This window comes from Schistocerca gregaria, chromosome X, assembly GCF_023897955.1.
Source record: "Schistocerca gregaria isolate iqSchGreg1 chromosome X, iqSchGreg1.2, whole genome shotgun sequence".
NCBI classification, from domain to species: Eukaryota; Metazoa; Arthropoda; class Insecta; order Orthoptera; family Acrididae; genus Schistocerca; species Schistocerca gregaria.
The window spans coordinates 769,303,024-769,591,381 of record NC_064931.1 but is presented as its reverse complement, the minus strand read 5'-3'; the positions used below and the strand labels follow the sequence as shown (position 1 = coordinate 769,591,381).

The 288,358-nt window shown below is 42.3% G+C and overlaps 1 pseudogene; it reads right to left on the bottom strand.

The window, feature by feature from the left end:
- Positions 1-141,551: 141,551 nt before the first annotated feature.
- LOC126299985 (5S ribosomal RNA) lies at positions 141,552-141,669 on the bottom strand (annotated as a pseudogene).
- Between the last annotated feature and the right edge of the window lie 146,689 nt (positions 141,670-288,358).

The following is a 288,358-nucleotide window of genomic DNA, read 5'->3' as shown; positions in this document are numbered from 1 at the left end:
CGATAGCTTCACCAACACTAGTTACTAGGCCTCATTTCCAATTAACAGATTTGAAGATGCCAGAAGAGCCTTGAGATTCGACGACAAACTGACCAAAGAGATCAAGAACAAATCACAAATTCGCCAAATTTGGAAAATTTTCATAGGAAACTACCAACAAAGGTTGCATCCTGATTAAATTTTGTCTGCTGGGGTGGTCGAGCGGTTCTAGGAGCTTCAGTCTGGAACCGCGCGACCGCTACGGTCGCAGGTTCGAATCCTTCCTCGGGCATGGATGTGTGTGATGTACTTAGGTTAGTTAGGTTTAAGTAGTTCTAAGTTCTAGGGCACTGATGACCTCAGATGTTGAGTCCTATAGTGCTCAGAGCCATTTGAACCATGCTCTACTGGTATCCAAAACGAACTTTCGAAGAGGGCTGTGACCTTTACAAATCGGAACGTTGGTACCCAGGTGCTCCAAGACGTTTGAACACTGTATCTCCAGAATCAGCCACTAAATAATACTATTATATATAGCCTGTTTAGCCATCGACGTCACATTTTACGACTCGTTAGTGCACTAAAGAATGCTAAAAATCAATACGCAAGTATAGCTTCTAAAAGCACCAAATAAGGTATATTAGCTTCATAACCACTCGGATGAACAAGATGGTCGCTCGGTTTCCTTATCTCAAAGACAATTATGGATGAGGCTCCACACAGAGGAGAGTTAGACGAACGAAATTCGTCCTTTGCACCAAAATAATATCATCTGTACTATTTATCAAAATTTGTAAACATATAACAATACAAAACAATACATGGCACTAGTGACTAACTTACAGGTTAAATTGCACTTTTCATCAACAATATTTCATTCTTAGTACCACACTTTACAGTAATCAAAAAATTATCTATATTATTTACCATACACTGTCATAAACTGTCAGACACTTTAGTCATTTTACACCTAAAAATAACATTGTGGCCTTTGACATACGTGTTGTATGTGTGTGTGCTGCTAATGAAGTTAACTTATATGGACAGAAAATGTGAAGTCATCCACATGAGCAATAAATGGAATCCGCTAAGTTTTGGTTACACAATAAATCACACTAATCTAAAGGCTGTGAGTTCAGCTAAATATTTAGGGATTACAGTTACCAATAGCTTAAACTGGAACAATCACATAGACTATGTTGTGGGGAAAGCCAACCAAAGACTGCGATTTATTGGCAGAACACTTAGAAAATGCAACATGTCTACTAAAGAGACTGCTTAAATTATAATTGTCCGAACTCTTCTGGAGTATTGCTGTGTGGTGTGGGATTCGTATCAAACAGGATTGACCGAGGACATCGATAAAATTCAAAGAAGAGCAGCTCGTTTTGTATTATCGCCAAATAGGGGAGAGAGGGCCACGGATATAATACGCGAATTGTGGTGGCAATCATGAAAACAAAGGCGTTTTTCGTTGTGGCAGGATTTTCTCATGAAATTCAAATCATCAATTTTCTCCTCAGAGTGTGAAAGTATTTTTTGGTGCCAACCTACATAATGTGAAATGATCATCATCACACAATAAGAGAAATCAGCGGTCACACTGATAAACATTTAACTGTGAATTGCAGAGTAGTCATGTCGATGTAGATGTAGCTGTAGATATTTTTGATAAATAATACAGACATTTAAGACGCGAAAATACTGTGAGTGACACCAGTACTGTCAACATCTTTATATCTTTTTGATTAATAATACAAACATCTGAGATATGGGAATAACAGTGTGATAATTGACATAAACATTGTGACTGTATTGCTGATGAAGGTTGTGTATTTTTGATAAATAATTCAGACATTTTAGATATGTAAATATTGTAAGTCACATCGATATCGTCAATTACTTCACATATTTTTGATAAATAATTCAGCTCATTTGGATACTTTTGAATATGGCTCTAATTTACACAATTCAGGTCGTTTGGATACTTTTGAACATGGCACCAGTTTCCACAATTCATGTTGTCCAGCCACTTTTGAGCATGGTTAAGATGGTGGCTCTGAGGTTATATACAAATTAGCTGAATTTTATGAAATAAACTGGATGTACCATGATTTATTGCCACTAAGAGGCAATCTTTTAGCTCTGAACTAAGAGTTACTTATATGCAGAACATTATTTGTTACATCATTAAGTTTGAGGTCTGAACCTGTTAGGCAGTTTTATACGAAAGTGTGAAACATTACTTTACGAGACTGTTTGTCCTATAGCGGGTAATGCATGTATGGTTTTCCCAGCCGACATCCTGCATGTAGCGTTTTTGATTCATAATCAGAACGTCTTCGGTCCCGGGTTAGATCCCCGCCACTGCCTAAATTTTGATAAATAATCAGCATTGGCGGCCGAAGACTTCCGGCATAAGAAGTCAGCCTCATTCTGCCAACGGCCTTGTCAAAGAGGGCGGAGGAGCGGATAGAGGTTCAGGGCACTCTCTTGTCCTAGGGGTGGGAAATTGCCCCTAAAGGCGGAAGAATCAGCAATAATCAACGATATGAGGATGCAGAAGGCAATGGAAACCACTGCATTAAAGACACGTAACTTGTATCCACAGGACATGTGGCCTGTAGTTGAAGAAGTGTCATGATGATCTCTCCATTGGCAAAAGATTCCGGAATAGTCCCCCATTCGGATCTCCAGGAGGGGACTGCCAAGGGGGAGGTTACCATGAGAAAAAGATTGAATAATCAACGAAAGGATAATGTTCTACGAGTCGGGGCGTGAAATGTCAGAAGCTTGAACGTGGAAGGGAAACTAGAAAATCTGAAAAGGGAAATGCAAAGGCTCAATCTAGATATAGTAGGGGTCAGTGAAGTGAAGTGGAAGGAAGACAAGGATTTTTGGTCAGATGAGTATCGGGTAATATTAACAGCATCAGAAAATGGTATAACAGGTGTAGGATTCGTTATTAATAGGAAGGTAGGGCAGAGGGTGTGTTACTGTGAACATTTCAGTGACCGGGTTGTCCTAATCAGAATCGACAGCAGACCAACACCGATAACGATAGTTCAGGTATACATGCCGACGTCGCAAGCTGAAGATGAACAGATAGAGAAAGTGTATGAGGATATTGAAAGGGTAATGCAGTATGTAAAGGGGGACGAAAATCTAATAGTCATAGGCGACTGGAACGCAGTTGTAGGGGAAGGAGTAGAAGAAAAGGTTACAGGAGAATATGGGCTTGGGACAAGGAATGAAAGAGGAGAAAGACTAATTGAGTTCTGTATCAAGTTTCAGCTAGTAATAGCGAATACCCTGTTCAAGAATCACAAGAGGAGGAGGTATACTTGGAAAAGGCCGGGAGATACGGGAAGATTTCAATTAGATTACATCATGGCCAGACAGAGATTCCGAAATCAGATACTGGATTGTAAGGCGTACCCAGGAGCAGAGATAGACTCAGATCACAATATAGTAGTGATGAAGAGTAGGCTAAAGTTCAAGACATTAGTCAGGAAGAATCAATACGCAAAGAAGTGGGATACGGAAGTTCTAAGGAATGACGAGATACGTTTGAAGTTCTCTAACGCTATAGATACAGCAGTAAGGAATATCGCAGTAGGCAGCACAGTTGAAGAGGAATGGACATCTCTAAATAGGGCCATCACAGAAGTTGGGAAGGAAAACATAGGTACAAAGAAGGTAGCTGCGAAGAAACCATGGGTAACAGAAGAAATACTTCAGTTGATTGATGAAAGGAGGAAGTACAAACATGTTCCGGGAAAATCAGGAATACAGAAATACAAGTCGCTGAGTAATGAAACAAATACGAAGTGCAGGGAAGCTAAGACGAAATGGCTGCAGGAAAAATGTGAAGACATCGAAAAAGACATGATTGTCGGAAGGACAGACTCAGCATACAGGAAAGTCAAAACAACCTTTGGTGACATTAAAGGCAACGGTGGTAACATTAAGAGTGCAACGGGAATTCCACTGTTAAATGCAGAGGAGAGAGCAGATAGGTGGAAAGAATACATTGAAAGCCTCTATGAGGGTGAAGATTTGTCTGATGTGATAGAAGAAGAAACAGGAGTCGATTTAGAAGAGATAGGGGATCCAGTATTAGAATCGGAATTTAAAAGAGCTTTGGAGGACTTACGGTCAAATAAGGCAGAAGGGATAGATAACATTCCATCAGAATTTCTAAAATCATTAGGGGAAGTGGCAACAAAACGACTATTCACGTTGGTGTGTAGAATATATGAGTCTGGCGACATACAACCTGACTTTCGGAAAAGCATCATCCACACAATTCCAAAGACGGCAAGAGCTGACAAGTGCGAGAATTATCGCACAATCAGCTTAACAGCTCACGCATCGAAGCTGCTTACAAGAATAATATACAGAAGAATGGAAAAGAAAATTGAGAATGCGTTAGGTGTCGATCAGTTTGGCTTTAGGAAAAGTAAAGGCACGAGAGAGGCAATTCTGACGTTACGGCTAATAATTGAAGCAAGGCTAAAGAAAAATCAAGACACGTTCATAGGATTTGTCGACCTGGAAAAAGCGTTCGACAATATAAAATGGTGCAAGCTGTTCGAGATTCTGAAAAAAGTAGGGGTAAGCTATAGGGAGAGACGGGTCATATACAATATGTGCAACAACCAAGAGGGAATAATAAGATTGGACGATCAAGAATGAAGTGCTCGTATTAAGAAGGGTGTAAGACAAGGCTGTAGCCTTTCGCCCCTACTCTTCAATCTGTACATCGAGGAAGCAATGATGAAAATAAGAGAAAGGTTCAGGAGTGGAATTAAAATACTAGGTGAAAGGATATCAATGATCGATTCGCTGATGACATTGCTATCCTGAGTGAAAGTGAAGAAGAATTAAATGATCTGCTGAACGGAACGAACAGTCTAATGAGTACACAGTACGGTTTGAGAGTAAATCGGAGAAAGACGAAGGTAATGAGAAGTAGTAGAAATGAGAAAAGCGAGAAACTTAACATCAGGATTGATGGTCACGAAGTAAATGAAGTTGAGGAATTCTGCTACCTAGGCAGTAAAATAACCAATGACGGACGGAGCAAGGAGGACATCAAAAGCAGACTCGCTATGGCAAAAAAGGCATTTCTGGCCAAGAGAAGTCTACCAATATCAAATACCGGCCTTAATTTGAGGAAGAAATTGCCGAGGACGTACGTCTGGAGTACAGCATTGTATGGTAGTGAAACATGGACTGTGGGAAAACCGGAACAGAAGAGAATCGAAGCATTTGAGATGTGGTGCTATAGACGAATGTTGAAAATTAGGTGGACTGATAAGGTAAGGAATGAGGAGGTTCTGCGCAGAATCGGAGAGGAAAGGAATATGTGGAAAACACTGATAAGGAGAAGGGACAGGATGATAGGACATGTGCTAAGACATGAGGGAATGACTTCCATGGTACTAGAGGGAGCTGTAGAGGGCAAAAACTGTAGAGGAAGACAGAGATTGGAATACGTCAAGCAAATAATTGAGGACGTAGATTGCAAGTGCTACTCTGAGATGAAGAGGTTAGCACAGGAAAGGAATTCGTGGCGGGCCGCATCAAACCAGTCAGTAGACTGATGACCAAAAAAAAAAAAAAATCCTGTAAGTTTAGCTCACCATCTATAACTACCATATCGTTAGTGTCCCCCATGAACCATGGACCTTGCCGTTGGTGGGGAGGCTTGCGTGCCTCAGCGATACAGATGGCCGTACCGTAGGTGCAACCACAACGGAGGGGTATCTGTTGAGAGGCCAGACAAACATGTGGTTCCTGAAGAGGGGCAGCAGCCTTTCCAGTAGTTGCAGGGGCAACAGTCTGGATGATTGACTGATCTGGCCTTGCAACATTAACCAAAACGGCCTTGCTGTGCTGGTACTGCGAACGGCTGAAAGCAAGGGGAAACTACAGCCGTAATTTTTCCCGGGGACATGCAGCTTTACTGTATGATTAAATGATGATGGCATCCTCTTGGGTAAAATATTCCGGAGGTAAAGTAGTCCCCCATTCGGATCTCCGGGCGGGGACTACTCAGGAGGACGTCGTTATCAGGAGAAAGAAAACTGGCGTTCTACGGATCGGAGCGTGGAACGTCAGATCCCTTAATCGGGCAGGTAGGTTAGAAAATTTAAAAAGGGAAATGGATAGGTTAAAGTTAGATATAGTGGGAATTAGTGAAGTTCGGTGGCAGGAGGAACAAGACTTTTGGTCAGGTGAATACAGGGTTATAAATACAAAATCAAATAGGGGTAATGCAGGAGTAGGTTTAATAATGAATAAAAAAATAGGAGTGCGGGTAAGCTACTACAAACAGCATGGTGAACGCATTATTGTGGCCAAGATAGACACGAAGCCCATGCCTACTACAGTAGTACAAGTTTATATGCCAACTAGCTGTGCAGATGATGAAGAAATTGATGAAATGTATGATGAGATAAAAGAAATTATTCAGGTGGTGAAGGGAGACGAAAATTTAATAGTCATGGGTGACTGGAATTCGGTAGTAGGAAAAGGGAGAGAAGGAAACGTAGTAGGTGAATATGGACTGGGGCAAAGAAATGAAAGAGGAAGCCGCCTGGTAGAATTTTGCACAGAGCACAACTTAATCATAGGTAACACTTGGTTCAAGAATCATAAAAGAAGGCTGTATACATGGAAGAAGCCTGGAGATACTAAAAGGTATCAGATAGATTATATAATGGTAAGACAGAGATTTAGGAACCAGGTTTTAAATTGTAAGACATTTCCAGGGGCAGATGTGGACTCTGACCACAATCTATTGGTTATGACCTGTAGATTAAAACTGAAGAAACTGCAGAAAGGTGGGAATTTAAGGAGATGGGACCTTGATAAACTGACTAAACCAGAGGTTGTACAGAGTTCCAGGGAGAGCATAAGGGAACAATTGGCAAGAATGGGGGAAAGAAACACAGTAGAAGAAGAATGGGTAGCTCTGAGGGATGTAGTAGTGAAGGCTGCAGAGGATCAAGTAGGTAAAAAGACAAGGGCTAGTAGAAATCCTTGGGTAACAGAAGAAATATTGAATTTAATTGATGAAAGGAGAAAATATAAAAATGTAGTAAATGAAGCAGGCAAAAAGGAATACAAACGTCTCAAAAATGAGATCGACAGGAAGTGCAAAATGGCTAAGCAGAGATGGCTTGAGGACAAATGTAAGGATGTAGAAGCTTATCTCACTAGGGGTAAGACACATACTGCCTACAGGAAAATTAAAGAGACCTTTGGAGAGAAGAGAACCACGTGTATGAATATCAAGAGCTCAGATGGCAACCCAGTTCTAAGCAAAGAAGGGAAGGCACAAAAGGTGGAAGGAGTATATAGAGGGTTTATACAAGGGCGATGTACTTGAGGACAATATTATGGAAATGGAAGAGGATGTAGATGAAGACGAAATGGGAGATAAGATACTGCGTGAAGAGTTTGACCGGGCACTCAAAGACCTGAGTCGAAACAAGGCGCCCGGAGTAGACAACATTCCATTAGAACTACTGGTGGCCTTGGGAGAGCCAATCATGACAAAACTCTACCAGCTGGTAAGCAAGATGTATGAGACAGGCGAAATACCCTCAGACTTCAGGAAGAATATAATAATTCCAATCCCAAAGAAAGCAGGTGCTGACAGATGTGAAAATTACCGAACTATCAGTTTAATAAGTCACAGCTGCAAAATACTAACGCGAATTCTTTACAGACGAATGGAAAAACTGGTAGATGCGGACCTCGGGGAGGACCAGTTTGGATTCCGTAGAAATGTTGGAACACGTGAGGCTATACTGATCTTACGACTGATCTTAGAAGAAAGATTAAGAAAAGGCAAACCTACGTTTCTAGCATTTGTAGACTTAGAGAAGGCTTTTGACAATGTTGACTGGAATACTCTCTTTCAAATTCTGAAAGTGGTAGGGGTAAAATACAGGGAGCGAAAGGCTATTTACAATTTGTACAGAAACCAGATGGCAGTTATTAGAGTCGAGGGTCATGAAAGGGAAGCAGTGGTTGGGAAAGGAGTGAGACAGTGTTGTAGCCTCTCCCCGATGTTATTCAATCTGTATATTGAGCAAGCAGTAAAGGAAACAAAAGAAAAATTTGGAGTAGGTATTAAAATTCATGGAGAAGCAGTAAAAACTTTGAGGTTCGCCGATGACATTGTAATTCTGTCAGAGACGGCAAAGGACTTGGAAGAGCAGTTGAACGTAATGGACAGTGTCTTGAAAGGAGGATATGAGATGAACATCAACAAAAGCAAAACGAGGATAATGGAATGTAGTCAAATTAAATCGGGTGATGCTGAGGGAATTCGATTAGGAAATGAGACACTTAAAGTAGTAAAGGAGTTTTGCTATTTAGGAAGTAAAATAACTGATGATGGTCGAAGTAGAGAGGATATAAAATGTAGACTGGCAATGGCCAGGAAAGCGTTTCTGAAGAAGAGAAATTTGTTAACATCGAATATAGATTTATGTATTAGGAAGTCGTTTCTGAAAGTATTTGTTTGGAGTGTAGCCATGTATGGAAGTGAAACATATACGATAACTAGTTTGGACAAGAAGAGAATAGAAGCTTTCGAAATGTGGTGCTACAGAAGAATGCTGAAGATAAGGTGGATAGATCACGTAACTAAAGAGGAGGTGTTGAATAGGATTGGGGAGAAGAGAAGTTTGTGGCACAACTTGACTAGAAGAAGGGATCGGTTAGTAGGACATGTTTTGAGGCATCAAGGGATCACAAATTTAGCATTGGAGGGCAGCGTGGAGGGTAAAAATCGTAGAGGGAGACCAAGAGATGAATACACTAAGCAGATTCAGAAGGATGTAGGTTGCAGTAGGTACTGGGAGATGAAGAAGCTTGCACAGGATAGAGTAGCATGGAGAGCTGCATCTAACCAGACTCAGGACTGAAGACAACAACAACAACATCGTTGGTGTGTTCCCGTGTTATCAAATTTAGGCTATCTTTGAACGACTCTAAGATCATTCTATCTGAATCTACTGGTTGGTAGGAACTTCAGTTTTCTAATCTACATCCACAGGACCCAGTTACTCTTGTATCTCAGATTGCAGTCGGACACGTTTTCAACCTTGCTAGCCCAAACATTTCTGCTTATTATTATAAACACTCTATGAAGAAGTACGGGTTCGGTTGGGTGGCAAAGCCTGTCTAGTGCCATTACGTAGTAAAGAATAGCGATGTTGGGTGGTGTTATTAGTTGTAATACCGTGAAGCGGTAAAATAGTGCAAGGGGTTTTCTCTTCTGGAGGAGTAATAAATTCTAACATAGCTGGTATTTCTTCTCGTTCTTTACGTAGACCGGCCAGAAACAGTGTGGGTGGCAACAGCGTTTGGGTTCATTTAATTAACGCACCCCATGGCGTATAGATTCCTGTAAGCTTTGCAGTGAAACATGTTGATGCCTCAATTCCGCCTGTTGCGCTCTTGGTACATAGTTATTAACATACCACTCTACATATTGTCTATACGTACATCACCAGTAATGTTCAGCTACTTTTTGCTTTGTGGTTCTACGTCCTCCATTATCAGATAAAACATCATAGCGTTCCTGATTTAACGCTTCTCGTTGCAATGTGACAGGAACCTCAACACGATTCCCAAGCTTTGTCATATTGACAACACATCGTCGTATAAGATGGGCCGTGGTTGCATCGCAAATAGTTTGCAACCCTTAATGACGACTTATGCTCTTTGCCAGTCCCCAATAGCACGACCTATTGTCTGTACTACTCCAGTGTTCATGCTAAGGCTTTCAGCATTGCCATTTTTCTTACCCGGTTGATGGAATGCTTCTAAATCAAACTCTCTCAGATTCAACACCGAATGTGTTAGTCTACTCCACAGATCCATTAACCACAATAACCACTTCAGTGTCGGAAGTATGTCATGCGATCTGTAAGGCTCAGTATCTCCTTTCCTGTGGTAGAGTGGTTCGTTCTTATTTGTTCGATTATCATGACATGTAAATGACCGGACATACCTTATCATCTACATCTTGAATTAGTACAAGCCAATACATGATTACTAACGTCAGACGACGACATGAACTCCATTTCATAATCCAGAAATACTAATACTGGACTAATTGTCAGAAAATCCTTCAGTTTTCAAATGCTTTTTGACACCCTGATGTCCGTTGGAACTTAATACCTTTCCTTAATAAGTGTGCAAAAGGTTGTGCTATTTCTGCAAATACTGTTACAAATTTCCTGTAATATTTCGCTGATTCTAAAAATGATTGTAACTCATTGCCTGTCTGAGGTGTTGGAAAACACTGTGTAGAGTTCGCCAAACTAGGATCTATTCATACTCTGTCTTGGGTGAATGTGTGCCTCAAGTAATTTACTTCTTGTAGCACAAAATTAACTTCCCTGTGTTAAGGGTTAGATGTGTTGCTTGTTATCTCTTAAAAACCTCCATCAACCATTGTGCAAGCACTTCCATACCTTCACAAACATAATAATATTGCCTAGATATCTCATACAATATTATTGCTTTAATCCCCTCAAAACTCCGCCCAACAAATTTTGGAATGTAGCTAGAGCACAACAGGTTAGTGTTCATCACGAACGTGGTTTTGCAGCCAGTGCAATGTTTACAAATGGGGAGTTGCCAGATGCCCATTTGATGTATGGATTAGCACGGGGCAATAGCCGTGGCGCGGTACGTTTGTATCGAGACAGATTTCCAGAACGAAGGTGTCCCGACAGGAAGATGTTCGAAGCAATTGATCGGCGTCTTAGGGAGCGCGGAACATTCCAGCCTATGACTCGCTACTGGGAAAGACCTAGAACGACAAGGACACCTGCAATGGACGAGGCAATGCTTCGTGCAGTTGACGATAACCCTAATGTCAGCGTCAGAGAAGTTGCTGTTGTACAAGGTAACGTTGACCACGTCACTGTATGGAGAGTGCTACAGGAGAACCAGTTGTTTCCGTACCATGTACAGCGTGTGCAGGCACTATCAGCAGCTGATTGGCCTCCACGGGTACACTTCTGCGAATGGTTCATCCAACAATGTGTCAATCCCCATTTCAGTGCAAATGTTCTCTTTACGCATGAGGCTTCATTCCAACGTGATAAAATTGTAAATATTCTCAATCAACATGTGTGGGCTGACGAGAATCCACACGCAATTGTGCAATCACGTCATCAACACAGATTTTGCTGTGAACGTTTGAGCAGGCATTGTTGGTGATGTCTTGATTGGGCCCCATGTTCTTCCACCTACGTTCAATGGAGCACGTTATCATTATTTCATACGGGATACTCTACCTGTGCTGCTAGAACATGTGCCTTTACAAGTACGACACAACATGTGCACATTTCAGTCGAAGTGTTCGTACGCTTCTCAACAACAGATTTGGTGACCGATGGATTGGTAGAGGCGGACCAATTCCATGGCCTCGACGCTCTCCTGACCTCAACCCTCTTGACTTTCATTTATGGGAGCATTTGAAAGCTCTTGTCTACGCAACCCCGGTACCAAATGTAGAGACTCTTCGTGTTCGTATTGTGGACGGCTGTGATACAATACGCCATTCTCGAGGGCTGTATCAGTGCATCAGGGATTCCATCCGACGAAGGATGGATGCATGTATCCTCGCTAACGGAGGACATTTTCAACATTTCCTGTAAGAAAGTGTTTGAAGTCACGCTGGTACGTTCTGTTGCTGTGTGTTTCCATTCCATGATTAATATGATTTGAAGAGAAGTAATAGAATGAGCTCTAACATGGAAAGTAAGCGTTTCCGGACACATGTCCACATAACATATTTTCTTTCTTTGTGTGTGAGAAATGTTTCCTGAAAGTTTGGCCGTACCTTTTTGTAGCACCCTGTATAACTGCTTATGCATGTCTGTATTATCCGTTCTCAGTTTAGCTGAACCGCTTCCAGAGTGGTAAACACAAGTGCTTTTGACCCAGTCATCGCGAAGCCTTTATCTAACATCCAAGGACATATAACAGGAAAGGCACAATGGGATTAACACAAGGACTCTTAATTCTAGCACTAGCGAAACACAACTTAATTTTTTCCGCTGAAACATTAGCCATGTGCACTCGTCACGCTGCCTGGCATAATATCCGTATCTTTTGCATGTGAAGCTTGTCACCGAGGATGATTCCATACAGGGGGAACTATGACCTAAAAATCTGCTCTGAGTAGATATAACGGGATGCTATTTCTTTTAAACTCCTCCAGATATCTGCCCTGATCTATTTCTACACTCTTCACTTTCAAATGAGTCTGCCAATCTACTCAGTCTGCCATTGCACAATACTTGAGGAACGACAATCGGGAAAGTTACTTTTTCTTCATTCGCCCTACTGTGCTGATGATGTATGCTGGCCCACGATGTTGCTCAATATCTCTACTCACACTGACGCCAGTTATAATGGGATCACTATGGTTCAAGCGTTATTGACGCCACAGCAGGTGACAATGACATTGTAGTAACGTAAACAGAGCAGAAGGTACGAAGAACCAGTTCCTCAGTTGTTGTGGAATCATAGAGGCAATGAAAATAAAGCATAATTTATTTAGAATAATTCGTGCAGCGGAAGTAGACAGTGCTCCAGTTGCTAGTGTTAAGCTTGGGCTGCGGTTCTTGCTTGACTAGTGGAAGCAGGAGACGGACACCAATACAAGGACGACGGGCCAGACAGTTGGTCACGGAAGAAGCAAGGTCTGTGTCTCGGCGGGCGTAGAGCTGTGTCAGGCTTGCAGATAGCAGGCACGCCTTAGAAGCAGACTCTGGTTGAAGATGCCTGCTAACTCAACACTTTAATTTCCTCACAGCATATTTTCCCTCTTTCTGAATCACAGTGCTTATACGCTACTAGCCATTAAAATTGCTACACCACGAAGATGACGTGCTACAGACGCGAAATTTAACCGACAGGAAGAAGATGCTGTGATATGCAATTGATTATCTTTCCAGAGCATTCGCACAAGGTTGGCGTCGATGGCGACACCTACAACGTGCTGACATGAGGAAAGTTTCCAACCGATTTCTCATCCACAAACAGCAGTTGACCGGCGTTGCCTGGTGAAACGTTGCTGTGATGCCTCGTGTAAGGAGGAGAAATGCGTACCATTTCGTTTCCGACTTTCGTAAGTGTCGGATTGCAGCCTATCGCGATTGCGGTTTATCATATCGCGACATTGCTGCTCGCGTTGGTCGAGATCCAATGACTGTTAGCAGAATATGGAATCGGTGGGTTAAGGAGGGTAATACGAAACGCCGTGCTGGATCTCAACGACTTCGCATCACTAACAGTCGAGATGACAGGCACCTTATCTGCATGGCTGCAACGGGTCGTGCAGCCACGTCTAGATCCCTGAGTCAACAGATGGGAACGTTTGCAAGACAGCAACCATCTGCACAAACAGTTCGACGACGTTTGCAGCAGCATGGACTATGAGCTCGGAAACCATGGCTGCGGTTCCCTTGACGCTGCATCACGGAGAGGAGCGCCTGCGATGGTGTACTCAACGACGAACCCCGGTGCACGAATGGCAAAACGTCATTTGTCGGATGAATCGAGGTTCTGTTTACAGCATCATGATGCTCACATCCGTGTTTGGCAACATCGCGCTGAAAGCATATTGGAAGCGTGTATTCGTCATCGCCATACTGGCGTATCACCCGCCGTGATGGTATGTGGTGCCATTGGTTACACGTCTCGGTCACCTCTTGTTCGCATTGACGGCAGTTTGAACAGTGGACGTTACGTTTCATATGTGTTACGACGCATGGCTCTACCCTTCATTCGATCCCTGCGAAACCCTACATTTCTGCAGGATAATGCACGACCGCATGTTCCCGGTCCTGTACGGGCCTCTTTGGATACAGAAAATGTTCCGAGCGGTCTAAGGTGCTGCAGTCATGGACTGTGCAGCTGGTCCTGGTGGAGGTTCGAGTCCTCCCTCGGGCATGGGTGTGTGTGTTTGTCCTTAGGATAATTTAGGTTAAGTAGTGTGTAAGCTTAGGGACTGATGACCTTAGCAGTTAAGCCCCATAGGATTTCACACACATTTGAACATTTTGAACAGAAAATGTTCGACTGCTTCCCTGGCCAGCGCATTCTCCAGATCTCTCCCCAATTGAAAACGTCTGGTCAATGGTGGCTGAGCAACTGGCTCGTCACAATACGCCAGTCACTACTCTTGATGAACTGTGGTATCGTGTTGAAGCTCCATGGGCAGCTGTACCTGTACACGCCATCCAAGCTCTGTTTGACTCAATGCCCAATCGTATCAAGGCCGTTATTTCGGCCAGAGTTGGCTTTTCTGGGTACTGATTTCTCAGGATCTATTCACCCAAATTGCGTGAAAATGTAATCACATGTCAGTTCTAGTATAATATATTTGTCCAATGAATACCCGTTTATCATCTGCATTTATTCTTGGTGTAGCAATTTTAGTGGCCAGTAGTGTAGTTGTTATAATCTATGAGAACTTATTCCAACCAGTTTTATCTATTGACACAACCTCTTTAGCAACCTCTTTGCTTAATCACTGCAACAAACTTACGTCTTTGGCGAGTCGTTTTGCACTTGGTCAATAGTATTCGTTCATGGGTGTGGGAGTTCTCGATGGAGAGTAGTTCGCCATTATTTTTGGTCATTTCTTAGTCTAGTTTGCTGTGGTAAAATCGAACAGGCACTTTGCGCTGCTCTGATGTTGGGAAGAAAGTTGTCTTTGGCGGAGGTCCATGCCAGTGAGAAGACCTTGCAATGCTTAAGGAATTGGGTGAGACCAACTCGATTTATTTACTGTGACGAAGGTTAGTTTTTTTCTTGTGGAGAGGTTAGTTTGGGGATATTTGTCTGGTATTACTCGGCACTTAGATATCCGTTCGCGTGTTTCCGTGTAGTGTAATACACTCATGTGCTGAAAAAAAAAAAAAAACAGAACACCTTGAACGACTGGAGATAGGACATTCATATTCACAGAACATGTACTTTAGTATGTTCGACAGAAATGATAAGCATTTCAACCATTCCGGACCGCGGGTTCAACGTCAACATCGATATCGCGGCGCGATACCACCTACCGGTAAAATGTACCTGCTGCTCTCGTCGTCGCTGTAAGTCGAAGTTAATGAATCAGTATGACGTGAGCAGACATGCAGGATGCCTCGCAGTCGTAAACCGTCAAAGTAGTGAGCTTGAAAGAGGGCGCCTTATTGGCACGAGACAATGTATCCACCCGGGAAGTTGCTGCTCGTGTGGGACGAAGTGTTTCCGCAGTGCAGGGGATGTGTGCAGAATGGTTCACGAAAGGCCGTAGAAAATAACAAGATGAGTCAGGTCGCACCACCCAGAGCAACCCCCGAGAAGATCGCACATCATCCGAATGGCATTGCAGGACACATGTGCTTCCTTGTCGGCTCTAGCGCACCAGTTGAACATTGCAACAAATTGTACACTATCAAGGCTGACAGTCCGTCGCCGTTTGTTACGGCATGGGTTAAGTGCGTGTCATTCACTTCTCCGCCTACCTTTGACGAATGTGCAGACACATGCTAGACGGCAATGGTGTATGAAACGACGTCACTGGGGACAGGACTGGCATCAGATAGCCTTTTCGTACGAATTCAGGTTCTGATTGATTGAAAATGATGGCCACATTTTGGTTCACCCCAGACAGGGGGAGCGGCATCACAGTGACTGCATTCGCACAAGACATATTGCGCCAACTCAAGGCCTTATGATGTGGGTTGCTATTGGGGACAACCACGAATCACAGTTGGTGCGTGTCCAGGGCACTGTGAACAGTTTGACCTACGTGAATGTCATCCTGAGACGACACCGCAGACAACATTTTTTGGCAAGACAATACACGACCACATGTTGCTGCACGAACACGTGCCTTCTTGGTGTCAGCCTTTTGTCCTGGCGCACCAGATCACCAGACTTGTCGCCAATCGAAAATTTGTGGGATATGGTGAAGCGACAGGTACAGCGCTTTCACCCAGTGCCAACCACCACAGGTGAACTTTGGAACCAGGTGAATGCAGCTTTGATGGCTATACTACAGGACACCATCCGCGCCTTATACGCGTCAATGCCATCACGCATCGAACAAGTTAATAGGGCCCATGGCGGACCCTGTGCCTATTAGGCGACAGGACACATGCTAAACCGAGGTGACTGAAATGCTAACCATTTCGGCTGAACGGACTAACGTACATGTCCTGTGAATATAAACGGCCTATCTCTAGCCATTCAAGGTATGAATTATGAATTACCTCGTCGATGTGCAGCAGGATTCTAGAATATATATTGTGTTCAAACACTGTGAATTACCTCGAAGAAAACTGTCTATTGACAAACAGTCAACATGGGTTTAGAAAATATCGTTCCTGTGAAACACAGCTAACTCTTTATTCACAAGAAGTGTTGAGTGCTATTGAGAAGGGATTTCAGATGCATTCCGTATTTCTGGATTTCCGGAAGGCTTTTGACACTGTACCACACAAGCGGCTTGTGGTTAAATTGCGTGCTTATGGAATAACGTCTCAGTTATGTGACTGGATTTGTGATTTACTGTCAGAGAGGTCACAGTTCGTAGTAACTGACGGCAAGTCATCGAGTGAAACAGAAGTGATTTCTGGCGTTCCCCAAGGTAGTGTTATAGGCCCTTTGCTGTTACTTATCTATATAAAAGATTTGGGAGACAATCTGAGCAGCCGTTTTAGGTTGTTTGCAGATGACGCTGTCGTTTATCGACTAATAAAGTCATAAGAAGATAAAACAAATTGCAAAACGATTTAGAAAAGATATCTGAATGGCGCTAAATTTGGCAGGCGACCCTAAATAACGAAAAGTGTAAGGTCATCCACATGAGTGCTAAAAGGAATTCGTTAAACTTCGGTTACACGATAAATCAGTCTAATCTAAAAGCCGTAAATTCAGCTAAATACTTAGGTATTACAATTACGAACAACTTAAATTGGAAGGAATACGTAGAAAATGTTGTGGGGAAGGCTAACCAAAGACTGCGTTTTATTGGCAGGACACTTAGAAAATGTAACAGATCAACTAAGGAGACTGCCTACAATACACTTGTCCCTTCTCTTTTAGAATACTGCTGCGCGGTGTGGCATCCTTACCAGACTGACGGATTACATCGAAAAAGTTCTAAGAAGGGCAGCTCGTTTTGTACTATCGCGAAATATGTGAGAGAGTTTCACTGAAATGATACAGGATTTTGGCAGGACATCATTAAAAGAAAGACGTGTTTCGTTGTGATGGAATCGTCTCACGAAATTCCAATCACCTCCGAATGTGAAAATAATTTGTTGACACCGACCTACATAGGGAGAAACGATCACCACGATAAAATTAGGGAAATCAGAGCTCGTACGGAAAGATAAAGGTGTTCTTTCCGCGCGCTATACGAGATTGGAATAATAGAGAACTGTGAAGGTAGTTCGATGAAACCTCTGCCAGGCACTTAAATGTAATTTGCAGAGTATCCATGTAGATGTAGAAGGTGTTCTGTTTTTTTCTGAACATGAGTGCAGATGCTCATAGGTTGCTATTACGAACTGTATGGATGCTGGTTGTTGCATTACATAATGCTTTACTTCACTCCGTGCTATTATGAATTCAAAGACGTTAACCTCTCATATGTGTAAAGATTCGTCTAAAAAAAAATTAGACAATGCTGCTCTGGTATGTAAAGTTATATCTAGGGTTTTAAAGTGTTTGTCTTGTATTTAAGATCAATATATTGCTTGTTAATCACACTCGCCAAAACCGTATCATTCTTTGTATTTAATCTGCTTGAAAGTTCCATGCTGGGTGGCCGCCATATTGTTGTCTTAAATAAGTTAAGTGCGTCAGTCACAGTCACGGTGTTGAATAGCCACCCAGCTACAAAGGTGGCACTGAGAATTATACATAATAACAGAATTTCTCTGTAGCTAATTAGGCTTCAGGTGCTGATAAAAGATCGGTCAACATGTACTGGACTGCTGCTATGAGACATCATATTGTGTTGTCTCAGTTGACTACTGGAATGAAAGGTAGGAAGGTAGTTTGGACTTTTACATAACCTTTCTACTAAATAACTATTCTCTGCATTCTGTATTTATGTGTATACAAGCGGGGAAACGGTCCCATTGCACAGCAGGACTCCATTAGTGGAAAGCTAACACATATTCAAAGAAAACTTTTACATTTGCAAACTAGAATCCTCACGTGGTATCTATAAATATTAGGTATACAGGCCCCCAGTTCTTTTAAGTGCATATAATTTATGAAAGCGTGTGTTGTGTGACTATTTTCTATTAACGAGTTGTTGTTTGTTGTGGTCTTCAGTCCTGAGACTGGTTTGATGCAGCTCTCCATGCTACTCTGTCCTGTGCAAGCTTCTTCATCTCCCAGTACCTACTGCAACCTACATCCTACTGAATCTGCTTAGTGTATTCATCTCTTGGTCTCCCTCCACGATTTTTACCCTCCACGCTGCCCTCCAATACTAAATTGCTGGTCCCTTGATGCCTCAGAACATGTCCTACCAACCGATCCCTTCTTCTGGTCAAGTTGTGCCACAAACTTCTCTTCTCCCCAATCCTATTCAACACTTCCTCATTAGTTATGTGATCTACCCATCTAATCTTCAGCATTCTTCGGGCGAGCTGAAAAGTATTTCCTCCGAATTTTGTATGTGAAAACTTTTAAAGCTTTTTAAATAAAACAAATTTTATTAGTACCCTACATATTTATTCTCCATGTCATTTTTAGTTTTCAACATAGTCACCCTGCTGACAAATACGTTTCTCCCAATGAGAGATTAGTTTGTTGATGCCGTCACTGCCGGCAGCTGTGGCCGAGCGGTTCTAGGCGCTACCGTCCGGAACCGCGCTACTGCTACGGTCGCAGGTTCGAATCCTGCCTCGGGCATGGATGTGTGTGATGCCCTTAGGTGAGGTAGGCTTAAGTAGTTCTACGTCTAGGGGACTGATGACCTCAGATGTTAAGTCCCATAATGCTTAGAGCCATTTTTTGATACCGTCCTTGTAGAGTGTTGGACTTTGTTGAGGGAGCCACAACCTCGCATCTGATTGCACCACTTCAGTATCAAGGTAAGTTCTCGAAGGTGTTCTTTAGGTTTTGGAAACAGATGAAAATCGGATGGGGCCAAGTCGGAACTGTATGGAAGGAGATCGATGACAGAGAACCCAAGGCGTCGTAGTGTTGCAGCGCTGGTATACGGTCTGGCATTGTCATACTGAAAGAGAGTATGCTCCGTGTGTGAACGAACTCTTCGAATTCGCGCTTTCAGTTTTCTGAAGGTCTCGCAGTACCTTGTAGAGTCTATGGTGGTCCTTTCAGGCATGCATTCCAAATGCACCGAACCATCAACATTCTAAAGTCACTTCGTCCACCTATCCTAATATCTTTTGAGTAGTACCAAATTCTAGTACTCGTCTTCTACCCTAAAGTATCTAAATTTGGATAAAATGAAGATGTCACTGAATTAATTGTACTTAGAGTTTTGGTGATGAAGTTTTAGCGGTAGTCTCCCAGAATTCTTGTGCAAGCTTGTAAAAGTCGGTTCTGGTAGTAGGATTAAATTAATGTCTGCCTTTAAATAAATACTGTTGACCATTATTCCATTTCACACCAGGTGGTTTAATTTAGAGTCTGATACACTTTGACACCTGACTACAATATCTATATACACTCCTGGAAATGGAAAAAAGAACACATTGACACCGGTGTGTCATCCCCACCATACTTGCTCCAGACACTGCGAGAGGGCTGTACAAGCAATGATCACACGCACGGCACAGCGGACACACCAGGAACCGCGGTGTTGGCCGTCGAATGGCGCTAGCTGCGCAGCATTTGTGCACCGCCGCCGTCAGTGTCAGCCAGTTTGCCGTGGCATACGGAGCTCCATCGCAGTCTTTAACATGCCGCGACAGCGTGGACGTGAACCGTATGCGCAGTTGACGGACTTTGAGCGAGGGCGTATAGTAGGCATGCGGGAGGCCGGGTGGACGTACTGCCGAATTGCTCAACACGTGGGGCGTGAGGTCTCCACAGTACATCGATGTTGTCGCCAGTGGTCGGCGGAAGGTGCACGTGCCCGTCGACCTGGGACCGGACCGCAGCGACGCACGGATGCACGCCAAGACCGTAGGATCCTACGCAGTGCCGTAGGGGACCGCACCGCCACTTCCCAGCAAATTAGGGACACTGTTGCTCCTGGGGTATCGGCGAGGACCATTCGCAACCGTCTCCATGAAGCTGGGCTACGGTCCCGCACACCGTTAGGCCGTCTTCCGCTCACGCCCCAACATCGTGCAGCCCGCCTCCAGTGGTGTCGCGACAGGCGTGAATGGAGGGACGAATGAAGACGTGTCGTCTTCAGCGATGAGAGTCGCTTCTGCCTTGGTGCCAATGATGGTCGTATGCGTGTTTGGCGCCGTGCAGGTGAGCGCCACAATCAGGACTGCATACGACCGAGGCACACAGGACCAACACCCGGCATGATGGTGTGGGGAGCGATCTCCTACACTGGCCGTACACCTCTGGTGATCGTCGAGGGGACACTGAATAGTGCACGGTACATCCAAACCGTCATCGAACCCATCGTTCTACCATTCCTAGACCGGCAAGGGAACTTGCTGTTCCAACAGGACAATGCACGTTCGCATGTATCCCGTGCCACCCAACGTGCTCTAGAAGGTGTAAGTCAACTACCCTGGCCAGCAAGATCTTCGGATCTGTCCCCCATTGAGCATGTTTGGGACTGGATGAAGCGTCGTCTCACGCGGTCTGCACGTCCAGCACGAACGCTGATCCAACTGAGGCGCCAGGTGGAAATGGCATGGCAAGCCGTTCCACAGGACTACATCCAGGATCTCTACGATCGTCTCTATGGGAAAATAGCAGCCTGCATTGCTGCGAAATGTGGATATACACTGTACTAGTGCCGACATTGTGGATGCTCTGTTGCCTGTGTCTATGTGCCTGTGGTTCTGTCAGTGTGATCATTTGATTTATCTGACCCCAGGAATGTGTCAATAAAGTTTCCCCTTCCTGGGACAATGAATTCACGGTGTTCTTATTTCAATTTCCAGGAGTGTATATTAGTGATGGCAACAGTTTATGGAGGGACTGTTTAACACAAACCCACTTTCGTTCATCCCTGACTGCCAAGTGCGTCGTCTGCATTGATACGTCAAAGTCGCCGTACAACCTCCAGATTCATGTTGGAGTTGTTATTGTGGTTTTCATTTATACACTTTTGAGGCAAGTTAATGTCATTTTAAAAACTTGAAAAACGTGAAACATACAGGTTTATGGGAATACGATGTTTATGTTTCGTTGACAATGGTATACTTAATTTGATTTGGGCGTGTTTTCCACTCCGATTGTCAAATAGGTGATTTGCAGTTTTGTGTTTTCTACGAAGAGGTTAAATCTGTTTTACGTTCCCTATCAGGATTTACAAATAATTATAGCATTTTTTATGTGAACAGTTTTGAGAATCAACTATGTTTTCAGTTAAAAATTACGATGCAATTTTCATATTTCGAAATTGGCTGTTTTCACTTTCGGATAGAACTGATAAAAACTAGGAAAATTTCAGTGTTTCTGACTCCTCAGTTTTCGGATGAGACATAAAGTTCCAAAAGACAATTTAATTAATAATTTAAAATTATTGCACAATTTGTAATTTTCGTCTTTTGGTTTGTTATTGAAGTTAACTTGGCTGTTTCTATGATGTTAGGGCTCAGAGATTTGTTTACACGTAATAATATATGCATTTTGTCTGATTCAAAAATTTATGTTTTCTTGATAGTTGTGTAGTAGCAAATTTAGTTGTGAGTCTACATTGAAGATAATTTTCGATAAGCTGTAAAATGTGTATTATATTTCTTGTCTATAGAAGTTATAGAATGTCTACAGATGTTATCTGTTGAGAAATACTGTGTGAACGGTTTGAACAGATTGTAAAGATGAACTGGATAGTTTTAATGAGTCTACCGATACAATACCTGTAATACAGGTTGTTCAAAAACTCTCTCCGCAGTGCCGTATGGTTGTTAGTCGTGCGTGCCGTATGCCGCAGTGAATATACCGAAATAAAACTCACCAGGCAAGTACTTGGGCTCGAACAAACAGATCTGTATGAACGTTTGGTTACAGGTCCATTATGTACCTCTGAATGTACTGGTGGGTGTCGTTTTCCTGCAGTCATGCTGTAGATATCACTGTAGGTGTAATTGTAGACGCCATACGCAATGGAGCAATCTTAACTATAAATGTAAATGCGTAATATCAATAAAATGCTCCGAGCAATACGAATGACTACAAAACGCACAGTGAAGAAATGCAAGTTGATCGCATGACGTATTTGCACATTCTATAATATCAGTGTTGAACGCCACGTCAATGGAAGTTGTTCACTGGTTCACCAATATCGTAGCCAGCGTTCTGCCACGCGTAACGAAGCATTGGTCTGTATACTCCCGCAGATAACTGATTGTAAATGACAGAATGCACATTCATGATAAAGAATCTGTCGTGCAATTTCGGCTGCATATTACTGGAACGTAGTTTAATGAAGTCTGTTATTCTCTTGGCATATATTTTATATTGCCTGAAGAAATACACATCCAGAGGTTGTGCATATTTTGTAGTTTTAGGCGGAATGATTTTTAAGTCTACATATTTTCCGCCAGATGCTTCCAGTAGTACTCGTTCATCCTTATGTACAGACCAGGAGTCACGAAGTATTAATGACTTTCTCAACAAATGTGGATTCAAAACTGACAGAAAGAACGTCTTCAGATGCATCTTCCCACACACACTTGCATCGATGACGACATTTTGAGGGCACCGCGTTTCTATTTCCCTTGACTCGCGGGGTCCAAACTTTCCACTGGATTCTTGGAAGCAAATATACAGTTTGTCTGCCAATCGTCCGTCCATTGATATAGCAACATCGATCGTGTAACTATGTGTTGCACAGTTAATTGATTGCAACATCGCGACAGTGTTTCTCTCCCCTTTAATAGATAGTGTTCTGTCACAGGAAAGTTTATAGTTGAACTGACTCTGATCACAGTTCCATACAGAACTAATATCGATGTTTTCTCTCGTGATATGCTCATTAACGTCAGCAACAATCGTTTGAGCTCTTTCAATCAGCTCTTTTCGTCACCCTTATCTTTTCGTGCTTGGAGCATAGTGATACGGCGTGATGTTATCCTAAACTCCTTTTTCAAATTAGTAATAAATCCTAGTGAAGCTGTAAAGTTTGTACACCCGAGATTTCTGGCTACGTCCAATGCCCAATGTTGTAAATACCAATAATGAACGGCGGAACCCCATTCTCGCGCTTCATCGAATTTCGCCATTACACGCTGCTTGATGGTCTTGAACAACAGTGTACGATTTCCTTTGAAAACTTTATTTCCTTCTCTTTTCTTCGCCACGTAATCCAGTATGTTTTTAATATTGCTTTTAGACTTCAGTTTAGGGTATCTTTTCAGAAGCATGTCGCATGTGTCGAAACCTCTTACGTAATAATCATCGTATATGTTCTCCAGTGTGTTGTCATCAAACGCCATGATGATGCAACTTTAACCTTCTTCTTGGGAGACGGTTGGTATTCACTGTCTCTGCTTCCATCGCCTCTTCCCTCACTTGCCGTAGCGCTACCGTTTGCAGTGAGTTGTTCGTCATTATCATCCCTATCATCATCATTATGTGTTAGTGTTACAACAGTATCTGTTTCTAACTTATGCTCATATTTCTGCACTATAATAGATACCAGAAAACATGCGAATAATTCGTCTTCTACACCAATACCATCTTCACGAAGAAGGGTTCTTCGTAACTTCATCTCAACCAATCGCAATACATTAGCAGGATTGATTACCAATCGCCGAGCCATCTGACGCTTCAATAGACAAATAATGTCACAAAACGCAACTTCAGAGGCACACTGCACCGTTCCTACTAGTCCCGACTGGCGTATCGGCAGGTCAGTGTGCAATGCGGCATGGCATACGCAGATGCCTCTAACGGACGACTGCAGAGTTTTGCAGATGCGGGAGTATCACTAGTGCAATAAGAGATCTTTACATTATTCCTTACGCGATTTTGGTCTATTTGTGTTTGTTCGAGCCCAAGTACTTTCCTGGTCAGTGAAATTCAAGTTATTAATTTATTGAATATTCATTTTTACTTACAAATGTTCCCATTAAATGTTGAAAGTGTCACCCCTGTTGTAGAATACACAAATCAATTCGTCTAATCATGTTTCCAAACACAAACTGTAACATTTCTTCTGTAACAGAAGCAGTGAAAGTGGATATTACAGTTTTCAATTCATCGATGGATTTTGGACGGTTTTTATAAACAGTTGCTTTCGCTGCACCCCAGAAGAAAAAGTCAGGAGGTGTTAGGTCAGACGATCTTGGAGGCCAAAGTCCCTGTGAAATTATGCGATCACCAAAAACATCAGCAAGCAGTGACATTGAAGCGCGAACTGTATGCGCGGTTGCACCATCCTGTTAAAAATAACCATTCAGTATTTCAGTTAACACAAGTTCTCCTATGAATGGGTCAGAATATCACAGCAGTATCGTTGTGCGTTTATTGTTTCGTTGAAAAATATGGGACCCACAATCCTACGTCTAAAAATTGCAATCTAAACTCCTATTTTCACAGAATGAAGTGGTTCCTCATGAATACACAATGGATTTGCAGTACTCCACATACGAGAATTTTCCGAGTTCATGTACCCGGATAAATGAAACCACGCCTCATCAGTGAAAAACGTTTCATTACGAATATCCCTTCCATTTTGTTGAACGAAATTTTTAAACCATTTACAATAATGCAGACTCTTGCCATGATCAGTATTTTTCAGTTCTTCCACGACTGTCATTTTGTATGGTAAAAGTTCTAATTTTTTCCTTACAGCTATGTGGCCCATTCCGACACTAACATCGATTTCCTGGGCGAGTTTTCTTACTCACTGGTTCGGACTCACGGACATTGTATTGGAAATATTGAGTAGTTTATCCTCAGACAAAAAGCTAGGACGACCACTTCTCGGTGCATCTGTCACTCACCCCGTACTTCAAAATTTGTTAATGAAATCTCGCACAGTATCGCGATGTGCGAGTGTTGTCTCCGAGAAAACTGAATTAAATGTCTGACGAACTGAAACTGTGAATTTACCTCCAGCTTTGACCCCTTGTTCGACTAAAAACACGCGTTCTTCAATGGTTAGCATTTTAACAGTGACAAAAACGGAACAAAGGAACTAAAGTTAAACGTTCACGTCAACACGTAACGACACACACCAACGATACTACTGACACTGGCTGAGATAAACGAAACAGTGGAATGTTGGGAGAGTCCACTTCAAGGGAAATAACTCAAGCAGGCGAACAATCATACGGTAATACGGAGAGACTTTTTGAACACCTCGTATTATAAAATCCCAGAATACAGTGAGTATGATTTTGTCTGCAGATAGCGTGGTCTTGAACTTTTTGGGCGTCGGTGATCATTTGTGGCGGAAATCCCTTTGTACTCTCTTGTTTTCGGGATCAAAATGGTGAACCCAGCTTTCAACACATGTCACAGTGTTGTTGAGGAACCCGTAACCTCAAGTTGGAACGCAAAAGAAATCGTTAACAGATGTCCAATCTTCTCTGTTTCACGTCAGAAGTGAGCATTCGAGCACCCACCGCGCACACAGTTTTCTGCACCGCAGTCCTGCATTTATGGCCTGTATACGCTCTCGTGATATGCCGCACTTATCTGAGTGCCGTGTCTGTGTTATCGGACGAATTTCTCTGATGACTACATCAATCCGATCTCGATGAAGCACATCGGTTGCCGTACGTGCTCGTCCACTCTGAGCTCTTTCACACACGTTGAGGTGAACTCCGCCGTTTCCTTCATTACGATCGCGAACAACCAAACGTCGGTCAGTACTCATTTCGATACAATCATCACGGTACTCAGCTTTCTTTCTTCCATGGATTTCAATTGGAGGCATGTTTTCCGCTGTTAGAAACCGCTTTACAGCATGCTGTTTCTCACGCACGGACATAGTTACCTTCCACACTGCTATGTTACCCACCACAATTCGAAGTTCATCAACGGCAGAGGGTTGCAACTTGCGTCGGCGAAGCGGGAAAGTAAGTAAGCGAGTAATATGCACGCATGGAATACCTTAACCGATACTGCGAACAGAATAAAAAAATTGATGGCTTTACTTTTCAGGACGCCTTCGTATTTCACGAGTCAGATAGCGTTACTAAGTTAATTCTCTTGGGTATTAGAAATATACACTCTCTATGTCATCAGAATATTCAAGGCACATTTGTCACTACTTATGAAGGCAGTCTACCTGTTTCATTATCTACACACAGCTCTCATGGTGTGGGCCGGCCGCAACAAATGGTCCAACTGGCTCTGAGAACTATGGGACTCAACATCTGACGTCATCAGTTCCCTAGAACTAAGAACTACTTAAACCTAACTAACCTAAGAACATCACACACATCCATGCCCGAGGCAGGATCCGAACCTGAGACGTAGCGGTCGCGCGGTTCCAGACTGAAGCACCTAGGACCGCTCCGCCACACCGGGGGCCCAGCCGCAACACTGCAGTTGGAACGACCAGCCAACAGCTCGCAGTGGACGTGGTGCAGGAAACACCCAAGTGGGGACTGCGAACCAAGGATCCCCAAAAGTCCCTCTGGAGACAGTTTATGTCAGCCAGCCGTAGGCCCCAAGCTGGAGAGCAACAGTTCAGTTTGCAGCAGCGAGGCAGCGTCATAAAGAGGCGTGGCCATAGACCCACATCTAGTGGAGGCAGCGTCTAGTAGTAGTTGGAGCTTGATGACATACTTCAGATAGACGACTGGCGTTTATTATCTTTCAGTGTAGCCAGTGGTCGATGACAGATAGTGCATAGCTGAGGCAGGTGGAGTATTTATCGCCACTTGATCCAGATCTGTTATAATAGGACATCACTTTTAGTCACGTAGACCACATAACTGGTGCAGCACCAGGCAACAGCAGGGTGTAATCCAGGCAACCACTACGGCAGCTCAGCCCTCGAATTCAGCCACGCACCGTGCTGCGTCGCCAATGTTCCAGCTCTGGCATCAGGCAGCAGGGCCTGGAATGTTGTAACCGAGCTCGCTTCAGTGCTGGAACAGAGAATTTTGTCATGCCAGCTCAGCACCTGTCCAGCTTCTGCGACGGAATGTGGTAGGCAACCTCCTGGTTCGCCTGGCCGCAGGTTACGGGCAGCGATTTGGAAAGCTAGTGCCATGACATCAGGTAATTTTGTAAATACACATGCCAAGGCAGGTAGAAGACGCTGCCTCATCTCTGATTGCAGTGTATACATTACAAAGCCCTGATCTCAGACCTTGTACCCAATTTGAAAGCATAAATAAGAAACCCCATAGTAGCTGGCGACAATAGTCATTAAATGTCTGATGATGGCATTGTAATCCGAAGACCGGTTAATACAATAAACTAATGCTGTAGAACAAAAGCAAAGTAGCGCTTTTCATTCATTAAAAAAAATGGTTCAAATGGCTCTGAGCAGTATGCGACTTAACTTCTGAGGTCGTCAGTCCCCTAGAACTTAGAACTATTTAAACCTAACTAACCTAAGGACATCACACACATCCATGCCCGAGCCAGGATTCGAACCTGCGACCGTAGCGGTCGCGCGGTTCCAGAATGTAGCGCCTAGAACCGCTCGGTCGCACCACCCGTCCATTCATTAAACCAGTAGAAGTTTAAATCCAGGGTTACGCACACAACATCATCCGAAATTGTGCTAAACGCGTTCTCTGAAAATTATTTCGAGCAATTAGTTCATGGGCCCACTCGAATAGTAAACGGTTGTGAACACACACTTGACCTCTTAGCAACAAATAATCCTGAGCTAATAACGAGCATCAAAACAGATACAGGGATTAGAGAACACAGGGGTCACGTAGCGAGACTGAACATCGTAACTCCCAAATCCTCCAAAAATAAATGAAAAATATATCTATTCAAAAAAGCAGATAAAAATTCGCTTGACGCCTCCATGAGAGACGATCTCCACTCATTCCAAATTAACAATGTAAGTGTAGACCAGATGTCGCTTTATAGCGACAGCAATTGAAAGATTTGTTCCACATAAATTAACAAACGATGGAGCTGATCCCCATTGGTACACACACACCAAAAAAATCAGGACACTATTGCAGACACAACGAAAAAAGCAAGTCAAATTCAAACGAAATCAAAAACCCCAAGATTGGCTATCTTTTACAGAAGCTCGAAATTTAGCGCTGACTTCAGTGCGAGATGCTTCTAATAGTTTCCACAATGAAACCTTGTCCCAAAGTTCAAAGAGATCCTGCTCGTATGTAAAGTATGCTAACGGCAAGACATAATCAATGCCGTCTTTGGGCGATAGCGATGGGAATACTATCGGTGGCAGTAGTGCAAAAGCAGAGTTACTAAACACCGCCTTCTGAAATTCCTTCACCAAATAAGACGAAGAATTCGAATCAAGAACAGCTGTCGACATGAGTAACTTAGAAGTAGATATCTTCAGTGTAGTGAAGCAACTTAAATCACTTAATAAGAGCAAGTCTTCCGGTACAGACTGTATACCAATTAGATTCCTTTCAGAGTACGCTTATGCAATAGCTCCGTATTAAAAATCATATACAACCGCTTCTTCGACGTAAGATCCGTACCCAAAGACCTGAAAGTTGTACGGCTCACACCAATATTCAAGAAAGGCAATGGGAGTAATCCATAGAATTACAGGCTCATATCATTATCGTCGATATGCAGCAGGATTTTGAAACTTTATTATGTTCGAACATTATGAATTACCTCGAAGAGAATGATCTATTGACACATAGTCAACACGGATTTAGAAACCATCGTTCTCGTGAAACACAACTAACTTTTTATACACAAGAAGTTTTGAGTGATATCGAGAAGGGATTTCAAATTCATTTCTTATTTCTAGATTTACAGAAGGCTTTCTACGCTGTACCTCTCATGCGGCTTATAATAAAATTGCGTGTTTATGGAAGTGATTCTGGCCTTCCCCAAGGTAGTGTTATAGGGCCTCTGGCGTTCCTTATCTATATAAACGATTTAGGAGACAATATGAGCAGCAGTCTTAGATTGCTTACAAATGATGCTGTCGTTTGCCGCCCAGAAACTCTTGAGAAGATGAAAATCAATTGCAAAATGATTTTGAAAAGACATATAGTGCGAAAATTGGCAATTGACCCTAAATAATTCAAAGTGTGGGGTCATACAGATGATGCTGAAAGGAATCCGTTAAACTTCTGTTCACGATAAATCAATGAAATCTAAAGGTCGTATATTCAACCAAATACCTAGGAATTGTAATTTCGAACACCTTAAAGTGAAGAGAACACAGAGAAAATGTTGTCGGGAAGGCGAATAAAAGACAGCGTTTTATTGGCAGAATGCTTAGAAGATGCAACCGATCTACTAAAGACACTGCATAACTACGCTTGTCCGTCCTCTTTTGCGGTACTGCTGCGCGGTATGGGATCTTTACCAGATAAGGTTAACGGAGTACATCAAGAAAGTTCAAAGAAGGGCAGCGCGTTTTGTGTTATCGAGTAATACGGAATAGAGTGTCACGGATATGATACAGGATTTGTTGTGGACGTCATTAAAGCAAAGGCGTTTCTCGCTGCGGCGAGATCTTTTCATGCAATTTCAGTAACCATCTATCTCCTCCGAATGCGAAAATTGCTTTGTTGACGCCAACCTAAATAGGGAGAAACGCTCATCATAATGAAATAAGGGAAATAAGAGATTGTACGGAAATATATAGGTATTCGTTTCTTCCGCGAGCTGTTCGAGAGTGGAATAATAGAGAATTTTTGTGAAGGTGATTCGATGAACCCTCTGCCAGAATCTTAAGCGTGGTTTGCGGAGTATTCATGCAGACATAGTTGTAGATAAAGAGTGGAGAACCTATATCCGATGTAGGGGGCGGCCCTGTGGTGAGCAGCCACGCAGTGGTATTCCAAACAAACCATCCTGCACAGAATGCAGATGCTCACTAAAATCGAGGGCCATTAGAGAGGATATGAAGCGACGAACACACAACTGTCTGTGCTATTTTCAGAGTATAAAATATGTTAATAAGGACTGTAATCACTTCGATATCATAATTACGTATACTCTACAAATGATACCTATTACGGCAGTTACATAAACAAGTTCATCCACAGCGATTTGGACCACACGTAGTAACACACACCCATATTCCAGCCTTTTGGAAAGTACATTGAGCTATTTTTTTCAAACTGTGCTGATTTTTATAACTATCGAGGTATTTCTCGCCACTCTTGCTTCTTGGACTCCCCTTCATCAGAAAAACTGCATTTCCCAAACATTTAATCCCAGAAATTAGTCAGTACAGTGTGTGTGTATGTGTGTGTGTGTGTGTGGTTTTTAGAGGGTGTCTCCTTATTGTTGAGAGTCAAGAAGGTACAAACAACTTCTTCAGTCACACTTGCAATCACTAACCGACTGTGGTGGCGCGGTGGTTACTACACTGGACTCTCATTCGATGGAACAACAGGTCAAAATTCCGTCCGAACATCCGGGTTTAGGTTGCCCGTCACTTTCGTAACTGGCTTAAGGCAAATGCCGGGATGGTTCTTCTGAAAGTACACGGCAGAATCCCTTCCTCATCCTTCGCTAATACTAGCTTGTGCTCCATCTCTAATGACCTTGTTGTAGACAGAACGTTAAACATTAATCTTCATTCTTTTCTTTCATTTGCAAGTGTTCTACACTTTCAAGAACTGTAATGATATTGGCTCCCATATAACTTCGCGAAAATTTCGAACTTCGGCTCCAGTAACACAGAAACTTTAAAGTGAACGCACTACCATTGATGTACAACTAAAATTCTTCAGTATTTATGTGGTAGGCGGGTGAGGGATCGCCTATATTCTCGCTGAGATCATCCATCTCTCTGCTTGACAAACAGGAGATTAGCACATTGCACACGTCGTGATGTCACCTCCAGTTCAGGACAGCCTTCCATGACGCAGCATCTGGCAGATTTTATCACGTTCAGTGATTAGATAAACAGTCCCTTTGTAACTAAAGAGGCGATTACGTATCAGCTGAAGCTAATTCCTGTTATAAATGCAGTCTCACGTGACGCACGAAAAGGAAAAAAAAAACGCTTTCCATATTCCTAGATTTAATTTTTTGAAGTTCTGAGGCCTTTAGTCAACATTAGATGCCGAAAATAAAGACAATACACTGCGGCGAGAACAACAGTCTCCTTTTCACATAGGCAGACACAGCCACACAGTCTCTCTCTCTCTCTCTCTCTCTCTCTCTCTCTCTCTCTTCCCCCTTCCCTCCCTCTCTCTCTCTCTCTCTCTCTCTCTCTCTCTCTCTCACACACACACACACTCAGACACACAAAAAGTACACTAACGGAGGCCCTGGGATAAGCACCTAAAGTGGGCCGCCCCTCCTTTTCCTGCACTCTGACCCCTTCCACACCCTATTCACAAGTCAACAAATATCGGTCACACCTCCTCCTTCACAGACAACAGTCCCGCCCTCTCCCCTCACGTACACACACGCTACATGACAGCCCCCCCCTCCCCCCCATCCCACCCCACCCGGTCGCCCTGCTCTCAGATGAGTCAAAAGGTGAAACTGTCTAGTTTATTTTAAATACTTCGGTAAGAGAAATATAATCTTAGCAATTTTTCCCTGATCTACCCATATATGTAACAGCAGTTCGTTCCAGAATCAACGGAGGAGGACCGAAGCAGCAAAGATGAGACACCTTTATCTGGTTACAGATTCATAGATCGGCAAAAGAATAGTGAAATTAGAAATGAACTAGGCGTCAGAAGCAAGCAGAGATGAGTGCAGAAACAAATGGCATGAACTCATTCAAGTGGTGTCAGATTAACGAATATCTAAATTAAAATACGCTCCTCAAGAAAAAAAATGTTAGCCGCCCTAAGAAGAGATAGAAATGTCAATTGCAATTTACTTAAATTGGAACAGGCAAGAATGACTAAACAAAACTGGATATGATGATGACAATGAGAATCTGTATTGCGCTTGTAAGACAATATTTCTACTTTCAAAATACAAAATATTGAAAGTTATCTGTTTACTACGCTGAATAATGTCACAAAGGCCGAAATAATATCTAATACTATAGTACAAGACGAAACAAGAACGAGCATACACGATGAAAGTTATTTAAACCGACAAACTCTGAGCGCTTTCCCGGGACACCAAAACAAATATTTTTCTCAAGTGTCGTAATTTCCTGTTGGCATTATTAAATCCGGTAAAGGGTGATTTCACTCTTCAGTTGTAATGACTAATGTGTTGTTCTAACGGTTCCTGTTGCACCGGTAGAGAGCAGCTGTAGTAACTATTTCACATTCACATTTCGTTGTACGTCTTGTACAGTACTCGTTTACTAATTGAGCGATACACCTGGAATGAGTACACTCATGTTGTTGGTGTTTACTACATAGTGGTGGGATCTCCAACACCCACAATTAACGTGTTTAGAATGAGCTTAATCCGCCTTTCACATTTACTGTCGCTCATCAAGTGCGGCTCTACGTGAGTATGTGGCAGGGGTTGTTGGTGACTAACTGTGCCATACCTCCTATCTAGGCTATTAAATGGCAATCATTTTAATAATTTCCTCGCTAGAACATTGCCAGAAGTGACACTCGCTACAAGACAGCGCTTGTGGGTCCAGCATAATAGGGCGCCTGTACATTTCAGTTGTCTGTACGTCGATTTTTGAACCGACAGTTTCGAGAAAGTGGCAGAGGTGGCCCTGTACCATGGCCTATACTGAACTTTGTTTGTTGTGGGGAAAGAAGGGCAACCTTGCGTACTAAGCCGCTGTTGTATCAGAAAAGGATCTGGTTGCGGGATAATAACAGCTGCAGGAGAAATTAAGAACTCTCCTGCAGTCTTTGACTGTGTTAGAGGGAGCATTTTTAAACCTGTACTGTAATTGAAGTAATTGTGTTGCAGTAATGTTGTTGTCTCTTGTAATACAGATTTAAAAAATTGTTTGTGTTGCTTTTTGTCTACTGTAAGATTTTATGTACTCATAAAATGGTGCCTCACAGGATAACACATTAGAAACATTGTTTTCAACGTCCCATGAAACTTCTCAGAGTTTGTTATCGTAATTAATTTTCATCCAGAGAAAACTCCTTCTACCGGTTTAAAAAATCCTCACAAGAAAATATGACATTAGAAAAAAATATTTTATTTCATGTTCCGTGAAACATCCCACATTTTGTCGGTTTAAATAATTTATATCCTCTATTATTTCAAATAAGTACATAAGTTTGAATGTCCATCTAAAAATGTTATCTGCTAATGAAATATATCTGCTTGGTGACATAAATTGTTATCTTATTTAGACGCAAGCTTCCCAAGCCAGTTTTTGCGTTCTTGGTGTTTTTTTTTATGGGCATTATGAAATCGTCCAATACATGTTTCTATGCTTGACGCTTCGCTTCCTCATAATCGAAACGTCATCAGACGCTATAAATATTGAGATAGCCGTTTGAAACTTCAAAAAGCTCAGCTGTTTGTAAGTATCCGCAGAACGTCATCAGAATGCTGCGTAAGATCGCAAAGTAGCGCCGACTTGTGCTACGGTGCTTGAAGTGCTCTGTTTGCTTTATTTAGCACTAAGACCCACAACTTGTCTCATTTTAGCCCTTCGTATTTTCTGTTACGTTTGTTCTTGTGCTTCTGAAGTACTGAAATTAGCTAAGTTGTAAGCCTTTGTGCTAAATAAAGCAAACAACTCCCCACTACAAGCTCCGTAGCAAACGTCGCGTGACTCCGCGAGCATAAAAAGTTCTGCTTGCTGAACTTGACTGAGTTTATAGCTACTATCTGAGTCTTTATTGGCTCTGATGATGTCTCCAGCATCAGGAGACGAAACATGCCCTGGGCCACACCCTAACGACCAAAGAATAAACATTTAAAAGAACACAAAATCCCCAAGACTGGCAATGTTCTGTAGAAATTCGAAATACAGCGGGGACTTCAATGCGAGATGCTTTCAATAATTTCCACAACGAAACTCTGTCTCGAAAACTGGCAGAAAATCCAAAGAGATTGTGGTCATATATAAAGCACACCAGTGGCAAGACGCAATCAATACCTTCACTGCGAGATAACAACGCTAAAGTCGCTGATGCCAGTGCCCGTAAAGCCGAGTTATTAAACACCATTTTCCCAAACTCCTTCACTCAAGAAGACGAAGTAAATATCCCTGAGTTCCAGTCATGAACAACTGCCAAGCTGAGAAACATAGAAATAGAAATCCTCGGTGTCGCAAAGTAGCTTAGATCACTTAATAAAAGCAAGGCTTCCGGTTAAGATTGTATACTAGTCAGGTTACTCTCAGAGTGTGCTGATACAATAGCTCCATATTTAGCAATTATATACAACCGCTCGCTCACAGAAAGATCTGTACCTAAAGACTGAAAAATTGTTCAAGTCACACCAATACCCAAAAAGGGAAGCAGGAGTAATCCGTTGAATTACAGGCCCATATTACTAACGTCGATTTGCGGTAATGTTTTGGAACATATACTGTATTCGAACATTATGAAGTACCTCGAAGAAAACGATTTATTGACACGTAGTCAGCACGGATTCAGAAAATATCGTTCTTATGAAACACAACTAGTTCTTTATACTCATGCAGTAATGAGTGCTATCGTCAGGGGATGTCAAATTGATTCCGTATTTTTAGATTTCCTGGAGGCTTTCGACACCGTTCCTCACAAGCGTCTTCTAACCAAACTGCGTGTCTACGGAGTAGCGTCTCAGTTGTGCGACTGGATTCGTGATTTCCTATCAGAAAGGTCACAGTTTGTAGTAATAGCCGGAAAGTTATCGAGTAAAACAGAAATAATATCTGGCGTTCTCCAAGGCAGTGCTATAAGCCCTCTATTGTTCCTGATCTATATTAACGACATAGGAAACAATCTGAGTAGCTGTCTTGGACTGTTTGCAGATGATGCTGTCATTTACCGTCTTGTAAAGTCATCAGATGACCAAACCGAATTGCAAAAATATTTAGATAAGTTATCTGTATGGTGCGAAAAGTGGCAGTTGACCCTGAATAAAGAAAAGTGTGATGTGATTCACATGAGTACTAAAAGAAATCCGCTAAATTTCGATTGCGCGATAAGTCACACAAATCTGGGGGCTGTAAATTCAACGAAATACTTAGGGATTACAATTACAAATACCGTAAATTGGAACGATCATATAGATAATGTTGTGAGTAGAGCCAACCACAGACTGCGATTCATTGGCAGAACACTTAGCAAATGTGACAGGTCTACTAAAGAGAGTGCTTACGTCACGCTAGTCCGCCCTATTCTGGAGTATTGCTGTGCGGTGTGCGATCCGCATCGGATGGGACTGACGGATGACATCGAAAAAGTACATAGAAGGGCAGCTCGTTTTATATTGTCGTGAAGTAGGGGAGACAGTGCCACAGATATGATACGAGAATTGGAGTGGCAATCATTAAAACAAAGGCGTTTTACGTTGTGATGGGATCTTCTCATGAAATTTCAATCATCAGTTTTCTCCTCCGATTGCGAAAATATTGTGCTGGCACTCACCTACATAGGGAGAATTGACCGTCACGATAAAATCAGTGCTCGCACAGAAAAATTTAAGCGTTCGTTTTTCCCGCTCCCCGTTCGAGAGTGGAATGGTAGAGAGACAGCTAGAAGGTGGTTCATTGAACCCTCTGCCAGGCACTTTATTGTGAATAGAGGAGTAATCACGTAGATGTAGATTACTTAAATAAGTTTTTCCTCGTTCTAGTATGTGCAAAATGGTCTATTATTTTAGAAAAATCAATACTTTGTGCTCTTTAATTTTTCACAATAAGAGAACGGAGCAATGACAGCAGTCAGAACGTAAGACAGTTCTGCCAATCTGTGGAACCCAAAACACAGAGGTCAAAACAATTACACCATTCTGCGAACCAGTAACATGAAGTCTCAGAGGTGTGTATGTTTAATGAATATGAAGATCTTCGACACTGCAGTTATATTTACGGGAATCTGATTTTGAAAATTAGTCATCCAGACTATTTATCAAGGTTTGTCTGCGGTAGTTAGTGTTGGAGAAGCGTGAATTTTACAAATTTTGCACTTCCAGGAAAATCAGAGTACTACAAATTATACGCTCTGCTGCCAAGTTTCCGTGCCAAGCGAATGTATTCATTCTTATAGACACTGTTAGACAAGTCGAGAGTGCCATCACGGTGTCTTGAAACATATGCTCTCCGTTTGATTATCATAAGAAATAATAAATTTTTATAAGAATTTCAACCATTGTGGACGAATGTAAAATAAAAGCTGCATTTTTGTCATAAAACTAATAGGCCTTTTAACTCATTAGGTGGCTGCCAAACGAAATTAAATGTAATTAGAAAATATTGTTTCTGCTTCCTCGTATCTACACAAGGTGGGTCAAGGAGGACGCAGTGTGTTGTGTAGGGTGGAGAGTCATGATGTGACAGATGTAGAAGTTGATTGGCGACTCCATGGAGTGTCCTGTGCACCACGACCAGATAATGGAAATACTTGGAAGGAGAGACAGCGTTGGTCGTATTTTGTTGTTTTATTAACCGCAAAATCGATTTTCGGTCACTTAGTGACCATCCTCAGTGCTGTAATATACAATTTACATTGGCAGGCACTGCTGTCAACAAGCTTAGAGCGATCGCATAAAACTTGCTCAGTTTATGTGATCGCTCTAAGCTTGTTGACAGCAGTGCCTGCCAATGTAAATTGTATATTACAGCACTGAGGATGGTCACTAAGTGACCGAAAATCGATTTTGCGGTTAGTAAAACAACAAAATACGACCAAGGCTGTCTCTCCTTCCAAGATGTAGCAGTAACTTCGGTTGTGCTCAAGGTAAGTTTGTTGGGACCCTTGCTATTCACATTGTATATTAACACCCTTGCATTCAATATTAATGGTAACCTCGGACTTTTCACAGATGAAGCAGTTATCTATACTGAAGTAGTGTCTGAAAAAGCTGCACAGATATTACATCAGGTCTTGGTAAGATTTCAAAATAGCGCAATCGATGCAGGTTCCTTTAAATGTTCAGACATGTAAAACTATGGACTTTACAAAACGAAAAAACGTAGTATCCTATGAGTTACAATATCAAGGAGTCACAGTTAAAATCAGGCAACTCGTACTAACTCCTGGGTGTAAAATTGTGTAGGCATATGAAATGAAACGATTACATAGGCTTAGACGTAGGTAAAACAGGTGCCAGGTAGAATACTAGGGAAATGTAATCGGTCTACAAATCACTCGTGCGACCCGTTCTAGAATATTGTTTAAGTGTTTGGGTCCCGTATCAAATAGGAATATACAAAGAAGGGCAGCACGAACGGTCGCAGGTTTGTTTGACCCGTAGGAGAGTGTCACAGAGATGCTGAACTGACAGGCACTTGAGGACAGACACAAACTGTCACGAGAAAGCCTGCTTACTAACTTTCAAGAACCGGCTTTGAATAACGACTCTATGGATACACCACAAGTCACCTCCATATCGCTCAAAAATGGTTCAAATGGCTCTAAGCACTATGGGACTTAACTTCTGAGGTCATCAGTCCCCTAGAACTTAGAACTACTTAAACCTAACTAACCTAAGGACATCCATGCCCGAGGCAGGATTCGAACCTTCGACCATAGCGGTCGCGCGGTTCCAGACTGCAGCGCCTAGAACCGCTCGGCCACTCTGGCCGGCCCATATCGCTCCGTAGGGATAATGAGGATAAGACTAGATTGACTGCAGACACACAGAGGGATTTAAACAATCCCTCTTCCGAATGGAACGAGAAACCCTAATAACTGGTACAATTGGAAATACACTCAGCCATGTGCTTCACAGTGGCTTTCAGATTATAGCTGTAGAGGTATGTGAAACTTTCGTCTTTGTGCCAGTGCAGTTCGTATCTTCAATTCCAGTTCACATTTTCTCGGCTTCTCGTGTTCGTAGTACTGAATCGTTAGATATCGGTGGAATTCGATCACCTATTATATTGATACTTCTTGCTGCCAACTTTGGCGATCAAAAGATAGCTGGGTGCAATAGGACTGACGCTAAAGCCGTCATTGTTTGACGCTTAGTTTCATTTCGATAATAAGTAATTTGCAGCAGTGATTATCGTTTGTACGTGATCTCTTAAACCAAAATGTGCCTCTGATCTGACAAATGGCTCTGAGCACTATGGGACTTAACATCTTAGGTCATTAGTCCCCTAGAACTTAGAACTACTTAAACCTAACTAACCTAAGGACATCACACACATCCATGCCCGAGGCAGGATTCGAACCTGCGACCGTAGCAGTCTCGCGGTTCCGGACCACCGCGGCCGGCTCTGATCTCACACAACAAATATCAGTCGTCAGCTCTGAGAAGACTATCAGAGCAGTGGCTGATGGACTGTGTCGATAGAAGCTTTTTTAGAACTGTGTATGGCTTCAAACTGGTATTCACCTGTTTCCGGTCGCTATAAATCTTAGATTTCAATATTGAGTGCAAAGAGTATTTTCATTGAATGTACCAATTAATATAAACTATTTCAAATTCAATTACATGTATCATTTATGTGATCTGTAACGTTTGATTTCGTGTACGGGTACATAGACTCACTGCAAACAGCGTCGTCGGATAGTAAAATAGACTAAATTATTCGCATTCCTTTACGTCAGCAAGGTTTTCAAAGCCAACTTTGATTATGTTACTGTAAGAAAAGACTTCATTTGACTGATTGATTACACCAATTCTTCTGTCATTGTTTAGATTTTATTTTTTTCTTGTATTCTGTTCGTTTCTTCCTTCAAGTATATGCGCCGCCGTCTCATCCTCTGCCATGCGGCATCATGAGGAGGTGGTATGGAGAAGTGTGTGGACAGCACACCGATCTTCCGTCCGTTTTGCAGACATTCCAGACCATGGAGCCGCTACTACTCGCTCAAGTACCCCCTCAATTGGCATCACAAGGCTGAGTGCGCTCCGTAACAGTCCCCCCATCACGAAAAAATCCTTGGTAGTGCCGGGAATCGAATCTGTGTCCTTCGCATGGCAGCTACCAAAGCTGACCACGCAGCTACGGAGGTGAACGTGTGTATACAGCATCTGATCAAAAGTCTACGGACAACTATTAGTGGACGTTAATATGGAGTTTGTCCACCATTTGCCATTATGACTACTTAGACTCTGCTGAAGACTCTTTCAACGAGGTGTCTGAATGTCTGTGGACGAATGGCAGCCCATTATTCCTCAAGAGCCAAAATCAGAGAAAGTACTGATGTTGGACGCTGGGGTCTGGAGAGAAGTCGACATTCTAACTCATCTCAAACTACTGTCTCACAGATGCTGCTATTTGACAGGGAGAATTGTCATGTTGATACAAACAATCGTCGTCGCCGAACTTTTGCTCTACTGTACGCAGTACACGATGCTGTAAAACGTGCTCATATTCTTCCGCGTTCAGAGCTTTTTTAATCACAATAAAGGAACTCCAACCACAAAAAACACTCCCACACTGTAACACCACCTCCTCTGTACTTCACTGTAGGCACTACACATGGTGGCAGGTAACATTGACAAGGTATTCGCCGAACCCAAACTTAGACCCCTCCATCGGACTGATCAGGGTATATTGTGATTCATCACTCCAAGCCACTCGTTTCCAGTCATCCACTGTCCACAGGCGTCGCTCTTTAGACTACCTCCAGCGTCCCTTAGCGTTGACTACAGAAATATGTGGCTAATGAGAACCTGCTTGACGAGTGTACCCCACCTTTTAAACATCGTAAGGTCATGCATTGTGCTAGCTGGACTGCTGGTAGCACTTTGTAACTCACCAGTGGTTCCTTCCGCTGATTTCCTACGATTTTTTGAGACCACCCTCCGCAATGGTTCAAATGGCTCTGAGCACTACGGGACTTAACATCTGAGGTCACCAGTCCCCTAGAACTTACAACTACTTAAACCTAACTAACCTAAGGACATCACACACATCCATGCACGAGTCAGGATTCAAACCTGTGACCGCAGCGGTCTCGCGGTTCCAGACTGTATCGCCTAGAACCGCTCTGTCACCCCGACCGGCCACTCCGCAATGCTCGACGGTCACTGTCCGTCAGTACTTAGGTCTGCCTGGTGTTGGTTTAGCTGTGGTTGTTCATTCGTGTTCCTACTTGACACTCTACATCCTACATCTACATCCATACTCCGCAAGCCACCTGACGGTGAGTGGTGCAGGGTATCTTGACTACCTCTATCGGTTCTCCCTTCTATTCCAGTCTCGTATTGTTCGTGGAAAGAAAGATTGTCGGTATGCCTCTGTGTCCTGGAGTTTATCTATCATCTCCATAACGCTTTCGCGATTACTAAATGATCCTGTAACGAAGCGCGCTGCTCTCCGTTGGATCTTCTCTATCTCTTCTATCGACCCTATCTGGTACGGATCCCACACTGGTGAGCAGTACTGAAGCATTGGCAGAGCAAATGTACTGTAACCTTCTTCCTTTGTTTTCCGACTGCCTTTCCTTAGGATTCTTCCAATGAATCTCAGTCTGGCATCTGCTTTACCGACGATTCATTTTATATGGTCATTCCATTTTAAATCGCTCCTAACGCCTACTCTCAGATAATTTATGGAATTAACTGCTTCCAGTTGGTGACCTGCCATATTGTAGCTAAATGATAAAGGATCTTTCTTTCTATGTATTCGCAGCACATTACACTTGTTACATTGAGACTCAATTGCCATTCCCTGCACCATGCGTCAATTCGTTGCAGATCCTCTTGCATTTCAGTACAATTTTCCATTGTTAAAATCTCACGATATAGTACAGCATCCTCCACAAAAAGCCTCAGTGAACTTCCGATGTTATCCACAAGGTCATTTATATATATTGTGAATAGCAACGGTCCTACGACACTCCCTCGTGGCACACCTGAAATCACTCTTACTTCGGAAGACTTCTCTCCATTGAGAATGACATGGTGCGTTCTGTTATCTCAGTCACCTTCGGCAGTTTTAGAAGGATTGAAATGTCTTTGCTGGATTTGTTAGTCAGGTGACATTCAACGACAATTTCACTCTCGAAGTCACTGAGGTCTCCCGGCTTCTGATCATATAGAGTATAAGCCTTCCGTTGCTTTTCTAAATCGCTTGGGGTAAACGCCGGAACGGTTCCTTTGAAAACGACATGGCCGATTTCCTTTTCTAATCCGAACTTGAGCTCCGTCTTTAAAGAGTTCATCGTCTTCCTCCGTGTCCTCTTATCATTTGCCTGAAACTCTTGCCTTTTCTTTAACTGTTGTCTTGTATCATTTGAGATTTTCTTGTAAAGTTTTGTTGTTTGGTGAAAAACTTTTGTTTAAAAATTGAACCTTTCATGTATTTTTTTATTATAACACTAAGGTGTAAAGTTTTCATGCAGTATTGGAGAGCGTCAACTGTGTTCTAACAAGTAAACGCTCAATCCCGGGAGAGAAGAGGATTGCTAAATAAGTAAGAAAATGTAATCTGCTATTTGTTCTTACTGCAGTATCTTAACATTTATCGTAAACCGTACAGTAACAAAAATAATGGTAAAGGAAACAACGTTGCAGCCTCTTCAATCTTATAATGAAGTCTTTTGCGCTTGGTAGTCAAAATGTTCCCTATACTTTGTACACCTACAACTACATAAGTACTCTGCAAATCACAAGTGCCTGGCAGGGAGTTCATCGAACCGTCTTCAGGTTATTTCTCTACCTCTCCACTCTCGAACAGGTATTACCAGTATTTTATTTTGGTGGCATAAATAATGCGCCACCTTCACTCACTGACTCACTTTGTGCGGGCTGTACTAGTTGCGAGGTTTTTAACGAACAAGAAATATACGAAAGGCTGACTAACTCACTGTTGATAATAACTTTGGCCTTGTGTATTCGGAGACGCCTGACGCAACTGTCCCCCGGTTTGCGACAACAGCTGATCCGTCAGTCGTATTTCTACCGAGAGATAAGTGCGCACCTGCACGAGCTGCATTAACTGCATGGTGATACATGAAACGTTACCTTGCGCATATAGCGAGATGGTACACCAATAAAACATCCCACCTGTAATTGAAAGAATCTAGTTTGAAACTAGGTCGATCTACTGGGCTATCAATCGTCCGAAATCTGTCATTCCATGGGAACACGTGTCCAATCCCTAATGACGTAAATACCAGTGTAATACAGGAGAATATATATATAGCTTTGCTTCCGCCGTTTGCCGATAGACGGTAAGTCGCGGTTGAAAGAAACACATCGCAGACGTCAGGCAGTTAGCTCTGACCTCTGTCAACATAACCTCAATCAAACATTAGTCGATTTGTGTCTGCATCATATAGTTGTTCTTGATTGAAAATGTCGGTCTACGAGCCTAATTCTCTTCATATGCTGGAGGTGTTACTGTTTTGTTTCAATATGAAGAAAACAGCGGCTGAGTCTCATGGAATGCTCTCAAGTTCGTTTGGAAAGGACGCTATTAGTGGAAGAATGTCAGTCTACGAGCCTAATTCTCTTCATATGCGGGAGGTGTTACCGTTTTGTTTCTATATGAAGAAAACAGCGGCTGAGTCTCATTGAATGCTCTCAGGTTCGTTTGGAAAGCCGGCCGCGGTGGTCTCGCGGTTCTAGGCGCGCAGTCCGTAACTGTGCGACTGTTACGGTCGCAGGTTCGAATCCTGCCTCGGGCATGGATGTGTGTGATGTCCTTAGGTTAGTTAGGTTTAAGTAGTTCTAAGTTCTAGGGGACTGATGATCACAGCAGTTGAGTCCCATAGTGCTCAGAGCCATTTGAACCATTGTTTGGAAAGGACGCTATTAGTGGAAGAATGTGTCGTGAGTGGCTTCAACGCTTCTAGAACTGTGATTTTCACGTCGTAGACCGGTAAAGTGGTGGAAGAGAGAATGTTTTTGAATGTGCAGAATTGGAGACATTGCTGAGTGAAGACTCGCGTCGAACTTCAGAAGAATTGACACGATTAGTGGGAGGGACACAGCAAGCCATTTCAAAACGTCTCAAGGCTATGGGCATTATTCAGTAAGGAGGAACTTGGGTCCCGTGTGAGCTGAAACCAAGAGATTCTGAACGACGTTTGTGTGTTTGTAAACAGTTGCTTCAGAGGCAAAAACGGAAGGAATTTCTGCGTCGCATTGTGGCAGGGGACGAAAAATGGGTTCATTACGATAACCCTAAACGCAAAAAATCATGGGGATATCCCGGCCATGCTTCCACGCCGACGGCCAAACCGGATATCCACAGCTCCAAGATCATACTCTGCATTTGGTGTGACCAGCTCGGCGTTGTGTACTATGAGCTGTTAAAACCAAGTGAAACAGTCACAGGTGCTCGTTATCGGACGCAATTAATGCGTTTGTGCAGAGCATTAAAAGACAAACGGCCGCAATACAGCAAGAGGCACGATAAAGTGATTTTGAGGCACGACAACGCTCGACCCCACGTTTCAAAAGAGGTCAAAACGTACTTGGAAATGTTAAAATGGGAACTCCTATAGCACCCGCCGTATTCTCCAGACATTGGTCCCTCTGATTGTCACCTGTTTAGGTCTATGGCGCATGTTAGGCTGACCAACACTTCCGATCTGATGAAGAAGTCACAAATTGGATCGATCCGTGGATCGCTTCAAAAAGATGAACAATTTTTTCGATGCAGGATTCATACACTGCTCGAAAGATGGGAGAAACTAGTGGCCAGCGATGGAAAATACTTTGAATGATACATGTGTAACCAATTTCTTTCATTAAAGCCTCAAATGTTGGGGGAAAAACGACGGAAGCAAAGTTGTACACTTTATATACCATGCAGCAGTTGTCAATCGCACTGGTGTAGGAAGTGTAGGAATGGTAACAACCTTGTGTCCAGCATGGGAACACGTTGCAGAGCATGCATCGCTGTCTGTTATTATCACACACCCTTCTAAAAACTATATACCACCTTTTGTAATGTCCAGGGGTATATCATAAACCGCAATATATATATATATATATATATATATATATATATTCTCCTGTAAACGGAAAAAAGAACACATTGACACCGGTGTGTCAGACCCACCATACTTGCTCCGGACACTGCGAGAGGGCTGTACAAGCAATGATCACACGCACGGCACAGCGGACACACCAGGAACCGCGGTGTTGGCCGTCGAATGGCGCTAGCTGCGCAGAATTTGTGAACCGCCGCCGTCAGTGTCAACCAGTTTGCCGTGGCATACGGAGCTTCATCGCAGTCTTTAACACTGGTAGCATGCCGCGACAGCGTGGACGTGAACCGTATGTGCAGTTGACGGACTTTGAGCGAGGGCGTATAGTGGGCATGCGGGAGGCCGGGTGGACGTACCGCCGAATTGCTCAACACGTGGGGCGTGAGGTCTCCACAGTACATCGATGTTGTCGCCAGTGGTAGGCGGAAGGTGCACGTGCCCGTCGACCTGGGACCGGACCGCAGCGACGCACGGATGCACGCCAAGACCGTAGGATCCTACGCAGTGCCGTAGGGGACCGCACCGCCACTTCCCAGCAAATTAGGGACACTGTTGCTCCTGGGGTATCGGCGAGGACCATTCGCAACCGTCTCCATGAAGCTGGGCTACGGTCCCGCACACCGTTAGGCTGTCTGCCGCTCACTCCCCAACATCGTGCAGCCCGCCTCCAGTGGTATCGCGACAGGCGTGAATGGAGGGACGAATGGAGACGTGTCGTCTTCAGCGATTAGAATCGCTTCTGCCTTGGTGCCAATGATGGTCGTATGAGTGTTTGGCGCCGTGCAGGTGAGCGCCACAATCAGGACTGCATACGACCAAGGCACACAGGGCCAACACCCGGCATCATGGTGTGGGGAGCGATCTCCTACACTGGCCGTACACCTCTGGTGATCGTCGAGGGGACACTGAATAGTGCACGGTACATCCAAACCGTCATCGAACCCATCGTTCTACCATTCCTAGACCGGCAAGGGAACTTGCTGTTCCAACAGGACAATGTACGTCCGCATGTATCCCGTGCCACCCAACGTGCTCTAGAAGGTGTAAGTCAACTACCCTGGCCAGCAAGGTCTCCGGATCTGTCCCCCATTGAGCATGTTTGGGACTGGATGAAGCGTCGTGTCACGCGGTCTGCACGTCCAGCACGAACGCTGGTCCAACTGAGGCGCCAGGTGGAAATGGCATGGCAAGCCGTTCCACAGGACTACATCCAGCATCTCTGCGATCGTCTCCATGGGAGAATAGCAGCCTGCATTGCTGCGAAAGGTGGATATACACTGTACTAGTGCCGACATTGTGCATGCTCTGTTGCCTGTGTCTATGTGCCTGTGGTTCAGTCAGTGTGATCATGTGATTTATCTGACCCCAGGAATGTGTCAATAAAGTTTCCCCTTCCTGGGACAATGAATTCACGGTGTTCTTATTTCAATTTCCAGGAATATATATATATATAAGTGTGTGTGTGTGTGTGTGTGCGTAGGGTGGGGGGAGAGAGTCTATTACAGCCTCACTAGTCCGTACTTACACTGGTGCGCAAAATTTAAGGATGAAAGTAATTTTCGCGTATTGTGTCACTAACAGGTAACAGAGCTCGATGAAATTTGGACCATATATACAAATAACTGGTGCAGTGTAGTACAGAAGGTAACTGAAAGAAGTACGCAATGTGACGGACGGAAATGACACTTTTAATCAGAGTCAATAATTGCAATGTAGTATCGGGGATTATGAAAAACCGCTGGACATTTACAAAAAGTGGTACATAGTTTTTAGTATGGTGTGTAATCATAACAGACAACAATGCATGATCTATAACGTGGATAAGACTCGAGGCTGTTACCATTTTTCCACCAATGCGGTTGACAACTGCTGCATGGTCTTTGGTGCATGTGGATGTTCTGCAGTACATTTTCCCAATGCATCCCACACATGTTCGATGGGATTTAAGTCGGCCAGTTCATGCGCCGAATATCCTCCTCCTCCATCTGTGCTGTTCAATGCGGTCGCTCATTGACCTCGATAAAGATGAAGGCAGGACCGAATGCACACCTGAAAAGACGCATGTGGAGAAGCACAGTGCCTCTACACCGTTGATCGGTGTGTGTATTGTGTTCAAAGATTTGGAGGTCAGTACGCCCATGCAACATTATGCCTCCTCACATCATAACACGTGGACCACCAAAGCGTTCATGTTCGTCAATTTTCCCGGGTGCATTACGTGCTCCCCCCTCTCAACATACCAGGGTACTTCCAGAATCACTACTCAGGTTGAATCTGCTCTCATTCGAGAAGAGCACATGACCACTACTCCTCGCTGGTCCAATCCGTATCCTTTTGCCACCATCGAAAATGGTGCCTCCGATGGAACACAATGTAGTGATTGTCAGCAAAACGATCACCCCCATGCAACTGCCGTGCCACTGTGGAGCATGTGACTGCATTCCTTGTAATCCTGTAAAATGTGGTTGCAATTGCACCCGCTGTTTGAAGTGGGCCCCTTCTCGTCCTGGGCTACACGAGTTACACTTCGTCCTTCTTCCAGTTTCCTAATGATTCGTCCCTCTGTTTAATAAAGGATCGGGCCCCTCCACGCCCACACCAACGTGGTGACCAAACCAAAAGTTCTACTGTCACCTCCGTAAACATGTTAGTTTTTGAATCAGGCGTCACAGGATGCGGGCTGTGATGTTGTCCATGCGTCTTGGTAAGATTACTCATTAACATGGTCCATCAGGAGATAGAAGTGGTCGAAAACGATTGAAGGGTAGCGGTTGTAAGGACAGAGGAAAAGAAATGCCAAGGCAAGAGCCAAGGGAAAAAAACCTCTGCGACAGTAGGGCGGGTAGTAAGGGCAGTAGCGGCTTGCTATCTGCGACAGTGCATGCAAGGTGTGGTTGTGTTAGTTCGAGGTATCGTGCATCGTTACCTTTGTCGTTGTTGGAGCTTGTTGCGGCGCTTGCTGCAGTTGCTGCGTCCCTGCAACAGTTCAAGGTCGTTGTAGATTAGTGGGCGATCGGTCATAGATCGGCTCACAGACGGTGTAGGAGGTGTGTATGGCTGGTTTGCGTGCTGTGTACAGTACGGTTTCCCTGCGGTGGCCTGTTTTTCGGCTGGTCGCACATCTGGGTTTCCAGTAATAACTGTGTTGCAGGGGCTCGCCAGTACTGTCGTGTTAGCGTTCTATGGACCATAGATGTTTAGTTCCTAGCCAGTAATGTCTTTGGTCTGTTATGCTTCCATCTATGGTTGTGGTCGTAGTTACCCAGAGAAAGGATAAACGGGTTGCGCGGGTGTCTCGTGTTTTTGTACAGACGTGTGGAGAGTTTTTGGAATACCTGCAAGATAGTATCTAGCCGGTATTCCCGGTGAAGGTCCGCGATGTGTGTGTAGCGCGGAGCGTTGCTTATGATTTTGAGCACTTTGTTCTGTATGAGCTGCAGACGGCGCAGGCGAGTTGGCGCAGCGTATCCCCATACAGGGGCTGCGTACGTCATCAGGGGTCTAATAAGTGTCATGTACATGGGCCTAGACACCCTCCTGCTCAGTGTGCTACGCCTGTTAAGCATAGGGAAGCGTTGTTTGAGCCTCGCGTTAGCTTCCTTCATTCGGCCTACCCTTCAGTTGACAGCCGACTAACAGGCGGGATACAAAAGTAACTATGGATGAAGGGCAACAGGCGGATCCCATATTTCTAGAATTCCGAAAAGCATTTTACATGGTGCCGGTGCCCCATTGCAGACTGTTAACGAAGGTGCCAGCATATGAAATAGGTTCGCATATAGGTGAGTGGGTCGAAGAGTTCTTAAGTAATAGAACCCAGTATGTTGTCCTCGACGGCAAGTGGCCACCTGAAACAAGAGTACAGTCAGGAGTGCCCCGCGGAAGTGTGAAGGGACCGCTATTATTTTCTATATACATAAATGATCTGACGGACAGTGTGGGCTGCAATCTACAGTTGTTTGCTGATGATTCTGTGGTGTACTAGGGGCTGTCGAGACTGAGTGACTGTAGAAGGATACAAGACGACATAGACAGAATTTCTAGTTGCTGTGATGAATGACAGCTGCTCTAAATGTAGAAAAATGTATGTTTATACGGATGAGTAGGGAAAACAAATCTGTTATGTTCGGTTACAGTATCCTGCTTGACACAGTCATGTCGTTTAGGTATCTGGGGGTTGCGTTGCAAAGCGGTATGACATGGAACGAGTATGTGAGGACTGTGGTAAGGAAGGCGAATGGTCGACATCAATTTACTGGGAGAATTTTGGGATAGTGTGGTTCATCTGTAAAGGTTACCGCATATAGGACGCTAGAGCGACCCGTTCTTGAGTACTGCTCCAGTGTTTAGGATCCGTCCTAGTTGCAATGGGGCACCGGCACCATGTCAAATGCTTTTCGGAATTCTAGAAATATGGGATCCGCCTGTTGCCCTTCGTCCATAGTTACTTTTGTATCCCGCCTGTTAGTCGGCTGTCAACTGAAGGGTAGGCCGAATGAAGGAAGCGAGGAGGACCAGGTGAGGTAGAACTATCGGTACTGCAGTGTGAATTTAAATCACCTTTACTTTAGCAAGAAGTTGAATATATAACTTTGCACTGAGGAGCACGTAGTTGCGAAGCTGAACATCAATCAAGTTACACTGGCAAAATCTGTAGTGGCTCGCCCACTATGAAATAAAAACAGTGTTGCTTGGTCGTCTACTCAGAATCAAAAGGGCTGAATGTGGAGCGGCGCTCGTAGAGCTGCACAGCGCCGGCTAGAGGACGCTGTCGCCGGTGTCGGCGTCGTAGTGCCAACTTAAGAACTTGCTCCTACGCCGTGGCATCGTAGCTATCGATACCACAGTTGCGGCCTCAGGATCTCAGAATATGTTCAAGAATTCTGCAGTAAACCAGTGTTAAGGATATTGGTCTGTAATTTTGCGGGTCCATTCTTTTACCTTTCTGATATAAGGAGTCTCCTGCGCTTTTTCCGGGAGCATGGATCCTTTTTCGCTGGGCGAGAGATTCGCGATAAAAGCAACCTAAGTAAGTGACCAATGCCATACAGTACTCTCTGCAAAACCGTACTGGGATTCTATCCGGACCTGGGACTTATTTGATTTCAATTCTTTCAGTTGTTTCTCTACACCTTGGAAATGGAAATTTGTAGTAAGGTCAGGGGACCAAACTGCTAAGGTCATCGGTCCCTAAGCCTACACCCTGCTTATTCTAACTTAAACTAACTTACGCTATGGACAGCACACACAACCATGCCAAAGGGAGGACTTGAACCTCCGACGGGGGAAGCCGCACGGACCCTGACAAGGCGCTCTAGACCACGCGGCTCTACGCCTTGGGTGCTTATTACTGTGTCGTCCATTAGGGATGTGTGGACCAGTTCTTAAACGTAAAATTTAAAACATGCTATCTTCTGCTGCCACACCAGACTGGTCAGTGAGTGACTGGATGGAAGCCTTAGACCGGCCTAGCTATTTTATAAAGGACCAGAATTTTCTCGGGTTCTCTGCCAGATCTTTTGCTAAGTTATGACGGCGTTAGTTGTTGTATGCTTCGCACATAGGCCTTTCACAGACGCACGAATTTCTACTAAGCTTTGCCTGTCGTCATTTACGAGTTCTCTTTTGACCCGAGACTGCAACAGCCTTTGCTTCCTCAGCATATTCCGAATTTCGTTCTTAAGCCACGGTGGGTCTTTTTCGCCCTTAATACAGTTACTAGGCACATACGTCTCCAGAGCACTACTTACAGTCTATTTAAACTTTGCCCATAATTCCTCTGCGTCCATCATACTGGAAATAAATGATTGCAATTCGTTGTCGAAGTGAAATGCTAACAACTGATTATCTGTTCTTTCTAGCAGAAACATTCTCCCAGTCTTCTTGACTGATTTATTTACTTTCTTAATCATAGTCACTATGATGACATCATGATCAATAATCCCAGTCTCTAAACTGACGCCATCGCTAAGATCTGGGCTGTTTGCAGCTTCAAGGTCCAAGGTATTTCCATTGCGTTTGGGCTGCAAGACAGATTTCGGAAAAAGTGTCAAAAAATATTTCGCAAGACTGTCTGTCCGTACCTCCTGCAACGAATCCATTGACGGCCCAGTCTGTATTCGGCAGGTTAAGGTCGCGTCCAATTGATTTGAATATTTACGCACTATGGCAGTAGACTTTCATTGAATGAGTCTAGAACTGTCACACGTGAAATGGGTGGCCGATATAAACATCCAACAATTCACTTGGTCCCCTAAACCTGCTATACGTGACCAAATAACTTCACTGACAGACTCAATTTCGATCTCAATAGAGACGTAAGATCTGCCTGGTGTGCCGGCCGTTTTGGCCGTGCGGTTCTAGGCGCTTCAGTCTGGAACCGCGCGACCGCTACGGTCGCAGGTTCGAATCCTGCTTCGGGCATGGATGTGTGTGATGTCCTTAGGTTAGTTAGGTTTAAGTAGTTCTAAGTTCTAGGGGACTGATGACCACAGGTGTTAAGTCCCATAGTGCTCAGAGTCATTTCTGCCTGGTTTTGGTTTTGGTGTCGGTGATCACTCGCGTTTGCACTTTACAATCACATCATCAACAGTCGACTTGGGCAGCTTTGCAAAGACTGAAATGTCCCTCATGTGTTGCTTACTCAGATGACATCCAACGTCTAGTCCACGTTCGAAGTCACTGTCATTTGATGACTGAACCATTCTACTATAACTGCTTACCACACAATACGCCTCGCCTCCTTTTACACTGACATACTTGTGGATCCGGCTCTGGTAACACCTAGTGGTCAACTTCGCATTACGTAGGGCTGTCTGGATACTTTTCAATAGATAGTGTATATCAATGTGACACCGCGCAGTGACTTAATGAATTTACGGAATACAGCATAATACTCCCCAAGCTTATGCACTTTAACTTGCGCTTACGTACATTTAACGTGATATGTGATTCATTACATGAAGAGTACATTTTGTCTTGGTTGTTTTGATCATACATAATTCATAGTAAAACATTAACGTGCTGACAGACTGTGAGAACGACAGCACTCAAACTACTGACCTTTTTTTTAAAAATTTATAAGTGCTAATATTAGTCACAAATATAATTTATAATACAGCAGTAGGAAATACGTGTTTCCTAGTTTTCGTATGTACTTCCACGCCTTTCAGTGTTCCTAACCAGTTTCCTCACGGCTGCAACGACAAGCCCATGAAGAGAACATGATTCCACTGTTGCTCTGAAGTGCAAGCCTATCAGACTGTCAGTCTTCAGGACAAGACTATTGCTCAGTCTCGTAATCGTAAGCAGTGGTTGCGTGACGCCGCTGTACTCAGCCGTGGGCCCGCCCTAATCTGCGCTGTCAGCATGACGCAACACACGCCTCTGCAGTGTAACACCAGCTGATGTCAACTGAACTCGGCCTCAAGGTGCTGCACGCAGCTATGTTATCACTACTTTACTTAACTGAAATCGTATATTAATTGATACCTTACCCTGTCACCTTGCCCCGTCCTGGAGACCAGATAAGATAAGAGATCTAGTTCACTCAAATGCCTGCTTATGTCATAGACCGAACGAGGAGGGCGTGTCACTCTCTGTCCAATAAGCGAACAGCACGGAGTTAAATACTTCCAAGGTACTTTATACATTGCACGTTCAGCGAACTCAGCAAATTCCGTCTCATGATTTCATGCAAGATAAGAGAAGCGAAGCATAACAAAAAAATGGTTCAAATGGCTCTGAGCACTATGGGACTTAACATCTATGGTCATCAGTCCCCTAGAACTTAGAACTACTGAAACCTAACTACATCACACAACACCCAGTCATCACGAGGCAGAGAATATCCCTGATCCCACCGGGATTCGAAACCGGGAACCCGGGCGCGGGAAGCGACAACGCTACCGTACGACCACGAGCTGCGGACGAAGCATAACAACTGTTGACGAATCTCTATACAGGGTGTTACAAAAAGGTACGGCCAAACTTTCAGGAAACATTCCTCACACACAAATAAAGAAAAGATGTTATGTGGACATGTGTCCGGAATCGCTTAATTTCCATGTTAGAGCTCATTTTAGTTTCGCCCACCTACGCTCAGTGGAGCACGTTATCATGATTTCATACGGGATACTCTACCTGTGCTGCTAGAACATGTGCCTTTACAAGTACGACACAACATGTGGTTCATGCACGATGGAGCTCCTGCAGATTTCAGTCGAAGTGTTCGTTCGCTTCTCAACAACAGATTCGGTGACCGATGGATTGGTACAGCCGGACCAATTCCATGGCATCCACGCTCTCCTGACCTCAACCCTCTTGACTTTCATTTATGGGGGCATTTGAAAGCTCTTGTCTACGCAACCCCGGTACCAAATGTAGAGACTCTTCGTGCTCGTATTGTGGACGGCTGTGATACAATACGCCATTCTCCAGGGCTGCATCAGCGCATCAGGGATTCCATGAGACGGAGGGTGGATGCATGTATCCTCGCTAACGGAGGACATTTTGAACATTTCCTATAACAATGTGTGTGAAGTCACGCTGGTACGTTCTCTTGCTGTGTGTTTCCATTCCATGATTAATGTGATTTGAAGAGAAGTAATAAAATGAGCTCTAACATGGGACGTAACCGTTTCCGGACACATGTCCACATAACATATTTTCCTTCTTTGTGTGTGAGGAATGTTTCCTGAAAGTTTGGCCGTACCTTTTTGTAACACCCTGTATATAAAAGGAGATTTCGTGACTGATTAACCCGTTATCGCCCAGCCCAAACCGCTGAGGATAGAAACTTGAAATTGGGAGAGGGTGTTCATCTTGTACTGTACGCATTATTTAAGAAGGGGTTTTTCCAAATTCCACCCCTAAGGGGGTGTGCAATAGGGGATGAAAGTTTTTTTGAAAATATGTTGCCATTAAGGAAATTTTTAAGCTAGAGCTACAAAGATTGGTATTATGTTTTTCAGTCAGAAATAAAATTATGTTTCAGCATCTTTGGAAACTAAACCCCTAAGACGGGTTAAATCTGGGGTGACAGTTTTTTAAAAAATAAATCATTATTGAAGAACTACTAAATCATTTTAAAGCTACATTTATGAAAAGTGGTATTTGACTTCTCGGGTAGAAATAAAAAATACGTGTTTCAGTTGTTTTAGAAATTTAACCTCTAAGAGGTGAAATAGGGCTTGAAACATTTTATGAAAATATTTTATTATGAAAGCAGAATCGCTTCTTGGTCAGAAGTACATTCGGAAAGACCATGCTTCTATGTCCTTACTTAGCGTGAAAAGTTTAGGTGTTGCAACTTGTAAACTAAATGAAAAGAAGGGATTTAACAGTCGCCACGACAAACTTATTTGTCAGAACTGCATAGAAAAAGTAACGGATCTTTAATACACTCCTGGAAATTGAAATAAGAACACCGTGAATTCATTGTCCCAGGAAGGGGAAACTTTATTGACACATTCCTGGGGTCAGATACATCACATGATCACACTGACAGAACCACAGGCACATAGACACAGGCAACAGAGCATGCACAATGTCGGCACTAGTACAGTGTATATCCACCTTTCGCAGCAATGCAGGCTGCTATTCTCCCATGGAGACGATCGTAGAGATGCTGGATGTAGTCCTGTGGAACGGCTTGCCATGCCATTTCCACCTGGCGCCTCAGTTGGACCAGCGTTCGTGCTGGACGTGCAGACCGCGTGAGACGACGCTTCATCCAGTCCCAAACATGCTCAATGGGGGACAGATCCGGAGATCTTGCTGGCCAGGGTAGTTGACTTACACCTTCTAGAGCACGTTGGGTGGCACGGGATACATGCGGACGTGCATTGTCCTGTTGGAACAGCAAGTTCCCTTGCCGGTCTAGGAATGGTAGAACGATGGGTTCGATGACGGTTTGGATGTACCGTGCACTATTCAGTGTCCCCTCGACGATCACCAGAGGTGTACGGCCAGTGTAGGAGATCGCTCCCCACACCATGATGCCGGGTGTTGGCCCTGTTTGCCTCGGTCGTATGCAGTCCTGATTGTGGCGCTCACCTGCACGGCGCCAAACACGCATACGACCATCATTGGCACCAAGGCAGAAGCGACTCTCATCGCTGAAGACGACACGTCTCCATTCGTCCCTCCATTCACGCCTGTCGCGACACCACTGGAGGCGGGCTGCACGATGTTGGGGCGTGAGCGGAAGACGGCCTAACGGTGTGCGGGACCGTAGCCCAGCTTCATGGAGACGGTTGCGAATGGTCCTTGCCGATACCCCAGGAGCAACAGTGTCCCTAATTTGCTGGGAAGTGGCGGTGCGGTCCTCTGCGGCACTGCGTAGGATCCTACGGTCTTGGCGTGCATCCGTGCGTCGCTGAGGTCAGGTCCCAGGTCGACGGGCACGTGCACCTTCCGCCGACCACTGGCGACAACATCGATGTACTGTGGAGACCTCACGCCTCACGTGTTGAGCAATTCTGCGGTACGTCCACCCGGCCTCCCGCATGCCCACTATTCCTTTTACAGGAATATCCGCTTGGGATACGAGAATTAAGCGCCGGTTGTAAGACTAGCTCTAATAACTGTAGAAGCACTTATCTAATTTTTCTCTTTCTTTGTTAACTGGCTATATGAAATTAAATTAAACCCGTCTGAATACTTTAATTATACAAAGACTGGCAGTCATGTAAGGGGTCACTAGCTCTTTTATAGTGTGTAGATTTACACATGAGCAATGGACGTAATAATGTAAAAATTCAATTAATGTAAAAGATAAAAAAGTCTGAGCAGATTACGCAGACTACGAGAGTGAAACAGTGGGCGCTAGACATCATGCAAGAAATGTCAATACAGAGTGTAACATGGCGGTATCTGCGTTAGTTTCTATGAGTCTCATGGGAGATACACAAGGCAAGGACGTTGTGCTGGTTGGCAAGGTCTGAGGCTGACAAACAGGAAATATAGACATGAACACTCTTGTCCTGCTTTACTAAACTTCACAATTAAGCATAGCTTGCTCGAATAACAAGAATGTGCAAACAACAGCTCAGGGAACCGAGCCTAAACGTCATCATCGATTTCGTCCAAATTTATGGTATGTGCAGGGATTGACCAGAAATGAAAGAGACAGAACTGGTAGCTCGACATGGCCAATCGTTTAGAAACAATGGCATTTTTGCGCGCACCGGGTGAGGTATGGGTCATTTACATTACGTCAGTTTATAGGTAAAGTTTGGCGGGGCCGAAACAGTGCAGAAGGGTCATGCGAGGGTCTTGGGTTCGAGTCCCTACGAGGAATCGTCTTTTCATATCCAATTTTTGCATTACATTCACTACAAATAACCGAAATTATGTTCAGTATTGTATTTATTAATATTTTCATAAAGAACGTGAGATGGAAACGTAAAGGAAAATTTGAGATTGCAAATAAATTTGTAGGAAGGGATTGTAAGGCGTACACGAGTACCTTGTGTATGAAAGTAGTTACTTTTAGTATTTTGTTGTTGATCATTTACACATTCTGGGGTGATATGCATCATAAAAAGGAAGAAGTATTAATTTTCTCGACCACTTGCACACGTTATAGAAGCCGCATATTTACAGTTGCATGGATGTTTTAAGGTTTCTATAGACAAACGAACTTGGTTTACATTCATAAAAGGTTCTCTTTCGTCGCAAATTTTGATACAATCTACACGTAACGCTTCATTTCACCAAATATTGGCGAAGATTGCTGATGATGCAAAATGGAATGTACACTGACGGCAAACAAATCACAAAACCAAGAAAGAGTTGTGCGACATAAACGAAAGTTGGTAGGTGTGCTCCTACAGTTGAAAGATGATGTCTGTTCAGATTTCGCACCAATTGCATAACAAAGGCGCTAGTAACGGTACTATGCTACTGGCAAACCAAGCTTGTTTTAAATACGTGCTGTAACGGTAATGAGCGTTAGTTACTTTTGTGATGGACGTGCTGAGTCGATGTTAGTCAAGAGAGCCTTTAAAGCGACAAAGACAGCACCTCGCTGAGTTTGAACGAACTCTTATAATAGGGATACGAGAAGCTGGATTTGATTCTGCAATATTTCAGAAATATTTGGCAGAAATGTATCCACCGCACATGATCACGGGCAGCAGTGGTCACGAGATATACCGTCGCAAGAAGACTGGGCTGTAGACGGCCACGTGGCATTACCGAGAGGGAAAACTACTGTGTTCTGCGTATGGCTCTGGCGCATCATACTACATCTGCAGCAGCAATCTGAGCAACAGTTGGAACCACAGTGACACAACTAACTGTTAAAAATCTGTTATTTCAAGGACAGCTCCAAGCCAGACGCCCTTTAGCGTGCATTCCACTGACCCTAAGCCACCGCCATTTGCGACTTCAGTGGCGCCAAGTGAGAGCTCACTGGAGGGCAAGGTGAAGGTATGATGTGTTTTCTAACGCAAGCTGGCTCTACCTCGGTTCCAGTGATGGCCGTGTGCTGGCTAGGATGAGGCAAGTTGAGGGCCTGCAACCAACATGTGTGCATGCTAGCCACACTGCTCCTACACACTGAGTAAAATCTGGGGTGCGATTTCGTATAACAGCAGGAGCACTCTCATAGTTATCCCACACACCCTGACTGCAAATCTGTACGTCAGTCTGGTGATTCGACCTGTTGTGCTGCCATTCCTAAACAGCATTCCAGGGGGTGTTTTCCAGCAGGATAACGGTCGCTCACATATGGGTGTTGTAACCCAACAGGGCCTACAGAGAAAAAATAAGAATTATATATTAATACCTTCAGCTGCTGACGGGCGTTAATATATATCAACGGGGACAGGTGAAAATGTGTGCTCTATCCATCTGAGTCACCGAGTGCAGGGATTATCTCGGGCACGCCTCGTGCGAGACCCACATTCTCACCTTGTATGACCTTACACTACATTCATAGTGTCGGACATGTCCGAAAGAACAGACACCATATCCATATAAGTATATAGTTCTGGCAATTCCGGCCATGACCTTCTTCTTCTGTTCGGATGCACACATATTCCCTGAACTTTAACGATACTTGGTAAGAATGTCTTACACGAGTAATGAGTACGTTTCGGTGGGACACTATGAATGTAGTGTGAGGACATATAAGGTGAGAATGTGGGTCTCGCGGGAGTCGTGCGCGAGATAGTCCCTGCAGTCGCACTATCCTCTGTGCACTCGGTGACTCAGGTGGATAGGGCATCTGCCATGTAAGCAGGAGATCCCGGGTTCGAGTCCCGGTCGGTGCACAGATTTTCACCTGCCCAGTTGATATATATCAACGCCAGTCAGCAGCTGAAGGTATTAATATATGATTCTAATTTCGTTCTAGACGGTTTCAGGTCATCAATGGTCCGAAAGAACAGACACCATATCCATATAAGTATGTGCTCTACAGAGTATCGACAGGTTGCTTTGGCCTGCTCGATGACCAGATCTGTTTCCAATCGAGAATATATGGAGCATCATCGGACGACAACTTCAGTATCATCTATCAAGTGTAACAGGCATGGAACTCCATCCCACAGACATCAGGCATTTATACGACGCAATGTATACACGTCTGCATTCTGTCAGTTACACCGGTTATTAATGTACTAGCATTTTAAATCTGAAATGGCTTATCTCGCCCATACATTAACCAGTGATTTTGCAGTGTTAATCACTTAAATATGATACCTAGACAAAAGTATTCCAAAAATTAATTCTCTGCATTCATTATTGTTTGGTGTAGTGTATTTTTTCCTCAGTGTTTTTTGATGGAGTTCCTCGGGATGCGATTTATTTCTCTCTCTTGGTGAGAGAAGAGCTGTATTGAGGCTCCTTGATCAAATTCTTTACCTCATGTAAAAAGTTCCTGGAAGTTCATTTATTTGGAGCTCCGAATTTTCATTTGCCTTTCCTTTTCCTACATTTACGAAAATATTAATAAATACAGTATACTGAATATTTTTTCGGTCTGTTTGCAGTGTAAGTAACGTAAAACACGAAAATAAAAATAGTGTTCCTGCACGGTGACTCGACCCCCACGACCCTCGCATTATCGTTCTGTAGTTTTTCTGCTGCACCAAACGCTGCTTCTAGTCTACGCTAACATAAATAGCCTAGGCTTCTCGCGAAGTAGCAGCAGCTGTGTCGTCGGCGCTGGGACAAGTGCAGCGTCACGGCAGTTAACTTCTGACACCAAATCAGTCCAGATGCGGACTGGTAGATTTGTTACCAATAGACTCGAAGAACACTCAAGTATTACGGAGATGCTTCGGGAACTCAAATCGTTCTCCTTGGAGGGGAGGCGACTGAAGAACTATTCCATTGCCGCCAACGTATATTTCACGTAAGGACCATGAAGATAAGAGAAAGTAGGGCTTGTACAGAGACATATGGATAGTCCTCTTTACCCCGCTGTATCTGCGAGTGGAACAGGAAAGGAAATGACTAATAGTGGTACAAGATGCAGATCATCGGTCTCATCGGATTAGGGAAGGACGGGGAAGGAAGTCGGGCGTGCCCTTTCAGAGGAACCATCCCAGCATTTGCCTGGAGCGATTTAGGGACATTACGGAAAACCTAAATCAGGATGGCCGGACGCGGGATTGAACCTTCGTCGAGGTGCAGGGACTCTCCGCCACGCACCTTACGGTGACATGTGGAATATATATGGTTCAAATGGCTCTAAGCACTAAGGTCATCAGTCCCCTAGAATACTTAAACCTAACTAATCTAAGGACATCACACACATCCACGCCCGAGGCAGGATTCGAACCTGCGACCGTAGCAGCAGCGCCTATCCAAACTGAAGCGCCTAGAACCACTCGGCCACAGCGGCCGGCGTAATGTGTATGTAGATGTAGATGTAGAATTCACTCGGCGTATTAGCAATGGGGATCGCTGTGCGGGCCAGCCTCAATGTGGCTTCTAGGCAGTTTCCCACATCGCACTAGGTAAATACTGGTCTGGCACCCAACTCCTACCTCAGTTACAAGATTAAAAATATGTAAAAAATTTCGCCCACTTTAACACGAATGCAGAGAGTAGGGGGTACACAAATTCTATCCCAGGGGCTAATGGGATGGCGACAGGAAGAGCATCCGGCCACCACTTAAATTAATTGTGCTAAATCCGTTAATAACCATTCCGACGCTCTGACGGCGGGGGTCAAAAGGACAAGAAAAAGAAGAAGGAAGAAAAGTCCTATTTAGTGTGTCACACCCTTTATCAGTATTCTAGAATGAGTCGCACACATGCTTTTTACAAACAGTTTCTTTTGTAAAATGATTACGTTTTCACAGCGTCCTCTCAGCGAACCAAAGTTTGCTACCTCCTTTACGAATGACTGAGCCTAGGTGATCGATTCATTTTATATTCTTACAATTTTTTACACCAAGGTGCTTGTGTGAGATGACTGATTCTAATTGCGACTCATCCATTTTGTTGTTTTAGGACACTACGTTTGTGCGTTTTGTGAAGTCGGACATGTCTGACAGAACGGACACCACACAATAGCGTGTGACAAGTTAACAATTTGGGTCTGACGGTCAGCGTGTCCGGATGCCACCGCGGTAAGGGCAACCGCTCCCATTAAGTGGGAGATCCGGGTCTGAGTCCCGGTCTGGCCTAGATTTTCAACTTTCACTATCGAATTACTTCGATATCCGATTGCGCGTGGCGACGGTCTCACGTTCTTTGTCCAGATGGGACGGTAATTGATAGCTGTGATGTCCATATGCAGACAAACAAATTATTACAGTGTTAGAAAAATTCGATGATTTACTCAGGGGAAACAGCTTCACTAAATGAGCAACTCAATAACGCATTGGTTCACCTCTGGCCCTTACGCAAGCAGTTATTCGGCTTGGGACTGATTGACAGTTGTTGGGTATTCTTCTTAGGGATATCGTGTCAAATTTTGTCCAATTTTTGCGTTAGACCGTCAAAAACCCGAAATAGTTGGAAGGCCCTGCTCAGAATGCTCCAAATGTTTTCAATTGGGGAGAAATCCGGCGACCTTGCTGGCCAAGGTAGGACTGGCAAGCATGAAAAAAAGCAGTAGAAACTCTCACCGTATGCGGGCGGGCATTATCTTGCTGAAATGTAAGCCTAGGAGGGCTTGCCATGAAGGACAACAGAACTGGGAGTAGAATATCGTCGACGTTCTGCTGTGCTGTAAGGGTGCTGAAGATGGCAAGAAAGGGCTCCTTTTATGAAAAGAAATACCATCTCAGGGTATCACTTCTGGTTGTCGGGCCATATAGCGGGCTTGACTCAAACTGGTCTCCCACTGTTGTCCAGGGGACCCCCTAAACAAATGTTCGGCCTGGAATCTCATTGATTGGAGTAGAATTGTCTTCATTGATGAGTCCTGCTTTGAACTGAGCACCGATGACCAGCAAAAATGAGTCTGGAGACGCCCCGTACAGCGATGGGATACTAACCCAACTGTCCCTCGCCATGTGGCCTAAAAACCAGGGGTGATGGTATGGGACGCTATTTTCTTTCATACCTGGACTCCTTTAGTTGCTACCCGTAGCACCTTTAAAAGACGGCGATACATCGACTTTATTCTACCCCCTGTTTTGTTGCCCTTCGTAACAAGCCATCCTGGGCCTGCATTTCAGCAAGATAATGCCTGCACGCACACGGCTAGAATTTTTACTGCTTGTCTTCGTGCTTGACAAGCATTATCTTGGCCAACAAGGTCGCCGGATCTCTCCCCAGTTGAGAACATTTGGAGCATTATGGGCAGGGCCCTCCAAACAGCTCGGGAGCTTGACGATGTAACACGCCAGCTGGACATAATTTGACACGATATCTCTGAGGAGAATATCCAGTAACACTATGTCAAGCTGAATAACTCCTTGCGTAAAGGCCACAGATGGACCATCGTATTATTGACTTGCTTAATTCGTGACGCTTTCATCTTGAATAAATTATCCTGTTTTTTTTTTTTTTTAATTGCAATCATTTGTTTGCATACACATGTACATCACATCTACCAATCCCTATCCCATTCAGATGACTCCGTCGCGGTGCGTCTTTTTTTGTCTCAGAGTGTATTTAGTATAAATATGAAGATGTTTTCTGCATTGAAGGTATTGCCAAGTTTGCTACAGCATGTGTCCTACTGAACTATTTCTCTTTGTTTGATAATGTCGCTGTCATTGGAACGTTAAGCTCGAACTGCAACAAAAACTGGGAAGTAATCTATGCTTCTGCCTGTTTCTTTCATGTGCAGAAAACTTCTATTTGATAATGAATTAAGCAAAGTCTACCCTACGTTTATCATCTGTCACTACAGTGTTGGCAACTGAACAAAAAACATATAACTGAAGGTGGCAATAACTAGTGAAATTTACGTTAACTGCGATATTGGTGAGTGTTACGGAAAGGGTGAGTGGGGCTGGTGAAGGTGATTAAGGGTAGGAGGGGCACTAAGGCGCCGTAGCATAGTCTTGTGAAACTCTCCCGCCCGGAAAGCCGTGCGTTAGACCGCACGGCCAACCGGGCGGGCTAAACTCTCTTACATTCGTTACTTTACAATATTTAGAAAGATATCAGCTGTAAGTTTGTTGACCTAAATCATATTTTCGACTTTTTCAACTTCGTAACGCCAGGTAGGGACAGTGTGCAATTGGAGGTGTTATCTAACGCCCTGAATTTCATATCCTGCATTCACTTGGTTTTATCGATGGCTTTGACTCTAAAAGCATTAGCCCTTTCTTCTCACTTCATTAATGTAAGTCTATGAAGTCCAAAAACATTAAAAAATTGATCAAACTTACGCCAAATAATTTCTTATTTCTGACAGAGGCCTGAGCCTCCGGTCACCGACAGATGATGTATTGGTTAATCCCCTGATCTCATATCTGTGAAAAGCGCGATTCAGTTTCCCTGGACTATTCTTTTTTCTGTTTATTGACTCTTGGGCCATTCCCATTCAACTATCTCTACATCTACATTTATACTCCGCAAGCCACCCAACGGGGTGTGGCGGAGGGCACTTTACGTGCCACTGTCATTACCTCCCTTTCCTGTTCCACTCGCATATGGTTCGCGGGAAGAACGACTGCAGGAAAGCCTCCGTGGTCGCTCGAATCTCTCTAATTTTACATTCGTGATCTCCATGGGAGGTATAAGTAGGGGGAAGCAATATATTCGATACCTCATCCAGAAACGCACCCTCTCGAAACCTGGACAGCAAGCTACACCGCGATGCAGACCGCCTCTCTTGCAGAGTTTGCCACTTCAGTTTGCTAAACATCTCCGTAACGCTATCACGTTTACCAAATAACCATGTGACGAAACGCGCCGCTCTTCTTTGGATCTTCTCTATCTTCTCCGTCAACCAGACCTGGTACGGATCCCACGCTGACGAGCAACACTCACGTATAGGCAGAACGAGTGTTTTGTAAGCCACCTCCTTTGTTGATGGACTACATTTTCTAAGAACTCTCCCAATGAATCTCAACCTGGCACCCGCCTTACCAACAATTAATTTTATATGATCATTCCACTTCAAATCGTTCCACACGCATACTCCCAGATATATTATTGAAGTAACTGCTACCAGTGTTTGTACCGCTATCATATAATCATACAATAAAGGATCCTTCTTTCTATGTATTCGCAATACATTACATTTGTCTATGTTAAGGATTAGTTGCCACTCCCTGCACCAAGTGCCTATCCGCTGCAGATCTTCCTGCATTTCGCTGCAATTTTCTAATGCTGCAACTTCTCTGTATACTACAGCATCAACCGCGAAAAGCCGCATGGAACTTCCGACAATATCTACTAGGTTATTTATATACACTCCTGGAAATTGAAATAAGAACACCGTGAATTCATTGTCCCAGGAAGGGGAAACTTTATTGACACATTCCTGGGGTCAGATACATCACATGATCACACTGACAAAACCACAGGCACATAGACACAGGCAACAGAGCATGCACAATGTCGGCACTAGTACAGTGTATATCCACATTTCGCAGCAATGCACGCTGCTATTCTCCCATGGAGACGATCGTAGAGATGCTGGATGTAGTCCTGTGGAACGGCTTGCCATGCCATTTCCACCTGGCACCTCAGTTGGACCAGCGTTCGTGCTAGACGTGCAGACCGCGTGAGACGACGCTTCATCCAGTCCCAAACATGCTCAATGGGGGACAGATCCGGAGATCTTGCTGGCCAGGGTAGTTGACTTACACCTTCTAGAGCACGTTGGGTGGCACGGGATACATGCGGACGTGCATTGTCCTGTTGGAACAGCAAGTTCCCTTGCCGGTCTAGGAATGGTAGAACGATGGGTTCGATGACGGTTTGGATGTACCGTGCACTATTCAGTGTCCCTTCGACGATCACCAGAGGTGTACGGCCAGTGTAGGAGATCGCTCCCCTCACCATGATGCCGGGTGTTGGCCCTGTGTGCCTCGGTCGTATGCAGTCCTGATTGTGGCGCTCACCTGCACGGCGCCAAACACGCATACGACCATCATTGGCACCAAGGCAGAAGCGACTCTCATCGCTGAAGACGACACGTCTCCATTCGTCCCTCCATTCACGCCTGTCGCGACACCACTGGAGGCGGGCTGCACGATGTTGGGGCGTGAGCGGAAGACGGCCTAACGGTGTGCGGGACCGTAGCCCAGCTTCATGGAGACGGTTGCGAATGGTCCTCGCCGATACCCCAGGAGCAACAGTGTCCCTAATTTGCTGGGAAGTGGCGGTGCGGTCCCCTACGGCACTGCGTCGCTGCGGTCCGGTCCCAGGTCGACGGGCACGTGCACCTTCCGCCGACCACTGGCGACAACATCGATGTACTGTGGAGATCTCACGCCCCACATGTTGAGCAATTCGGCGGTACGTCCACACGGCCTCCCGCATGCCCACTATACGCCCTCGCTCAAAGTCTGTCAACTGCGCATACGGTTCACGTCCACGCTGTCGCGGCATGCTACCAGTGTTAAAGACTGCGATGGAGCTCCGTATGCCACAGCAAACTGGCTGACACTGACGGCGGCGGTGCACAAATGCTGTGCAGCTAGCGCCATTCGACGGCCAACACCGCGGTTCCTGGTGTGTCCGCTGTGCCGTGCGTGTGATCATTTGCTTGTAGAGCCCTCTCGTAGTGTCCGGAGCAAGTATGGTGGGTCTGACACACCGGTGTCAATGTGTTCTTTTTTCCATTTCCAGGAGTGTATATTGTGAGAAGCAATGGTCCCATAACGCTGCCCTGTGGTACGCCAGAGGTTACTTTAACGTCCGTAGACGTCTCTCCATTGAGAACAACATGCTGTGTTCTGTTTGCTAAAAACTCTTCAATCCAGTCACACAGCTGGTCTGATATTCCGTAGGCTCTTACTTTGTTTATCAGGCGACAGTGCGGAACGGTATCGAACACCTTCCGGAAGTCAAGGAAAATGGCATCTACCTGGGAGCCTGTATCTAATATTTTCTGGGTCTCATGAACAAATAAAGCGAGTTAGGTCTCAATAGTGGAATGTCAGTTATGACGAACATAAGGACAACACAATACTCAGGCCTCGAGCGGAAAAAAGTCTCCTACTCGGCCGGAAATCGAAACCGTGCCCCTTCACTTAACAATCCACCGCGCTGATTGCGCAGCTACCGATGCGGAATCTTGCCTACTCCGAATTAAATATTCCCTGGATTCCCTACATCACTTGAGGTGACTGACTGGCTCTCTTTCCTCGAAGCAGATCAGCGCAGTAAAAGAGTCCTACACATCGGTGTGACGCGGATCGTAATGCAGCCAAGATCGACATTTAATATGGCAGTGAGACCAAGGTTTGAGGGGTTTCCCCTTGCAACTAAGGAGCACAGAAGCAAAGTGTGCAGGCAAAGATCGCACTCTAAACCGAAATAGAAGAAGATTTCAGATTTCTTCACAAATTCCTCTGCAGTGCTGGCGTGTCACTGCCTGTGAGGAATTTACAAAGGAATTATTGTTAGATAGATAGACGGTTTTGTGCAGTTACATATCAGCATAGTAGAGAAGTAATAATAGTAATAGATGCATGAAACTTCACGGCACATTGAAATGATGTGCTGGACCGGGGCTCTAACCAGCAACCTTAGCTTTTCTGCTAGTAGCGCTGGTCACGCAAGGTATACAGGAGAACGTCTGTGAAATTTCGAAGTTGGAAGGGAAGTGCTGGCGGAAGTACGAGTAAATAAGTGAGGGCAAGTCGCGTATAGTTCATGGATAGTTCAGTCGGAAGAGCGCTTGTTCACGATAGGCAAAGGTCTTAGGATAGAGTCACTGGCCGGCATACAGTTTTAATCTGCCAGGAAACTTCAAATCAGTGCACACTCCACTGCAGAGTGAAAATTCATTCTGGAATAATTGAGACAGGTGCAGTAGTAATATTGATGTAATGGTAGTAGTTTTAGCAGTAGTAGTAGTGATAATAATAGTAATAGATGACCTGTTTGGTAACCTGTATGGCCCTGTGAGTGTGTCACAGACAATTCCTGCCCATACACTGTCACTGAAGCAATCCTGCTGCTTCACCTTCATGACAGTTCGAGGTCTTGTATCCGCTCACACGTGCACACTGTGGTAATTTACAGTGCTATTTCTTGTGAATGCTGTCTCATCTGTAAATACTACACTTTACTCGTCAATAAGTATTGGTTTCTGGACGTGCAATTTTAGAAATTTTTCGTCTAGTTTTGAGGAATACTACCACCTGTAGGAATATGTGACACGCTATTTCAACTCCCTGTTGCACTCTAAGACAAAAAAGCACGCCCTGTGAGGGCATTATTGGAATGGGACGGGAACAGGTAGAGATGATTTACACCTGCAAAATTAGGTAGTTTAGTGAAGAGAAAGAACTTTACAAGCTGTGCAAGTCAATATGGATCTGTTCCACCTCTCGCCCTTATGACAGCAATTATTCGACTTTGCATTGATTGACAGAATTGTTGGCTGTCCTCCTGAGGGATAACGTGCCAATTTCTGTCCAACTGGCGCCCTAGATCGTCAAAGTCCCGAGCTGTTTGGAGGACCCTGCTCATAATGCTCCAAACGTTCTCAATTGGGGAGAGATCCGGCGACCTTGCTGACAAAGGTAGGGTTTGACAAGAACGAAGACAAGCAGTAGAAATTCTCGTCGTTTGGGAGTGGGCATTATCTTGCTGAAATGTAATTCCAGGATGGCATGCCACGAAGGGCAACAAAACGGGGAGTAGAATGTCGTCGATGTACCACGGTGCTGTGAGGGCAGCGCGCAGATGACATAACAAAGAGGTCCCGCTATGAAATGAAATGGCAGCCCAGAACATCATTTCTGGTTTTCAGGCAATATAGCGAGCGACAGTCAGGTTGGTATCCCACCGCTCTCCGAGGCGTCTGTAGACACGTCTCCGCTGGTGATCGCTGCTCAGTTCGAAGCGGAACTCATCACTGAAGACAATTCTACTCCAGTCATTGAAATTCCAGGCCAACTGTGCACAAGAACACTGCAAATGGAATGGTTGGTGTACAGATGTCAATGGTGGTCAGCAGAAAGGGGACCTTGAGCTCAGCCCTCTTTCTGTTAACCGCCTATTAACGCTCCTTGTGCTCACTAAAGCACCAGTTGCAGGTCGGGTCGATTGCACTGAGGAACGCGTGACTCTCAGTGCCTCTCTAACGATTGCTCGGTCCTTACGTTCTAGATCGACTGTTACCTTGCTGACGCTATGTTCGGGCTTGGTTCACTCAGTCTTGCCAACATCATCGAATAGTGGCATCGCTCCTATTCGAATGTCTAGCGATTCACCAATTACGTCAACCGGCTTCTTTAAGCCCAACTACACGTCCTCTCTCAAATGCTGACATCTACATACTTGTTCACGCACCTTTCTGCTACTGTCCAACTGAGTACACGGAACGAAATTCGCAAAGGCGTAGTTACTGTCCAGTTGACTACACGGAACGAAATTCGCAAGACTTTTCGATACCTGTATTTGTGACCAATTTGCATAGCTCCTTCGTGGTGCATCGTCTTTTTGTTTTGTCTTAGATTGTATTTTATTTAGTGTGACGGTAGAAATAAAATTGTAGAAACTATATGCAGCATATTGTAGAACATTTGATAATAGTCTGTAACATAAAGTAAATAAGGAAATAAATAAAATAAATATTTCCAATTCTTTTCCAAACCCAACTAGTGTTTCATCTGTAACCAACTCCATGTATGGGACTACAATGACTTATATTTCTGCCTTGCTTCTTTCGGAATGAACTTGAAACAAAGAATTGCTAGCAGCTATGACTGAGGCTTTGCTAAAGAAATGTGGCAATTGAAGATATGAAGAGGAGAGACGAGGCCGACAGCATTGCTTTGTGACTGTTCCATGATGCGTTGGATCGGAGACCATTGTGTTCGGACCCGGACGGGCTATGAGGTTTTGCGTCACAACGGTGACTGGCAGATTCTCCGCGCCTACTGTTTATCTGCCAGCAGCTGGTGGCCTTCACAAGCACAGCGATTCTGGGCCATCTAAAAGCTGTAGCGGCGCTGCAAGGGGAAGAAGTCTTCCAAGACAAAGTTCGACAATCGCTTTTCACGGTATTATCTAAAAGCATTCACCTTCCACCCATTTTCTGATTATGTAGAGACAGTGAAGACCAAATGAGTAAAACTGCGAGGACCAAGAGCGTGTACAAATATCCCAGTGCCCTTAATTGATTGCATCAAGAGTAACATTTTATACTTATAGTAAAGCCACAATAAAAAGAATGGCACTTTTTCTATTTGCAAATCGCAATAACATGGAAGAGAAGTTTAGAATCCGTGGAAAACAAAATAACTAGTAAACATTTAAATATAAGCCGATCTGAATTCCTGTGACAGTGAAAGTATTTGTTGGTGAAAAGGGATCCGGGTGAATGAATCTCACTTTTAAAAGACTCGTTTCAATGTGAAATTTATCCGACTTATTAGCTTTCCAGTCATTTTATCGAAGTGACCACATCTGTAGACGCGATTCGAAATCCTAGAGATGTTTTTCTTTTGTTAAAAATAGAAAAATTTCATCCCGCTTTATAAAGCAGTGTACTTGAATTCTTAACATATGACAGAGATGTTTCCATGTTAACAAAATGTTCTCGACTGATTTTGTGCAAATTGTTCACTATAGCTACAGGTTTTACTGATTATAAAAATTAGCAGTTTTCATTGACAGAGATCAAGACTGCCTCAGACTTTTTTTTTTAGGAATTAGTTTCAAAGCTTCAATTCATTTGTGATCTCCAGTACAGTGATCCCTAAGCTAAAGGGCCTCAAACAGTCGCCGAAACATTGTTAACTTCTTGACATTTCCTGCTTAGTATAGACTTACCGGACCTTGAAGAGTGGTGTCAATTTTCTTAATATTTCTCAACATTAATACACTTCCGACCTTTTTTTTTACATTTGTGGTAAGTTCCTGTGGGACTAAACTGCTATGGTTTCGAACCTCCGACGGGTGGGGAGTGGGGGAGGGGGTGGGGTACGGGGTAAGCCGCGCTAACTGTGGCAAAGCGTTGAGGAGGTATCCTGATTCGTGGTCGGATATAACAGAGACGTTTTACATTTATATTTTTGCAGTATGTAGTCAATATCTATGTGATCTATGTGATCTTGGGGAGAGATATGTTATAAGATGGTTACTAATCACAATATACTTTTACGAAGTGTATGATAATTAGTAACTGAACACTTTATTCTATAGTTATGCATTTACGTATTTAAAACAGTCATACTTGCGAAGTCTATCTCTTTCTGAGAAATCAATAAGAAAGTCATTGCATTGAAAAGAGTGGTATTCAGCTAACGAGATAGGGAAGTCATTACGTCTGTGAACTGACAAACTTTTTGTCTGATCGCTTCCGTTTCTGAAGAGCTTTTTCTACAGGATTAATGCAGAGTAGACTGACTCAGAGTCAGCGCCGATATACACCCCTGGAAATTGAAATAAGAACACCGTGAATTCATTGTCCCAGGAAGGGGAAACTTTATTGACACATTCCTGGGGTCAGATACATCACATGATCACACTGACAGAACCACAGGCACATAGACACAAGCAACAGAGCATGCACAATGTCGGCACTAGTACAGTGTATATCCACCTTTCGCAGTAATGCAGGCTGCTATTCTCCCATGGAGACGATCGTAGAAATGCTGGATGTAGTCCTGTGGAACGGCTTGCCATGCCATTTCCACCTGGCACCTCAGTTGGACCAGCGTTCGTGCTGGACGTGCAGACCGCGTGAGACGACGCTTCATCCAGTCCCAAACATGCTCAATGGGGGACAGATCTGGAGATCTTGCTGGTCAGGGTAGTTGACTTACACCTTCTGGAGCACGTTGGGTGGCACGGGATACATGCGGACGTGCAGTGTCCTGCTGGAACAGCAAGTTCCCTTGCCGGTCTAGGAATGGCAGAACGATGGGTTCGATGACGGTATGGATGTACCGTGTACTATTCAGTGTCCCCTCGACGATCACCAGAGGTGTACGGCCAGTGTAGGAGATCGCCCCCCACACCATGATGCCGGGTGTTGTCCCTGTGTGCCTCGGTCGTATGCAGTCCTGATTGTGGCGCTCACCTGCACGACGCCAAACACGCATACGACCATCATTGGCACCAAGGCAGAAGCGACTCTCATCGCTGAAGACGACACGTCTCCATTCGTCCCTCCATTCAAGCCTGTCGCGACACCACTGGAGGCGGGCTGCACGATGTTGGGGCGTGAGCGGAAGACGGCCTAACGGTGTGCGGGACCGTAGCCCAGCTTCATGGAGACGGTTGCGAATGGTCCTCGCCGATACCCCAGGAGCAACAGTGTCCCTAATTTGCTGGGAAGTGGCGGTGCGGTCCCCTACGGCACTGCGTAGGATGCTACGGTCTTGGCGTGCATCCGTGCGTCGCTGAGGTTAGGTCCCAGGTCGACGGGCACGTGCACCTTCCGCCGACCACTGGCGACAACATCGATGTACTGTGGAGACCTCACGCCTCACGTGTTGAGCAATTCGGCGGTACGTCCACCCGGCCTCCCGCATGCCCACTATACACCCTCGCTCAAAGTCCGTCAACTGCACATACAGTTCACGTCCACGCTGTCGCAGCATGCTACCAGTGTTAAAGACTGCGATGGAGCTCCGTATGCCACGGCAAACTGGCTGACACTGACGGCGGCGGTGCACAAATGCTGTGCAGCTAGCGCCATTCGACGGCCAACACCGCGGTTCCTGGTGTGTCCGCTGTGCCGTGCGTGTGATCATTGCTTGTACAGCCCTCTCGCAGTGTCCGGAGCAAGTATGGTGTGTCTGACACACCGGTGTCAATGTGTTCTTTTTTCCATTTCCAGGAGTGTAGGATTAGCATATGGCCTGGTCGTTTTTTTTCCACAATTTGTACAGAAAGCAGATGGCAGTTATAAGAGTCGAGCGACATGAAAGGGAAGCAGTGGTTGGGAAGGGAGTGAGACAGGGTTGTAGCCTCTCCCCGATGCTAATCAATCTGTATATTGAGCAAGCAGTAAAGGAAACAAAAGAAAAGTTCAGAGTAGGTATTAAAACCCATGGAGAAGAAATAAAAACTTTGCGGTTCGCCAATGACAATGTAATTCTGTCAGAGACAGCAAAGGACTTGGAAGAGCAGTTGAACGGAATGGACAGTGTCTTCAAAGGAGGGTATAAGACGAACATCAACAAAAGCAAAACGAGGATAATGGAATGTAGTCGAATTAAGTCGGGTGATGCTCAGGGAATTCGATTAGGAAATGAGACACTTAAAGTAGTAAAGGAGTTTTGCCATTTGGGGAGCAAAATAACTTATGATGGTCGAAGTAGAGAGGATATAAAATGTAGACTGGCAATGACAAGGAAAGCGTCTCTGAAGAAGAGAAATTTGTTAACATCGAGTATTGATTTAAGTGTCAGGAAGTCGTTTCTGAAAGTATTTGTATGGAGTGTAGCCATGTATGGAAGTGAAACATGGACGATAAATAGTTTAGACAAGAAGAGAATAGTAGCTTTCGAAATGTGGTGCTACAGAAGATTGCTGAAGATTAGATGGGTAGATCACATAACTAATGTGGAGGTATTGGATAGAACTGGAAAAGCACGTAGCGTTGCGCAGTTGGAGGTGAGCAGCCATCAGTGGTGGATGTGGGGAAGTGAGATGGCGGATTTTTGACAGCGGATGATCTGGACGTGTGTCCATCAGAAACAGTACATTTGTAAGAATTGATGTCATGAACTGCTATATGTATTATGACTTTTGAACACTATTAAGGTAAATACATTGTTCGTTCTCTATCAAAATCTTTCATTTGCTAACTATGCCTATCAGTAGTTAGTGCCTTCAGTAGTTTGAATCTTTTATTTAGCTGGCAGTAGTGTCGTTCGCTGTATTGCAGTAGTTCGAGTAACGAAGTTTTTTGTGAGGTAAGTGATTTGTGAAAGGTATAGGTTAATGTTAGTCAGGGCCATTCTTTTGTAGGGATTATTGAAAGTCAGATTGCGTTGCGCTAAAAAATATTGTGTGTCAGTTTAGTGTTGATCAGAATAGGTAAAGAGTGAAATGTCTGAGTACGTTCAGTTTTGCTCAGCTGTATGAAAATCAAATAATGTAAGAGATTTATCAGCACAGTAATTCAATAATTTTTCTAAGGGGACGTTTCAAAGGGATCACCTATTTAGTACTGGAGGGCAGCGTGGAGGGTAAAAATCGTAGACTAAGAGAGGAATACACTAAGCAGATTCAGAAGGATGTAGGCTGCAGGAGGTACTGGGAGATGAAGAAGCTTGCACAGGATGGAGTAGCACGGGGAGCTGCATCAAACCAGTCTCAGGACTAAAGACAACAACAACAACGTGGATACTCTGCAAATCACATTTACGTTCCTGGCAAAGGGAAGTAATAAGTGGTACTTTTGCAGCAATAAGTAGTTTCATGTAAAATGTAGCCGTGGATACAATATTCCCAGGCAAAATTATGGTCCTGCAAGAATTTCACCATCTTATTTCAAGAATGCTTCCGAAAGGTTGACAGTAAGGCATGTTTGGTCTATCTGAATAATATGAGACGTAACGATACTCATGGAGCTAAGCTCACTGGATAAAACATTACTCACCGCAAGAAAAATCATTACAAGCACCATTTAACAGTGTGTAATTCCGCCACTGAACATGATAACCGTCTAGATTCGGTTAGGAAGTAAGTTCACATGGTAGTGCAGGTTAATCCACTTGCTGAAGATGTAATGACGCAGTTCCACCAAATTGTGGGGATGCTCCTATCGGCATTTTCCTCTCTGTTCCAACATGTTCCACAGGTTTTCTATAGGTTTCAAGTCAGGTGATTTTACAGCCCAGTCGAGATGTAATATGGTCAGGGGTGTTCGGGAAACCAGTCACATATCCTTCCAGCTCGATGAACTTTGCTGTTGTCCTCTTGAAAACTGGAGGTATCAATAGCATACTCATCATGCTGATGTTGATTAAAGGACAACACCTGATCATTCATAATGTTCAAATAAACATGGTGGTTCATGTTTTTGGTCACCTCAGTGACATGGGCCCAATTCATGATAAGAAAAACATACCTAAAACATGACAGCCCACCTCCGGCTTGAACCTGACCTTGCAAACAGTGGAACCAAGCATTGACTGCCAATTGTAAATTTTTGTAACTGTGTAGCGCGTCGGTTAAGAGTACGCTGTAAGATAGCAGGCTAGTCTAGGCGCGTACTCTTGAACCGCACCCCTTCCCTCTTTGTTTCTAACGGTAACTAATCCAGGAAGACAGATGTGAGTGCTTTGTTTCGAGCTGCATATTCTGGAGTAGCCACATTCCAAACAGCTGAGAAATCCTTCGAGTAACGAGAATATTACCGTTCAATCCGGATATCTTCACTGAAGAAGATTTTTCCCCATCAGAAATCACTGAGAGAGCCGAATTTCCAACAACTGAAGAAGACAAAGGAGTTCAATAGGAGTCCACGGACAAAAGGCTGCTCGTCAGTGACAGCTAATTTGTCTGTGTAGTCACCAGGAGAAAACTAAGAACGTGACACAAATGAAGTTCAGAGTGCTAATGTGTGAACAGGTGTAAGCCTATCTAGTATTTATCCATTGCCAAAATAGATCGACCCATAACAAAGAAAAAATGGCAAAAATTCCGAGATTTTGTCTTAGTCTCTGTAGAAAAATGCATTGTTAGAAAAACAAGCTAAACCAGACAAAACCAAGAAGACAAAACACCAGTAACGAACAACGCAAAATCTCTAGCGCTAATCTGGACTTAAATTAGCCATCACCTTCAGGAAGAACCAGGCCCACAACCATGGAGGGATCTGACGCGTTTAATTTCCTAGGTTGTGGTGAAGTCCACAAGGAGCCTATAACAGAAAACTGGATTAAGTGTGACAATTGTTCCCAATTGTGGCATGAAGAATGCATAGTTATTAAGGACATGGAGAATTTTTTTCTGATTTATGTAAATGCATACTCTTTGACTAGATAATGTCTTCTCTTAGCAGACGATGCCGCTGAGATTACGAACGAGCAGTGTCTTTTCTGTTGACATTTAAGGTTTGTGTTAAAAGTTAGGGAGCTACAAGTGATATATGTTGTTTCTAAATAAACCAGTAATAATTTGTTATAAGAAAAGTTTATTTCAACCTTCTCACCTACTAGATAAGAGAGCTTAAATACCAAATGCGTACTCTTTCCCGACTTTCCGCTAGTGAATTCTCAAAAGGGATATCTTCTTATTTCAAGTACTTTATACTGACTTTACTTAAATCCTGTTTTAAAATGATTGTTTGTTATGTGGAAATGTAGCAGCAGTTAATGCAATGTTTGTGTGGTTTATTTACATAAGTGTATACACGCAACTTTGATGGGTCACATTGTAACAATACTTGATTAACTTCTTTTGCTTAGTTTATCAATACTGAAGTAACTTCAATTGGTAAAGAGTCACTAACCACATCTTTATTTGAAACATTTGTAAAGTGATTCATGAACAAAGAAGTCATTAAAGGTCTTGCGAGTTTCAGGATGATACTTAAAGCTAAAATTGCATTCATTCAGAGATTATCTGTTTCATATTTGATGAATGGGATAATTTTCAAAATGCCTCCCATCGGGACTGGCGACCGGTATTAGAAGGCAGTTTTTCTTTGTTTTCGGAAGGAAAGTTCTGAAGGTGATTTAGTATTGGCTCCAGACTCAGTGGCACGAGGGCGTGCTGTAAAGTTCTGGTTTTTTTTAATTCTGTTCTTCATATCGGTTGACGGATTACATGTCATGCGTATTATTTGGTAGACTTTTCCGCTTCTCTGATGCAATTTTAATCCTTCTGCTGTTAGAGGGCTCCTAATTGTAGTGTGCAATATGGCGGTGCGTAACGTAACTATGTCGGTGCGTGAGAAACAGGGTGCTGTAATAGAGTTTCTAACCACACGAAAAACTGAAAGCACGAATTCGAAGACTTCATACACTCATAAAGTACTGTGTTCTTCAGTATGACAAGGCCAAATAACACACGAGCGTCGCGACATCTGTAACAATCGGTCACCTTGTGTTCCCTGCCACTGATCACCCTCCATACAGTCCCGACTTGGCCTCATAGGATTTTTATGTTTCCAAAACTTAAAGAACACATTCGAGAACTTCGCTGCGCGGGGTAGCGGCGAGGTCTGGGGCGCCTTGCCACGGTTCGCGCGGCTCACACCGTCGGAGGTTCGAGTCCTGCCTCGGCCATTGGTGTGTGTGTTGTCCTTAGCGTAAGTTAGTTTAAGTTAGATTAAGTAATTTGTAAGCCTCGGGACTGATGACCAGAGCAGTTTGGTCCCATAGGAACTTACCACAAATTTCCGAGAGCTTCACTTTGATAGGTCCGCCTCTGGTAGCTGAATGGTTAGCGCGACGGATTGTCATACCTAACGGCCCGGGTTCGATTTCCAGCTGGGTTGGAGATTTTCTCTGCTCAGGGACTGGGTATTGTGTTGTCCTTACCATCATTTCATCACCATCGACACGCAAGTCGCCGGAATGGCGTCAACTCGAAAGACTTGCGCCAGGCGAACGGTCTACCTGACGGGAGGCCCTAGCTACACGGCGTTTCCATTTTTACTTTGATAGTGATGAAGTGGTGGTGCAAGCAGAGGCGAGGTCGTGGATCCATCAACAAAGTTATTCGTTCTACAGTGACGGTACCAACAAACTAGTCTCTCGCTGGAAACGTTTTCCCCGCCAGACACTACGTTGAGAAATAAATATGTAGACATGAATAATACAAATTTATAATGTTAATAATGTTTGTTTTATTTAAAAGTGTTTATGAGTTTTCGTATAAAAAATTTTTCAGGCATTACTTTTCTGCACGCCCTCTTAAATTCTGACTCAGTGCTTTAGCTGGAAACATTCACTATCAAAACAATAATGAAAGGTAAGGAGTGAAGTCAAATATTAGCTTTGCTTATGGACAGAACGCCCCACTAGTTTTTCATCTAAACGTCCCAGAATAAGTACCATAGCCTAAATAATGTTCACACAGGTTTACACTGGCTTTAAAATTGTAAGAGACTATTTTAAAATATATAAACAGTGCCATAGTTTTATTATTCTTTGTGACTCCACAGTTAAACGCAGCGAAGGCCATTAAAGGTTGTAGCAAGCTCACGCAATTTTGCAGGTGCGACCAGCCACTCGTCGTAAAAGAGGACAAAAGTACACCATAAACGCAAACAGAGCAGAAGTGCATAGAATAGTTATATGCTGATTGCTGAAGATTAGCTAGAGCTCGATTCAAAGCGCGCTGCTCTCGCTCAGCAGTGTGCTCATTAACACTGCGGACAGGTGACCATACAATCACCATCATTTCCGTAGAAGATAGTGAGATTGGGGTTTAAACGACCATCGTCAACTAGTTCATCAGAGACCGAGCAGAAGCTCAGTCTGGTAAAGGCTGTGTCCTTTGCAAAGTAATTATCCAGAAATTTGCATTATGCCATTCGAGGAAATCACGGAAAACTAAAAGTGGGTAACCAACTGAGGATTTGAGCTGCCGTTCTCCTAAAATCAAGCCTTATGTCTTAATTATAACTCAACCTCGCTCAGTCATCGTCACAGCGCACTGTTTCTTAATACATTTTCACTCAGTTCGGAACATTGGAGAGGTCATATCACTTGTCACTCACGTCGTTATCTTTCCGTGGTGTATGCGGCATCATATTTTCCGATTATCTGCATTGGTAGCTGAGCAGTCAGTTCGGCGGATTGCTGACCAAAGTGGCCAGGGTTCGCATTTTGGGCGGGTGGGAGGTTTTCTCCACTCAGGGAATGAGTGTTTTGTTGTCCTTTTCTTCGTATTGTTATAAATGACACGAAAATTGGTGTAACCACAAGCGCCGGAACGAAGAAGAAGAACACAAGACCAGAGAAAGCGGTGAAATGACGTCAGCCAATAGCGCACTGCCCAGGACGTCACCACGATAGGAGTGGCATCTAGCCGAAGTGAATATAAGCGCCGCTCTTGCCAGCCCCCGCCAGACATTAGTGGACAGTATTTGCAGAGAATTAGCACGGCCTTGCAGAGAGTACTACGAGAACAGTTGTTAGTGATCCATGTCCATTGCTTGTTTGCACTTTGTCTATAGCGAAGAACAATACTGTTTGCATGTCGCCCGTCACTTGCGACACTAGTTCTAAATGCAAAATTAAGTATTGTCAATCTGCTTTATTGAAATAAAACTATTAATGTTATTTGCTTGACTTTTATAGCATTCCGAGAACACAACATACTTCAGGCGCCCTAAACGAGATGAGTGGGCAGGACCCCACATTTGGCGATGAGGATGGGATTTGAACCCACGCGTGCATAGAACACAATGTACCAGTTACTGTGAAACTTCCCTATCTATTATCAAGGGTAGGAAGTGCAGTGTTCAGATTAATTCAAAAGCTCTTTCCTAACGCCACGCCGAGTGAACTTGCGTATGACAGTGTTATCGACTCGCTAACAAACTATTATGACTAATAAGTGAATATGGTAGCAGCTAGGAATTAATTCTTTAATAGCAAAAAACGGTGAGAACAAACTTATCGAGAGTGGGTAACAGATTTGCAAGTTATGACAAGGAAATGCAAATTCCAATGCGCTTGCGGCGCTTTATATTCAGATGTTATGTTGCGTGATGCGACCGTGTACAATGTACCTGATGCCAAAATCAGAGAACAGCTTCTGAAACAGTCCAATCCATCTTTTCAGCAGGTAGTGCAAATACTAGATCTGTACGATCGCGGTGCCTTGTCGGCACATACATTTGAGCAGCCAGCCATTTGCCGGGTTGAGTCCCTTACTTGGCGATCGCCCCATTCCACACCGGCAACATGCTCTAGCCACGCCGAGTAAACAGTCTTCCACGCCGCATAAGCAGTTAGCTACACAGGCGAACAGAATTAAGTCTTGCCCTCGGTCTTATTCATGGCACAAATGCCAAGTCTGCCCCTCCTGACAAGCTCAGTGTATCGCTTGTTGGAGGCAAGGATATGTACAATCCGTATGTTTGCAATGAATCAAACACAAGAATTCGGCCCACTCACAAGTTACCAAGGCCCACGTCGTTAATGCAGTATATTCCAAGTCTGCAACTGGCATTAGCAAAACTAGCAAGCGTCCAGTTTCGTCAGTGAAATGCCAATCAAACAAACTTTTTGTTCATTTACTTATTTGTGGGAAACGTGAAATTTTAGTTTTGCCATTATTGCTTCTCTTCTGACAACAGAACACTCCCGCCTCCTTTTATATTGCAGGGTCCGCCTCACGTGACATCTGTTGGTCAATTACATAGGGGCGTCCGGATAGTTTTGGTCTGGTAGTGTATACTGGTACTTACCGTCAAGAGTTGTATAGACTAAAGCAACTAGCGCTAACGTTAATAAATTATACCACACCAGATAACACAAAAATATTAAATAAAAATTCCCTGTTGCAGGACTTGTCACTACTGCCCCATTTTGTTTAGTCTCTCTGGGAAAATTGCTAGCTGATTCGGTTTCGACTGTTTTCACTCACTAGTGGGAAACACAGCTCTTCAGCGAGTCATGCCCTAAATTTAGACTTAGGCACTGAAGCTACAAAGTAGCTACAACTACGTCGTAATCTGTGACGTGTCATTCCTTAGTTTATCTGACCATGTGTAATAGTTACTTTTTCGAAAAAAAATTCGGCTCTGAACAATATTTCTTGCAATTTATGATTCATACTTTATGCAAATTTACTATCGTTTCGCTTTTGTGGGCTTCTCATGGTTTCACTCCCACTTTGCAAGACGCTGATATATGTGTGTGTGTGTGTGTGTGTTTTCTGGAGGTAGGTTGGTTTTATTCGGGATTCCGACACACCACTCTTATGCCTACAGAACCCAATTTTTCAAAATAATCCCCGTTGAGTGCGAGGGCCTCACGCCACCTTTCTGGAAGGACCTGTATGCCCGCGCTGAACCACTGTACTGGTCGACGTCGAAGTCAACGTCTTGCTGCATCAACAGCCTCCACATCATCCACGTACTGCATCCAGCGGAGTGCATCCATAATTGGGCCAAACAGATGGGAGTCAGAAGGTGCGAGATCCGGGCTGTAGGTTGGATAAGGAAGAACAGTCTAATGAAGTTTTGTGAGCTTCTCTCGGGTGCACAGACTTCTGTGAGGCTTTGTGTCGTCATGGAGAAGGAGAAGTGTGTATAAGAGGGGCAAAAGAACGGACACACCCCTGCGAAACTCAGTTTGACCTTTCCTCACATGATATACTGTGAACTATGGATGAGAGGCAACAGCAGATTCCATATTTCTAGATTTCCGGAAAGCGTTTGACACGGTGCCCCACTACAGGCTGTTAAAGAACGTGATAGCGCATAGAACAGAAATATATGAGTGACTCGAAGACTTCATAAGTTATAGAACCCAGTATCTTGTTCTCGGCAGGAGTGCATATCAGAGACAAGGTTATCGTCAGGAGTACTCCAGAAAAGTATGATAGGACCGCTGTTATTCTCTATCTACATAAATGATTTGGCGGATGGGGTAGGTAGCAATCAGCGGTTGATTGATGACGAAGCTGTGGTGTACGCTAAGGTGTCGAAGTTCAGTGGCTGTAGGACGCTCCAAGATCACTTGACAATATTTCTAGCTCTAAATGAAGGAAAATGTAAGTTGATGCGGATGAGTAGGAAAAACAAACCCGTAATGCTCGAGTACAGTATTACTAGTGTTCTGCTTGACACAGTCACGTTGTTTAAATATCTGGGCGTAAGGTTGGAAAGCGGTATGAAATGGAACGAGCATCGGTGGATTGTGGTAGGAAAGCCGAATGGTCGACTTCGATTTATTGGGAGAAATCTAGGAAAGTGTGGTTCATCTGTAAAGAAGACGCTAGTGCGATCTATGCTTGAGTACTGGGGGATCCGTACCAGCTCAGATTAAATGAAGACATCGAAGCAATTTAGAGGTGGGCTGCTAGATTTGTTACTGGTAGGTTCGAACAACACGTAAGTGCTACAGAGATGCTTCGGGAACTCAAATGGGAATCCATGGAGGGAAGGCGACGTTCTTTTCGAGGAGCGCTGTTGAGAAAATTTATAGAACCAGTATTTGAGGCTGACTGCAGAACGATCCTACTGCCACCAACATGCATTGCGCGTAAGGACCACGAATATATGATACGAGAAGTTCGGGCTCATACGGAGGCATATAGACAGTCGTTTTTCCCTCGTTCCATTTCCGAGTGGAACAGGAAGGAAATGACTAGTAGTGCTACAGGATACCCTCCGCCAAGCGCCGTAAGGTGGATTGCGGAGTATCGACGCAGATGTAGATGTTCGTTTGCATTTTTGTACCGACGAACAAGCTGAAGTCGTTTCCTAAATTTCCTGAGGGTAGCACTGTACACTTCAGAGTTGATCGTTGCACCATGAGGGAGGACGTCTAACAGAATAACCCCTTCAGAGTCCCAGAAGACCGTCGCCATCACTTTACCAGGTGGGGGTGCGCCTATGAACTTTTTCTTCAGAGGAGAGTTTGTTTGGCGCCGTTCTACCAACTGCCGTTCGTAGTGATGAACTCATGTTTCATAGCCTGTGACGATGGTAGACAAAAAATTGTCACGATCAGACTCGTAACGTGCAAGCAGATGGTCCCTATTTGCGCATTATGGTCTTTTGTTAGACGGTGATGAATGCAACGGGCGCGCACCTTTGATACCTCCAACTAGTGGATGATCAGCACTACCAACAGAAACGTCGAGTAGAGCATGAGGTATCTGATTGTGATCAGTCTATCAACTCCAATGAGAGTGTCCGCACGTTCCAACATTTGAGGAGTCACAGCTGTGCGCGGCCGACCGGCACGCGGAAATCGGACAAGTTTGCGATGATGACAGACGTCTCGTCCAACGAATCACAGTGCTTTTGTTCTTTGCAAAGTCTCGTAGATATTCTGCACGCACCTATGAATATCTGCGATGCTCTGTTTTTCCGCTAAAAAACTCAGTGATAGTTCTCTGCTTCGAATGCACCTCCATTGCAGACGTCATTTTGAAGGCTATGTATAGGGCCGCCACCTCTCGGAACTTCATGAAAAACAGTGGAGGCTGAAGTAAGAATATTCAGCGATGTCCCACAACAAATTCTGCATTTTTTCAAGCGAAGTTGACCGAGAAAAAAATGTGTGACATTACTTATTGAACGCTTGTCATCTGTGCAGATGGTAGCTAAGCCTGCAGGTTCCTCTGTTGTATTTTACAACGAATGGCACCTCTGCCATTTCCTCAATACGTTCCAAGTGTCAGTCGTGGTCAGAACACTGTTTTGTGTGGCTCTGAATGCGTTATGTCGGAACTTTGTGAATTCGAATGTGGGCAAATTGTTGGTGTTCGTATGGTAGGTGCTTGCGTGACCCAGGTAGCCGAAGTCTTTGGTGTTCCGAGAGGCTCCGTATCGAAGATTCATACCACATACAGAGGAAGCGGAAAAACGTAATCATGTAAGTCACAACGCAGACGAAACTGAGCGTTGCGTGGTTGTGACACACGGCCATTGAAGACGACTACGACGTAAGATAAGGGGAAAACAGTTGCAAAAGCCACCGCAGAACTGCACGTCGCACTTGCGAACTCTGTCAGCACCAAAGCAACACGAAGGGAGCTCCATAAGTGGGGAATTAAAGGGCGAGCTGGAATTCCAAAAACACTCATCACTGATGAAAATGCCCGTAAAAGGAACACGCGGTGACGATGGCATAAAACCTGGACTCTGGAGCAATGGGACAAAGTCATTACACCCTAAGAGTGAAACACGGCGGGGATTCGGTGATGATTTGCGCAGCCATATAGCGGTATTCCATTTGCTCCATGGTGACTGTGCAAGGTCACATTACTTTCAAGGATTATGTGACCATTCTGGCTGATCAGGTCCATCCCATGGTATAATGTTTTTTCCCAATGCTGATACTGTGTTCCAATACGTCTGAGCCCCTATTCACACAGCTCGCATCATAGAGGACTGGTTTTGTGAGCACTGGTATGAATTGTCGCATCTCCCCTGACCAACACAGCTACCAGATCTCAATGTTATTGAGCCCTCGTGGTCTAGCTATTTTGGGGAGAAGGGTACGTGATCGCTATCCACCTCCTTCATCGTTACCTGAACTTGCATCTATTTCGCGGGAAGAATGGTATAAGATTCATTTAAAAACTATACAGGACCTGTCTTTATCCATTCCGAGGGGAGTGGAAGGCATTTCGAAAGTCAACGGTTTTCCTACTCCGTATTAGGGTGGTAATGTGGTAATTTTTTGGCGTATCCTTACTTTTGTCTACTTCATTTAGGATGAAGCAGTATATTGACTGAATCTTCTAGAAATTTTAACAGTTGTGAGTTCACGAGCATTGGCCGAAAGAGTGAGTCTACAGGAATTGTGAAACGAATCCTGTCGTCCAGGACCGCGTGCCACAAAGGGTGCAGATTCACCACGAGATGGAGGAACTCACAGGCGTCTATTGTCTATTGAGGCCTAAACGCTGTAGTGTGCGAGTGAGACAGCTGAGAACCTACGTCATAGAAGGGTTTTGTGACCAAGGAGACGTAGCAGTGTTAAATATGACGGGCCTAAGATTGGCCATAAAAGGAAACATTTACGAAAATTATTTAATTCTATAGTAGTGCAGTAATTATAATCTGCCATCCTCCATAAATTTTCACGATGACACCAGTAAAACTTGAATATTGATCATATCTATAATAGTTTAGCATTTACTGTTAAAGCGAAATTAACAAGTTTAGTAACAAAGGCCTGAATGCTAAAAGCTGAACGCTTTGGTCGATCTTAAGGATCGGCATTCCATATAGAAGCTCATCATTAAAATGACAAACGTTGTAAATATCAACTCTGTAACTTTATTTGTTTAAAAGATATAGTAAATTTAAATCATCGGTATTTTCAATTAAGCATCGGATCATCATTTCCTCCACACAAAACACACTGAACGATGAGCCCGAACATATTTGGGAATGTTAGCTCGTGCCCGAACATGTTTGGGATGTTAGCTCGCACAGTATACCACACAATGATGCCTAACATCCTTGTTGTGGCGTCTTACACTGGAGTTAGATGAGCATCTTCGTGTTCTTCTTTGGATTTTCTTTATTAATTCTATAAATCGTATCTGGTGCGCGTCCCCAGCTGAAGAGTAAAGATCAAGTATCGTCGAACGAGGGTTTTGTAAGCTATCTACAGCTATAATCTGCAATCCACAGTGAGCCGTGCGACAGAGGATACGTCCCATTGCACCAATTAAGGATTCCTCCAGTTCCTTTCGTGCATGGATCGCGAGAAGAATAATTTCTTAAATGCCTTTGTGCGTGCTGTAATCTTGTCTTCGCGATCTCCATGGGAGCGACGCGTTACATTATACTGTTATATGCGTTACTTAAAGTTGGTTCTAGAAACTTTCTAATTATGTTTTCACGGGATAGCTTGCGTCTATCTTCAAGAGTCTGGCAGTTCAGTTCTTTGAGCATCTTCCTGACACTCTCCCATGGGTCGAATAAAACTGTGACCATTTATGCTGCCCTTGTTTGTATCCGCTGAATATCCACGGTTGCCCTATTTGGTATTGGTCCGACACACTTGAGCAATATTGTAGGATGGGTCGCCAGGGGTATGCAATTTCCTCTGTAGACTGATTGCATATCCGTAGAATTCTACCAACAAATCACACTCTGTCACCTGCTTTATCCACAGTTGAGACTCTAATTATGATCATTCCATTTCATATCCCTACAAATTGTTACACGTAGGTATTAGCGTGAGCTGACCAACTCTGACTGTGACTCATTGATATTTTAGTCATCAGATACTGCGTTTTTCCTTTGTGAAGAGCACAATTTTACATTTATGAACATTTAAAGCAAGTTATCAATCTTTGCATCACGCTGAAATCGTATCAAGATCTGGCTGTATGTTTGCACAGCTTCTTTCAGAGAGTACTTAATAATAGATAACTCCATCGTCTGCAAAAAGTCTGAGGTTACTGCTAATAGTGTCTGTAAGGTCATTAATACACAACATGAACAGAAAGTGTACCAACATACTTCCCTCGGTCACATTTACACATCTGTCGATGATTCTCCATCCAACATAACTTGCTGCGACCTCCCTACCAAAAAGTCCTTAGTCCAGTTACAATTTTTGGTTGATACCGCACACAATCGTATTTTTGATAACAAGCGTTGATGTAGTACTGAATCAAATGCTTTTTGGGAGTGCGTGATGGTTTCACATGATGTATGTTTTCAGTATCCCTGCTGGTTGGCATGGTGGAGGGCATTTTGTTCAAGATACCTCATTATATTTGAGCTTAGAATATGTTCCACTGTTCTACAACAAAAGGATGCGAAGATACTTGACGATAGTTTTGTGGGTCACTCCTACTACCTGTGCTTTCTTCCAAATACTGGCTATGGTTTATTGTCTGAGAGACCTACGGTAGATTTAGGTTATAATTTAAAGAAAGGGAAACTCTGCCGAAAATTCAGTGTAGAATGTGATAGGGACTCCATCGGGCTCCTGAGTTTTGTTCAGTTTCAACGATTTTAGCTTTTTCTTGACACCATTGGCACTAAGATCTATTTCACTGATACCGGCCGCGGTGGTCTCGCGGTTCTAGGCGCGCAGTCCGGAACCGTGCGACTGCTACGGTCGCAGGTTCGAATCCTGCCTCGGGCATGAATGTGTGTGATGTCCTTAGGTTAGTTAGGTTTAAGTAGTTCTAAGTTCTAGGGGACTGATGACCACAGTAGTTGAGTCCATAGTGCTCAGAGCCATTTGAACCATTTTATTTCACTGATACTTTCAGAGAATTAAATTTGGGGTAATACTCCCGAGTTTTTCTTTGTTGAGAAACATTTGAAACTGGAGTTTATCATTTTTGCTTTTGCTTTGCTACCCTCAGTCGTAATTCCTGTCACGTCCGTGAGTGACTGGACACCAACTTTGTGACACTGACAGTCTTCAAGTACGACCAGAATTCCTTTGGGTACTGTGAAAGAGCTTCCCACGCTATTCTGCTGTTGAATGGATTGCCCTCTTGACAGGCAAACGTGTTTCATTCAACATCTATGTATCTATAGCCCTCTGCTTTGTTTTACACCTATTATGCAGTAAACTCTCTTCTCTTAGGAGTTTGTTTACAGTGATTGTATACCATGGAAGGTCCCTCCCATTGTAAACTGTTCTACTGAATACATATCTACTCAATGTATGGTCAACTATTCTTTTAAACCTGTGTATGCTCCTGTCCTGAGCTAAAAGTTTCAAGTTCCTGGTTGAGGTATGACACCACTACTTCTCCATCTAATTTACCGAACATATAAATCTTTCTACCTGTTTTAGATGCCCTTTTTCTTTGGTAATCATTTTTGCTGTAACCGTCACATGACCACAAATTCCAACTTCGAAACCGGCATCTTCAAAGAGGTCAAGTTTACTTGTTGCTTTAGATCTAATATTATTCCATCATGATTGGGGTTCCGTACGATCTGTTGTATAGAGTTTTCAGAGGAGGCATTTAGTAACATTTCACAGGATGTCTTGTTGTGCTCACCATTAAATTTGTAACTATCCCATTTGATTGTTGGGTGACTGTAGTACTCTCCGTTGATTACAGTGTGATTGGGGAACTGCCATACTAGTGAAATCAGGTTTTGTGCGAAGTTCTCGGTTACATCAGGAGGTGGTCGTGGTGGTCTAATGCTGGTAAATTTGAGTTCATTGTCTGCTGCGACAAATGCACCTCCTATACTTCCCATTAGCCTGTCCTTTCGATATACGCTTATTTCCTCAAAAAAATTCACTGCTGTAAGCTTCGTGTTTTAACCAGCTTTATGTAATTAGTATTATGTGGCTTGACTGCTATTTTGGAGCATTTCTAACTCTGGAACTTTGTTGCGATTGCTTCGGCTATTGATCTCTAGGATTTTGATACTCTTGCCTATGGGGGGGGGGGGGGGGGGGGTTGTGGGTGGGCATTTCTTTGGATCTTACACTGATACTTTCAGGTCCCTTACAGCTGTCACTATCAGGACTGGATGGAGAGTCGCCTAATCTAAAAAACATTTGTGTGCATCCCACGAACAGCCAGCTGCCTGGGTAGCAGCTTCTGATGTGTAGGACACACCTGACACATGACTCATTTAGCTCTCAACCCAATGAGGCAAGTGGATGACGTCACAGCCTAACTTGTCACAGAACCTTCACAATCTCTGACTCAAGCCTCCCACTCGAATCAGAACCAGGGACTACGACCTGTTCTGCGGACAATGCTACATAGAGTGAGCTTCATTGACAGTTCATGAGCACTGATGGTACTCTAAATCTTCTCTGCCAGTCGATGGAATGGTCCAAGTATGAGCTCGGAGCCCAGAAGACAGGTATCATTTATCCCAACATGTGTCACAATCTGCAGCTGGCTACACCCTGTTCCCTCAGCGGCTGTCGTAATATCATATTCAGCATGATAATGAGGGTTATCGCAGTTAGCATTCAACCGCGATTCCTATTCGTGTATTTTAACAACGCGTTTCAAGAGACAATGCTCTCATCATCAGGTTATAAAGTCTATATCATGAAATTAAACGGACTAAAAAGACAAAATACCATCACAAATAGTTGGGAAGTCCATAGAGGAAAAAAGAATTAAAAGTATATTAGACTGTGGGTCCTCGTCTTACATTGAAGTTGTTGACACAAGTCGATGGCCGTCCCATAGCTACCAAATACGCCGTCGCACTGCGCCGGCTCGGGAACTGTTGTGGACTGATGTGCCTAGGTGTTGTGGTGTGGTTACAGCCGTGTGCTTGACGGTAACGCTATTCTATTGGGCGCCTGATTTCCTTATTGCATTGGTCTGCCATCATTAGCCTCTCACAACTCCGTCAGTGGCATGCTACAAGTTTAAAGTCGCATACCTACCCTAAAATAATTCTAAAAACCCGCTAAAAAATCTCATTTCTTTAAAATTATCTTGTGCATTTAGAATGTTGCTTTGTTTCTTTTCATGGATAGCTATCTCGAATTCCTCTAGTAAATCAAGTTTCCTCCCTTTCTTTTCTACATGTAATATTTCTACGTGGTCTTCTATGCTATTAAGGGAATGGCCTGTTTCATATATATGGTTCGCAACAGCTGATTTGTCATAACTTCCTAACCTGAACGCATCTTTATGTTCTTTATACCGGATCGCGAATGATCTTCCTGACTGCCCTATATACACTCCTGGAAATTGAAATAAGAACACCGTGAATTCATTGTCCCAGGAAGGGGAAAATTTATTGACACATTCCTGGGGTCAGATACATCACATGATCATACTGACAGAACCACAGGCACGTAGACACAGGCAACAGAGCATGCACAATGTCGGCATTAGTACAGTGTATATCCACCTTTCGCAGCAATGCACGCTGCTATTCTCCCATGGAGACGATCGTAGAGATGCTGGATGTAGTCCTGTGGAACGGCTTGCCATGCCATTTCCACCTGGCGCCTCAGTTGGACCAGCTTTCGTGCTGGACGTGCAGACCGCGTGAGACGACGCGTCATCCAGTCCCAAACATGCTCAATGGGGGACAGATCCGGAGATCTTGCTGGCCAGGGTAGTTGACTTACACCTTCTAGAGCACGTTGGGTGGCACGGGATACATGCGAATGTGCATTGTCCTGTTGGAACAGCAAGTTCCCTTGCCGGTCTAGGAATGGTAGAACGATGGGTTCGATGACGGTTTGGATGTACCGTGCACTATTCAGTGTCCCCTCGACGATCACCAGAGGTGTACGGCCAGTGTAGGAGATCGCTCCCCACACCATGATGCCGGGTGTTGGCCCTGTGTGCCTAATGGTGTGCGGGACCGTAGCCCAGCTTCATGGAGACGGTTGCGAATGGTCCTCGCCGATACCCCAGGAGCAACAGTGTCCCTAATTTGCTGGGAAGTGGCGGTGCGGTCCCCTACGGCACTGCGTAGGATCCTACGGTCTTGGCGTGCATCCGTGCGTCGCTGCGTCCGGTCCCAGGTCGACGGGCACGTGCACCTTCCGCCGACCACTGGCGACAACATCGATGTACTGTGGAGACCTCACGCCCCACGTGCTGAGCAATTCGGCGGTACGTCCACCCGGCCTCCCGCATGCCCACTATACGCCCTCGCTCAAAGTCCGTCAACTACACATACGGTTCACGTCCACGCTGTCGCGGCATGCTACCAGTGTCAAAGACTGCGATGGAGCTCCGTGTGCCACGGCAAACTGGCTGACACTGACGGCGGCGGTGCACAAATGCTGCGCAGCTAGCGCCATTCGACGGCCAACACCGCGGTTCCTGGTGTGTCCGCTGTGCCGTGCGTGTGATCATTGCTTGTACAGCCCTCTCGCAGTGTCCGGAGCAAGTATGGTGGGTCTGACACACCGGTGTCAATGTGTTCTTTTTTCCATTTCCAGGAGTGTATTTCGGATCACAAGTTCTGCACTGAATCTTATAAACTCCCGATCTTTCAAACTTATTTCTCTTCTCGCCAATATCGTGCTTAAGGCTATACCTCACTACCTTATTAGTCTGAAAAGCTATTTTGACATCGTTGTTGTTGTTGTGGTCTTCAGTCCTGAGACTGGTTTGATGCAGCTCTCCGTGCTATTCTATCTTGTGCAAGCTTCTTCATCTCCCATTACCTACTGCAACCTACATCCTTCTGAATCTGCTTAGTGTAGTCATCTCTTGGTCTCCCTCTACGAATTTTACCCTCCACGCTGTCCTCCAATACTAAAATGGTGATCCCTTGATGCCTCAGAACATTTCCTACCAACCGATCCCTTCTTCTAGTCAAGTTGTGCCACAAACTTCTCTTCTCCCCAATCCTGTTCAATACTTCCTCATTAGTTATGTGATCTACCCATCTAATCTTCAGCATTCTTCTGTAGCACCACATTTCGAAAGCTTCTATTCTCTTCTTGTCTAAGCTATTTATCGTCCATGTTTCACTTCCATACATGGCTACACTCCATACAAATACTTTCAGAAATGACTTCCTGACACTTAAATCTATACCCTATGTTAACAAATTTCTCTTCTTCAGAGACGCTTTCCTTGCCATTGCCAGTCTACATTTTATATCCTCTCTACTTCGACCATCATCAGTTACTTTGCTCCCCAAATAGCAAAACCCCTTTAGTACTATAAGTGTCTCATTTCCTAATCGAATTCCCTGAGCATCACCTGACTTAATTCGACTACATTCCATTATCCTCGTTTTGCTTTTGTTGATGTTCATCTTATACCCTCCTTTGAAGACACTGTCCATTCCGTTCAATTGCTCTTCCAAGTCCTTTGCTGTCTCTGACAGAATTACAATGTCATCGGCGAACCTCAACATTTTTATTTCTTCTCCATGGATTTTAATACCTACTCCAAATTTTTCTTTTGTTTCCTTTACTGCTTCCTCAATATACATATTGAATAACATCTGGTACTACAACCCAGTCTCACTCCCTTCCCAACCACTGCTTCCCTTTCATGCCCCTCAAATCTTTCAACTGCCATCTGGTTTCTGTGCAAATTGTAAATAGCCTTTCGCTCCCAGTATTTTACCACTGCTACCTTCAGAATTTGAAAGAGAGTATTCCAATCAACATTGTCAAAAGCTTTCTCTAAGTCTACAAATGCTAGAAACGTAGGTTTGCCCTTCCTTAATCTAGCTTCTGAGGTAAGTCGTAGAGACAGTATTGCCTCACGTGTTCCAACATTTCTACGGCATCCAAACTGATCTTCCCCGAGGTCGGCTTCTACTAGTTTTTCCATTCCATTTTATTTTGCAGCTGTGACTTATTAAACTGATAGTTCGGTAATTTTCACATCTGCCAACACCTGCTTTTTTTGGGATTGGAATTATTATATTCTTCTTGAAGTCTGAGGGTATTTCGCCTGTCTCATACATCTTGCTCACCAGATGGAAGAGTTTTGTCAGGACTGGCTCTCCCAAGGCTGTCAGTAGTACCAATGGAATGTTGTCTACTCCGAGGGCCTTGTTTCGACTCAGGTCTTTCAGTTCTCTGTTAAACTCTTCACGCAGTATCGTATCTCCCATTTCATCTTCATCTACATCCTCTTCCATTTCCATAATATTGTCCTCAAGTACATCACCCTTGTATAGACCCTCTATATACTCCTTCCACCTTTCTGCTTTCCCTTCTTTGCTTAGAACTGGGTTTCCATGTGAGCCCTTGATGTTCTACCTTACCCCTGGTGAGATAAGCCTCTACATCCTTACATTTGTCCTCTAGCCATCCCTGCTTAGCCATTTTGCACTTCCTGTCGATCTCATTTTTGAGACGTGTGTGTTACTTTTTGCCTGCTTCATTTACTACATTTTTATATTTTCTCCTTTCATCAATTAAATTCAGTATTTCTTCTGTTACCCAAGGATTTCTACTAGCCCTCGTCTTTTTACCTACTTGATCCTCTGCTGCCTTCACTACTTCATCCCTCAAAGCTACCCATTCTTCTTCCACCGTATTTCTTTCCCCCATTCCTGTCAATTGCTCCCTTATGCTCTCCCTGAAACTCTGCACAACCTCTGGTTCTTTTAGTTTATCCAGGTCCCATCTCCTTAAATTCCCACCTTTTTGCAGTATCTTTAGTTTTAATCTACAGTTCATAACCAATAGATTGTGGTCAGAGTCTACATCTGCCCCTGGAAATGTCTTACAATTTAAAACCTGGTTCCTAAATCTCTGTCTTACCATTATATAATCTATCTGAAACCTGTCAGTATCTCCAGGCTTCTTCCGTGTATACAGCCTTCTTTTATGATTCTTGAACCAAGTGTTAGCTATGATTAAATTGTGCTCTCTGAAAAATTCCACCAGGCGGCTTCCTCTTTCATTTCTTTGCCCCAGTCGATATTCACCTACTACGTTTCCTTCTCTCCCTTTTCCTACTAGCGAATTCCAGTCACCCATGACTATTAAATTTTCGTCACCCTTCACTATCTGAATAATTTCTTTTATTTCATCGTCATCTGCAGAGCTAGTTGGCATATAAACTTGTACTACTGTAGTAGGTGTGGGCTTCGTATCTATCGTGGCCACAATAATGCGTTCACCATGCTGTTTGTAGTAGCTTACCCGCATTTCTATTTTCCTATTCATTATTAAACCTACTCCTGCATTATCCCTATTTGAGTTTGTGTTTATAACCCTGTAGTCACCTGACCAGAAGTCTTGTTCCTCCTGCCACCGAACTTCACTAATTTCCACTATATCTAATTTTAACCTATCAATTTCCCTTTTTAAATTTTCTAAACTACCTGCCCGATTAAGGGATCTGACATTCCACGCTCCGATCCGTAGAATGCCAGTTTTCTTTCTCCTGATAAATACGTCCTCTTGAGTAGTCCCCGCCCGGAGATCCGAATGGGGGACTATTTTACCTCCGGAATATTTTACCCAAGAGGACGTCATCATCATTTAATCATACAGTAAAGGTGCATGCCCTCGGGAAAAATTACGGCCGTAGTTTCCCCTTGCTTTCAGCCGTTCGCAGTACCAGCACAGCAAGGCCATTTTGGTTATTGTTACAAGGCCAGATCAGTCAATCATCCAGACTGTTGCCCCTGCAACTACTGAAAAGGCTGCTGCCCCTCTTCAGGAACCACACGTTTGTCTGGCCTCTCAACAGATACCCCTCCGTTGTGGTTGCACCTACGGTGCGGCTATCTGTATCGCTGAGGCACGCAAGCCTCCCCACCAACGGCAAGGTCCATGGTTCATGGGGGGAGGTTTGACATCGTATAGCTTATAAATATTTGCTGTCTTTTGTGAGACTGTTCCGTAGTATGGCAACGTGATAATTTTCACTTTCTCTCCATCAGGTTTATTCTTTTTGCGCTTATTACTTTTCCGCAACAGTTTTTTAACCATATCTATTCTGTAACCGTTATTCATCGCTCTTCTCTTAACGGTATTAATTTCAGTCTCCCTATCTTTTTCACTCCTAGGTATATTGACTGCCCTATGCACGAGACTACGGAAAGCAGCTTCTTTATAAGCCTGCGGATGGCATGAATCATTCCGGGTGACGGCATCAGACGTAGTTTGTTTTCTATAAAGGGAGAATGCATGTTTGTTGCCCTGCTTTTTTATATTCAGGTCCAGGAACTGCAAACAATTGTCAGTTTCATACTCCACCATAAATTCTATTTTATTATGTGCGTCGTTGAACTTTTTTACTATTTCCTCAATGTCCTCACGGGAACCATGGACAAGTAACAGAGTGTCGTCTACATAACGTTTCTAATAAACAATTTTATCGATAATGTTATTGTTGTGGTTGGCAGGAGAGCCAACCGTATGGTTAAAGGAGGCCGAAATGCACGCGTTTTAGCTCACGCAGGCTGGCGTGAGGTCTGGAACATGACAAGGGAATTAGAATTGAGAAAAACGGACGTAGCTGGTGGAATACTTAACTTTAATCCATTCATGGAGAACGTCGCTCTTTATGGTACATGATTCACAATATCAATAGTACGGATACTGGCGCCTTGCTAGGTCGTAGCAAATAACGTAGCTGAAGGCTATGCTAACTATCGTCTCGGCAAATGAGAGCTTAGAAGTCAGTGAACCATCGCTAGCAAAGTCGGCTGTACAACTGGGGCGAGTGCTAGGAAGTCTCTCTATACCTGCCGTGTGGCGGCGCTCGGTCTGCAATCACTGATAGTGGAGACACGCGGGTCCGACGTATACTACCGGACCGTGGCCGATTTAAAGGCTACCACCTAGCAAGTGTGGTGTCTGGCGGTGACACCACAGTTATCGTCAGAATTTAGAACTTTATCTTCAAGGTCATTGATAAAAACGTCCGCCATAGCTCCTGAAATACTGGACCCCATGGCTAACCCGTCGTCCTGAATATAAAATTTGTTATGAAACGTAAAATACTTAAAACGTGTCTCTTGAAACGCGTTGTTAAAATATATGTATAGGAATCGTGGTTGGATGCTAACTGTGATAACCAGTATAACAACTGCTACCTCGGCTCCATGATGGATTATGTTAAATGATAATGAGTCCTCCAAGCATACACACTGAGTGCACATGGTACTCCTTCCGATCCCTTACTGCAGTTTCCATGAAGTGTAGCATTATTCGCAGTATGTTTTAACTCCCGATCATTAATAGATACGTACCCTCTTGCGTTTGCCTCGCCTTGACACGGGACTCAGTACGTCTCTCAACAGGTGAAGCGAATCTCACCGGCTCATTTTCGATGTTAGTGGAAGAGGGCACTCCGAAATTGTTGATTAGGGGTACTAGTGTAACATCCTCAGTCTCTCCTGTGTCTGTCTCCCTTGTAAAGGACGCCTAGACCTACCACTGACATGCTACTCACAGTCAAGTGAATGAGCAGTGACAGATCCTGTGTCTCCTGCGGAAGAGACAGTGTTCACAGAAGTGCTAGCACCTGAGATACTTTTGTTATCTGTGGTACATGACTGTCGGCACCCCGCTAGACATCCGTTCGCAACAGCTTCCAATCGCTTGACATTAGTCAGGACGATTTCCAGCTTCTTACGAACAGCACCTAACTCATCTCGTGCCTCAGAACAGCAACACAGTGGGGTACGTTACGACTGGAGAACTATTTCATACAACAGTAAAGAAATAACTTTCACTAAGTTTGCTAATTATCTTTTAATTTATGGGCCCGATGTGCTACAAATATTACCAGTAACCTTTTCGAAATGAAGTAATTAACAGCCAAAACGAGATATCTGCTAAATAAGCAGAAGAACTAGGTAAAAAATTTAATATTTCTTTAAAAAGTTTTCCAGGTTAGGGTCGCTAACAAATTCGGCAATACTGTTAATTTACTATAATTGCAGATAATATAAACACCTGTTAAAAGAGAAAACTAATGTGATACAGTATGTTAGTTATTTAGTAATTGTAAATCACAAACACTGATTTGCTACGAAACTGGTTATGAACAACACTCGCAACTTACGAAAATTCACGAGAATAATACGTTTTCAAGCATACAAAAATTGTCAAAAATATACCTTTTTTAACGTAAATTAATAAAAAAATTAGAGAACTATTAGTTTTGAAAATCTTGGAGTACCAGTAAATCACGTTTCCTGCTTCCGACAACTAACAATACTTCCTTCCTTCATCAAGTGTGGACTACACCTTCTGAGAATTCTTCTAGTAAATCTCAGGCTGAAATCTGCCTTTCCTTCGATTAGTTATACGTGGGCGTTCCATTTCCAATCGCTCATTACGCATACTCCCAGATATTCAATGGATGTGACAGTTTTCAGTGTTTATTCGGCAATCGAGTAATCATAAAATAATTTGTCTTTCCGCCTCTTTGTGCACAACACGTCACATTTCTTTGTGTTGAGGGTTACCTGACAAGCCCAGCATCAAACTTGATCCTCTGCAGGTCTTTTTGCATTTCGCTACAGTTTCCTTCTCTGCGTACAACAGCATCATCATAGAGCTTTTGACGTCATCCACAAGGTGTGAACATTAATCGAGCTACAACATTCCCTTGGAGTGAATTTCAGTTACTTTTACATATCAAGATTTTTCTCCGTTAAGAGTAAAATGCTATGCTATGCGTGCTAGGAACTCTTCAACTCAGTCACAAAGCTGGTCTAGTAGGCTAGTATTTTGACAGTGTGTAATAGTACCGAACGTTTTCCAGAAGTGAAGGAACTCGCCATCAATCTGGATGACGGTATCTACTGTCTTCTGGGTCTCGTGACCGAAAAGAGCAACCTGGTTTTCACACCGTGGTTGTTTGCGGAATCTATGCCGATTCCTACAGAGCAAACTGTCATTATACAACAGTGCAAAACGTGTTACAAAATTTTATGACAGCCTAGTCATTGATTTAGACCTCTTGTTGTGTGTGTCTGTTACGACTCAAGCAGAAACTGCACCAAAGGAAAAACTCTTACTGGAGGGGAGGAACGAGTTCAGGATTTACAAACCTACTACAGGAGAACCTGAAACAACTCCACGCGCCTAAAAAAACAATAGAATATTTTAGCGTTTATATGAAAATTTTACACTCTGTGGAGAATCTTCTACTAAGAACAAAATTTTTTTTCACAAAAATCCATAAAGAATGAAAAGGGGAATATGCAGTTGTAGGAGTTAGTTGCTTCCCAAGCTTAGGTTTCAAAACGAATTTAACTTGCATTCGTCGATCTGGTTTTAACTACAGAGGCATTTCACAGCACTGGACAAATGTAAGCTTGATGTACTCCCGCGGGTCATAGTTTCTAGGTTATACGGGGTGTTTAAAAAGTCTCTCGGCAGTGCCGTGTGATTGTTAGCCGCGCTTGCCGTAGGCAGCAGTGAATATAACCAAAATGAAACTCAGTGAAACACAAGTAATTAATTTATTGAATATTCAATTTTACTTACAAATTTTTACATTAAATGTTGAAAGTGTCCCACCTGTTCTTGAACATACAATTCAACTTGTCTAATCACGTTCACAACACAAGCAGTAACATTTCTGCTGTAACAGAAGCAGTGAAAGTGGATTTTGGACGGTTTTTGTAGACAGTTGCTTTCGCTGCACCCCAGAAGAAAAATTCAGGTAGTGTTAGGTCAGACGATCGTGGAGGCTAAAGTCCCTGTGAAATTATGCGATCACCAAAAACATCAGCAAACAGTGACATTGAAACGCGAGATGAATGCGCGGTTGCACCATCTTGTTGAAAATAACCGTTTAGTATTTCACTTAACACAAGTTCTCCTATGAATGGGTAAAGAATATCACTGCGTTATCGTTGTGCGTTTGTTGTTTTGTTGAAAAATATGGGACTCACAATCCGACGTCTAGAAATTGTAATCCAAACTCTTATTTTCACAGAATGAAGTGGTTCCTCATGAATACACAATGGATTTGCAGTACTCCACATACGAGAATATTGTGAGTTCATGTACCAGGATAAATGAAATCACGCCTCATCAGTGACAAATGTTTCATTAAGAATATCCCTTCCATTTTGTTGAACGAAATTTTTGAACCATTGACAATAATGCAGTCTCTTGCCATGACCAGTGTTTTTCAGTTCTTGCAAGACTGTCACTTTGTAGGGGAAAAGTTCTAATTTTTTCCTTACAGCTGTGTGGGCCGTTCCGACACTAACATGGATTTCCTGGGCGAGTTTTCTTACTGACTTGTTCGGACTCATGGACATTTTATCTGAAATATCGAGTAGTTTATCCTCAGACAAAACGCTAGGACGACCACTTCTCGGTGCATCTGTCACTGAACCCGTACTTCGAAATTTGTTAATCAGATCTCGCACAGTATCGCGATGTGGGAGTTTTGTCTCCTGGGAAACTGAATTAAATGTTTGACGAACTGAAACTGTGTATTTACTTCCAGCTTTGAACACTTGTTCGACTAAAAACACACGTTCTTCAAAGGTTAGCATTATAACAGTGACAAAAACAAAACAAACAAACAAAGGAACTAAACTTAAACGTTCACGTCAACACGTAACGACACACACCAACGATACTACTGCAACCCAGGGAAGCAACCCAGGCAGGCGAACAATCATACGGCACGCGCGGCTAATAATCAAACGGTACTGCGGGGGGAATTTTGAACACCCCGTATGTAAGTGCACCAGACAGCCATCCAGATTTCTTCTTCTTTGTGCGCTAAACATATCAGTCCTTCGACAGTTACTCCATTACAATCGCTCTTAGAAAAATATCATATTTGAAATGTCGTGAAAGTACCGTGTGATAAATACGGCGCTTGTTTTGAGGCGTATGACAAGTCTTCTCCAAAGAAGCGCCATCAGTTTCGTAGGCCCTGTATAAACAGATTAATATTTGAGTCAGCACGCTTCACTGGAGAGGAAATTCGTGGCTGCGCTCCAAAGGCATGTTGAAACCCTACGAATGTTGCGGAAGAAACGGGGTCATTGAAGGGTTTCTCAGGCGCACGGCGAACTTGCTGCTTCAGCGGTCGATACGACAGGCTACCAAAGGAGTGCATCCACTGCAGTGTGTGGAACAGTCAGCGAAGGAGAAACACACTCTTTTCCGAAGGTGACGTTCTACCTTTCAGCGATAGTGACTGTTACCTGCGGGTGACGCAATTTCTATGTCCTTGTCATTCATTGTACTATGGGTTTAGTTGCCTCTTTAACGTACACGCAGTCCGGTGAAATTTATTTGTGAGGATTACGTGACACCTATGCAGCCCTCAGTGCTTAAAAGTGTGTAACTTAAAGAAAATGTGACAGAGCGGCAGTTTTGTGTAATGGAATATACGTGCGAAATGGAACGTTCTGTGTAAGAGCTATAACAATGTTTACAGAATGAGTTACTCACTAATCTGCAGACATTGTTGCTAGGACAAACATCAATTGGCTGCTAAAAAAGCAGCAACATTTCAGTGCGTTTACGAGACCAACGAAAACATTTGTGAATACGAAGTTGGTGAAGACTGAAACATAAACAACGTAGAATGAATTAGCAAAGAATGCAAGAAAATACGTCATAACTTTATTCATTAAACACAATTATTACAGTTTCTCTGATACCGTGAGTGGTGGATCAGTTTCATTCCTCTGTCAAAGTAGGTGCTATTTTATTGTTTAGACAGTTCCTGTAGACTTACTAAAGACACTAAAGGTATAATGTTCCAGTAAATTAGTGTATACAACCAACACACATTCAGTAACTCGGTTTACAATGGTGAGAAACTAATGACTAGTTACTGTAACTCATTTTCGAAAATATTATATCCCTAGTAGTTCATATCCATAAACTTGTAAATAACAGTTGACTGGGTTAAATGTAGCTGCATCCATGGCTACAGAGTGTCGTACCGTCAGTCTTCAATTTCAACCAGAATACACTCAGCTCATAGGTATGTCAGGAGATTTTAAAAAGGACACTTATTCTCCTGGGGACATTGAACACAGATCTAACAGCAGAAAAGAAACGAGGGAAGCATTGTACTCAGGAATATTTCGGCGGCACAGAAAAACCATCCTGGTTATTGGTTCTTTCCTTAGACTCCTGCGCAATGGCCAAGCGAATAACTATGGTTCCATAAAATAAGTTACTATAATATGAATGCCATACAGTATATTAAAAGAATGTTAAAGAAGTATATTGTTAGTTTCAGAATGCATAATGACCATTTAAGCGGAACTGATTTTCAATCTGAAAACAGTAACCTCAACATGATACATTCTTTTGAATTAGCAGAAAAGTTTTCCATATGATAAATCTGAAAAACGTTAACAGTGCTAAAACTGTATTTGGTTACTGGTTGACAATGTATAAACAAAAGTTTGTAAAGAATAATTTCTGGTAAAGATGGATGAACTATATACTGTACCCTTTTGATATTCGATGCCTAGAACAAAATTGCTTCAAACTAGACACACAGTTATAACAGTTTTTCATGTAAAAACACAAAAATTATACATTAATTTATATAATTGTATTTGGTTTGAGATCACAGTCTCATAGAACTTTTGAAATGTCAATATTTCTGTCTTCGAGTGCATTATTTATAACAATTTTCACTGTTGCATTTTAGATTTATATCATTAATAACTAGTAATTTGCTGAAAAACTGCAACTGTTTACATTAATAATATGATTAAAATGCATGTGAGCATCTATGGGTCATTTCATCATTTATTACATTCATCATAACGTGCATGTTTGGCGTAACAGTACTGTAAAATGAATTCACTCAAAGTGTCTGTGTCATCATGTAATCTTATTCAGTATACTTGCGGCCTAATTTCCACTACTTTGGTGCTGAAAACCAGAAAATAAGTAAAGGAAATTAGACTATGAGTACAATGAAGAGGATCACAAACTGATGGAGACACTTCGAGCGAATTCATCTCGCAGTAACACCACATTGGAAGTGCTTGCAATGGTGTGTGTGACAAATGCTGACATGAGCCACACGCTCACATCTGTTGTAATTCTTTTGTTAATGTGTCAAAATTGCTGTTTTTAGTACATTATCACTTGATAAACTCATAAGGTCGAAATTGCAATTGTGGAAATTGTAATAAATAATAAAGTTGATGACAAATGTGATGTCATTTAAAATATGTATGTTAATTGCTTTATCGCTAACAGAAATTTCGAACATGTTTTCATGGGACAGTTACTGTTTTTTAGTAGTGTTAAGAATCATCTGTGACTCTAACTGGCTATATGTTCCATTTGTGACAGAACATTGAAAACTGGGGAGAGAGCATCGAAAAATAAAACTGTTGTTTGTTTGGATATTCTTTAAATAATGATAATATTATCATAATATAAATTATAGTCTAGGTAAAGTATAATTTGTTTAAACCTTCTGAGCATTATACATTTAACTATTTCAGAAATTCGCTAATTATGGCAAGTACATATAATTATCAGTATTAACATAAGTAAATAAATTATTTATCCAAGCAGCACAATAAAACTGATGTATACTCTGTGGTAGAAATATAAAAATAATTTGATCTCTCACTTCTAGTTAACTTCTACAGAGCAGACATTATTATTTTTGTGGTAATTACCCAACAGAGGAGTTTATCTAACAAGTTAATTACAGAAATATGTGTATATATTGTACAATGTAAAGTAGTATCAGTAATCTAAGTTCAAAAAATCTGTTCATTGTATGTGCCTTTACTATTTGTAAGAAGCTAGCTCATATTTACAAAACTATGTGGAAATTTTCTGAAAAGTGTTTTTCTTATGGTGGAAGAACAATAATTAATACACATCAGTACACATTATTCAGGAGATTGAATGTGTTACAGCATTTTCATACCTCATTACTTCTTTACTTTGATGTTAGCTGCCTTAAAGCTGAATGTATTATAAAAGAAGTTTTTTGGAAACCGAAATAAATGAACTACAAAATTTTGAGTTTTCAGATTATTATTCAACAATAAATAGTCCATTGCAGTTTTATATTATAAATAAAATTTTATTAAAAATATAAGTTTCACATCTATAATGTTAAGCCTCAATACAATCACACCTTCCATATTAATAGTTCCAGTCTCAGAAATTAATTGATTTGAATTAATAAGTGTGAGATCTCTATTTATATGACACTGATATATTCCTATTGGCAACAGAATCTGAATGGGCAAACTGACATACTTCAGCATCATAAGCCTTTTATAGAAGCTACATTAAACTACCCATCAAAGTTTTGTAATAGTTTTCAGTTTGTGCTAAGTTATGTTTACTGTGCACCAATATTTGCATTATTTAACATACTATATTTGAGAATTAAAATATGTGACTACAAAGTGAGCTCACAATTCAGTATTTTCCTTCTTCAAAGTAGTCAGAGACAAAATTTCCCATTTTTGTGAAGTTTCTATGAGAATGTTTTGGTGGTGTTTATGTATAGAATTTTGTCATTAGAGAAAATCTGCCCTGAGAGTCATCTACTCATTGCTAGAATACATGTATCTGACAGAATAAAGTCTGAAACAATGACTGAACGTAGCTATTATTTATTCCAGTCTTTGTTCCATGTATATTTGTAATAATTTTGTCCTCTATATATTCACTTACTAGAGTAATAGTATCAGTAATTAGTAATAAAGATAACAAAGCAAATGAGTAAAACTATTTTATTTAATTCTTTGAAATACTTCTGATGCAGATATCTTTTCATTCAGTTGGTAGTATTTGAAACCTATGTCGATTTTTTGTAACATAATTGACATTTTATTACTGCTTGTTCCAACCTGAAGATTTACTCAATGTGCATATTTCCATATAGAATAATGGTGTAATTGAAAGCAGTTTAGCAAAGATGAGTAGCATAAAAGATAATTCTTAATATATTGTGCTGCTGATACTGCTTACTGCCATGATGCGTGAAATAAATTATTGCAACAGCTATAAGAAACATTTCAAATTTTTTGTTGGACTGATTTCTCTTTTACACTTCTCTTTTTCTTTTAGACACAATCACAGAACGTAATTACAACCATTACCAATTTCAGTTGTACATTGACCATCTTTGGAATCCATACATCATAGGCGCATATAGTGAACACTATAGCCATGACTTGTAGAAATTGTAACCATATTCTGTGAGTATATAATAGAACAATCACTTTCTCCACGAACACAAATTCGTGTTTTTTCTTTGGTTCACACATGTAGAGATGATGTGGACACAGGAGAAGGACTTGCTCAGGTTTGTACAATATTTCACATGTTAATATATATCACTGAAAATTTTGTATAATTCTCGCTTCTGCAGCGAATAAGTCAAATAATTCATGAAAAGCATAGATTTGCTGCAAATTTTAAGTTGTTTCAGTTTACCACTAACACATATAAACAGTGTAATATCCGAAATTTTAATACGCTTTCTGGGATAAAACAATTATTGTGTAATTTCACTGAAGAACAAGCTTAAGAAAAAGGATATAAATGCAATATTGGAATAGCGCTCTAAAATAAGTGTGCATGTTCTTGAGCCTTGCTAGCGTTGATGCCTAGGGAGTAAAAAAGTTGTCATTTGTAAATTTCAAGTACTGTCCATAAGAGATTAAGCCATTTACAAAAATTTAGAACAGGAGAGGGTCTATGACGAATGCTGTGGCCCACAGTGTTACAACTTTCATACACATTGTAGCGCTACTTGGACTGATACAATCCGTTATCTGCTTTCTAAATACGACTTGAAAGTTGCCAGAACAGTGCCTGCAACTCCATATTGACTGAGCTTGTTTAGAAGGATCTTATGAGGAATTCAGTCAGACACCTTACTATGATCACGAAATGTCAGTGATAAAGATTGACTTTGTTGAAAACTGTGCTGTAGTAAGCAGATCTAGTGCTCCTGTTATTGTAGTAGATTTGCGTTTCTAGAAATCATGCTGTGTATCATTAAAGAATCAATTAATTTCAAAGTAATCTGAGATTCCACCTGTTGGTTGCAGACTCACAGACTTCAGTGAAGATTGGAGTCACTGAAATTGCTCTGAAGCTTACCTCTGTGCATGTGTCACCATTTTTATAAACTGACACTGTCCGTGCAAGTTTCAGAATGTCTGGAAATAGACCAACGATTATTAATTAACATAGTTAGTGGTTCAGTAATTTCGTAGCTACATTTCCTGAAGACATTAGTGGGCATCCCACACATATACTGACTGTCAGAAGGCTGATAGGTCTTCAGTATTTTATTTTTTGTACTTTCCTCCAGTTAATTATGGTGAATCTTCTGTAATTTTTATAGCAGCTGCATGACACATATTCAGGTCTGGGATTGCACCTACAGGGTTTTTGCACGATGTCAATAACATAATTATTTAAGTCACCTGGACTACACAAGCTTAAGAAAGAGTTTGGTTTCTATCTGTGTTCATTGACAAGGTTTCAACGTGCCTTACATGTGTTGTGTGCGCTTTCAATGATACTTGCATCGCTTTTCTTCTTGGTTTCTTGTACATCAATTTTATAAATTATCTACGCGTGTAAATATTTGTTGTAAAACATTTCCTTTTTGAGTTGAGATCTGTTGCTGATAATATATTGGAAATGCATTTTAGTTTTTTCAGTTCGCTGGTATGACTACATATTGCCTGAGTTGTGACATGCTCTCAGGAAATGTTTTTGTCTTCTGTGTGTATGTAACCAAATTTTGTTTCAATAGTCTGGAAGAACCCTTAAAATGCATCAGTTGCTGCCATTTTCTGTAATGCAGGCAGCCACTCAACTGCATACAGTGCTGCTTGAAAAACACTTAGTGTTCCCTTATTTATGATCTTTTTTGTGAATAGTTAATTAGAATGCCAGGAAACATCTGGCTGATTATTAACTCTTTTTGTACAACATTTCAGAACTAGTGTTCTGCGATAGGAGATCAATGGTTCAACTACATTCAGCACATAGTCCCAAGTATTTAGATTTGTGATCACACCATCAAGGCAGGCATCACCTCTGGTACATGGATTGTTTGTTGCATATAGTCCATAACTGGCTACTAAGATCATAAATTTTCTCTCTTTAGCACTTTCTGTACCAGCGTGTACAATAGATTCACCACACAATTCAGTTTTTAATTTCAAGGGCGTTAAGTAACATATGCAAGAGTCAATTCGAGGGAGAAAGTTTTCAAAGTTCCCTTATGGAGAATAGTATACTGCCACAAAATTTATATTAAGATCTGATAAGTCCAAAGCAGACACCTCTAAATGTAGGTCTACACAGAATCTTGGTAAGTCAATATCTTTGACACTGTGTTTTCTTTTGGCGTGTAAGAGATACAATACCAAAGGCAGCAGTTATTGTAAACCATGCACTGACCAAATTTAGTTATTCGATACAATTGTAGTACTCAGCTTCTAGTACTGGTAAACAGTGTTCACACAGGCACAGCACATCTCTCTTCACTTCTTCTGTACGGTATGACAACATACCAAGTTCAGTTATAAGACATTGTGCATTCGCACTGGTTATAAATACGGGAGTGTCATTCTGAGCAGTGTGTTTACATTTAATTGCTCTTGGCGCTTGTTTGTTCTGAAGAGCCTATTTTACAGGAATATTGGCCATTCTCCAGAATAAAAAAACGCTTGATCTCAATATGTTTGGGCTGTATTTTAAATGCACCTCATAATGTTAATCAAACGTGTCAAGTAGACAAAGCATCTATTTCAAAATGGTGTGAAAAAATATCCGTGCAAGGCAATTCACTTGCAAAGTGGCAAAGTGCTACTGTAATACTTAGTATTGTAATTATTATTTCACAGAGTGATCACAAATAGCAATAATTTTCGTATACATCATCAGAGTAAATTTCTAAAGTTGTTCGTTTACTATATAAATAATGTTAACAACGCAACACCAGGAATGTTAGTAGTTGTCTAAACATAAAAATGTCTGGGTCAGAGGAGACACTCTGTTTTTTTTGTTTTTTTTTTTAGTTTTCCTGCTTAGACGGAACTTCATACACACATAAAAAAAAGGTTTGTATCACTCCAGTTCCCAAAACTCCTGAAGACAGGCGTTGAATGTGGATATTGTATCACAGACACAGTCCCTTTGACTTTTCAGAGATGTCACTAAACCCACCCAAAGATGTAAACAACCATGCATGAGCAGCGCCTATTAGACGGAGGGGGTCCGAGAGCCGGTCAGTTCCAGTCATTCCACCAGGCTCGTGTTGTCTACAGTTCAACCATGCCGGGACGGTCAGTATCGCGGCTCGATCGCGTCCGCATTGTTACTCTGTGCCAGGAAGGGCCCTCAACAAGATAAGATTCCAGGTGTATCAGAGAGATACAAAGCGATGTTGTTCGGGCATGGGGGAGATACAGAGAGACAGGAACTGTCGATGACATGCCTCGCTCTAGCCGCCGAAGGGCTACTACTGCAGTGAATGGCCGGTACCTACGGATTATGGCTCGGAGGAACCCTGACAGCAACGCCATCATGTTGAAAAATGCTTTTCGTGTAGCCACAGGACGTTGCGTTTCGACTCAAACAGTGCGCAATAGGCTGCATGATGTGCAACTTCACTCCCGACGTCCATGGCGAGGTCCATCTTTGCAACCACGACACCATGCAGCGCGGTACATATGGACCCAACAACATGCTGAATGTACCGCTCAGGATTGGCATCACGTTCTCTTCACTGATGAGTGTCGCATATGCCTTCAACCAGACAATTGCCTGAGACGTGTTTGGAGGCAACCTGGTCAGGCTCAGCGCCTTAACACACTGTCCAGTGAGTGCAGCTGTTTTGGAGTGGCATTATGTGGGGCCGACGTACGCCGCTGGTGGTCATGGAAGGGGCGGTAATGGCTGTACGATACGCATCGATAGTGCAACTATATCGGCAGCATACTGGCGAGGCATTCGTCTTCATGGGCGACAATTCGCTCCCCCATCGTGCACTTCTTGTGAATGATTTCCTTCAGGATAACGACATCGCTCGACTAGAGTGGCCAACATGTTCTACAGGCATTAATATGCCTGGGATAGATTGAAAAGGGCTGTTTATGGACGACGTGACCCACCAACCACTCTGAGGGATCTATGTCGAATCGCCATTGAGGAGTGGGGCAATCTGGACCAACAGTGCCTTGATGAACTTGTGGATACTATGCCAGGACGAATACAGGCATGCATCAGCGAAAGAGGACGTACTATTGGGAAAACTTTTTTTGATGTGTGTATAAGTAGTTTGGCTGCTGTGGGTAATAAATTGCAGTATGTTACAGTCACGATATTGAATTTTCAGCAGTGATTCTTTAATTACATTTCATTATTTTGTCAGTCAAGAGCAACTGAAAAATACGTGTAGATTTGCAATACACCAGCAAACACTACCTTTCAAATCGAAGGCGAAGCCTGAAGAGATAAAATGATACATTTACAGCATTCAAGACAGATTACGAATTATTTACGTTAAGATCGTGTTACAACTGCATATCTGACCGCTGTTGTATTCATGCAGATTTTAAACACAGAACATAGACAATATTAGATTAAAAGGACCAAAAATGGTAGTAAATATCTCGTAGCTTATAAGCTACTCAATAGTAGTAGTAAGCAAAATTAATAGCGAGTCGGAAATTATAATAAACATAATATTTTCATAAGTAGCTGTGGGGTCAGCTCGGCACTCATGCTTGGAGTTAACTCAGTCGGTAGAGCAGTTCCTCGCGAAAAACAAAGGTCCGGACTTCGAGTCCCGGTTCACCACACAGTGTTAATATGTCAAAAAGTTTCATGATATGTTCATGATACCAGATATTAGACGAAGCAGCACCTCAGAACGGCACTGCGCATTGCAGACTCCATATAACGTCTTGAGCTACGAGTACCACTCACCTTGACGTACGAGAAATTCCCTACTGCAACCTCGTTATTTGGTGTCGGAATCACAAATAATTGAACAATATATTACAGATGACACAGCAGACATTTATCAGAAACGCTTAAAATAATGATGGCTTTATAGATGAAGAATGAGCTATTGCAAGTAACTATTGGGCTGGTGCATAAGTTCGTAGCGTTTTTGTTTGGCTTATTGGTATTCCGGTTGTTGTGGGCTTATTTATCGATTGCCATTTTTTGTTTGTAGTTCATTGCTGCTATTCGAGTTAACATATTGTCATTTTGTCATCTGGAGGTAGTGAGTGGAGCCTCGGATGCTAGAAAATGGAATGTCAAGTGGAGAAGTAGGGACATTTCCGAGAGACTCTTCCGTTTGGGTTCAGTAGAGGGGTGACAGCAGCGGTGGTAGTTGGAAACATTTGTGCCGGCTATGGGGATAATACCATTGGATGGTTTCCTCGTTTTAAGGAGGATCGTTTTGACATTAGCGACTGTCCACGTTCAGAACGACCTTCAGGGTTTTATGAAGACCGTTTGGATCCACATCAGTGGAGAACTGACAAATGTGGTGAACTGTGACCATTTAATCATCGTGCGACATTTTCATGCAATGGGGAAGATTAAAAAATCGGGTGTGTGTATACCGCATTCTCTAAGCCAAAATCAGGGGTGTTTATATGTGCATCTCTGCTTGTTCGTCATCAGTTGGCTAGTGAACAACACCGACCATTCCAACTCTGTATCGTTATTGGGGACGAGAAATCGTGTCTTTATGCTAACATACGGAAAAGCAAGGAATGGTTGAGCCCAAACAAAGTAGCAACTTCCTGTTCAAAGACCTGTGCGTATCCATATTCATAAAGGATAATGTTATGCATCTGGCTGGACAGCGACGGTGTGGTGTCCTACGAATTGCTTCCTCAAAGTGTAATCACCACTGCTGACATTAACAACGACCAGGAAGATGTGTGAAGTGATGTTACTCCACGATAATGCCCGCCATCATCTTGTTAGAGTGACAAAAGCTACGGGGATTGAGTTGAGAAGTCATTCCACGCCCACCTTATTCACCTGATCCTGCAGCCTCAGATTTACATCTTTTCCGCTCTCTATCAAACAACCTTCAAGGCACTTCCTTTCAAGATGAAACTGGGTGCCGAACATGACGAGCTCTTCGCCTCAAAACCACGTGATTTCTTCAGTCGCAGAATCGAAAAGTTGCCGTAGGGCTAGCAGACTGTCGTAAAAAGTGAAGGAGAATATATTACTGATGAGTAAAGTCTCTATTACGTAGTTCTGCTACGTTTAAACCTATGGAAGAACGCTGCAAACTTATGCACCAACTCAATTCAATACATGTAATCTATTTGCAATTGCAAATCTTCTTTCTTTCTTTTGCTTGTGCCTTTTCCCGCAGGAACGCAGGGTCGGCATGGTTAATGGGATTTGGCAGTGTTAGATTTAGGGGTAGCCGGATGCCCTTCCTGCCACCACCCCATACCCCCCCGGGATGGAATTAGCTTACCCTAAGTGTCTGCAACTAGTGTAATCGATGGAATAATGCGAAAGTGTTGAGATGTCTGCATGCCATGTAACTGAGGCGGCTCGTGAAGACCATCCCGGTATTTACCTAGGGGGATGTGGAAAACCGCCTAAAAACCACATCCAGGCTGGTCGGCACACCGACCGTCGCCGTTAATCCGTGGGGCGGATTCCATCTAGGGTTTGTTCGCCTACCTGAGTCCAGGAAGCAGCGCATTAGCGCTCTCGGCTAACGTGGCAGGTCTATTCGCAATTGCGAATATGAATAACTATCAGCTGTAGAATGGAATGGCGACAATGAAAAATTGTGCCTGACCGGGAATCGAATCCGCGCCTCTCGCAAGCGGTTGCCTTACCATTTTGCTAAGCGTGTACGACTCAGAGCCACCCCCAAACTTCCATATGTCGTCAACCATGCGTCTACAACCCGTACTCTTGCATCCACTATGTATATTCCTTTACAGGAAAGATATTTATTTTTATTTTAATTACCCGACGACACGGGGCAAGCGACTTTCAACTAAAATGTCTTTTCTGTACGGGAATATACGTAGTGGATGTAAGAGAATAGGTTGTAGACGCATGGTTGACGACATATTGAAGTTTGGGTGTGGCTGTGTGCCGTACATTGGTAACCAATTGGTAAGGCGAACACTCGCAATAAGCAGGAACTGGGGGTTCGGATCCTCGTCCGTAACAAATTTTGATTTTCATCATTCCACTCTACAGCTGATGGTTGTCCATATTCGCAATTGTGCATACGTTTTATGTACTGAGTGATCAAAAAGCTAGTATAAATTCGAAAACTGAAGAAATCGCTGAATAATATAGATATGGAGGTACAAATGGACACACATGCTTGGAATGACATGGGGTTTTATTAGAACCAAAAAAATACTAAAGTTCAAAAAATGTCCGACAGATGGCGCTTCATCTTATTAGAATAGCAATAATTAGCATAACAAAGTAAGACAAAGCAAAGATGATGTTCTGTGCAGGAAATGCTCAATATGTCCACCATCATTCCTCAACTATAGCTGTAGTCGAAGAATAATGTTGTGAACAGCATTGAAAGCATGCCCGGAGTTATGGTGAGGCATTGGCGTCGGATGTAGTCTTTCAGCATCTCTAGAGATGTCGGTCGATCACGATACACTTGCGACTTCAGGTAACCCCAAAGCCAATAATAGCACGGACTGAGGTCTGGGGACCTGGGAGGCCAAGCATGACGAAAGTGGCGGCTGAGCACACGATCGTCACCAAACGATGCTCGCAAGAGATCTTTCACGCGTCTAGCAATATGGGGTGGTTCTAAAAAAACGCATGTCATTCCAAGCATGTGTGTCAATTTTTACCTCTCTATTTACATTATTCCGTGGTTTATTAGGTTTTCAAATTTCTACTGACTTTTTGATCACCCGGTATTTCATAACGGCTGTAGTCGCCGCAATACCTGTTCCTTTGGACATGCATTCACGTCCGAAGGAACTTTGCATCTACGAAAATGTTGGAAGCTGAAGAAATGAATTAAAATTTGTGTTATGGCCACGACTCGAACCCAGGTCTGCTTGCTTACTACTCAGAAATGCTGACCATTACACCACCGCAGCACTGTTGTCTACGTTGCTGCATGATCTACCCAAGTCGAACTTTGCATCGCAAATCGGAATACACAGGCACTGCAATACCATATCGTAACCCAATACAATGTTAAATTACTGTGATATAAAGAGAAGTTGATTAAAGGTGGCCAAGGACTGAGCAGGGGGAACTGGTCATTGTCCATAAACAGCTGGAAGCAGTACTGGCCACGATCGACATGCATTTGGCTGCTGGCCTGGTCTGTGGTGGCGTTGAGACAACTTAGACGAATGCTTTGGTATCCCAGGAGCCTATAGCAGCACCTGGGATCCTTGATGATACTGCAGCTTCGAATTCACATATCCTTGGTGGTCCACATTTACCTGACGGTGATTGTCCAACATTGGTGGGGTCAGGAATCTCTGGGCGGAAGGTAAAACGGGTACCGACCGCACTGATGTCCTGTTACGCCTAAAAAACAGTTTTGAGGACTCGTCCACTGTTGAAAGTACATCTGAGCCAACTAGCACGGGATGCCTCGCCTGTCGGGACTGTGGCCGGTTTTCCTGAGATGGACTGCTTGTCACAGGGAGCTCCAATGTTAGGTGGGTGACGGAGCCCCTCAGGAGAATAGATGGCAGATCGGTAAAGAAGACTAATGTCCACTCTTCTGTTTGCTTCCAGGTGTGTGTGTGGGGGGGGGGGGGGGGGGGGGATGGCGTCTTGTCCGAGATGTGGGTGCACCTGGCTGCAAATTGGGGCTCATGTCGGCACGAATATCGCCTGCCGCCTGGGTTCAAAGGGCGTCCTCGGTTCCAACAGGCGGCTGGCTGATTTGGTGAAGACACCTAGCATTACTCGAGGGGTGAAAGCAGAGCTTTCCTTTTGTAGCATCGTCCCTTGAACCGATCGCGGTCCTCTGGTTGGAAGCTGAGGGAAAGGCTTAAAGCAGAGGCTCGGACGATTCTATGACGATCTTGTATGCCGATTTCACGACCTCTGTTATTGGGTGGAGAAATGTATATCCCCTTACCAGGTTATGCATGCACTACATGCAGGAAGCAGGTACCAGGGCAGCACAGTATGTTTGGCCTTTCAGCTTGGCTCAGTTAAGTTTTGATACACTTAAAATAATAGAGCAGAACTCTTGTACCTGGTGGCCAGCGCGTGGTGATGTACGCGATACTTCTATGTAACTAATAGTCGCCGATAAGTAAACGTTTATTTTAATTTTTTATTTTATTCTTTTATATTTGAAGATAGTCAATGCAAAGTCCGAAAATGAAGGCTATCACTTGTTTCTCCATGAGCCAGCTAACAAATCAGAACCACAGAAGTTATATAGATTTTCATTAACGTTTAATTCATTTTAAATATTTAAAGAAGTTGAAGGATAATATAAAACACGTCGTCCTGTTTATATTACATCCAGTCCATTACAATCATTAATTAAAAGGACGATCATAGCTAGTGAAATTAGTACAGATTCAAAATGCGAAGTATGTGTGAAGCTAAGTGTTATAGGTGGATTGAGCATGGTCATTGGATGTTTTCAAAGACTCCCTGTCTCAGCATAGCGGCGGAACTTCTGAGGGGAAACTTCGAGAATATTTCACTCACATTTCCTGGTCATACTGCAGTATTAGGTAAAGATTTCAACCTAGCAGCTATAGTCTGTAAAACCTCAAGTGATTAGGGCCGTTAGTAAGGACAAAGACCGACCGCAGTGGCCGAGCGGTTCTAGGCGCTTCAGTCCGGAACCGCGCGACCGCTACGTCCGCAGGTTCAAATCCTGCCTCGGGCATGGATGTGTGTGATGTCCTTAGGTTAGTTAGGTTTAGGTAGTTCTAAGTTCTAGGGGACTGATGACCTCCGATGTCAAGTCCCATACTACTCAGAGCCATTTCAACCATTTTTGAGGACAAAGCATCGTGTTAAATTCTTCTAAATGCATTTTGCGAAAATTACCTTCAGCGATTAATCAGAAAACCGCTTCGTGATGGTAACATCTTAGACCTGCTGGTGACAATCAGACCCGAACTTTGCGACTCATCGCAGAACAAGGAATCTGCGATCATAAGGCCGTTATAACATCACTGAATAGGACTGTAAATGGTGTGTCTCCACTTATATACCAAGGAAATTGGGGAGTGGAGTGCTGGGTTCTTAATAGATTAAGATTTCGTTCATTGATCTTGCTCTCTCATATTTATGCATTGGAAACTCCAATTCCGCCGAAACTCCGACCCTTGCATCTAGGCCCAGCCACGTGCTGTAGGACACCTAACACCAGGCACCGCAACTACCCGCCGCTGGAGACTGCTGGAGGTTGCAGGGACAGCGCGTTTTTTGTGGGATCGTACGGGAGAAGCAATTGCGGGCAGACGCTTGTTCTGTAACAAACCTGGAAGAACTAATCACGAGCCATCAATCTGAGCATTTAGGCACCAATCTGGCCCTTAAAGGAATACGCCCATAAAACCACAAAATAATCAGCCAACTCTGTAATTCCAAACTTAATACTATAATACTAAAAAACAGGTTCTTTTAAAAATTGTTATAAAATCCACTTATACTTCACTATCATGAGGCGCCACGTTCAAAAACATCTTTCAATAAGTGAAGCACTAAAATGCCAGACTTCACTATACAAGGACAACATATTTCACAGGGCTGACGCATACAGCACACATAAGGTTTTTAAAACGGTTACACATATAAAATGTACAACCAATGCTTAAGTTAGGCTGCCAGTCTAGTGATTACGATTTCACTATACTTAAACTACTGCCCAGCTACAGCTCTCCTACAAATGCTTAGTCTCAATAATTAAATCATTATTTAAAGCCAGACATTAAGTTCACTTAGTTCTTACAATTTACAACTAGTGCGACTAACCCTTTTATTTCTACCGGCGATGGTCGTAGCTTCGTTCAGATCTTAACACTTGGCGCGGTTTAGTCCTTTATCACTAATTGTAAGATAAGGCGGACAAGGCGGTGAACACCGTTGTCACACATACAACAGTAGCACGCAACTGCGGCGTTCCACTTTAGCAGTTACAGTTCAGTAAAGAAACCCTTCTGTGCGCCAAAGCCAACTGAGGTAACTAAGCCTTGTTTTCCTCAATCATTCACAAGAAAACACAAAGCCAGCGCTGCACAGGTTGACAGCAATATCAACAGCCAATCCCACAGAGTGTACCTTCGAAATCATTCCAGTAATACAAGATCAAACAACGATTAATACCGTTGACAGTGCCTCTGGAAGCTCGCTCCGATTCTGTAGCGTTACGGCTCTCGTCATCGGCCAATATAACCAACAGGGTTTCACTCCAGGATAAGTTAACCTTATGTTGCGCGCTATGAGTCAACCGCCAATCTTTCCCAACATAAATGAACTAATCACTTAAAATAATAACAGAGTCATGCGTATGTACCTTGTCCTATCGTTGACTGACTTCAGTCACCGTCCTTTAACTTTTTTTTAATGTTCAAATGTGTGTGAAATTTAAGGGACTTAACTGCTAAGGTCATCAGTCCCTAAGCTTGCAGCCGGCCGCGGTGGTCTCGCGGTTCTAGGCGCGCAGTCCGGAACCGTGCGACTGCTACGGTCGCAGGTTCGAATCCTGCCTCGGGCATGGATGTGTGTGATGTCCTTAAGTTAGTTAGGTTTAAGTAGTTCTAAGTTCTAGGGGACTGATGACCACAGCAGTTAAGTCCCATAGTGCTCAGAGCCATTTCTGAACCTAAGCTTGCACACTACTTAACCTGAATTATCCTAAGGCCAAACAAACACACCCATGCCCGAGGGAGGACTCGAACCTCCGCCGGGACCAGCCGCATAGTCCATGACAGCAGCGCCTCAGACCGCTCGGCTAATCCCGCGCGGCCGTCCTTTTACTGTCTGGCCAAATAGAGTCCTCCTCTTACAATGAAGGCAACGCTTTTGTCGGCGTAATTCAACCAGATCAAACTCAAAAATACAACTGACATGACAAGATGTTAAGTTACAATCATAACGCGCGGACGGCACCATCGTTTCGAACAAGCGTCTCCCAGCCAGCAACAACGCATTGGCGAGGGAGACTCATACAGGAGCAGAATTCAATTTCCCATACGCGTCATCAGCTGTTCGGTAACGCTCACTACAAACATACGAAGCTACGCTTAGTTCGAAAGAACGCCACCAAACGCCTTGAGCCAATGAACCAGACACATCCATCTATAACCGACGGCGCAACCGAAAGGCTGCCCCGACGACCTCAACGTACAGTGCCTACACGTCTTACGTGCACCAGGTGACAATAAACATCACCCGAGTACCAGCGGCCAGTGCTTCCACTAAGCTCAGCGCTGTTCGACGCCCCAAACCAAAAATACAAACTCACGTCGGCTGACCACAACCCGTAACAACGAGCTACCAGCAACCATACAGTTTTGGCGAACTCATAATAACGGCACACTCACAATAGAGCAGGCACAAATTATGCAACGAGCTATCGAAACTACCCTGGCTGACCGCAGCTCGTAGTAACGGAACACTCACTATAGAGTAGAGAGAGCTACCAGAGCTGCGCAACGTTAGTGTACAGTCGAGTCCCAGCAACAGCTCTCCGTGGGAGTCCGAAACCAAAGTCTGCAACGCGCCCACTACGGCCGTGTGTCTACACAGGCCCTGTGCCTGTCCGCCAGCCAGCCTGCCTTCTCTTTCATCTCGGTCCGCGTGCCGGAGCTCGCCAGCGCCGGCGCAGAATGCCGTCCCCAAAACAGCGCGCAAAGGGCCGACGGGGCGGGAGTTTATATCACCGCGGTACACCGACCAATCGGCACGATAGAAATACAAAAAAAAGATACGAAAATCCTATTTAGCAAGAGCGACAAGAGATAGATTTCAGATTACCTTACAGGTCGACATCTTGTCTTCAGCTCTGTCAATCTTAAGTGGAGGTTTACTACATTTTGGTTCAAAAAATCGATTTTTTAAAATTGTATTTTTGGATCCATAAAAGTGTTTAGAATCCACCCCTGAAACGGTTTTTCCGAATTCGGAAATGAAATGTTTGTTATTCGTGGTTGAACAAAAAAATGCACCTGCCTGATACCGGCCTTTTTCACGCACCAGTATTTTATTTTCGGAGGACGAGTTATTGTACCGGTGATTGGGAGGAAACACACAAAATTCAAATGAAAGTTTGAACGCGTGTGTTTGAAAGTTAGCCCCCAAGCATTTGCATTCTGGTGCGAAGACCGTGGAGATTCCGATTTTCCCGGCAGTGAGCAGCTTCAGCGAAGGGTGTTCAGCAATTCTGAAGACCATGACAACGATGGACGTCTCCCTGGGACGCTATTCGACGCAGTTCGCCAAGCATTCGGACGAACACCGGATTCAAGCGGCCGAAAACCGCTTGTCACCGTCCGTACGAGCGCCTCTGGAGCAACGCAGGATGGCCCAGATCGAGCAGAACGCCCTCTGTGAGGAAGAGGAAGGACTAGTTTATGGACCCGGAATAGCAGATTGAACGTACGTTGCATAATATTGCATTTATATATAGTTAAAACTTCAAACGCGATTTTCCCGAAATGACGTTTTTTTTTATCGCGCGGTATGGTAACTTCATATCTACTGACCCATTTGACATGATTCTTTGTTTCCGACGAAGGTAACTAAATTGTCTAGGAGTCGTACCACTTTTATTCCGATCCATCAACTATAAATATTTTTACTTGGCCGACGAAATCGAAAATTCCACGAAAAAAACCCTATTTTTTCAAATGGTCACCGTTTTGTTTCCTATGGTCCAAATAACTTGAGCGAGGTACAACTACTAAAGATTGTTATATACTTCGCTAACATCAACTCAGTTTTGATTTCAGACGAGGCGGAAGACCTGTGACGTACCACACGTGGAGGTCTACATCGAAATTTTGTTTCGTTCCGACGGCACTTCCGCCTTTGCTCTTCGACTTTTCCGGTCGAAAAGTTCCAGTTTGTAGAGGAAATATCAATAAACATTTTGACCAAATTTTACATTGATATCTATAACACATCCCGAGAAAAAATTCTCAAAAAACATGCTTTTTTCGGGCCAAAGATAGTAAACCTATACTTAACCACCAATGGAGAAAGTTCAAGTGTACCGTACCTGGCTCATACAATTATAGTAGGTGGTGAATTCAATTCACGCTCGATATTTTGGCGAAAATACATGTTTAAATGCCGCGTGGAGTGGCCGCGCGGTTAGAGGCGCCATGTCACTAATTGAGCGGCCCCTCCCGCCGGAGGATCGAGTCCTCCTTCGGGCATGGGTGTCTGTGTGTTGTTATTAGCATAATTTAGTTTAAGTAGTGTCTAAGTCTAGGGACCGATGACCTCAGCAGTTTGATCCCTTAGGAATTCACACACATTTGAACATCTGAACATGCTTAAATCCCGAGGTTCGCATAGAACATCATCCGAAATTGTGCTACACGCATTCTATGAAAATTATTTCGAGCAGTTAGTTCATGAACCCACTCGAATAGTAAATGGTTGTGAAAACACACTTGACCTCTTAGCAACAAATAATCCTGAACTAATAACGAGCATCAAAACGGATAGATTGACTAATGAACACAGGGCTGTGGAAGCGAGACTCAGTACCGTAACCTCTAAATGAACCAACAATAAGAGAAAAATATACCCATTCAAAAAGGCAGATAAAAACTCACTTGACGCCTTCCCGAGAGACAATCTCCAATCCTTCCAAACTAACAATGTATGTATAGACCAGAGGTGGCTTGAATTCAAAGAAATAGTGTTGACAGTAACTGAGAGGTTTATACCACATAAACTAAAAAACGACGGAGCTGATCCGTCATGGGACACAAAACAGATCATAAAACTGTCCAGAACAAAAAAAAAAAAAAAAAAAAAAAACCGCATGCCAAAGTTTATGAACGCAAAACCTCCGTGATTGGCGATTTTTTCCAGAAGCTCGAAATTTAGCACGAACTTCAATGCGAGATGCTTATAATAGTTTCTACAAAAAAAGTTTGCCTCGAAACCTGACAGAAAATCCAAAGATATTCTGCCCGTATGTACACTATGCTAGCGGCAACACACAATCAGTGCCTTCTCTACGCAATGGCAATAGAAATGCCATCGACGACAGTGCTGCTAAAACATAATTACTAAACACAGCATTCCAGAATTCTTTCACCAAAGAAAACGAAATAAATGTTCCAGTATTCGAAACAAGAACAGCTGCCAACATGAGTACCTTAGAAGAAGATATCCTCGTAGTAGTGAAGCAACTGAAATCACTTAATGAAAGCAAATCTTCCGATCCAGACTGTATACCAATTAGGATCCTTTCAGAGTATGCTGATGCAGTAGTTCCATACTTAATAATCACATACAACCGCTCTCTATATTAAAGATACGTACCCAAAGACTGGAAAGTTGCACAGGTCACACTAATATTCAAGAAAGGCTATAGGAATAATCCACTAAATTACAGGACCATATCGTTAACGTTGATATGCAGCAGGATTTTGGAACATATATTGTGTTCGAACATTATGAATTAGCTCGATGAGAACAATTCATTGACACACAGTCAACACGAATTTAGAAAACATCGTTATTGTCAAACAAAACTAGTTCTTTACTCACACTAAGTGTTGAGTGCTATCGACAAAGGACATAAAATTGATTCGTACTTCCAGAAGGCTTTTGACATCGTACCTCACAAGTGGCTTGTAATCAAATTGCTTGCTTATGGAATATCGTCTCAGTTATGCGACTGGATTCATGGTTTGCTGTTAGAGAGGTCACAGATTGTGTAATTGACGGAAAGTCATCGAGCAAAACGGAAGTGATTTCAGGCGTATCCCAAGTTGGTGTTATTCCGTATCTATACAGCGTGAAAAGTATTTAAACCGACAAACTCTGGGAGGTTGTAGGGAACATCAAAACAAATATTTTTCCCTACTTTCATTTTTTCCTATGAGGATTATTTAAACCGGTGGAGGCCGTATTACCCTCTTCAGTTGTTAAAGGGCGTATTACGCTCTTCAGTTGTAGGCAACTGCTGTCCATCAGTGTAGTAGTGCATTGTTCCTGTTTACTAGTGGAGCGATACACCTGGAGTGAGTGCACTGATATGGTTGGTGCGTACTACGTAGCGCACCACAACGGACGAGCTGCACAGCGGGTTTATCAACGACAATATCCTAATCGCCGTACCCGCATCATACGACCTTTGCAGCTGTGTACCAGCGTCTGCGTGAGACCAGGTAATTTAGCAGATTACCTGGACAGAGACACCGTCGCACGGTAAGAATGCTGCAATTTGAGGAAGCTGCCTTGTAACATGTGGAGCGGGAGCCTTCAATCAGCATTCGTGAAATTGCACTTAACCTGGGGACGAATCAGACGAATGTGAGAACAGTCCTTCGAGAGCAATTGTTACGTACATTTCATTTACAGCGTAGCCACAGCCTGGAACCAGTTGATTATCCACCCAGAGCATAGTTTTCGCAGCGGTACCTGGAACAGTGTGAAGTGCATCCTACATTTCCATCCTCTGTCTTGTTTACCGATGAAGCAACGTTTGGGCGTCATGGAGTCTTCAACAGTCACAATCCGCATGTTTGGAGTGGGGATATTCCACATGCCACAGTTACTAGCGCTCATCAAGTGCGGTTCCTCGTTAATGTGTGGGTCGGTATTGTTGGGGACTGTTTAATTGGGCCGTATCCGCTACCTAGGCCGTTAAATGGCACGCACTATTACAATTTTCTCGCCAGAGCATTGCCAGAATTTCTGGAAGACGCCCCGCTTCCTACAAGACAACGATCGTGGTTCCAACATGACGGGGCGCCGGAACATTTCAGCCGTCTTGTGCGTCGATTCCTGGACCGACGGTTCCCAGAAACGTGGACTGGCAGAGGTGGTCCTGTACCGTGGCCTGCTCGATCCCCAGATATGTTCCCTCTGGACTTTTTGTGTGGGGAGAGATGCGCAACCTTGTTTCTGCAACTCCTGTTGCATCAGAAGAGGATCTGGTTGGCCGGATAGTAGCAGCTGCAGGAACAATTCAGGATACTCATGAGGTTTTTTCCCGTGTCAGACAGAACATGATCCGACGGTGTAACCCCTGTTTACATGTCAATGGAAGCATTTATGAAAATCTACTGTAATGGAAACTGGGTTGTGTTAATCTGTTGCCTCTTGGTCATTAAAAAAAAAAGGAAAAGTGTTTGTTGGTTTAATTGATTTGCCGCCAGATAAATCTTCCTCTACTGGTTTAAATACTCCTCATAGGAAAAAGTGATATTAGGGAAGAATATTTGTTTTGATGTCCCCTACAACCACCCAGAGTTTGTCGGTTTAAATACTTTTCACCCTGTATAAACGATTTAGAAGACAATCTGAGCAGCCGTATTATGTTGTTTGCAGATAGTGCTGTTCTTTTATCGTCTAGTAAAGCCATTGGAAGATCAAAACTAATTGCAAAACGATTTAAATAAGATATCTGTATGGTGCCAAAGTGAGCAATTGACCATAAATAATGAAGAAAGTGACGTCATCCGTATAAATGCTAAGAATAGTTAAACTTCGGTTATACGATTAATTAATCGAATCTAAAGGCCGTAAATTCAGCTTAATACCTATGAATTACAATTACGAACAATTAAAATTGAAAAGTACACATAGAAAATGTTGTGGAGAAGGCGAGTCAAAGATTGCATTTTAGTAGCAGAACACTTTGAACACGTAGAAGATGCAACAGATTTACTAAAGAGAGTGCATACACTACTGCGCGCTCAGGGATCCTTACCAGGTAGTACTAATGGAGCACTTAGAGAAAATTCAGAGGAGCAACACGTTTTGTACTAACGAGAAAAAGGAAAGAGACTGTCACGGATATGATACAGGATTTTATGTATACATAATTGAAACAAAGGCGTTTCTCGTTGCAGCCGGATCTTCTCACTCAATTTCAATAAACTCTGAATGTGAAAATATTTTTTTGACGACGGCCTAGATATGGAAAAATTATCATTATAATTAAATAAGGGAAACCGGAGTTCGCACGGAAAGATATAAGTGTTGGTATTTTCCGCGCGCTGTTCGAGAGTGAAATGACAGAATTATTGTGAAGGTGGTTCGATGAACCCTGTGGCAGGCACTCAAGTGTGAGTTGCAGAGTAGCCTTGTAGACGTAGATAAGGTACGAATTTGTTAGGTATGTCCCGAGCAAAATTGTAAGGGATGGAAAAGACCCTCCGTGATGGAAAGCTGCTACGATAGCAAAGAGAACTTCATTGCAAATTTAACTGTAGCCAAAGCCTCACAGACAAACAAATACTGAACGAAGCCAAAACTGGCGTAAGATGAGCTTTGGGTGAAGCGTTCAACTAATCCGAAAGTAAAATTCTATCTATTGACTTGACAGAAAAACCTAAGAAGGTTTGGTCTGATGTTAAATCAATAAATGGATCGAAGCCGTCTACCCAGATACTCCGTGACCATAATGGCACCGAAACAGAGGATGACACAGAAAAAGCGGAAATACTAAACGTCCTTTTCCAGAACTTCCCACAGAGGAAGATCGCACTGTAGTTCCTCCTTTAAATTGGCAGATATTGAAATTCAAGACAGAGGGATAGAAAAGCAACTGGAATCGCTCAACAGAGGAAAGGCCACGGGACCTGGCGGGATATCAGTTGGATTCTCCACGTAGTATTTGAAAGAACGTGCTTCTCTTCTAGCAGCAGTGTATCGAAGATTTATTCACAAGTGAAGAGTTATTAACACTTGGAATACGGCACAGGCCATTCTAGATTCGTATAAAGCTTCCGTGAAAGAAATTTCTTTCATCGTCTGTCATTTGTCACTAGCTGAATTTCGAGCTATAGTGTTCTGATTTCCCCACATGCACAGAATGCTGTGTATTTTCTGTTGATACACCGAAGAAAAGATGTGGAACGACTGTTTGGGGACAGAAAGTGTATCTGTTCGCATTTATGCAATAGTTCGCGTTTCTTGCACATTTGACGGTAACTGAAGTTTGGTTCATTCTTTGTGTGGAGTATTCCATCTCTGTTACAATAGCAGTGTCAGCTGTTCAGCGCCTGCCTTTTAGTCAAATCTTTCTCTTCCTGTGGACGTCCTTTCTTCAACCAGCAAGCTGCTGCTTTCGTATACACTCTAGATGGGATATACGCCTAATGTTATCGGAATATTCCGTTGAAATTCTCGTGTACGGGGTTTGAACTAAAATATGAAAACACCAAAAACAAAACCCATTACTATGCCTAATAAGGAGTAGAAAACCCGTTGGCACTCAAAAAAGTTCCCAGTTTTCTCTAAATGGATAAACAAATGTCCGCTATGGTTTGCGAGGGAATCTTACGCCATTCTTATTGCAAAATAGTGGTCAGTTCAGGTAACTGTGGTGGTGTTGGATAGCGACAACACAGGTGCCGTTCGTGGTCAGATATAACAGCGCAGCCTGCATACTTGGCTAGCATCTGCATTTATATTGGTGTTTCCATATTTTTTCCCAGTCCCTGTAAGTCCTTGTGAGTTGCATCCTATGTAGGCTCCTCGACGTATTGACTCTAAAAAGCAAATGTGTGGCTTAGTCATATCCTGTAACAGGTTTTAAAGGTAGTCGGAAGTTTTTTATGACGATATTCTTTGTTTTGTTCCTCATTTTCCTTGATCTCTGACATGTTTTGGTTATACGATAGTAGAAAGACTATGGGACATCTGAATACAAACTGATCTTTGGTCATTGGGTTGCAGGGGTCGGGGGTCAATGACCTTTAACCTTGACGTTGACACGTGGACATATGATTTTATCAATAGCCTTCAATGAATGATGGTGAGCAATTTCAGAATTGTCAGGAAATTTAAAAGTTAAAGATGACAGTAAAAAAAATTGTTCATATCTTTTCAAACTTTCACACACACACACACACACACACACACACACACACACACACACACACACACACACACACTTACACGAAGGAACTTTTTGTTTTTGCATGATGTTCAGAAGTATCGAACAACTATTCACTAAACTTTTTGTTGTCGCCATCGTCATTGCATTTGTGTCTCTTTGTTTATGTCAAATACTGTACTGACTAATCATAAGAATATTTTATCCCAATCTTTGTAATATATTACAGAGGAATGGCAAAAGAAAGGGTAAAAATAAACAAACTCATAATTAATGTTGTTCTTATATTTCCAACAAAAGATCTCTTTTACTACCTTCACAATGCAGTTTAATAGGAGGTAGACCATCAGCCTGATACCTTTCATTCATGTTGTAATGTTCAAAACAATTGTTGTTGTTGTGGTTTTCAGTCCAGAGACTGGTTTGATGCAGCTCTCCATGCTACTCTATCCTGTGCAAGCTTCTTCATCTCCCAGTACCTACTGCAACCTACATCCTTCTGAATCTGCTTAGTGTATTCATCTCTTGGCCTCCCTCTACAATTTTTACCCTCCACGCTGGTCTACAATACTAAATTGGTGATCCCTTGATGTCTCAGAACATGTCCTACCAACCGATCCCTTCTTCTGGTCAAGTTGTGCCACAAACTTCTCTTCTCCCCAATCCGATTCAATACTTCCTCAATAGTTATGTGATCTATACATCTAATCTTCAGCATTCTTCTGTAGCTCCACATTTCGAAAACTTCTATTCTCTCCTTGTCCAAACTATTTATCGTCCATGATTCACTTCCATACATGGCTACACTCCATACAAATACTTTCAGAAACGATTTCCTGACACTTAAATCTACACTGGCTCTCCCAAGGCCTTAAGTCTACAAATGCTAGAAACGTAGGTTTGCCTTTCCTTAATCTAGCTTCTAAGATAAGCCGTAGGGTCAGTATTGCCTCACGTGTTCCAACATTTCTATGGAATCCAAACTGATCTTCCCCGAGGTCGGCTTCTACTAGTTTTTCCATTCGTCTGTAAAGAATTCGCGTTAGTATTTTGCAGCTGTGACTTATTAAACTGATGGTTCGGTAATTTTCACATCTGTCAACACCTGGTTTCTTTGGGATTGGAATTATTATATTCTTCTTGAAGTCTGAGGGTATTTCTCCTGTCTCATACATCTTGCTCACCAGATGGTAGAGTTTTGTCTCCCAGGCCGTCAGTAGTTCCAATGGAATGTTGTCTACTCCTGGGGCCTTGTTTCGACTCAGGTCTTTCAGCGCTCTGTCAAACTCTTCACGCAGTATCGTATCTCCCATTTCATCTTCATCTACATCCTCTTCCATTTCCATAATATTGTTCTCAAGTACATCGCCCTTGTATAGAACCTCTATATACTCCTTCAACCTTTCTGCTTTCCCTTCTTTGCTTAGAACTGGGTTTCCATCTGAGCTCTTAATATTCATACAAGTGGTCCTCTTTTCCTGTAGGCAGTATCTATCTTACCCCTAGTGAGATAAGCCTCTATATCCTTACATTTGTCCTCGAGCCATCCCTGCTTAGCCATTTTGCACTTCCTGTCGATCTCATTTTTGAGACGTTTGTGTTCCTTTTTGCTTGCTTCATTTACTGCATTTTTATATTTTCTCCTTTCATCAATTAAATTCAATATTTCTTCTGTTACCCAAGGATTTCTACTAGCCCTCGTCTTTTTACCTACTTGATCCTCTGCTGCCTTCACTACTTCAGCCCTCAAAGCTACCCATTCTTCTTCTATTGTATTTCTTTCCCCCATTCCTGTCAATTGCTCCCTTATGCTCTCCTTGAAACTCCGTACAACCTCTGGTTCTTTTAGTTTATTCCCACAAAACAATATTCAAATTAAAAGATAAAGAGTCATATGAAATATTACATGAAATGGTAATAATTAGTATTGTAATTACGACATTCTTCCCCAAGTTTCTTATAAATTCACTAAAGTAAAATACATGTTTTTTTTTAGTTAATCCACTCAAATGAGAAACATGCAGGATTAGAACCTGCAACAACTTCATTCTTTTCATTAACTGTTGAATCCATAGTCTTCCAGCTGTAGCATTCCTACATCCTCAGAGTTAATGTGTTTCTGAATGTTGAAAGCATTTTGGCAAAGCAACTTTCTCGAAAGGATCAGTGTTTTAAAATCGATGTTCTCTTTTTTAACATTTATTGAACGGAAGAACTTTTAATACACACTCAGTTTTCCAGACTTCAGGTAGAGATTAATGTTCTCGCTGGCTGTTTGGCAGAAATAGCTGAAATTATTATAATTTTGTTCATTTTTGTCACACAAGACAGGTACACCAATAACATTCTCCCATTTTAATATATGTCTTCCTGCAGGTTATGTTTTTATCTGCAATAATAAGAAGACTCCCAGAACATTATCATACAAAAAGTAATTAAAAATTGAGACTATTGGTAGTAGCATCTTTAATATTTGCATTTAGAAGCTGAAGTCACCAATGGTTTACTTTGCACCAGTAGTCGTATATTTATGCATGCTTTCCTGCTGAGGAACCAACTGCCGAATTTTTCCCACAAGCAGAAGTACATAGTCTACGAGGCAATACTTTCGCTATATCCTGTGTATCACCAACTCTCAAAAAAAACATGTGTGCTTTTCTCAGATAATACTGAACAACAATGAAAATGTAAATCGAATGAAAATAGCCAGTTCCTATCAATTCTAATGTGCTGCTCGCGAAGAACACAAAGAGAATTCTAAATTAGCTCTAGTTTTTATTTTACACAGTTTTATTGCGGTGAGATAATTATATACGGATTTTTATGTGAAGTTTAAAATGAAATATTACAATGGTTTGTCAAAGTCATAATAACTAGTAACAATGGCTTATATTATTGTCCTTGGTTTTACAAGTGTGCAATATTTTAGATATAAACATTTTAATACCAATTTTAGTGATCTTTTTGTCTCCTTCAACTTCAGTAACTTTATTAATGCATGTAATAATTTTTGCACCTTTGTTTCCAGATTAACTACCAGTTGTTCAAGTTGACTGCTATTGAAGTGAACAGAAATGCCACAAGTTTGTGTTAACAGTGCAGACACATTTTGCTATGTGTGTGGAGAAGTGACATTTGCTTCATAAGAACAGCAAATAACTTCACTGATTAGAAAAGCTTACATTTGCTATTTTGGATGCGAAATAGGTGATCAGGATAAACCATGGGCACTATATGTGATCTGCAATACTTGTGCCAGCAACCTCAGGAATTGGATGCATGGGAAGGGACGTTCAATGCCCTCTGCAGTGCCCACGATCTGGTGTGAACCAATTAACCGTGTCCGTGCCTGCTACTTTTGTATGGTTCCTCCTATCAGGAAGGGAATACCTAAGAAGAAGCGGACAGTCTGCCATACGTCCAGTTCTACATGGGAAAGGAGTGCCAATACCCGAACCACCGACAGGGTACGAGATTACTTCTGACGGGGATTCTGAATGTCCTGAACCATGTACATCACCAGATCCAGAGTTTTTTCCATATATTTCATCAACTGATGATCCACAAAAATTGTCTCAAAACGGGTTAAGTGATCTCAATAGAGATTTGGAGCTCTCTAAAGCTAAGGCTGAGATTTTAGCATCAAGATTTCAGCAGCGCAATTTCCTGGAAAGCAATGTAAATGTTTCGTTCTACCATAGAAAAGAGCAACAATTCACTCCTTTTTTCACATGCAAGATAGTCTTGTGGTATGTGTAGACATAAATGGTATACTGAAGACTCTCAGAATTAATTACAATGTTCCCGAGTATGTGCATAAACGTCAAGCCAAGCGAAAACGATCACCTCCTGAATTTGTCTCTGAACAAAATATGTAATTATATATACCGTAATATGGACATTTAAAATTTGTAATCCTTTATGTACATTTGTGACCAGTTAATTTATACATTTTCTTTTGTACTTTACATAGCTCTGATACAAAGTAGACTTACAAATTATGTAATATTATCTTCATTTTTTTAAATATTTTACTTTTGTACTTACAGAATGGCACTGAAATTTATCAGTCCATAACACATAACATAATTCAAATAATTATCCACTTAAAATTTGTTATGCTGAATCTTGGAACGTGAATGCATATTTAGTTAGTGAGATATTTATACAAAAATAGGTATTACTTAAAATAAAACTAGAACTAAATATTTATCAAGATGATGATTTTTGTATCATTTTATAATGAAATAAACATAACTAACTCAAAATCATGCGATTTACACTCTTTCACTTCAAATTTGTTGGTTTGCAAAAAAATGTATAGACGGCGAGTTGAGACATGTCAAAGCAGAAATTACATATTTCACGGACTCGTGAAATTACAAACAAGATGATTGCTAGTGATGTCAGGTTTGCTGCTGGTATTCGACATTAGTTTGTGTGTCCGTTTACCCCAAACTGAGAGTCAAATGCAATGAAGAGGTTTACAGAAATATCAAGCATAATGGAGTAATATTAGAACATTCATCAGATCATTTGTTAATTTATGGAAATCTTTATTGCAACGTAAAACACTGAATACAAAAAAGCAAGGATAAGAAAAGAGAGTTTTCAGAATGTTGTACTAGACTTAATTGTATTCTCGAGTCTCCATGACAATAGATTTTGCAGTAGTGACATTGCTGAAAGACTTTTTAGTATGCAAAAGTGAACGTGATGAATTTCATTTCAGCTATAAAATCTGGAAAGGTTTATAGTCTTTGTATCACCATTTATCCTTTGTATCATCTTGTCAAATACCATTGTGTGAAAATAATTGACCATTTACATAATGTAGGTACTATACGTTGCTGATATGCAGAAATCCACCCTCAGGCAGCTATGTTTTTTAATTCTCACATCTCTTCAGACTCCGCGTGCTGGCATTGGGCTTTAAAAGGACAGCGATCTCTAGTAATAGGCCAGGCAGTGTGACATCACGCACTTCACAGACAGAGGCATTTGCTACAGCTAAGTCTCTTATAAATGATATGCTGCCTATCTTATACACTGCTGGAAATGGAAAAAAGAACACATTGACACCGGTGTGTCAGACCCACCATACTTGCTCCGGACACTGCGAGAGGGCTGTACAAGGAATGATCACACGCACGGCACAGCGGACACACCAGGAACCGCGGTGTTGGCCGTCGAATGGCGCTAGCTGCGCAGCATTTGTGCACCGCCGCCGTCAGTGTCAGCCAGTTTGCCGTGGCATACGGAGCTCCATCGCAGTCTTTAACACTGGTAGCATGCCGCGACAGCGTGGACGTGAACCGTATGTGCAGTTGACGGACTTTGAGCGAGGGCGTATAGTGGGCATGCGGGAGGCCGGGTGGACGTACCGCCGAATTGCTCAACACGTGGGGCGTGAGGTCTCCACAGTACATCGATGTTGTCGCCAGTGGTCGGCGGAAGGTGCACGTGCCCGTCGGCCTGGGACAGGACCGCAGCGACGCACGGATGCACGCCAAGACCGTAGGATCCTACTCAGTGCCGTAGGGGACCGCACTGCCACTTCCCAGCAAATTAGGGACACTGTTGCTCCTGGGGTATCGGCGAGGACCATTCGCAACCGTCTCCATGAAGCTGGGCTACGGTCCCGCACACCGTTAGGCCGTCTTCCGCTCACGCCCCAACATCGTGCAACCCGCCTCCAGTGGTGTCGCGACAGGCGTTAATGGAGGGACGAATGGAGACGTGTCGCTTCTGCCTTGGTGCCAATGATGGTCGTATGCGTGTTTGGCGCCGTGCAGGTGAGCGCCACAATCAGGACTGCATATGACCGAGGCACACAGGGCCAACACCCGGCATCATGGTGTGGGGAGCGATCTCCTACACTGGCCGTACACCTCTGGTGATCGTCGAGGGGACACTGAATAGTGCACGGTACATCCAAACCCATCGTTGTACCATTCCTAGACCGGCAAGGGAACTTGCTGTTCCAACAGGACAATGCACGTCCGCATGTATCCCGTGCCACCCAACGTGCTCTAGAAGGTGTAAGTCAACTACCCTGGCCAGCAAGATCTCCGGATCTGTCCCCCATTGAGCATGTTTGGGACTGGATGAAGCGTCGTCTCACGCGGTCTGCACGTCCAGCACGAACGCTGGTCCAAGTGAGGCGCCAGGTGGAAATGGCATGGCAAGCCGTTCCACAGGACTACATCCAGCATCTCTACGACCGTCTCCATGGGAGAATAGCAGCCTGCATTGCTGCGAAAGGTGGATATACACTGTACTAGTGCCGACATTGTGTATGCTCTGTTGCCTGTGTCTATGTGCCTGTGGTTCTGTCAGTGTGATCATGTGATGTATCTGACCCCAGGAATGTGTCAATAAAGTTTCCCCTTCCTGGGACAATGAATTCACGGTGTTCTTATTTCAATTTCCAGGAGTATATATATATATATATATATATATATATATATATATATATATATATATATCAGTTTATGACATCCAGTCTTACAAATTTACTGTCTCTGATGGACACATGTCCAGATTATCCGCTCTCAAAACTCCGTCATCTCTCTCCCCACATCCACCACTGCTGGCGGCTCACCTCCAACTGCGCAACGCTACGCGCTGTTCTCATCCAACTGCCTAACACTACAACAGCGAATATTCCAACAATGCCAACCAGCCACAGACTGCACGCAGCACATCCAGTGATTTTCATACAGAGCGCTCTGTGGCGTTACCAACATAAAAACCTAAACAGCCTAATTACAGGGTGGATGAGAAAGAACAGTCCTATGAAGTTCTATGACCTTCTGTTGCGTCCGCAGACTTGGGTGGGGCCTTGCGTTGTCATGGAGAAGTTCGTTTGCATTTTTGTGACGACAAACATTTTAAAGTCGTTCCTTCAGTTTCGCTGCAGGAGTCACAGCTGTGTGCGGCCGGCCGGCACGCGATCAGATAGGTTTGAACGACCTTGTTGCGATGGTGACAGACCAACCGACTCACCGTGCTTTTGTTCACTGCTAAGTGTGTTAGACATTCTGCAGGAGCCTATGAATATCTGCGATGCAGTGGTTTTCAGTCAAAGGGAACCCAACGATAGCTCTCTACTTGGAACGCTCTTACAGATGCAATTTAGAAGGCTATGTGGAGCACCGTCACTGATCGGAATTTCATGGACATATTCGGCGATGTACCGCAATAAATTCCACCTTTTTTCAACCGAAACTGGCGTGAAAAAAATGTGTTGCATTACATATGAACGCTTCTTGTAGTTTCGAGATATGACGTGTTAAGCGTGAACTTCTTTCCCAGACGGGAGAATTTCATCCCGTTCATAAAACTTATCATAACTCTGCCCCCAACTAAAATTATGAATGGATTTTTGACGGGCTTTGAGACAGTATACAAATACCTACTACACGAGAATGTAAGATATTTTACGTTGTCTTTCGAGGAGGCAAGCACTTTCAAGTGATTTTCTGTCGTAAGGTCGTCACTTTGGACCTTGTACGACACACGCCAATTAATTTACATCAGGCTATTATTCCGTTCGCCACCTTAGCTCAGTGGTTAGTGTGGCTGATTTAACATACCAATCTCGAGCGAACTACTACAAAGGTAAGTGTACATGCGTTATCGGTGTTTAAGCCACGTACGTAAAGTATTACAATTACAAATTAATAGGTCTCCACTAGCCAAAGACTTTTTTACACAGTAAAGATCAGACCGAAATGGAAAATTTCATATCAAAATTCAAATGTTGAAATGTGTGTGAATTTCTAAGGGACCAAACTGCTGAGGTTATCGGTCCCTAGACTTACACACTACTTAAACTAACTTGTGCTAGGAACAACACACACGTCCATGGACCAGGGAGGACTCGAACCTCCGGCGGGTAGGGGCTCCGCAGTCCGTGACATGCCGCCTCAAACCGCGCGGCCACTCCGCGCTGCTCATATCAAAATTGAAAGAGTTTTAAATTAATTCAACAAAATTATGCAAAATCATATCCCGCCATCACACGATAAAAGATGCACTAAATTAATAAAACATGGGCTATCCACTCCAATGGTGGGCCTCCCTCTCAAATCATGTTTCATTATTATCACTGCACCCTTGTGCAGCTTGCGAAAACAACACTGACATATTTTGAAAAAAACGTAGGAATTCGGCCCAATATATCTTGCAACGGTGACTACGTGGTAAGCCACAAAGAGTATGACGGATCATACGGTAATAGTTTTTATTCTACAACTCATATGTAAGAAATAATGTGGAACATCCCAACTCAGTAGCTGACTGATGCCTGAGCATGACACAGTTCACCATGTCACGCTAAAATAACACAACTTTGTGCATCTTAACTGATCATATGAGAGGTGACAGGAGAGGACACTTCCATATGTTACGTAGTCACAGACCTTGTGCTCATACAGTTCGTGATTTCCGAACAGGGAGGTAAATGTTATATTGTCTTTTTAGCCCGTCGAGGGATGGATACATCATTGATGGTTACGATGCGTTCGTGTACACAGCGTCTGTATCTCCATGTTACAATGCCCTTCAGACATGCATTTATTGGTGTAAGGACTGGACAGGGGTCAATTCAATTCTGCATCATCATGTCAATTGAGGAGCCACTTGAATGAGAAGTAGCGGCTCCAAGGTCTGCAACGCCGATTGCGACCAGGAGAGCTTTGTGTCGACATCGTGCCACTCCATACCACATTCAAACGACACCATTGGCTAAGAATGACACGGTGGTAGATCGGTCCTGATTGGCCCGTCTAAGGCCATAACGACGGACCTATAATTCTAGTATTTGCTGCCGGTAAAGACCTTTCAGACAAGCTATACCAGCCCTTCGCGCATGTCAACAACCATTGACTGCCTTCCAGCGTCAGTGGGATAATATGCTAACTTATAGTGATTTATGGAGGATCTTACCCTTTTATGTAGTATCTTAGTTTAAGGGAAGTAGGCGGGAAAGGACGTACCCTTTTACTCCCTGCTCCAAGTCATCGCTGAGTAGAGTTGCGGTTATGGGAAAGGTGGGTGGCCAAGCTCAAGATGACGACAGCGTAAATCAGATTCTCTGTGACGAGGGCCCAATTGACCCTCTGTTAAATTCATCATTAAACTGGGTGAACGCCACTGACATACCCACAAGTAACCAGAAATTGGAAATACTACTTCAAAAACATTCGCAAAATGCTATTGTTTCCTGAAGAAGATGGCTAGATCCTGAACAACAAAACTGAATATATATAATATATATCCCCGGTGGCAACAGCTACTTCACAGCAGACAGTAAGCAGGTACATAGCTGGAACGGGACTGATAATCAGCAATACCTATAACTTTGGTGCACAAGACACGCGCAGTGGTAGCACACTGGACTCGCATTCGGGAGGACGACGGTTCAATCCCGCGTCCGGCCATCCTGATTTAAGTTTTCCGTGATTTCCCTAAATCGCTCCAGGCAAATGCTGGGATGGCTCCTTTGAAAGGGCACGGCTGACTTCGTTCCCCATCCTTCCCTAATCCGATGAGACCGATGACCTCGCTGTTTGGTCTCTTCCCCCAAACAACCCAACCCCCATTACATCCCTACAAATTTTAAAAGAAACGAATATGATAAATATGATAAAAGGGCTAAAAATGTCACACTGTGAGGAGTAAACCTACAAAATGACACTCACTCACACCTCACTCGTGTTTTCCAGCACAATCACTCCATCTCTCACGCCGTAGGACAACGGAGAAAGAATAGGAGGTGCTATACCTGGGACTAAAACATAAAGAAAACGACAAAGAAAGTAAATTAAAAGCACGGAGAAATGTGACTGGATGACCACTTATAAAGTCAAGGTTAACCAGCCCGTAAAATATTTTAAAGGTGCTAACACTGAAAGTAAAACAAGAAATACGAATGTTCTACCAACTCAGCAACCCAAGCACGACTCACGCACCGTCCCTACAGCATTATTTCCGCCAGTTCCTCTTTCCAAGTTTCCAAACTTACGGATGTTCTCCTCCGAAAAATGAGGGAGTAACAAAAAATGGTTCAAATGGCTCTCAGCACTATGGGACTTAACATCTGTGGTCATCAGTCCCCTATAACTTAGAACTACTTAAACCTAACTAACCTAAGGACACCACACACACCCATGCCCGAGGCAGGATTCGAACTGCGACCGTAGCAGTCGCGCGGTTCCGGACAGCGCGCCTAGGACCTCTAGACCACCGCGGCCGGCGCGGGGTTAACACTCCTGGAATGAAGGACATTACGGATGCATAGCTTAGTCACAGCCCAGTGGATGTCTTCAGAAGGAATTTTCCCTCTGCAGCGGAGTGTGCGTTGATATGAAACTGCCTGGCAGATTAAAAGTGTGCTGGACCGACACCCCAACCTGGGAACTTTCTCTTTCGTCGGCAAGTGATCTACGAACTGAGCTATCCAAGAACGACTCGGGTGCGCTCCTTGCACCTTTCCTTCCACCAGTACCTCATCTTCTACATTCCAAATTTCGAATAAGTTTTCCTGAGGAATTTGCCGGGCTTTCGTTCTGGAAACACCTCCAGGCTGCAGCTAAGCCGTGTCTCCGCAAGATCCTTTGTTCCAGGAGTGCTAGTTCTGCAAGCAGTGGCGGATTTACATATAGGCCCACTAGGCACGGGCGTAGGGGCGGCCCCTTAAGGGGGGCGGCATTTTTTTGCTCTGTACCATTATAACCTTTTACGCTTTCAAATAACTGCGCTTACAAACGATAACATTTCGAATATTGTTAAACAACTTGCTAGTTTAAATAAGCCTTAAGAACGAAATTTGGCAATACAACCTTGGAATTATGCATAGTTTACTTGGTGACTGGATGGAAATTTAACATTGGGTTTCTGTCTGGTATCATCTTCATGAGCGTTCAAAATATTTTGAAGTAAGCTGTCAGGACAGCAAGACTATAAAATGTTTGAAACATTATTCCGAGAATGTTGTCGGTTTCTACTTAACCCTGCCATATTTTTTCCCGAGTAAATACCGGGACCCCTGAAAAGCTGTGATAAACTTATCAGCAGTTTCTTAAATGCTGTAACATGTGTGGGCCTCCGTATGTAAAACCCGACTTTACTTAAATTTCTTGTAGAAATTACGGAGATGTATCAAGTCAACACTCCATTACTGTAATTAATGTGGAAGCTCTGTGGTCTTAAATATCTGAGCTTTGATTTAATGACACCCGTTCAACAACACATGTTGATACTGGGAATGTTTCAGATTTTTAAACACATGTTTATACGAAAAGAACATAAGCAGAATATCTAATAATGTGTGAAATACACTTCACGACAGTTTAAAAATTTTATTTATTTATTTGCTTAGTTACTTTCTTTGGCGAAAAAGATGAAGAAACCAACTTTCGTTTGTCTCATTTATTGTGCTGCAGCCTGCACGATATCAAAGTTCCCACTCTGTGCCATCGAATGGTACGTGGCATTGCCAATTTTATATTAAACTTCTTAACTATGCTTTTTTTCTTCGAGGAAAGGTCATTTTTATTTTATGTTGGACCAAAAGGTGCATTTGCGTGTGGACATAACAGCAGTGTTCACACAAACGACAACACACCACATCAAATGCCAACAAGACTACTTAAACTTTGTAGTCTGTCTTCTCTGCTCACAGAAACCGATAAAATGTTATAAGAATAAGTGGGATAAGAGTCGATCCAACACACCTCACTGAAAAAAATTGCTAAAATATTTGCTTTTTAAATTAGAAAGACAGTGTCAAGAATATTCAGAACACATTTGCGTCCCAGCTAAAATTCCGACTATGCGGGAAACAGAAGCCAAAAAAGGGACTGTACGGTTTTCTTTACGAGACGAATTCCAGCCGGCAGATGTACTTCTACTGTTCACTGAAAACAGAGAAACAGGGAACAATGAAATTAAATTTTTCCGTATTGTCGTTCTTTCATAGCACAGTTACGTTGCGTAATCCGAGTTGGTTAGTTCTTCGCTCCGTGTTTAAAGGAAAAATCTTTGTTCTCGTATGCCGTGTTTGAAGTAAAAAGCTTTGTGCTCATGTGTGGTGCAGTACTATTGGAACTGTATACAGTCTTTCTTTCTTTCCTTTTACAATTTTTTTCCTTTGTTTTAACTATTGGTTCACAATTTTGTAAATGTCTTAACATGAATAACAGGGAAAAAAGCAAACGTGCAAAATTAAGTGTGTTCGACTTCGAGTTCAAGTAGTATGGATGATATTTCTGACACTGCGACTGTTATAAAATAAGTAAATACAGACGAAAAAAATTAGAAATGAAGAAAAGCAAATTGTTCCTGATTTCGAGTTCCACGAAAAATTAAGTGTCGAGTCAGACATTACAAGAAGAAATAACCTCGTTAGTGTTGTTCCTGCAGAATGGTGTGTCAATGAATCAACAATCGGCATTCTCTTACAACGTGGCATTAATCAAAATTGTAACGGTGCTTTATCTAATTCAAGAAGATCAATAGGCGATAAAACAGGATATTTGAGCAAAAATGTATTTTACCGTAAACTTTTAAATGGTGAATCAACTTTGCGTGATTTTCTACTATACTCCTGCAGAACCGGCGCTGGTTTTTTACACCATGTAAATTGCTCGGAGCTAAGGGCGCGATTGCAACTAATGGTATCGCAGATTGGAGAAATATTTCTTATAGTTTATCTCATCATGAGAATTCACTTGAACACAAAATTTCTGAGTTATCGCTCTCAACGAGAAAAAAGTAATTTGGAACAATAGATAACAATTTCGAGTCATACGATGTGACAGAAAAATTGTACCGGCGCATTGTATTGATAAGGGTGTTTGCAGTAGTGAAGAAGCTAACAAGTCGTGGACTTCCCCTACGTGGACATGCTGAAAGATTGCATTCATTACATAATGGTCAATTTATGATGTCTCTTTAACCTATAGCCGAGTTTGATCCTTTTCTCGCAGAGCACATTGAACGACATGGAAATCCAGGGCAGGGACATACAAGTTATCTTTCTTCAACAATATGTGATAAAATAATAGAAATTCTTTCTGAACGAATAAAGAGAATTATCATAAGTGAAATAAAACAGGCCAAATATTTCTCTGTAATAGTAGATTATGCTGCGGTCATTTCACATATTGATCAATTATCTTTCATATTAAGATATGTGAATTTTAGCAAACCCGGGACACAAGTCCGAAAACTTAGCTGAGGCTGTACTAAAAGTCATGTCTGAAAATTCCATTGATGTTACTGACTGTAGAGGCCACTCATGTCACAACGCAAGCAATATGTCAGGAACCTCCACTGGTTTGCAGGCACGCGTTAAAGAAAGAAATCCGAAAGCGCGTTACGTGCCTTGTGCAGCACATTCTTTGAATTTTTGCGGCACTAGTGCTGCAAGCTGTTGTCGGGAAGCATGTTCATTTTTCAGTGTAGTGCAAAACTTTATAATTATTTCTCTGCTTCTATGCAGCGCTATGAAAAAACTTCTTCCTTTCATGAAACCAGGAAGCAAAGCTATAAAAAGTTTATCACAAACACGTGGGTCAGCAAGAGAGGAAACGTATGTAAGTCTATATGAAAACTGGGAGGGCGTTATCAATGCCCTCATACATATTGCCAATAATATGTTTGAAAAACCACTTGTGCGAGATGAGGCTTCAGCTTTATTGAACCCACTCAGCAGACTAGAAACAGTATTCATGATGACAGTTTGGAAGGACATACTCTAGAGATTTAATAGTGTAAATCTTAAATTGTAAAGTGTAAATATTGATACTAAAATGTTGTTGTTGTTGTTGCGGTCTTCAGTCCTGAGACTGGTTTGATGCAGCTCTCCACGCTACTGTATCCTGTGCAAGCTTCTTCATCTCCCAGTACCTACTGCAACCTACATCCTTCTTAATCTGCTTAGTGTAGTCATCTCTTGGTCTCCCTCTACGATTTGTACCCTCCACACTGCCCTCCAATACTAAATTGGTGATCCATTGATGCTTCAGAACATGTCCTACCAACCGATCCCTTCTTCTGGTCAAGTTGTGCCACAAACTTCTCTTCTCCCCAATCCGATTCAACACTTCCTCATTAGTTATGTGATCTACCCATCTAATCTTCAGCATTCTTCTGTAGCATCACATTTCGAAAGCTTCTATTCTCTTCTTGTCCAAACTATTTATTGTCCATGTTTCGCTTCCATACATGGCTACACTCCATACAAATACTTTCAGAAACGATTTCCTGACACTTAAATCTACACTCGATGTTAACAAATTTCTCTTCTTCAGAAACGCTTTCCTTGTCATTGCCAGTCTACATTTTATATCCTCTCTACTTCGACCATCATCAGTTATTTTGCTCCCCAAATAGCAAAACTCCTTTACTACTTTAAGTGTCTCATTTCCTAATCTAATTCTCTCAGCAACACCCGACTTAATTCGACTACATTCCATTATCCTCGTTTTGTTTTTGTTGATGTTCATCTTATATCCTCCTTTCAAGACACTATCCATTCCGTTCAACTGCTCTTCCAAGTCCTTTGCTGTCTCTGACAGAATTACAATGTCATCGGCGAACCTCAAAGTTTTTATTTCTTCTCCATGGACCTTAATACCTACTCCGAATTTTTCTTTTGTTTCCTTCACTGCCTGCTCAATATACAGATTTAATAACATCGGGGAGAGACTACAACCCTACCTCACTCCCTTCCCAACCACTGCCTCCCTTTCATGTCCCTCGACTCTAATAACTGCCATCTGGTTTCTATATAAATTGTAAATAGCCTTTCGCTCCCTGTATTTTACCCCTGCCGCCTTCAGAATTTGAAAGAGAGTATTCCAGTCAACATTGACAAAAGCTTTGTCTAAGTCTACAAATGCTAGAAACGTAGGTTTGCCTTTCCTCAATCTAGCTTCTAAGATAAGTCGTAGGGTCAGTATTGCCTCACGTGCTCCAACATTTCAACGGAATCCAAACTGATCCTCCCTGAGGTCGGCTTCTACTAGTTTTTCCATTCGTCTGTAAAGAATTCGCGTTAGTATTTTGCAGCTGTGACTTATTAAAATGATTGTTCGGTAATTTTCACATCTGTCAACACCTGCTTTCTTTGGGATTGGAATTATTATAGTCTTCTTGAAGTCTGGGGGTATTTCGCCTGTTTCATACATCTTGCTCATCAGATGGTAGAGTTTTGTCAGGACTGGCTCTCCCAAGGCCGTCAGTAGTTCCAATGGAATGTTGTCTACTCCGGGGGCCTTGTTTCGACTCAGGTCTTTCAGTGCTCTGTCAAACTCTTCACGCAGTATCGTATCTCCCATTTCTTCTTCATCTACATCCTATTCCATTTCCATAATATTGTCCTTAAGTACATCGCCCTTGTATAGACCCTCTATATACTCCTTCCACCTTTCTGCTTTCCCTTCTTTGCTTAGAACTGGGTTTCCATCTGAGCTCTTGATATTCATACAAGTTGTTCTCTTATCTCCAAAGGTCTCTTTAATTTTCCTGTAAGCAGTATCTATCTTACCCCTAGTGAGATAAGCCTCTACATCCTTACATTTGTCCTCAAGCCATCTCTGCTTAGCCATTTTGCACTTCCTGTCGATCTCATTTTTGAGACGTTTGTATTCCTTTTTGCCTGCTTCATTTACTGCATTTTTATATTTTCTCCTTTCATCAATTAAATTCAATATTTCTTCTGTTACCCAGGGATTTCTACTAGCCCTCGTCTTTTTACCTACTTGATCCTCTGCTGCCTTCACTACTTCATCCCTCAGAGCTACCCATTCTTCTTCTACTGTATTTCATTCCCCCATTCCTGTCAATTGCCCCCTTATGCTCTCCCCGAAACTCTGTACAACCTCTGGTTCTTTTAGTTTATCCAGGTCCCATCTCCTTAAATTCCCACATTTTTGCAGTTTCTTCAGTTTTAATCTACAGTTCATAACCAATAGATTGTGGTCAGAGTCCACATCTGCCCCTGGAAATGTCTTACAATTTAAAACCTGGTTCCTAAATCTCTGTCTTACCATTATATAATCTATCTGATACCTGTCAGTATCTCCAGGCTTCTTCCATGTATACAGCCTTCTTTTATGATTCTTGAACCAAGTGTTAGCTATGATTAAGTTGTGCTCTGTGCAAAATTCTACCAGGCGGCATTCTCTTTCATTTCTTAGCCCCAATCCATATTCACCTACTATGTTTCCTTCTCTCCCTTTTCGTACACTCGAATTCCAGTCACCCATGACTATTAAATTTTCGTCATCCTTCACTATCTGAATAATTTCTTTTATTTCATCGTCGTCTGCAGAGCTAGTTGGCATATAAACTTGTACTACTGTAGTAGGTGTGGGCTTCGTATCTATCTTGGCCACAATAATGCGTTCACTATGCTGTTTGTAGTAGCTTACCCGCATTCCTATTTTCCTATTCATTATTAAACCTACTTCTGCATTACCCCTATTTGATTTTGTGTTTATAACACTGTAACTACCTGAGCAGAAGTCTTGTTCCTCCTGCCACCGAACTTCACTAATTCCCACTATATCTAACTTTACCCTATCCATTTCCCTTTTTAAATTTTCTAACCTACCTGCGCGATTAAGGGAGCTGACATTCCACGCTCCGATCCGCAGAACGCCAGTTTTCTTTCTTCTGATAACGACATCCTCTTGAGTAGTCCCCGCCCGGAGATCCGAATGGGGGACTATTTTACCTCCGGAATATTTTACCCAAGAGGACGTCATCATCATTTAATCATACAGTAAAGCTGCATGCCCTCGGGAAAAATTACGGCCGTAGTTTCCCCTTGCTTTCAGCCGTTCGCAGTACCAGTACAGCAAGGCCGTTTTGGTTATTGTTACAAGGCCAGATCAGTCAATCATCCAGACTGTTGCCACTGCAACTACTGAAAAGGCTGCTGCCCCTCTTCAGGAACCACACGTTTGTCTGGCCTCTCAACAGATACCCCTCCGTTGTGGTTGCACCTATCTGTATCGCTGAGGCACGCAAGCCTCCCCACCAAAGGCAAGGTCCATGGTTCATGGGGGAGGAATAGTGCATGAATTATATGAATCACCTGTAGGATTTACTGCATCTGTTCGTGGCATGTTCGACTATTATGAAAATAAATCCATGGAGATTGTGACTGATATAGACTATGAATACACCCATAAAACATCACGAAAACGCAAACTTCATCATGACGAAGAGCGGACTTTGAAGAAGTTTTTCTGGCTGGAAGGGAAAAATTTAGAGTCGAAACATTTCTCCCAGTACTCCACAACTTGTACGCCGATTAGTGAGGAGTAAGGGAAGCAGAACACTGTTGGACTCCTTCAAATTTTTCAGTAACCTTAAGAATAGTTCACCTGACGATATTGCTGAGCGTGCAGAAAAACTCCAAGTGTCATATGACACATATTTAGAGTCTTCCTTCGCTAGTGAATGTGTACATTTTGCTGAACTTTTGAAATCTTCTCAGATTAGTGATATACCAGTCGAAATCAGTAAATTTTTACGAAAAGAGAGGCTACAGCCCGTGTTTCCAAATGTTGACATTGCTCTTAGAATATTTCTGTGTATGGCACTTACAAATTGTTCAGCAGAACGCTCGATTTCGGCTCTTAAAAGACTGAAATCGTACCTTCGTTTTACGTTGTCTGAGTAGAGATTCAATGCCTTGTACGTTCTCCACATCGAAGCCGACCACTTAACCGATAACAGTCTGAACTATGAAGTATGATCAACGAGTTTTCTGCCGTCAAAGCCAGAGGCAAACTTTACTGACTGGAGAGTTTGTTTATTTATTCATATTAGTTCCTAAAATTTAAGGTTATAATGTGATTTTTATTATAACTTAGAGAACATTCATTAGATTTACAAGCAAAATATTGCCTGTGTGTTTTCAACTGCCGATGGCAGAACGTGGACCTAAACCTCGTTTACGTGCAGACGTGGCCGAAGGCGCCCGACAATACCAAACAACACCCGAATGAACCACGCCGCTCGCCGCTGAGTCATACTGGTACTGCATTATATTACAACTGATGTGTATTCTTGTCGTCTGCTGAAATCTATAGCTATCGCGGAAATATACGTTATCGGAGAGTACGCTCAGATGAAAAAGTGTTAATAAATAACGTAGTTCAGTTCTGTCTATAAACACGGAAAATCTTTGCTAATTTCGTTAGAAGGAGCTATGGCGAGAGCAGTGGAAGCAGTACAAAACTGTTCAGCCCTTACATGGATTGAAGATATTGTGTACACTTATTATGCAGCATCTAGCTACCTACGCAGACCCTAATGCTTTAAACGTTAACTATTAGATTATAAAACAAATTTGATTTTTCCACACTAGTCTGTAAAATTATGTAATAGCAAATCCAGTTCTGCATTTGTTCGTCTGTATTTAGTTATTAGTTCGTGCACCGAAATCTCTATTTTATTTTCATTTCTTACGCTTTCCTACAGATTCACGTGTTTTCTTTATCTGCAACACATTCTAGTTAATAAGTCGTAAAACGACAGTTTAATTTTGATATTGAACGCATCTCCGTAGAAGTACCTACGTATTAATTTCTAATGTACGACACGTTCGCTTCATTTTTTAGATCGTAACGCAACTTTTCTATTTTATTTTTCAACGGTTTCGCGTAAAAGAACATACTAAAAGTGAACGTACAACAAAAATCCGTTGTCTCCTACACGCTCTGCTGAATTTTTCGGCCATAAAAGAAAAGTTATTTTCCTTGTTTTCGTTTCTGTTGTCTTTCGGCAGAAGAATGTGTTAACACAATGCAGTTTTAAATTTGTTTTATCCGCTGCCGTACACCAAGTACAGTTCAGGAACAATATCACATTTTGATTGTGCACGACTAGACCGCTGACGCGTCCATCAGAACAACGAATAGCGGGTAACGGAAACAGCATACAGCCCTCCCACCTAAAACGGAAATAGTGAAGTGATCAGGTAATAGTTATTATTTAAAACATATTTTTGGGGGGGGAGGGGGCGCATATAATATGGTGTGCCTAGGGGCGCAAAATATTTAAATCCGCCACTGGCTGGGACTCTGACGGCTGGTGGCGCAACCCTGCGGTTGGGTATACCTATCTTCCCTGCTATGGTCTCACCCTGAATTTCACAAAGACACATCATATTCAGTTCTGTACCTCTAGGGGTACTGCACCAGCGATAAGTGTAACACACGGCGATGAAGTAATACATAGGGCTGAAATTACCAAATTCTTAGGTGTCGATATTGATGAGAATTTAAATTGGAAAAAACACATTTTGGAACTTCCAAAAAACTTAGTTCACACACATTTGCACTTAGAATCACCAAATTTAGGGGGGGGGTGGAGAGAAATCAGTAAGTTGACATATTTTGCTTATTTTCATTCAGTAATGCCATATGGAATAATGTTCTCTGGTAATTCATCTTTAAGAAAGAAGGTCTTCATTGCCCAAAAATGTGCTGTAAGGATAGTATGTGATGCTCCCTCGCGGTCATCTTGTAGACATCTGTTTAAGGAGTTGGGCATCCTGACTACTGCTTCACAGTATATTTATTCCGTCATGAAGTTTGTTGTAAATAATCCACTGCAGTTAAAAAGGATTAATGAGGTACATAATTACAATACTACAAGAGAAAATGACAATTATCACTCAACATTAAGGTTGTCTTTAGCACAGAAAGGGTTGCACAACGCTGCAACAAAAACTTTTGACCACTTACCCAGTGATATAAAATGTCTAACAGACAGCAAGGTAAACTTTTAAAATAAATTGAAAAAGTTTCTCCTTGACAACTCCTTCTATTGCGTAGAAGAATTTCTATGTTTGTAATGTGTAAAAGGTGGTGGGTAGGAACTGCTAATTCAATCTGTATGTCTTGCTTTCATTTCGAGGAAATAATAATAATAATAATATGATGTTGTTTAGAGTAAAATTAGGTGCACAAATTAATTTGCAATATCAATCTAACATGACTCGTTCCACATCATGACGATTTATCGTGCAAAATGATCCATGGAACATGAAAGTAACTAACAGACTATATCTCTAGTGCAGACTGTGGCGATGTGTATTGCTGGAAATAGGTCCTCTGGTCTTTAAAGAGAGGCGCCATCATAGAGTACATTTCCATGTCGTCCAGTTCTAAAATTACAGCTTGATTAAGAATTTAGAAATGGAGCTGCAAGCTGATGTGCAGTGTGGTCTTGACGCGATGGCAGCACCTGAGGCACTCCATGGTGCTGTTTTTGTTTAAATAAAGACAGAATTGTTCTCATTGTATCTTAATTTAAGGGTTGAAAGAGTACATACACTGTCAGAAAAAGGACTCAGTACACCTGGAAAGACTAAGTCGATTTTGATACGATGGTGGCATTTGCCATCTGGGGAATAGTAAAGCACTTCGTCGTCAGGCCACAAGTGGCCCATCGGGACCATCCGACCGCCGTGTCATCCTCAGATAAGGATGCGGATAGGAGGGGTATGTGGTCAGCACACCGCTCTCCCGGTCGTTACGATGGTTTTCTTTGACCGAGCCGCTACTATTCGGTCGAGTAGCTCCTCAGTTGGCATCACGAGACTGAGTGCTCCCCGAAAAATGGCAACAGCGTATGGCGACCCGGACGGTCACCCATCCAACTGCCGGCCATGCCCGACAGCGATTAACTTCAGTGATCTGACGGGAACCGGTGTATCCGCTGCGGCAAGGCCGTTGCCACTGGGGAATAGTAGATACTCTAATAATGGTTTCAACGTCGTCCGCCAACAGATAGCGTAATGGCTACCATAGCGCCATTTGTGTCTACCATTTAATAGAGAATGTTCACGGCCAGAAGACTCGTGTGGTGCAAACTCGTGAAGCAAGCAGATAACCATGACACGGAGGCACACCCGTACTTCCTACAGCCAATTGAGTGAGTTTGAAAGCGGTCAAATTGTGGCCTTCCGAGTGATGGGATGCTCCTTTCGGAGAACTGCCGCACAAGTTCGACTTGCTCCGTCAGTTGTGCAACGATGCTGATCTCATTGTTTACGTGACCGTTCTCACACCTGTAGACGAGATTCTGGGCGTCCACGCAGCACGGACGCCAGCCAGGATCGTCATATTGTTGGGCAGCAGTGGCAAATCATGTAGCTACCACAGCACAGCTAACAGGTATTGTGAGCCCAAACGTGTCAATACGAATTGTTGTGAATCGGTTATTAGCAGCCGGGCTACGGGTACGCACACCTCTAGACCGTCTTCCACTCGCGCCACAGAACCGACGTGCCGGGCGCGACTGCTGCTGTCAAAGGATCGCTTGGAAGATGGAATATCGCGCCATGGTCTTCAGCAATGAAAGCAGATTCTGGTTGCACACAAGTGCTGGTCGTTTGTGCATACGGTGTAATCTGGGTGACTGCTGTCTCGTAGAGCGCATTCGTGCAAGACACGATACCCCTGTCTACCCTCCCCCGGGCCTTATGGTCTGGGGTGCGATAACCTGCAACTCTCGTTCACCTTTGGTGTTTCTGGAGGCCGTTTCTGAGGCGCCTTTTTGTCACGGTCCGTGCTGCTCTCCCCGTCGGAGGTTCGAGTCCTTCCTCGCGCATGGGTGTGTGTGTGTGTTGTCCGTAGCGTAAGTCAGTTTAAGTTAGATTAAGTAGTGTGTAGGGTTAGGGACGGATGACCTCAGCATTTTGGTCCCATAGGACCTTACCACAAATTTACAGTTTCTGGAGAGGACGCTAACCAGTGCTAGATAAGTGCAGAATGTCGTTAGACAGTTTCTTTCGCCGTTCTTGCAACAAGAAGGTGGAGTGTTGATCCAACAGAAAAACGCTCGCCCACACATTGCCCGCGAAACTCAACATGCAAGACATGCAGCAACTTCCCTGGGCAGTACAATCTCTGGACTTGTCTCCAGTCGAGCAGGAGAGGATATGATGGAACGAGAAGTGACTAGTGTGACTCATCAACCAACAACTATTACAGAACTACGTGTACAGGTTGAGCAGGTTTGACATAACGCATCCCTCAACAACAGTATTCGCCATCTGTACGTTCGACTGGACGCCAGAGTCAGCACCTGCATTGTCGCTCGTGGAGGCTACACCACATGTTAATCCGGGTATTTCAGCATGGGCCGATCCCTGGTGCCTCAGAACCGCTTGTGCTGTTGATCTGTATGTGTAATAATTTCATGTACTCTATATGCACTACTGCAACAATAAATGTTGAGTGAATTCGAAACCTCTAAAAGAGCGAACTAATTTTTATTTCCATAAGTGTAGATTTAAACTTAGGGCAACTCATCCCTTTTATTTCAAACGTAAAGTAACTGGGGTGAGGGGTTGTTTAAACTGTGACATCAGAGAAGTGAGGGAATAGTTTAAGCTTAGGTCTATCATCATTTTAAAATTAGGGCAAGTGACCTGGAACCACACAGGCTGTGCTCTTATGCTCATGTCCACTGTCTTGAATTCTATGCTTAGCAAAAGTGATCTGGCAACCAAGCAGGCTGTGCTTGTATTCCAGTCTTGAATTGTGACGTCATGTGGCTATACTAGCTTTCCCAGGTCACCCATCTTTAATACTGATGTCATAGAGCTGTGCTCATATACCGAGGTCAGACACCTTGGATTTTCGACCAACAGGACGATACCTCATTTTGGATTTTTGAATTTTCCGCCATTTTACTTTTAAGACTAGTGGCCTACTTTTACAGTGACGTTAGAGAGGTGCGGCAAAACTTGTAGCACAATTAGTCTATTTTCATTTTTATGTACATAAACTGAAGCGGCAGGTGAAAATTTGTGCCGAGGTCGGGAATCACTCGGCACTTTAGTCTACGTACATACATAAAATCATATCTGTATGAGATCAGTAAACGTCTCTGAAATTGTGTCATATCATTTGTATTGACATTGTAATTCTGTCAGAGACAGCAAAGGACCTGGAAGATCAGTTGAACGGAATGGACAGTGTATTGAAAGAAGGATATAAGATGAACATCAACAAAAGCAAAACGAGGATAATGGAATGTAGTCAAATTAAATCGGGTGATGCTGAGGGAATTAGATTAGGAAATGAGACACTTAAAGTAGTAAAGGAGTTTTGCTATTTAGGAAGTAAAGTAACTGATGATAGTCGAAGTAGAGAGGATATAAAAGGTAGACTGGCAATGGCAAGGAAAGCGTTTCTGAAGAAGAGAAATTTGTTAATATCGAGTATAGATTTATGTATCAGGAAGTCGTTTCTGAAAGTATTTGTATGGAGTGTAGCCATGTATGGAAGTGAAACATGGACGATAACTAGTTTGGACAAGAAGAGAATAGAAGCTTTCGAAATGTGGTGTTACAGAAGAATGCTGAAGATAACGTGGATAGATCATGTAACTAATGAGGAGGTATTGAATAGGATTGGGGAGAAGAGAAGTTTGTGGCACAACTTGACTACAAGAAGGGATCGGTTGGTAGGACATGTTTTGAGGCATCAAGGGATCACAAATTTAGCATTGGAGGGCAGCGTGGAGGGTAAAAATCGTAGAGGGAGACCAAGAGATGAATACACTAAGCAGATTCAGAAGGATGTAGGTTGCAGTAGGTACTGGGAGATGAAGAAGCTTGCACAGGACAGAGTAGCATGGAGAGCTGCATCAAACCAGTCTCAGGACTGATGACCACAACAACAACAACATCATTTGTATTTTCAGTTTCCTGCCATTTTTTTTAAATTTCCTATCGTTTTACACGTAAGACAGTTGGCCTAAGTCACACGAGTGGGATGAGATGAGATATGCCAACAGTGCAGGCTGTGCTCATATCCCTATAGTCCCACTAATGAGAAACATAATGGGAATCTAAAATTTTTCGAAGCATGGTTCTTGGAAATAGCAGTGGCTGTAAAATACTACTAAAATTTTTTACATAGTAAAGAGCAGCTCAGATCACAGGCAGTAGTTTTATTTTTAATTAAAATTAAAATTAAATTACTGTATGTGCCCTAGACTGGTTTTTGTTCTATAAAAATGTTAAATAATGGAAACCCTTGGAAGAAAGACGAAGTAATTTTTGTGAGACCCTGTTGGGTAATTAGGGGACGTTGAAGGATACTGTGCGACAATTATCCTGCTATCATCATATATTGCACATAGGGAACATAGGAATAAGGTAAGAAAAATTACGACACGCATGAGTCATATAGTCATTCGTTTTTCGATCTCTCAGAATGGGAATAGAATAGGGAAGATAATCGCTAATATGGGTACGAAATGCCCTCCACCATGGAATGTACAGTAGCTTGCAATATACAAGGGTGTGCTGAAAAGTTAGGCGTCTGAATGTTTTATTCCTTTCCCTATATCGGTCGAAGTGTTACATGCCATACATATAACTCAGTTGACTTTCCTGCATAAATACCTATGGAGTGAGCAATCGAATGCCCAGAACGAGAATTCTGTCCCCAACATCTACTACAACATAAGTCACGTGAATCTGGGACGGTGCATCTTAGCTTATTTTGAGTGTTATTACTTCGCTGATACACGAAGGTCACCTTCAGAAGTATCGTTAAACTTTCTATATGCATTTTACAGCCATCTCAACAGTATGATACCAGGAACTGAAGTTGACGCAAAGATGTGAAGAGCAATGATATTGCGCTTTTTCGTCACAGTATCATAGCTCAGATTATATTTTATTTACGTTCTTTTGGTAATGGGATAAGAAGTGGCAGCTAATAATATATTTTTTAGGTTTTCTATTGCACTGATTCATATAGTCCAATGTGTCATAATTATTTACGTTACAATGACACTGTGAAGGAAAATGTCTCATGCAGAAATACTTAGATCCACACAAGAGTATGATAACCTGCATAAATTGGAGGAAATTAGTCAGACTGTCATGCACAATTTCTATCTGCATATGATTATGGCACCAGTACAAATACACTGTCTGGCAGTTCACTCAAACACACTTGCAAATTGATCTAGCACTTGTCTCGTAAACACATCCCCATAAAATCGTAGAAATTGTCTCTACAATAAGAGACTTTATAATACCGTGTCTTGATATTTTTCGACATATAAAATACTTCATATCAATATGACATTTACAGTAATACAGTTGTTGTACATAACTCTGAAAAATAACTGGTCCTCCTTTCACATACTTCTCCTTACATCCGTAGCAACCACAATACTGCACCTTAACTGTTACTAAATCCCAAACTGCAGAAACGTATATAAAACAAGACGAGTATGTGTACTATTCAAGTTTCTCAACTACCGCAAATTGTAGACAAGCAACATTGTCCCAAAATCACGTGAGTAGCCCGGTTTGATGTTGAGAACATGCCGCAGTGGATTATGCTCATTCCATAGAGATGTATGCTCTATGGTTGCAACCCTCAGCCATTAGATGGCTCCCCCGGCCGGAGTGCCCGAGCGGTTCTAGGCGCTACAGTCTGGAGCTGCGCGACCGCTACGGTCGCAAGTTCGAATCCTGTCTCGGGTATGGTTGTGTGTGATGTCCTTAGGTTAGTTAGGTTTAAGCAGTTCTAAGTTCTAGGGGACTGATGACCTCAGAAGTTAAGTCCCATAGTGCTCAGAGCCATTTGAACCATTCGTTAGAGGGCTCCGAATTGTAGTGTGTAACATGGCGTTGTGTAACGTAACTCCGTCAGCACTAAATCTGAAACCTCAGAAACTGGAAGCACGAATTCTAAGATTTCGTCCACACATGGATTACCCTCACCAATCACTGTACACACTACATACACATTCATACTGTGTAAACCATTGTGTAGTGGATGGTGGAGGGTACTTCTCATTATACGAGCACCACATATTAAGGCTCCTTTCCGTTCCATTCACGTACGGAATGCGGGAAGAATGACTATTCAAACGCCTCTATTCACGTTGTAATTAATCTAATCTTGTATGGGGTTGTAGTATATTCCTAGATTCATCATTTAATGCTGGTTGTTTGAATTTTCTCGGGATAGTTTGCGTCTATCTTCAAGCGTCTGTCATGCAGTTTCGTCAGATCGGCCGTGACACTCTCCACGGGTATAAATACATGTGGTCTTTCGCGCTGTTTTTCTCTGGTACGGTTCGCATCCGCGCGGTCTTACCCGCTGCTTTTTGAGCGGGAAGGAGTGCCTTCCCCCGGCACGAATCCGCCTGGCGAATTAGTGTGGAGGTCCGGTGTCCCGACCAGCCTTTGGTGGTTTTTAAAGCGGTTTTCCATCTACCTCTGTGAATGCAGGCTGGTTCCACTTATTCCGCCTCAGTTACTCTATGTCAGCGATTGCTGCGCAAACACTGTCTCCACTTATGCGTATACCATAATTGCTCTACCATGCAAACATTTGGGGTTACATTCGTCTAGTATGAGACGAATACTCTAGGGGTAGGGGGGGGGGGGGGGGGGAGGGGTCGACTGGGGGCCGAACCGCTCAATAACCCTGGGTTCGGTGTGGGGTGGCGGTGAGGTAGGTGGACTGCTGTGGCCTGCTGTGGGGTTGTGGACCACGGAGGTCTACGGAGGGACGAACTCTCTCCGTGGTTTCTAGGTCCACAAATTAATACACAATACACTATATTCGAATCACCATCCGTTCCAAACGCACCGACATCATTGTACGTGGAACAATAATCAACATCCACTATAGACATTAGTACTAAAGAGAAGTTTGTTTTCTAATTAATAAAGGTACAATCACTGTGCAATGGCAGAATTATTTCACTGTGTATACTGTCTGTTGCTCCTATACAGTGTGGAAAACTAGCCTTCTCTTCAAATTGATCGCAGATACCTTTCCAATCTTCAGTTGTCGGGGTTTCATATATTCCAGCCATAATTCTTCCCCTATTGTTTCGAAAGTCCCCTTAACAATGTCTGCTACGTTCTGACGTCCAATAAGATATTTGAAGTACTAAGACGAAAACGAATAGCCAGTGCTAAGAGTCTGAAAAGAAAAGTGTTTATCATTATAAATAACATTACCTTTTTTGTTTACAAGCTTCCGTAAGATAGTCGTCTAACTATGTTGTGTCAGTATAACTAACCTGTTTTTGCTTTTATTAGTAAAATATCATGCCATTCATAATATAGTGTGCTTTCACATTATCGGTGTCTTATTGTGTAACGAAATTAACGAAGAACATTCTACTTCAGGAAAAGAAGTGCAGAAGAAGACGAGGAATCTGAAGGACGGATATATAAAATCTATGAAAAATTCACCCTCTGTTAGCGTCGCAGTGTGTAAAAGATCACATGTATTTCAAAAACAAATGAACTTCTTCTCAAAAACACCGAAATACCGAAGGTCCAGACAACGAGTACACATAACAACAGAAATTACAGGACCTGAAGAAGATTGCTGGGTCGGTTGTCAAAATATTGCGCAAAAAAATGAAACCCACAACTAGGCAGAACACCAATAAGCACACTGTTAATCAATCACAACTATAAAACCTGAAAGATTATATGACAAAGATGAGTTTGGTCATGATGAATGAAAACTCCTCTGGCAGTTGGTGAAACTTGGTTTTAATTGACCACACTGCCGGTTTCACGTCTTACAGCCGCATCTTGAGGTGTAACTTACATATTGAAGAAGAAATATAATTATCAGCTGCATTGGATATTTGTGCTGTTATACAAATATTATCTGAAGACTTGTACTCACTAAAAGTATTGCATCATAGGTGATCACAAGTTTCTTAGTCAAGATATTGCCATTCAGAGAACATTGCCAATATTTAAAAAGCTGGTGGAAAACGTAGACACAGGGAATGTGTTTCCTGTGGCAAACATAACACAGCGGGTGTTTACTGTATCAAATGCAATTATTGCTCCAAAAAATACATGGGGAAACTCGTACGTCCTTCAGTAAAAGTTCCGGGAACATTCTAATTTAAAAAATTCCAAATCTGCATTAACCTCACACATACGGAAAGAGGGTTTTAGCATTCAGCTCTATTTGTTGTTCTTATAGATACTTGCACGTGCAATGAATGGCCAGTATATCAGTACCATCTACCCGGAAAGATAAGTGCAAGATAAGTAGAGGATATTGCTTTCGTTCGTTTAGTTTTTTTTTAAGTATTGACATTATTCTCTGACTAAACACGTTGTGTTCCCCTAAGATTGATTAATGTATTAATTTTTACGTGTACAAGCCTTCAAATAATCTACAAATACGAGCACAATTTTCCAATACAGTTTATATCTCAGTTCTTAAATATGTAGGTTGCACCTGAGGATGCGGCTGTAGCTAATGAAACCGATAGTGTAGTCAATTAAAATTACGTTTTACCAGCTGTTAGCGGTGTTTTCATTCATCATAGCCTTCAGCAGCTACGAATACCCTGTATATAAAATTTTGTATAAGTTTGGTGACATTGGAACCACGGAATACATCGTTCTTAATTGTAGCAGCTCTGCAGATGTATTGTTCGAGCAATGTCCACGTACCAAATGCTGAGGTATAGAGTAGGGTGTGAAAGTAGCGGTATCTTGCAACCTGATACTTTGAGATCAACGGAGCATGACCTGCGGCAGGAGACTCGAATGTTTGTCAGGGCTACAATGCTCCACAGACAGTGTGGACAGCCCACAGGAGACAGCGACGATGCGGCTTCTGTACACTGTCTGATGAAAAGTATCTCGAGTTCCTGTGTAAGGCAAAATTGACCACTAGATGTCACAAGAGGCGGACCCGCCAGTATAAAAGGTGGCGGGGAGTATTGTATTCCACCTCTACGAGCCGGGAGCCAAGGCAAATGCACTGGCGGACGCGTTCGCGGATAATTTCACTCCTATCGACAACGTAGCTAATGACAACCACGTAAGACTAGTGGAAGGGCGTTTACCAGTTTTCCTGGGAAATCGGGACGAAGACGAAGTCACTGACGCAGTAACTGAGGAAGAACTGCAGGTCTCCCCACCTCAATCCCTGTACAGCAGGCGGTGTCGATCAGATCGAAAACACCATCCTCGTCCAAATGCCTCAAGGCGCGATCCATATTCTGATCGGTATCTTTAATAACATCTTACGAACTTGCATCTTCCCCTCTGCGTGTAAACACGAGGAGGTTGTTGCCATTCCTAAACCTTGTAAGGATACAATACTCGCGCACAATTACAGGCCGATAAGCCTACTGCCAGCCCCTTCTAAGGTTTTTGAAAGGCTTTACGCCAAACGGCTGTGCAGACACGTGGAGGATGATCGCCTCCTTCCGTATGAGCAGTTCGGCTTCCGGACGGAGCACTCAATCCAACGACAGCTCCTGAGGTTGGTTGAACAGACAATGGGAGGGCTGGACTGTAGGGAGTACCGTGGGGTGGTACTCCTCGACGTGTCCAAGGCACTCGACCGCGTGTGGCAGAACGGCCTCCTGTAAAAGCTTCTTGTACTAGGGGTACAGGTGTCACACGTCCACCTTCTCAAATCCTGCCTAAGTGACCTCACTTTCCAAGTTCGAGCGAACGGTTTCAAATCCACAGCAGGACGAATCAGGGCAAGAGTGACGCAGGGGTCCGTTCTCGGCCCCCTGCTGTACACTCTGTATACCTCTGACATGCCAAAAACTCCCAGAGTCGAGACTGCACTTTACGTAGACGACATTGCGCTCTTTGCGCGCAGTCTCAGCGCCGACATTATGAGGCGTCATCTGCAGGAAGCATGCGACAACCTTGGCTCTCGGGCGATCCAATGGCGACTCAAGACGAATGCGGCTAAAATCCAAGCCCTGGTCATCACCAGGAAAAGCTTCCTGTGGATTTAGCACCGTTTCGTATCGTGGGCCCCATCCCGTGGTCACGAGGCGGAAATACGTCTGCGTGACTCTAGATCGGCACATGACCTGGGGACCTCTCGTCCGCAAAGTAAGGAGAAAAGCTTTGGGTGGCATATGCAGGCTTTACCCAATCTTAAAACCAAGTACGACGCTACCCACCGAATGTGGATTAACATTATATCTGGCACTTATTAGGCCCCACTTCTGTGGTATGGAGCAGTGCTACCAACAACCACATTGAAACACTACAGAAAGTTCAGAACAAAGCTCTTCTCCTTGCTATGCATCTACCCAGACGCTTCCCCACTAGGGAACTTCACGAGCAGGCTGGCGTTCCAGTGTTAAAGGACCACATCAAACAGACCGCCCGCTTATTCTATGAAGAGCTGTAGGGGTCTGACAACCTATTAATAGCCAATCAGGGCAACCAGATACATTTACACCCAACCACAAGGTGGCCGGACCTCTTGCGCGCATAAACAAAAATGACACCTAGAGCAGACCCACCAGAAAGAGAAGAATTAAAAAGCTAAACAAATAGAATAGATAAGTAGGGAAGGCACTACAAGTGCCAAAACTACAAAAGAAACGTGGTTGGGGTGTGACCTTTTATTGCGCTTAAGAAAATCATAAATGCGCAAGTTTATGAATAGACTACATTTTACAGCATTGTGTACGACATACAGCAGAAGAACAGTTTATAGATGATGATTTTTTGTATCAGCATGGCAGTACATCTGTCACAAAGCACCTGTCAGACAACGTTTTTCGGACATTAATTTTTTTGAAATATACTGGCTGGGCTGCCCAGATTCCCTACCTGAATCCAATGGAACGTCTCTGTGATGAGTTAGAGCGTTGACTTCGCATCAGGCCCAGTGTCCAACATCGCTACCTTCTCTCGTTTCGGCTCTTGTGGAAGAATGGTCTGCCATTACTCCACAGACATTCTAATAACTGATTGAAAGTCTCCCCGACATAGTTTAGGCCACCACAAAGGTGAAGGATGGATACACCACATATTAGTGCCCACTAACCAGTGTCCAGATACGTTTGATTAGATAGTTTATAAGAAGAGGCACAACACGTAGAGCGAAATTAATCCTTTTTGGGTCGTCTCATGCATTCATGACGGTCCCGAGATCTGCTGAAAGATGATTCTGGGGATTATGTCCCAAAAGCCTATGGAGATGGATACCAAGGCTTCCAGGGGAGGTAGTTTTTGGGGATCTGGCAAAGACACCGAATGCTGTGAGGAGAGGAGGTGGGAATGGAAAAAATGATCAAATGTGTGTGAAATCTTATGGGACTTAACTGCTAAGGTCATCAGTCCCTAAGCTTACACACTACTGAACCTAAATTATCCTAAGGACAAACACACACGCCCATGCCCGAGGGAGGACTCGAACCTCCGCCGGGACCAGCCGCACAGTTCACGACTGCAGCGCCTGAGACCGTTCAGCTAATCCCGTGCGGCGGTGGGAATGGAGACACCTCGCTCTGTTCTAGATATATACATCTTAATCTGGTAGCTTCACCAGGAGAATAATATGCACTGGCTGCAACGGTTAGAGTTACTGTCAAGAATACATCATCAACTTGACCTCATATTTTAAGGAGATATCAGCCACAGCAATCGATCCCGCGCCAAAATTCTGACAGTACGCAGCTATGTTCTGAAAGTACAGTTTTAAACATCGCGCTTATGTGCTGTTTGTCACTCGATCCGTCCCACTGCAGCCGCCTAACGCTCCAGCGCGAAGTACAGTACAGCGGATTGAGAACTAGCAACCTCCAATGTGTAGTATGTTGAAGTGACGGACGATTATGTAGGAGGGGCTCATGTCTCCCCAATGTATTTTGAAATCCTGTTCAAGAACAAATATTATTTTACGCCAAATTAAGTTAGTTATATGAGTAAATATACACTCCTAGAAATAGAAAAAAGAACACATTGACACCGGTGTGTCAGACCCACCATACTTGCTCTGGACACTGCGAGAGGGCTGTACAAGCAATGATCACACGCACGGCACAGCGGACACACCAGGAACCGCGGTGTTGGCCGTCGAATGGCGCTAGCTGCGCAGCATTTGTGCACCGCCGCCGTCAGTGTCAGCCAGTTTGCCGTGGCATACGGAGCTCCATCGCAGTCTTTAACTCTGGTAGCATGCCGCGACAGCGTGGACGTGAACCGTATGTGCAGTTGACGGACTTTGAGCGAGGGCGTATAGTGGGCATGCGGGAGGCCGGGTGGACGTACCGCCGAATTGCTCAACACGTGGGGCGTGAGGTCTCCACAGTACATCGATGTTGTCACCAGTGGTCGGCGGAAGGTGCACGTGCCCGTCGACCTGGGACCGGACCGCAGCGACGCACAGATGCACGCCAAGACCGTAGGATCCTACGCAGTGCCGTAGGGGACCGCACCGCCACTTCCCAGCAAATTAGGGACACTGTTGCTCCTGGGGTATCGGCGAGGACCTTTCGCAACCGTCTCCATGAAGCTGGGCTACGGTCCCGCACACCGTTAGGCCGTCTTCCGCTCACGCCCCAACATCGTGCAGCCCGCCTCCAGTGGTGTCGCGACAGGGGTGAATGGAGGGACGAATGGAGACGTGTCGTCTTCAGCGATGAGAGTCGCTTCTGCCTTGGTGCCAATGATGGTCGTATGCGTGTTTGGCGCCGTGCAGGTGAGCGCCACAATCAGGACTGCATACGACCGAGGCACACAGGGCCAACACCCGGCATCATGGTGTGGGGAGCGATTTCCTACACTGGCCGTACACCTCTGGTGATCGTCGAGGGGACACTGAATAGTGCACGGTACATCCAAACCGTCATCGAACCCATCGTTCTACCATTCCTAGACCGGCAAGGGAACTTGCTGTTCCAACAGGACAATGCACGTCCGCATGTATCTCGTGCCACGCAACGTGCTCTAGAAGGTGTAAGTCAACTACCCTGGCCAGCAAGACCTCCGGATCTGTCCCCCATTGAGCATGTTTGGGACTGCATGAAGCGTCGTCTCACGCGGTCTGCACGTCCAGCACGAACGCTGGTCCAACTGAGGCGCCAGGTGGAAATGGCATGGCAAGCCGTTCCACAAGACTACATCCATCGTCTCTACGATCGTCTCCATGGGAGAATAGCAGCCTGCATTGCTGCGAAAGGTGGATATACACTGTACTAGTGCCGACATTGTGCATGCTCTGTTGCCTGTGTCTATGTGCCTGTGGTTCTGTCAGTGTGATCATGTGATGTATCTGACCCCAGGAATGTGTCAATAAAGTTTCCCCTTCCTGGGACAATGAATTCACGGTGTTCTTATTTCAATTTCCAGGAGTGTATTTTATATGTCGAAAAATATCAAGACATGGTATTATAAAGTCTCTTATTGTAGAGACAATTTCTACGATTTTATGGGGATGTGTTTACGAGACAAGTGCTAGATCAATTTGCAAGTGTGTTTGAGTGAACTGCCAGTCAGTGTATATGTACTGGTGCTATAATGATATGCAGATAAAAATTGTGCATGACAGTCTGACTAATTTCCTCCAATTTATGCAGGTTATCATACTCTTGTGTGGATCTAAGTATTTCTGCATGAGACATTTTCCTTCACAGTGTCATTGTAACGTAAATAATTATAACACATTGGACTATATGAATCAGTGCAATAGAAAACCTAAAAAATATATTATTAGCTGCCACTTCTTATCCCATTACCAAAAGAACGTAAATAAAATATAATTTGAGCTATGATACTGTGACGAAAAAGCCCAATTGCTCTTCACATCTTTAAGTCAACTTCAGTTCCTGGTATCATACTGTTAAGATGTCCATAAAATGCATATAGAAAGTTTAACGATACTTCTGAAGGTGACCTTTGTGTATCAGCGAAGTAATAACACTCAAAATAAGCTAAGATGCACCGTCCCAGAATCACGTGACTTATATTGTAGTAGATGTTGGGGACAGAATTCTCGTTCTGGGTATTCGATTGCTCACTCCATAGGTATTTATGCAGGAAAGTCAACTGAGTTATATGTATGGCATGTAATACTTCGACCGATATAGGGAAAGGAATAAAACATTCAGACGCCTAACTTTTCAGCACACCCTTGTATATTGCAAGCTACTGTACATTGCATGGTGGAGGACATTTCGTACCAATATTAGCGATTATCTTCCCTATTCTGTTCCCATTCTGAGAGATCGAAAAACGAATGACTATATGACTCATGCGTGTCGTAATTTTTCTTACCTTATTCCTATGTTCCCTATGTGCAATATACGGTGATAGCAGGATAATTGTCGCACAGTATCCTTCAACGTCCCCTAATTACCCAACAGGGTCTCACAAAAATTACGTCGTCTTTCTTCCAAGGGTTTCCATTATTTAACATTTTTATAGAACAAAAACCAGTCTAGACCACATACAATAATTTAATTTTAATCCAGCATCTCTACGATCGTCTCCATGGGAGAATAGCAGCCTGCATTGCTGCGAAAGGTGGATATACACTGTACTAGTGCCGACATTGTGCATGCTCTGTTGCCTGTGTCTATGTGCCTGTGGTTCTGTCAGTGTTATCATGTGATGTGTCTGACCCCAGGAATGTGTCAATAAAGTTTCCCCTTCCTGGGACAATGAATTCACGGTGTTCTTATTTCAATTTCCACGAGTGTTATTAGCCTCATGGACAAATACTTTCAATATTATTTTGAATGATATTCTCTTACTGATGTTTTGTAGCCGGCCACCTCAAAATAAAAATGAATAAACCTAAGCAACTGAAAAATTATTGTTAAATGAAGTTAATGATTTGTGGTTTACAAATCAATCATGCCAAGCACGTTGAAGAATCTCCTGCTAAAGTACTTTCCTTTAACAGTGTCAGCTTTAAAATCCAAAGGAAATAAGCACAACAGCGATATTACTAATTAAATTGCCTACGCTACATCTCTAATGACAAATTGGTTCCACTCGTTTACAATGTGAATCGCACAATAAAAGAGTTCAAAACAAAGAGATCTCAAGCACCTGCTACAGCTTGGAAACCGCGCACTTTTTCACAATGAGCAAACCGTGTTACCAATGTCAGAATAGTATTTATCAAAGCTCTTACTCTCTGCGTTGTACAGTACTTCGCACTCGGGAATTAGGCGGCTGTAGTTGGGATGAGCGAGTGACAAACACCAGCGGGCTCCAAGTTTAAAAGCTGTACATTCAGAAGACCATAGCTATGTACGATAAGAATAATGGCCCAAATTTTGAAGAGGGGTCGATTGTTGGGGCTGATACCTAGCACGTGTGCTTTTTTCTCATTGAAACATGAAGTTAAGTTGATGATATTTCCTTGTGATTGCTACTTGTATAAACATCTCTTTAACTCTTCATGTACCCTGCGTATGGAAGGCGTGGTCCCTGATATAGTAATAGGAGGCAATAAATTTTAATAATTATCATAGAGTAGAGGCACCTGTCACGAAAACTGACAACGGCCTGGAGAGCGGTGTGCTGACCGCATGTCCCTCCGTATCCGCATCGGGTGACGCTTCGGGTGAGGATGATACGGCGGTCGGTCGGTACCGTTGGGCCTTCAAGGCCTGTTCGGACGGTGTTTATTTGTTTGTTTGATCGGGTTACACCTTATATCCCAATACTTAGTTCAAATGGCTCTAAGCACTATGGTACTTTTCTGAGGTCATCAGTCCCCTAAACTTAGAACTACTTAAACCTGACTAACCTAAGGACATCACACACATTCATGCCCGAGGCAGGATTCGAACCTGAGACCGTAGCAGCCGCGTGGTTCCAGACTGAAGCGCCTAGAACCGCTCGGCCACGATGTCCGGCCAATACTTAGTTATAATAGGTTAACGTACTAACATAACAGTATAAGACACGGAATTTTAATTTACTAAATCAACACAAAATATCTGAATAGTACTTTTACCTTGTTCAGCATAGAATACATGTACAGTCAAATTAGAGTAACAGGTGTAAGACAACCTGCTACAGCACGTAAGCAGCGGATAAAAGTGCCAGTAAATAATCAAATAAACAAAATTAATAGTAAAATGATAAGGAGGGATATATCGCCAACATTCACAAACAACAAATGTTCCTTGCTGCAGAATAGGCGCATGATGATTTAGCTGAATGCAACTATAATTAGACATGTAACGATCACCAAAACATTACTGCAGATATCAGTACTTCTCCAATCCTTTTTCAGTTACACACTGTGGACCTACATAGACGTTTTGAACCTGAAATCGTGATCTTCAATTGCCGGATGACTTCTCCGTCTTCAGCGGTCGAACGGAAGTATGGAAACACCGTGAGAAATTCAAGCTTGACCATCGATGCAGGAGCTAGCTGAGACTGCAGATTTATGCTGTTGCATTTGACCACGAACGGCACCTGTGCAATGCCCTCAATACGTTGATTCAAGATTTGTACGGCGTACAGAGAATGCGGGAATACATCGTCCGCTAAGTAACAACGAGGACGAAGGTGTGTGTTGAGTGATCGTAACAGACGGTCATTGAAGAGGACTGTGGCGAAAAATGAGAGGACGACAACTGCAAAACTTACTGGAGAACTGAAAGTTGCATTCGCGAAACCTGTCGGCACCAAACAATATGGAGGGCGCTCTATACGCAGGAAACTGGAGGGCGAGTTGGAATTCCAAAACCAATCCTAAGTGATGCAAACGCCCGTAACAGGAAAACGTGATGCCAAAGAGATAAAACCTGGACTATGGAGCGATGGAAGAATGTCATTTGGTAGTTTGCGTCGCAAGAGTAAAACATGGTGGGGGGGTCCGTGATTATTTGGGCAGCCATATGCTACTGCGATGGGCGTTTGAAAAGTCCGTGCAAAAATAAAAACTACTTACTTGTTTGGGGTAAACCATTTTTATTTTTCGACATAGTCTCCTTTTACATATATACACTTCGTCCAACGCTGTTCTAATTTGTTGATCCCTTCCGAATAATAGGAATTGTCAATGTCTGCAAAATAGCTATTAGTTGCTGCAATTACCTCCTCGTTTGAATAAAATCTTGGTCCCGCCAGCCATATCTTCAAATTGGGGAACAAATGGTAGTCCGAGGGAGCCAAGTCTGGAGAATAGGAGGGATGTGAAACGAGTTGGAATCCTATTTCCATTAATTTTGTGAGCACAGCTGCTGAGGTGTGTGCTGGTGCTTTGTCGTGATGGAAAAGGACTTTTTTGCGGTTCACCGGCGTTTTTCTTGCGGCTCGGTTTTCAAACGGTCCAATAACGATGAATGATATGCATCTGTAATAGTTTTGCCCTTTTCCAGACAGTCGATGAGGATTATCCCTTGTGAATCACAAAAGACAGTCGCCATAACCTTTCCGGCCGAGAGAATGGTCTTCGCCTTTTTTGGTGCAGATTCTCCCTTGGTAATCCATTGTTTAGATTTTTCTTTAATCTCAGGAGTGTAGAAATGTATCCATGTTCCATCTACAGTGACGAAACGACGCTTAATGTCTTGCGGATTCTTCCTGAACAGCTGCAAACCATCCTTGCAATACTTCACAAGATTCCGTTTTTGGCCAAGCGTGAGCAATCGTGGAACCCATCTTGCGGATATCTTTCTCATGTCCAAAAGTTTATGAAAAATATTATGTACCCGTTCATTCGAGATGCCCACAGCACTAGCAATCTCACACACCTTAACTCTTCTGTCATCCATCACCATATCATGGATTTTATCAATGATTCCTGGAGTCGTAACCTCCACAGGGCGTTCAGAACGTTCAGCATCACTTGTGCCCATATGGTCACTCTGAAAATTTTGAAACCACTGATAAACTGCTCTAATCGAAGGTAAAGAGTCACCGTAATGTTTATAAAGCTTCTATTTAGTCTCCTGATGCGTTTTGACTTTCATAAAGTAATGTTTAATCCCCAACACGAAATTATTTTTCGTCCATTTTTTGAGAACCACTCGACTTCGTTGATTCACACGAATGCCAAACGCAAAGAAATAGACCAATATGGCTGAAACTTGGTGTGCTTTCTTTCCGAAGATGCTACTAACTAAACATGACCTCGATACACGCCCGTAGTGCCATCTCTGGGACTTTGCACGGACTTTTCAAACGCCCCTCGTATATGGGCCCCATGTTTACTATGCAAGGTCGCGTTACAGCCAAGGATTATGCGACTATTTTGGTTGATCAATGCTTTGTGCTAATACGACAGCGCCGCTGTTCACACAGTTTGCAACGCCCTGCACTGTCTTTGTGAGCACGATGATGAATTATAGGAAAAAAATTGGAAATTTGCGGTAAGTTCCATGGGACCAAACTGCTGTCATCGGTCCCTAGGTTTACACACTACTTAATCTAACTTAAACTAACTTACGCTAAGGAAAGCACACACACCCGTGCCCGAGGGAGGACTCGAACCTCCGACGGGGGGAGCCGCGCAAACCGTGGCAAGGCGCCCAAGACGGCGCGGCGATGAATTGTTGCATCTTCACTAGCATCCACGGGCACCTGATCTCAATATTATTGAGCCTTTGTTGTCTGTTTTGGAGGGAAGGGTGCGTGATCGCTATCCACCTCCATCATAGTTACCCGATCTTTCCATTATTTTGTAAGAAGAATGGTATACGCTTATCTTTAAAACCTTATAACACCTGTATTTATCCATTCCGAGACAACTGAAAGCTCTTTTGAATGCCAACGGATTTCTTACACCGCATTAGGTATCGAAATGTGTTGCCTTTTCGGTATTTTCATATCTTTATGCAATCCCTGCAGGCTGAAGCCCATGCAGTCGAAAAAAATCTGAACGAAACCACAGAAAGGCTGCAGCCATAGTTCACTAAAAGTAGCCTAGAAATATAGGCTGATAAATCAGACGACATGCTTTTCGTAAGGCACAAGATAAAAATAATCAAACCCATTAAATTTTATGATTATGATTTCGAAGTGGCTAAAATAATCAAGCATTTGGAAGTACATTTTGACAGTAAAATGTAATGTGCATGTCGTATGAAGCACTGAGTGATAAAAGGCGAACAATAACATAAGTTTCTCGGGGTGCAGTCTATGAGATAACTCTGACAATAATCCGCTTCCATCAGTTCAATAATACACTATGCATTGATGTTCCGTTTGTATGAAATCGGAAACACTTCAAACGAAATCGACAAAAATACGAAGATCCTGGCCATGCACAACAACCACGCTGAGGAAGTCCGCTAATGCACTGCTTGTAAAAAGCACGCCAAAATCCATTACAACTACGGCGGAAATATACGGTATCGAAATACTTGCTGAAACTGAGACAAAGTGATACGAATTAATGTAAGGTAATATCTTACAATTTTGGAACCAGTAGAACTGCCTTTGAGCACTATGGGACTTAACATCGGAGATCATCAGTCCCCTAGAACTTAGAACTAATTAAACCTAACTAACCTAAGGACATCACACACATCCATGCCCGAGGCAGGATTCGAACCTGCAACCGTAGCGGTCGCGCGGTTCCAGACTGAAGCGCCTAGAACCGCTCGGCCACACCGGCCGGCCTAGTGGAACTGAAAGAGAAGATAAATAGCAATAAAATTGGATGTAGTAGTTTTATCACAAGCACGTTGAAAAAATGAAGCCCAAATACAGATAAAATCATGTCATGTGTTTTGTTACAAAATAATAACACAGGAAGAAAATGCAGGTATATTGTTCATTGTAAACAAGCAAATAAAAAACCGTATTACAGATAATGTGACACTAATTAGAGATAGCTACCGTTAGATGATTAATAATTAACCTGCAAGCACAAGAGTAAATCTTGTTATAGGAATAAACAAAAGATATTCCATGGATTTTATTCAAGTCTTTGCACCAACGAGCTCAAATTCTAAACAGAATTACTGTAACTGATCAATGGTAACAAATCATACCGAAAAATGATAATGGGGACTTAAATTCAATGGAAAAACAAAAACCAAATAACGATTCTTCAGAGGGAAACTTTCGTATAATACCTCAATCGACGGATCTGAATCTACTGACAGGAACAATATGCTTCACTTTAACATATTTTTTCAAAAGACTTTCTTTCATAAGAAAACAAACAGAAAATGGGCCTGGTAAAGATCAGATGGAATTAAACGGTAAATTGATTATATTTTATTAAATAATGGGGAAATTATATGTATATACTATGGCGTTTTTAAGAAACTTTACAATGTCAAACGATATTAGATTACTAATATCTACAGGGCGATTCCTACGAGTAGAACCATCCTTCTGAAACGGAAACAGGTGGATAAACAGAGACTTAAAGTCAAGTAATGTGTGATGGATGAAGATGGAAAACCTTTGAAACTATGTTACAACATGGCGACCATTCTGGAAGCTACCATTGCGGATACAAATCATAATTTTCATATGAAAAGGGGGTAATGTGAGGTATCAAACAGATAGAGAATTACAGGAGAAAAATAATAATGCCTTTCATTTCAGCATAGCTTTACTGATTCTGAAGTTATGACTGATGTTTCTTCCTTACAGGCGGCTTGATAGCTGATGATGTCAGCACAAGCTGAACGCACTGGGATCGTCCTAATATTAGGAGAGAGGAGCACACGTGTTATGGCAGAGAATTTCAACCAGTGCCACCCAGACAGACCACCCGTTATTCGTAACACAGTGGTGACACCTGTCGCGAAATTTCGTGAAACTGGTTCTGTAGTAGACAAAGCGCTATGGACGATCGAAAACGGCTACGGATGGAGTAATATCAACAGCTCTTCTGTAGGAGTCCAGAGCGCAGGAAACTGGGGTAAGCGGTACCACCTCAAGGAGCGGATGGTTGATGCTTGCACTTGAATTCTGGGATATGAGGAATGAGTGAAACGGATTAACAACAACCTTACAACGTTCTGGAAAACACATCGAATGCATCCTGCGCCCTTATGACAAACACTGACTTGTTTTGTACAAAATTCGACATAACCCGAGAATACATAAAGCTAAGCTCAAATGAAAGACAGCATTGTTCTTCTTGTGTAATTATCTACCTATCTGATATGTCACACGACCCCTTTCCCAGGTAGTTTATCCATCTGCTTTTGTTTCAGAAGTGAGGTTCCACACGTCGGAAGAAGAAGATAGACAATGAACATTGTGCTCAGATGCTACCAAGTATCTCGATTAATTGGTACAAAGACAGAAAATGCACCAAAAAATTTCTTTACTTTAACAGAAAGTTAGAATTTTAACCACAGCTGTTTTAGGAAGCGTATGCATACGACACGCATCACACAAACAGAACGACATGCCCTGCTTCTGTATCATCAACCAGGAAACAACTATTGAACTGTAAAAACGGTTGATCAATACGGGACAGCGAGTCTTTCGCTCCAAATGACCATAGCATTTATAAACTGCTGCACAAGTTTATATCAAAAATGTTTTAATCGTGCCCTGTTCTTATTTTAACTCGGAACAGAATAGGACTACTTACAAGTTGTTTAAATGTAATAATCGTCTGTAATTATTCTACACACTAATTTGACATGGTTTTAAGTATTAAGTACAGGTGTACCAACAACTGTTAAAGTAACTGTCCCTCTAATTAATAATGTAAACAAGACTTACAAACCTTTCATGTAAATATCTTTAACTACGAATAATAAGTACATTTAAAGGTTAAAGAAGTGTTAAAAATCATTATAGACAATTTGAGCTAGACATGACGAAACTAATTGTATCATGTTCTCGTAACCTGTCTTGCCACATTTTATTATGGTTGCATAATCAGTATTACTAATTTTCGCATTCGGGAGGACAACGGTTCAATCCCGTCTCCAGCCATCCTGATTTAGGTTTTCCGTAGTTTCCCTAAATCGTTTCAGGCAAATGCCGGGATGGTTCCTTTAAAAGGGCACTGCCGAGTTCCTTCCCCATCCTTCCCTAACCCAAGCTTGTGCTCCGTCTCTAATGACCTCGTTGTCGACGGGACGTTAAAAAAACACTAACCTAACCTATTACTAATTTTACCTGCAAAATGTGAAATTATTCAACATATTACTATCGGGTTCGCTACTAGATAACGTTTTATATATCTTACAATATTTCCTCGAGGCAACCGAATCATATCTGTGGGAAAAACCTGAAGAGTAAAATTATTAGTGTAAATACCAGTTTTGATCTAAGAACCGCTGTTGCCAAGTAAATGGCTCAGATATATAGCTTCCACTTGGCCACATGGACAGACCCAGGTGCGAGTAACGATATTCTGTATTATCCCGATGTCCTGTCATAGAAGAAGAAATATTCTGCGTCTCCTTCGAACCGTTACGGGTGACGTAACATGATACGCACATATAATTCAGTCCTACTTTAATCTTACTCCACGACGAAAAAACATTCGGAGCTCTCTGGTTCGGTCTTGCGTACAATCAGAACTTGTACGGCTTTGAGATAAGGATATCGTTCAGTGTTAACAGGTCAATGCGCTGGGCGGTGTTGAAACACTCATCTACAAGAACTGCTACTACCTCCGAGCTTCTGTAATGCTAACTCAAGTTTGAATACTAGAGACCAGTGTACTGTGCTCTGTTATACTTAAGGTGCGCGGATAATCGGACTGAACCTTCGAACAAACGTTACTACTGCCCATACTTAACTTGGGCCACTTCAATAGACGAGAAACGTACTCACCACACCTCTCCTCATGCTTTTCTTTTTTTAAATTCATTATTTCCATAACATTAATAATTATGCAAGATAACCGACCACCTTAATGATTAGTGGATCTTAATTTTCTTAGTGTTATATTAGCAGCTTCTACAATATACTTGACTACAGACAGTACTATATTTATTACTGGGCAGACTACTTCTAATTTTACTAGTGTTAGTATAATTTCTAATATCTACGAGCGGTTAGTATTAACTGCCTGCAGCGTTACAGTTGTGCCAGTGTTAATATAAACCTACTTGGGTGCCTGGCTCATAGAGGTAATCCCTATGAGCATGCCCCTGGCACAGGGCAGGCAAGAAGTTAATTATCGCTGCAGGTTCCTAACTTACTATCCTATTCTATTTAACTAAGTCTACTACCTATTCTACGTCATAGTTAGTGCATTGTCTCAGCTCGTGATGAAAGGCACCCGAGTCCCCCTAGCCCTGCACGTGGCGGATTCCAACTGTGAAGTCGGCCTATCCACGAACATGCGGTACGGGATTGGGGTGGTGGTCGCGATTGGTGATTTCTTGCTATCTAGTCCCGAAGGTCTCTCAGAAAAGTTGTTAACACTTTTCGTGATACCTCGTTGGCTAGCGTGTTCAGTCTCTGAAAGGTCTCCTCTTGTCTTAGTAGGTCATAGGTGTTTGTACTTGGTAGTTGTTGTCTTAGTGCGTCTGCTACATCATCGAAAAGGGGGCACTCGTAAACCACATGGTCAGGAGTACCCTCCGACGAGCCACAGTCACACGCGGGCGTCGCCCTTTTCCCAAACAGACATAGATAAGTCGGATAGGGGCCATGACCAGTGAGAAAGTGGAACAATCCCCGAGTTGGCTCGAAGTATCTCATTTTCATTCTTTCCTTTACATCTGGAAGGAACTGAAAGCTTCTTCTACCAGCTTCATCTGACTCCAATAACTCCTGCCATAGATCTTCACCCCTTCCCCTTATCTCCCCCTTTTCCCTAACTGGTGCCCCCATAATTTCCTCTACTTTTGTAATATTATCTTTCTTGGCCCTTTCTAGGCGCGCAGTCCGGAACCGTGCGACTGCTACGGTCGCAGGTTCGAATCCTGCCTCGGGCATGGATGTGTGTGATGTCCTTAGGTTAGTTAGGTTTAAGTAGTTCTAAGTTCAAGGGGACTGATGACCACAGCAGTTGAGTCCCATAATGCTCAGAGCCATTTGAACCTTTTTTTTTTCTTGCCCCAGTACCATGCGGCCTGTTCCCTTATCTTTATATCCAGGGGACAGAGCCCCATTATGATTAACAGGGCTCCTCCCGGAGATGTTCTGTATGCTCCCACAGATCTTAGTACCATGTTCCTTTGCACTCTTCTCACCGTCACGGCTGGCACCACCCTCGTGAGCCTGTGAGCCCAGACTTCCGAGCCGTAACCCACTATTGTCGTCAGTATACTATTTTGATATAGCTTAATTATATGAGGCGGAAGGTGAAATCTTTTATGTCCTATGGAAATCAGGTTATTTAGTAGATGTAGTGCTTTCTGGGTTACGGTTTCAATGTGCCTTGCGATCTTCTCATGCTTTGTGTAATTCCCGACAAATATCATCGTTCCTTAACGTCCACATTTACACCTAAATTTAGGCTCCGCAAGTCACCACACGATGTGCGGCCGAGATCACTTTTGGTCTAAGCATCTTTCCTATCTTTCCTGTTCCTTTCACGAATGGTACATGGGATAAGTGACTGTCGATAAATCTCAGCATGAGTTTTAATAACTCTAATTGCTTCATAGTGGTTATTTAGCGAGACGTTTGTGGGAGGATGTAATACGTTGCCACAGTCTTCTTGCCGGCCAGAGTGGCCGAGCGGTTCTAGGCGCTTCAGTCAGGAACCGTGCGGCCGCTACAGTCGCAGGTTCGAGTCCTGCCTCGGGCATGGATGTGTGTGATGTCCTTAGGTTAGTTAGGTTTAAGTAGTTTTAAGTTCTAGGGGACTGATGACCTCAGCTGTTAAGACCCATAGTTCTCAGAGCCAACACTCTTCTTGTAACGTACTCTCTCGCAATTTCAACAGCAAACCTCTCCGCGATGCACCATGTCTCACTTGTAGTGAGACAGCCAATAGCGTTAGTTGAGTGTCTGGACAACAGCTCGCCCCTACTAAACGATCCCGTGGCGGACAGCACTGCAATTCGTCTAATCTTATGTATCTCTTCTATTAATCGAACCCGCCAGTGGTCTCAGACTCTTTAGCAAACTCAATAATCGGTCCAACAAGTGCTTTGTAAGGTATTTTTTCACTAGGAGACTTATACTTCCTTAAGATTCTTCCGGTGAATGTGAACCTGGCATTTGCTTTTCTTGCAGTTAGTTTTGTGTAGTCTTTCCTCTTTAGGTCGCTCCGGCCGTTTACTCCTACGTGCAGACAAAAATACGGAAACACCAAAAACTTAATGCATTACCATGTCTAATACACTCTAGGAAGATCGTTGACATACAAAACAGCTCCCAGTCATTTCGTAATCTATAAATTCGGGTTCTATATGCTTATTTATATGGAATGTGGCCATGTATGGAAGGGGAACGTGGACGATAACTAGTGTAGACAAAAAGAGAATAGAAGCTTTCGAAATATGGTGCTACAGAAGAATGCTGAAGATTAGATGGGTAGATCACATAACTATTGAGGAGGTATTGAATAGAATTGGGGAGAAGAGAAATTTGTGGCACAACTGGACTAGAAGAAGGGATCGGTTGGTAGGACATATTCTGAGGCATCAAGGGATTACCAATTTAGTATTAGAGGGCAGAGTGGAGGGTAAAAATCGCAGAGGGAGATCAAGAGATGAATACACTAAACAGATTCAGAAGGATGTAGGTTGCAGAAGGTACTGGGAGATGAAGAAGCTTGCACAGGATAGAGTAGCAAGGAGAGCTGCGTCAGACCATTCTCTGAACTGAAGACCACAACAACAACAACATGCTTCTTTCTGCCAGGTGGATTGCGATCACGCATCCTGCTCTCCAGTGTAGTCCATAAAGGTTCGATAACATTGAGATCTGTTGAGTGTGGTGGCCGGGGGGATCAGACAATTCATCCTCGTGCTCACAAAACCAGTCCTGTACCATCCAGCTATGTCAAGAGGGGCTTCGTCTTGGAATACAGCATCACCAATACCGAACAAATATTGTTAGTTAGTTACGTGTTCCGTTATGATGTAGAACATGTCAAGTCCATAAGAAATACACACATAGGTTAATGTTTTTTTTAAAGCTTCAACTTTTTATACTTTCCCCATTCCCTTAAATGGCACAAAATGCATATATTATACCTATATATTTATTTATTTCTATTAAAGAATTCATCCATGGTGTAGAAGGAGTTGTCAAGGAGATACGATTTCAATGTATTTTTGAAACTATTACTGCTGTCTGTCAAACATTTTATTTCATCTGGAAATGTATCGAAAGATTTTACAGCAGCATATTTTATCCCTTTCTGTGCCAAAGATGACTAGGTATAGGATAGTGTCTTTCTTTCTTCTGATATTATAATCATGAATGTCACTGTTGTTTTTAAACTGTTCCATATTGTTGTGAACAAATTCATTACTGAGTAAATGAACTGTGAGACTGTTGTAAGAATTCCTAACGTTTTAAACAGGTGCCTACAAGAAGCGCGGCTATGAGCCCCACATATTATTCTAACCACTTTCTTCTGAGTAGGAAACTGCAGAGCCAGCTGGAATTGCAAAACCACTGATCAGTGATGCAAATGCCCGCAGCTGGAAAACGTGGTGCCTAACTGCTGAATTACTACAAAATATTATTCCGTATGACATCAGAGAATGAAAGTATGTGAAGTATGTTAGCTTGACAATGTCTATATCCTCAATTAGCAATTATTCTGATTGCAAAAGTTGCTAAATATAATCGCTTTAGGAGACCCAACATATGAATTTTCCAGTTAAGATTCTCACCTATGTGTACACTCAAAAACTTAGTATGCTCTACCCTGGCAACTGACTTCTGTTGATGTATTAATTTATTGAAGGAACTGTACTCCTTGCAGTAGAAAATTGGATGTACTGTGTTTTTTCAAAGTTCAGAGCAAGACCATTCGCAGAAAACTAATCAATAAGTTTTCCAAAAACATTATTTGTATCCCTTTCTATTGGAGGTTCTTTTAGTGGCTAATAATTATGCTTGTATTATCAGCAAACAGTGTCAGTTTAGCTTCTTGTTTCAGATAAGAAAGGAGGTCATTCCCATATATCAAGAACAGAAAGGGACCCATGATCGAACCCTATGGAACACCTGATGTAATTTTACCCCACTTAGATGAAGTGGGAAACTTCCTTAAATCACTTAAACCACATAAAGAAACATTTTGCTTCCTGTTCTGCAGATATAACTTAAACAACTTATATGCTGTTCCATTTATAGCATAGAATAGTAATTTCTGTAGCATAATGTCATGGGTCACACAATCAAATGCTTTGGATAGGTCACAGATAATTCCTATTGGTGACATTTTATTATTTAAAGACTCTATTATGAGGGCAGTGAAATTGTATATTGCTGTTTCATTAGAGCAGCATTCTTGAAATCCTAACTGTGATTTACTAAGCGTCCCATTACTGTTGAGGTGGCTAACTACTCTTGAGTACATTACTTTCTCGACGATTTTTGAAAATGCTGTAAGCAAGGATACTGGCCTGTAATTATCTGTTGTGTCCCCTTTTTTGTAGAGAGGCTTGACAATGGCTTATTTTAAGCTGTGTGGGAAAATACCTTGAGTTAGTGATGCAGTACAGATTTGACTCAGAACATCAGCTGTAACTGCTCCACATCCTTTTAATATCTTGTTAGAGATGTCACCTACACCAACAGAACATTTATTTTTCAAAGATTTAATAATTTTACTTATTTCACAAGAAGTTGTTAGGTGAAAGTTAATTTGACTAACATTTTTTCAAAACATACTCTTCCATGTACTGCCTGGCTTTTTCTTTTGAACTGTTCTCACCAATTTTTTCTCCTACAATTAGGAAATGGTTGTTAAATACATTAGCTACTTGTGTACTGTTGGTTAGGATGGTCTCGTTCTCTTTAATAGTAATACTACCTACCCCAGTGGCTACTTTTCCTGTCTCCCTCCTAACAACGTTCCATATTGATTTTATTTTATTGCCCGAGTTGTTAATTTCATCTCTAATATACATATTTTTTGATTTTCTGACAACTTTTCTGAGTATTTTACAACACCTTTTATAGTGTAAAATTACTTCTGGGTCTTTACTAATTCTTGCTGTTTCATACAATTTTCTTTTTCTTTCTGAAGACACTTGAATACTTGTAGTAATCCAAGGTTTCTTTGAAAACTGCTTGAGTTACATTTCGTAATTGTTTTGGGGCAACGTTGTTTAAAAAGGGATATAAATTTACCAAGGAATATGTTGCATTTGTCATTAGCTTTTGGCTCATTATATACATCTCTCCAATTAACATTTCTTAAACTTTCCCTGAAGTGCTCTATAGGTGCTGGGTTGAGATATACCTAGTCGGCCAAAATGGTCACATAATCGTTGGCGGCAGTCCGACCTCGCAGAGTACCCATGGGTCCCACGAAATACCACAATATGGCTTCCCAAATCATCACCGAACCTCCGCCATGTTCCACTCTTGTGTCATAGACTCAGTCCAACGTTTGGAAACAGTGTGCAACAAGACTCATCCAACTAAACGACCGTATTCCATTGGTCCACTGTTCAGTTTTTATGGCTTCGGCATCGCGTTTTCCAGCTACGGGCATTTGCATCCTTGATCAGTGGTTTTGCAATTCCAGCTGACTCTGCAGTTTCCTGATTCTGAACTTCCTTTGTGTAGTTTTGGAGTTACAGAGTTCGTGAGTGTGACAGTTCTGCAGTGACGTTTACAGCTGTCGTCCTCTTATTTTTTGTCACAATCCTCTGTGATGACGGTCTGTAACGATCTCTCAACACAGACATTCGTTCGTGTTGTGACTGTCAGTAGTGAGACAGTGTGTGTTTCGGAAGTTAACAGAAGCCACGAACCCCCTTGAAGATGTCCTCCGCAGATGGGGACGAAACGTTGGGTTACAATGCGAAATACATCAGACCACGGCATAATAGCCCGGAAAAGAATTTTATTAATCATGACAGTTCCGGCCGTGAAAGTTTACATTTTACAAGTACTGGCTTCTGTCACAATTTTTTACGATCAATCGCGAATGGGAAAGATACTCTTTAAGCTCTTATCTGCATGGTGTTAAATTACTTTATGCTCGGAAATCTAAGAATACGGAATGAGCATGCTCACTCACGTCGGTGATTTGTGAGATGTGTGTGCACAGACGTGATAGTTTCTTCAAAAAGGCCAATTTTATTTCTATGCTTTGTCTCTATTGACCTAAATGTTGACGGGAAGTCGAACTGTTAACTTCATCCCTGCTGCTGCATAGTGGCAACCGCATTTAAAAGGATTTTTGTAAGTTCTTGCAACTTCTGGACCTTCGGAAAAATTTTTACTATAATTCAGCAGGCGTCTTTTTGCGTCTAGCAGGGCACTTATTTACACTGATGATTTTAATATATTATTTAGGTTACAAGTAAGTTCAGTTGCCACATAACGAGAGCTGTAAGGGACATTTGTATAAGAGGATGGTGGACTGCCCACGAACTGCAAAAGCTCCGAGCACTAGATTTCTGAGCTATCACTACTCGGCTTCCCCGGATCGTGCAGGCGCTGCCTGGCCCTATAGTACCACCTGCCAGCTTCTGTCCGACCACCGCTGCCAACAGCTGAGCGTTTCGGAATGCCCCGGAGCCAGAGCCAAATCTGAACACACTACAGTTTGATACCACTGGCGCGCTGCCTACTATAATGCTACTGCACTGTGCGCTGAAGTTTCTCGAACGTAAGTTAATGTGTTCTTTGACAACGTCCATTAATTGTTAAACGTATCGAGGAACTGTAATTTATCCACGAAAGAGATAGCCGAAGCGAATCTTTCGTTTTGATCGTCAGTTTGGGACTCTTCATAGTTTTAAGTAATGAAAGAACTTGAGAAAATACGGAGAACCACTCCTCAGCTTGTGAAGTGTTTGTTTAGGTATTCCGTGAACGTCTCGCAAATGCCTGTCAGACTCCAACGAGAGGCCTATAAGACAGACGCTGCGAGTAACAGAAAGTCTTGTAACGAAGAGTCCCTAGATAACAGAACGCAGCATGTCATTCTAAATGGAGAGAAGTCTTCCGAAGAAAGAGTGATTTCAGAAGTGCCGCAGCGGAGTGTCGTAAGACCGTTGCTATTCACAATATACATAAATGACCATGTGGATAACATCGGAACTTCACTGAGGCTTTTTGCCGACGATGATGTGGTATATCGAGAGGTTGTAACAATGAAAAATTGTACTGAAATGCAGGAGAATCTGCAACGAATTGACGCATGGTGCAGGGAATGGCAATTGAATCTCAATGTACACAAGTGTAATGTGCTGCGAATACATAGAAAGAAAGATCCTTTTTCATTTAGCTACAATATAGCACGTCAGCAACTGGAGCAGTTAATTCCACAAATTATCTGGGAGTAGGCATTAGGAGTGATTTATACTGGAATGATCATATAAAGTTGGTCGTCGGTAAAGCGGATGCCAGACTGAGATTCATTGGAAGAATGCTAAGGAAATGCAATCCGAAAACAAAGGAAGTAGGTTACGGTACACTTGCTCGCCCACTGCTTGAATATTGCTCACCAGTGTGGGATCTGTACCAGATAGGGTTGATAGAAGAGATAGAGAAGATCCAACGGAGAGCAGCGCGCTTCGTTACAGGATCATTTAGTAATCGCGAAAGCGTTACGGAGATGATAGATAAACTCCAGTGGAAGACTTTGCAGGAGAGACGTTCAGTAGCTCGGTACGGGCTTTTGATGAAGTTTCGAGAACATACCTTCACCAAGGAATCAAGCAGTACGTTGCTCACTCCTACATATATCTCGCGAAGGACCATGAGGAAAAAATCAGAGAGATTAGAGCCCACACAGAGGCATACCGGCAATCTTTCTTTCCACAAACAATACGGGATTGGAATAGAAGGGAGAACCGATAGAGGTTCTCAAAGTACCCTCCGCCACACACCGTCAGGTGACTTGCGCAGTATGGATGTAGATGTAAATGTAGAATCCGTCCTACGCTAATACGGACCCGTTGTCGAAGGAGTAATGACTTCATTCCGGAGAGTAATTTTACATTCATTGACTGCGGCGTGAGAGAACGCCGTGGTCATTGCGACTGAGGAATGGAATGCATCAGTGGAATTTTCAGATGTTCTGAAGCGCACAGGATTTGCAGTACTCCAGTTGTCGGCAGCCGTCAACTAATGGAGCGGATTTCCCGCAAATCCTGTCACAATTCGCCCCTCAAGGAAGCTTTCGATACACTGTGAATGCTTTGCTTTAGTTGAGGTGCTATCCGTAAGCAAAAACCGTGTTGAGATATTGTTACAGCGAAATAAAAAAAAAACAACCTTCCCAGCTTACAGTAACATTATACACTGAAGCGCAAAAGAAACTGGTACAGGCATGCGCATTCAAATACAGAGATATGTAAACACACAGAATACGGCTCTGCGGTCGGCAACGCCTATATAAGACAAGTGTCTGACGCATTTGTTAGATCGGTTACTGCTGCTACAATGGCAGGTTATCAAGATGTAAGTGAGTTTCAACGTGCTATTAAAGTCGGCGCACGAGCGATGCGACACAGCATCTCCGAGGTAGCGATGGAGTGGGATTTTTCCAGTGTGACCATTTCACAAGTATACCGTGAATATCAGGAATCCGCTAAAACATCAAATCCTCGACAACGCTGAGGCCGGAAAAAGATCCTACAAGAACGGGACCAACGACGACTTAAGAGAACTGTTCAACGTGACAGAAGCGCAAGCCTTCCGCAAGTTGCTGCAGGTTTCAATGCTGGGCCATCAACAAGTGTCAACGTGCGACCCATTCAACGAAACATCATCGATATGGGCTTTCGGAGTCGAAGGCCCACTCGTGTGCCCTTGATGACTGCACGACACAAAGCTTTACGCCTTGTCTGGGCCCGTCAACACCGACATTGGACTGTTGATGACTGGAAACATGTTGCCTCGGCGGATGAGTCTTGTTTCAAATTGTATCGAGGGTATGCACATGTACGGGTATGAAGAGTCCATGGACCCTGCATGACCGCAGGGGGCTATTCAAGCTGTTGGAGGCTCTATAATTATGGGGGTCGTGTGCAGTTGGAGTGATATGGGACCTCTGATACGTCTATATACGAATCTGACAGGTGACACGTACGTAAGCATCCTATCAGATCACTAGGGTGACCAGACCCAATTGTTTAAAAAGGAAGACAAACAGCTTCAACAAGGAGGACAAAGGAAGAAAAAAGACGACACATCAAACGGGTCAACTGCAGATGAGGATACCACCCGTCAGCTTTGTACAACTCACGTGACTGCCGGGAATTACCGGTAAAACTAGTAGTTAATTGTTACTGATGGTCAGGTGGTGGTTAACTGAGAAATATAACAAAAATTAAAAACATTGATTGTGTGCCCTTGATGACTGCACGACACAAAGCTTTACGCCTTGTCTGGGCCCGTCAACACCGACATTGGACTGTTGATGACTGGAAACATGTTGCCTCGGCGGATGAGTCTTGTTTCAAATTGTATCGAGGGTATGCACATGTACGGGTATGAAGAGTCCATGGACCCTGCATGGCCGCAGGGGGCTATTCAAGCTGTTGGAGGCTCTATAATTATGGGGGTCGTGTGCAGTTGGAGTGATATGGGACCTCTGATACGTCTATATACGAATCTGACAGGTGACACGTACGTAAGCATCCTATCAGATCACTAGGGTGACCAGACCCAATTGTTTAAAAAGGAAGACAAACAGCTTCAACAAGGAGGACAAAGGAAGAAAAAAGACGACACATCAAACGGGTCAACTGCAGATGAGGATACCACCCGTCAGCTTTGTACAACTCACGTGACTGCCGGGAATTACCGGTAAAACTAGTAGTTAATTGTTACTGATGGTCAGATGGTGGTTAACTGAGAAATATAACAAAAATTAAAAACATTGATTGTGGTGACAGTGTGGTGTCAATTGTTTTGTTATGCGAACAACACGGAATTGTTTACAATGCGAAAAACGTAAGACCATTCACCTCCCTTCGTTCGACGCACCGCTACCAACATCTACAATTCAAGCATCAGCTGACGACATGTAAACTGCACTTTAACCTTTCGAATACAAATAAATTGAATGACTATGAAACAATGAAATAAAACCATGACAGTTAATCTGTCGAGTTATTTCTTACCTTTATTGGCCACTCACTAAGACGTACGTTCCAGCTCCACATATCTTATATTCCGCTTCAAATTCATTTCTCCCTTTCTTGAAAGCTGGATATTTGCAGGAAAGGAAATCAGAAAATATTTTACGTAACTCACTCGGTTAAAAATTACTCTCACATATCACATGTGCACTACAGGAAGCCAAGCCCATACAAAGCGAAGATACGAAACTTAAATTTTAAATAATCGATATTTGCATTCGCTTATAGATCGATCAACGATAAATCGACGATCCTGGTGCCAACTACTAAGACCGCCTTCGTGCGTGTTTATCACGAAGGCTGTGCCAATAGTTAAAGTATTTAAGAAAAGAGCAATAGAACGGGACGAATTGTAAATTTAACTTTATTACGCTCAACTTTGCGAAAAAGCCGGGCATTGTAAAAATCCGCCCGGACCCCGCACAAAGAGCTAAAAAGGAGGATATGTCCGGATTAATCCCTACTGATCACCTAAATTCATTCATGTCAATTGCCCATTCCGACGGACATGGGCCATTCCAGTAGGGCAATGCGACGCCCCACACGTCCAGAATTGCTACAGAGTGGCTCCAGGACTCTCCTCAGTTTAAACACTTCCGCTGGCCACCAAACTCCCCAGACATGAACATTAATGAGCATATCTAGGATACCTTGCAAACGTGCTGTTCAGAAGAGATCTCCACCCCCTCGTGCTCTTACGGATTTGTGGACAGCCCTGCAGGATTCATGGTGTCAATTCCCTCTGGCACTTCTTCATACATTAGTCGAGTGCATGCCACGTCGTGTTGCGGCACTTCTGCTTGCTAGCGGGTACTATGCACATGTACCAGTTTCTTTAGCTCTTCATCGTATAATTGCAGCTAACAAGCTACCAAAATGCGCTAAAGTACATAGGGCCCTAAATAACAATGTAGAACAACTGAGGCAATGACAACAACAGTCAAAACTTGCTTTTAGGCTGAATTTCGTTAGAAGAGTTATTACTTAAGACATGTATACATTTTACAGAACTGGACAAAGAATACCGACTGAGGATATGTTGGTGCTGAAACGTATTTGGGTTTATACACTGTCCCTTCGCACTAATGTAACGACTTGTCAAAAGCCTGAATAACCACCTTTTGCAGCGCTGCGAGACGTGGAGGAAGAGAATCAATGTGTTTCTGGTAGGTACCGACAGGGACGTGGAGCCGTGTCGACTCAAGTGCCGCGGCCAGCTGCATTAGCTTCCTCGGTTGAGGATCCACGGCGCAAACAGTCCGATCGATGTGGTCCCACTGGTTCAAAAATGGTTCAAATGGCTCTAAGCACTATAGGACTTAACATCTATGGTCATCAGTCCCCTAGAACTTAGAACTACTTAAACCTAACTAACCTAAGGACATCACACAACACCCAGTCATCACGAGGCAGAGAAAATCCCTGACCCCGCCGGGAATCGAACCCGGGACCCCGTGCTCGGGAAGCGAGAACGCGACCGCGAGATCACTAGCTGCGGACTACAGGTTCACGACTAGGTTTAAATCCGGGGACTATGGTGGCCAGGGGAGTACGATAAACCCATCCTGATGCTTTTCGAATCACGCACGTACACTGTGAGCTGCGAGACAACTTGCATTGTTCTGCTGGTAGATGCCATCGTGCCGAGGAAAAACCAATTGCATGTAGGGGTGGACATGATCCCCAAGGATAGATACATATTGTATGTATGTTGTATGTTAACTGGGGACCTAGAAACGACGGAGAGGCTCCGTCCCCGCCGCAGCCGTAGTGGTCCACAACCCCACGACGACTACCACAGTCCACTTCACCCCTCCACCGCCCTACATCGAACCCAGGGTTATTGTGCAGTTCGGCCACTGGTGGATGCCCCCCCCCCTTTCCCCGGGAACGTCTCACACCAAACGAGTGTAACCCCTATGTTTGCTTGGTAGAATAATGGTGATGTACGCGTACGTGGAGAACTTCTTTGAGCAGCAATCGCCGACATTGTGTAGCTGAGGCAGAATAAGGGGAACCAGCCAGCATTCGCCGAGGCAGATGGAAAACCGCCTAAAAACCTTCCACAGACTGGCCGGTTCACCGGACCTCGACACAAGTCAGCCGGGCGGATTCGTGCCGGGGACCAGACGCTCCTTCCCACTCCGGAAAGCCGTGCGTTAGACCGCTCGGCTAACCGGGCGGGCTTAGATACATACTTGTGTTGATCCATTGTGCCTTCCAGAACGACGAGATCGCCCAGGGAATGCCACGAAAACACTCCCCAGATCATAACTGTCCCTCCACCGGCTTGTATCCTTCCGACGATTGTTGCAGGGCGTTTGCTTTCAGACGTTTCGCACCGTACACGCCAACGGCCATCCGTCATCTGAGAAGATCACCTGTCGCCTCTCAGCTGACTTCCATTTGAGGTACTGGCGTGCAGTTTCCAGTCTTCGTCACCGATGAACAGCAGTCAGCATGGGTGCATGAACCAGGAGCCTGCAGCGGAGGCACATACGCAGCAACGTTCGGTCAACGCTCGTTGAGGAGACACTGTTAGTAGTCCCTCAGTTCATCTGGCCAGTCAGTTGCTCAACGGTTGCACGTCTGTTTACCTGTACAGGTCTCCGCAGCATTCGTTCACCCCTTTCATCTATGACGGTCAAAGAAAACCATCATAACGACTGGGAGAGCGGTGTGCTGACCACACGACCCTCCTCTCCACATCCTCAACTGAGGATGACACGGCGGTCGGATGGTCCCGATGGGCCACTTGTGGCCTGAAGACGGAGTGCTTTTTTTTTTTCATCTATGGCCCGCGGTGCACCTCAGTTGCATCGGCGCCGGTCTGGCTAGTGCTAGGGCGGTACGCGAACAGTTTACAAACTTAGTCGTTTCGGAAATGCTTCGACTCTTGGCCCGAAAGCCAATGATCATGTCGTTTGGACGTCAGTTAAATCGCTTCGTTTCCGCACTATAATAACGACTGCACTGTTTTCCACATACCCCTGATACGCATCATACACCCTCCACTGCTACTGCTGCCATCTGCCGTCTGCGAATGGTTATTGCACGTTGACATCGAACATAGGCGGTGGTGACATTGTTGTGATTAGATCGAGTATAAAAAAACAGTTGTTTGCATAAGAAGAGGACTGAAATCCAGTAATTTTGTCTGCAAGCGCGACTCCTTCAAGAACTTCAAAAGCAAATGATGAATAACTGTTAGTAACTCTGTTCATTAGAAAAATAGCGCCGTTAACAACAGGATTATCGTCAGACGGCTGTTCACATCTAAAATTATATTATGCTGTACATGTTATATTCGTTGATTGCGCACAACGTTCCTTCGGATGGTGGTGCCCTACAGGAAAAAACGATCTAAGAAAAATGTCCTGTTTTATTGTACATTGACCTACCAATTACAAGTGCCAGTCAAAAGAAAACGAGACATATGGAAAACAAGTAAGTGTACTATTTATTATTTTAAATCTAATCGCCGCTAGTCTTCATACATTTATCACACTGTGAGACACGACGGTTAGTGTCTTCGTGATTTGGCGGTAACTGTAGAGGATTGTGACGAAAAATAGGGGGACGACAACTGAAAAAGTCACCACAGAACTGAATATCGCTCTCACGAATCCTGTCAGTAACAAAGCAAAGCGAAGGGAGCTCCATAAGCAGGAAATTGCAGGGGGAGCTGGAACTCCAAAAGCAGTCATCAGCGATGCAAATACCCGTTATAGGGAAACGTGGTGTCGAAGCCATAGAACCTTGACTATTGAGCAATGGGAGAAAGTCATTTGGTCGTATGAGTCTTGTTTCAAACTGTTTCCAACTGCTGCCCGAGTTTACGTTCCAAGAGTGAAACACGGGGTGGGTTCGGTGAGGATTTGGGGAGCCAAATCTTGGCTGGGAAGGATTTTGTGAACATTTTGGCTGATAAGGTCCACCTCATGGTACAATGTTTGTTCCCCAATGGTCATGCCGTTCTCCAAAACGACAGGACCTCTGTTCATAAAGCTCGCACCATCCAGGAGTCGTTTTGCGAGCATGAGGATAGATTGTTGGATGTCCCCTGCCCACCTTATAATATTTCTAGCTTATTCAGCCATCATATTACTTCCCAGGAAGCTGTTCCCAGGGCAGTGGAGATGCAAGAAGCATAGAGCTGACGCAGTGTGGGATGAGGTACCGGTGACAAGTGTTAGATTCGGTACCATTCCAGTGAGAAAGACCGCCTGCATGATGCTGCTGCTCTGTGATTGGCTGCTGTGTTCGGCGGTAGGGCGCCAAAACGTTAAACTTTAGTTGCTATTATTAATTAAACCTGTCATCCAAATTACTTAATTTTTTAAAAATAAACGTCTCTCAACAGCCAGCTATCAATCAGTCATTTCAAAATTATTAAAATCAAAGTATTACTAAAACAAAAGACTGACGATATTACTGCCGATGCACTTCGGTGGCGTTCGGGTCCCGCCTTGCTGGCTTGGCGCGCGAAGTTGTAAGTAGGCTGTTTAAGTTTTTTATTGGTAACGCCGCCGCCACGTAGCGCTCTGTATGAAAATCACTGGCTGTGCCGTGTGCAGTCTGTGGCTGGTTGGCATTGTTGTAATACTCGCCATTGTAGTGTTGGGCAGCGGCAGCTGGATGCTAACAGCGCGTAGCGTTGCGCAGTTGGAGGTGAGCCGCCAGCAGTGGTGGACGTGAGGATAGAGATGGCGGAGTTTTGAAATTTGTAAGAATTGGTGTCATGAACTGATATATATATATTATGACTATAAAGTTAGCTGGCAGTAGTGGCGCTCGCTGTATTGCAGTAGTTCGAGTAACGAAGATTTTTGTGAGGTAAGTGATTTGTGAAACATATAGATTAATGTTAGTCAGGGCCATTCTCTTGTAGGGATTACTGAAAGTCAGATTGCGTTGCGCAAAAAAATATTGTGTGTCAGTTTAAGCACAGTCGTGCATAATTTTTCTAAGGGGACGTTTCATAAAGTGTCTCAGGCAGTCCGGCTCTCCAGTTCTGACCGTTCCAGTAGACAGGCATGTTGTCTGTTATAGCAGTATTTGTTCCATGCAATTTTATTTACTACAGTTCCGACCGTCGCTAGGTACAGACATGTTGTCTGTAATAGCAGTATTTGATTCATGTAATTTTTATTTTCCAGTTCTGACGGTTCCAGTAGACAGACATGTTGTCTGTGGCAGGATGTATTTCATGTTATTTTAGCCAGATATAATGACTGTGGAAAGATATGTTCAATACGCTGTGATCAAGAATAGTTTCTCGTGTCTATATCAATAAAAACGTGAGTGGAATCCCAAATGAGTAATAGTTTACTCGTAGCAGCAGTTCCTTGCAAAGTTAATTTCAGCCTCAAGAAAATGAATCCAAGATCTGCGTGCTGTTTTCTGCGCTGGGGACATCATCATCATGAAGACAGCAGGTTAGTGAAGTGTACAAGAAATTATGTATTCCACACAGGGCAGTGGAAACAACTAGGCACCTCACGTGTACTGCATGCACAGTACAAATGTGCTCAGTGACACGTCATCTGCAGTAATGCAGAAGAGGTAAAGAAGGATGAAAGTATTAACACTATCTCACTTTTATTCCTTTTTTCTTGCGTAACCTCACTCAGCAGATCTCAATATTATTGAGCCTTTGTGGCCTTTGTAACTAATTTCCTTTGTAGACTGATTTTTCTCAGTATCCTACTAATGAATCCAAGTCGGTCACTTGCTTTACCCACTACCGAGTCTATGCGATCATTCCATTTTATATCCCTGCAAACTGTTGCATCCAGGTATTCGTATGAGTTGATTGATTCAAGCTGTGTCTACTTAATAAGGTACAGGATACTACATTTATTCATTTAGTAAAGTGCGCAGTCTTACATGTCTGAATGCTTAAACTATGTTGCTAATATCTGCACCACATCGAATTCTTATCAAAATCTGACAGAATATCTGTAGAGCTTTCTTCGGACAGTGCTTCATTATAGATAATAGTATCGTCTACGAAAAATCTGAGGTTACTGTTAATATTGTCTGGTAGGTTATTAATATACAGCATGAACAGCAAGGGACGCTTCCAGTTTGTGCTGTGTCTCTGCTGACCTTGTCGTCGATGGGACTTTAAGCTCTAAATCTTTACTCTATAAAAGGACCGATATCTGTGCTTAACAGTTGACTGAAATCCAATGAAGTTGTAGTTTCCAGCCAGCTGTGTATCAAAGACTCAGAGCAGCTGCACTGCATGTCAGTCCTCTCGCAGTTCAACGTGTGTCTATCTCGCGGTAAACCGAGGTGGGAAAGTGATATCCGGCGAAATCACACCACCATCGTGCAAACGAAAGTTTGGTAGTGGTTTCGTCCAGGTATTAAAAGGCGTCATTCTGGATTACGGTATCGAGCTTCACGAGTTCTTCTGTGATCGGAAGAATTCTATTGACATAATGACGTGCACAGATAAGAGTACAATTTTTCAGATATGCAGTTGGTACAGACTTCTTCATTGTGGACGATAATATCTGTCCCCGTCGAGCTGCCTTGGTGGATAAGTTTCTCGAGGGTGAAGATGTGCGCAATACGGTATGGCTAGCAAACTCTCAGGAACCGAACCCTATAGGCTATACCTGACGTGACAGAATACATAAAGCCTATAGAGCATAAATGGGATGCATGGGCAGGAAAACCGTTGTCCGTTAGTCGCCACAAAGAATTCTCTTCAGTGGTACCTGTAGAAACTACCGGCAAACAAACTACATCAGGTTAATTGATTTGTCGTTGCGGAAGAACGTCCTTAGTTTTGATATATGTTTATTTTTTGTGTTCTTGAATGTGTAACTTAGATTTTAGAAACTTTCTAATCACACTCTTGTGCATCTACATCTACAAATATACTGTATAAGTAACTATTCGGGGTAATTCCGCTAAGCTGTCGGCCTCAGATATTTCCTGAACCGTTTAAGATATCATAATTCTGTTTTCACCCAAATTAATTGTGAAAAAAGTCTTCATCAAACGTCGTGTAATCTCTTCTCTTAGCTATATTAATTACAGAGATACCGGTGTCAAATTCGTTTTTTTTTTTCATATGGAACTGTACTAATTTCTGCTGCTAGTACTGTAGTTCTAAAAGAGACGAATTTCAAGACACTTTAAACCACTTCGGCTATCCGTGCACACTCCCTGGACCGACCCAAACCTCCATACGTATGTCTCACTGTCTACATCCATGCCCCACAGTCCACTATATTCAATACCTAATGTTCGCCAACATTATTAACTGGATTCCGCGGCAGGGAGAATGAGACTACGAGAAAACGAGTGGATTATGGCATAAGGATGTAGGCAATGTGACATGTTTGGGTGGATCCGAGGAGCGTGCACGGAAAACCGAAATGGTTAAGGCAACCGATCGCGATGAGCTGGAAATCGGGGTTCGAGTCCTGCTGCAGCAACAATTTACGTAAGTCACTAATAGGCATTAGATCTCTACCCAGTACAGCTTATATCAAAGAATTCACAGTTGGTGAAGAAATTTCGAATTATTTCATATAGCTGCAGATCGTCAACAAGGTCTGTTCTTTCAAACAAGCAAGTACGTATTGCCATATATCTCGCGTAGAGATCGTGAGAATAAGATAAGGGAGATAAAGGGCTGTACAGAGCTTACGGATTGTCAATTTTCCCCATGCTCAATAAGTGAATGAGACAGGTCGGAAAACCGCTACTAGTGCTTCGAAATCTCCTTTGCCAAGCACCGTGCAGGGTAATTCAACTAAGCTGAAATATTTCCGAAACTGTTTAACCTATCGTAATTCTGTTTTCATCCAAACGAATTGTGAGAAAGTCCTCACTAAGCAACATATGTAGTCTTTTTTTGTAGCTTAATTTTTTACGGAGATATCAGCATCAACTTCCCTTTTCCAAATGGAGCTACAGTAATTTCTGCTGCTAGTATCGTTGTTACAAATGGAACTAGTCCATGGCGTTTCACTCTTCAAAACCCAATTACTTGTTTTTACAATATTCAGAACTTAGAATTTATTTGTCTAGAACATGAAACGGATTGCTGTCTTAGGTGGAAGTTCGTGATTAGATACCCAATTAAGGAAATAATTCACATCGGATAAGGAGGAACAAGAGTGCTGCACAGACGTGTTAGCTGTTTAACAGTGGCCGAGCGGTTCTAGGCGCTTTAGTCCGGAACCGGCGCTTTAGTCCGGAACCGCGCTGCTGCTAAGGTCGCAGGTTATAATCCTGCCTCGGGCATGGATGTGTGTAATGTCCTTAGGTTAGTTAGGTTTAAGTAGTTCTAAGTCTAGGGGACTGATGACCTCAGATTTTAAAGTATTGTGGTTGGCAGGAGAGCCAACACCGTGTTACTAGAGGAGGCCGAAATGCACGCGTTTTAGCTCACGCCGGCTGGCGTGAGGTCTCGAACAGGACAAGGAAATTATAATTTAGAGAAACGGACGTAGCTGGTGGAATGCTTAACTTTAATCCATTAATGGTGAACGTCGCTCTTGACGGTACATGATTCACAATATCAATAGTAACTGAACATGGCGCCTTGCTAGGTCGTAGCAAATAACGTAGCTGAAGGCTATGCTAAAGTATCGTCTCGGCAAATGAGAGCGTATTTAGTCAGTGAACCATCGCTAGCAAAGTCGGCTGTGCAACTGGGGCGAGTGCTAGGAAGTCTCTCTAGACCTGCCGTGTTGCGGCGCTCGGTCTTCAATCACTGATAGTGGCGACAAGCAGGTCCGACGTATACTAACGGACCGTGACCGATTTAAAGGCTACCACCTAGCAAGTGTGGTGTCTGGCGGTGACACCACATTAAGTCCCATAGTGCTTAGAGCCATTTGAAACGTTTAATAGGCGCTTGGGAAATGTAATTTTATGTGACTAAGGAGTAGCTAGCGCGGAGGGAAGTACAACAGCTACAGTAGAAACCTACGGACAATCACACTATAGAACAATTAATAAACGACAGAAAGTTAGGAGGCATAACTTTCGAATCTGAACTTCACCGTTGGGAGCCACTTACCCCGTCATCTGCAGCAGTGGCGGCGTTAAGCGTCGGCGTCTCCGACCACTGACCACTGACGGGGTCGCGCCCGTCGTGTCTCGCAAATAAATTGTAGAATATTTAAAAATTTAACCACTTAGTTACACGTATTTATTTCCGGACTATTGTAGTAGTACATTTCTTAGCACATTTATTTGTCCGTAAATCTTAGATAAGTATTTCGTAAATAATTTTTATATTTTAATATTTTTTGTTATGCCATCACACATGGCAGAATAAAAAAATATTCTGCCATGCAGGATGATCACACACACTAGTAGTTGGTTGGTTGATTTGGGGGAGGGGACCAAACAACGAAGTCATCGGTCCCATCGGACTAGGGAAGGATGGGGAAGGAAGTCGGCTGTGCCCTTTCAGAGGAACCATGGAATTTGCCTGGATCGATTTAGGGAACTCACGGGAAACCTAAATCAGGATTGCCGGACACGGGTTTGAATCGTCGTCGTCCCGAATGCGAGTCCAGTGACACGTACTATTCTCTATACACTAATACATCAAGCACATCAAGTACTGTACTTATCAAGCTACTTACCAAAATTGTTTTTTAGATCATCATGTCTGGAGGACCCTCAAGAAACAGAGCAGTAGGGAGGAAATGGGAGTCGGCTGCATCAAAAAGAAGGAGAAAGGCTGAGACGAGTATACCCACCCAAGCCATGAGTTCGAGTATGACGAAATTTCTTAAGACACCTTCTTCAGGTGTAACTGCTCCAGAGGCCTCTGATTAATCTCTTTTTCAAGTTTCTTTCGTTTTTGAAACAGAAGCAGCTTCAGTGTCGAATGAATCTGCTACCTTTTCTGGTATAGCGTCAGAGTTGTGTGAAATTGCTGTGATCCAAGCTTCTGAGCCGAATAAAGAGCTAGAAAGTAAAAAGATTTGTGGGTTAGAAAATCAAGAGCAAACTGTTTATATAAAAGAATCGTTTATAGAAATAGATCAGGGGAAGTGGATATTTCCAAAAACAGATTCACAGCGTAATGGATTAATTTAAAACGTTCCGTAACGAAACCTAGAGAAATCTGATGAAAGTTATCCCAAAGATGCAAATAAAAGACATTTTACTTAATTTCATTTTACTAGAAAATTGAGTAACGGCGAAAAGTAACATCGCAGATGGTTAGCGTAATCCATATCTCAAGATAAAATTTATTACTTTCCATGTAGACAATTTCTCACATTTGCAGACACAGACGATAAAAGAAGGTAGTTTTAGGATACTGAAAAGACATGAACCAAGTCAATGACACATGAAGGGCGTAATTAAATGCATGCAATTCTATAAAGGAATCGAATACGGAAAAATAATAGATAAGGAAAACGGGAGACTGATGAGGGAATCAGAAATGTATTGGTATAACTTGTTTGAAAGATTGACCGATATTATCAACCACTTAGCCTCACAAAATCTGGCATTTAGGGCTCATCGAGAATCCCTTAACATGAAAGACAGCAGAAACAGTGGAAATTTTACAGACCTGTTTAAAATACAAATGTGATCTAACACTAAAAGCGCTCTTGCAACGTATTAATGAGAAGCAATTTTTTCAACGTTATCTGAGACACGACATCCAAAATGAGTTGATTAATTAATATCAAAACACGTTATTTTTGAAATTATAAACAGAGTCAAACGAGCAAAATGTGCTTTCATTCTCGATTTCACCAGGTATGTGAGCCGTGTGGAACAAATGGCAACAACATTAAGATTTTGCGATTCTTCAACTGGAGAGATGGAGAAACATGTAGTTGGGTTTGTTGCCGTCGCAGAAACAACGAGAGAGTATTTAACACATGCCATTTTAAAGGAACTAGGAAATAAAGGCCTAGATATCCAAAAACATAGAAGACAGGGATATGATACCGGCGTCTATACAGTTGGCATTAACGTAGGTGTCAGAACAAGAATACTCAATATTAATCCTCGAGCATTCTTCACGTCTAGCGGATAGCAATGTTGGAATTTGCTTTTGATTGATGCAGCTAACACTTCTACAACAGCTAAAACATTTTTCGTCTTCATCAATAAAGTTTATGCGTTCTTTAGAAACTGAAGCAGGTGTTGGGATCTTATAAAAATTAAATTAAGATTGGCGTTAAAACCTCTGTCTGAAACACGACGGCAAAGTAGAAACGGAGCAGTAAAAGCGATATTTTTGCAGTTTGATGACGTCATCGAAAGCGTGAATGACGTGAAAAATAAAACTGATGATTCTGAAACTCTTGGCGACTGTGAAGCAGACTTCAACGAAATGTTAGCTTTGGAGCTTATTGTAGCAATGAACGTGTGGTATGAGATTTTACCACGTGTGAACAATATAAGTAAACGACGGTAATCGGCTCAAGTGAACTTGAAACGCGCTATTGATATTTTACGTTCATTTCGTAACTGGATTCAAGAATTTCGTAGTACATGATTTGAAACAAACGTTGCAGAAGCTCGATTGTTTGTAAAAAAAAAGTAATTACGAAATTAAGTCTCAGTTTAAAAATATAGCACAGGAGAAACGAATGTGTGGTTGTGAATAAATTGATGAACCTGTAGAACATGTTGAAATGCAGGACGGAGTTAACTTTTTCAACACGATAATAGATGTTATAATGATCGACACTGATGTTGATTCAAAGCGCTCAACGAATATTTCGAACCATTTGGTTTTATTTACTATATCAATTATTTGAAATCTTTATCCAAGGAGATCGTTCTCAAGCATTGAAATGATTTAAGTGCAATACTTCGAGAAGGCGAAAATAACGACATACAGCCTTTTGAACTTTATGAGGAATTCTAGCTTTTAAAACCTAATCCACTGGACTCAATCAAAGTTGCAAAATATCGTACTCAATATATTTAGAATATAATTTGGAAGAAATGTATCCAGGTGTTAACATAACAATCAGAATCATGCTCACAATTCCGTGCAGTACAGCTTCTCAAAGCTAAAATTGATTCAGACCTACTTAGGAGCACGATGAGTCAAGAAAGACTATCTGCGTTCTCAGTACTATCAACTGAAGCGTAAATAGCGGCTCGTAGTAGCTATGACGTAATCTTTAAAAATATCGATGGGGCGAAAAGCCGAAAAGTTTGTCTATTCTAATTTGTGTTTGTTTATCGTAATTCTTATCGTTGCAATAATACTTGTATAGTACACTAATAAAATTTGTGTCTAATTATTATGAATGTCTAATTCAGCTCATTTAATTTAATATTTTCTACCTAACAGTAGGTTGAAAGAGACCTCGCAATGCTGATTTGTCGCTGACGTCCAGTTTTCATCTAGCGCCGCCACTAATTTGCAGCAGCAGTGATAACTTGCATTCTGCCAGTATTGTTCACGTGTGTCGAGTCATAGTTGGTTTGAAAAAAAGTGGATATCTTTCAAAACTGAAGCGACGTTAGAAATACCACATCTTTTCGGAGAATTAAAAGGGAACGGGAAGGATACAATGCCTTCTCTGCACGATGGCAATGGAGATACCATCGAAGACAGTGTTGCCAAAGCTGAGTTAATAAACACAGCCTTCCAAAATGCCTTCACGAAAGAAGACGAGGTAAATATTCCAGAATTCGAGTCGAGAACAGCTGGCATCATGAGTAACGTAGAAGTAAATATCCTCGGAGCAGTGAAGCAACTTAAATCACTTAGTAAAAGCAAGTCTTCTAGTCCAGACTGTATACCAATTAGGATCCTTTCGGAGTATGCTGATGCATTAGCTCCATACCTAACAATCATATACAACCGTCCGCTCAGCGAAAGATCCGTACCCAAAGACTGGAAAGTTGCACAGGTCACACCAATATTCAGGAAAGGTAGTAGGAGTAATCCACTAAATTACAGGCACATATCGTTAACGTCGATATGCAACATATATTGTGTTCGAACATAATGAATTACCTAGAAGAAAACGGTCTATTGACACACAGTCAACATGGGTTTAGACAACATCGTTCCTATGAAACACAACGAGCTCTTTATTCACATGAAGTGCTATTGACAAGGAGCCGGCCGAAGTGGCCATCCGGTTCTAGGCGCTGCAGTCTGGAACCGCGAGACAGCTACGGTCGCAGGATCGAATCCTGCCTTGGGCATGGATGTGTGTGATGTCCTTAGGTTAGTTACGTTTAACTAGTTCTACGTTCTACGGGACTAATGACCTCAGACGAGGAGTCCCATAATGCTCAGAGCCATTTATTGACAAGGTATTTCAGATCGATTCCGTATTTCTGGATTCCCAGAAGGCTTTTGACACTGTACCACACAAGTGGCTCGTAGTGAAATTGCGTGCTTATGGAATATCGTCTCAGTTATGTGACTGGATCTGTGATTTCCTGACAGAGAGGTCACAGTTCGTTGTAATAGACGGAAAGTCAAAGAGTAAAACAGATGTGGTTTCTGGCGTTGCCCAAGGTAGTGTTATAGGCCCTATACTGTTCCTTATCTACACTACTCGCCATTAAAATTGCTACACGTGCTACAGACGCGAAATTTAACAGACAGGAAGAAGATGCTGTGATATGCAAATGACTAGCTTTTCAGAGCATTCACACAAGGTTGGCGCCGGTGGCGACACCTACAACGTGCTGACATGTGGAAAGTTTCCAAGCGATTTCTCATACACAAACAGCAGTTGACCGGCGTTGCCTGGTGAAACGTTGTTGTGATGCCTCGTGTAAGGAGGCGAAATGCGTACCATCTCGTTTCCGACTTTGATAAAGGTCGGATTGTAGCCTATCGCGATTGCGGTTTATCGTATCGCGACATTGCTGCTCGCGTTGGTCGAGATCCAATGACTGTTAGCAGAATATTGGGTTCAGAAAAGTAATACGGAACGCCGTGCTGGATCCCAACGGCCTTGTATCACTAGCAGGCGAGATGACAGGCATCTTATCCGCGTGGCTGTAACGGATCGTGCAGCCACGTCTCTATCCCTGAGTCAACAGATGGGGACATTTGCAAGACAACAACCATCTGCACGAACAATTCGACGACCTTTGCAGCAGCATGGACTCTCAGCTCGGAGAACATAGCTGCGGCTGCCCTTGACTCTGCATCACAAACAGGAGCGCCTACGATGGTGTACTCAACGACGAACCTGGGAGCATGTATGGCAAAACGTCATTTTTTTGAATGAATCCAGGTTCTGTTTACAGCATCATGATGGTCGCATCCTTGTTCGGCGACGTCGCGGTGAACGCACGGTGGAAGCGTGTATTCATCATCGCCATACTGGTGTATCACCTGGCGTGATGGTATGCGGTGCCATTGGTTACACATCTCGGTAACCTCTTGTTTGCATTGACGGAACTTTGAACAGTGGACGTTACATTTCAGATGTGTTACGACCCGTGGCTCTACCCTTCATTGGATCCCTGCGAAACCCTACATTTCAGCAGCATAATGCACGACCGCATGTTGCAGGTCCTGATGGGCCTTTCTGGATACAGAAAATGTTCGACTGTTGCCCTGGCCAGCACATTCTCCAAATCTCCCACCAATTGAAAACGTCTGGTCAATGGTGGCCGAGCAACTGGCTCATCACAATACGCCAGTCACTACTCTTGATGAACTGTGGTTTCGTGTTGAAGCTGCATGGGCAGCTGTACCTGTACACGCCAACCAAACTCTGTTTCACTCAATGCCCAGGCGTATGAAGGCTGTTATTACTGCCAGAGATGGTTGTTCTGGGTACTGATTTATCAGGATCTATGCACCCAAATTGCGTGAAAGTGTAATCACATGTCAGTTGTAGTATAATATACTTGTCCAATGAATACCCGTTTATCATCTGCATTTCTTCTTGATGTAGCAATTTTAATGGACAGTAGTGTATATAAACGATTTGGGAGACAATCTGAGCAGCCGTATTCGATTGTGTTCAGATGACGCTGTCGTTTATTGACTAATAAAGTCATGAGAAGATCAAAACAAACTGCAAAACGATTTAGAAGAAATATCGGAATGGTGCGAAAAGTGTCAGTTTACCTTAAATAACGAAAAGTTTGAGGTCATCCACATGAGTGCTAAAAGGAACGCGTTAAACTTCGGTTTCACGATAAATCAGTCTAATCTAAAAGCCGTAAATTCAACTAAATACCTAGGTATTACAATTACGATCAATTTAAATTGGAAGGAACACACAGAAAATGTTGTGGGGAAGGCTAACCAAAGACTGAGTTTTATTGGCAGACCACTTATAAAATGTAACAGACCTACTAAGGGGACTGCCTACACTATGCTTGTCCGTCCACTTTTAGAATACTGTTGCGCGGTGTGGGATCCTTACCAGATATGACTGACTGGGTACATCGAAAAAGTTCAAAGAAAGGCAGCACGTTTTGTATTATCGCGAAATATGGGAGAGAGTGTCACAGAAATGATACAGGATTTGGGATGGACATCATTAAAAGAAAGGCGTTTTTTGTTGCGACGGAATCTTCTCACGAAATTCCAACCATCAACTTTCTCCTCCGAATGCGAAAATATTTTGTTGACACCGACTTATATAGGGAGGAACGATCACCAATATAAAATAAGGGAAATCAGAGCTCGTACGAGTGTTCGTTCTTCCCGTGCCCTATACGAGATTGGAATAGTAGAGAATTGTGAAGGTGGTTCGATGAACCCTCTGCCAGGCACTTAAATGTGATTTGCAGAGTATCCATGTAGATGTAGATGTAATGGACGCACGAAGGTATACCAGTAGATGGTGTCCAACAAAAATAGCGATGTGGAAAAAACTATTATTTGAAGGGCATTGGAATGCTACGCACAGGGTGAGGAGCAAGCCTGGAACGAGCGAAGCGAACAGATTGGTGTTGTGCTATCTGTTCCGGTGTAACGTCAAGCGCCGGCACGTCGATCGAGAACGTTAGAGCAGAGAAGACTGTGAGGCGACGTCAGCCAATAGTACGCTAGTACACTGACCGATCCTTGTCTAGGACGACAACTAGACAGCTGTGTCATCTACACGAAGAGGACATAAGTGCCGCGCCAGCTGGCCGCGGCTGGCCGGACATGGGGGTTGAACCCCTCTACAATCCTCCACACCTACAAATCCTGAATCCATCCTATCCTCTGTTATGCCAGTCCCACCTGGATATCCACCCCCCCCCACCCCCACCCCCCAATTTCTAAGTCTGTCCATATCCACGAGCACCATGCACTCCACCTCGCCTTCCGTATACGCCTCCCGTCCCCCACGCGGATCCTCTATGACCTGCCGGCCACAGTGGTCTAGCGGTTCTAGGCGCTCAGTCCGGAACTGCACGACTGCTATGGTCGCAGGTTCGAATCCTGCCTCGGGCATGGATGTGTGTGATGTCCTTAGGTTAGTTAGGTTTAAGTAGTTCTAAATTCTAGGAGACTGATGACCACAGATGTTAAGTCGCATAATACTCATAGCCATTTTTTTCTATGACCTGATTCCTTTCCCCCATCTGCTCCTTTTCCTCGAACATATTCGCGTCCTCTACAACTCCCGCCGACTTGATCCCCCGCATCCACCGGTTGCTCCTCTCCTTTCCAACCCCCTCTGCCGCACCTTCACCATTGTGTCCCCATTACCCTCCACCTGTACACCCCATCTCCTGTCCCAAGGTGGCTTCAATCGACTCCCCCTCCCAGATGACGCCCTCTCTCCCTCCATTTATCCCTCCTATCAACTCTGATCCTTACCTCCCCCTCCCTTCCTTTTTCCCCACCTACCCTCTCTCTGCCTCCCTTCTCTCCCCCGAGTCCTTTTGCATTCCCCTCCTCTGCCTTTCCCCACTCCCTCTCGCATCTGCCCTGCTCCCACCCTCATGAGCCCACTCCCTCCTTCGGCCCCTCCCCCACTTCGTTTTTCCTCTCCTTCCCCCTTTTTCGCCTCATCTGTCCAGCCCCCCCACCCTCATCTGCCCTTGGCTGTGGTGTGACATCTTCGTGCCAACTTTCTAGTGCAGTGCTTTAAGAGAGTGTTCAGTGTTGTGCGTCTTTTCCGAAGTGTTGCAAACAGAAATCATACTGTCGCTGAGTGTGATTTTATATCTCTTGTGGACAGAAACCAGACAGTCGCTGTGATTTTTTAATTGTCTGTCTACTATTTTACCTGTCTGCTTCATGTGTATTTTATTAGCATCGCTGGTCCGCAGCTCGTCGTCGTGCGGTAGCGTTCTCGCTTCCCGTGCCTCGTGATGACTGGGTGTTGTGTGATGTCCTTAGGTGAGTTAGGTTTAAGTAGTTCTAAGTTCTAAGGAACTGATGACTATTGATGTGAAGTCCCATAGTGCTCAGAGCCATTTGAACCATTTTTTTATTAGCATTGCCCCATTGTTTTAAGTTTTACCTTCCAAAATTTTACAATTTAAGTCACCGTTTTTATCGCCTGCTTTTATTGTTAATTATCTTCTTCTTCTGGTTTAAAAATTCTTTAGGCTGAAGAGCGGCGTACTAAGCTGCTGCCAGTCCGCCCTCTTTGGGGAAAATCGAAACTCAATAAAGGAAAAAAAAAAGCCACGGCCTAGTTGAAGTCTAGGCAGTCTACCAGTTCGACAGCAGCAACTGAGGAAATGTATTGTTCCACTGTATTAGAATTGTACATACTGAAGAGACTTCTTATTTATCTGTCGCCATTTGCTTGCGACACGCTATCTTCCTATAATAAAAATTCATTAATACGATTTGCCTGAATTGTTCTCCAGCGATCTGAGAAAGCAAGTTTCCTAGGCACTACATATAAGACGAGTGGCTTGGACACAACACTAACGGTTGTTCATAACCAACATTCTAGCTCCAGAGAGTGTCTCTGGAATAAGTCAGACAAGTAATGTTCGCATTTTGTGAGCAAATGACTTCCTTCCGTGCCATGTCTCAGTTCACCAGTGGATTGACCAGAGGGATTCCAGAAGCGCATGGATTTCTGTTACTCCTCTTTGATGCAACTCCAGGAAAATAGTTTCTTTCTTCAAAGAAGTCCCTTTACCAATGAAGCTTACAGATCATACAAACACGTAAAATATACATTATTTAGCCACTGAGAATCCTCACTGGCTGAGGTGGGTTGAACATCAGAGTGGGGATGGCGATTATCGATGCCACAAGCGGTTTTCCGTTATATCGATTTTTTTTCAACCCCAGTTTAACTGGGCTGTTAAAACCGCTCAGAATAACCAGTTTCTGAAATAAACGATTTTCGGTTTTTTATTCTTTTTATTTCCCATAATGAACGTAGAAATTAAACAAAGATTGAAAAGTTTTGACTCCCTCAGTTTCAAGATACACAGAATCAAAATAGTAAATCAAATAGACATATAAAATAAAACTTAGTCTGCCCATCGTTCGCTGCGTTTCTCGAAAATTAATAAGTGGCTGACCACTACAAAAAATCACCAACATTCTCCTATAGATTCTAATTCCTTGAAACTCTGCTAAAAATCATGTTGTAATTGAGAATCATACCACTATTCGGACATTACGAATAGTAAGTGTTAAAGGATGGAAATTGAGGTTGTGGAACTATATTTTTCTTATTAATTCTTCCGCTTTCAAGGTCTACAAGCAGATAAAGTCATGTTATGTTAACTCAGGCAGCAGATCAGCAGTTTCCTATTTTTATTGTAGCTGTGAATGAAGTGTTAAATTTTACGTTTCCTTCTTATATTATGTCACAGGTTTGTTGTGGCTCCTCTGGGTTTTAATCTTTTAAAGCAAATGGAGCATTGTACTTCACTGATACCGCACTTCGTTAAACACTTCCAGACCAGGGATAGTACCATTCTGTAATACAAGTTATTTTCGACGACAACAATGAGAAACCACCATATAGACCAGATGTGAGAAGTCTTGCACACTGCATACCACGTAATAGGCCACGCCACATGGTAAAAGGAACATTATTGTCTCAGCAGTGCTGTACCAATTCTTACGCAATTTATTTTTTGGTCGTTTCTGTCGGCATTGTTATTAAAATAGCACCTATCGCTTTTTCCGATTTTCTATACTAACGCAATATTTCAAAGCGATGCCAATTTCACGAATAAAAATTACTCGTTCTTTGAAAAAGGTTTACTTAAAAACCAAAAATTTTAGCACTGCTGCTTAGGCCAATAGATATTTCGGTTTTTTAAATCGGTTATTAGTAAAAAAATAAAAGCTGCTGTTACAACAAAGACCAAACAAATAGCGAAAAATATCAATTATATAGAACTAAAGTAACGGTATCGGTTTGAACTGTCGTTTTTTCTCACCCTTTCATCAGAGGCAGTGAAGTGTGAACGTTTCGTGCGGGTTTATTGGAGGCTACGTGACAGGTTCTTATTTCGCCGAAGAAACCTTAATGGGTAAAAGCTACGCACAGCTTCTTTTCTAAGTGCTACCGGATCTCTTACAGTAAATACCACTTGAAATACGTGATCTATGTTGCACCAGAACGATGGCATCCCAGCTCTTCCCTGGTCGCTGGATAGGACGTGAATGCGTTATCAGTTGGCCGGCACGTTCGGTTGATATGACTCCACTGGACTTTCATCTCTAGCGTAAACTCAAAGATGAAGCCAATAGCAAATTCTGATGACCCAAGAGTATTAAAAATATCACAGTGTTGCAATGTGTACAATGATATCGAAGGAATCTCTTTGGTCTGGTTCAAATGGCTCTGAGCACTATGGGACTCAACTGCTGTGGTCATTAGTCCCCTAGAACTTAGAACTACTTAAACCTAACTAACCTAAGGACATCACACACATCCATGCCCGAGGCAGGATTCGAACCTGCGACCGCAGCATCTTTGGTCTGTCCATAAGTTCTAGCACTGACGATTGCAAACGTATATTGTGGTAGACATTTGACGACGTAAATGATATTTTGAGAAATTTTTACGACCGCATTCTTTTTTGATTTCCTTTCTGTTGCTGTTGCTGATGTAATTTTGCAATGGAAGTGTCTTTCTTAACATTAAACTCGCAACAGGAAGTTATTATTTAGCAATCTTCATAATTCAGCCCCCATTACAAATCCGTTTAATTTTATGTCTACCTTTTCTGGCAGAAAAAAGAGCAAAATTGTTGCCATAGTAAACTGGTTACTCATCCTTAGATGCCACGTTCTTTGCCTTCCAGTTGGTGTGTCGGTCCAACCATATACAACCAGATGTGATTAGTATCAGGAAATGTATTCGCGGTTGCGAATATGAATAACCTTCGGCCGTGTATTTGTGCAGGACCGGGATGTGAAACAGGATTTCCCGCGTTACGTGAGCGTCGCCTTAACCGCGTCGGCTATCTGTGCGCGAATAACAGCCAGGTGCAAACTTCTACACTACTGACCATTAAAATTGCTGCTCCAAGAAGAAATGCAGATGACAAACGAGTATTCATTGGACAAGTATATTATACTACAACTGACATGTGATTACATTTTCACGCAATTTGGGTGCGTAGATCCTGAGAAATCACTACCCAGAACAACCACCTCTGGCCGTAATAACGGCCTTAATTCACCTGGGCATTGAGTCAAACAAAGCTTGGATGCCGTGTACAGGTACAGCTACCCATGCAGCTTCAACACGCTACCACAGTTCATCAGGAGTAAATACTGGCGTATTGTGACGAGCCAGATGCTCGTCCACCATTGACCAGACATTTTCAGTTGGTGAGAGATCTGGAGAATGTGCTTGCCAGGGCAGCAGTCGAACATTTTCTGTATCCAGAAAGGCCCGTACAGGACTTGCAACATGCGGTTGTGCATTATCCTGCTGAAATGCAGGGTTTCGCAGCGATCGAATGAAGGGTAGAGCCACGGGTCGTAACACATCTGAAATGTAACGTGCACTGTTCGAAGTGCTTTCAATGCGAACAAGAGTTGACCGAAACGTGTAATCAATGGCACCCCATACCATTATGCCGGGTGATACGCCAGTATGGCGATGATGAATACACGCTTCCAATGTGCGTTCACCGCGATGTCGCTAAACACGGATGCGACCATCATGATGCTTTAAGCAGAACCTGGATTCATCCGAAAAAATGACGTTTTGCCTTTCGTGAAGCCAGGTTCGTCGTTGAGTACACCATCGCAGGCGCTCCTGTCTGTGATGCAGCGTCAAGGGTAAACGCAGCCATGGTCTCCGAGCTGATAAAAATATTCAAACGTGTGTGAAATCTTATGGGACTTAACTGATAAGGTCATCAGTCCCTAAGCTTACGCACTACTTAAGCTAAATTATCCGAAGGACAGACACACACACCCATGCCCGAGGGAGGACCCGAACCTCCGCCGGGACCAGCCGCACAGTCCATGACAGCAGCGCCTTCGGCTAATCCCGCGCGGCTCCGAGCTGATAGTCCATGCTGCTGCAAACGTCGTCGAATTGTTCGAGCAGGTGGTTGTTGTCTTGCAAACGTCCCCATGTGTTGACTCAGGGATCGAGACGTGGCTGCACGATCCGCTACAGCCATGTGGATAAGATGCCTGTCATCTCGACTGCTAGTCATACGAGGCCGTTGGGATCCAGCACGGCGTTCCGTATTACCCACCTGAACCTGCCGATTCCATATTCTGCTAACAGTCATTGTATCTAAACCGCAATCGCGATAGGCTGCAATCCGACCTTCATCAAAGTAGGAAACGTGGTGGTACGCATTTCTCCTCCTTACACGAGGTATCAAACAACGTTTCACCAGGCAACGCCGGTCAACTGCTGTTTATGTATGAGAAATCGGTTGGAAACTTTCCTCGTGTCAGCACGTTGTAGGTGTCGATACTGTCGCCAACCTTGTGTGAATGCTCTGAAAAGCTAATCATTTGCATATCACAGCATCTTCTTCCTGATGGTTAAATTTCGCGTCTGTAGCACGTCATGTGCCAATTTGCTATCGGGGTTTAGCAATTTTAATGGCCAGTAGTGTATATGTCGTCGTCCTTGTGTCATAATCTGCACTCATACGTTACGGTTATTCCCGTCCAGGAAGGGCATAATTATTGAGAGTCGATGGCTTGCTATTGGCTAATAAATACGAAATAACAGAGCCTGTGTGTTATGCAATGTTGTCCGAAGGAACACTACATCGTACTTCTTAATAACACAGGCACTGATATTTCGTATTTGTGATTATTATCAGTTTCATATTAAACTTTTCTCTACTAATTTGGTTTTGTAATTGTAGTCTTTTAGCTGTGTGTAGGTAGAGTTCCCTATCAGTCTGACATAACAGTTCTGTATGGCAACGCGAACATCCGCGTAAGACAGCAATCAGTTTCATGTTCAAAACAGAAGAATTCTAAATTATAAATATCGAAATTTTTTCGAAACTACTTATCGGTTTTTGAAGAGTAAGGCTAAGGCTACACGGACGTTTCAAGTTTTATGCGATAAATAATGCAGGAAATATGGACGCAGTGTTCTGTATAAGGCGTGGCTGCGCGGTTCAGAAATTAACGCACATTGTAGGAGGACAGACGCGTTCTCATGGTCGTACCGCAGAATGATGGGTCTGGGTCCATTTTCTTGCATCAAAAGACGCAATTGGTAGCGGCTATCAGTCCGGTGTAACGAAGTGTTGTGGCTGGAAACCAGGATTGTTGAGAGTTGCTTTACATTCACCTTAGTACGCGTGGGTAGGCCGACATTCAAAAGTGTGAAATCACAAGTGGACGAGAGTATGTGAAACAGTTGTCGGAGATAGATGCTAAAGTATGGAAGCAGATGAAAAAACTGAAATACCTGTATGTATGGCTTTGCAGTATTATTTATTTTCACTAAATACTAAGTGGCCGTTAAGAAGTACGTTTGAGAAGTAATTAGGTTCAAAAATGGTTCAAATGGCTCTGAGCACTATGGGACTTAACATCAGAGATCATCAGTCCCCTATAACTGATAAATACTTAAACCTAACTACCCTAAGGATATCACACACATCCATGCCCGAGGCAGGATTCGAACCTGCGACCATAGCTGTCGCGCGGTTCCAGACTGAAGCGCCTAGAACCGCTGGCCACTCCCGCTGGCACTAATTAGGTGTGCAGTAAAAACAATATAAGCAATTTTAAGATTTTACTCATTTTACTCATTTTGTATAGAACGTAATTCAGTTTCAGTATCTATATGCTATCATACTTGAAGTGAAATATGCAGCAAAATTTTCTCGTACTTCGATTCCCATGTGACTTCCGAGTTTCACGAGCTGCTACACTTTCTAAAGAGCAGTATAGTGCGTCTTTAAACTCGAATCCATCCCGTTTCCTGACGAAGTAGTGTGGAATTTACAAATTCAGCATGAACGTCAAGAGAACAGCGAAAAATGTGCCAAATATTGGCTAGTATTCCAAACGCACATTCGACAAATCTTTTACAATGTTAGAATTTTTGTTGGATATGGCCGCATTATACTTTTTACAAAGCACATAAACTTCATCAGCTACAAAGATATATGGAGTTTGTTGACATTCACTTTGCAGTTATGTGATAAAGGAAAATTCAGGCTGCCTCAATAAATTTTCTGCACTGCGTAGCTTTCTTGAATCAGCCCGCCCGCCTAGCCGCGCGGTCTTACGCCCTGCTTCCCCAGCGAGAAGGCGTGCCGGTCCCCGACACGAATCCGCCTGGAGGATTAGTGTCGAGGTACGGTGTGCCGACCAGCCTGTGGCTGGTTTTTAAGGAGGTTTTCCATCTACCTCGGTGAATGTGGGCTGGTTCCACTTATTCCGCCTCAGTTACACTATGTCAGCGATTGCTGCGGAAACACTGTCTCCACGTATGCGTACACCATAATTACTCTACCATGCAAACATTTGGGGTTACACTCGTCTGGCACGAGACGACGTTTCCTGGGTGGGGGGGGGGGGGGGGTGCGGGAGTGGCGCGGGGGGCGTCAGCGGGTGGCCCAACAGCACAATAACCGTGGCTTCGGTGTGGGACGGCCGTGAGGTGGGTGGACTGCTGTAGCCTGTTGTGGGGTTGTGGACCACTGAGGGCTACGGTGGGATGAAGCCTCTCCGTGATTTATAGGTCCCCGGTTTAATACACAATATTTGCATCACCATCCGTTCCAAACGCACCGACATCATTGTACGTGGAACAATAATCAGCATCCTCTATACTATTAGTATTAAAGAGAAGTACGTTTCCTAATTTAAAAAAGGTTCAACCACTGTGCAATGACTGAATTATTTCAGTGTGTATACCGTCTGTTGCTCCCACACAGTGTCGAAAATTAGTCTCCTCTTCAAACTTATCGCTGATATCTTTACAATCTTCAGTTGTCGGGGGTTTCTTATATTCCAGCCATAATTCTTGCCCTATTGTTTTGAAAGTCCCCTTAACAATGTCTGCTATGTTCTGACGTCCAATAAGATATTCGAAATACAGAGACGGGAAGGAACAGCCAGTGCTAAGTATCTGAAAACAAAATAGTATCTATCATTATAAGTAACATTTCGTATTATCGTTTTAGTTTACACGCCTCCGTAACATAGGCGTCTAACTATGTTGTGTCGGTATGACTAACCTGTTTTTGCTTGCATTAGTAAAATACTATACTATTCATAATATAGTGTGCATTCACATTATCAGTGTCTAATTGTGTAATGAAATTAACGAAGAATATTCTACTTCAGGAAAAAAGTGCAGAAGAAGTGGAGCAATCTGAAGGACGCATATATAAAATCTATGAAATATCCACCCTCCGGTAGCGCTGCAGTGTCTAAGAGATCATATGTATTTCACAAACAAATGAATTTCCTCTCAAAAACACTGGAACACCGTCTAAACATTCATGGTGGTGTCTGTTTGTTCTATATCGTGTCTCCCTACCACTTCCGAGCAACGACGCTCTGTTCCTGACATGTGTGCACATATAAAGTCTAATTTGTGTGCTGGCGTCCAGTGTTCTTGTAATCCTACTCGGAATTGATCAATAAAAGTTCGTGGATGTAATGAGTTTCCTTCTCGAAAGTGTTGAAATTTTCTGACTGTGAGGAAATGATCGTTGTCGTACTTCGTCATAGTTCCATATGAAATTCGCGATTCTTCGCCACTTTTGTTTCTGATCATTTCTCCCGTCGTTCTTTCCGGTTGTGGTAGATCCATTGGATATTGTCCACTGTGACTTTCGCCTACCCTTGCGTAGTATCGTTGGAGTGGTACGTAATAATTTTCTTCTGTCGGTTGTGAACGTGTAGCTGAATGCATTGCACCGTACTCTTCGCGACCTGGCTTTCCATTGTCACGTATGTTACTTTCCGCCTGTGATTGGAATCGCAAATGCGTAATATCTTCGTTAATTGCCTGTTTTTCCGGTGCTGTTACAGATACGGATGTGGTTGCAGACTCTGTGCTTGTTCGATCCTGTTCACTACGCTCTTCAATGGTTTGCAACAACTCTGTTCGCAATTTCTGAAATTGTCGCTTCGTTTGCGCTTCTATTTTGACTATGCGGTTATCATATCTTTTCAGCGCTGCTTTTGTGATACGTTTGTTTAACACACTTTTTTTCAACAATTTCACGCGCTGTACCTGCTGCTTGTCTAGTAATGACGTTTATCCGTTTCTCTACTTTCTTGAATTCTCCGATGGTGTTGTTACGTAATGTTCTGATCTCGTCCTGAATGTCACTATGCAATGTTTGTACGTCCACTTGTACCTTGTCAATATCTGTTCTCAATTGATTGTGACCTGTTATTAAGTGTCCTATCACTTCTCGAGATTCTTTTGCCTCATCTGCAATATGACTTAGGTGTAATTGATTTTTTTGTTTTGTTCTTTAATCTCACGCATTTATCTCGTGGTTTCTGCATTCTGAATTTGAATTTGGTTCGCTATGTCTTTATTTTGCCTTGTCATCGTTTCCGTAATTTGTTGTAATAATTCTGCCAGATTGGTGGGTCCTATTGCGTTTTCTTCCGACGTCCTACGCTCTGTGTTTTCGCCCAAGTGTTGGTTCGCAACCGATTGCATTGACCTGTGCTGTGACACGTTTCTGCTCGCATTCCTTGTACTCTGTGGTGAGGGAGCTCTGATTACTTGTACTATGGGTTCTACGTATTCAAGACGCAAGTTAGAATCCTCATCGACTGTCTCATTACTTTCCTGCTCCTCTGTCGTATGCTGACCTAGGTTTTCTGTGCCTTGGCGTACATTATCCTCGTAATGGTGCGTTATCTGTCCTATTTCTCGCGATACTGCATCGTCTGTTGTACTGTTCTCTACTCTCTGTCCATTTTCATGCTGGGTCTCTACCTCAATTCGGTCAAGGTCTCGATCTGCCATTGCTAATCTTTCTGAATCCCTTATTTTCTGTTTTAAAAGCAATTCACGCGCCCTACGTCGCGTCAACAGGCGCTCATACGATCTCACGCGTTTCATAAACTTTTTGTCCACACGACTTGACACTACCAAGACTGACAATCCATTCACTTACTTGTTGGGTCAGAACCAACTTGTCAACGATGTATCCGCCACCTGTGCGCTTGCATTGGAGAGAAAACTAATTCTAACAATATCAAAATTCATAAGTTAATTATGCTATTGTCTCTGCTGCAATGTCTTTCTTGAATACTTTCTTACTATCTATCGCTGCAGCTACTGTTTTCGACTATGTATAACTTTAGAAAAAAAAAATTTACTACTAAAATTTTTGAGCAGGTATTTTTCTGACCTAGTTAGGCATGTGGTCGACCTTCAATCATGGTATTTTACCATCCTGGCAGGGTCGCCATTTTCTAAACATTCATGGTGGTGTCTGTTTGTTCTATATCGTGTCTTCCTACCACTTTCGCGCAACGACGCTCTGAGTGTGTTTTTTAGGGAATTAACTAGTCTGAACCTGGGATCTGTTTCTGGTAAGGAGACGCCAGACCACACATGACATGTAGAATTCAGAAGAGTTCAGTGAGACTATCGATGATATAACCAAATACTTAATGATCTCAGCGTCAGCTCCACTGCACTCCCTGTAAAAGAATCTTAATACTAACTAAATTTAGTGGAAAGGGTTCAAGGCTTTCCTATTTTTAGTTAGCTGGTAAAATAACGTCGAAAAAGCAGTTAAGTTTACCATTGGAAATTTTATTCTACTCACAAAACATCGTTTATAAATTGCACTATTGATAAAAGGAAATGTTTTAATACAGGATGGTAAAAACCAACTGCGTTCAACAAAAATGTGAACGAATATTCCCTGAATGGGTTTCCAAGTTCTACAATCGATCGAAGGATGACCTATGCAATATCACATCTATAATCTAGGTTAAATTTAAGTTTCACAAAAGACAAAACTATCAAAATGGTCTACAGTGACCCTCAATTATCTTTAATTACTTATCTAACTTGTCGTAAATTACAGTGGCTGATGTGACTTCTCAATAACTACATAAAAGAAAAATCATCGCGTTTCAGATCTGTTCTTCAAGTGGCAAATGTGAACACCATGAGTTTTAATTAACGATCGACACTAGTATTACGCAAAAAGGGGTGTAACAGATGAGTCTTCTGCAGTTCTGAGTGAAGCCTTGTGCGCTCAAAAATGCGGCATCGTGTGCGTTCATTACCTTGTCGGTGTTTAGGCAGCGTCAGGGCGACAGCAGCCGGCGCAACAGCCATCCAGCTCGCCGTCTCGGAACTAACTCTCTTAACTTCTCCTTACTACAATTTACCGAAGTAGATTTAAACAAGCTATCTGGCTGTGTTTTCATCTGACCAATCAGGGTCTCAATGTTAACCTTAAGCTCCGCCTACAAAAATTCTGTCTATCCAATGAGAAACGTTATATTTTTCGTGGTGGGGCAATGTTTTTAAGGTTTGCAACGTAACAGAGACGCTAAAAAGTCTCACGCTAAAACCTGCAGCTGGTGTGGTCCTTTTAGTGTTATCGTAAGATCTATACTGTTTTTGTGGAGGGCTCTATCTTTTAACATGGGCTGGGGGGTGGTCCTTGACGTACCTGACACGCAAAAAAATGTCACGCTAAAACTTGCGGGTGGTAGTGGCCCTTTTTGTGTTATCGTAAGGTCTATACTGTTTTTGTGGAGGGCTCTATCTTTTAACATGGGCTGGGGGGGTGGTCCTTGACGTACCTGACACGCAAAAAAATGTCACGCTAAAACTTGCGGGTGGTAGTGGCCCTTTTTGTGTTATCGTAAGGTCTATACTGTTTTTCTGGAGGGCTCTAGCTTTTAACATGGGCTGGGGGGTGGTCCTTGACGTAACAGAGATGTGAAAAAGCCTCACGCTAAAACGTGTGGGTGGTAGACTTAGCGGTAGGCTGCCGACGTGGGTGTCCAGTCCGTCCGTTATCGTAGGGCCTTCTAGCTTAACACGGTTCTGCTCTCGGCTTCTGTCCTCGTTTCTCCCCTCGGAACTGCGTCTGCCTCACGGTGGGAAGGTACGACATGCATTTAGGCATTCTTGTGTTAGTCTGTGGCATTCCATTTGCTCACTCGTTACTTGTATTACTTTAGTTAATTTAATGTCACGATTTATTCGGAGCTACATGACATACTAGTAGATTTGCTTATTATGTCAGGGTTTTCATGGAAGGTGTTGGATTTACCTGACACCTTACAACCGAAGGTAAGTTTTCGGACGTAATACCACAAATCAATGAAGCAAAGGTGACTGGGTGGAATATGTTTTGTATATACCTTACTGGAAATTTCCCTTTCAGCACGTGCGGTAATAAGAAGGAAATACTAAGTCGACTTCCCAACAGGAAAATAAATCCCAACCACATCAGACTTCACCTGCAAGCGACGCGACAGCAGACGCTGAAGTTTCTCATGCAGTCAGCAGCCAAAGGAGAAAAATTGACACATTTGATAATACGTGTTACGGGTTCTTGAAGAAGGACAAAGTACCTTTCACAAATCGGAATGTAAAATCCACATCAAATATTTATCCTATCGTTAGTGCCAACATCTAGAGAAATAAAGAGACATGACGAAGCATATTTTCAATTATAGTTGAGCAGTTAATACAAACTTATGGTTATCATCATAAATCACAATATATTATCCTCCATCTCGTGACGAATCTAATTCCATAACCAATGTGAAGCCTACATCACCATCTACTTTTCCAATTTCAAATGAAGTAGTCAAATTTGGAGATTCTTCAATGTCATATTTCGATCTCCCATAGTTACTGTATTGAATTGTACTGCCGGTATTTCATATTTTCTGGTAAATACGTTAAATTTTCTTGGAAGCTGTGAAGTTGATAGCAGTAAAGCTGTGCTACGGCATGGCAGATTGCTTGTTGTTATTATTATTTTATAGTAATAACACGTTAATGTAACTGATAGCTTTTTCTCATCTCGCAATGCTGAGGGCTTTCTGGCACCAAAGTAATGACATAATCGATGTGTCATCGGATTCGCCCCTCCTCCTTTCCCCGTCTGACAAAGGTCAATTGCACTATGTATAAAATGGCGGGAAATTCAAATTTTGGAGCGATTTTTCCCCACTCTCGTGGAAGTAGGGCTATTGTCCAAAGCATAAATTGATAGGAAATTAAAAAATCCTGGATGGTTAGATGGTACATTGTCATGCTGGCTGACCTACAATACCAGCACTGACTCTGCGACGCCGGAATCCTAGTTTTGGAATACTGGCACTATGACGTCAGATTACCACCTGAGACAAACGACGTTTCTTCCCCTGCAGGTCCAAGTATGTTTGTTAGACACAGGATACCAGTCTGCTCGTCTGCTAAACATGTTTTTCCCCGAGCTACTTTTCACTCAGAGGTGTATGGTCACCGCATACTGTTTCTCCTAACTCTAAGTTTGGATCCCTCCGGACACGCCGACACCGAAGGACCTAGCCGGGATTTTATGAAAGGGGGCGGGGGAGGGAGGATCCGATTTGTTGAGGAGGACCTTAAAAAGACTTATGTTTTTCATTCAATCTTCATATTTCCATAATGAACGATAAACCATTTTATTTGACAATGATTTCGGAGTTTTCACCAAGCGGAGATATTATATCCTTGCCTAGGAGTGCTGTATTTTGCAAACCACTAACACAGTCATGCTCCAATCTCTCTTCAAGGTCATTTTACTTTCTTCTTCTTTCAGTCTGGATTTGAACTGAGGAAATGATCAGTAACGGACGAGTACTAATTTCTGAGACATCGTGATTATTACCGACAGGGCTTTTGGAATAAAGAGATCTCCTTTCGACAGAGACGCTAGAACAATTTTTGTTGGCTAAAATGCGAAGGATCTGGCATTATTCAACCTTACATTTTCCCAAATTTCCTCATTTATGTATGCATCTCTCACTTCTTAGCGTGTAAGAACGATCATTTTCTGCATTAAAGAATGTCCTGGCAGAAAAATACATGACTAGATGAGAAGAATTTAGATTAGTATTTATTTATCATATGGCTTTTAGTGCCGTGAGTCTCCAAAGAGAAGCTCGGCTCGCCTTCGATTCAGCTCTTTTCATTCAAGCTGAGGGCTTTGTCCTTAAAGGAACTGGAACCTTTCAGGAACTCTTAAGGCATTGGCTGTGGGCTATAATAAGGGACCAACTTCGGCATTTACCTAAACTGAAAATGGGAAACAACAGGAAACCATTTTCAAGGTCGCTGGCGGATAGATTCAAGCCACCTCGCTTCCCGAATCCTGGGATTGCTAAGCTCAGCGACCCAACACCCAGGGCTACCCGAAGTCGGTGGAGAATTTGGAAAGGCTAGTCGTTGTACATCGTTTTAAATAAAATGCGTCACAACAAGAGATTTATTTCTGACATCGCATGGTTTTCCTTTCATTGTGAATGTTTAGTCATTTGACAGTGCATGAATGCATGTATATTTCAAGATTTAATTGTGCATGGAATTGCTGGATTCAGTTATTGCAGTATAACAAGAGCGGAGATAAATTTTTAACAAAAGGGGCAGAGAGGGACGCACAGCGCAATCGGCTCGGACAAATTCAAGTAGCCCGCTAAAAAAAATCGTTTGGAAACGAAAGAACCATAGAACATTCTGTCATTCCGTACCACTTCCGCTCTCCACAAACCGCTTCCCATCGTTCCGTATCGGAACTAGTTATGAAAACTGATTGCCGTCCAGGTGACCAGGTTGGCCGATATTTTACCGTTTGTGCTACTACTGATAGAATATTGCACAAATTTTAAAGAAATGCAACTATCATCGTTTGGGCGATATTTTTGTTGAACAATGCGATTTTTTGGCGGCACAGACAAATCGAAGTATATTTTTATGCATTGATTTCAATTTAATGTAATTTGTAATGGTATTTACCGCTTCGCTGCCTTGTGAAATACTAAAATATCCGGCCAATTCGCGACATGGCTGACCAAAATCGGATATACGCCGACTCTTTCGGTCTTTGGCCAATCCTTCGACCAAAGTGCGAAATGGCCAGCCAATACGGTATTTGGCCTATCTTCGGGCTCTGGCCATAATACATACTTGTATATTAGCATCCCCGATTGAGCACTGACTCACAATAAGCCGATCGAAACGCCCTCACTCCCAAGTGCAATAAAGTTGTGGTCGACTAATAGAATGAAAAGCAAAACTTCAAAAGCGCACAAACTAACATTGCCGCACTACAATAACAGAATCATATCAAGACAGGTCAAACTCTGGCACTATGACACAGCTGTAGTAGCAGAAGCACTGTACACATCAGAAGCAACCGCAGTCGAAGCATCATGCATCACAGAGACACGAAAAATAGAACTTAAATCCTCAGAAAATGTTTGGAGCAATACACAGAGATGGGTTATGGATGAAGAGACCAACCACAGAATTATACAAACACACAGACGGACTCACAGATATGATCAGAAAACGCCGATTAACATTCTGTGGACATATACGTAGAATGAACAACAACTATCTCGCAGAGTGAATTTTTTATGTACTAATCAGCTCAGTCAGAAAAACGAGTAGGCTTCAGCAAACAGAATATCTAAAACGTGGAGGAATCAATAGCGAAATGATAAATGAAAGAGACAAATTCTGAAGCAAAATTATAAAGACGAAAGGAAGGAAGAAGCCATGAGAAATATGGACAGAGCAAAGGAAACAAGAACACTATTAAAGAATAAAGATATTTTTGAAAGAGAAAAAGAAGGCAACAAGAAACAACTGAATAATCATGTAATATTCCTCTTCTAACACCTTGAAGCTCTCATAGAACTAACCAACACCGAAATCTGGCAGAGGCAGACATAAGTTCTACTGCAAATTATACCACGGAACTAAAGGTTTACAAAAATAATAGATCAAATGAATTTGGTAATGGTGTGTTTGTCGCCGTTACAAGTAAGAGTTCTTGTAGTGAAGTTGAAGTAGATACGAGCAGTCAGATACTATGACTCGAAATTATTCACTACAAAAAAATAATTGGTTTCTTCTACTGACTGACCCCCCCCCCCCCCCCCCCCCCCCGAGACAGTTGATACATTTGGCGAAACGTTCGTGGAAAATTCGACTCTGATCTTGAAAAAGTACCCGTTTCATATACAATGCAGGGCCAAAGGAACTGTTACACCTGCCTAATATCGTGTAGGGTCCCTGCAAGCACGCAGAAGTGCCGCAACACGACGTGGCAGGAACTCGATTAATGGTTGAAGTAGTGCTGGAGGTAACTGACACCATGAATTCTGCAGGACTGTCCACAAATCCGTAAGAGTACGAGGGGGTGGACATCTCTTCTGAACAACACATTGCAAGGTATCCCAAATATGCTCAATAATGTTCATGTCGTGAATGTGGTGGCCAGTGGAAGTGTTTCAAGTCAGAAGAGTGTTCCTGGAGCTACTCTGTAGCAATTCAGGACGTGTGGGGTGTCACATTGTTCTGCTGGAATTGCTCAAGTCAGTCGGAATACACAATGGACATGAATGGATGCAGGTGATCAGACAAGATGCTTACGCACGTGTCACCTGTCAGAGTCGTATCTAGACATATCACGGATCCCATATCACTCCAACTACACACGCCCCACACCGTTACAGAGCCTCCACCAGCTTGAACGGTCTTCTTGCTGACATGCAGGGTCCATGGAGTCATGAGGTGAAACTTCCTGGCAGATTAAAACTGTGTGTCCACCGTGACTCGAACTCGGGACCTTCGCCTTTCGCGGGCAAATGCTCTACCAACTGAGCTACCCAAGCACGACTCACACCCCGTCCTCACAGTTTTACTTCTGCCAGTACCTCGTCTCCTACCTTTCAAACTTAACAGAAGCTCTCCTGCGAACCTTGCAGAACTAGCACTCCTGAGAGAAAGGATATTGCGGAGACATGGCTTAGCCACAGCCTGGGGGATGTTTCCAGAATGAGATTTTTACTCTGCAGCGGAGTGTGCGCAGATATGAAACTTCCTGGCAGATTAAAACTGATGTTCACGGTACACTAGTGAAATGGTCTCACAGGACAATCCCCACTTCATCGCTACCTCGGAGATGTTGCGTTCCGTCACTCGTGCACCGACTATGCACACCACGTTCAAACTCACTTAAATCTTGATAACCTGCCATTGTAACAGCAGTAACCGATCTGACAATTGCACCAGACACTTGTTGTCTTATATAGGCGTTGTCAACCCCAGCGCCGTGTTCTGCCTATCCACATATCTCTGTATTTGAATAACCATGCCTATTTCAGTTTCTTCGGTGCTTCTGTGTAATTATAGCGTGTGGAGATTTCAATTTATTCTCAATATTTTGGCGAAAATACATTTTTTAACTTCAGTGGTGGACTTAAAAAAATTGTCCGAATTTGTTATAAATGTTTTAAAAGTATTTTGAGTAATAATTTCAGGAACCCACATGACATGTAAACGGTGGCGATGATGTAGTCATTAAGTCACAAATAACGTCGAGTAATCAGAGAGCGTCATAACAACTGCACTAACTGAAGACCAAATAATCGCTGTAACAAGAGTGAATATAATAACATACAAGTCCATAAAAAATAAACACAGAATATACCTATTGAAAATAAAAAAAGTACATATAAAAGTTCACTTGACATCTTTCTAAGACGGCGATAGTTTCGTATTAATTACATAAACGTCGACCGTTTTATGTGGTTCGGATTAGAAGAAATGTTTATGAGAGCTATGTAGCGTTTTATACCAAGAAAATCCACAAGAGACGCAACAGATCCGCAATTGCTCACAAAACAGGTTAGGCCATTATTGCAGGACACCATGTTTCAAAGAACCCAAAATATTCGAGATTGAGAACAATTTACAGAATCTCGAAATTAGTGCAGACTTCAGCCCGAGGTGCTTTCAACAATTTCCACAACGAAACCCTGTGTCAATGTCTAGCGCCTGTTAAACTGAAATGTTAAAAGCACCTTGCGGAGAATACTACAGTCTGTAAATAGCTCTTAATCTTGGATAGTTTACGTTCTTTTAAATCTGATGTGCTTTTTCCCTGCCTCTGCAATAATTTCCCAACATGTTTAGTGAACCGTTGGGGATCGGTTGCGTCTGTTGTGCATTTTCTTGGTGTTAAGCGCTAGATCGCTGTCAGAAACATTTCTTTGAATCTGAACCACATAAAACGGTCTACGTTCATGCAGTTAATACGGATCGGACAGAGATAGTTTCATAGAAAGACGTCAGGTGATTTTTTTGTTGTTTTTTTTTAATTTTTCAATAGATATATTTTACGATTCTTTTCTGTGGACTTCTATGCTGTCGTATTCAATCTTGTTACAACGATTATGTAGTCCCAATCACTGCTGTTGTTATGACACTCTCTGTTTATTCCGGGTCATTTGTGGCTAAGTGAGTACGTAATCGTCACTGTTTACATTTGTTGTGAGTTCCAGAAATAATTACTCAAAATATTTTAAAAACATTTAGAACAAATTCGGACGATGTTTCACGTCCATAACTGACGACTGTATTATCACCACCATATTGAGAATTAATTGGAATCTCCACAGGCTATAATTATATTACACGGGTACTTTCTCTAAATCAGAGTCAAATTTTCCTTGAACGTGTCGGAAACTGTGTCATCCGAGTGGGAGAAGGGGGAGGGGTTTGGTAGAAGAAACCAGTTATTCATTTATTTCTTTTATCATGTCTGATTTCTAGCCATGGTAACCCACTACACGTATCTACTTCATCTTCACTTGCTGCTAACAGCGACAAACACTGAGTTAATGAATTAATTTGACGTATCCTTTTTGTAAACCGTTAGTCCCGTGGTGTGAATCGCAGCAGATCTTTTCTATGCCTTTGCTAGATTTCAGCACCTACAACGATTTTTGCTTCCGTGCTTTATGTGGGAGCATCGAGGTGTGAGAAGCGGAAATGTTAAGATATATTTGCCGTTAAGACAATGTTTGAACTTGAATGTCATATGACATTCAGTTTTTTCTTGTTGCCTTCTTCTTCTCTTCCATTAATCCCTTCATTCTTTGATTGTGTTACTGTTCCCTTTGTACTGCCCATATTATCATCTCCAGTTTCTTTCCTTCTTTTACTTCAAATTTCATGTTCATAATTTCTTTCTCTTTTCATTTCCCTACTGATTCCTGCTTGTCTTAGATCCTCTTCTCTTTCTTGTAGCCAATTTGCTCTTTTTTTTTTAATTGAGCTGATTACTACATCAAAAGTCCTCTTTGTGAGGCAATTGTTCATTCTATGTATGTGTCCATAGAACGTTAATCAGCGTTCCCTGATCAGGTCTGTGAGTCTGTCGATGTGTTCGTATAATTCCGTGGCTGGTCTCTTCATCCATAACCCATCTCTGTGTATTGCTCCAAACATTTTTGTGAGGATTTTGCGTTCTGTTTTTTCCGTCTCTGTGATGCGTGATACTTCAATTGTTTCCGATGTGTAGAGTGCTGATGGTAGCACAACTGTGTTGTAGTGCCTGAGTTTTGCCTGTTTTGATATTTTTCTTTTATTGTAGTGTGTCCATGTCAGTTTGTAAATTTTCTGAAGCGATATCTGTAGACCTGTTTTGGAAGAGACTTCATGTAAGTATTCCAGTGCTTCTTGTCTTTCTATTACTGCTGGGTACTGTCAGTTCATCTGCAAATGCCAGGGATTTTATGAACGTCTTGTATGCATGGGTTCTTCCCAAATAAATACCTTTCACTTTTTGTTCCCATTGTTTGATAATTTTGTCCAATATTTCAATGTTCTGTATCTAACTCTTCTTGGATTTACTGTTGACACTTGCCTCTCGAAATACCTGTAGCTCAACAGTCACATCTGCGATGAAAATACATTAATGTGACCACGTGGCCGGCCGTTGTGGTCGAGCGGTTCTAAGCGCTTCAGTCCGGAACCACGCTGCTGCTACGGTTGCAGGTTCGAATCCTGCATCGGGCATGGACGTGTGTGATGTCCTTAGGTTAGTTAGTTTTAAGTAGTTGTAAGTCTAGGGGACTGATGACCTCAGATGTTAAGTCCCATAATGCTCAGAGCCATTTGAACCATTTTTTTTAATGTGACCACCGCTTATGTTCGACGTCTACGTGCAATAACCACTCACAGACGGCAGGTGGCAGCACTAGCAGTGGAGGGTATATAAAGAACGTCGAGAGGAAGCTGGAAACAGGGCAGTCATTGTCGTTATGCAGAACTGGAGCGATTTGTGTGACGTCCAAAAGGGTATTATTACTGACTTTCAGTCCAAGGCTGGAAGCAAGGAGATATATAAACTACATAGAGTGGCTGTCTGTGAGGTAACAGCGCTCCCAGCGGCAGCAAAAAGCAACACCAGCCGCCATTTTTTGAATCGTCTACATGTCAGTATATTTACATTTGGTGTATAGTACACGCGTCAGAAAATCACTGTTTTCCGGTTGTAATTTGTTTTAAAAGTCTTATTGACCGATCGCGAATCATGCCCAGTGTATGTGCAGCGTACAATTCCTCTAATAGAAGTGATAAAACAACTGGAATATCATATTTCAGGTGAGTATCTAAATGCGTGTTGTACTTAGCATCTTGTGCATCATTTTCGTGTTAAGCTGTATACAAAATGTAAATAAGCTACTGTATACACGTCTCTTTATTTTTAGATTTCCTCTGAAAGAAAGAGCTGTTAAGTCGGTGGGTAGCCAATATGAATCGAGATAAGTGGCAGCCAACTCAATATAGCTACATATGCTCGTTTCATTTTGAAGATAGATACATGTATGGTACAAACGAGAAAAGGCGACTTCTGGCAAACGCAGTACCGACAATATTTACGTTTCCTGACCATCTGCAGAAATAACTATAGTATAGAGACAACCAAGAAAACGGCTTTCATTGCAGGTTTCATTGCAATAAAATGCATCAAAAATAGTTTTATTATTGCTCCAAAGGGTGTATTCAAATGGTTAACAGTGACAGAAAAGGTTCCCAGGGAATGTCAAACCTTCATATGGAAGAAGAACTTCCTTCTGTAGTTGTGTGCGGAATTATTCAGAATGTTGGGTGACAGGCCGAATTTATTTACTCGATTTTGACCATCTAATGGTGCCAGCTGAATTTGGAGAAGAGTCACATTACCCTTTTGATGCTGTTAAAATAGTATTTTAATTGTAGACTACACCATTTGTGCAAAAACCAGGCCAATGGAAGAAAGAGGGAAACATATTTGGCAAATATATACAAACTTATATTGTTTAAGGGACAGTGAAAGGTCCTGCGCTGTCAATTGATCGTTTTTGGACCTACTGAACTATTTAAAATTGTTTTTCACGTAATCTATATGGCATTGCAGCTAAATGAACTGTAACATTTCGCAATAAACTTTTCAATTAATCGATGTCAGAAGTGTGTGCCATTTCTTTTAGCCTTCATCACTTTATGTTTTACAGTAGAGGAATCAGATTGTCACTGCAGATTGGCTTTTTTTTAACACTACGTGTAGTAAACAATAACATCGTTCAGTATTAGCAGACGACGTGTGGGCTGCACCTTGACGCTACAAAACATGGCGGCTCAGTTTTCAAGTTGCTTCAAAGATGGCGGTGCCATAGCCAGTCTATGTTGTTTATATACACTCCTGGAAATTGAAATAAGAACACCGTGAATTCATTGTCCCAGGAAGGGGAAACTTCATTGACACATTCCTGGGGTCAGATACATCACATGATCACACTGACTGAACCACAGGCACATAGACACAGGCAACAGAGCATGCACAATGTCGGCACTAGTACAGTGTATATCCACCTTTCGCAACAATGCAGGCTGCTATTCTCCCATGGAGACGATCGTAGAGATGCTGGATGTAGTCCTGTGGAACGGCTTGCCATGCCATTTCCACCTGGCGCCCCAGTTGGACCAGCGTTCGTGCTGGACGTGTAGACCGCGTGAGACGACGCTTCATCCAGTCCCAAACGTGCTCAATGGGGGACAGATCCGGAGATCTTGCTGGCCAGGGTAGTTGACTTACACCTTCTAGAGCACGTTGGGTGGCACGGGATACATGCGGACGTGCATTGTCCTGTTGGAACAGCAAGTTCCCTTGCCGGTCTAGGAATGGTAGAACGATGGGTTCGATGACGGTTTGGATGTACCGTGCACTATTCAGTGTCCCCTCGACGATCAGTGTAGGAGTTCGCTCCCCACACCATGATGCCGGGTGTTGGCCCAGTGTGCCTCGGTCGTATGCAGTCCTGATTGTGGCGCTCACCTGCACGGCGCCAAACACGCATACGACCATCATTGGCACCAAGGCAGAAGCGACTCTCATCGCTGAAGACGACACGTCTCCATTCGTCCCTCCATTCACGCCTGTCGCGACACCACTGGAGGCGGGCTGCACGATGTTGGGGCGTGAGCGGAAGACGGCCTAACGGTGTGCGGGACTGTAGCCCAGCTTCATGGAGACGGTTGCGAATGGTCCTCGCCGATACCCCAGGAGCAACAGTGTCCCTAATTTGCTGGGAAGTGGCGGTGCGGTCCCCTACGGCACTGCGTAGGATCCTACGGTCTTGGCGTGCATCTGTGCGTCGCTGCGGTCCGGTCCCAGGTCGACGGGCACGTGCACCTTCCGCCGACAACTGGCGACAACATCGATGTACTGTGGAGACCTCACGCCCCACGTGTTGAGCAATTCGGCGGTACGTCCACCCGGCCTAACGCATGCCCACTATACGCCCTCGCTCAAAGTCCGTCAACTGCACATACGGTTCACGTCCACGCTGTCGCGGCATGCTACCAGTGTTAAAGACTGCGATGGAGCTCCGTATGCCACGGCAAACTGGCTGACACTGACGGCGGCGGTGCACAAATGCTGCGCAGCTAGCGCCATTCGACGGCCAACACCGCGGTTCCTGGTGTGTCCGCTGTGCCGTGCGTGTGATCATTGCTTGTACAGCCATCTCGCAGTGTCCGGAGCAAGTATGGTGGGTCTGACACACCGGTGTCAATGTGTTCTTTTTTCCATTTCCAGGAGTGTAGATCGTTGGGTGGAAGTATTTCCTAAACGGTTAAGTTTTCAAACTGTTTGCATGTCACCGTGTTCAAAGCATACCGTGTATGACGAGATGGCACTTCCAAAACTGGCGCTGAGGAAGCTGTGGTGCACTTAGGCTGTAGATGACAGGGGTGATCAGCGGCTGCACAGAAGTGCACGGGCAACTGCTGAGCAACTGACTTCCAGGTGAAAGAAGGCTGGAATTTACACGCCAGTTAACATCGAGTACAGATTTAAGTGTCAGGAAGTCATTTCTGAAAGTATTTGTATGGGGTGTAGCCATGTATGGAAGTGAAACATGGACGATAAATACTGTAGTTTGGAAAAGAAGAGAATAGAAGCTTTTGAAATGTGGTGCTACAGAAGAATGCTGAAGATTAGATGTGTAGATCACATAACTAATGAGGAAGTATTGAATAGGATTGGGGAGAAGAGAATTTTGTGGCACAACTTGACCAGAAGAAGGGATCGGTTGGTAGGACATGTTCTGAGGCATCAAGGGATCACCAGTTTAGTATTGGAGGGCAGCGTGGAGGGTAAAAATCGTAGAGGGAGACCAAGAGATGAATACACTAAGCAGATTCAGAAGGATGTAGGTTGCAGTAGGTACTGGGAGATGAAGAAGCTTGCACAGGATAGAGTAGCATGGAGAGCTGCATCAAATCAGTCTCAGGACTGAAGACCGCAACAACAACAACAACCGCAACCGAACGTCCACTGAGTGGCGACTGGAGGTATTCTTAGATAAATCATGTTTTATGCTCAGTGGGACAGAGTACGCCTTGAAATTATAGAAAGAAAACAAGGAGGGAGCGTTATGATTTGTGGAATATTTTCGTGGTATTCCTGGGTGATCTCATCATTCTGGAAGCCACAATGTATCAATATAAGTATGCATCCATATTTGGGGACCGAGTCGACTCCTACATGCTGTTTGTTTTTTCTTGGCGTAGTGGCATCTACCAGCAGGACAACGCAACATGTCACACAGCTCGCAATGTACTTGCGAGGTTCGAAGAGCACCAGCATGAGTTTGCCGTACTCCCCTGGCCACCAAACCCCCCGGATTTAAGCGCAATCGATAATCTAAGGGACCACCTGGATTGGGTTCTTCGCGAGTCACCTGAGAAACTTAGCGGAGCTGGCCACGGATCTGGAGTCGGTATGGCTCCACATCCCAGTCGGTGCTTTCCAGAGCCTCAGTGACTCTTCCTGCACATCTTGAACTACAAAGGTGGTTATTCAAGCTTTTGTGACTCGACAGTGAATATGTCACGACAAACTTTTTACCCAAACATCTGAGCTGCTGCTGATCTAACAAACACAAATCAGATGCTCGAACAGTCCACGGGTATAATGCCGGTTCATAGTGTCCAACGGGCACAATATTTCGGCGGTCAGACATTCGCCATCGTCAGGTGCGCTGACGAGCCGGCGGTTCGAAGACGTGGGCGTCGGAATCCGTCGTAGCGTCGATGTGCTTGCTACGTCCGCCCTGGTCGCCAGTTCGTACTTCTTGCTGAGAGTCTTCTTAATTGCATTCAATGCCAGGTCCCAAGCCTTGCTGAGACTGTAGCCGCAATCTCGTTTGATAAGATCTTCTCTGGTGTGAATTTCGAAAGCCTCCCTTATGAATGTAATTAAGAAGACTCTCAGCAATAAGTACGAAATGGAGACCAGAGAGGACGCAGCAAGCACATCGAGGCTACGACAGACTCCGACGCCCACGTCTTCGCGACCGGCGGCGCGCGGGCGCGGACGGTGAAGATTGCGGCCCGCGGGGGGAGGGGATTTAAATCGGCCGCCCGCCCTCAGGAGCTCAGTTCGTCAGCGCACCTGACGATGGCGACATGTCTGATCGCCGGAATATTGTTCCCGTTGGACACTATGAACCGGCAGTATACCCGTGGACTGTTCGAGCAACAAATACGCCGGGAGAAACTGAAGAACCACACAACTCAGATGTCTATGTAAAAAATATGTAATTACATCTTCATCCCAGAAGTGGCTGTTGAACTACAGGTATTTCGAGAGGCAATAGCCTCAGTAAACCCGAGAAGGGTTAGATACACCTTTTATGGAAGCATCGTAATAATATGAAAGACGTTGGATCCAAGCTCCCGTTTCTTCTTGGGATGGTATACATGGAGGTTAAAAAATAAACATAATCGTTGGACCACGGATGATACCCAGATAAATTTGATCGCTAATTCAGTGTTTGTGTTACTGGACAACAAACACAACGGGTCTTTGTAACACCGAAATGAGTATTTGCGTCACCTTTGCATTGTGCCTTAGAAAATACGCTGCGATGTACCCGAAAGAAACGAGCGCTCTGTGGTATAAATTGTTGTCTTAAAGAAATCCAGGAAAGCAAGGAAAGGTCAATACTCTAAAAAGGGAATTCTCTCAGTTAACAGTAGGTGATCCATTTCCAGTTAAGGTAAACAGTAATTAGTCAAAACCTAATTCAGGAATGAGTTAATAAATTTTATCTCGTCCAGACGGATCCACACAGAATGATCAGAAGAGCACATCGATTGGTGTATAGAAAAAGAAAAATAGTAAGTTCAAAAGAACACGAGACAAATGAATGGTGCACAGAAACCAAAATAATAAAATTTTAAACTGACAATTATGAAATGGTTTCAGTATTTGCACAATGGTATTATAATTGTAAGCAGACGAACATTGTTTAAAACAGCGGAAAACAACATTGTGGGAAATTCTGTGAGAAAATATTGTTTTTTTACTGTATAACAGTATATTGAAACGCGTATCAATGAAGCTGGGTAAAAGAAAGGAATGACATCGTGTAGTGAGCGGGACTCAGAGGTGAACACGCTGGCGTCAAAGTACAACAGTTCGTGTTGTCTGACAGAAGGTACAATGAACTGTTACGTGACACTCTGTGCTGGAATGAAGTCAATAGGTCACTAAGTCCAACGCCTGGGCTTATACCGCCCGCACAACTAAAGAGAGACGCGAAAGCCAGTGAGTCTCGACATTATTGGGGTCCACATACTGGCAGTGCACTGCTATCAAGCCAAGTAGTGGAAGTTTTCATTTGAGAAATACGGGGTGTCTGGGTTAAAGATATAATAACATAAAATGTAATAACTTGAGAAGTAATTAAGATATTTAGTGACGGTATGTTTCCACAAATACAGTAATACAATTTTATTTACGCATCTAATACACCGCAAAATGCGCACCATTAGTGATGTGACAGATACCTAATCTGTACTCCGCCTCTCCCCATGTGTTTTGCAGCATTGCAGGCGATACATTTCCGACAATTGCACAAATACGATGGTGTAAATATGATAGGCCGCGAACTGATGTCTGGTACGCTGATGCTTAATAACCCCTCCCCCCCCCCCTCCCCACCTCCCCCCCCCCCCCCCCCCCCGCGCGCACACACAAAGAAAAAAAATTAAGTGGCGTTATGTCTGGGATTCTAGAGGGACAAGCAATCGATGAACTTCCTCTCCCAGTCCAGCGACATCGAAAGCAGTCTCCCAGTTCCCCAAAACCGCTTGTCGCATTTCTTGATTTTTACTAAATGGTAACATCTTCAACTGATCGCAGTCCACATTCACGCCGAAAACTACGTTGAACCAGTGTGACTAAGCTCCGCGAAAGAAAGCTCATAGAACTCCTTCCGCTGTGACATCCACATAGCTACTGATGCGCATTTACGTGAACAAAGCAGTTACGCTCATGACCGTTATGATCTTTCATGACACGTAAGGCACAAAAGTCAGTTCGGACAATACCTCTGCAACAATCCCATATTACTTCAATCTGATACGCTTTTCTTTTTTGTAGTAGCTCACTTTATGGCAATGTAAGAAGACTATGATACTTCTGTTATGATTTTTAACTTAATTTTCCTATATCCAAGCTGGTAATTTGTGGTAAACATATTGTAAGTAGGCTGTTTAGGTTTTCTTATTGGTAACGCCACATAGCGCTCTGTATGAAAAATCACTGGCTGTGCTGTGCGCAGTCTGTGGGTAGTTTGCTTTGTTGTCTGCCATTGTAGCGTTGGGCAGTTGGCTGTCAATAGCGCGTAGCGTTGGGCAGATGGAGGTGAGCCGCCAGCAGTGGTAGACGTGGGGAGAGAGATGGCGGAGTTTTGAAATTTGTAAGAATTGGTGTCATGAACTGAGATATATATATATATATTATACCTATTAAGGTAAATACATTGTTTGTTCTCTATTAAAATCTTTCATTTGCTAACTGTGCCTATCAGTAGTTAGTGACTTCCGTAGTTTGAATCTTTTAGTTAGCTGGCAGTAGTGGCGCTCGCTGTATTGCATTAGTTCGAGTAACGAAGATTTTTGTGTGGTAAGTGATTTGTGAAACATATAGGTTAATGTTAGTCAGAGCCATTCTCTTGTAGGGATTACTGAAAGTCAGACTGCGTTGCGCTAAAAAAAATATTGTGTGTCAGTTTAAGCACAGTTATGCATAATTTTTCTAAGGGGACGTTTCATATGTCGACCCTTAGCCGAGGATACCTCACTGGAATCTTCCGATTTTTTTTTCTTGTAGTTTGTGTAATAAGTGTAGACTTTGTTTATTGCTAGCGCGTAATTGTAGAGAGAATCTCTTTTGTAATTGTAGTATTTTATTGTTGTACAGTAAAACAGTTGTGGCATGCATGTAGATTTGCACCAAGTATTTCGCTTGCAATTAACTAGATATTATTTTCAATGCTATGTTCTCTTATTTTTGCTCTTCAAATTGTGTTTTTCTGTGTTGTCGTGTGAAGTATTATGACAATAATGGCGTGTGAAAAACGTAATACTAGGTTCCAAAGTAAACTGAGAAATGACAGTGAAGACGAAAGCAGTGTGTTAGCGCCACCATTTAATGAATTAACTAATGTTCAAAGTAGTAATTTGGTAATTGTGCATAGGGAAATAGAGCGGGTTGCAAATAATGGTGTAGGCACTGAAACAATTAGTTAACACGGAAGCATTATCGATCGATCGGTCGGCAACAGCTCGCCTCAGGATTCCGAAATGACAGGACACAATCTTGCAAATACTGTAGATTCAGGTTTTGCGTCCTCACCGTTTTCTCAAATAAGTCAAGACACATTTTCTGTTTTTCAAACTGCGAATATTGCCGGTTCAAATGCATTGCCGAATAGCACTAAGGAACATGTTTCAGACACCAGTGCATTGTTATTACAATTAATGCAACAAATGGGACAAAAGCTTCAAACGTTAGACACAATGGAACAAAATCTTCAAAAGTTAGACACAATGGAACAAAAGCTTCAAAAGTTAGACACCACACTTGAACAAACACGTGAAGATTTAACTAATGAGTTACATAACATCGAATCGAAATGTCAAAAAGTCTGTAATGACGTAAAAACACAAATTTGTGAGCATTTCCAACCTATTTTTTCGCGGCATGAAAATGCATTACAGAATCACGAAGCAGCCATAAAAGAACTGCAAACTATTGTTCATGAAAATCATGAGACCTTGCAAGCTAAAATTGACTCAGTTGCATCTACCGATTCGGTTACGCAACTTGCAAAAACTCAAGCGAACTTAAAGGACACAGTAGATACTCTGAAAATTGGTTCAGAAAGACACAGAGAGGAAATAATTTCACTGTCGGATAAAGTAGCCGAACATTCAGATCAGTTCACTAACTTATCTACAAAGGTAGATGGTGATCTGAATGACACAAAACCTGTAGCCTTCACTGACACTGAAGAGTATGAACAAATTAGAAAATTGAAACAGAATCAAAATCAAATCAACACACAGTACAAAAGAGAAATGCGGGAAGTACAAGATCAGTTGGCTCAAGTAATACATTTCGGAAATCATGAAAGAAATTGGCAAGGTACACCGAATTTTGAGGTGGAACCGCCGAAACGACGTAACAATGGCCGACATGCGACTCGCCGACACGATGATTTTGACTATAAGCTGTTCATTACTACACGTTAAATCAAAACATTTAAGAATTCTGGCAACGACATTCATCCACAAGCGTGGCTTCATCAATTCTCTCATTGTTTTCCTCCCAACTGGTCATTAGAACACAGATTAGAAATTATGTGTGGCTGCTTGGAGGATGAACCAGCTGTAAGAATGCGATCGGTCATTCACGATTGTCATAGTGAAAGAGAATTTTATCATGCCTTCCTCTCAGCATATTGGTCTCAAGCTACACAAGACCGAGTAAAACATAGCATCATAACGATGAAACATTTCGAACAATCAGAATTTTCCAGTCTTGCCAAATATTTTGAAGACATGTTACATAAGAATCAGTATCTTTCAAATCCATACAGCCCCTCAGAACTCATCCGCATTTGCTTAATCAAATTACCTGAACATTTACGACAGATTATATTAGCAGGACGATGCAAAGACGACATTGAAGTTTTTCAGAGGCTCTTACAAGAATTAGAAATTGACACTGAAAATCGCGGAACGCGAAAACAGGAACACAGCAATTACAGGTCACATCAGTCGCAATTCCGCGATGAAAGAAATAATAACTGGACACGACAAGGTTATTCTCACAATACCAAGCGTGACCAAAACAGACACCACCCGTATGACAACCGTTGGCAGAGTAGTAATAATTACAGGGAAAGGTCCCCTCTCCGCGGTAATGACTATCACAGAGACAAGCAGAGAAACAGACAATATGGGAACCAAAACAATTATTATCAACGAGACAGAACAACGTCAGACGCAACGGTCCAACGCGCAGTTACGATTCAGGGAGAAATTCTCCACCACTTAACCGACAAGAAAGAAACTACAGGAACTACCGACATGACGACAGACGATATAATCATAACGACAGACCGGAATTTCATCAGAACTGGCGGCATTCAAACAGAGTTGGGCCCTCTCGGCAAGGTGAATTTGTAGAAGTTAGGTCTCCTAATCCCAATAACGGCCCACGCCAACAAAGAAACAGACAATGACTCGTACCGCAGGCAAGCCACCTGTGCCTGCTGGCTCAGAGAAAAATAACAGAGACACTAACCTTGAGAAAAGATTTAGCATTCCTTACCCACGTATAAAACATGATAATTGCTTTTCAGTTGACAGTCTGCGTACTAGGAAGAGTAAAGGATTGAACTACATTTCACATGTAAAACCGTTTATTGAAATATAATCTGCTTTATAACTTTCTCTTTGCCATAAAACATTTCACTTCACATTTCTAGTATGCTTTGTCACACTGAGAAACTGTTAACATGCAACAATGTTTTGATGTTAACTATTCAGTCTAGAACCTAGGGAACATTTTAAACAGAAATTACGAATGCATTGTTATAGTGAACATACGACAAAGTGTTGTTATTTGTACATTCTTGCTTCCTAGTTGCACGATTACGTAACGACTATAAGGCTTACATACTTAGAACATATACTGTTAATAAGATTTTAATGCAACATTTTGGTCTAGTTGAAAAGACATTCTTTATTTGAAGTACTTTCTGTGAGATTAAAGATGACTTAGCACTTGGTTTCTTTGATAGCTACATGATTATATCACGACGCTACTAATGTGTGACACAATTTACATTGTGCTTTTGCGGTGTATCTGTTTTATATATGCACAGTTTTTCTGAATTCTTCTGGAAATGAAAACATGTTTTAGTAGTAACTTTTGTGGTATAGCTACAATGAGACAGCCTTTATCGTAGCACAACAATACGTTACATTATAGTACTTTCTTGATCACGGTAAGGTACGTAATAACTACGATATCTATACGGAAAGCAATTCACTTCGTTTATTACGAGGTAAGTACATTGACTTCAGCAGAATTTTGCTTACAGAGGACGATAACTACGACACTTCCACATAATTATCTTACAACAAGACGCACAGTTTATCGCTACAGTACACGTATTTGAGTGATTAATTTTGTACTTAAAACATTTATTTTTAAAGATATTTGAAGTACAATGATACAAAGGTTTTCCGTGATACATTTCATTCCATTGCTGTAATCTGTAACATCTGAGGATATAATTACATTAATTCTCAGGGGGGTACACGCTTACTTTGTGTACCATGTGTTTGGCAACCACAAGGAGCCCTAGCTAATATGGTATTTGCTTATACAACTTTACACATCCGTACCATATTTCTCTAATACATAAATTACACAGCTATCTGATCATTTAACTGAGAGAGACAAACATTTATTGTACTACGACAGTGACACATGTTTATGCAGTTATACATCTGGATAACTTCACACTTATGAAATTGTATTTTGTCTGTACTTTGTGAAATTTTCATATTGTTTCGGAATCATTGTCATACTATGAGAGCTTTGAATGATTTATTTGGAATGAGATCATGATTTTTAAGGTACGTTTGAGGTAGATGAGCCTTTTGACATGAGCAGAGATTTTTTTTTTAGGTTTTGAAATTATTGGAGGAAGCTACGACGATTTTGAGATTTGGCTGAGGTTTTATGATGTTTTGATGATGATGTGTATTATGCTGTTGCGGTATGTTTATGATCAATAAGTTGATGCTATATGAGTTATTTGATTATGCTATGTATCTGTTATGATGAAATATTGAAGAAGTGTCGACGAATAAGGTAAGGAATAAAGAAAAGTGGTTAGGGACTCTGGTTTGTGAGAAAGGTTGATGGAAACCAAGAATCGTACTTTAAGAGTTATGGAATGTATGTAAATGCGTGAATGTATTACAATGCCGACGAAAATTTTTTGGACACTGTTATATCAACAGGATTTTGTTTCTACAGATGTAGAACCTGTGAAATTTTTTATATGAGACTGCCACTGTAGCGGAAACTGGTGTCGTAAATATTTCGGTAAGACAGTTATGTGACCACCTGCACGTAATACGTCGTGGGCACCCAGCTGCCCGACAGCCACCTGACAAAAGAAAGCCATTAGGTAAAAAAAAAAGAAAGAGGCCATTATCCTCGCTATTGACAGTCCTTTGTACAAAGCATCGCAAATACGACACGCTCATTACTTGGAAAGATACTTACATCTGCACACTTGATTATGACAAGCGTCTTTCTACGAGAGTTGAGAGAATTTCTACTAACTTATGAAATGTCACATGACTATTGAATGATATTTTTGTGCTTTGCTTTTCACGGTTGCTTATTTCATTTAATATCTGTCTTCCAGCTGTGTTGCAGCATTGGTTTTATAAAATAAAATTAAATGCATTTGCTAAAGTGAACACTTTCTGTCAACAGATCTATTAAATAATTATTTTATGATCCACATTCTTCGAAAAAGGAGCTCTTGGAATGGAAAGAGCAATAAGATGCGACTAATAACAGTAACTGTATATATAATTTTCTTTTCAAATACTTGGTAATTTGTTGCAGCATTAGTTTTTGTGGTGCACCACTTTAATTATATAGACATTAAGATGTGATTATAACTTTCCCTTATCTGCATTGTTGTCTTTAGTATACTATTTTTTCTGTTTGTGGGTTTGTCATGTTTAGATATAAGTTATTACATTTATTGCTGCTTGCTTTGCAAATCTGCATTTTTTTGGGACATTGCTGTTTGTGTTAATTGTTTTGTGCTCCTCCATTGCCTCGTCCCTTAGTTTAGCATCTGAGCTCAGTAGGTTTAAGTTAGCTTAAGAGGGGGTAGACTATATAAGAAACTAACTATGATGAATTGATAGAAAAGCATTGAGAAGCTATAAGAAATGATTTGTCCAAAAAAGTTGTGTACAGTGGAGAAAAACTATTTTTGAAAGAGGATGTGAACAAAATACAGAAAGCATGCTTGGATAGGATATTTTTGGTGGAAACAAATGTTGAGATATGACGAAAGATCTACAGAATGAAGTTTTGGGTTGGACTGCAGTACCAAATGTTACACTGAAAATAAACCCTGTCCTTTCCTTCTGTTGTCCCACTATGTGTTTGTGTACCCTTGTGCATTTGTTTTCTTCCTGTCTCTGTGTGCTGTTTCATAGAATTTTTTCTCTTCTAATACTAAGCTACATTCACTATGATGAGGAATACTGTTATCCCCAAATATAATTTGCATTAACAACATGTTATTTACTTCATAAAGATGTTTACACATTATTTATTCTATTTTGTTCTAATGCTCATGTGTGAAGTTGATGTTTCAAAAGTTATTCTGATCTTTTATGTATGTACTTATGTCATAATTTTTGTAACACCGATGTATTTGTTATTTCGATTCTTTTGTAAAGCCCCTATAACTACAAATGTTACATGTATTATTATGTTCTTTAATGATGTATTTTGTACCTTTGTTATTGTATTCTCATGTTATAAAATTGTTATTGGCACCAGTTCATCAAATTAAGTTACATTTCGCTGCACACGTTTCTGTTGGTCATAGTATATGTAGTAGGGACTGACAGTGTTTGCACGTGTGTTAATAATTCAGCAAGGGACTGGATAACAGCATTGCTGGTTCTAAGGACATTTCAAACAAATTCTTTGTGAGTGGACAAGTGGTGGTTCATGGACTTGCTGCATTCTCTGCAATACTCTTCAATGGTGATTGTGCACCTGCACAGTTGCAACAGATGGCTGCTGGCCGCCTCTACAAGAACTACAGTGGGTCTGCACCTTTGATGACCCACCAATACCATTATTTCTACAAGGACTGCAGTGGGTCTGCACCTCTGGTGGCCCACCAATACCGTAATCTCTACCAGGACTACAGTGGGTCTACTCTGTGATGACCTACCTACCGATGGTCTTCAACGTCGACTGACTCTGCTGTGGCCCATTACCTGTCTGCATGTCAAGAGTCAGCACTGTCTTTCCGTTGGAAGGAAAACACTACTTCTTCAAGACTGCATGGAAATCCACTACTTCTGTGTGCATTTTCTTTTACTACTCAGACTTTGAGATAAACACTGCAATTTTACTTTGATGAATGATCAGGACTGTCTTTATGGATTGTGGGAAAATTTTAGCTCTTGACCAACATTGTATCAATAAGTGTGTGCATTTGATTTCTTTCTTATTGTAATTATGAAAAATTATTTTCAAATTCGTATTGGCCACTGCCCAAAACAATTTGTAAATTTTTTTGTGGGGAGCATGGGGGCTATGTAAGTAGGCTGTTTAGGTTTTCTTATTGGTAACGCCACATAGCGCTCTGTATGAAAAATCACTGGCTATGCTGTGCGCAGTCTGTGGGTAGTTTGCTTTGTTGTCTGCCATTGTAGCGTTGGGCAGTTGGCTGTTAATAGCGTGTAGCGTTGGGCAGTTGGAGGTGAGCCGCCAGCAGTGGTGGACGTGGGGAGAGAGATGGCGGAGTTTTGAAATTTGTAAGAATTGGTGTCATGAACTGAGATATATATATATTATGCCTATTAAGGTAAATACATTGTTTGTTCTCTATTAAAATCTTTCATTTGCTATCTGTGCCTATCAGTAGTTAGTGACTTCCGTAGTTTGAATCTTTTGGTTAGCTGGCAGTAGTGGCGCTCGCCGTATTGCAGTAGTTCGAGTAACGAAGATTTTTGTGAGGTAAGTGATTTGTGAAACATATAGGTTAATGTTAGTCAGGGCAATTCTCTTGTAGGGATTACTGAAAGTCAGATTGCGTTACGCTAAAAAAATATTGTGTGTCAGTTGAAGCACAGTCTTGTATAATCTTTCTAAGGGGACGTTTCAATATCTGCTCTGATTCCTTAAAAAAACCAGTGGTCAAACTGGTGGAATTTAGTTAAGTAAATACTTTCAGCATTGACCCACATTGGAGTGGCATCTCTGCCAAAAGCCCAACAAAGTGGAATTCAACTCACCACGTTCATTTATTTGCCCACTGGATCATTTTTGTGATGTGAGAAACATGTTACTTAAAATATGGACGACAGCACGTATCATTAAAACATATTTTACGAGAAGCGACATAGTCCAGCAAATATGAAGAGTGATCCAGGGACAGTTTCTACATTCATTCCAGTTGCAGACCACACTACTCCATACCATGAAATTAATTATGGGCTATGATGACTGCTATCAGACCTACAAAACCATAAGACACAGGTATCTTGCTCCATAAAGTGCATCAAATTTAGAGAGTAAGGTAATCATACATGAATCTATGGTTAAAAAAGTCCGTACACACACCTCAGTACAAACAATTTTTTAATCACGTAGAGCGAACATATGTAAATGTGGTATAGTCAAAGTAATTAGCCAAACAAATTATTCCAACAGACATGTTGGCTCCATGCATCTTATAAGACTGACGTGCAGCTACGATTGACGTGCCTACAGTACGGTGCGCCAGGTGTCGCTACAGTACATTCAGTTCACATGAACTGTACGTTAGACATTTATGTTTATAATTAAACATATTTTATACACCATGTTAAGCGATGTGTATATAGAATTTAACGTTTTTCAACTAATATTTTGTTTATGATGTCACGCAAAACAATGTTTAGTCTACTGTGATGTGTGACAAATTTCAGATCCTTATATATGATTTCCCTTTGTAATATACTTCACTGGACATCCATAGGTTTCAATTCCACTCTTCCACACTATCAAGTAGGCTGGCTAGAGCAACTTGCTAATGCTAGATTGACAACTGCTGTCCTGTTGTCACTCATATCCTCCTTCGTTACACCTATAACCTAGACTGGCTAGAGCCATCCGCTAGTGCTAGTGTGATAGCTGCCATCTTGTTTCTCGTCGATTGTCGTGTTCGTCGTCGTTTCCAATCTTTGTCATTGTTCAGTCCCCGTGTTCCTGTAGCCATATTTTTATTGTTGTCACCGCCGTCTTGGACGTCGTCTGTAGCGGCCACTGCCCCCCCGGACATAGTTGCTGTCATCCGCTGCCACTTCTGAGACACTTCGACGCTGACCGCTTACTCCCCGCCTGCAACTCCACCGCAGACCGCTATCGTGGCCGCCCACACCACTCGATGTCGCTCATCGCCATCACGGTTCTTCCCATCACAGCAATCATCTATACCTGCACATCTCCTGCTCCCACTGACACCGTATGGAGCACATTCTTCCCATGAACTACAACCTGCCGAGCAATAGTAGCAACGCCCGACGTAGCGAGTGTCCCTTCCACAAGCTGCACCACATCAACCGACGTATGATATGCTTTACGTCTTGTACAGTCCACAGTTAATCCCCAACAGCGCCGTATCCTGTCAACCCTCTCCATCCCACAACTACACAGTCCAGTCACATTAATGAGACCATCGCCTATGTTCGACTTCAACGTGCAATGATCACTCACAGACGGCAGAGAGGTGGTTGCTATAGCTGTGGAGGGTATATAAAGTGATTTGGGGGAACACGGAAAACAATGAAGTATTTGTCATAACGCAGAAATGGAGAAATTTATCTGACATCCAAAAGGGCATGATCATGGACTTTTGGGCCAAGGGTAGAATCATTTCCGAAATTGAAAGTTCGTAAACTGTTCGCATGCTGGAGGAGGAGATTAATGTTTAATGTCATGTCGACAACGAGGTCATTAGAGATGGAGCACAAGATTGGTTTAGGGAAGTATGGGGAAGGAAAGTGGCCGTGCCCTTTAGAACAAACCATCCTGCCATTTACCTTAAGCGACTTCTGGAAGTCATGGAGAGCCTAATTCAGGATGGCTGGACGCGTGTTTGAACCGTCGTCCTCACGAATACGAGTCCATTGTGCTAACCCGCTGCACTATACCTGCTCGATGTGTTAGGATGCTGACACGATTAAAGTACTTTGTGCATCGCAAAAGGCGAAGTGGCACTATCCAAAACCAGTGCCACAGATGACAGGGGGTGAACGTGGCTGAAAAAAAAAAAAAGGATCTGAGCACTATGAGACTCAACATCTGAGGTCATCAGTCCCCTAGAACTACTTAAACCTAACTAACCTAAGGACATCACACACATCCATGCCCGAGGCAGGATTCGAACCTGCGGCCGTAGCGGTCGCGAGTTTCCAGACTGAAGCGCCTAGAACCGCACGGCCACACCGGCCGGCGAACGTGGCTGCAGAGATGTGTACAGTCGAATAGACATGCAAGTTTTGCGTAACTGACAACCCAGATCAACTAAGGGGCTACCAACAATGTCTCCTCAACGACCGTTCAACGAATGTTGCTGGATGTGGGCCTTCGCAGCAGACATCTGGTTCATGCATCCATGCTAATTGCTGTTCATCAGCGACAAGGGCTGGAATTTGCACGGTAATACCGCAACTAGATTTCCACTGAGTGGCAACAGATCGATTTTTCACATGACTCACGTTTTATCCTCCGTCAGACAAATGGCCGGTGACTTGTACGACGTGAAAAGTCTGAAAGCAAACACCCTGCAACAATCGTCAGTAGGGTGCAGGCTCGAGGAGAGAGCGTTATCAGCTGAGGAATGTTTTTGAGGCATTTCCTGGATGATCTCGTCATTCTGAAAGGCACAATTAACCAAAATAGGTATGCATCCATCCTTGGGGCCATGTCCACTCTTACAAGCAGTTTTTCCTTGGCACGATGGCTTCTACCAGCAAGAAAATGTAGCAAAACGTAATGTGTCACACAGCTCGCAGTGTTCACGAATGGTTTGAAGAGGACCAGGATGACTTCAGCGCTCACCGCTGGCCACCAAACTCACCTGATTTACAGCTAATCTGGTATCTTTGGACCTCCTTGGTCGTGCTGTACACACCATTGATCCTCAACCGAGAAATCTTGCACAGCTGGCCACAATACTGGAGTTCGCATGGGTCCCCACATCCCCATCTGTACCTTCCAGAAACTCATTGGTGGTGGTGGTGGTGGTGGTAGTGGTGGTGGTGGTGGTGGTTAGTGTTTAACATCCAGTCGACAACGAGGTCATTAGAGACGGAGCGCAAGCTCGGGTTAGGGAAGGATTGGAAAGGAAATCGGCCGTGCCCTGTCAAAGGAACCATCCCGGCATTTGCCTGAAACGATTTAGGGAAATCACGGAAAACCTAAATTAGGATGGCTGGAGACGGGATTGAACCGTCGTCCTCCCGAGTGCGAGTCCAGTGTGCTAACCACTGCGTCACCTCGCTCGGTGAAACTCATTGGCTCATCCTGCACATCACGCAGTGGTCCGTACCGCAAAAGGTGGTTATTCAAGCTTTTGACAGGTGGTCACATTAATGTGACTGGACAGAGTATCATTTACTCCAAATATAATTAATAAATCACTGAAACACCAAATCACTAACAATGCTCCCAGTTCCACACCCGAGAAACTAACTCAACTGGACAATAACTTCTGAACCTGCGATATCTTCCCCTGCCAGTCACACCTTTGCCCTCTTCAATCCAGACTCAAAATTACTCAAAAAAATACAGCCTATATCTCCATATCCAACGGATCATTCCAAGGAAAGAATCAATCCTAATTGTAGTGCCTCTACGGAGCCTTATGTTAACAGGAGTGCGTCGGTAGTTGCCAATAAGGTGACATGACAGTCACGGTAACAGACACACAAGGGATTGCAAAGCTCCAACCCATGGACGGCAGAAAGAGGTTCGGTTGCCTCACTATGTCATGTACCGAAATCAATAAAAGTCATCCTCAACTATTCAACTGTCAACAATATTTCCACCCCCCCCCCCCCCACCCCCCCCGCCGCCTCACGCCACAACTCACTTCACACTCTACAAAGTGGTGTCGACAGGGGTTCTTCAAGCTCTCACCACGCCATTTGAGACAGCAGTAGTCATAACTGGGATACTTTTACATGCCACCAGAAAATATAGAGACACTTCAGGAAGTTATAAGGTCGCTGGGACTGGCATCACCAATCTTCCAAGTATTAGAGAGCATTCCACTGATTCACTGGCAGTACTTCCAACCCTCACTACCCACCCTTCCACAACAACCATACCCTACCTGACAAACTCAACACAGCAGAGCAGTTTGCGTCCTATCTCTCCGACACCTTCACTATTCCTGATGACCCACATTTTGATTACTCCATCTTGCCTAAAATACTTTAATGCGTGAATGCCATTGTCCCATCCACCGCTACCACCTCCAAGTACTCGGATAACATACCACAAACAGGGTTAAATACATCAATCATAGCACACAACATGTGGCGAAACAAGCGCTGTATCATTTGAGAGATACAGAGGCACTCGAGTGCTCCGAGACTTAACCATTTCACTGCTACTAGCGCCCCGTCATCATAATGCACCTGTGTGTAGCGTAGAAGTATTGTGCCATAATCTAAGGCTGAAATAAGAAACTAAAGTAGCTTTTCCAAACTTTGTCAACATATGCTTCAGTATGTTAACGTTTAAATTGTTAAATCTCCCAGTGATCCGATAAATGTTTTCCTAAATACATCGTTTTAAACGAAAACAAGTGGCGCTAAATAATAAAGCTAGACAGCCAAAACTTGGTCAGAATGTGCAAAATCAACTGCTACAAGTTTCAACTTGATCGGAACAATAGGCTACTTTGGTCAAAATCGGCGTTCTTACGAAAAATTTAAGGCGCTAAAGACTAGACTTAGAAAGATGAAAATTCGTATGAAGCTTGAGATAGATATAAAAAGCTTAGCTTATGACCCCATTAAGCTACCTCTAATAGTTTTCGAGTAATTTGCTGAAAACTAAATTTTGAACAAAAATCTCCTTATTTGTAATAGATTATCATTTATACTAATGATAGAAAGTTATGATTACAGCACCTAATAAAATCCATCAAATAATAAAGCTATAATAAGTTTCAAGGCTTTGATGTAAATACCGATCAATACAAGGTCTCTTAAAGTTGTAGTTCAGAGGTCATGTTCTACTATCAGTTCCGTTCTAAAAATTCTAACCGGCAAAGTTTAAAAACAGGTAAGCCAGAACTTTTTTCTGTGATTAAAGCCAACTTAGCTTCATTCATACACAAATTACGAAGGTTGTGGATTGATACATGACAGTGTTATAAAATATTACGTGTCTGAGAAATCAGCAATTTAGATGCTGCTGCCGGGGCATAGAGCGGATGACGGCAGATGTTTCCTTCGGCCGTCCGCTGCACCCATATATAAATATGGCCTGAGAGGCAGTGACATCTTCACTTTGCGTTCTGCTATCAATCGGTCCGCGTCAGTCAAACGCCGGCTTACACGCTGCCTCAGATGACGTCACAGCCAGGCTGGTACTAAACGCGTGTTCGGTAAGAGTAGAAAATGAAATCGCGAGGACTGAGCACCGTCCTGCATCATTTAGATTTCTGGAAAGACACACTTCGGACCTAGCTATCACGCTGTCCGCGTCAGTCAAACGTCGGCTTACTCGCTGCCTCGTATGATGTCACAGCCGGTTTGTAGCCAAATGCATATTTTCGGTACAAATAGGAAGTGAACCCGCGAGGGCTGTACACCGTCCTGGATCGTTTAGTTTTCATGGGAGTAACTGTTTGTGTGCCGCCTGTAATGTTAACAAAACCGCGTGGCCACACGTTTTGTGTGTGAACTTTTTTGGAATATAATTGAACTAGTTAGCACTAAAAACTTTTATTTATTATCATAGTTTCTGATCCCACTCAGTAAATAGAGCTTAGAAACATTCCTTTCAGTGAGCACAAGAAGAATGTTCACTTACAGGCTGGAAACTATAGTCAGTATGTTCTCCATCGCTCTCTGGCTGACCGCAAAAATACTTTCCAGGCTCTCGTAAAAGACGGTGAAACACAATATTTCTAATATTTTCTCCTATCCACCCGCCGTCCCGCAAACATAAAACAAGTACTTCAAAAAAATCGCAACACTTCCTCTGGTCATGATTGCATTATACATCAAGAGCTAGAAAAATGCCATCTCTCACTTCTACTCACACTTGCAATCCTTTATAAAACAATGCTTACTACAGATTACTACACTACTGGCCATTACAATTGCTACACCACGAAGATGACGTGCTACAGACGCGAAATTTAACCGACAGGAAGAAGATGCAGTGATACGCAAATGATTAGGTTTTCAGAGCATTCACACAAAGTTGGCGCTGGTGGCGACACCTACAACGTGCTGACATGAGGAAAGTTTCCAACCGAATTTTCATACACAAACAGCAGTTGACAGGTGTTGCCTGGTGAAACGTTGTTCTGATGCCTTGTGTAAGGAGGCGAAATGCGTACCATCACGTTTCCGACTTTGATAAAGGTCGGATTGTAGCCTATCGCGATTGCGGTTTATCGTATCACGGCATTGCTGCTCGCGTTGGTCGAGATCAGATTACTGTTAGCAGAATATGGAATCGGTGGGTTCAGGAGGGTAATACGGAACGCCGTGCTGGATCCCAACGGCCTCGTATGACTAGCAGTCGAGGTGACAGGCATCTTATCCGCATGGTTGTAAAGGATCGTGCAGCCACGTCTCGATCCCTGAGTCAACAGATGGGGACATTTGCAAGACATTTCTGCATGAACAGTTCGACGACGTTTGCAGCCGCATAGACTATCAGCTCGGAGACCATGGCTGCAGTTACCCTTGACGCTGCATCACAGACAGGAGCGCCTGCGATGGTGTACTCAACGACAAAACTGGGTGCACGAATGGCAAAACGTCATTTTTTCGGATGAATCTAGGTTCTGTTTACAGCATCATGATGGTGGCATCCGTGTTTGGCGACATGGCGGTGAACGCACACTGGAAACGTTTATTCGTCATCCCCATACTGGCGTATCATCCGGCGTGATGGTATAGGGTGCCATTGGTTACACATCTCGGTCACCTCTTGTTCACGTTGACGGTACTTTGAACAGTGAACGTTACATTTCAGATGTGTTACGACCCGTGGCTCTACCCTTCATTCGATCCCTGCGAAACCCTACGTTTCAGCAGGATAATGCACGACCGCATGTTGCAGGTCCTGTACTGGCCATTCTGGATACAGAAAATGTTCGACTGATGCCCTGGCCAGCACATTCTCCAGTTCTCTCACCAATTGAAAACGTGTGGTCAATGGTGGCCGAGCAACTGCCTCGTCACAATATGCCAGTCACTACTCTTGATGAACTGTGGTATCGTGTCGAAGCTGCATGGGCAGCTGTACCTGTACACGCCATAAAGGCTCTGTTTGACTCAATGCCCAGATGTATCAAAGCCGTTATTACGGCCAGAGGTGTTTGTTCTGGGTACTGATTTCTCAGGACCTATGCACCCAACCTGAGTGAAAATGTAATCACATGTCAGTTCTAGTATAATATATTTGTCCAATGAATACCTGTTTATCATCTGCGTTTCTTCTTGGTGTAGCAATTTTAATGGCCAGTAGTGTATCTTGAACTGTGGGAAACCTGCAAAATCTTACTTTTCCTGAAGCTGCACAAACCACTACTAATACCGCCCCTCGCAGCAATGCTTAGTAAGGTCTTTGAATCCATCCTCTCCCGACGCATCCATAAACACCTGAACCACCACCAATTCCTTCCTGTTAACCAGAGTGGCTTCCGTCCCAGCTTCTCTCTGATGACAATTCCTGTGCCTCACTAATCTCCTAGCCCACTAACGCCACAACCAAAAATCCTTTGTTTCTGTATCCCTCGACCTGGAGAAAACCAATCACCATGTATTCCATTCCAGTCTCCTTTTCAAACTCCAGACTTACACACTTCCTATTCACTAAGTCTGCCTTATTGCATCCTTCGTGTCTGATCGACTATGCTTTGTAAGTATTAAGAATTCCATTCCCCATGTTTTCCGTTCCATTGTAGGCTTACCCCACAGGATCAATCATCATTGTTCTCCTTTATCTCTTCTACACTTCCAATATGCCCAAATAGTCTCCACTGATCCACTTATTTCAGTGTCCTGCTGACACCACATTCCTTGTCCTCTACCCTAGACTCCAAAAATCCCAAAGATCGCTCCAAATTTACCTCAATCATTTTACTTCCTGCTGCAACCAATTGTTTCTTTACAAACATATCCCACTCTACCTACACCTACATGCACTCCAGAAAGTACCCCAATGCAGACTCGGTAGACAAAGTAATCCTCCCCAACATTTATCCATCCATCCTCTACCCCACTTACCCCACTCCACATCAGGGCTCTGCCCTCCCTCTTTCCTCTTTACCTCTCCTCATCCCTTCCACTCTTGATAACATGGCCCTGGTCACCCATCAAGCACCCCCTCTCTTTCCAGCTTCCCACTATTCATCTTAACACCCACCCTCATTTCATAGACACCCCCAATGGCCTACGCATTGACACCCACCGCCTTCCCCCTACAGAGCACCCAACCATTCCTCTCACCATAACCATATATTCCCATTGCAAGTTCTTCAGCTTTTTAGTAACAGTGTAGTGATCCTTTTTAATGAACAACTTTGTCCTTTTCAGGATGTTTTAAAATACATTGTTTTATTTTTATCTTTCAAAAAACGAGAGAAACAACATTGTATTTTTATGTAAATAGCATTGATACGCTTACTATCTGCTCGTCAGAGTTGTAGCATAAAACAAGAAGTATGGACAAAGTATTTTTTTACTTTATTGTTATTTCATTCCTCTCGCCACATATGGGGTGGTGAGTCACCAGCAGTACAACATCCTACTCTTCAGCCAAAAGACTTTACATTTAAGGACGGAAATTTTTTAAAACTTTTTTTTAATCTGTAAGAAGGTGAAGTTAGGTTATAAACTGCACGGTTGGCCGCAGAGCATGATGGGAATTAGTATGTGCATTGTTGTTTAGTTTAGCGACGAAGCTCACTTTCATTCGGATAGGTTCGTCAACAAGCCAAATTGGCATATTTGGGGGACTGAGTATGCGCATTTCGGGATCGAGAAGTCTCTTCACCCTCAACGGGTGACTTTGTGTTGTGCAATGTCCGGTCACGGAATAATCGGTGCGATATTCCTTGATGGCACGGTGACTACCGAACGGTACGGGAAGGTTTTGGAAGATGATTTCATCCTCATTATCCAAAGTGACCCTGATTTCGCCGAGATGTAGTTCATGCAAGACGGAGCTCGACCCCATCGAAGCAGGAAAGTGTTTGACGTTTGGAGGGCCACTTAGGGGACCGCATTCTGGCTCTTGGGTACCCAGAGGCCACTGGCATGGGCCTCGATTGGTCGCGATGTTTTCCTGATCTGAACACATGTGACTCCTTTTTGTGGGGTGATACTAAAGACAAGGTGCACAGCAATAACCCCGAAATCACTGCTGAGCTGAAAACAGCATTCAGAAGGTCGTCGACAGCATTGATGTTCCGACACTTCAGCGGATCGTGCAGAATTCCTCTATCACACATCGCACATCAACGCCAATGATGGCAGGCATATCGAACATGTCATAAACTAAATCCAAATATCTGCAGTGACGTTTACATGTTGAATAAAGTGTGTGCACGCCGTAGTTTGTAACTAATTTATGTTTTTTCGTATAATTCAATAATTGTCACCCTGTATGTGTGGACATACAGAGAAATCAGAGACAGCAGAGCATAGCATGAAGAAAGACCACACCTTTGACTTTCAGAATACGAAGGTGCTATGCCGAGTAACTGGTTCTTGGGAAAGCGTCATAAAAGAATCCATTGAAATACGGATTCATGAGAATCTGGTCAACACAGAGGAAAGATACCAAACGAGTGCAGTATAGAATCCCGCGTTAGAGGCAATACTACGAGAGTGCGCCTAGCACTGACCATCTCGCAAGATGGAGCCGGAATAACCAGACAGAGGGCCTGCAAAGCCACGATTAGCAGTAAAAATTTATTTTTATACTATCATCTTTTCATTATGATGGGAAATGTAATTTTTAAAAATCCATAAAATGGTTCAAATGGCTCTGAGCGCTATGGGACTTAACATCTGAGGTCATCAGTCCCCTAGAACTTAGAACTACTTAAACCAAACTAATCTAAGGACATCACACACATCCATGCCCGAGGCAGGATTCGAACCTGCGACCATAGCGGTCGCGCGGTTCCAGACTGAAGCGCCTAGAACCGCTCGGCCACACCGGCCGGCAAAATCCATAGAATATAAAAAAAAAATATTCTTATCACAGGCGTATAAAGACAAAATGTTAATTTTATGCATTTAAATATGCTGATAAACGGCGTTAGCTTTACTTTTCAGATTTGGCGCTAGAGGCCACTAAGGAAATCTTTCTTTGAAACTGATTTCACGTTGTACTAAAAGTGTTACTACAGAGTCCGCCTGCTGAGCTGGATGGTAACGTGCTCGCCTCCCATGCAAGCAGTCCCGGGTTCGATTCCCGACCGGGTTGGAGATTTTCTCCGGTCGTGAACTGGGTATTGCATTATCCTCGTCATCATTTCATCCACATCACCGGCGGACAAGTCGCCCTATGTGGCATTGAATAAAATAAGGCTTGCTCTTGACGGCCGAACTTGCCCGAATAGGAGCCGTACGCTCATTTTCACTTTTTTTTTGTTACTATAGAAATGAAAATACTCACCTGCTACCCCCATCACAGCAAGCTCACCCCCCCCCCCTCTCCCCCATTCCCGCCGGCAAGACGGATAGAGAGAGGCACAATACAAGTATAAATATTATGGCATTTCCAAAATCACGACACTTCGTCAGAAGTTGATGAATATGACATACTTCAAAACGACATGGTTCCGTGCGTCCGCAAAGTCTCTCCAAAGCGGGGTGTGTAAGGTTGGCAGCACATTAGCCTCGCCTGCACGTGTTCCGTGGATCTGCAGTGATAGGGAGAGAGTACTAGAGTTGTGCATTGCAGCTGTCAGTTGCCTTATTGTCTAGTTCTTGTGTAAACTCAGTGTAGTGAGAATATCTACTATTGCAGAGAGAGCGTTTTTAGCGGAAGAGGTTTCCCGTACAGGAGGAAACTTACGGAACACGTGATAACACGTGAGGTGGAAATTTAGATTGCGTTTTCCTGCTTCAAGGTGTCCACATCGTGACACAGTACGTAATTTAATTCACATATTCCAGACAACAGGTTCAGTTCGTGACGCACCACAAACATGGTAGGCCCACAAAATGGAAACGAGCATATTGCATCGTTGGCCGGGAATCCCCATTGGGGCAAGTTCGGCCGCCAAGTGCAAGTGTTATTTCATTTGACGACACATTGGGCGACTTGCGTGCCGGTGACGGGGATGAAATGATGATGACAACAACACAACACCCAGTCCACGAGCGGAGAAAATCTCCAACGCAACCGGGAATCGAATCCGGGCTCGCTCGTATCGGAGGCACGCACGTTCCACCGAGCTAAGTAGGCGGTCGGTAGGCCCACAGTTTTAACAGAACGGAAGCTTGACGACATTTCGGACATGTTGCAAAGTCCAACAAAATCAGTGAGGAGATTATCGCAAGCGGCTAGAGTTTCTCGTACGCCAATACATAAGGCAGTAACAAAAGATTTGGTGATGTATCCGTATAAAATTACTGCTTTGGAACAATTACATTGTACGTTGCATGTGAATACAGCGTAATGTAAATGGTTTCAGTGATTTGTTAACTGTCATCCAGTTGGTGTTTTAGATCGAACCTTTTTCACTGATGAGGCTTAGTTTCACTTATCTGGCAACATTAATTCTCAAAATTCACGAATCTGGCCATCAGAAGATCCTCAAGAGAAACGTCATGGCACGCAGAGAAATTTGGAGTGAAGTTTGCCATAACGCGAATTATAGGGCCGATCTTTATCGAGACTACCTTCACTTCCGATGTCTGTTGTTCTCATATAATTTATCCATTTATTGCTCCGCTGAATGAAAATGAATCAGTCATTCATTTTTCCAACAAGACAACACTATTGCTCGTATGGCACACCAGTCCCTACTACTTTTAGATGAAATCTTTAGAGACAGAGTAATTACGAAAGGTCTCTGGCCCCTGCACTCACTGGATCTGTCTCGGACCGACTATTTTCTTTAGGGTGCAGTTAAAACATTTGTGTATCAAAATAACCCAAAGACAACATATGAACCGAAGGCAGCAATAATTGATTATCTGCATTCGATTACAGATGAAACATTAGTGAAGTGTTGGCAAACAAATGTAAACTTATTGAACTGTACCTTCAAGATAGAAGAAAACATTTCAAGCACCCACTGTGATACTGGTGATTATAGTGTATTTAATTCAATTAATATAATTAATTTCATTGTTTTAATTGTAATAATGTTGCATCCCGTCTACCAACATAACTGCAGCCTCTAGCAGTGGACCCCCGGCCTCTAGCTTATACAGCGACATGAATGTGCTGCCAACCTCATGCGTCACGCAAGGCGAGACACAGGGTACCCGCCGCTGCGGAGAAACTTTGCAGACTATACTGTAATAATGCAACCCGGCTGGAAACCCGGGAGCTTTCCATCACATTTCTTGTTGTTGCTTAGAATATCAGATATTCAACGATCACTGTTAATAGTAGTAAGATACTCATGCAGTAACAGCTGCGGAAACTTAAGCTGCTGAAGTTCTTTCACTGTTTCAGAACTTATTTCTTGACGATGGAAGGCCACAGTTACAGCTGTAACCAGGATATTAATCTACTTCCACACTGTACAACGCTGAAGAATGTGGTGCTTGGTTTTTAACGACAACACAGGTGAACTAAATAAAAAACTACCTTCCTCCGGCACCAGCGACAGCATCAGCGCTGCTAGAGCGCCAGTGCTCTCTCTCTCTCTCTCTCTCTCTCTCTCTCTCTCTCTCTCTCTCTCTCACACACACACACACACACACACACACACACACACACACACAGCCTCACATGCAGCTTCCTATGCGCGTATATGCACAACAGGCAAACGCCACTCCACCGAAATTGTGAAACGCATTGATCCATGTAGAGATTTTTGTATATTTTTCATAAACTCGGGGATGACTACTGACATTAAGTTTAGGAATTATATACTGTACAAGTATAAAAAAGAATTTAAAAAGACATTATATTAAACATTATCGACAATATCAAGCGGAAATAATTACACATTTCCAATCAAAAATTACGAGTTGCATCAAAGATGGCAGCTACCAGAATGCCCACAATGTTGGTAACATAGCTTTACACGCTTTTCCCCTCTCACATCACTACTTGGCTTTAGTTATTGCTCATCCACCTGTTTTGTTTTAGAAAGGTTGTTCCACAGCTATAAGCAACCCTGTACTACGCACGATACATTTCTACTCCTAGGATTTGTCTCTCACTTCCGCAAAAATGGACTCAATGTCCTTGGAGAACAAGTGTTTTTTTCACCTCTGATAATATTTGTTAATCGGAAAAAGGTCAAGTTGCATCTTGTCCACACTGCAGGTCTTTCTCTGACTAGCTAGGTCAGAGTCTGGAGGAAGACAATGGCGTGCAATCCCCAATAGGATCATACGTAGTAAAGCACTATGTTGTTCAAACCAGTCTTCTGGTTGCTGAGAGCTTCACCTTTTATTCCTGATATGGTGTGGTATTTACTGAGCATCTAGTCTGTCAGATAAGTGGCATCATTAGTATGGCTAGGTTGATTATGTGCAATGTTATCGAGTTCAAGTATGTGCAGATTCTTATTTACGAATGAAATTGTATCCAGAATATAAATCCATGGGAAAAGCAACATTCCCAAATCTTAAAAAACTGGCTTGGTTGTAATGTGTGTTGGTAATTATGGCATAGTTTTTAAAATTAGTTTTTTATGAGAAATAGTCTTGAAGAGGAATACAATAAAAAAACTGATTTGAGCAAATAAAATGGCTTCCAGGTCACACATTCGAGCAAATACTCTAAACAGAGAGAATAGACTACCTACTTATCATGTTCAACATTTTATCTCTACATATTCCACTCTCGAGATTTATCTACCCATGGCCGCGCGGGATTAGCCGAGCTGTCTGAGGCGGTGCAGTCATGGATAGTGCGGCTGGTCCTGGCGGAGGTTCGAGTCCTCCCTCGGGCATGGGTGTGTGTGTTTGTCCTTAGGATAATTTAAGTTAAGTAGTGTGTAAGCTTAGGGACTGATCGTAGCAGTTAAGTCCCATAAGATTTCACACACATTTGAACATTTTTTTCTACCCATGGCCCAAGGAATATAGTTTCAAAGACCTTGTAAGGTGTCAGGCAAATCCAACACCTTACATGAAAACCCTGACATGATAAGCAAATCCAGTAGTATGTCACATATCGGAATAAATCGTGACATTAAATTAACCAAAGTAACACGAGTAACGAGTGAGCAAATGGAATACCACAGACTAACACAAGAATGCCTAAATGCATGTCGTACCTTCCCACCATGAGGCAGACGCAGTTCCGAGGGGAGAAACGAGGACAGAAGCCGAGAGCAGAACCGTGTTAAGCTAGATAAGGGAGGGGCTGGGCACCCACGCCGCGAGCCTACCTGTACGACTATACAACCCGCACGTTTTAGCGTGAGGCTTTTTCGCGTCTCTGTTACGTTGAAAACTTTAAAAAACATTGCCCCACCACGAAAAGTATAACGTTTCTCATTGGATAGACAGAATTTTTGTAGGCGGAGCTTAAGGTTAACATTGAGACCCTGATTGGTCAGATGAAAACATAGCCAGATAGTTTTTTAAAACCAACTTCGGTAAATTGTAGTAAGGAGAGGTTAGGAGAGGAGAGTTGGTTCCGAGACGGCGAGCTGGATAGCTGGTGCGCCGGCCGCTGTCGCCCTGACGCTGCCTAAACACCGACAAGGTAATGAACGCACACGATGCCGCATTTTTGAGCGCATAAGGCTTCACGCAAAACTGCAGAAGACTCATCTGTTACACCCCCTTTTGGCGTAATACTAATGGTGATCGTTAATTAAAACTCATGGTGTTCACATTTGCCACTTGAAGAACAGATCTGAAACGCGATGATTTTTCTTTTATATAGTTATTGAGAAGCCACATCAGCCACTGTAATTTACGACAAGTTAGATAAGTTATTAAAGATAATTGAGGGTCACTGTAGACCATTTTGATAGTTTTCTCTTCTGTGAAACTTAAATTAAACCTAGATTATAGATGTGATATTGCATAGGTCATCCTTCGATCGATTGTAGAACTTGGAAACCCATTTAGGGAATATTCGTTCACACTTTTGTTGAACGCAGTTGGTTTTTACCATCCTGTATTAAAACATTTCCTTTTATCAATAGTGCAATTTATAAACGATGTTTTGTGAGTAGAATAAAATTTCCAATGGTAAGCTTAACTGCTTTTTCGACGTTATTTTACCAGCTAACTAAAAATAGGAAAGCCTTGAACCCTTTCCACTAAATTTAGTTAGTATTAAGATTCTTTTACAGGGAGTGCAGTGGAGCTGACGCTGAGATCATTCAGTATTTGGTTATATCATCGCTAGTCTCACTGAACTCTTCTGAATTCTACATGTCATGTGTGGTCTGGCATCTCCTTACCAGCAACAGGTCCCAGGTTCAAACTAGTTAATTCCCTAAAAAACACGCTCAGAGCGTCGTTACGCGAAAGTGGTAGGGAGACACGATATAGTACAATCAGACACCACCATGAATGTTTAGAACCTGTCTAGTGGGTTTGCTATGTGTTGAATAGTTTTGTAGAGCCCATACAAGAGATTTTTGCTGCATTCGGCTAAGATAGCTCTCATAAATTTTGGATAAGTATTACAAGAGACAGGCTGTATCGTCAGGTGATTTCTGTAGGCACTATTCACCCAGAAATCAGAGGAAAGGTGGTGGCACATAGGCCGTGTGTGATAGTGCTGTAGGTTAGTTTTTAAACCTTTCCACAATGTCTTATGCAGTGACGATGCGAAAGATTGTTTATGGCTATTGGTCGGTCTCGTGCAGGGATTAATCTTGGTGATACTCAAGAACAGTCTCTTATTACGTTTTCGCTTACTTACCATCTCTAATTTATGTAACTTCCCATAACAACAAAAAAACTATACTCAACTGCACAATAACTCGGTACAGTTATCCACGTAAGTCAGTTACACATCTCACACGAAATGAACATTTATTATGCTAAGTATATTTTCCTTTCATTTCAGAAGAAACTACAATGACGGGAAAAAATCGCAACACCAAGGGGCTGTGCAACATAAACGAAAGTTGATAGGCGCGTTTCTACATCTGAAAGATGGTGTCTGTTCAGATTTCACGCCAGTCGCATAAAAGTGACGCTAGCAGCGCAACTATGAAGATACAAATCAGGTTTGCTTTGAATACACACGATAACGTTCGTGAGCGATAATTACTTTTGAGATTGGACGTGGTGACTTGATGTTAGTCATGAATGCCTTAAAGGCGACAAAGACGCCATTATCAGCACCACCATGAATGTTTAGATAATTGCGACCCTGCCAGGATTGTAAAATACCATAATTGAAGGTCGACCACATGCCTAATTAGGTCAGAAAAATATCCTGCTAAAAATTTTTCGTTGAAAAAAATTTTTTTCTTAAAGTTTTACATAGTCGAAAACAGTAGCTGCAGCGATAGATAGTAAGAAAGTATTCAAGTGAGAATTCTAGCAGAGACAATAGCATAATTAAGTTATGAATTTTGAAAATTGTTAGAATTAAGTTTTCTCTCCAATGCAAGCGCGCAGGTGGCGGATACATCGTTGACAAGTTGGTTCTGTCCCGACAAGTAAGTGAATAGATTGTCAGTCTTGGTAGTGTCAAGTCGTGTGAACAAAAAATTTATGAAACGCGTGAGATAGTATGAGCGCATTTTGACGCGAAGTAGGGTTCGTCAATTGCTTTTAAAACAGAAAATAAGCGATTCGGAAAGATTAGCAATGGCAGATCGAGACCTTGACCGAATTGAGGTAGAGACCCAGCATGAAATTGGACAGAGAATAGAGGACAGTACAACAGACGATGCAGTATCGCGAGAAATAGGACAGATAACGCACCATAACGAGGATAATGTACGCCAAGGCACAGAAAACGTAGGTCAGCATACGACAGAGGAGCAGGAAAGTAGAGAGACAGTCGATGAGGATTTTAACTTGCGTCTTGAATACGTAGAACCCATAGTACAAGTAATCAGAGCTCCCTCACTACAGAGTACAAGGAATGCGAGCAGAAATGTGTCACAGCACAGTTCAATGCAATCGGTTGCGAACCAACACTTGGGCGAAAACACAGAGCGTAGGACGTCGGAACAAAACGCAATAGGACCCACCAATCTGGCAGAATTATTACAACAAATTACGGAAACCATGACAAGTCAAAGTAAAGAAATTGCAAACCAAATTAAAATTCAGAATGCGGAAACCACGAGACAAATGCGTGAGATTAAAGAACAAAACAAAGAAATTCAGTTACACCTAAGTCATATTGAAGACGAGGCAAAAGAATCGCGAGAAGTGATAGGACACTTAATAAAAGGTCACAATCAGTTGAGAACAGACATTGACAAGGTACAAGTGGACGTACAAACATTGCGTAATGACATTCAGGATGAGATCAAAACATTACGTACCAACACCCAGGGAGAAGTCAAGAAACTAAAGAAACAGATAAACGAAATTACTAGACAAGCAGCAGGTACAGCGCGTGAAATTGTTGAAAACAGTGTGTTACACAAACGTATCACAAAAGCAGCGCTGAAAAGATATGATAACCGCATAGTCAAAATAGAAGCGCAAACGAAGCGACAATTTCAGAAATTGCGAACAGAGTTGTTGCTAACCATTGAAGAGCGTAGTGAACAAGATCGAACAAGCACTGAGTCTGCAACCGCATCTGTATCTGTAACAGCACCGGAAAAACAAATAATTAAGGAAGACATTATGCATTTGCGATTCCAATCACAAGCGGAAAGTAGCATATGTGAAATCAGACAACCTGCACCGCGGGTACGCGAAAGTTACAGTGGACAATATCCACTGGATCTACCACAACAGGAAAGAACGACGAGAGAAATGATCAGAAACAAAAGTGGCGAAGAATCGCGAATTTCATATGGAACTATGACGAAGTACGACAAAGATCATTTCCTCACAGTCAGAAAATTTCAACACTTTCGCGAAGGAAACTCATTACATCCACAAACTTTGATTGATCAATTCCGAGTAGGGTTACCAGAACACTGGACGCTAGCACACAAATTAGACTTTATATGTGCACACATGTCAGGAACAGTCGCAGAAACCATGCAGAATGTTGCAGCGTCATGCCGATCGTACGAAGATTTCAGAGAGAAGTTTCTCGCACGATATTGGTCCAGCGAAGCACAGAACAGAGTGAAGTACGAATTATTACAGAACCCATATTTTGAAAATTCAGGAGAGAAGAGTCCAGTGAAATTTTTCGAAGCAATGGCAAACAAAAATCAATTCTTAGATGTACCATACAGTGACGGAGAGTTGATTAAATCATGCGCGATGAAGCTACCATTGAAATACCAGCAATCATTAGTAGGTCGCGGAGGCAATGACGTCGAAGCATTTAAAGGTATTCTAAGGGAACTAGAGTTCATATTTTCGGAAGATGACGCAAGAAAAAGACGAAGCTCACGTGAAAATGAAATCAAAAAGCAGTGGAATCCACAAGACACAGTACGAAGAAAAAATAATTACGAACCACGTGATAACTACGCACCAAGAAACGACAATAGATTTCAACAAAGAACCGGTTATGGATTTAGAAGAGAATATGGCAATAACTATAATTCACCCAAGAACGGCAACAACTATTACAGAGGGAATAACGACAACCGGAACGGGTACTGGAGAACCAATAGACCGACAAATTATCAACCAAGAAATCACTATCAACAAGCTGAACAAGAAAAGCGAATACAGATAGAAGACGTGGAGGTAAGACCACCAAACCCCAATAAAAGTTCGATTTGACAGCTAAGCGCCCATGCCAAAGAGAATGACGCACCGACCCAGGACAATTGCAGCACCTTGAACAGAGAAATCAAAATCTTATCACGAGAAAAGAAGAAAGAAGAAACAAATCCGCAGGGACCAGATGAAAACGAAGACAAGAAAATAACAATATCGTGTTGGGACGAAATTAATTGGGAGAATACTGACGAGGAAGATGAATTACCAGAGGCATGCACAACGAATGTAGGAAGAAAGGACGAAGTAATGAGTATTGCAGAGCTATTTGAGATGGAAACCAGGGAAAGCGAATGCAATGAGGATAATGTGCAGTCGACAGAAGTTGAAAATAAGTTACGAGTGGGCACACAACCCAACGTATATAATGAAGGAAGTTATGAAGCGATAATTAGAGCATTTAGATGCGATTATGTGGAAGTAGCGACGAAAAAGGAGAAGATAGACGAGGATGAGGAAAAGGTAGAGGATGTAGAAGAAAGCGTAAATGAAGGAAGAAATAGAGAAGAGGAAATAAAAGAGAGAGAAGTAGCAGTCGAAGCTTATCCTACAGAAAGTTCGAATTCACAAGGGAAATTCCTAAAAAGACTCACGTATGATTCAGTGGAGGATTCGTTGATGCAAGAGGAAGAAGAACAGAACCAACCCTTTCAAATTCAACCGATTGTGAAGGCCATGGTAAAGAATATCCCAGTCAATATTGTAATTGATAGCGGAAGTGAACTGACTGCGATCTCGGAAAATTTATTCATGCAGTGTAATGCCAATGAGGAATTGCCAGTTCTGAAAACACGTAAGATTAAAGTAAGAGGTCCTATTAGAAACAATGCTGCGGAAGTTACGAGACAAACAAGGTTAACTCTTTCGTGCCAAGGTCGAAAGATCGAAGCCAACTTCGTGATTATACCTAAACTAACTGTAGATTTGATTCTAGGTGCAGATTTTTTAAATGAGAGACGAGCGATAATAGATATGGGGAAAGGTAGCGTAACATTCGGAAATGTCACACTTCTCTTTGAGCAAAAGCTAAAATTAGAAGAAATACCAGTTATAAACAAACAATTAAGAATGATGCGAGATAAAGAGGATGAAGAAATAGAATGGTATGCACAAAAGAAGGAATCGCCTCAACTCATGTTAGAAGTCCATAAAGAAATCGACGAAAAATTGCAAGAAGTACAAGGTATTTCGGAACACAGTAAAAGAGAATTAGAGGGTATTTTACGAGATAAAGCAGAGGTATTTTTACCTAAGACTGGCAGTATTAAGCACTTTCAGTACAAGTTTGAAGTAAAACAGCACAAACCATTTAGAGTGCCACCCTATACAATCCCATTAAGCTACAGGAATAAAGTATTCCAGGAGATATCCAAAATGTTAGATGACGATATTATTGAACCAGCTATCTCCACATATAACAGCCCGCTCCATATTGTACAAAAACGAGATGGTAGCATCAGGTTAGTGCTTGATTCCAGACAGATCAACACAATCATAATCACTGAGACAGATCGCCCAGAAAAATTAGAGGAATTGATACAAAACTTCCACGGTGCTAAGATATTTTCATCAATTCATTTACGGAGTAGTTTCTGGCAAATAGAATTGGCCCCAGAATGTAGAAAATTTACAGCATTTATCGTATTCGGTAGATGTTACCAGTTTAAACGATTGCCATTTGGTTTAAACATACCATCAGCAGCGTTTATTAGGGGATTTAATACTATACTCAGTCCTGAAATTTTACAAAAAATTACTTGTTATGTTGATGATGTGATTATAGCAGAACCCTCTTGGGAACATCACAACGACACATTAAATCAGTTTTTACAGATCATGAAAGAGCATGGGGTCACAGTAAATATAACAAAATCCAAATTTGGAAGGCGAGAGGTCAAATTTCTAGGACACATAATTTCCGAGAAAGGGGTAATGCCTGACCCAGAAAAACTAACGGCTATTAAAGAATTCTGTACTCCATATAATAAGAAAACTCTCAGAGGATTTCTAGGTCTCACCGGATTCTATAAAAAATTTATTTGGATCGACTCTCTCGCAACACCACGCCTATGTGCATTGACTGGAAAAAACACGCCATGGGTATGGGATCAACAAGCCAATGAAGAATTTTTAAAAGTGAAAAACGCACTAACAACAGCACCGATTTTAGCACATCCTGATCTAACACAAAATTTTTGTGTGGCCACTGATAGCGCGAAAACAGGTTTAGCAGTTGTTTTATTCCAAGAATACGAACAGGCAGGGCTAAGATCATATAGGACAATTGCCTTTGCCAGTCTGGTACTCACAAAAAGCGAGAAAAACTATTCAGTCACAGAGCTGGAAGCATTGGCCATTGTATGGGGCTTCCAACGTTTTCGATACTTCCTATTCGGAAGAAAAACAAAAGTATATACTGACCACAAAGCATTAGAATTTCTGTTATCCGCCAAACTAACTCATGGGAGGTTAGCCAGATGGATGTTAATACCACAAGAATTTGACTTCACTATTACACACATACCAGGACCAGCGAATGTATTAGCAGATGCTTTATCACGATGTCCACAGGGTGCATCCAAAAACATAGGTTTGGAAGCAGCAGAAGACCAGTTTACAATGTACTATATGAAACAAGTACCTTTCGAAAACTACATTACGACAGCATTGAAAAACATAGGCAAAGAACAGGACAAGGATCCCGAAATACTAGGAATCAAACACAAGTGGAGAAGTAAGGATTTTCCAGACATTCGACAGCACTATCTCGTAAAAAACAATGTTTTATTTTTTAGACGAAATGTTGCAACGAATGAATGGTTAATTTATATCCCAGATGAACTAATTAATAAGTACATATGGTATACACATTTAAGTAGTGGCCACTTTGGACCAAAGAAATGCTTTTTAAAAATAAAACAAACAAGCCATTTTCCTAATATGGAAAGACGAATTGGAACAGTATTAGTCAAATGCAAAAAATGTATGAGGGCTAAAGACGTCACTTTCCAAACCAAACCACCTATGTTTCCAATAATCCCTAAAAGATTAAAACAAATAGCTGCAACAGATTTGATGGGGCCCCTCCCACGCACAAAAAATGGATATATTTTCATATTTGTCGTTTTGGAACTTACTTCTAAATATGTTACCTTGACACCATTAAAACGGGCAACAGGTCTTGCAATAAGTAAAGTATTTAGACAAGATTTTCTCAGACAAGTAGGTCGAGTGGAACGAATAATTTCCGATAATGGCCCACAGTACAAATCAGTGCAATGGCAGAACACGTTAAAACAACACAAAATAAAACCCGTCTACATATCTAAGTACAAACCTAGCGTAAATCCAGCAGAACGATCTATGAAAGACATAGGCACTTTATGCCGATTATATGCAGGCAAAAGACACAACACTTGGGATATATACCTTAAAGATTTTCAAGAAGTAATAAATGAAATGCCACATAGCACTACACTACTACCTCCAGTTACTGTACTTAAAAATATTGAACCCCCAAACATAACCAGAGAAAATGTTAGATTTCCTATTGTACCACGTAGACAGCACAAACAAATCATAGCAACAGCACTCTCCAACATCAGAAAGGCAGCCATTAAAAGAAAAGAAAGAGGAGATAGAACAGCGATTAAAAGAACATTCTCAGTAGGCCAGAAAGTATTTGTAAAAACACACCATCTCTCCAGCAAACAGAAACACAAAATACATAAGTTTTACGCTGCATACAAAGGACCTGTCATAATTAGCCGAATTGCTCATGATAATGCTGTGGAACTAATGAACCCAAAAACAGGCAAAACCTTAGGACTTCACCATGTGAGCCATATAAAAAAGTTTGAAGATTAATTTTATTATTGGTAAATAATCAACACAATATTTCAAGATTATGTTGCAGATAAGATCGTCAGGTGAAAGAAGAATGAAGAGAGAGGAAGGTGGGAAAAAGGAAGTAGTTTCAATAATAACACAATAGTACCATAGCTTAAGGTGAAGGGATAAAGCGTAGATAGTCTAACAGCATGAAATACTAAAATGCTATACACCACGACACTACACAAAAATAAAAAACGAATTTGAGGATTCTTGAGTAGACGTTAAGACTCCGAATATCTTAGAATTGTAACATGGAAAGGGCGCCGAAATTTGTAAAGCTTTTTAAGTAGGCGCAAAACAAGTAGATAGTAGATATATGTTAGATGATTATAAGTAAAACTTTTTGTAAGAACCATTGTAAAAACTCTAGCAAGGAAGAGATGCAACGACCCACAAGTTGCAAAGCGAGATGTATCAAGAAAGAAAAGGACGTAATCAGCAAGACTCGATTCCTACATAGCAGGAGCGTCGAGAGAAGGGAAAGGCGAAACTAACTGAAGGCACTTGTAGCGAAAGTGAGCAATAAATTTGCCCGCTAGGAGGAATCCTGCTGGGATGGAACACCGAGCCGCACAGTGACAGACCCCTGCTGGGACGGCGTTGGAAGGGCGAACGCCGGAAGGGTCTCCGAGCCCCGAATGAACGGAGCGAGCAAAAAAACGGCCGGACGAGAAGACCGCTTGGGCAAGCCACCACTGGCAAACAAATATGCGTAAAAGTCACACTACTGCTATTAAACAGCACGCTGATGCACGAAACTGAAGAAGAACTTCCACAAAGTAAAAATGACGCGCCCAAACAATTTATCAAACTGTTACTAGGAGAAGAACTTCAAAGCGACTAGTTGTTGTTGTTGTGGTCTTCAGTCCTGAGACTGGTTTGATGCAGCTCTCCATGCTACTCTATCCTGTGCAAGCTTCTTCATCTCCCCGTACCTACTGCAACCTACATCCTTCTGAATCTGCTTAGTGTACTCATCTCTCGGTCTCCCTCTACGATTTTTACCCTCCACACTGCCCTCCAATGCTAAATTTGTGATCCCTTGATGCCTCAAAACATGTCCTACCAACCGATCCCTTCTTCTAGTCAAGTTGTGCCACAAAATTCTCTTCTCCCCAATCCTATTCAGTACCTCCTCATTAGTTACGTGATCTATCCACCTTATCTTCAGTATTCTTCTGTAGCACCACATTTCGAAAGCTTCTATTCTCTTCTTGTCCAAACTAGTTATCGTCCATGTTTCACTTCCATACATGGCTACACTCCAAACAAATATTTTCAGAAATGACTTCCTGACACTTAAATCTATATTCGACGTTAACAAATTTCTCTTCTTCAGAAACGCTTTCCTTCCCATTGCCAGTCTACATTTTATATCCTCTCTACTTCGACCATCATCAGTTATTTTACTTCCTAAATAGCAAAACTCCTTTACTACTTTAAGTGTCTCATTTCCTAATCTAATTCCCTCAGCATCACCCGATTTAATTGGACTACATTCCATTATCCTCGTTTTGCTTTTGTTAATGTTCATCTTATATCCTCCTTTCAAGACACTGTCCATTCCGTTCAACTGCTCTTCCAAGTCCTTTGCCGTCTCTGACAGAATTACAATGTCATCGGCGAACCTCAAAGTTTTTACTTCGTCTCCATGAATTTTAATACCTACTCCAAATTTTTCTTTTGTTTCCTTTACTGCTTGCTCAATATACAGATTGAATAACATCGGGGAGCGGCTACAACCCTGTCTCACTCCTTTCCCAACCACTGCTTCCCTTTCATGCCCCTCGACTCTTATGACTGCCATCTGGTTTCTGTACAAATTGTAAATAGCCTTTCGCTCCCTGTATTTTACCCCTGCCACCTTTAGAATTTGAAAAAGAGTATTCCAGTCAACACTGTCAAAAGCTTTCTCTAAGTCTACAAATGCTAGAAACATAGGTTTGCCTTTTCTTAATCTTTCTTCTAAGATAAGTCGTAAGGTCAGTATTGCCTCACGTGTTCCAACATTTCGACGGAATCCAAACTGATCCTCCCCGAGGTCCGCATCTACCAGTTTTTCCATTCGTCTGTAAAGAATTCGCGTTAGTATTTTGCAGCTGGGACTTATTAAACTGATAGTTCGGTAATTTTCATATCTGTCAGCACCTGCTTTCTTTGGGATTGGAATTATTATATTCTTCTTGAAGTCTGAGGGTATTTCGCCTGTCTCATACATCTTGCTCAACAGCTGGTAGAGTTTTGTCATGACTGGCTCTCCCAAGGCCGTCAGTAGTTCTAATGGAATGTTGTCTACTCCGGGGGCCTTGTTTCGACTCAGGTCTTTCAGTGCTCTGTCAAACTCTTCACGCAGTATCGTATCACCCATTTCGTCTTCATCTACATCCTCTTCCATTTCCATAATATTGTCCTCAAGTACATCACTGTGGGGCGGCGAAGAAGTTGGTAGAATGAGTTGTTTGAATGTTCATTTCACGTAACAGACTATTGCCGATGCAACATATGTGGGATGGCGAAGAAGTCGTTGTTTAATGTTGAATGAAAGTTGAACATTGCCACCTTAAATCACGCGAGCCTGGCAACTAATTTGGTGGCCAGTCAGAAAGCGAAGGGAAACTTACTGACCTTAGTTCCCAGTCTGCACGGCCACATTCCTGTACAGCCCAGCTAAACGAAAAATATCCATAGTTCTTCACGGGATTAGGGCTGCTTCAATAAAATTTAAAGTTCCAAACAAGATTTTATTATCTTAAAGGCTCACACAAATTACTCGAAACTTCTGAAAATGCTAAAGACATTAAATATTGTTAATTCAGCCAATCGTTTAATAGTTCAGAGGCGACTTCTACAGCAAGTTTCGTCCCGAATAGTTCATTACTCTAACTAACGGTGCTCTATTAATAGTTCGCAATAATGTTAAAAAAAAAGATTAATGCTCGCCTTAAAAGTGGAGTTAGTCACCACTTGCCACGCGGAATTATACTTCACACGGACGGCACAATAACAGTTTGTTACCGAAGTCTAAACGATCCAGGACGGTGTACAGTCCTCGCGATTTTCAATGTCCGTTTACATTGCTAAGTACGCGCATGTCACAGCCCGCTATGACGTCACCCGAGGCGAGGCGCGATCGGACGTTAAGCTCGCGTGGACTAGGCGTTGGTCTAATGCGGAGTGAGCTTCCTACTGCCTCTGCCGCTCTTTTTATATAGCTCCGGCGCGTACCGCCAAGAGAGCATCTGTTCTTTCCGTTCCTATGCAGATGCCTGCAGCCTCCAAATGATCGCTATCTCAGGCACATAATCTTAAATATCACATTTAATAATAGCTTTACAAACTTCTCAATTTTTGTATACATACATCTGAGCAGTACAGAAGCACGTAGAAAATCTCAGCCCGCTAAAATTAAAACTTTACTCTCTAGAATTTTTACAATGGAACTAACGGTAGATTGTTACCTCTGAACCATAGCTTTATCAAGATTTGTATCAGCTGTTAATTATGCTACAAGACTAAAACTTGGTGTAGCTTTGTTAATTGTCCTATCTGATCATTGGTCTTAAAGAATTTGTTTTATCATTAAAATTTAAAGTACTTAATCTATAATGCTTATGTACATTTTACTCACAAAAGTAGTTTTTACTAAATTACTAAAAAAACTAGAAGAGGTAACTGATTGTGGTATTTCCATTATTATTATTAGGGTGAACTGAAGCATCCTACCAATTTTCAATATTGTAGCTCTATTATTTCGCGCCTCTGATTTTTCCGAAAAACGCGGATTCTGGAGTCAATTTTAGTTTTATGGTTTTGGAAACCAGCACCACTCATTAATGACTTCTTACTGCACCTTCTCACCAAATTTTGGCTTCCTAGCGTCATTATTTAGCGCCTCCTATTTTTCTTTCAAAACGTGAATTTTACGTAAACTACTAATTTTATAACATTAAGATTTGTTACCTGAAACATTGTTACATAGAACTATACTTTAACAAAGTTTTACACACAAATCTTAATTTTTACTTTTATGTTAAATGTGGTGCAATACTATATGCAGGCGCGTTACGATGACGTGACGCTACTAGCAGTGAACTAGGGTAAGTCCCGTGCACTCGCTCGCCTCTGATTTCTTATACATGATACAGCGCTTGCTTTGCTTCATCACCCTTGTATAAACCTTCTATATACTCCTTCCACCTTTCTGCCTTCTCTTCTTTGCTTAGAACTGGGTTGCCATCTGAGCTCTTGATATTCATACACGTGGTTCTCTTCTCTCCAAAGGTCTCTTTAATTTTCCTGTATGCAGTATCTATCTTACCCCTAGTGAGATAAGCTTCTACATCCTTACATTTGTCCTCTAGCCATCCCTGTTTAGCCATTTTGCACTTCCTGTCGATCTCATTTTTGAGACGTTTGTATTCCTTTTTGCCTGCTTCATTTACTGCATTTTTATATTTTCTCCTTTCATCAATTAAATTCAACATTTCTTCTGTTACCCAAGGATTTCTAGCAGCCCTCGTCTTATTACCTACTTGATCCTCTGCTGCCTTCACTACTTCATCCCTCAGAGCTACCCATTCTTCTTCTACTGTATTTCTTTCCCCTATTCCTGTCAATTGTTCCCTTATGCTCTCCCTGAAACTCTGTACAACCTCTGGTTCTTTCAGTTTATCCAGGTCCCATCTCCTTAATTTCCGACATTTTTGCAGTTTCTTCAGTTTTAATCTACAGGTCATAACCAATAGATTGTGGTCAGAGTCCACATCTGCCCCTGGAAGTGTCTTACAACTTAAAACCTGGTTCCTAAATCTCTGTCTTACCATTATATAATCTATCTGATACCTTTTAGTATCTCCAGGGTTCTTCCACGTATACAACCTTCTTTCATGATTCTTAAAACAAGTGTTACCTATGACTAAGTTGTGCTCTGTGCAAAATTCTACTAGGCGGCTTCCTCTTTCATTTCTTAGCCCCAATCCATATTCACCTACTATGTTTCCTTCTCTCCCTTTTCCTACACTCGAATTCCAGTCACCCATTACTATTAAATTTTCGTCTCCCTTCACTATCTGAATAATTTCTTTTATTTCATCGTACATTTCTTCAATTTCTTCGTCATCTGCAGAGCTAGTTGGCATATAAACTTGTACTACTGTAGTAGGTGTGGGCTTCGTATCTATCTTGGCCACAATAATGCGTTCACTATGCTGTTTGTAGTAGCTTACCCGCATTCCTATTTTCCTATTCATTATTAAACCTACTCCTGCATTACCCCTATTTGATTTTGTGTTTATAACCCTGTAATCACCTGACCACAAGTCTTGTTCCTCCTGCCACCGAACTTCACTAATTCCCACTATATCTAACTTTAACCTATCCATTTCCCTTTTTAAATTTTCTAACCTACCTGCCCGATTAAGGGATCTGACATTCCACTCTCCGATCCGTAGAACGCCAGTTTTCTTTCTCCTGATAACGACATCCTCCTGAGTAGTCCCCGCCCGGAGATCCGAATGGGGGACTATTTTACCTCCGGAATATTTTACCCAAGAGGATGCCATCATCATTTAATCATACAGTAAAGCTGCATGTCCTCGGGAAAAATTACGGCTGTAGTTTCCCCTTGCTTTCAGCCGTTCGCAGTACCAGCACAGCAACGCCGTTTTGGTTAATGTTGCAAGGCCAGATCAGTCAATCATCCAGACTGTTGCCCCCGCAACTACTGAAAAGGCTGCTGCCCCTCTTCAGGAACCACACGTTTGTCTGGCCTCTCAACAGATACCCCTCCGTTGTGGTTGCACCAACGGTACGGCCATCTGTATCGCTGAGGCACGCAAGCCTCCCCACCAACGGCAAGGTCCATGGTTCATGGGGGGGGAGCGACTAGTTATCAATAAATATTTCCATATCCTGCCCAGAGAAGAACCAAGAAGCAAGTAAGAAGCAGAGAAAAAGCGGGAAGAACACAAGTTGAAGATTCGCAAGATTGAGACCAAGAAAGAAGATGGGTGAAGAATAGACGACATACCTTCCCAACTCCCTATCCTATTGTAAACTAGTCGTCTGCGAAGTATTACAACGAAAAACGATCGCATTCATTGACACATAACGATGACTTTCACGCATACAAAGCCAGTAAACCACGAGATTCTGCACTCACAGCTCCATTCCATTATGGGACCTCCACAACAGCAACACACACTTGCAAAGCCAACAAGGAACGACGAACGAAGCTGTACATCAAATACTTACCCACATCCATCTCGCTCAAGTCCATCGCCTTCGTGCAAAAACATTCGCCAACCTCATGCTTAAACATTCACAGGATTGTGTGAACGTGTGAAATCAAATTATCCGATGTAGGAATTGTGCAAAAGAAACGTGTGAAAAACTAAATAAGTTAAGCACACCAGACAGCTAATAAACTAAAAAATAAGTCATTGACTATGGACTTACGTAAAAAAATAGATTATCGATAAAAATAGTCATTAGTTCTGAAATGGACAGTATATAAAGAAACAATATGCCACTTATTTTCTCCTCATAAAAATGAAAGAATAACTATATTTTACTTAGTTTCTCCGTATAAAAACTAAGAATAAAAACTTATCTTGTTGGATGTTTTCCATTTCTTTAACATTTGTACCATTTATTAGGATAATACCTCAAAATGTGTCTATGTATATTTCTTTGTCAAAACAAATTTTTTTAGCATTTGTAAAATATGTTAGGATAATATCTCAATACTTGTGTATGTATATTTCTTTGTCAAAGCAATTCTTGGAAATAATTCTTATTTGTTAGTGTAACAATGTTGAAATGAGTGTCTAGAAACAAAAGCATTCTACGTGCACATGTTATTTAGAAAATGTCTTAGGAATAGATTTTACTTAATTACTATATTTATATAAACAATATTTCTAAGAAAATCGATGTGAAAGACTCCTCACTTTCGGAAACAAACTTCTTAAAAAAAACTTCACACTTAAATAAAGAAAGAAAATAATTAAAAATTAATAATAGCATAAAAATATTCTTCTCTTGTCATTTTTAATTATAATGTGGAAGAATATAAAAATATAAATTAGTAATACAAACTAGCATAGAACAGAATAACGTGGCTGAACAATACGCAACATAATTTAGATAAATTAGAAAATTTTTGACTGACTTAGACAACGATTCAATCATTGCCAAACTCAGTGCAAAAATTAAGTTCGAAGGGTGGTGATATGTAAGGTGTCAGGCAAATCCAACACCTTACATGAAAACCCTGACATGATAAGCAAATCCAGTAGTATGTCACATAGCTCGGAATAAATCGTGACATTAAATTAACCAAAGTAACACGAGTAACGAGTGAGCAAATGGAATACCACAGACTAACACAAGAATGCCTAAATGCATGTCGTACCTTCCCACCATGAGGCAGACGCAGTTCCGAGGGGAGAAACGAGGACAGAAGCCGAGAGCAGAACCGTGTTAAGCTAGATAAGGGAGGGGCTGGGCACCCACGCCGCGAGCCTACCTGTACGACTATACAACCATTACGTTTTAACGTGAGGCTTTTTCGCGTCTCTGTTACGTTGAAAACTTTAAAAAACATTGCCCCACCACGAAAAGTATAACGTTTCTCATTGGATAGACAGAATTTTTGTAGGCGGAGCTTAAGGTTAACATTGAGACCTTGATTGGTCAGATGAAAACATAGCCAGATAGTTTTTTAAAACCAACTTCGGTAAATTGTAGTAAGGAGAGGTTAGGAGAGGAGAGTTGGTTCCGAGACGGCGAGCTGGATAGCTGGTGCGCCGGCCGCTGTCGCCCTGACGCTGCCTAAACACCGACAAGGTAATGAACGCACACGATGCCGCATTTTTGAGCGCATAAGGCTTCACGCAAAACTGCAGAAGACTCATCTGTTACACCCCCTTTTGGCGTAATACTAATGGTGATCGTTAATTAAAACTCATGGTGTTCACATTTGCCACTTGAAGAACAGATCTGAAACGCGATGATTTTTCTTTTATATAGTTATTGAGAAGCCACATCAGCCACTGTAATTTACGACAAGTTAGATAAGTTATTAAAGATAATTGAGGGTCACTGTAGACCATTTTGATAGTTTTCTCCTTTGTGAAACTTAAATTAAACCTAGATTATAGATGTGATATTGCATAGGTCATCCTTCGATCGATTGTAGAACTTGGAAACCCATTTAGGGAATATTCGTTCACACTTTTGTTGAACGCATTTGGTTTTTACCATCCTATATTAAAACATTTCCTTTTATCAATAGTGCAATTTATAAACGATGTTTTGTGAGTAGAATAAAATTTCCAATGGTAAGCTTAACTGCTTTTTCGACGTTATTTTACCAGCTAACTAAAAATAGGAAAGCCTTGAACCCTTTCCACTAAATTTAGTTAGTATTAAGATTCTTTTACAGGGAGTGCAGTGGAGCTGACGCTGAGATCATTCAGTATTTGGTTATATCATCGCTAGTCTCACTGAACTCTTCTGAATTCTACATGTCATGTGTGGTCTGGCGTCCCCTTACCAGCAACAGGTCCCAGGTTCAAACTAGTTAATTCCCTAAAAAACACGCTCAGAGCGTCGTTACGCGAAAGTGGTAGGGAGACACGATATAGTACAATCAGACACCACCATGAATGTTTAGAACCTGTCTAGTGGGTTTGCTATGTGTTGAATAGTTTTGTAGAGCCCATACAAGAGATTTTTGCTGCATTCGGCTAAGATAGCTCTCATAAATTTTGGATAAGTATTACAAGAGACAGGCTGTATCGTCAGGTGATTTCTGTAGGCACTATTCACCCAGAAATCAGAGGAAAGGTGGTGGCACATAGGCCGTGTGTGATAGTGCTGTAGGTTAGTTTTTAAACCTTTCCACAATGTCTTATGCAGTGACGATGCGAAAGATTGTTTATGGCTATTGGTCGGTCTCGTGCAGGGATTAATCTTGGTGATACTCAAGAACAGTCTCTTATTACGTTTTCGCTTACTTACCATCTCTAATTTATGTAACTTCCCATAACAACAAAAAACTATACTCAACTGCACAATAACTCGGTACAGTTATCCACGTAAGTCAGTTACACATCTCACACGAAATGAACATTTATTATGCTAAGTATATTTTCCTTTCATTTCAGAAGAAACTACAATGACGGGAAAAAATCGCAACACCAAGGGGCTGTGCAACATAAACGAAAGTTGATAGGCGCGTTTCTACATCTGAAAGATGGTGTCTGTTCAGATTTCACGCCAGTCGCATAAAAGTGACGCTAGCAGCGCAACTATGAAGATACAAATCAGGTTTGCTTTGAATACACACGATAACATTCGTGAGCGTTAGTTACCTTTGAGATTGGACGTGGTGACTTGATGTTAGTCATGAATGCCTTAAAGGCGACACAGACGCCATTTGCAGCACCTCACAGAGCTTGAACGAGGTCTTGTAATAGTGCTATGAGAAGCAGGATGTTCCTTCTGCGATACTGCAGAAAGACTTGGCACGAATGGAGCCACGGTACATGATTACTGGTAGTGATGGTCACGAGAGGGTACGGTCGTTAGAGGACTGGCCTCCAAATGGCCAGGTCGCACTACCAAGAAGCAGGACCATCGTGTTCGGCTTATGGCCCTGGCGCATAACACTGCATCTGCAACAGCAATTTGAACATCAGTTGGTACCACAGTGACACATAGAACTCCGAGCCAGACGCCCTGTAGCATGCATTCCACTGACCTCAAACCACCGCAATTTCCGGCTTCAGTGGTGTGCGAGAGCTCATTGGAGGGTATGGTGGAGGTCTGCTGTGTTTTTTGATGAAAAGCGGTTCTGCTTCACTGTCAGTGATGGCCATGTATTGATTAGAAGGAGGCCAGCTGAGGACGTGCAAACAGCCTGTCTGTGTGCTAGACACATTGGACCTGCACGTCGAGTTGTGGTGTGGGGTGCGATTTAGTATGACAGCAGGAGCACTCTCGTGGTTATCCCACACACCCTAACTGAAAATTTGTACGTCAATCTGGAGATGTGATTAGACCTTTTGGCCACCATTCATGACACAGCGTTCCAGTGGGAGTTTTCCAACAGCATAACTCTCCCCCATATACTGTTGTTGTAACCTAAGATGCTCTACAGATTGTAGGCGTGTTGTCTTAGCCTGCTTGATCGTTAGATCTATCTTCCAGTCGAGCACATATAGGACATCATCAAATGGCAACTCCAGTGTCATCCACAAACAGCATCAACCATCCCTGTATTGGCCGATCAGGTGCAACAGGCACGAACGTCCTACCCACAAACTGACATCCGGTACTTGTACAACACAATGCATGCGTATTTGCATCCTGGCATTCAGCATTCTGAAGGTTACAGCAGTTATTAATACACAAGCATCTCGTATTTGCAATAACTCATATCGCACTTACATTAACTTGTATCTTGCAATGTTAATCATTTAAATATGCTACCTAGACAAATGCGTTCCTGAAATTTCATTACTCTACATTATTTTTTTTTTTGGTTTTGCGATTTCTTTTCATTTAGTGATGTTGTTGTTGTTGTTGTTGTGGTCTTCAGTCCGAGACTGATTTGACGCAGCTCTCCATGTCACTCTATCCTGCACGAGCCTCGTCATCTCCAAATACACTCCTGGAAATTGAAATAAGAGCACCGTGAATTCATTGTCCCAGGAAGGGGAAACTTTATTGACACATTCCTGGGGTCAGATACATCACATGATCACACTGACAGAACCACAGGCACATAGACACAGGCAACAGAGCATGCACAATGTCGGCACTAGTACAGTGTATATCCACCTTTCACAGCAATGCAGGCCGCTATTCTCCCATGGAGACGATCGTAGAGATGCTGGATGTAGTCCTGTGGAACGGCTTGCCATGCCATTTCCACCTGGCGCCTCAGTTGGACCAGTGTTCGTGCAGGACGTGCAGACCGCGTGAGACGACGCTTCATCCAGTCCCAAACATGCTCAATGGGGGACAGATCCGAAGATCTTGCGAGACAGGGTAGTTGACTTACACCTTCTAGAGCATGTTGGGTGGCATGGGATACATGCGGACGTGCATTGTCCTGTTGGAACAGCAAGTTCCCTTGCCGGTCTAGGAATGGTACAACGATGGGTTCGATGACGGTTTGGATGTACCGTGCACTATTCAGTGTCCCCTCGACGATCACCAGAGGTGTACGGCCAGTGTAGAAGATCGCTCCCCACACCATGATGCCGGGTGTTGGCCCTGTGTGCCTCGGTCGTATGCAGTCCTGATTGTGGCGCTCACCTGCACGGCTCCAAACACGCATACGACCATCATTGGCACCAAGGCAGAAACGACTCTCATCGCTGAAGACGACACGTCTCCATTCGTCCCTCCATTCACGCCTGTCGCGACACCACTGGAGGCGGGCTGCACGATGTTTGGGCGTGAGCGGAAGACGGCCTAACGGTGTGCGGGACCGTAGCCCAGCTTCATGGAGACGGTTGCGAATGGTTCTCGCCGATACCCCAGGAGCAACAGTGTCCCTAATTTGCTGGGAAGTGGCGGTGCGGTCCCCTACAGCACTGCGTAGGATCCTACGGTCTTGGCGTGCATCCGTGCGTCGCTGCGGTCCGGTCCCAGGTCGACGGGCACGTGCACCTTCCGCCGACCACTGGCGACAACATCGATGTACTGTGGAGACCTCACGCCCCACGTGTTGAGCAATTCGGCGGTACGTCCACCCGGCTTCCCGCATGCCCACTATACGCCCTCGCTCAAAGTCCGTCAACTGCACATACGGTTCACGTCCACGCTGTCGCGGCATGCTACCAGTGTTACAGACTGCGATGGAGCTCCGTGTGCCACGGCAAACTGGCTGACACTGACGGCGGCGGTGCACAAATGCTGCGCAGCTAGCGCCATTCGACGGCCAACACCGCGGTTCCTGGTGTGTCCGCTGTGCCGTGCGTGTGATCATTGCTTGTACAGCCCTCTCGCAGTGTCCGGAGCAAGTATGGTGGGTCTGACACACCGGTGTCAATGTGTTCTCTTTTCCATTTCCAGGAGTGTAACTACTGCAACCTACATCTTTCTGAATCTGCTTACTGTATTCATCTCTTGGTCTCCCTCTACAAATTTTAACCCCCATTAATTCCCCCCCCCCCCCCCCAGTACTTAATTGGTGATCCCTTGATGTGTCAGAATGTGTCCTATCAACCGATCCCTTCTTTTGGTCAAGATGTGCCACAGATTCCTTGTCTTCCCTATTCTGTTCAATATCTCCTCATTAGTGATCGACCCATCTAATCTTCAGCATTCTTCTGTAGCACCACATTTCGAATGTTTCTATTCTTTTATTGTCTAAACTGTTCATCGCCCATGTTTCACTTCCATACATGGCTACACTCCAGACAAATACCTTCAGAGAACGCTCCCTATCATTTAAATTTATATTTGATGTTAACAAATTTCTCTTTTTCAGAAATGCTTTTCTTGCCTTTGGCAGTCTTCATTTTATATTCTCTCCAGTTCGACCATCATCAGCTGTTTTGCTGCTCAAATAGTAAAACTCGTACACTACTTGAAGTGTCTCGTTTCCTGATCTAATTCCCTTAGCATCACCTGATTTTATTCGACTGTATATTCCATTATTCTTGTTTTGCTTTTATTTATGATAATCTTATATCCTCCTTTCTAGACACTGTTCATTCCGTTCACCTGCTCTTCCACATCCTTTGCTGTCTCTGATAGAATTACACTGTCATTGGCGAACCTCCAATTTTTTATTTCTTCTCCTGGAACTTTGATTCCTACTCCAAATTTTTCTTTGGTTTCCTTTACTGCTTGTTCAATGTACATATTGAATAACATCTGGGACAGACTACAACCCTGTCTCATTTCCTTTTCCACCACTGCCTCCCTTTCATGCCCCTTGACTCTTATAACTACCGTCTGGTTTCTGTACAAGTTGTAAATAGCATTTTTCTCCCTGCACTTCTTACCTGCTACCGTCATAATTTCAAAGAGAATAGTCCAGTCAACATTGTCAATAGCTTTCTCTAAGTTCACAAATACTATAAATGGAGGTTTGCCTTTTCTGACCTATATTCTAAGATAAGTCGTAGGGTTAGAATTGCTTCTCATGTTCCTACACTTCTCTGGAATCCAAACTGATTTTCCCTGAGGTCAGCTTCTACCAGTTTTTCCATTCATCTGTACAGAATTCGTGTAAGTATTTTGCAACCATGACTTATTAAACTGATTGTACGGTAATTTTCACACCTGTCAGCAACTGCTTTCTTTAGAATTGGAATTACTACATTCTTCTTGAGGCCTAAGAACATTTGGCCTCACATACATCTTCCACACCAGATGGAAGAGTTTTTTTACGGCTGGCTCTCTCAAGCCTAATCTGACGGAATATTGGCTACTCCAGGGGCCTTGTTTCGACCTAGATCTTTCAGAGCTTTGTCAAATTCATCTCGCAGTATCATATCCGCTATCTCATATTTATCTACATCCACTTCCCTTTCTATAATAATGGTTTCAAGTTTATCTCCCTTGTATAGACACTCTATATACTCCTTCCACATGCTGAACGGAATTAACACCCTTAATGCTGCAGCGCTGTCCATAAAACCGTAAAGGTACGACGGGGTGAATATCACTTCTGAACAACATGTTGTAAGGGGTCCCAGATATGCTCAATAATGTTCGGGAAGTTTGGTGGATATCGGAAGTGTTATAAAACAGAAGAGGGTTCTTGGAGCCACTCTGTAGCAGTTGTGGACGTGTGGGGTGTCGCATTGTCTTGCTGGAATTGCCCATGTCTGTCGGAATTCACAATAGACATGAATAGATGCAGGTGATCAGACAGGATGCCTACGTTGTAAGTAGGCTGTTTACGTTTCTGGTAACGCCACATAGCGCTCTGTATGAAAAATCACTTGCTGTGCTGTGTGCAGTCAGTGGCTGGTTGGCATTGTGAAATACTCGCCATTGTAGTGTTGGGCTGTTGGCTATTAGCGGCGCATAGCGTTGCGCAGTTGGAGGTGAGCCGCCAGTAGTGGTGGATGTGGGGAGAGAGATGGCGGAGTTTTGAAATTTGTAAGAATGGATGTCATGAACGTCAGTTTAACCACAGTCGTGTATAAATTGTTCTAAGGGGACGTTTCATATGTCGACCCTTCCCCGAGGATACCTCACTGGAATCTTCTGATTTTTTTTCTTGTAGTTTGTGTAATTAGTGTAGATTTTGTTTATTGCTAGCGCGTAATTGTAGTTGTAGTCTTTCATTGTTGTACGGTAAAACAGTTGTGGCATGCATGTAGTTTTGCACGAAGTATTTCACAGCTGCGCTTGCAATTAACGACATATTATTTTCAGTGCTACGTTAATGTGTTCTCTTATTTTTGCTCTTCAAATTGTGCTTTTCTGTGTTGTCGTGTGAAATATTGTGACAATAATGGCGTGTGAAAAACGTAATACTAGGCTCCAAAGTAAAATGAGAAATGACAGTGAAGACGAAAGCAGTGTGTTAGCGCCACCATTTAATGAATTAACTAATGTTCAAAGTAGTAATTTGGTAATTGTGCATAGGGAAATGGAGTGGGTTGCAAATAATGGTGTAGGCAGTAAAACAATTAGTTAACACGGAAGCATTATCGATCGATCGGTCGGCAACAGCTCGCCTCAGGATTCCGAAATGACAGGACACAATCTTGCAAATACTGTAGATTCAGGTTTTGCGTCCTCACCGTTTTCTCAAATAAGTCAAGACACATTTTCTGTTTTTCAAACTGCGAATATTGCCGGTTCAAATGCATTGCCGAATAGCACTAAGGAACATGTTTCAGACACCAGTGCATTGTTATTACAATTAATGCAACAAATGGGACAAAAGCTTCAAACGTTAGACACAATGGAACAAAATCTTCAAAAGTTAGACACAACGCTTGAACAAAATCAGAAACAAAAGGGACAAAATCTTCAAAAGTTAGACACAATGGAAGAAAATCAGAGACAAACACAGCAAAAGCTTCAAACGTTAGACACAATGGAACAAAATCTTCAAAAGTTAGACACAATGGAACAAAAGCTTCCACACTTGAACAAACACGTGAAGATTTAACTAATGAGTTACATAACATCGAATCGAAATGTCAAAAAGTCTGTAATGACGTAAAAACCCAAATTTGTGAGCATTTCCAACCTATTTTTTCGCGACATGAAAATGCATTACAGAATCACGAAGCAGCCATAAAAGAACTGCAAACTATTGTTCATGAAAATCGTGAGACCTTGCAAGCTAAAATTGACTCAGTTGCATCTATCGATTAGGTTATGCAACTTGCAAAAACTCAGGAAAACTTAAAGGACACAGTAGATACGATTTCAACACATATGGACACTCTGAAACTTGGTTCAGAAAAACACACAGAGGAAATAACTTCACTATCGGATAAAGTAGCCAAACTTTCAGATCAGTTCACTGACTTATCTACAAAGGTAGATGATGATCTGAATGACACAGAACCTGTAGCCTTCACTGACACTGAAGAGTATGAACAAATTAGAAAATTGAAACAGAATCAAAAGCAAATCAACACACAGTACAAAAGAGAAATGCGGAAAGTACAAGATCAGTTGGCTCAAGTAATACAAGAATTACATATTTCAGAGGATACTCGCGCTCCAATAAGGGAAGAGGGACATAGAAATACGGAACAGCCACAAAATAATAACACAGGGCACTTCGGAAATTATGAAATAAATTGGCAAAGTACACCGAATTTTGAGATGGAACCGCCGAAACGACGTATCAATGACCGACATGCGACTCGCCGACATGATGATTTTGACTATAAGCTGTTCATTACTACACGTAAATTCAAAACATTTAAGAATTATGACAACGACATTCATCCACAAGCATGGCTCCATCAATTCCCCCATTGTTTCCCCCGCAACTGGTCATTAGAGCACAGATTATAATTTATGTGTGGCTACTTAGAGAATGAACCAGCTGTAAGAATGCGATCGGTCATTCACGATTGTCACAGAGAAGGAGAATTTTATCATGCCTTCCTCTCAGCATACTGGTCTCAAGCTACTCAAGACCGAGTAAAGCATGGTATCATAATGATGAAACATTTCGAACAATCTGAATTTTCCAGTCTTGTCAAATATTTTGAAGACATGTTGCATAAGAATCAATATCTTTCAAACCCATACAGCCCTTCAGAACTCATCCGCATTTGCTTAATGAAATTGCCGGAACATTTAAGGAATATTATTTTGGCAGGGTGTTGCAAAGACGACATTGAAGCTTTTCAGGGACTCTTACAAGAATTGGAAATTGACACTGAAAATCTCGGAACGCGAAAACAGGAACACAACAATTACAGGTCACATCAGTCACAATTCCGCGATGAAAGAAATAATAACTAGGCACGACAAGGCTATTCTCACAATACAAATCGTGACCAAAACAGACACCACCCGTATGACAACCGTTGGCAGAGTAGTAATAGTTACAGAGAAAGATCACATTTCCGTAGTAATGAATATTACACAGACAATGATAGAAACAGACAATATGGCAACCAGAACTATTATTATCACGGGAGACAGAATAATTTCAGACGCAAGAGTCCACCGCGCAGTGCTAATTCAGGGAGAAATTCTCCACCACTTAACCGACAAGAGAGATACTACAGGAACTACCGACATGACGACAGACGATAAAATCATAACGACAGACCGGAATTTCATCAGAACTGGCGGGATTCAAACAGAGCAGGGCCCTCTCGGCAAGGTGAATTTGTAGAAGTTAGGTCTCCTAATCCCAAAAACGACACACGCCAACAAAGAGATAGCAGACAATGACTCGTACCGCAGGCAGCCACGGGCCCCGGCTGGCTCAGAGAACAATAACATAGACGCTAACCTTGAGAAAAATTCCAGTATTCTTTACCGACATATACTACATTATAATTGCGTTCAAGCTGAAACTCTGAGTATTATGAAGAGTAAAAGATTGTACCACATTTCAAATGTAAAACCGTTTATCGAAATATAATCTGCTTTTTAACTTTGTCTTTGCCATCAACATTTCACTTCACATTTCTAGTATGCTTTGTCACACTGAGAAACTGTTAACATGCAACAATGTTTTGAAGTTAACTATCCAGTCTAGAACCTAGGGAACATTTTTAAACAGAAATTACGAATGCAATGTTATAGTGAACAGACTACAAAGTGTTGTTATTTGTACATTCTTGCTTGCTAGTTGCACGATTACGTATCGACTATAAGGCTTACATAATTAGAACATATACTGTTAATAAGATTTTAATGCAACATTTTGGTTTAGTTGAAAAGACATTCTTTATTTGAAGTACTTTCTGTAAGATTAAAGATGACTTAGCACTTGGTTTCTTTGATAGCTACACGATTATATCACGACGCTACTAATGTGTGACACAATTTACATTGTGCTTTTGCGGTGTATCTGTTTTATTATGCACAGTTTTTCTGAATTCTTCTGGAAATGTAAACATGTTTTAGTAGTAACTTTTGTGGTATAGCTACAATGAGACAGCCTTTATCGTAGCACAACAATACGTTACATTATAGTACTTTCTTGATCACGGTAAGGTACGTAATAACTACGATATCTATACGGAAAGCAATTCACTTCGTTTATTACGAGGTAAGTACATTGACTTCAGCAGAATTTTGCTTACAGAGGACGATAACTACGACACTTCCACATAATTATCTTACAACAAGACGCACAGTTTAGCGCTACAGTGCACGTATTTGAGTGATTAATTTTGTACTTAAAACATTTAATTTTTAAAGATATTTGAAGTACAATGATACAAAGGTTGTTCGTGATACATTTCATTCCATTGTTGTAATCTGTAACATCTGAGGATATAATTACATTAATCCTCAGGGGGTACACGCTTAGTTTGTGTACCATGTGTTTGGCAAACACAAGGAGCCCTAGCTAATATGGTATTTGCTTATACAACTTTACACATCCGTACCATATTTCTCTAACACGGAATTACACAGCTATCTGATCATTTAACTGAGAAAGACAGATATTTATTTTACTACATCAGTGACAGATGTTTACGTAATTACACGGTTGGATATCTTCACACTTATGAAATTGTATTTTGTCTGTACTTTGTGAAATGTTCATATTTTTTCGGAACCATTGTGATACTATGAAAGCTTTGAATGATGTATTTGGTATGAGATCATGATTTTTAAAGTACGTTTGGGGTAGATGACACTATTGAAATGAGCAGAGAATATTTTTTATGTTTTGAAATTATTGCAGAAAGCTACGACGTTTTTGAGATTTGGCTAAGTTTTTATGATGTTATTATTATGACGACAATGTGTATTATGCTGTTGAGGTATGTTTATGATCAATAAGATGATGCTACCGTATATGAGGAATTTGATTATGCTACGTACTTCTTATGTTGAAATATTGGAGAAGTGTCGATGAATATGTATATGTGTAATAAGGTAAGAATAATAAGTAGTGGTTAGGGACTCTGATTTGTGGAAAAGGATGTTGGAAACCAAGAATCGTACTTTAAGGATTATGAAATGTGTGTACTTGCGTGAATGTATTACAACGCTGTCGAAAAATTTTTGGACACAGTTATATTTATAGGATTTTATTTGTTACACGTTTGTAACGCAAATTTTCAACCTGTGAAAATATTTTTACATGAGACTGTCACTGTAGCGGAAACTGCTGTCGTAAATATTTCGGTAAGAAAGGTAAGTGACCGTGACGTAATGCGTTGTGAGCGGCCAGGTGTGTCAGCCGCCTTGAGAAAAAGCTATTAGTGTGTGCCTTTCAGAGGCACAGGTGGAGAAAAAAGGAGGCCATTAACCTCGCTATTGACATTCCTTTGTAGAAAGCATCGCAAATACGACACGCCCAAACTTGAAAACATATGATTACACTGTGAAGTTCTTAATTTATGATATTTACTGAAATGAAATGATGAGAAACATTTTATATCTATTGTCTTTCTAGCTGAGAGATTGCTCATTTTGTTTAATATCCAGTTTCTATCTGCACTGCAGCATTGGTTAAAATAAAATTTAATAGATGTATAATATCACTATTTTCTGTCTACAGACCCAGTAAAGAATAATTTTATGATGTACTTTCTTGGAAAAGAGAGCACAAATAGACATTTCCCTTCACAGGAATTGCAAAAATAATTTTTTTACGATTTGGTAACTTATCTGCTGGCGTATGTTCTCATGATGCATCACTCTAGTGTTAAGATGTGGCATAGGTATTAAACATTTTTACTGTAATATTTTTTCTGCTTCAGCTTTGTCATGTTTAGATATAAGTTATTACATTTATTGCTGCTTGCTTTGCAAATCTGCATTTTTTTGGGTCATTGCTGTTTGTATTAATTGTTTTGTGCTCCTCCATTGCCTCGTCCCTTAGTTTAGCATCTGAGCTCAGTAGGTTTAAGTTAGCTTAAGAGGGGGTAGACTATATAAGAAACTAATTATGATGAATTGATAGAAAAGCATTGAGAAGCTATAAGAAATGATTTGGCCAAAAAAGTTGTGTACAGTGGAGAAAAACTATTTTTGAAAGAGGATGAGAACAAAATACAGAAAGCATGCTTGGATAGGATATTTTGGGTGGAAACAAATGTTGATATATGACGAAAGATCTACAGAATGAAGTTTTGGGTTGGACTGCAGTACCAAATGTTACACTGAAAATAAACCCTGTCCTTTCCTTCTGTTGTCCCACTATGTGTTTGTGTACCCTTGTGTATTTGTTTTCTTCCTGTCTCTGTGTGCTGTTTCATAGAATTTTTTCTCTTCTAATACTAAGCTACATTCACTATGATGAGGAATACTGTTATCCCCAAATATAATTTGCATTAACAACATGTTATTTACTTCATAAAGATGTTTACACATTATTTATTCTGTTTTGTTCTAATGCTCATGTGTGAAGTTGATGTTTCAAAAGTTATTCTGATCTTTCATGTATGTACTTATGTCATAATTTTTGTAACACCGATGTATTTGTTATTTCGATTCTTTTGTAAAGCCCCTATACCTACAAATGTTACATGTATTATTATGTTCTTTAATGATGTATTTTGTACCTTTGTTATTATATTCTCATGTTATAAAATTGTTATTGGCACCAGTTCATCAAATTAAGTTACATTTCGCTGCACACGTTTCTGTTGCTCATAGTATATGTAGTAGGGACTGACAGTGTTTGCACGTGTGTTAATAATTCAGCAAGGGAGTGGATAACAGCATTGCTGGTTCTAGGGACATTTCAAACAAATTCTTTGTGAGTGGACGAGTGGTGGTTCATGGACTTGCTATATTCTCCGCAAGACTCTTCGATGGTGATTGTGCACCTGCACAGTCGCAACAGATGGCTGCTGGCCATCTCTACAAGGACTGAAGTGGGTCTACACCTTTGATGACTCACCAATACCATTATTTCTACAAGGACTGCAGTGGATCTGCAGCTCTGGTGGCCCACCAATACCGTAATCTCTACCAGGACTACAGTGGGTCTACTCTGTGATGACCTACCTACCGATAGTCTTCAACGTCGACTGACTCTGCTGTGGCCCATTACCTGTCTGCATGTCAAGAGTCAGCACTGTCTTTCCGTTGGAAGGACAACACTACTTCTTCAAGACTGCATGGAAATCCACTACTTCCGTGTGCATTTTCTTTTACTACTCAGACTTTGAGAAAAACACTGCAATTTTACTTTGATGAATGATCAGGACTGTCTTTATGGACTGTGAGAAAATTTTAGCTTTTGACCAACATTGTATTGATAAGTGTGTGCATTTCATTTCTTTGTTAATGTAATTATGAAAAAAATTTTCAAATCTGTATTGGCCAATGCAAAAAACAATTTGTAAAATTTTTTGTGGGAAGCATGGCGGCTATGTAAGTAGGCTGTTTAGGTTTTTTTATTGGTAACGCCACATAGCGCTCTGTATGAAAAATCATTGGCCGTGCTGTGTGCAGTCAGTGGCTGGTTGGCATTGTTGTAATACTCGCCATTGTAGTGTTGGGCTGTTGGCTGTTAGCGGCGCGTAACGATGCGCAGTTGGAGGTGAGCCGCCAGCAGTGGTGGATGTGGGGAGAGAGATGGCGAAGTTTTGAAATTTGTAAGAATGGATGTCATGAACCGATATATATATATATATATATATATATATATATATATATATATATATATATATAATGATTCTTAAGGTAAATACATTGTTTGTTCTGTATCAAAATCTTTCATTCGCTAACTATGCCTATCAGTAGTTAGTGCCTTCAGTAGTTTGAATCTTTTATTTAGGTGGCAGTTGTGGCGCTCGCTGTATTGCAGTATCTTGAGTAACGAAGATTTTTGTGAGGCAAGTGATTTGTGAAAGGTATAGGTTAATGTTAGTCAGGGCCATTCTTTTGTAGGGATTTTTGAAAGTCAGATTGCGTTGCGCTAAAAAAAAATATTGTGTGTCAGTTTAAGCACAGTCATGTATAATTGTTCTAAGGGGACGTTACAATGTACGTGTCACATGTCAGAGTCGTATCTAGATGTATCAGGAGTCTGATATCACTCCAACTGCACACATCCCACACCATTAGAGAGCCTCCACCAGCTTGAAGAGTCTCCTGCTGACATGCAGGGTCCGTGGGTTCATGAGGTTGTCTCCATCCCCTACACGTCCATTCGCTCAATACAATTTGAAACTAGACTCGCCCGACCAGGCAACATGTTTCCAGTCATCAACAGTCCAATGTCAGGGTTGACAGACCCAGGCGAGGCGTAAAGCTTTGTGTTATGCAGTCATCAAACGTACACAAGTGGGCCTTCGGCTCCGAAAGCTCGTATTGGTGATGTTTCGTTGAATGGTTCGCACACTGACACTTGTTGAAGGCCCGGCACTGAAATCTGCAGCAATTTGCGGAAAGGTTGCACTTCTGTCATGCTGAATGATAGTCTTCAGTCGTCGTTGGTCCTATTCTTGCAAGGTCTTTTTCCGTCCGCAGTGATGTCGGAGATTTGATGTTTTATCAGATTCCTGATATTCACGGTACAATCGTGAAATGGTTGTATTGGAAAATTCCCACTTCATCGTCACCTTGAGGATGATGTCTCCCATCGCTGGTGCGCCGACTATAGCACGACGTTCTAACTCACTTAAATCTTGATGGCCTGCCATTGTAGCGGCAGTAACCGATAGCAGTCGAGCTAGGAGAGAACGAGCGCATTTTGTTAGTGCAGGTTGCCTACATCATGGGCAGGGATGCACTCAGGGGCACAACGCTACAGGCACACTTTTACATCTGAGTTATTGGAATAGTTCTTCTTACTCTTATCAATTTGAATGACTACTTAATTAAAAAATCAATTAATTACCCTCTCATCCACTGGTAAATCGCCCCTCCCTCCCCCTGCCACACCCCCCCCCCCCCAGGCGGGAAATTCAAATTTCATCAGGACAAAGCAACCTCTACTAACCTAAGAAAATGGCGGGAAGTCTTTATTTTTCATGCACTATTTATTTAAGCAATGAGAGGCAGCACCTCCTTCTAGTGTGTTAACATAAGGCCTGGAGTCCAAATGACCTAACACGCAGTACTGCAACCAGAGGATGGTGTCATCCATTCCGTAACGTAATCTAAGATACTGGGAAAAATGGCCTGAAAAAATGTGGTCACCTTGGGCTCCAGAGTCCAACTGACCTAGTACACAGTACCACAACCAGGGAGCGCTGTAGTCTGTTCCACGACGTAATCCAAGATGGTGGTTTGGTGGTGGAGAGGAAGGGTCTCATATCAGGAAAGTCAACAGTATATTGTTTATTTATAAAAAAATCTGTTTGTGGGGGTTGGATTTCTCTTGATCATCATTGTCCACTGTTTAGAAACATGTAGGTCTTGTAAGAGGTAATTGCATGGAGCAAACATGTTGAATAACCTAATGTTCAGCACTGTACTCTAGGTGTCTTAACCTAATGTTTGGCCTTTTGTCGGCACTTAACCTGTTGTTCTGTTAAGTGTTTTTCCATGTCACGCCCATTTCCTTAAACTCTTCACCGCCTTTGATACCAAATTAAGTAATTAGTTATGTCCTCCCACCATTTTCTGGTACATTTTTCGAATTTCACATGCTTTTAAACGCCATTTCTGGCGCATTCTTCTTTGTCGCCCACCCCCTTAAACTATTGTACTGCGTTTTACATGAAAATTATGCAAATTAACCTAGTGTTCTGCACTTAACCTGCTGTTCAGCTCCACATCACCCAAATTAATTAAATCGATATTTTTCACATGTATGGGGTAAATGTTCAAATGTGTGTGAAATCTTATTGGACTTAACTGCTAAGGTTATGAGTCCTGAAGCTTACACACTACTTAACCTAAATTACCCTAAGGACGGACACACACAACCATGCCCAAGGCAGGACTCGAACCTCCGCCAGGACCAGCCACACTGTAAGGGTAGTTTCTTTTAATTCGCAGCATCCTATTGGTCGGTTAATTCGATGGAATACAGTTTAAACAAAAGATTGCTAACAAAAAACACATCCTGCCCCTCAACGCATCACGCCGTCACTGCTGCCTTCGGCCCCAACCCCACCCCGGCTGCAGCAACCACAGCATCGCTCTAACGTTCATGGGCCGCCCTCCCTCAGGCTAACGGGTTAGGGCTGCCACAACGAGGCTGCTCGCAATGGCTGGATTCTGCAGCGTCTCCTCCTCCACCGTCACGTCCTTGCCTATCACGTGAGGTACAGCATACACCCCTGTCCACCTCGCCACAGAAACCCAAGGCACGCTCACACCGATACGATACGTGAAAAACCTTTGGGCAACACATGTGTTTACCGTTGCAGATGCCATACCTGTGGATACTGACGTCACAGATCGCACTATAGAAATCTGTTCCAGAATAGCACAGACTGCTATCTCCCTACCTATCCTAATGGAACATATGAGCTGCATCCAGCCGAGCTTACCTGCCCCCTTGTGACTGACACCTCGCCGCGAAACGTCGTGTGGCGACTCAGCATCTAAAAGGTTCTCAATGTTATACTGACGTCACGTGGCTATGTAAAATAAGAGTCAAGTCGACCTCTCGGAAATTGTGTAGTGTCCCAGAAATAGTTAATGCTCGCCTTCTTGATGTCTCAGCTTATATGCAAGGTAATTCTTGCCCTAACAGAACCTGTTTAAGAACATAGCGCGGAATAACGCTGAATGCATTCCTCCTCGCTGTCCTAATGTGGCACCATGTCAATCATGTTTTGCCCTTCCTGCTTTCAACATACGCAATCGTTCCCACTGCTATGTAGAGCCTGCTATATCCCAGCACAAAGGATGTCTTGTGAATGAATGGGGCATTATGATTGGCTCTTATAGAATTTACCCGCCGAATTACTGATGCTGCCAATGTGGAAGCACCATCCGCCTTTTGTTTCTCTTTCTGCAAATGAGTCTTTCAGCGGCAAAACTATTTTACACTGATCTCCATATTGCACCTACATCTAAACCTTACAAAGTGCCCTACATATCGTCAAATACAGGAAGACTCTTACTCAGTTACACTTCTCTCCCGATGAGGACAGGAGCTTGAATATTAGAATGTGAAACTGATCTCTGGCCCATCAATATATCACTGCACACCGTGGCGATCTTGTAAACATACAATTCGTATACTGCGCCGTACAAAGTCGGTCCTCTTACATCATTTGTACATATACCGTGAAGACAGACGCACCATAGGTATACTCACGACACTAGATATTTACCACGAGGTCAGGCGGGCATCCACGCATGACCAGAGCACCATCAGTGGCTCTCATAACTATTATACAATTGCGGCCTCATTTCCTCCCTCCACACAAATGCGTTACTGTTTCTAGTCCAGAGCAGCTTGCTCGCTTGCTTGTATTTCAACACCCATCTCCAAGATTACAAGAACATATCTAATTTCACATGGCTTGCTAGAATATCATACCATTTTCGCGGTACTTCTCGATACCAAGCACACAGCAGTATCCCACCGATCGCCAGCCCAACATAATTCCGAAGATATAGACTGGAAATTATTTCTCTACAAACCCGACACTTAAAATAGGTAGATGGGGTGCGTCCTGTAAACGATGGGATAACTAGAAACTTGTTGCGTCTGCGAAGACATTTACTTGGAAACTCGAGAAAAAAGAAAATAGACAAGCTGATACTTTCACCCACAAATACCAACGTCGATGATGTAGCAGGTCCCAAATCATCCATATAATTTACATGGTCAACTAAGGTGTCTCCCATGTCTACAGAACTGGCAAACGTGTCTTCCACATGTTAGATGCACACACCACAATCGATCTTCTCTCAACTAAATAAAGGCGCGAATGCAGAAGCAGTCAACCGAACAATTTACATGGGGAGGAATAACGGTCCAGCACAAACACACATCCATATTCAATCTTTTCAGATTTCCACGCGATCACGAAAGCTATCCGACACATACTAAGTATTAGTTCGCAATTTGAACGTCTAGAGGACAACGTGGTTTGGTCGTCTACATTCCCACACTCCAACAGGCCTCTCCATTCAGACGGTTCCCATCATTAACGGGAAACGTGAATGGTTCAAATGGCTCTGAGCACTATGGTACTTAACTGCTGAGGTCACCAGTCCCCTAGAACTTAGAACTACTTAAACCTAACTGACCTAAGGACATCAAACACATCCATGCCCAAGGCAGGATTCGAACCTGCGACCGTAGCGGAGGGAAACGTGAATCATTCCTGCAAAGGTTACCGGTGCCGCAAGGCAAGCACACACAGGTAGAATCGTCATCCTAAGAAATTGGTCACATATGTACACTACTGGCTATTAAAATTGATACACCACGACGATGACGTGCTACAGACACAAAATTTAACTGACTGGAAGAAGATGCTGTGATATGCAAATGATTAGCTTTTCAGAGCATTCACACAAAGTCGGCGCTGGTGGCGACACCTACAACGTGCTGACATGAGGAACGTTTCAACAGATTTTTCATACACAAACAGCAGTTGACCGGCTTTGCCTCGTGTAAGGAGGAGAAATGCGTTTCCGACTTTGATAAAGGTCAGATTGTAGCCAGTCGCGATTGCGGTTTATCGTATCGCGACATTGCTGGTCACGTTGGTCGTGATCCAATGACTGTTAGCAGAATATGGAATCGGTGGGTTCAGGAGGGTAATACGGAATGCTGTAATGGATCCTAACGGCCTCGTATCACTAACAGTCGAGATGACAGGCATCTTATCTGCATGGCTGTAACGGATAGTGCAGCCAATTTTTCGATCCCTGAGTCAACAGATGGGGACGTTTGCAAGACAAAAACTATCTGCACGAACAGTTAAATGACATATGCAGCAGCATGGACTGTCAGCTCGGAGACCATGGCTGTGGTTACCCTTGACGCTGCATCACAGACAGGATTGCCTGCGATGATGTACTCAACGACGAATCTGGGTTAACGAATGGCAAAACGTCATTTTTTTGGATGAAAATCAGATTCTGTTTACAGCACATGATGGTCTCATCCATGTTTGGCGACATCGCTTCTTTTTATAAATAAACAATATGGCGCTGAATTTCCTATTATGAGACCCTTCCTCTCTACTACCAGACCGCACATCTTGGATTACATCGCAGAACAGACGACACCGCCCTCATGTGGCGGTACTGTGTACTAGGTCAGTTGGACTCCGGAGCCCATGGTGACCACACTGTTACACGCCATTGTCCCCGCTATCTTGGATTACGTCACGGAATGGATGACACTCTCCTCTGGTTGCAGTACTGTGTACTAGGTGAGTTGGCCTCAGAACCTTGTGGTTAACACACTGGATGGATGTACTGCCTCTAATTCTTTAAATAAATGAATCACTGATTGCAGAAACAGCATTAGTCCTTGCATGTTCATTTTGAGAAAAACAGAAAGGTAAGTTTGTGGGCCTGAGTTTTCTATTTTCTTTGACAGCTCTATTTTACTTTGAATCGCACAGTTTCTGGTGATGTCCAGACACTATTTTCAATGATGTAATGATTAGATTATATAATAATTTAAATATGCAAAGTTCGTGGACATGTGCTGTTTCTAAAATCAATTGGTTGCCAGAAATTTAAGTCTTGTGTTTTTTCAGCAGTTTATATGTAAATTTATTATGTTCAATACAAAAATTGTTATTATTAGGCTACATAACAGTTTCTGAAGATCAGCTATACTATTTCTCATTACCAAAAATTCTTATTTTATGTGTACATAACAGATTCTGAACAACTACTTTTAACTTAAAGTTACAATCAGGTAAACAGCAAGCTTAGTGAAATATTGCTTGTACCCATGTCTATTATTCACTGTTGGGCCCTCTGCTGTCTACTGAAGGCCAGTTGTAGAGATCTCTGTAAAAGGATAGGTGCTCTTCAGAGATATACGGCTCCAATTTCTTGAGGTCAGCTATTTTCTTCTCACTTAGTGGTACACATTTTTCGTATGCTGCAGCCGTCGGTAGAGTTACTGTTGTTTTTACATCAAGAACTAAACGAAAAGTGTGCGTCACCAGTCTTCCAATGTATGGTTTTGCAATGGCGTTCCCACTCCACTCACTGTTGTATTCAAATTCCATGAATTCTGAAACGGTGAAGGATTGTTTCTCATTCCTTGTGAGCATTTTGCTGTTCATTGTTTCCAAAGATAAGGCATTGCGTTTGTAAAATTTAGGTCACCATTGTTTGAAAACCTGTACAAACTTTTTGAAACAACTTTAACCTGGTATTTGTTAAAGGTACTTGCAGTAACAATAAGTTCTACACACTGCATGATGCCATACGTCCTATCGACAGCTCGAGTTTTCCTCTTAATCACTGCAAAGTCCCTGTCACAGGGTAGGAATGAATGGCCGTTGACCGGGAAATAATGATAAATTCTGAGTAAACGCTGAGATGCTGCAACTACCATGAGGAATCAGGCCATAGTATTATTCTTATTCTGCCCTGGGCAGCCATCTGAAAATACATGCAGGTATTTTATGTTTGGTGGAAACTCGTTTTGAATGTAATCCAGCAGAAACGTGCAGACTTCATTGGGACCCTTCTTTGCTACACCTTCGTGATAAATGTGGAATGTTGCATATCCTGTTTTCAGGTTGTGGATATTGAATACATTAACACTGAGTTACCGAAGGTAGAAAACTTCCTGAACTGGAATAGTATGAAGGGACAAACTTTGCATAAAATATATGGCAATACCTGCAACATCCTCGTCTTTTTAACACAATACTTGTACTTCACGAATACGAGCAGAAAACTTTGCAGCCCTGTGTTTATGAACCATCATTTCTGCAGTGGCAACCCTTTTAACCTTTCCATTCAGTGTTTTGTTTCGTAATTTATTTTGAAGCGCTTCACAAGTACCACATGTGTCAACTTGTGGTCGACCAAATGTAAGTGAAAAACGTTCTTTGAATATTTTTAAATAAAATTGGTATTTAATATTAATTGCTTGGGGGTGTCGTAATCTAAACTGCTCATGCATGATTTTGACATTAAGTTGGCTATTTAAATAACGCTGTTCTCTTGTGCCACAGGGAGTAATTATCTGGGGATAGGAATTTATGTGACCAATTATCAAACTTATTTCTTCACCACCGATTTGATTTCCCAATGCACTTTTACCCCTCTGGTCGCTAGGCGACTTTCCACAAGCAAGCAGATTGCTTATCCTCCTTATCCTTTGGTTTGTGACGTCATGGATACTTAAGGAAGCTTTCTTGCAAACCGTCGATCGTCCAGTGGTGGAATTAATGACATACTGAAAATTGTTGCATCTTGGTTTGCAGTTGCCTCCCTCCGGTACTCTTCTTCATCATCTGGAAATATTACCTACAGTAATCAGCCCTTGCAGATAAGAATCATGTGCGTCCTTTGATCTCATGTTGTAGAAGAGTGAAAATACTTCATTTCTTTCCTCTTCAGGAATTCTTCCAAAGCATTTTCTATGACAATAGGATAAGAGCCTGTCTGTCAAAAGATATGGGGGTGAAATGGAAAATCACTTAACAGATCAATAGGTTAATTACCTGTCAATCAAAGGAGAACAATGGGTAAAGTAACTGTCAATGAAAGGGGAAAAATGGGTTAAGTACCTGTCAATCAAAGGAGAACAATAGGTTTGCCCCTGAACGCATACCTGCCCCTGATGTAGGCAACCCCCATTAAAGAAATGCTCCACTACTACCAATCTAACAATTGTGCCAGATACTTGTTGTCTCATATAGGTGTTGCCAACTGCAGCTCCGTATTCTGCCTGTTTATATATCTCTGTACTTGAATATGCATACTTATACCAACTTTTTTCGCGCTTTGTCGTATCTTTCTCCTATTGAAATATGCTTCTAAATCCTTACATTTGCTCTCTAGCCATTCCTGTGTCGCAATATTGCACTTCCTGTCAATCTCATTTTTTAAATGTTTGTATTCCGTTTCTCCCGATTCATTTGCTACATTTCTACAATTTCTCCTTTCATCAGTTAAATTCAGTATCTCTTCTATCATCCAAGTATTCCTACTTGGCCTTGTTTTTTTTACCTATCTGATCCTCTGCTGCCTTCACTATTTCATCTCTTAATGCCACCCATTCATCTTCTACTGTATTCCTTTCCCCTGTTCTTGTCAACCATTGTATAACATTCCCTCTGAATCTCTCAAGAATCTCTGGTTCTTTCAGTTTAACCAGGTCCCATCTCCTTAATGTCCTACCTTTTTTTAAATTCTTCAATTGTAATCTACAGTTCATAACAAATAAATTGTGATCAGAGTACCTATGGAAATGTCTTACAATTCAAAATCTGGTTCCTAAATCTCTGTCTAAGCATTATATAATCAGTCTGAAACTTTGCGGTACCTCTAGGTCTCTTCCACGTATACTACCTTCTTTTATGATTCTTAGGGATGGTTAAACTATGCTCTATACAAAATTCTACCAGGTCACCTCCTCTTTATTTCCTTTCACCCAGTTCATTTCAAAATACTGTTTTTCCTTCTCTTCCTTTTCCCACTGTGAAATTCCAGTCCTCCATCACGATGAAATTTTCGTCTCCTGTCACTATCTGAATAAATTCTTTTATCTCATCCTACAATTTTTTCAATTTCTTCATCATCTTCGTAGCTAGTTGGGATGTAAACTTGTTGTCAGTGTATATTTTGGCATTATGAATAGGTTACTGATGTGGCTTAGTAACTCTGTGGGTAATAAATGTAAGACTACCAGTCCACACCTTTAGGGTTCAGTTATAATTGGGTCCTAGGACTTTTTCTATAATTTACTGCTCATTTCACCTCCAGAAATTATTTGGGCGAGTAAAAAATACCAAGTTTCACTATGGCTTGGAGTTCACATTAAAGTATTAATGATCTCTCTCCAGAAATTAAATACAAGTTTGATATCAGTTCCCTGTTTAAGGAGCCTCTAATGCAGTTTTTGTGTCAAAGTCGTTTTAAAGTTTGAAAGAGTTTCTGAATCACAGTGAAAAGCTCTCCTTCAGAGTTTATTTAGGTGCTTACCTGTTTCCACATTTTATTAAATGTGGTTAAGTGCTGAGCCACAAATGTATGCACAGTCCAGTATTTGGATCATCAGGTGTTTAACCTTCATGCGCTCGCGCTAGAAATAGTCACACGAACGCTCGCGAGTTTTCATCAATCTCTTGAGGTTTTCCGTTTTCAAAGGTCATATTTCCATAAAATATCGACATAGGATATCTCATACAATATTGCAAACATATTTGTAATCAAAATTATTTATTTAACAATAAAATATACAATGGAATACAAAAAGGAAGCCAAATACCCAAATGAAATATAAGAACATTTTTTTAATTGTAATGTTTTGAGACTATATAATGTAATACTTAAGACTAGAATTATTCACTGTATTAACTCGTCTAAGAAAAGCTAATTTTGCTTTGAAAAAAGAATGTTTGATTGAAAACGTCACAAACATTTGTGTCAGATGAAAAAATGCTGATCAGTCTGTATCCATTTCATTTTCGTTTTGAAGCTGACAACAATTATTGCAACGTAACTGTCGTGGTTGAATGTCGTAGACAGACATTCCTTCCACATTCACCGCATTCTCACTTTGTTTTTATAATCTTTTTTGAGCCACACAAATAACATATTCCTCTCCTTTTAGGGGTTGATATAGCTAGATAAACTACGTCACTCTCTCTGTAATTTTCCAAAAACACTTGCAAATCTTTTGGTAAATGCTTAAATTTAGCTCTTTCTTTCAGGTTTTCGCTAATCAGTTCAAAGGTTAACGCGTGTAAGAATTGTTTTCTAGCTTTTCCCTTCATTTTACCTGTGTTGAATTGAAAAATGCGTAACGAATTTATTCCTGCCAAGTCAAGTAAGCGGAAAAATATACATGCATGCCACCTTTGTGTTCTTCTTGCTGTTAAAATTCTGGAGCACATGAGCTCTGCAGTATCAACTCCACCTTTGGTTGAATTATAGTCTGTGATTTGTACAGGTTTTTTGGTATCTTCGTCAGTGATGTAAGTATCATGCATTGTGGAGAGCACTACTACAGCTTTCCTTTTTTTTGTAATCATAGAAATCAAAGTTTTGTCATCTTGACAACCGAACATGTAGTCTCCTCCTGCTGCATTTCCAGTTACCATCACAAATTCTGGGGGAATTTCTTTTTTTATTTTTTCTCATTGTACCTAAAAAAGTGAGGCCTTTGCTAAGGAGGTATTCAGCCAACAGGTAACTTGAAAAATAATTATCAGTAGTTACATTTCTATTTGTTCCTTCTATGCATTCAACCAATCCAGCGACCAAGTCGTATGGTTTGTTGGAGAGTATGTTAGGGCCTGGCACTTGTTTTCTGCAGCACAATTCTAAATTATATGTATAAACATTGCATGCATCACACAATGCTTACATTTTTAATCCGTATTTGGCTGGTTTTTGAGACATCTACTGGCTGAATGAACATCGTCCTCTAAACGCAACCAACATCTCATCAACAGTGACAAATTCCCCTTAACTGAATGACTTTTGGCTGTTAGCAATGAAAGAAGACAAAATTTCTCGTATAGGAGCAAGTTTGTCCGTTGCTTGACGTTCCAATCTCGTGTTTAGGTCATCAAATCTTATAGCTCGTAGCAAATATCTAAATCTATTTAGGCTGAAATTGGCTCGCAAAATTGTCAGACCCCTTCCATTGCTATTGAAATATTCAGACAAATTTGCACGGTTTCCTCTTTTGACCGCAATCAAAAACAGAGCACCAAACAATGCTAGAATTTCAGCCGTTGTTGTCGGCTTATAATCCCTTTCACGTACTTCAGAGTTACTGCTTCCTTCTGCCAGTGCTTGACGTGCCAATTTTTTGCTTTAATATATTTCCTGGTAATATTGGCACTAATAGCCCAAATAGTTTCCATGTCCTTACCTGTATAAAATCTGATGTCATTTGTTGGTAGCTCCTGTTGATCTATGTCATTTTCTCGCCCGTTTTCCAAATCAATTTCCGACTCACTTTGGTGTACATCGTCTTCAATCCTTTCTTGTTCATAATCTGGGTCATTGGAAACGTCATTGTCTAGGGATTCCTCATGGCCTTTCCCCTCTGCTTCCTCTCTCTCCAATTCAGCCAAGATTCTATGTATGTCATCAGATGTAAGGTTTCGTCGTTCCCTTTACAAAATAAAAATAATTGTTACTTTTGCCAACAGAAATTTCTTAGAAAGACTAAGTGCTAAAGTAGAAAGAAAAACAGAATTTGTGAATGGCAAAATTTATAGAAAGTAATGCACATTCACTAGAGAATTGGAAGAGTCTATAAAATTGAGGAATTATAGGGGAATTACAAAACGAAATACTTACATTCCGAAGCAGACGAGTAGAACAAAGTCTCGTATGCGCTCGCAAGGCGGTAACTGACCTTTTTTGTAAGTGCCGTAAGCGCTTGCAAGGCGGTAGACTGACCGTGTTTTTATGTGCCGTAAGCGCTCGCAAGGCGGTAAACTGACCACCGAGCGTGTTTGGACCTATTTGAACTTGTCCTAAGAGACAGAGAGGTGCAACTAGTGAATACATGTCCCTCCCGCCGCCTCGTTACCTTAGTGGAATAAGTATGGCGCGAAATTGCAAAAAGGTGCTCACTTCACCACCTGCGCGAGCGCGTGAATATTAAAATAATCAGTGCTTCGAAAAGTTCTCTTCAAATCTACTTCAGTGTGTAAGTACAAAGAGCATTACAAATGTATCATTGCATGCAGCGCTATTACTTGTAAGGTGATTAGCTACAATAGCCTATCGTCACTGGCTGTTCTCATATGTTCATTTCTTTCAGAAATTATAAGTTCATGAGGTGGAATGGACCATGATGCAAACCCACAGAAAAGTTGTTAGGAATGTCCATATTTCAAATTATTAAGAGAGCGTATTATTGCAGAATGTAAAAGTGAATATACATTAACAGCAGAATTATTCACATTTCCAGTTAGGACCAGAGACTACTACAATCCGTTCATACCTGATGTAAACAAACAAGAACGCTATGATTGGTCAGAAACTGTAGCACATGTACACTGGCGTTGTTATGCACTTGTAAGTAGGTTCTACTTAGATATCTTATTACTAAGTTACGTTAAATGAAACTTTATGATATTCAAATGTATTAACAGCCATTAACGTTTTTTTCTTAATCACGCTTTAGCTACATAGTTTTAATTCAAAAATTGTGTACAGCCACAGCCTCTGCAGTGTTGTAATCTGATCGTCGCGCTGTTAATGCACAGTATGAAAATGGCTGAGGCTGCTTTCTATTCCATAGTGAGATGCGCGTGGAAAACGGTTAAATAGTGCCGTGAAACAGGCTGTTCTTGATGTTTTTCATAAATTTACGAGGCTAATAGGCTTTGAAGTTTTTCCTGCTCTCTATATACTGCAGTTGATTATCAAGATGTTAGATTTACTTCATTTCAATTTATCTGTAGTGAGGAGGTGCTCCATGTCAGAAAAACAATAATACATGACAAATATTTACAACTGAAACAAATAAGCTAATGTACCTTCCACAGGTCCCAAGTGGAATGATCGTCATTTTTTTAATGAATACTATATGAAAGAATCATTTTACAAAGACTAATGCACTGAATTTAAAATGAAAAAAAGTTTTTTTTTTAATTTTATGGTAGTAAACATGTACTAGAACTACTACAATACTTATTTACGATGAATGCGTTACTGCACTGAAATGGTGCAGCAGTTATATTGTACTCACACAAATCAGTTGGTCCTACTGAGGAATTCATCAATGGAATAGGAGGAGTTAACCACCAATAAATCCTTTAGGCTTCTCTTAAACTGAATTTCATTGGTTGTTAAGCTTTTAGTGGCTGCTGCCAAGTTATTGAAAATGTGTGTTTAAGAAGAAATTAAAAGAATTCCTGAATGACAACTCCTTCTACTCCATAGAGGAATTTTTAGATACAAATTAAGAAAACAAAAAACAAAAAAATTAAAAAACAAAAAATAAAAAAGTTGTTATATTAACTTAAGTATGTTGTTAAATTAACTTAATTATGTCATGTATTGGAAAATTTGACTCGTTCCACATCATTATGAAATATCGTATTCATGATCCATGGAACTAGTATTAATCTAATCTAATATAATCTGAATAATGCACACCTTTTTGTACAAGACTAAGTGACTTTAAATCCTTGTGAAGATTATTCTTATTTCTAGTATTGATTCCATGAATTGAGCTGCTGGTGTGAAAAAGTGATATATTTTTAATGACAAATTTCATTAATGAATAAATATATTGGGAAGCAGTAGTTAGTATCCCTAGTTCCCTAAACAGGCTTCTGCAGGATGTTCTCGAGTTCACACCACATGTAACTTAGTGCACGTTTTTGTGCCCAGAAAGCTTTAGCTTGGCTTTATGAATTATCCCAAAAATAATCCCATACGACATTTTGGAATGAAAGTAAGCATAGTTTGCCAGCTTTTCATTTTTATATTCCCTATGTCTGACACAATTCGCATTGCAAATAGAGATTTGTTAAGACACTTCAGCAGTTCCCTGGTGTGCTCCTCCCAGTAGAATTTATTATCTAACTGTAATCCCAAGAATTTAACACTCTCCACTTCTTCTAGCTGCTTGTCATCGTATGTTAGGCATATACTTGTGGGATACCCCTTACAAGTTCTGAACTGCATGTAGTGTGTTTTTTCAAAATTTAGTGATAAAGACTTGGCTAGGAGCCAGTGATTAATGTCCACAAATATTTTATTAGCTGATCTTTCTAAGACTACACTTGATTTGCTATTTATTGCAGTGTTTGTATCATCGGCAAACAAAACGAACTTGGCATCTGGTAATGTTACTGATGAAAGGTCATTGATATACACAAGAAAAAATAAGGGCCCCAAAATGGAACGTTGTGGGACCCCACATGTAATTAGTTCCCAGTTGGATGATGTCTGATAGCTTGATACATGTCTTTTTCGTAATAACACCCTTTGTTTCTTGCCAGAGATATAAGATTTGAACCTTTTTGCAGCATTTCCTGTTACACTATAATTTTCTAATTTACTTAAAAAGATATTGTGTTTTACACAGTCAGATGCCTTTGACAGATCATAAAATATACCAGTTGCTTGCAATTTTTGTCTCATGAATTAATCACATTTTCACGGTAAGTGTAGATAGCCTTCTCAATATCAGAACCCTTTATAAATCCAAACTGTGACTTTGACAATATGTTATTTCAGATAAGATGGTTATAAAGCCGACTGTACATTACTTTTTCTAAAATTTTAAAGAATGTTCGCAACAGCGAAATTGGACGGAAATTTGATACTATTTCTTTATCTCCCTTCTTAAACAGTGGCTTAACTTCAGCATATTTCAACCATTCAGGAAATATTGCACTGATAAACGACTGGTTACACACATAGCTTAATATGTTACTTAACTCAGAATCACATTCTTTAATTAACTTCGTTGATATTTCATCATACCCACTACATGTTTTTGATTTTAAAGATTTTATGATGGACATTATTTCTGCTGGGGTAGTGAGGATCAAATTCATATTATGGAAGTTACCTGAAATGTCTGGTCTGAGGTATTCCATAGCAGCATCTACCGAACCTGACAACCCCATCATTTCAGTAACAGTTAGAAAATGTTTGGTAAAAAGTTCTGCAACACTATACACATCTCTCACCAATGTATCATTTACTCTTAATGCTATTTGTGCCTCTTCATGTCTGGTTCTACCGGTCTCCTCCTTCACTAAATCCCATATTGTCTTTATTTTGTTATCTGATATGACTATCTTTTCCTTGTAATACATTTGCTTTGATGTCTGTACTACAGTCTTTAATATTTTGCAGTATTTCTTGTAATGTGCTATAGCATCAACATCGGAACTTTTTCAGATTGACAGATACAGTTTTCTTTTTGTTTTACAAGATACCCCTATTCCTTGAGTAATCCATGGCTTCTTTGTAGACTCTGTTCTAACCTTGGTAAGTTTTGGGGGAAATCAGTGTTCAAATAAGGTAAGCACTTTATTAGCAAAAGTGTTATATTTTTCATTCATGCCATGAGCACTGTAAACATCAGTCCAGTGAACGTCTCTCAGGAGTGTCCTAAAATAATCAATATTTGGCTTATTGTTTACCCTCTTGAGCTCAGATTTAACAGATTTTATATCCTGTTCAGTATTAACATTTAACAGAAGGAACTGCATGTCATTGTCTGAGAGACCATTGACTATTGGTTTTGTAATATAATTTTGTTCATTGAACTTTTCTATAAAGATATTATCAATGGCTGTTTGTGAGCAATTGGCTACTCTAGTGGGGAACTTTACAGTGGGAATTAAGTTGAATGATAGTGTTACTAACTCAAATAAGTTCTTATTGGGAGAGTCTGTAAGGAAATCTACACTGAAATCACCAGCAACCACTATTTCTTTGTTTTTGGTTGTTAAATGGACCAGTACAGCTTCAAGGTGGTTTACGAATGGATTAAAGTTACCTGTAGGTGCTCAATATACACCTATATTATGAAGGATTTTTTTGTGAAATTGTACTTTCGTTGCACGTGCTTCCATAAGCTGTTCTAGACAAAATTAATGAAATTTTATGTTCTTAAAGTTCCTGGTGGATGTGGCAACTCCTCCTTTCTCCATTCCTGATCTACAAAAGTGAGGTGCTAACCTAAACCCTGTAACACTTAAAAGTTCTATACTAGTGGTCACATGATGTTCAGAGAGTCAGCTGGGTTTGAAGACTCTAATTCATCTATGCAGATAGTTAATTCATTAATTTTATTTCTCAGTCCTAGAATATTTTGATGCAATAAAGATAGCTGACATTTCACAGTGACTGAGTTAAAATTGGATAGAGTTAAAATATTTGCTGACTGTTGAAAATTCTTAACCAATAGCTGTTTATGCTTATGTAATAAGCTAGAATTATGTTTCTCAAACTGGAGGTTTATCTCAGTTCTAACCTCTATTAAAATTTGGCTTCTTTCTGTCCTCCCTACAGTAAAAAAAGGGTCTTTTCTGAACCCTATAACCACTGGTATTTTGCCACTCATGACAGTGCCTCCCCCCTTTAACTTTCCTACTATTTTCCCAGCCAATTTACACTTCCCCCTCCTGTTGTGGTGAAGGCCATGCCTAGTATAATCCCACCTATTGAGAGAATCGACAGGAACCATACCAATGTGTGACCCTGCACCCAACATAAGCAGCTGTTCCAGCTCAATATTAACTCTCTTGACAGAAGAGTTCAAATGAGGTCGGTCATGGGGCCCAAGAACAGATACAAACTCAACACTAGTATGCTTCGATGCTGATGCAATCGTTGCCAGGTCACACTCTATACTGTACCCAGGACTTCTGTCAATACTGTTACGTGCCCCAGCCACTATAACCACAGTGTCGTCCTTAGTGAAATCTTTGCAAAGTGATCCTAAATACTCTGTCACCTGCTCCAGACCAGCACTAGGTTTCAAAAAAAATTGGTGACCTGCTATTCTGATCCTAGTTCATCCTGCAAAAGTTGGCCAACACCTCTTCCATGGGAACTACCTAACAACATTTTCTTTCTCTCTACTGATTTCCCTACATTCTTACTTTTCAATTTGCTGCTGAAAGTTTGTTGTGCCCAGTCAACACCTGCAACTGCTTGAGACTCACCAGCTTCTAACTGAAGCAACAGGTCAAATCTATTTTCCACATTCACCACAAAGCTGTCAGACAAAGTTCTAGGCATGTTCTTTCTGTTGTCTGTTGCCACTTCCCACTTCTCTTTACCCTTCTCCCTCCATAACCTGTCAAGATCTCCCCTGGCCTTGTCTAACTCATCCTGAAGGGCGGCAATTTAACCCTCCTGTTCTAGTATCTTCCTATCTCTACTACAAATCCTACAAAACCATTGATGAGTCTCATTTACTTTTCCTATTCCCACGCCACTACAGTCACCCACGTGGAAAAAATTACAGTATCCATCTCACCAAAGCTCCAACCTAACAATTCTACAGCAAGTCAAGCACTTTTCACTCATGACAAATGTAATAGTTTATTAAAAATAAGTCAGTTAAATTACAGATAAACACTAAAATATGGTTTCACAAATTCGGCGTATACGCAACAGTGCGTAAACGAAAACAACAGTGCAAAGTTTCTGAAACAACAACTTCAAATTTACGCTACTTTCCGGAAATGCTAGTTAAATAATGAAGAGGTCCGCCAAGTTAAATTGCTGGAGAGAGCAAGGAACAACTAACCGAAATTCTATAGATTTGCTGCGGCAAAAACGTAAACAGAAAATAAGACTGCACGATCTTTTCGCGTTTTTTGCTATATTACGTAAAGGAACATGAAACCTTTAATGGTACACTTAAAAGGCACACTAAATAAATGTCTATTTACCACGTAATCAGTACTAAACTATATGTTTTATAATCTAAAATTACTTATCTTTAAGAGAACACCAAAACTCGCGCTAGTCGCCTGGCTGCAGGGCTGCCAACCTACAACAAGAGTAGACAACAAAGGCTCAATAACATTCGACAATTCATCCTTGTGCTCGCAAGACTAATCCTGGACTATGTGAGCTGTGCGAACAAGGTCTCTGTCATCTTGCAATACGTTAGTATCACTGGGGAATGGGGAATAAACATCATACCACGGGACGGAGATTATCAGCCAAAGCTGTCGTTTAGTCATTGGTAAAAATGCGACCTCGCAGAGTAAAAGTGAGGCCCTTGGCCGGCCGGGATGCCCGAGCGGTTCTAGGCGCTACAGTCTGGAACCGCGCGAACACTACGATCGCGGGTTCGAATCCTGCCTAGGGCATGGATGTGTGTGGTGTGCTTAGTTGGTTGGGTTTGATTAGGTCTAAGTTCTAGGGGAATGATGATCTTAGAAGTTAAGTCCCATAGTGCTCAGAGCCATTTGAACCATTTTTTGAGGCCCTTGGAATACCATGATATGGCTGCTCAGATCGACACCAAACCTGCACTGTGTTTCACTCTTGGAGCGCAACCTAAGCCAGAAGCTGGAGACTGTGAAACAAGATTTATTTGATCAAATGACAGTATTCCATTCTTCCATAGTCCAGGTTTTATGGTTTTGGCACCATGTTTCTCCCTTAGGGGCAATAGCATCACTGATGAGTGGATTTGGAAATCCAGCTTGCCATGCAATTCCCTGCTTATGGAGCTCCGTTCATGTTGTTTTGGTGTTAGAGGGTTCGCGAGTGCTACAGTGAATTTTGCAACTGCCATTCTCTTATTTTGTTTTCTCTTCAATTATCTCCGTCGTAATCGTTCAACATAGGCTTTCGTCCGCGTTGTAACTTATCACATTATGTTTTCCCACTTTCTCTGCATACAGTATAAATCTTCGATACGGTGCATGATTTGGCCACGATTGACACTTCCAAAGTCTCGAGAACATTGCACAGGTGCCATTCGTAGTAAATTATGACAACGCCGTTTTCATTGTTCGCATGTAATTTTTCTGCGGAAGTAAAGTTGAAGGGATGTCACTCACTTTC